Source organism: Ceratotherium simum, chromosome 10, assembly GCF_057802395.1.
Source record: "Ceratotherium simum simum isolate JZ-2026a chromosome 10, ASM5780239v1, whole genome shotgun sequence".
Lineage (NCBI taxonomy): Eukaryota > Metazoa > Chordata > Mammalia > Perissodactyla > Rhinocerotidae > Ceratotherium > Ceratotherium simum.
Genome location: NC_141909.1, coordinates 68,126,711 through 68,336,179, shown reverse-complemented (window position 1 = coordinate 68,336,179; position 209,469 = coordinate 68,126,711). Strand labels below are relative to the sequence as shown.

Below are 209,469 nucleotides of genomic sequence, written 5' to 3'. Positions count from 1 at the left end.
GATTTAAATATTAAAAAGCTACTGTGTGAGGGGCCCACCCAGTGGCATAGTGGTTAAGTTTGCACGCTCCGCTTTGGCAGCCTGGGGTTCGCAGGTTTGTATCCCGGGCGTGGACATACGCACTGCTTATTGAGCCAGGCCGTGGCAGGCAGCCCACATATAAAGTAGAGGAAGATGGGCTTGGATGTTAGCCCAGGGCCAATCTTCCTCAGCAAAAAGAGGAGGAGAGGACTGGCAACGGATGTTAGCTCAGGGCTAATCTTCCTCACCAAAAAAAAAAAAAAAGCTAATTCGTGAAAAAAAATCAAATTGTAGAGGGATAAAGGTGGAAGCAGGTGGAAGCAGGGAGGCTGTTGCAATAACCCAGGTGGGAGATACTGGCGTGGACAAGGCGCTGGGGTGAAGTGGTCAGGTTCTAGTAACATTCTGAAACCTGTGCAGACAGGATTTGCTCACCCATCAGATGGAGCGTATGAGAAAAAGAGAAGAGTCCAGGATGAGTCAGAGTTTTCTGGCTTGGTGAGGAATGGGTTTGTCATTTAGTCAGAGGGAGGAAGAGGGATGGTTGGGGGAAAGGGCTCAAGAGTTCAGCTTTGGTTTCGCTTTAACCCTGGACCCCCTTTAAGTAGTGTCTTTTCAGTGTGTTAATTGCCCCCAGCCCCCTTTACCATCTTCTCCTTTGACTCGATTCAGCGCCCTTCCTCAGATTTCCCCCTTTCACAATTATTCTGCATCTTCTTCACATTCCCATTATGCAGGAAAAATTTGCTAAACATTATTTTCAGAAGTTGGTATCATAAAAATATTGACAATATTCTTTTCTGTCTCGGACATCAGCCGTTGAGATGCACTGCTCTCACCTGAGCAATTAATTCCTTTCTATGAAAGTTCTGATCTGCTAAAGACACAGGAAGATATCTTTAAGCCCCTTTTGTCAAGAAACTTTCTGGTCCCACAGGAGGGTCAAGCTGAAAAGAAAGGCCCTGTAACACTTGCTGGGAAATACGGATAAACATCCCCTGCTCTCCTCATCCTCTCTCCTCATGGCTCCCTGGCATCACTATCACACCCAGAAAGCTGCTTGTTAAAATGGTGAAGGTCATCAGTGTAAGCTGTCAAAAAGTAACTTATTACTAACAATAGAGTTCAGCTTGCAAATGATTTATTTCTTGAAAGGTGAATTGGAACCAGCTAAAATGTGTTCCTATATTATTGTCGCTGTCCCTTGCATTCTAGAGAGAATAGGGTGGAATTACGGCTTGCTCGTGTGTTCTGAATGTCACAGAATCTTGAGCGTCCCCGTGAAAGTGAACTCTCACGTGAATGGTATTCATTGTATGAATTGGCAGAAAAAAAGATGGAGGGCTGCTGACTTAGCTACCGAAGGACAGCAGTGTGGAGGGGCTCAGAAGAAATAGAGGACACCCTCCTTGTCTTTGCAAAGCTTAAAATTTTATTAGAGACTCCAGATGTAAAGAGCCAATGGCCAATTTAACGCTAGTATTTCCTACATCTGTGGGGTGCTGGCTTTGTAGACTTGGCGTTAGCTTTTCAGTGATCACCCCCCTCTCAGAGTTATCACCTTCAGTGATAACCTCCCTCCCCTGCAGCATCTCACACACAGGAGCAGCAACTATCATCCAAGTTATTGATTGGTGTCTGGAGCAGGCAGCAGCCTGAGAAAGCAGAGGCAGCTGCTTACCCAGGAGGATTTGTGGGGAGGAGTCTATTGGCACAAAACTCATTTGTCCCCATGGCCTCCGATGGGAATAACAACATCATCATCAACAATAATAATAATAGCAGCTAACACATAATGAATGGTTACTATGCCAGGCCCATCTCTCACTGAATTTTCCCACAACCTTGAGAGGCAGGTTCTATTAACTCCTCATTTTCATAGATGAGGAAACCAAGGTGTAGAAGGGTAAGTCACCCATCGGTAAATGATGGAGACTGGACTTCAATCTAGGTTTGTCTGACTCCAAAGCTCTTGCACTATTGGCTTCATGTCCAAACTGGCTTCAAACTCTCATTCGAATCTCTTTTTTGGTCAGAAGATACAGGGAAAGGAATTATCTTCAGAAGGTTGGTAGAAAAGATAAACATTCTGAGCGGTTGATGTAGGGACAGAAACAGCAGGAATTTGGTTAAATTAACAAGACCATATGGGGAGACAAAAGTCTGTAGAAGTGGGTTTAAGAAAGAATTAGAGAGAGAAATTGCAGCCAAAAATATAAACCCTTTTGAAAGAATTTTGCTCCAAAAGGGAACTTCCCCACAAAAATATTCATCGGCACTACTGTCCTAGAGAAATTACTGGAAAGAGTAGTAGTCTGTATTATTTGTCATGTTCCTAGATTTATTTATTTATTTTCATATATTTACCTTTTTTTAGGGGGACGTGAGAACATTTAAGTTTTTCTCTATTAGCAAATTTCAATTCTATAATAGGGTGTTTATAGTTCATCATGTTATACATTAGATACTCAGAACTTATTCAACTTACAACTGAACATTTGTACCCTTTGACCAAACTGTCCCCATTTCCTCCACCCCTTAGCCCTTGGCAACCACTGTTCTACTGTTACTCTGAGCTTGACTCAGATTCCACATGTAAGTGACACCATGCAGTATTTTTCTTTCTCTGTCTGGCTTATTTCACTTAGCATAATGCCCTTCAAGTTCATCCACGTTGTTGCAAATGGCAGGATTTCCTTCTTTTTTAAGACTGAATAATATTCCATTGTATAGCTATCCCACAGTTTCTTATCCATTCATCTGTCCACAGACACTTAGGTTGTCTCCATACCTTGGCTATTGTGAATAATGCTGTGATGAACATGGGAGCCCAGATATCTCTTCAGATAATGGTTTCATTTCCTTTGGATATATACCCAGAAGTGGGATTGCTGCATCATAAGGTAGTTCTAATTTTTTGAGGAAACTCTAAACTGCTTTCCATAGTGGCTGCACCAGATTACATTCCCACCAACAGTGCACAAGGATTCCCTTTTCTCTACATCCTCCCACCAGCATTTGTTCTTTTTTTTTTTTTGTGGGGAAGATCGGCCCTGAGCTAACATCTGCCAATCCTCCTCTTTTTTTGCTGAGGAAGACTGGCCCTGGGCTAACATCCATGCCCATCTTCCTCCACTTTATATGGGACGCCGCCACAGCATGGCTTGCCAAGTAGTGTGTCGGTGTGCGCCCGGGATCAGAACCGGCGAACCCGAGGCCGCTGCAGCGGAGCACGCACACTTAACCACTTGCGCCACCGGGCCGGCCCTCTCTTGTCTTTTTGATAACAGACATCCTAACAGGTGTGAGGTGGTATCTCATTGTGGTTTTGATGGGCATTTCTCTAGTGATTAGTGATGGTGACAACATTTTCATGTAGCTGTTGGCCATTTGTATGATTTCTTCGGACAAATGTCTATTCAGATCCTTTGCCCATTTTTTAATTGGGTTACTTGGTTTTTCTGCTATTGAGTGTATGAGTTCCTCATATATTTTGGATCTTCAACCCTTATCAGATATGTGGTTTGAAATTATTTTCTCCCATTCCACAGGTTGCCTTTTCATTTTGTTGATGGTTTCTTTCGCTGTGCAGAAGCTTTTCAGTTTGATGTAGTCCCACTTGTTTATTTTTGCTTTTGTTGCCTTTGGCTTAGGTGTCAAATCCAAAAATCCATCACCAAGACCAATGTCAAGGAGGTTACTGCCAATGTTTTCTTCTAGGTCTTTTATGGTTTCAGGTCTTACATTCAAGTCTTTAATCTATTTTGAGTTGATTTTTACACATGGCATGAGATAGGGGTCTGTCATGTTCCTAGATTTAAAACCCACCAAGTTCCAGCCCCATTTCCTGCCCAGGTGCTGCGAAAACTAACGAAGAACCAAATATTTGGATCTGAGTAAAATGTTAAAACTTCCATTTCAAAAGCTGAGAACTCTCAGGACCAAGAAAAAATGTGCAGTCATAGATGAAAATTCAACCACATGTAATCCTTGGTTTCAATTGAGTCATCTGAAAACACTTGTTACCAATTTGTGATGCCACAAGCGCTAAGAATAAGCAGGATAAATGTAAATAGTAATGCAAAACCTTACAACTGGATGGGGCGTTCCTGTATCTCCAACATGTAGCTCCAGGCGATCTGCAGATTTAACACTGCTTATCAATCAGCTTGTGATGAGTCATTAACATCCTGTCCTTCCCCCTTGGAGCTGAAATTAGTGTGGTTTTCTGGCCCTGAGAATGCTTTCTGTGTTTGAAGTATTACTTTTAAGATGCAAAGCTTCAAAATACTGAAGCTTCTGTTTATTTTCAGCCATAAATTATCCCTTTTTAATTTTAAAAATTACAGTTATTTCCAAAGGCTATTTTTGTTGCAAAGGCGTTAATTATTTTCTAGGCCTAAATTGTGATAGCTGGCCTAATTATCGCAGGTCCAACACTGAGTTTGGTTTATTATTGCTTTGTTTAGCTCCACTGAGGGACTGACCTAAAATGCCTTTTCTTTTTAAAGCCAGAAAATTTAAGAGTGTGATTGGATTGTTGCAATAGCTTCCTAACCAGTCTCTCTGCTTTCACATTCATCCTCACCCTCCAGCCCACAGCCTATTCTCAAGGAGCAGCCAAGTGAGGCCTTTAGTGCAAAAATCATATCATGTCACTCCTCTGTTAAAACCTTCCAAGGGCTTCATTTCACTCAGAAAAAAATGAATAAATCCTTAAGCCCTATGTGATCAAGCTCCTGCTATGCACCCCAACTTGAATGATTCTCACAAACATAATGTTGGGCAAAAGAAAACACACACAAAGAAATACATATGGTATTATTCCAAAACAATTTTTCAAAAATAGGCAAAATAATGTGTTGTGTTAAAAGTAATGATAGTAGGGGGGCCAGCCCCGGGGCGTAGCTGTTAAGTGTGCGTGTTCTGCTTCTGCGGCCCTGGGGGTCATGGGTTCAGATCCTGGGCACCCAGCGAGACGCAACGCTTGTCAACCCACGCTGTGGCGGCATCCCATATAAAGTAGAGGAAGATGGGCACGGCCAATCTTCCTCAGCAAAAAAAGAGGATTGTCAGGGGATGTTAGCTCAGGGCTGTTCTTCCTCAAAAAAAAAAAAAAAAGTAATGATAGTAAGTTATTTTGTGGGAGGCGGAAGTGTAGTAAGAGGGAACAAGATTTCTGGGGTGTGGCCAGTGTTCTATTTTTTGCCCTGGGTTGGTACATGGTGTGTTGACTTTATGATAATTCATTGAGTTGTACACCAATGATTTGTGCACCTTCTCATAGGTTAATTATACTTCAGTAAAACACTCACCAGAGGGAATGGGAGGTGAGGAAGTGAAGACGTCAAGCATAAAACAATACTTTCAAGCAGTTTTACTCTCAAGGGGAGCAGAGAAATGGAGCAGTAACTGGAAGAAAGTGAGGTGGAGTCAAAAGAAGATTTTTTGGTTTTGTTTTTTCGAAATAAGCAGTATTGAAGCATGTTTATTGTGCTCTGGGATCTATTCTGTGTAAAGGACTATCCAGTATTTAAGAGGGAGAGGGGACAACTGCTAGAGGAATGTCCTTGAGTGGTCAAGAAGGGATGAGAGCCAGGATGGGAGTGGAGGGGTGGGCCTAGAAACAAGCAGGATACAAAGGATTTTGCTGATGACTGAATTCCAGAAGAAGAGTCTGGGTTCAGGGTAGGGTGGGAGATTGGGTCCCAATAGGAGATGTCAAGAGCTAATGGTGGGAGAGTGACATGAGAAGCTTAGACTTTGGTAGTGACTGAATTAAACAGGCAAGGAAACAGTGATGGGACTAGTCCCCCTTCAGCCTTTTAGGGGAAGTTGGGCAATCATTCCTAATTATAGCCTCTTTGGGGATTGGTTTCAATTTATAGGGGTGGGGCAGATTGTGTTGTGATAGGAGGAAGAAAAGACAATGGCTCTCTTTATGGCCCTTACGTCACCTCCGGAGGAGGAGGAAATCTTGAAGTTATAATAAATTCCTAGATATGGAATTGTGAATTAAAGGTATGTACATTTAAAACCTTGATGGATATTGCCAAAGAGGTGATGCAAATTTAAACTCCTATCCACATACATGACAGTTTTTATACACTCCCTTGCAAACACTGTGTTAAAGTTTATAATCTTTGCTAAATCTATGAGGTGAAAAATAGCTCATTGCTTTAATTTAACAATGATTATTGCAAACATCTTTTCACATATATATTTTCTCTGTGTTTATTTATAAAATGCTATTCATGACCTTTGCCCACTTTTCTTTCTGGTTGCTTGTCTTTTCCTTACTGATTTAAAAGATCTCTTTGTTTTAGGGAAACAAGCCATTTGCCAGAATTATTAATTGAAAATATGGTGTGTGTGTGTGTTTAACCATATGCATCTGGGTTTCATTGTCATTCTTTAAAAGAAGTCATCACTTCAAGTTTATAAAAATATACATCTGTTTTCATTAATGATTTTTTTGCTTTTGTTTTTAATTCGTACATCTTTAAAAATCAGGAATTAATTTTGCTGAGTGAGGTAGGAATGCAGCTTTAATGCTTCTATTTTTTCTTCCAAATAGCTAGCAGTGGTCCCATCACTGTTTCTGGAATAATCTGCTTTCCCTTAACATACTTGAAATGCTAACTTTATCCTCCCTATTTTTAAAAGTCCTTACCATTCAACTCAAGAGGAGGGCTCATCTGGATCCAGTCACACTCTATCAATCTAAGCACTTATCCTTCCTTCTCAGCACATTGAGTACTTGGCACTTACTCGACAGTTCTGAACTCTGTATCTGGGGTTACATTAATCTGAGTCTTTTACTGTGTTTCTGTGTCTTTAACATATTAATTTCCTACTTATTGCTATTGACTGGAAATAAATGAGTGATCAGCAAATAATTCCAACATTTGTTATAAAAATGGAAGTTTATTACCATATGAAGATTTTATATCATATAACTCCCTGGAAACGGGTGATCTCTGAAAATATTGGCTAACGGTATATTCTTCCTTAAAGTGCTCACACATTCTCCCTCACTCTCTTGTGCTCTTTCTCTATGCACGTATTCTCTTCAAGTACATCTCTCTTAGTAATATGATTGAAGCTACTTAGTTAACTAGCCATGAGAAAGAATTGTATCAAAATCATCAAATAAAATATATGCTTTAAGTATTTGTTTCCTGGAATGTTCGTAGGAATGGGAATCTCAATTGCTGACAGTGCTGGATAAAGGAGGTCTTGCTGTAGTTATGGGGTGTGTGTTCTCTCCATAACCTTGTATGATCACACTTCACTGTTCCACAAATAAGAAAGAATGCTCCCAAGGTTATACCAACAACAGCACCCACTCCATCCTCACAATTCTGAGCACCGCACTTTCTGACCATCTGATCTTACCCTACCTTATCCTTACATCTGATCCTCTATTTAGTGCTTTGATGCCAACGATTTTTTAACCACACAAGACCAAGACCTCCATCCACTGATCCCCTTTATGGAGTCCTCCCTGCCCTCCTTATCTAGCCAAGATTCCCTGGTTCTTCATTATCCTGACTCTCTTGCACATTCCCTCAACTCCCTAACCCCTGTCTTCTCTGTCAAAAGTGCTCAGTGAAACCCCAATTAAATCTCTGTCTGTTCAACACCAGCATCCAGGCAGCTAAATCTGCCTGGAGAAAAACACACAAGCATGTTCTGACTGGTCTCACTTTAGATTCATGACCACATACTTCCAGTGAGTTCTCGTGCTGCACAGCAACCTTACATTGCCGTAGTTTATTCACTCTCCCACTCTCCTACAAAATGATTTCAAACATTCTCCTCTCTTCCCCAACCTTTCACGACCCCCACCATCACATCTGTCATCTCTCCTGCATCTGAGCCCATGTATGCTGTGTTCCCTCCAATTACCAGTGATGGGCTGCGTCTGCTCTGGTCTCCGCCACCCTCTGGCCTACTCAAGAACGTTGCTCCAGCAATTACCCTTTCTCTCTTCACATTATAAATCTTTCCTTCTTTACGAGACAATTTCCATCAGCGTACAAACATGCCGAAATTGCTCCTGTCTTAAAAACCAACATGCCTCCAGCAACTGCCCCATTTCTCAACTCCCCTTCGTAGCAAAACTCCAATAAAAGCTGTCGATTCTTACTGTCTCTGCGTCTTCTCTCATTCATCTCTCTCTCTCTCTCTCTCTCTCAGACCCCTCCAATCAGGCTTGTATCCTCACCAGGCCACCAAAACCATTATTTTCAATAACTACTATTCACCACCCATAATCAAAGCACCATCATTCTGTTGCCTCGTATAGAAGAGCTTTCTAACCGATCCCTCTACTTCTGCTCTTGTTCCCTATGGTCCACGTTGTGCCCAGCACTTAGACTGGTCCTTGCAAAATGTGCATCAGATCACGTGCCTCCTCTGCTCTATCTTATACTGGCTCCCATCTGTAAGAAACCAATGTCCTAACACTGGCCTTTGAGGATCTATGTTGTATTGCTCCCTATTCTCTCCTCCCTCCCTCCACTCCAGCCTCACTGGACTGCTTGCTGCTCCTCGAGTACACCAAGCCCATTCCCACCCCAGACCCTTTTACCTGGAATGCTCTCTTTCCAGATCACCGAACGGCTTGCTCTCTCATATTAGTCAAGTTTCTTCCAAATGCCAACTTTTCAAAGAATCTTCTCTGATCTCCCTCTCTAAAACAGCATCCCAGCCGGACCCTGCTCCTGCTTTCCTCCTTACTTTCAGGTATTCATCACAGCTCATGACTAGCTGACATGGCATTTTATGTTTATTTATTTTATGCATCCTCCTTAGAACCTAAGCTCCTTGAAATTACGGAGTTTGCTAGAACAATGTCTGTTACATAAAGGGTACTCAATATTTGTTGGCTGAATATATCATGCAGATATATTTTCATAACTATGCAAAGATACAATTATGACATTTATTGTGACATTTTTTGTAAAAATGAAAAAAAACCCTAAATGTCTGTCATTGGGGAATTAGTTAAATATATTTTGAGATATTCTTAAAACAGAACACAATGTCAGCTATTAAAAAGGGTGAAGTTTCGGGGCTGGCCTGGTGGCTGAAGCGGTTAAGTGCGCGCGCTCCGCTGCGGCGGCCCGGGGTTCGCCAGCCCGGATCCCGGGCTCACACCGACGCACTGCTTGTCAGGCCATGCTGTGGGAGCGTCCCAGATAAAGTGGAGGAAGATGGGCATGGATGTTAGCCCAGGGCCAGTCTTCCTCAGCAAAAAAGAGGAGGATTGGTGGATGTTAGCTCAGGGCCGATCTTCCACACACACACAAAAAAAAGGGTGAAGTTTTGATATACGGGTATGGAAAATGTCCATAAAGGAGTTAAGTGGGAAAAAAAATGAGTGCAGAATAGAATATGATTCCAATTTTGTAAGAAATTTAAATGTCTCTATATTTGCAAAATTTATGTTTATTTATATGCTTAAAAGAAAATCCAATTTAAGAGTGGTTACCTCCATACAGTGGAATTTCAGAAGAGAGCGATTTTTTTACTCTGTTTTATACAATTTTGTTTAAATGTTATAAACCCATATTACTTTTATAACACAAATTAAAATATCTTTCAAAAGATAAAAAAAATACCAATGATTGATGTTGTTTGTTGATGGTGTCTATGGGTCTGAGTAAAAGAGGCAGGAAAGTGGAAATTATAGGGGAAACTGAACAGTGCATGCTCTCAGCAAAGAGACAGAGCAAAGCTTGTGCAAAAAGGAGTAAGCAAGTATAACGAGCAATACATTTTATCTATTGATCCCCTACTACGGGAAAGGTGACATCTTTAATGACATGTTGCATGCATTTTCTCGAATCCTCAGAACAAACTTGCAAGGTAGGTATTAGCTCTACAGATGAGAAAAATGAGGCTCAGAGAAACTGATTGCTTGGGACCCCTGAGTTAAGGCCAGGAGCAATGGAGCTGGGGCTCAGATCTACCATGCTGCCTCTCATAAAAACGAGGCCCTAAGGCTGGGGCGAAGAGAAACCCTGGACCTGAAGATTACCAACCCAGGAGTGGGCTCTTTAGCAACCCACGAGTCGTGTAAAGAATCCACACAAACTGCTATTTCCTCCCTGCTACAAAAATGCTTCAGCCTGACTCTTGCGGGAGGCATGGGGAGTGGCAGAGGGTGGGGAAGATGGTGTCAAATATGTGCTCTGCTCTGCTGGGGGGATAGTCACAAGGGAGGGGAGACACTGTGTGCAGGACTTTACCACTCACCACTAGGGGTTAAAGAATCCCAACAGCTCACAGAAACCCAAACACTCTGTTTAGATGCTACAAAGCTGGGAAGAGCGACATGAAATGACATTGAGAACCATGCTTCTTTTTCCTCCTGTGCGGTGGTGAGCAGAGAAGCTGCAGGAAGGGAAGGAGGCATGATAACAGCAGCTACCTTTGGGGGAGGATCTACTGCATGCCGGGAACTTTATAAACATTATCTTCAATCCTCAGAACCTGAATAAGTAAATGAATATTGTTACCTCCATTTTACAGAAGAGGAAACAAGTGCAAGCAGATAAATAATTTACCCAAATATATGCAGCTACTAAGAGGTGGAACTAGACTATGCTCACACCATTCCAACTGCTAACCGCAGGCTCTTTCCAAGACACTAAGCTGCCTCTTTGGGTAGCTTAGGGGCCCATGTGTAAGGTGATCAGTGCCCAGAGCTGAACAGCGAGCAAGAGCATCAGGCATTGAGGAGGAAGAGGTAATGGCCAGGGAAATGTAAAAGAGCAAGCAAGATTAGGGCTATGCTGTGCAAGTCCAGTACCGGCCACTGGAGGAACACAATCACCAATGGCTTTGCTTGCCTCTGTTTAAGAGGCAGCAGAACATCCACGTGTAGAGGGTGAAAAATAATTTTCAGCCGGAAGCCTGCTGTGTCTGGCTTGGCTTTGCCAATGGGATCTGATTAATATTCTTGAGTTTTCATTAGCATTTGAAGGAAATACCCAAATGACACAAAGCCAATTCTAGTAGCTGAGATTTAATGTTTGAATTCATTTTCTCTAATGAAGTTACCCTGGTTAGGCACCTCCATTTCAAAAACTATTTTGGGTTTCAACAAGCCAACCATTTATACAAACACCTTCACGTTACCTTCCACCAAACCGGGCCAGAGGCTGTGCCTCCTTGTAGAGGGAATTTACATCATTTGCTGTGGGGGGTGGGGAACTGGGAGTACTTTTCCCAGCCTTGACTGGACCCAAGCCAAGGTTGTAAGTGCAAGTCCCATAATATGATCTCCCTGTAACTGCCCCTTAGGCTGACACAATCCCGCCCCGCCCCAGAGAGCAGCATTTTATTGCATCCTTTGTTGTAGGTTTTCCATTTTAGGGAGAATTGATAGTGATACTAAGTATAAACACATTCTCTGCCAGTCAAATTCTGTGGCTAGGTTTTTAAAAAGGAGCTGGGAAGTCTTGTGGCCAGCAATAATATTTATATTGAAACTCAGCTCTTGCTTCACAGGGTGAGGGCAATGATGGTCAAGAAAGGAATTTCTTGCCCCATAGACAGTTCTCACATGACTCAAGAAGGCCAGGGAGTGTTTTGAGCTTGGAGTAAATCCTGCAGTAGTTTCTTAGTTGCATAAGATTAGGATCAAACCTTTAAAAAGTCTTTTTATGCCAAGACAATACGTTAATATTCAAATTTTTCCAAACTCTATTTTTTGCTCGTAAAGAAAAAAAAATTACTTAACTGATATCTCACCTCTCTCCCCTGCCCTTGACTCTACTACAGGCTTAGAAGCATTTTTGTCCAGGTCCTGACTCACTAACTCTACAAAAGAGTTGAATTTCTCATTACACTGAAAACAAACCAAGTCTGAAATGTCTCCTTTAGCAAGATATTTTAAAATCATTATTTTACCAGTTAAATGTCATAAAAGGGCAGTTCAATTATAGTGCTCCATTAGGAGATAAAAATCAATGCTTAAACCACAGTGGCCTTCTTGATTATAGTAAATAAAATCTAAAAATATTAAACAAGTAATTACCCACAGGGAAGTGAATCTTATGGGTTTTTCACCCCTTCCTTAATACTTTATAAACAAGAGATTCAGGAGTATTAGAATACTACAACGTGAGAGAACCAGCTATTAGTTCAAAGCAGGAGGAGAAAAGGAATCAATGTTTATTCTCTTGTTTCTGTGCACCTACCCTAATATACACGTGGTTATGGGAATGACTTCCTCCTTTCCAATAGTTTCTAGTTCAAAACTGAGATCAACTTTAGGTCTATGGGGCAATAACCTGTAAGGAGTTTTCACAGTGCTAGCAATGTTGAGACCTAACATTGGGGATTTAAAAATGGCATGAAGTCTCACAAGTCCCAAACCACAGAACTTTTTAAAATTTGGCTATTATTTTAAAGAACACAAGAAAATATTCTAGGACAGGATGAAAGGAGAAGGAATTCAGTGTTTTAGAAAATACATCACTCCCAACACCCTCATGTAGCGCCTTAAGACATTTGGGGAAGAAATAAGTGGAAAGGAATATCTGTTGGCCAAGATTTCTTGGGATATACAGTTTAGCAGACCACTTTTCAGAACAAGTTTATCTGTGCATTTTAGCAGTCTATTTCTCTGAAGTTTCTCCCAGGAGTGCTCAAGCCTACCTAGCTTCTAGAAATCTTTGCTTTGAGCGAAAAAGAAGAACATTTAGAGTCTAAGAGTAAAATTCAACAGCATACAACATACTATGTAATGTAATCGTGTGTGTGTATATCATCCTCTTATTTTGTTTTCAGAAAGAACATTATTCTGGGATGTAAAAACAACCTTGAAAAATACAGAGATAAGAGACTTCTCTGTCTTCCATAGGAGTGTCATGTTTCCATGGTGACAAAACCAGCTCTTGATACCTGATTAACGAAGGACTGTGATCCGTGGGCTTCCTGCTTCCTCCTTCCTCATTCCATGTAACAGGGAGACAGGCAGAAGGAAAGGGGAAAACCAACGGCATCCTCGATAGTTGGGGAGAAAATTGCCAGGAGATTCAGGTTCTGGTTTCAAGATTTTGTTATGATATGTCAGTGCCAAGTATTCACAGAAATGGCATATCTTTTCTAATGTTCATTATTTTGCAAAAGTGCATTCTGCTTTTAAAAAACTTTAATTTTATAAAACATGAAAGATTTAATAAACATGGGAAAGCACCCCCCATTACACAAGCAGTTTCCATTGTCATCTAGATAAACTGGAGTGTGTGAAACCGTACCTGACCTTCTTGGGTTTCACTCTTCTTAGTTATACCTACTCAAAATTCCTGGGTCTGCTCCCACCTTTGAATTCCCCACAACTACACACCAGTCATCTCAATGCCCAAAAAATCTCAAACAGGTTCTCCTACAATGTCAAACAAACTACTCCTAAAGGCAAGAGTATAAAGAGCCAAGCACACATTTGTAATAATAAGCATAGAATCTTAGTCGGAAACTTCAAGTTCCTTTATAAAGATAAAGTTTGTCAAACATCTACAGATTCCATCATCATGGCATCCTCAAAGCAAAGTTGTACAGTTGGACATGAAAATTAGGCTATGCCTAAAGTAATTTTTAAACTCAAAAATCTAGTAAAATTAAATTCCCTACATAGTACTACTAAAAGAGGGAACACGTATTTTATTAAACAAAACAAAAATGGATTATCATTTTCAGGTCAAAACTGAATATTTTCTTTAACAATAAAACTTATATTATGCATAAGAACATTTCAGTGAAATATAAAACAAACATTTTTCTCCCCTTATTTTCAATAGTCTTTTCTTATACCCATAGAGAGGGGGAGATGAAAAACAAAGAAAGATCTGCTAGTCTGTATCTAAAGATCTAGAAAGAAAAATTTACCTATTAGCTATTATTTCACTCAAGGATTATGAAACGCAAAACAAATACATCAATTTATTCATTAGTAGTCAAGTGAGGAGGTCAACACCTCTCTTAAACTAAGATGTCTTAGTTTGGATGGTGAATAATGAAAGAAGCTCTCTAAAATGTCAACTCTAGAAAGATACCACCTAGAAATAAGTGACAGGAATTCACAGTGATACTAAAAATAAGAATCAAGTTGCAATATCTGTGCTCAGCGACACTGGAGTATCAATACCCCTCCCCAATCTTATTACTTTATCAAGTCTACACGGATCTTCTTTATAGTGTGCTTTTTTTCATAAACTGTGGAATACTTTTTCAGGAAACGAAGAGTCTAGGTCACCTAGGCCATTTGTTCTTGTAGCTCTCTCGTAGGGGGAGATCTAAGAATGCAGGGAGGTAAGTGAAAGTGTGTGGCTGGCATTTTTGCTGCTCGTTTTTCTATCTGCAAAAGCTTTTAGCACATTCATCAGAAGGCATACAATGCAACCTCTTTTGATATTAGGTCTCTGGGCATAGCTTTCAAGGTCATTCTTTGTTCCATTCTTCCTGTATTGCCAAACTGCGCCCAACAGGTGGTCTAGAGTGTGAATTTCAAACATGTGCTATTAATATGCCCAAAACTGTTGCTGCAAAGGGGAAAAAAAAACCACATTAATTGAATCCTGTCCTGTTCTTACTCATAATGTGACAAATATATTTTTCTATGTATATGAAATGATTTGTAAAACCATGTGAAATCTCTAGGTGAATAAATCTACAGGTTTTAAAATATGTATTACTGATTGTTAGTAAAAGTAATTACTTTCTTACAATTCTACAATAGAAACTACAGACAGTATGTATAGGTCAACAATAAAAAAAATAACGTTGCAATCTTTCTTCATTTACCCTGGTTTTCCTGTTGATATACTGATGATCATTAGTAACAGTATTACATCTGTAGATACTTCATATTTTAAAATTTCTTTGTAATTCTCTTTAGAATATTTTTCTCAAACTTTTTTGGGAAGGTCACTATTAGTCCCATTTTATAGATTTCATATGGAAATAATAATAGTACCTACCTCAAAGGATTGTTTCAGAGATTCATTAGATCATCCACATTAAGCACAAAGTATTTGACACATAACTTAGTGAGTGCTCAAAACGTGTTAGCTATTAACAATATGCAACAGTATTAGCAACTATATTAAGGTTATCAGAAGTCCATTTTAAGCAGGCCAGTCTGGTTTGGGTCTTCTACAACTGGACAGTTTTTCCAAAAACTGAGGATACCACTGTTTATATATGCTGATCCATCTGTCTAGAATGCTCTTTCCTTCCTCACTCCCAATTTGTAACCACTCTACTGGGCTAAATCTTACTCTTCAAATCTGGGCTCACACAGTACTTCTTCCAGGGGTAAGCAGTCCCTAACCTCTCCCAAATCTAGATTATATTGTATACACTAGGGCACTCCTCCTACGTGCCCCAACACGTATCACAATTGCCTGCTTCTAAGTCTGCTTTTCTCTGTGACACTAAAGCTTCACAAGGGCAGGTCTATCTTTACCCACTTCACTCTTAGTTAGCACAACACTAGAACATAGTGGGTGCTCAGTAAACATGTCATATGAGGACACCTGGGATCTGAAATCAGCCTGGTTGGTGTTGGAAGAACAGGTTTTCATATAACGTGAGCAACTACTGCCAGCCTAAGAGGTAAAGCAGCAGCCAGTTATGGGCGGTTGAGGGTGAGGCTGCTAAAATGGAATGTGGCATCTCAGAAGCAGAGAGGAAGAAGGGAGGGGCTCTAGAGGAAACCAGGTTCCATCTGGTCGCTTAAGGTCACACCAGCAGAGCCACATCCAGATTCACTGATTCTGGATATCTAGATACCAGTCCTGCAGCTTGGGCAGCGAGAGCCTGGGTTAACTGCACCTGGTCCCAGTCTAAGAGATCTCTGACCAGACTATTAACAACAACATGCAAGTCAGGGGCCCTGCTGGCTGGAATGAGTGTCCAATCTGATCCAGGACCCCAGAAGACTTACCAGACAGTTGGGATGTGTTGTGCAGCTCTGGCCCAACATAGAATTGCAGTGCTGAGGAAGAAACGTTGAGACTTTGGGCACAGCTGACGGAAAATGAACTGAAATGTTCTGATTTGTTACAGCAGCTGCGTCATAGGAAGGGATGACTTTAGAATAGTATCTGACAGCATGGAAGGAATTGAGAGAGAGAGCTGTGCTGGGAATTCGAGCTTTATACATATCACCCACAGCATTCTCTGAAGTGGAGCTGGACTGACCTTTAACAAGGAGAAACCAAATATCCATCAGTATACACAAATCTTCACTCTGAACTACTGTATTTGAAATAAATCGTCCTCTATTTCATGTCCTCATGTTACAAACTTATACTACTGCTACACTCAAATGCCGATGGAAAAACGAAGTGTACTTTTTAGTAGTGACATTCAGTGCAACACACACACTATAAATTAGTGTTCATGTGTCATTAAAAGACAGAGATTTTAGTGGAGCATCAGATCTCTGTGCCTTTGGGTGAGTGTGTGAATGAGTGTGTGAATGAGTGTGTGTGTGTGTGTGTGTGTGTGTGTGTGGCTTTCATCATCATCAAAACTGTGACCATCCCTATGAAGCAAGAAAGAATGTTGCAAAGAAGAACTCCATTCAGCCATGAATAAAGTTTGGTTGATTTTCTATCAATGAAGTGGGTCATATCATTATATATCTATATTCTGTACAATAACTAGAGGGCAGAAAAATTTTTTAAAAATATATAATGAATGTTAATGTAATCGCAACACTGTGAATACCTATTTATTTTCTTCTGGACTTTAATAATAAAGAAAGTAAAATAATGTAATTTCACATCTGCTTTAAACACAAATTTATCTGGAATATTTGTGAAAAATCTTTTCAACAAATACATACAGAGATTTATGGAAAAGGACAAGTAAAGGCAACCTAACGAAGTCCAAATACTGAAAGAATCAGCCCTTCTGCGTTACAGGCCAGACTCTGGCACAGAAACCTGGTGACCTCAGGTGGTCATTCAACTTCTCCAGCCTTCGATTGACGGGCCTGGGTGGTGAAAGTGAAATTCTAAAGACTTAACTGTTGTCATCTGTTCCAATCCTCTTTCAAAAGCAATTTGGCAAGATACAATACAAGCTATACATGTGCTCATGTTCTCGAACTCATTCATCACAGACTTCCAGGTATCCAGCTCAAGGAAAAGTCCAAAATATAGAAAAATCTATATATGGGGAAATATTTCCTATCATATTATATATAAAATCACTCTCCTCACAAAACTGGAAACACTAAATCTAGCAGCTGGAGGATGGCTAAGAAAATTATTCTATAAATCATTTGATAAACTACTAAAACCACTAAAATGGTGATGAGGGCTGCATAATAAAAAAAGTATATATGACACGATGTTAAGTAAAAAAAGTATATATGACACGATGTTAAGTAAAAAAAGCAGGAGACAAAATTGTATGCCCAATATGATTACCACTGTAGAAAAATATACATGGAAAAAAACTTGTAGGAAATACATAAAAAAAGAACACAGTTATTATCTTAGCTGGGTTAGTAAAGGACTAATATTGTTTTTTAGATGGAAAATGTATATAAATAAAATTAAACTTCGGGTTTTGACTCAATGACTTTCAAGGTCTCCTCCAGTATGAACATGCCCTACGTCTGTCTTCCCAAGTGTTTGCTTTAGGTGATGCGATACTATGAGATGCTGGGCACAGAAAGGCCTGAGCTCATGACCATGGAAAGAGTGTTTCAGAGTTTCTGCAGGATATAAACAGAGTGCAGAAGTAAGTAATGTATGTACAAGAAGTAACATTGACAGGCATATGCCTGTGGCCTGACCTCTATCTGATTTAATCTGGGCTGATTTAATCATTCAGTGTGACATTCAGCCCCAACTACTTTAAGTAGATTAACCATGGCTCATGGCTACTTCTTTTCTATTCTCTTCCCCTTTCCTCTAAGTCAGGAGAAAAGTTTAAATTGACTAATAAAACACTCTGGGGCTAATTTGGTTATATGAACAAGGAGGGGTATATTCTATTTTTGGCCCCTTTCTCTTTGACTTTAGACACCATCCCCAGTAATCTCATCTGTCCCCGTGGCTTCCACTATATCCCCATAATATGCACGGTACCTCTATGACAGCACTCAAAATACTATAGGAATCATATTTTGCTTTTGTGATCCTCTCTGCTACAAATTTGTGAGCTCCGTAAGAACAAGAACTGCAACTTGTTCGCCCTTGTGTCCCCATCTTTGAGGCAGGGACGTTTAAGCTGAGAACTAAGGATGAACTGAGAGTTAACTACGTAGAGTGTGGGCAAGGACATTCCCAGCATTGGGGAGGTGCTGAAGCAAGAGAGTGGAAACCCTTCAAGGAAGTCAGCAGAAGGGTGACCTCAGACTCAGGCACTGAGGAGACGGGTCAGGTGTCCTGTCATCCAGCATCTAATATGCAGGTTAGGAGCTCAATATTCTACTGGTCTCTCAATGAAGAGTAACCTTTGGGAATACTGAAAGTCATAAACTAGTAGCTGTGTTCTTTTACTCTGGCTCTGCTTTTTCCCATTTTCTTATTTCTACAAGTACATGGGCATGCCTTGACTTTATAACACACATAACAAAAATGCCTCACAGTGCGTAAATATTTGTTTCACAATGAATATTCATATAATAAATGTCTCTTGAGCATCTACTGCATGCTGGTCATTGCTCTAGGTACTAAAAATACAGCAATGAACAAAACAGGCAAAGTAAATTCACAGTCTTCATAGAGTTGATATTCTAGTGGGAGAAGACAGGCAATAAAAAAATATGCAAGTAAAGAATATTAGAAGGTGATAAGTGCTGTGAAGAAAAATACAGCAGAGGAAGTGGATAAGGAGTCCCATGCATTATGTGATGCTGGGAAGGAGTGTGTAGTTTTAATCGGATGGTTGAGAAACACTCACTGAGAAGGTGACATTTAAGCAAAGATATGAAGGAGGTAAATAAGTTAATATGTTAAATGAGTACATAGTTAGTACTCAATCAGTATGAATACTGCCCTTCCCTTTAGATTCTATTCATATAATAAAGTCACTAGTGTGCTTATCATCTATCAGTAAGATGAGCTTTCTACTGGAAGCCACATGCAAAAGAATGAAACTGGACCACTGTCTTACACCACACACATAAATCAACTCAAAATGTATTAAAGACTTGAAGGTAAGACCTGAAACCATAAAACTCCTAGAAGAAAACAAGGTATAAGCTCCTTGACATTGGTCTTGGCAATGATTTTTTGGATTTGACACTAAAAGCAAAGGTAACAAAAGCAAAAATAAACAAGTAGGACCACATCATACTAAAAAGCTTCTGTATAGCAAAGGAAATCACCAAAAAATGAAAAAGCAACCTATGGAATGAGGGGAAATATTTGCAAATCATATATCTGATAAGGGATTAATATACAAAATATACAAAGAACTCATACAACTCAAGAGCAAAAAACCAAACAATCCGATTAAAAAATGGGCAGAGGATCTGAACAGACATTCGTCCAAAGAAGACATCCAGATGGCCAACAGATACATAAAAAGATGTTCAACATCACTAATCAGGGAAACGCAAATCAAAACCACAATGAGATATCACATCACACCTGTTAGAATGGCTAGTATCAAAAAGACAAGAAATAAAGAGAGTGACATCAGCATCACAGTGGAGTGAGCTCTTCCCTTAGTCTCTCCCCACTAAGATACAATGAAAAGGACATTCATAAACCAACACAGGACATTCACACAACACAACAGACGTCTGAGAGATCCACGCAGCCATACATCTGAAGGTGGGGGTACTGAACTCCCCTGAGGAGGCAGTGGAAGGAGGTAAGCAGATCTCCTCTCCCTCCCAAATGGCAGCAATCTAGGACGCGGGACGTGGCAGGGTGGCCAGCACACAACTCTCAGAGGAGAAGGGGGGAAAGGCAGCCCTCCGTGGGAACACTTTTGTTCTTGGAGTTGCCTCCCAACCCATGGAAATGCTCCACACCGAGGTGGCTAAGCAATCGGGGGCATCTCTACCAAGCCGAACAGCCCCAGCAGGCAGACAGTGAGTACAGAGTGCAAGTGCACAGGATTGCACATGCAAAAGAAAGCGCCACTCCCCCCCCTCACCCAATGCACCAGATCAGGCACTTGGCCTGAGCAGGGGATCCTTGCCAGAGTGCCTGTGCGTATGTGTGTAAAACAGCAGCAGCCAGTGAGCAAACACAGACGGGCTCTGTCGGCACAGTTTCCAACAGACAGGCACAACTGCCAGGTGTTGTGGCGGGCTCAGAAAATACAGCTCCTGCCCCCCTCAAGTGGCAGCAGGTGCAATCTGCAACCAGATAATACCACTAAATGACGGCAATAGTCCACCCCACCAAATAATGTGAAAAAGTATATTAACAGTCCAGACCAGAAGGAAAATGACAAGTACCCAGAAATCAATCCTGAAGTCACAGAAATTTACAATCTAAATGACAGAGATTCAAAATAGTTAACATAAAGAAACTCAATGAGTTACAAGAAAACTCAGAAAGACAGTTAAATGAAATCAGGAATAAAATTAATGAACAGAGGGAATTCTTCACAAAAGAGATTGAAACTATACAAAAAAAACCAATCAGAAATGTTGGAGATGAAAAACACAATGAAAGCTACAGAAAAATCTGGAGTCTTTAAAAAACAGAGCTGATATTACGGAGGACAGAATTAGTAATTCAGAGGACAGAAATATAGAAATGCTTCAGATGGAGGAAGAGAGAGAACTAAGACTAAAAAGAAATGAAGAAATTCTTTGAGAAATATCTGACTCAATTAGGAAATGCAACATAAGGATTATAGGTATCCCAGAGAGAGAAGAGTGGGAGAAACCAGCAGAGAGCTTGTTCAAAGAAATAATAGCTGAGAAGTTCCCAAACCTGAGGAAGGAGCTGGAATTACATGTAAATGAAGCTAACAGAACTCCTAATTACATCAGTGTAAAAAGACCTTCTCCAAGGCGTATATTAGTAAAATTGGCAAAAGCTAATGACAAAGAAAAAATATTAACGGTAGCAAGGCAGAAGAAAATAGCCTACCTAGTAACCCCTATCAGTCTTTCAATGGATTATCAGCAGAAACCTTAGAAGCTAGGAGAGAGTGGAACGATATATTCAAAATTGTGAAAGACAAAAACTTTTAGCCAAGAATACTCTATCCAGCAAAACTATCCTTCAGATACAATGGAGAAATAAAAACTTTCCCAGATAAACAAAAGCTGACGGAGTCCATCGCCACAAAACCCCCCTACAAGAAATAATCAAGAAAGCCCTCATACCTGAAAAACAAAAGAAAATGTTTACAAAGCCTTGAGCAAGGAGATATACAGACAGAGAAAATCAGAAAATTGCAGTTCTCTATCAGAACAGGTTAGCAAACACTTAATTATAACAAAGATAAAGAGAAGGAAAACATCAAAAATAACTATAATCACTTCATTTTAATCACAAACTCACAACACAAAACACAATAACTTGTGACAACAATAACTTAGTTGGAGAAGAAGAAAGGGATAGAACCTGCTTAGACTAAGGAAATAAGAGGATATCAGAAAACCGACTATCTCATCTGTGAGATCTTTTATACAAACCTCATGGTAACCACTAAATGAAAAATCAGAACAGAGACACAAATGATAAATAAAGATAAAACTGAGAAAACCATCCTAGAGAATCATCAAACTGAATTGGCAGTCAAAAATACACAGGATGAGAAACAAGAGAAATACAGAACAACCAGAAAACAAGTGATAAAATGGCAGTAGTAAGCCCTCATATATCAATAATCACTCTAAATGTAAATGGACTGAATTCTCCAATCAAAAGGCACAGAGTGGCTCGATGGATTAAAAAACAAGACCCAACAATATGGTCCCTCCAGGAAACACATCTCAGCTCTCAAGACAAACATAGGCTCAGAGTGAAGGGATGGAAGACGATACTCCAAGCTAGTGGCAAACAAAAGAAAGCAGGTGTTGCCGCATACTTATATCAGACAAAGTAGACTTCAAGATAAAAAAAGACAATTAGAGAGAAAGAGGGACAGTATATAATGATAAACGGGATACTCCACCAAGAGGACATAACACTTATAAATATATATGCACCTAACATAGGAGCACCAAAGTACATAAAGCAACTATTATTAACAGACCTAAACGGAGAAATTAAGAGCAACACAATAATAGTAGGGGACCTCAACAACCTACTTATATCAACGGATAGATCATCCAGACAGAAAGTCAACAAGGAAATAGTGAAATTAAATGAAAAACTAGACCAGATGGACTTAATAGATATATATATAGAACACTCCATCCAAAAACAGCAGAATACACATTCTTCTCAAGTGCACATGGAACATTCTCAAAGATAGACCATATGTTGAAAAAGAAGGCAAGCTTCAATAAACTTAAGAAGATTGAAATCACATCAAGTAACTATTCTGACCATAATGCTATGAAACTAGAAATCAACTACAAGAAAAAAGCTGGGAAAGTCACAAATATGTGGAAACTAAACAACATGCTACTGAACAACCAATGGATCATTGAAGATATTAAAGGAAAAATCAGAATATATTTGGAGACAAATGAAAATGAAAATACACCACACCAACTCACATGGGATGCAGCAAAAGCAGTCCTAAGAAGGAAATTCATAGCAATACAGGCCCACCTTAACAAACAAGAAGAACCTCAAATAAGTAATCTTAAACTATACCTAACACAACTAGAAAAGGAAGAACAAACAAAGCCCAAAGTCAGAAGAAGGAGGGAAATAATAAAAATTAGAGGATAAATAAATGAAATAGAAACAAACAAACAAAAAAAACAGTAGAAAGGATCAATGAAACTAAGAGCTGGTTCTTTGAGAAGATAAAATTGACAAATCCTCAGCCAGACTCACTATGAAAAAAGAGAGAAGGATCAAATAAATAAAATTAGAAATGAAAGAGGAGAAATTACAACAGATACCACAGAAATACAAAGGATTATGAGAATACTATGCCAACAAATTGGATAACCTGGAAGAAGTGGATAAATTCTTAGACTCATACAACCTCCCAAAACTGAATCAAGAAGAAATAGAGAATGTGAACAGACCAATCAAAAGTAAAGAGATTGAAACAGTAATCAAAAACATTCCAAAAAATAAAAGTCTACGACCAGATGGCTTCTTTGGAGAATTCTACCAAACATTCAAAGAAGATTTAATACCTATCCTTCTCAAACTATTCCAAAAAATTGAAGAAGACAGAACACTTCCTAACACATTTTACAAGGCCAACATCACCCTGATCCCAAAGCCAGACGAGGACAACACAAAGAGGGAAAATACAGGCCAGTATTGTTGAAGAACATAGATGCAAAAGTCCTCAACAAAATATTGGCAAACCGAATACAGCAATGCATTAAAACGATCATACACCATGATCAAGTAGGATTTATACCAGGGACGTAGGATGGTTCAACATCCGCAAATCAATCAATGTGATACACCACATTAACAAAATGAAGAATAAAAATCACATGATCATCTCAATAGATGCAAAGAAAACATTTGACAAGATCTAACATCCATTTATGATAAAAACTCTCAATATAATGAGTATAGAAGGTAAGTACCTCAACATAATAAAGGCCATATATACAAACCCACAGCCAACATCATACTCAATGGGGAAAAACTGGAAGCCAGCCCTCTGAGAGCAGGAACAAGACAAGGCCCACTCTCACCACTCTTATTCAACATAGTACTGGAGGTTTGGGCCAGAGCAATTAGGCAAAAAAAGAAATAAAAAGTATTCAAATTGGTAAGGAAAAAGCGAAACTCTTGTTTGTAGATGACATGATTCTATACAGAAAACCCTAAAGAATCCATCAAAAAACTATTAGAAATAATCAACAACTACAGCAAAGTTGCAGGGTACAAAATCAACTTACAAAAATCAGTTTCATTTCTAAACTCTAATAACAAACTAACAGAAAGAGAACTCAAGAATACAATCCCATTTATAATCACAACAAAAAGAATAAAATATCTAGGAATAAATTTAACCAAAGAGGTGGAAGACCTATACAGTGAAACTGTAAGACATTATTGAAAGAAATCAATGATGACATAAAGAAATGGAAAGATACCCCATGCACATGGATTGGAAGAACAAACACAGTTAAAATGTCCATATTACCTAAACCAATCTACAGATTCAGTGTTACCCCAAACAGAGTCCCAACGACATTCTTCATGGAAATAGAACAAAGAGTCCTAAAATTCATATGGGGCAACAAAAGACTGCAAATGGCTAAAGGAATCCTGAAAGAAAAGAACAAAGCTGGAGGTATCAACATATACTACAAAGCTATAGTAACCAAAACAGCATGGTACTGGTACAAAAACAGACACACAGATCAATGGAACAGAACTGAAAGCCCAGAATTAAAACCACACATCTACAGACAGCTAATCTTCAACAAAGGAGCCAAGAACATACAATGGAGAAAGGAAGAAAGAAGTCTCTTCAATAAATAGTGCTGGGAAAACTGGACAGCCACATGCAAAAGAATGAAAGTAGACTATTATCTTTCATCATACACAAAAATTAACTCAAAATGGATTAAAGACTTGAAAGTAAGACGTGAAACCATAAAACTTCTAGAAGAAAATGTTAACAGTACACTCTTTGACATTGGTCTTATAGGCATCTTTTCTAATACCATGTCTACTCAGGCATGAGAAACAAAAGAAAAACTAAACAAATGGGACTACACCAGACTAAAGAGCTTCTGCAAGGCAAAGGAAACCACGAACAAAACGAAAAGACAACCTACCAACTGGGAGAAAATATTTGCAAGTCATATATCCAACAAGGGGTTTATCTCCAAAATATATGAAGAACTTATACAACTCAACAACAGAAAAAAACAAACAACCCAATCAAAAAATGGGCAGAGGATATGAACAGACACTTTTCCAAAGAAGACACACAGATGGCCAACAGGCACATGAAAAGATGTTCAACATCACTAATCATCAGGGAAATGCAAATCAAAACTACAAGCAGATATCACCTTACATCTGTTAGAATGGCTATAATCACCAAGACAAAAAGTAACAAATGTTGGAGAGGATGTGGAGAAAAGGGAACCCTCATCTACTGCTGGTGGGTATGCAAACTGGTGCAACCCCATGGAAAACAGTATGGAGATTTTTCAAAAAATTAAAAATAGAAATACCATACCTCCCAGCTATCCCACTACTGGATATTTATCCAAAGAGCTTGAAATAAACAATTCAAAGAGACTTATGCACCCGTATGTTCATCGCAGCATTATTCACAATAGCCAAGATGTGGAAGCAACCCAAGTGCCCATCAACTGATGAATGGATAAAGTTGTGGTATATATATATACACACAACGGAACACTACGCAGCCATAAAAAAAGACAAAAGCGTCCCATTCACAACAACATGGATGGACCTTGACGGTATGACTAAGCGAAATAAACCAGACAGAAAAGACAAACACCACATGATTTCACTCATATGTGGAAAATAAACAAACACATGGACAAAAAGAACAGATTAGTGGTTACCAGGGAGGAAGCAGGTTGGGGGGTGGGCATAAGGGGTAAAGGGGTACATATATATGCTGACTGACAAATAATAGTGTACAACTGAAATTTCACAGTTATAAACTATCATGACCTCAATAAAAAAAGAAAAAGACCAGAAGTAACAAGCGTTGGTGAGTATGTGGAGAAAAGGGAACCCTTGCGCAGTATTGGTGGGAATGTAAATTGGCACAGCTACTATGGAAAACAGTATGGAGGTTCCTAAAAAAATTAAAGGTAGAACTACCATATGATCCAGCAATTTCACTTCTGGGCATTTATCTGAAGAAAACAAAAACGCTAACTTGAAAAGATATATGCAACCCCATGTTCACCGCAGCATTATTTACGATAGCCAAGATATGGAAACAACTTTAGTGTCCATCAAGCGCTGAATGGATAAAGAAAAAGCAATGTGTATACAAACACACACATGCACACACACACAGAGGAATATTATTCAGCCATAAAAAAGAATGAAATCTTGCTATTTGTGACAACATGGATGGACCTTTAGGGCATCATGCTAAGTGAAATAAGTTAGACAGAAAAAGACAAATAGCATATGATCTCACTTATATGTTGAATGTAAAAAAAAAAAAAAGTCATAGATACAGAGCACAGATTGGTGGTTTCTAGAGGCAGGAGCTAGGGGGTGTGCTAAATGGGTGAAGGTGGTCCAAAGGTACAAACTGCTAGTTATAAAATAAATAAGTCATGGGGATGTAATGTACAGCATGGTGACTGTAGTTAATAATACTGTATTGCATATTTGAAAGTTGCTAAGAAACTAGATCTTAAAAGTTCTCATCACAAGACAAAAAATTTGTAACTTTGGTGAAAGATGTTAAGTAGACTTACAGTGGTGATCATTTCACAATGTATACAATTCACAATTTCACAATGTATACAAACAACAAATCATTATGTTGTACACCTGAAATTAATACGTTATATGTCAATTATACCTCAATAAAAAAAAGATGAGCTTTTTGGTAATGATGGTCAATTTTGAGCCCAATTTCTGGGATAACACTATTTAAACGCCCGTGGCTAGCTCGTGTACTTCAAGTAGATAATACCAGAAGGACTCGTGGTATAATCTTCCAGCTCTGCTCCTTTTCCTGGTATGGCAGGGAATGCGTAGGACCCCAGGGGGTGTGCAGGACATCCACGCAGGCCCAAGCGTACTACAACCGCACAGGGCGTCAGGCAGAGCTCACCTCTCACAGCTTCATCCAAGGAGCCCCCCGAGGCAGGAACAGAGTACACATTCAAGCACTTATTAGCCAGGAATCTGATCCCTCTCACAGGTGAATAAGTGCTTGTCAACACACTGTTTTCCCTTAAAATGACAGAAAAAAATACTTTTCACATTTCTGAAAGAAGACAATATGAACATTGCTGAGTTCAATTGCTCTTGTATCATTTAAGTTCTAAAAAACACACAAGAGCCTAAACTATGGATTATTTAAATATTTAAGGACCAATTGTTGAACAGGACTCATGATGATTCTTTAGATGCGGAAGAATGATCTGCTCTCCCTCCATAGTTTTTCTTTGTTTACATATTCTAATAATTTAAATAAGGAAGCATTCACTTGGCACATCACATTTTGTACTAGCAATTTCTTTAAGAACTCCCAACTGAAGCAGGGCTGGACTGCCCCAGGGCCTGTGACCTCCTGTGACAGAGGAATGCTCGACTCCATCGTGCCCAATCTCATTGCTACAGTCACAACTGTCATTACCAGCTAAGCCTCATTTTAAGATCTCAGAAATAACAAAAGAAGAAATAAGAGTGAGTCAAATGATGACCGGCTCACGGGCCTAAGAATATTACATATTTTATCACTGTAATTAAATGATACACATCGGAAATGGGAAAAGTTCACTCTTCTTAATAAATACCTGAGTTTTCATTATGAGTGGGTTCAATGCCTATCTACACTTCTTTTTTTTTGTGAGGAGATCAGCCCTGTGCTAACATCTGCCAATTCTCCTTTTTTTTTTTTTTGTTGCTAAGGAAGACTGGCCCTGGGCTAACATCCGTGCCCATCTTCCTCCACTTTATATGGGACGCCGCCACAGCATGGCTTGCCAAGCAGTGCATCGGTGCACGCCCGGGATCCGAACCAGCGAACCCCGGGCCGCTGCAGTGGAGCGCACGCACTGAACCGCTTGCACCACCCGGCCGGCCCCACCTATCTACACTTCTAGCATCAGCATCAGAGGAAAATAACAAGCCGACCTCAGATTCACAAGAGCCCTTTCATACCTTTGTGCCATGATCGTGCCTGGGAGGGACAGCTGGATGGGCATGTGTTTCTTACAAAACCTCCCATTACTCTGAAGTGCTTCTGTAATCTAAAAAACAGAGGTGGGGGGCGGGGGTGAGGAGGGGTGGGGTAGAGAGTGTGAGAGACCTCTATTTAGACAGATATAGATATTTTTTCATATATACAAACATACATTTCCGATTATTAAAAAATAGAAAGAAAATTGTAGCATTAAAGCATTGTCTTTGAGGACAAAGTTCAAGGGCTTGGGAGTGGAATACCTGGCCCATAATGTCTGGAGAGATTTTCTCCCGGATATACTTCACATAATCAACTGTTGCCTCAAGAATCGAAGCCGCATCATTTTTTCTCCCCTTTATATATGGCAGCAGAGTCCGCAGCTGCTCACAGCAATACTTGATTCGTTCTCTAAGCAGAGAATTGTAATAAATAAGGAATAATTAGTCTCTTTTTCTTCCTTGTACACAAGGACAAACAATCCTTCCTCCGGGGTTTGCTTATAAAGGAACGGCCCCTCTCCCCATCTAGTCTCCATTTCAAAGAAAGGCTGTGTCCCCACAAGCCAGCAGCCCCCCCAGTCCCTGGAATCACAACTTCCTGGAGCGCCCACTCACAATCCTGGCAAAGTATAATGTTTGTGCTGACGGCTGCCCCAGCTCACTTGCTCCAGGCCTGCTGCAGTGTGCAGGATGCCCAGACACTGGGGAGAATACATGCCCACCACCAGCCTACAGAAACCTACAGAGGACGCTTCCCTCAGAGGAGAGAATTGCATGCTATACATAAATCCTTTTGCGATTCACACTAGGAGCCTAGAAGGCAAAGAGTAGTCAGGATATTCGTGTCACTGAGACCTGGACCACATTTCCAACAATAGATCAACTAGCATCTTGTAATATACGCGCTTTACATGTAACTCTGTGTTCTGAGCCAGAGGAAAATCAGAAGGCTGCTTCCTTCACATGAGGTAGGTATGGACAGAACAAAAAAACCAAGATGCCAGTGAGAACATCGTCCGGGCTAGTATCAGAAAGAAACTAACCTAACTGTTTCATAGTCCTGAAGGGAAATACATAGGACATGTAAATCTAAATGGATCTAAGCCTTTGGTACCTTCATTTATGCATGTGTTCATTTCATAAACGTTATTAAATACCTGTTTTGTGCCAAATACTGCCTTGCCATATACAGGGTCAAGTGGTGGCTCTGCCAATTAACAGCTGGGACCTTCGGCAAGTTATTAAACCTCTCTGAATCTCAGAATGGCAAAAAAAAAATCAACTAAAAAATCTAGTTTGGTATACAGCCAGTAAAAAAAATTCTAGATCAGGGGTGCTTTAATTGGGCTTTGAGGAGCTCTGGGGATTCTGTGGAGGTGTCTCAGGGAGTACTCTGGAAAGAACGGGATGGAGGAGTCAACAATTTGACAAAGTACGAAGGGCTCTGAAACTTTGCACACCCTTTGACATGGTACTTCCACTTACAAGGATCTAAAACACAGGAAAACCTTTTTGTAAAAAGATATCCACTATAGTAGTATATCAGTAAAATATGAAACACAATCTAAATACTCAAAATAAGTAGATGCTTAGGTAAGCTGTAGTATACTAGCTCAGTAGAATATTATCTGGCAGTGGAAATGATAAGCTATAAAGCTTATTGGGGGAAAAACAGGATATTTTTATAGGATACAAGTATAAGATATAAGACAGCATATAAAATATGATCATAGCCACTAAACAAAGCAAAAATAAAGCACAGAAAAAAGACTGAAAGCAAAAACATCAAGTAATGGTTATTTCTGGATGGTTAGGCTAAGGAAAGTACTATTTCTTCCTTTTATTTTCTATAGTTTCCAAATATTTTTGCTGGGTATATGCCACTTTTATAAAAAAAAAATCACACTAAACATTTTTTCCAACATTCATTAGGAAAAAGTTCAAATATACAGAAAGATTGAAAGAATTAAGAATTCCTAATTGTCAAAAGTTGGAAGAATTAAGAATTTGTTCAGGGAGCCCTTACATACTTACTACCTAGATCTCCAATGAACATTTACTGTCCTTGCTTTGTCACATATGACTCATCCCACTGGCCATGCATCAATCCATTTTATTACATTGAAGCATTTACAGTAAGCTGTAGACTTCAGTACACTAAACCCCTAAACCTATCAGTAGCTAGAGTTCAAATTATTTTATTTTCAGGTAAAAGTTACATAAAATAAAATTTATAAATCTTAAGTGTACTATTCTATGAGTTTTGACAAATGCACACAACTGTGTAACACAAACCCTAATCAACATTATCCAAACTCCAGAAAGTTCCTTAAGTGCCTTTCCAATCTTGCTCCCCATAAGAGGCAACCACATTTCTGATATTTTTCCACCCCACATTAGTTTGAACTCGAATTGTCCTTGAACTTCCTCTAAGTCAAATCTTACAGCATGTGCCCTTTTATGGAAAGTTTCTTTCATTCAGCTAATATTTTTGAGATTTATCCATGGGGCTGCTTATATCAGTTTGTCCCTTCTTCTTGAGTAATAGTATTCCATAGCATAAATATATAAGCCACAGCTTATATATCCATTCTCTTATTGATGAAGACTTTGGTTGTTTCAGTTTTTGGTTATTATGAGTAAAACTGCTAGATCATTCTGTACATCTTTTTGTGGATGTGTTTTCATTTCTCTTGGGTAAATATCTAGGTATAGAATTGATGGGTTAGTTTATAAATTTATAAGAAACTGGCAGAACTTTTCCCCAAATAGTACCATTCTATATTCCCACCACCAATGTATGAGATTTCCTGTTGTTCCAAATCTTTGATAACATTTAATATTGTCAGTAGCTTTAATTTTAGCATTTTGGCCTTTCTGAGGTATATGTGGTAGTATCTCATGCTTTAATTTGCATTTCCATGACAACAAATTATGTTGAGTACTTTTTCTGGTGATTATTGGGCACTTGTGTATCTTCCTTTGTGAAGTGTCTGTTCAGATATTTTATCTACATTTTAAATGGATTGCAGGTCTTTTTATTATTGAACTTTAGGAGTTCTTTATATATCCTTAATACTAGTATTTTGTCAGTATATTTGTTTTGTAAATATTTTCTCCCAGTCTACGGTTTACATATTTATTTTCTTAGTGGTGTCTTTTGATAGCAAAAGTTTTCAATTTTGATGCGTCTAATTCATCTACTCTCTTTTATGGTTATTGCTTTCTGTGTCCTAAGGAACAGCTGCCTGCCCTCAGCTTGTGAAGACATTCTCCTATGCTTTTCTTCTGGAACTGTACTGTCCGATACAGTAGCCATTAGCCACATGAGTCTATTTAAATATAAATTAATTCAAATGAAATAAAATTTAAAATTCATTTCCTAAGTTTCCACAGTTCAAATATTACTCAATAACTACATGTGGCTAGTGGCTACCTTATTGGACAACAGACGCAGATATAGGCCATTTCTAACACTGCAGCAAGTTCTACTGAACAGTGCTATTCTAGAAGCTTTATAGTTTTAACTTCATAGTATAGCTCTATCTCCATCTTGAATTAATTTTTCATATAGTATGAGTAAGGGCCAAGGTTCACTGTTTTTCCATATGGCTATCCGATTGTTCCAGCACCATTTATAGAAAAAATTTCTGTTTCCCAATTTGTTTGTTCTGGAGACTTGTTGAAAATCAAATGACCATAAATGTGTGGGTCCAGTACTAAGCTATCCTGTTCCACTGATCTACCGGCATAGATCTACTATTACATAACCTTTACGCTAGTAACATACCCATTATTGTAGCTGTCTACTAAGTCTTGAATTCAGATAGTTTAAGTTCTCCAACTTTGTTGTGCTTTTTCAAGATTGCTCTATTCTAAGTCCTTTTATATTTGAAGTCCTTTTCATATATTTTTTAATCAGATTGTCAATTTTTACCCCAAAAATACCTATTGGGATTATCATTTAGAATCAGATAAAGTTATATTTCAATTTGGTGAGAACTGACATCTTAACAATAATAAGTCTTTCAATTCATAATTATGGTATAACGCATGATTTAGGGTTTCTTTAGTTTCTCATGGCAATATGTTGAGTGATCAATGTGCAGACCCTATATGCCTTTTTGCATATTTGTTCCTAAGTATTCTAAGGCTTTTTTACTCTATTGTAAATGTAATTATTTTTTTAATTTTCATTTTTGAATCATTTGCTGCTAATCCATAAAAATACAATTGATTTGTACATTGACCTTATATCTTGCAACCTTGCTATATTCCTCTTTGGGTCCTAGTAGTTTTTTGTAGGTGTGTTAGGACTTTATACATAAACAATCATGCCATCTATGAACAAGAGAGTTTTGTTTCTGCCTTTCTAACCTGTGTGTCTTTTACTTCTTTTTCTTACCTAACTGCAATGTCTAGACAGCTTATTCGATGATGAATAGAAGTGATAAGAATGGGCAGCCTTATTTTGTTCCAGAATTTTTTAAGGAACAAAAGGTCAAAACTTCATAAAGTGCAATGTTAGCTATAAGTTTTTCATAGATGACCTTTAGCAGATTGAGGAGGTTCTCTTCCATGCCTAATTTGCTGAAAGGTTTAAAACTTGAAAGAGTATTGAATGTTGTCAAATAATTCTTCAGAATCTGTTAATCATATGATTTTTCTCCTTTTTTCTGTTTAATGTGGTGAATTACATTGACTGATTTTTGAATGTTACACCTGCCTTGCTTTTCTAGGATAAACCTGGTGTGGTCATGATGCATTATATCTTTATATATTACTCGCTTTGGTTTGTTAAAATTATGTTAAGTATTTTTATGTCTCTGTTCACGAGGGATACTGGTCTGTAATTTTCTTTTTTTATGTCTTTATCAGGTTTAGGGTTATGCTGGCCTCATGAAATGGGTTAGGAACTGTTCCCTTTTCCTCCATTTTCTATAAGAATTTGTTTAAGATTGGTATTACTACTTCTTTAAACTTTCGACAGAATTCATCAGTAAAACCATCGGGGCTTGGTGTTTTCTCTTTGGCAAGGTTTTTATAGAAAGTTCAATTTCTTTAATATATAGGGCTATTCAGATTTTCTGCTTCACCTGGTACCAGTTTTGGTAAATTGTGTTTTTCAAGAATTAGTCCATTTCATCTAAATTGTTAAACTTACTGGCATAAAATTACTCAAAATATACCCTTTTTATATCTAAATGTTTATAGGATCTGTAGTGATAATCCTTCTTTCATTCATAATGTTGGTAAAATGTTTTTGGTCTCTCGTCTCACCTGCCTGCCTCCCTTTCTATTTACTTTGGATTTACTCACTTTACTTTTTCTAGCTCCTTAAAATGGACGCTTACTTAGGTCATTGATTTTTAGACCTTTTTGCCTTTTCTAATATAAGCATTTAAGCATAGTGTTTTCCATAAGCTTTGCTTTAGCTGCATCTCACAAATTTTGATTATATTTTCATAATCATTCAGTTTGCAATATTTTCTAATTTTTCTTGTGATTTTTTTTTCTTTTATCCATGGGTTATTTAGAGGTGTGTTTTTAGATTTCCAAGTATTTGAGGTTTTCCTTTATGTCTAATTCTTATTGATTTCTAACAACTTCATTGTGGTCAGGGAACACACCCCTTGTGAATTCAACTCTTTTAAACATATTAAAACGTATTTTATGCCCCAGCATACAGCTTATCTAAGTGAATGTACAATACACCTTAAAGAAACGGCATTCTGCCACAGTTGTTGGGTACAGTGTTCTATAAACATCTACTAGATCAAGGTGGTTAAAAGTGTTCACATCTTCCATATCTTACTGATTTTTGGTGTCTAGCTGTTATATCAATTGCTGAGAGGGGGATATTAAATCTCCAACAATGCTTGTTGATATCTGTCCCTCTAATTCTGTGAATTTTTGCTTCAAATACATAGTCACATACTATTTGTAACTGTTATATCATTCTGATAAGTTGACGCTTTCATCATTATGAAATTCTTGCTCTTTACCTCAAGTGATACTGTTTGTCTTGAAGTCTACCTTATTTGGTATTAACACAGCCAATTTGGTCTTCTTGTTTCACGGTATATATTTTTCTATTAATTTACCTTACTGTGTCTCTATATTTAAAGTTGGTCTCTCACAGAAGGTAGATACATGGGTCTTGTTTGTTTTTATCCATTCTGACAATCTCTGCCTATAAGTTAGATATAGCTGGATAAAGGTCTACCATTTTACTATTTTTTTCCTATAGTCTCTTTGGCTTTTTTGTTCTTCTATTCTTCCTTTCTTGACTTATTTTTTAATCCTTTTCAAAATCCAATCTTAATTTGTCTGTTGGCTTCATAGCTATGCCTTTTGCATATCTCTTTATGATTGCTCTAGGGATTATAATATACATCTGTAACTTTTCACAGTCTACTTAGAGTTAATATTTTATGACATCACATAAAATATATAAATGTTGCAATCATGTAAGTACATTTATCTGACTCATTCTTCATGCTACGGTTGTCATATGTACTAAATCTACATATATTACAAACCCCACAAAACAATGCTATAATTTTTACTTATAACAATCTGAAGCATTATAAATAAACCAAGAGGGAAAATGTTTGTTTTCTAATATTTACTCACATATTTATCATTTCTGATGCTATTCAGTCCTTCCTGGGGGTTCAAGTTTCTATTTGTTACCATTTCCCTTCAGCCTAAAGAATTCCCTTTAGCTCTCTTACCCTGAAGGTCTGCTGGTGTCAAAATCTATAAGTTGTTTTTTATCTGAAAATGTCTTTATTTTACTATTTGCTGTTGGAAAATGATAACTGATGGAAATACGATTTACACGAAGAAGTGAAGAGTATCAGACATGACAAATATGGTGGCATACATAAAAGGCTAGTTTTCTAATTTATTAACATCTTAAAAACCAACAGTACGTCTTCTGACAGACCTGGAGCAGCTATATCTGCTGCTAAGGTTTCTACTACAGATGCAAGAACAAAGTGTTCTCATGCTTTCTGTCTGATCGTGGCGGCCAAGATAGAAAGGGGGAACAGAGGAGAAAGACATGATAATACAGAGAAAAACATGGAGAGAGAATTTTTGCAACTCAGAAATAACCTCGTAAACAATGAAGAGCCTATTCTACTCAAAAAAATCTAAAATTTGAGTTAAAAGAAAAACAATAGTTACAGATTAAGATGACTGAAAATTATTTATCAGTTCTTCAAAGAAGAAGTAGGGTCTATTTCCCCTCCCCTTGAATCTCTGCTGGCCTGTACCTACATTAACCAAGAGATATCTGGAGAAGCAACCCTACAACAGTTCTAGGACTAGCATTTAAGAAGACGTAGCTTCAACGTTGGTCTCACGACACCCCGAGCTTTCATGTAAGAGATCTGTCTAGCTTACTGGAGAGGTGCTGAGACTACAGGGAAAGAGGGCAGCCCATATGAGCATCAACTTCCAACCATCCCCACCAAGAGACTAGCCTTGCGGATGAAGCTGTGCTGGGCTCTACAGACAGGCCATTTGCCAGCTGAACACCATTTGCCTGGTGTTCAGCACAGTAAACACACGTTTACTGTGTTTAATGTTGTACCCCCAGTAAACATGTGGAGAAGAATCACCGAGTCAAGGTCTGCTCAAATTGATGACTCATAAAATTGTGAGATATGATAAACATGTTGTTTTAAGCCAACAAGTTTTGGGGCAATTTGTTACACAGCAATAGTTAACGGAACAATAGCTTACTGTTTAAAGCAAAAATAATAACAATGTGGGCTTGATGACATGTAAAAGTAAAATATATATGACAACAATAACAAAAAATAGGAGCGGGGAAATGGAAATCCACCGTTCTATGTTAAGTGGCATAATAATACAAGGTAGACTATGATAAGTTAAGGATGCATATTATAATCCCAGAGCAACCATTAAAAACAATAATTTTAGCTAAAAAGTCAATAGAGGAGATAAAAAGGAATGCTAAAACACACTTGATTAATCCAAAAGGCGGCAGACAATGAGAAAAAAAAGGAAAAGAAAATAGATTAGACTAGTGAAAACAAACAGAACCAAAAATCAAGCAAGTGGACTTAAAATCAAATTTAGTAATTATATTTTATGTAAATAGACTAAACACTCCAATTAAACAGCAGAGATTGTCAGAATGGGCAAATAAAAAAGAAAAACAAGATTCAGCTACATGCTGTTTACAAGAGATACTCTTTAAAAATATATAAGCTACAAGAAAACCATGCAAACACCAATCACAAGAAAGCTACATTGATAAGACAAAGTATTAGCATAGATAAATTAGCCATTATCATTTCCTAATGATAAATGGTGAATTCATTAAGAAGACAGGCACCTAAAATCAGATTGAAAATATATGAAGCAAAAACTGACAGAAATAATGTGAAAAATAGACGAATCCATAGTCATAACTGAAGATTTTAACAGGCCCCCCCAAAAATCAATAAGGATACAGACGAAAACCTACCAACCAATTCTACCTAATTAATATTTATAGAACACTATACCCCCAAGCAGCAGAATACACATTCTTTTCAAGTGCACATGGAATATTCATCAAGGGAGACCATACTTTGGGCCATAAAACAAGTCTCAGAAAATATCAACTATTAGAAACCTCATAGAGTATGTTCTCAGATGACAATGTAATTAAATTATAAATCAATACCTGGAAAATCTCCAAACATCTGGAAATTAAGTTACACACTTCTAAATAATCATTGGCCAAGAAGAAATCACAAAGGATATGAGAAAAATATTTTGAACTGAATGATAGTGAAAATACAATATATCAAAACTTATGAGATGCAGCTAGAGCACTGCTAAAAGAAAAACTCTTATAAAGGGAAACTTATAGTTTTAAATGCTTATATTAGAAAAGAAGAAAAGGTTAAAATCAATGATCTAAGTTTCAACCTAAGAAGATAGAAAAATAGAGCAAGTATAGAAAAAAGGAACTGACAAAGAGCAGAATTAATGAAATATAAGTTGGGCAAATAATAATGAAAATCAATTAACAAAAATCTGGTTCACTGAAAAAAAATCAATAAAACTGATAAACCCCTTGCTAGATTGATCAAGAAAAAAAGAGGGAAAACAAATTACCCATGCCAGAAATGAAAGAGGGAACATTATCAGAGACCTACAGACATTAAAATGATAATAAGAGAGTATTATGAACATAAAGTCATTCAATAAGTTTGATAACTTTGATTAAATGGAAAAATTTCTTGAAAGACATAAACTAAACCAAACTCACAGGAAAATTAAAGAAAAACTAGTCCTATAGTCATTAAATAAATTGAATTTTTAATTAAAACATTCCCACAAAGAAAACTCCAAGCCTAGATGACTTTGCTGTTGAATTCTATCAAACATGTCAATCCTACACAACTCTTTCAAAAAACAGAAGAGAGAGGAAAGAAGACCTTCTATTCCTTTTTACGAGGTCAGCATTTCCATGATACTGAAATCTGTTAAAGACATTATAAGAAAACTAAAGACCAATATCCTTCATGAACATAGATGCAAAAATTGTTAACAAAATATGAGCAAATCTAATCCAGCAATAAATAAAAAGGATCATACATCAAGACAAAGTAAGGTATAGCATTTTAAAAAATGAGTGTAATCACTACATTAAGAGACAAAAGGAGAAAAGCATATAATCATCTCAAGAGATTCCAAAAACACACTGACAAAATTTTACATCCATTCATGATAAAAACTTGAACTAGGAATAGAAAGACACTTTCTTAAGCTGATAAAAGGCATGTACAAAAACTTCCAGCTTACATCATATGTAACGGTAAAAGACTTAACACTTTCCCTACAAGATCAAAAACAAGGCAACGATGTCTACTTGCATCACTTCTAATTCAAAAAACTGGTGGACCTAGCCAGGGCATTAAGGAAGAAATAAACATAAAAGCCACAAAGATTGGAAAGGACGATGTAAAGTGTTTTTAGTCACAAATGACACAATTGTGTACGTAAAAAATCCTAAGGAATCTACAAAAAATGACTAGAAGTGATCAATAGATATAGGAAGGTCACAGGATACTAGGTCAACATACAAAATAAATTTAATTCTACACACTAATAATAAAAATTTTGGAAATATGAATAAAAAAATACTGTTTACAATAAAATTTTTAAAGACCCATAAATCATTCAGGAATAAACTTAATAAACTACAAAACATTGTTGAAATAAATTAAACATGACCTTTAAAAAATGGAGAGAGAGACTGGAAGAACCAATATTGTTCAGTATCAATTTTCCCCAAAATTGATTATTGATTCAACACAATCCTAATCAATATCCTAGCAGGACTTTTTTTTAAAAATTGACAAGCTTATGTAAAAATTTACATGAAAATTTAAAGGACTTTTAATATCCAAAGCAATTTGAAAACAAAGAACAAAGTTGGAGGACTTTATCTGTTTTCAAGACTTATTATAAAGCTACTATAATCACGATAGTGGAATACTGGAGTGAAGAAGACAGATAAATAGATTAGTGGAATAAAATAAGAAATCCAGAAATACACTGATAATTACAGTGGTCTCCCCTTATCTGCAGTTTCCCTTTCCATGGTCCAAAAATATTAAACAGGTGAGAGAGAGAGAGACCACAGTTACATAACTTTTATTACGGTATATTGTTATAATTGTTCTATTTTATCAGTTATTATTGTTAATCTCTTACTGTGCCTAATTTATAAATTAAACTTTATCATAGGTATGTATGTATAGGAAAGACATAGTATACATAGGGTTCAGTACTATCCACAGTTTCAGGCATCCACTGGGGGTCTTGGAATGTATCCCTAGTGGGTAAGGGGAGATCCTATATATGACAATTGATTTTTATGAAAGTACCAAAGCACTTCACTAGAGAATGAAAAGTCTTTTCAACAAAATCTTTAAAATATTCATCTGAAAAAAAAAAAAAAAACACCTCAACACTTACTTCATGCCATATGTAAAAATCAGTTTAAGACGAATGAAATAATCATACGGGCTAAAGCTATAAAACTTCTTATAGACAACATAGGGACATATCATTGCAACTTGGTTGTAGGCAATGATTTCTAATACAAGATAGAGAAAGCAAGATACATATTTTTAAATGTTGATAAATTAGACTTCATCAAAATAAAAAAACTTCTGCTCATCAAAAGACACTGTTACAAAAATGAACAGTGAGCCACAGACTAGAAGAAATAATTCAAGACATACATCTGACAAAGGATTTGAATCCAGAATATTAAAGAGCTCCTAGAACTCAGTAACAAAAACGCAGGTAACTAAATGTTTTTTAATGGGCAAAAGACTTGAACAGACTGTTCATAAAAGAAGATATACAAATGGCCAGAAGCACATGAAAACTGCTCAACCTCATTATCATCAGGGAAATGCAAACTTAAATCACAACTAGATCACACTCCACAACCACCAGAGTAGCTAAAATGAAAAGGGCTAACAATACTAAATGTTGGTGAGGATATGGAGCAACTAGTACTCTCATACATTGCTGGTGGGAGTGCAAAATGGTGCTATGGTTTTGGAAATCTGTTTGGAAGTCTCCTAAAAAGAGAAATATACACCCATCATATGATATGCAATTCTATTTCTAGGTATATGTAGTCAAGAGAAATGGAAATCTAGGTTCACAAAACATATATAAACAGATGTTCACAGCAGCTTTATTCTTGATAGACAAAACCCAGAGGATGAATAACCAAAACATGGTGTGTTTATACAATGGAATACCACTCAACAATAAAAAGGAACAAACTACTGATACACATAATGACATTAATGAATCTCATATCATTTGCCAGGTGAAAGAAGCCAGACTTAAGTGTACGTATTGATGGTTCCATTTATATAAAGTTCTAGAATAAGCACAACAAAGCTATGGTAATAGAAATCAGAATGGTAGTTGCCTCTGGGAGACGGGAAAGGATAGACCAGGAAAGAAAAAGAGGTGATTTAAAATGTAGGTTTTATTATTATTCAGGTATGGTGAGGCCAACAGATCAGGAGATGACTGCCATTGAAAAGATAGTTTGTTATTCACAGTTCCCAAGAAGAGGGGGCACTTCACACCATGCAGGGCCACATGCAGAAGCACCAGGGTCGGTTAGGAGGCAGGAGTCAGAGAAAAACATGGGCAAGAGCCTTTATTGTGGTTTCTGAGGTAAGGAATGGGCAAGGCGGGTAAGCAGGATAAGGACTGGCTAGTTTGAATAACCTCAGCAGGCTCTGGGGTGTAGGAGCTGTCCCAAGTTGTCTGGTGCCTGACCCTGAAGTAATTATGGCAGGGGAAAATTGGCCCAGAGCAAAACAGCCCGATAGAAGAGGCAGGGGTGGGGTGGTGTCTTGATTGGTTAGTTTGCATATGGAAGGTGTGCTCGCAGGCAAATCATTTACTATCTCTAAAAACTGGCTAGCCCTGGGAGGGGCAGTCTCCCCTGGTCAGTAAGGTCCCACATGTCAAAACATTAGAATAAAAAGACATGCATAATACACAAGGGAATATCTTAATCTGATGGAAATGTTGTGGTTTAGATGGGTGTATGCATTTGTCTGCCTCCTGCCCAACCCTGGCGCTTCCCTGTGTGGCCCTGAGCAGCGTGGTGTACCTCTTCCTCTTGGAAACTGGGAGGAACAAACCATCTCTTAGAACTCATCAAACCATACACTTCAACACATGCAACTCATCTCTTATAAACACCTATTGAGCCTAACTTTTTATCCTAAATTTTCTAATATCCTGAGACTATGAAGCATATCAGCAAACATTATGGATCTAGCCTTGTTCACTGTTTCTTGAAATCTTTCTAGCTTTAACATCAAGGTTAGGAACTTGAGGTTAAGACAAGGCTGGGGAATATGCAACCTGTATCCTTAAGTGGTAGTGGAGCAAATACATAAGTAAAGTGTCATCCTTTGAAGTGACCTCTTGTGAACAGAATTTTATTCAACTATTATATATTAGCTAAAAATATGTAATATGTCTGAAAGAAGATACTTGCAATGTAGATATCTGGCAAAGGGCTAGTATCCAGAATATATAATGAACCTCTAAAAACCAATAAAAAAACAAAAACAGAAAAACCCAGTAAACAGGTGGACAAAAAATGAACACTTAACCAAAGAGGAAAAAAAAAAAAAACCAAACACTTAAGATCTCATTGTAGGGCCGGCCCCGTGGCTTAGCAGTTAAATGCGCATGCTCCGCTACTGGCGGCCCGGGTTCAGATCCTGGGCACGCACCAACGCACCGCTTCTCTGGCCATGCTGAGGCCACGTCCCACATACAGCAACTAGAAGGATGTGCAACTATGACATACAACTATCTACTGGGGCTTTGGGGGGGGGGGGAAATGGAGGAGGATTGGCAATAAATGTTAGCTCAGAGCCAGTCTTCCCCAGCAAAAAGAGGAGGATTAGCATGGATGTTAGCTCAGGGCTGATCTTCCTCACAAAAAAAAAAAAAAAAATCTCATTGTATATTAATTTCATTGTATTTTAATTATGCCACAATTTTTGAAAAACTAAAAAAACAGAAGAATGAGAAGGAAATGTTTAGTGACTTTTTGAAGGATATTAATGTTGGCTCGAAGACTTAGGATAACAGGTTCCAAGGCCTCCACATGGTCTTGTCTTTTTCTTTTTCCTTTGTGTATGGAAGCAGCAACGGGCAACACAGTTCAAAGAGCATGTTTTATCTTTGTCATCTACCACAGAAGCCAGCTTTGATATGACCCAATCCAAATATATCAGGAAAAGAACCCATCTGGTTTCATTCTTCCCCAGTTAAGAGTGATTCTGAGAGGCTGACAGAGATCTGAAGCTAAAGGTCTTGGTCCCAACTAAGTCCTTGAGTCTCTCTTCTGTACACATGTGTCTCAAGCAAACAAGAACTCACAGAGAGAGGTCTCTTGGCCAGATATGACTTGGCACCCTCTGAGAACTTTCTGTTCTACCTGCCTTGAATTTCTAAGACTTGAGCAGCCCTGGAAAAGCCTTCATTTGTGAGAAGCTACGGCAAAACTCACTTTCACTTCTTTCCGAGTGAGTAGACATGCTGAAAATTATTAAACCGCCATCACTTCAGATTTTAGGACATACAAACAAAATGATGGCATCCCTTTGAAAAGTACATACTTTACCAACATAAAGAAATATTTATGTATTTAAAACATGTATAATGAAAGGGATTTCACCAAGAATACTGAAATTAGGTAGCTAATTTTTATTACTATGTTCTGAGAAAGAAAATAGAGATTTTAGAGTTGTTTAAAAAAGAAATTCCCAAATGCAAATAAATATTCAAAACCATCAGCTGAGATCATTATTTCCTTAACAATTGCAAACACCATGTTACCCTATGCTGCTTAAAAACAAAAAAAACCAAACCTATGTAAAGCAGCTGATTGGGAAGAAGAGGAGGAAGAAGGGAAATAGACTAGAAGAATCTATTTTAAGATTCACAGGCATGATCAGAAGGGTTACGAGGAGGAAAAGGCAAAAAAATAATTAGTAATTAAGGATGAATTGTTTACTTTCTGGTATCTCTCAAGCAAATCTCTAAAAGGGAATAGAGGGGGTCCTGGTTACAGCTTTTCTCTTTGGGAAACAAAGATTTCTAGTCCTTAAATAATGCCACAGGGGTAGACACTCCCAAAGTATCTTTTTAGTCTATTAGATGAGTGGTTCTCGGATTTTAGTTTTCATCAACCGTTAAAATTAAAAAATAAAAACACAAAACTTTGGGGGACCAGTAAAGGATTGACAACATTAGATCTGAACATGAAAAACAATGAGAGAGGTACTATCTCCCAATACCATTTTGTTGTAACAATTTACTAAGATCACCACAATTTTAACACCAAATAAAGTATGGAAAACAATCTTAGAATATAAATTGTATACTATGTAGCCTTAAAAATACTCATTGCACTGTATTTTTCTCATTTCACTGCAGATCAGTGAAATCCATACGACAGCACTGGCCAGTAGGCCCTCAGTCTTCACTTGGCCAAGGTAGCAGACATGTAAGTGAAGGCCTTTTGGACGAGACCCATCCACCAGCCCATCTGATCAAGCCCAAAACCCCATCATCTTCCCACTGATCTTCAGCAGATAATGGAGGCCATTTGGCAGAACTTGTTCAACTTCCTCCTCCTTTCTGGTCTCCATCAAAAGACTCACCTTTATCCACACTTAGCTTTAGCTCCTTCTCTCTATTTTCAGTACAAGAGGAATTCTTTCACCTGGTTCTAGATTCCATAGCCTTCTGCTGCCTCAAGAATAGGCTAAATCCATCACCAACCCCCCTTACCAGCTGGAGGGGATTAAAATCCTTTGACATCTCTCCCACTGAGAGGTGGGGTCTATGTACCCTTCCCTCGGATCTGGGTATGCTCTGTGACCGCTTTGACCAATAGCATATTGTAGAAGTGGCACCAGACCAGTTTCTGGTCCCAGGCCTTAAGAGACTGGCAGCTTCTTCTTTCTGTCTCTTGGAACACTCTCTCTAGGAGCCCTGGGCTGCCACGTGAGAAGTCCCACAACCCTGAGAGTATCATGTTGGAGAAGCTTCAGTTGACAGCCCCAGCTGAGCTTAGCCTTCCAGCCATCCCTGCAAAGGCTCCAGATGTAACGCCTTGGACTTTCCTGACTAGACCATCCACTGGCTGAACACTGCCAACTAACCCCAGTAAATGTCATGCAGGCAGAAGAATCGCCTAGCTGAGCCCTGCTCAAACTGCTAACCCATAAAACCATGTATCAAGCCAATAAATTTTGGTTTCATTTTTCACACAGCCATAGATAACCAGAACATAAGTATCCTCAAGACCTCTGTCTCTCTTCCAGCTCTATTCTTCTGGAATATAAATATAAACATATTCAAGTCTGGCCCAGTCTTATCAAAATTTCTCATTTTACCCTAAATTCCCTTTTACGTACCACACACCTTCATTTTTCTCTTTCCTTTCATCTATGCTCCCATGATTCATTTTCCATCTTTCTGCAATGGTGCTTCTTCCCTAACCATGCCAATGAAATTATTTTTGCCAAGATGAATGACATTTAGGTTTTGTTAAATACAGACAGTCAATGATCAGTTCCTACCTTACTTGATATCTGTGTCACGTGATACTCCTGAACATTCAATTCCTTTAGGAAACCCTCTTCTCCCCTGGTCTCCTCAATAGCACTCCATCTTGGTTTTCTTCTTACCTTCCCAGTAACTCTTTCTTTCTCCCCTGATTTCTTCTCTGCTGCCTGTACCTTAAATATTGAGATTTTCTCTAAGGTTCTTTTGTCCACTTATCTCTTCCCTAAATGATTTTCAAAGTCATCATATCCATCCCTACATCCACTGCTTCAAATAGATGCTGTATCATGAGAGCTCAAGCCTCTATTTCTAGCCTAGATCTTTCTCTGGAACCTACGGGCCAACTCCTGACTGGACAGCTCCATTTAAACCAGGAGGTGTTCAAACTCAACAACAGAAAAATTCACCTCCCACTGCCAGACTGCCATTCTACTGTACTTCCCAGTCAGTTGATGGTTTCAATATCTACTTGGAAGTTACACTTGACTCCTCCTTCAGCCATGCTCATACTGATTCTATCTACTTAATATCTCTGGAATTGGCTTATTCCTTACTATCCCATTTCTAACCCCATAGTTCAGGATTTCATCATTTCTTATTGCAGACTCCACTGACCTCCAGATTCAATTCACTCTCTAACATCCTGCTAGAATGTTCATTATCATATCATTCCTTTGCTAAAATCCTTCAGTGCCCCACTCCAATGGTTCAGATTCAAATTCAAATTCCTTAACATGACATACCCAGCCCTTACCTACTACCTCTCATCTGTTGCCTCTTCCCATTCATGCCCTTAGAGTATATGGCGATACTTACAGTTTCATAAATTCACTGTACTTTCTTATACTACCAGCCTCTGTACCTGCTACCCCTGCCATATCCTTCCTTGACTTCTAAACCAAATTAATAGTGACTTTTTGTTTAAAGCTCAATTTAGCTACCATCTTAAGAAAGCCTTCCCTGCCCCCTCATTCTGTCTTAGGTAACTTCCCTTGTGTGTTTACTGTGTATTCTTCCTATCATGACATTTACTAAAATAGAAAATAGCTGACTTAGAAGTCTGTCTGAGCACTAGACTAAGACCTCCCTGAAGATAAAGATTTATTTTTTATCTCGGTTCTCTAATCATATTCTGGCACATAGTAGATACTCACAAATATTTGTTGAATGAGTAAATAAATGAGTGAGTGGCACGTATTTCGTTGCCAGATTTACTAATTTCAAACAGACTTTTAACAATATTACAAAAAATTATGAAAATCATCTCTTCATACAAAGGAATCATGCTTAAAAAGGGCTGTATCATAATTCACCTTCTCAGCTTTTCCTTGCTTGAATGAAGAAGAGAAATCTTTTTGTTTTTCTCGAAATCTGACAACGGAGCCTTTAGCTCAAGCCCAAAGTCATTTCTTAGAGATTCAGAGCTGGAAACGAGAAAAATCATACCGCGCATTTAAGAGGAAAATTCTCAGGCAACATTAAACAAAAAGCACTAATATACTAATCAAAGGGCCCTTCTCTAAGTCTCTTGCTTCATACAAAGGTGCAGTAAACATCAAAGCACTTTACCTTACATATTTGGTGCAGAATATTTTATTTCAAAATTTCAAAAGAATTTATCAAGATCATAAATTCAATGACTGATCAAAATTCTAAAATATACTGATAAAGAATAACAGATACAAGAGGATTAAAATATTCTGACCTTACTGATTACGACTATCCCCAATTAGCTGACTGCACCTAAAGGTGAATTACAGGAAAAAAGCACAAATGACTAGAGGGCCAAGGTACACCACTCCAACTTGATCAGTGAAGGGCAGGTTCCCTCCATTTAAAAATCTGTCATTTAATGGACATTTTTCTAGAACTTCTCCAAGCATTTTGATTGATTTTTAAAAACTATTTCCCTAAGAAACTTACAAACTAATATTATCTCTTTTATCCCAAGAGACATAACTTGGTTTGAAAATTTACTTTTATTTACAGTGGTAGGATTCTGAAGAAAAACAAAGAAAGACTCAAGATGAGGAGGGCTCAAAAAGTAGTTGGAAGTAATACAAGAAAATCACCAAGCCTTCCAAAACCCTTCCCAACCTCATATCCCAGATAAGGTTTAATATGGTATACTCAGGCGTCCCTTAACAATGGGGATATGTTCTGAAAAATGAGTTGTGAGGCAATTTCGTTATTGTATGAACATCATAGAGTGTACTTACACAAACCTAGATGGTATAGCCTACTACACACCTAGGCTTTATGGTACAAATCTTATGGGGCCACCATCATATATGTGGTGTATCGATGACCAAAATGTTGTTATGTGGTGCATGACTATACATCTCTTTGAGATTAAAATGTTAAATAAGATCAAGAAAGCCGTTGATATCTCTACTACTTAAATGAGTGCATCTTTGGTTTAACCACTCTTACTGGTTGCCAGGTCTCTTCCTTGTTCAAAATAGTAGACAGTCACATTTCTACAAATAGTTGGTCGCATTCTACAGATTCTGGAAGTGACTAACTCAAAATTCCCACCATCATCACCCATATCCTCAGCAGTTATGCTCTATTTAAAACTTCCTTGTAAATCAGCTTAAAGTGAAGGGAAGAAATTCATGGAAATTGTATTTTTATAAGCATACAATGCTAGCATTGGAAGGGTCTGACCCCCAGTTCAAATGCCTATTCAATGCAGGCTTGAATGCCAGTTCTAATATCTCTGAGAGAGAAAGACAGAGAGAGAGAGACCTTTTTTAAGGGTTGATTCCAATAATTGGGGGAATAGGTTCATGAGTTCAAAAAAGACCTCAGGGAGAAGTATAGTGGTAGATGGATAACAGCTGAGGCTGCTCTTTTCTTTTTAAATAGAGGTTATATGTAAAAGTTTTGTTTGAAGAAAAGATTCCACTGTTTTAAAAACATTTGAACACCACTGCTATTATTTAACTTTGATTAGTGTTAACCCAGAGACTCCTTTAACACATCCAGTGATGGGGAACTTACTCCCTTATAATTCACCCTGCTCCCCTGTGGTCAACCATGATTGTTAGGAAATGCTTCCTTACATTGAGTTGAATATGTCTGTGATGTGTACCCATAGTCCCAGCTCAGGATCTGAAATACAGAAAAAGTTGCATCCCTTTTCCACAAAACAGCCTCTTCTTTCTTTTGTATCACCCACCAGCACTTGAGCTACTGTTCCACCATCACTAAGTTCTCCAGAAATTTTTTTGATGAAATATATACAGTAAAAATTGCTATTATGAAAAAGTGAAAAAAACTAACCAAGCAAATAGATCAGTAGAAAAATATCCCAGGTGTTCACTGCAGGACTTCTGCAGGGGCAATCCAAGTTCTTCAGGCTTCACAGAATTTTCATTCTTAACTGAAAGTTTTAAAAGGGGGACCATTTTAATTCTAAAATCACTGGTGGGGATGATGTTAATCACACATACAAGCCCTAATCAAAAGCAGTTGTCACTTTTTACTCAATACATTTTACAAAACAGTATTTTTAAAATAGAAAGCAATTTATAGATTTCCCAGCCTGTGAAGCATAAAACCACCCAGGTTAGAAAGCAAAATTGAAATACTACATACTATTTACCCCAGGACATCCTCTTTCAATCAGATTCTAGTAACTTAGCGATAGGTATGCTTAAAACACATTCAACTGAGTTTACTTATTAAGATCTTATTTATAGGTAAATGGCAGAGACAGAAAATATGCATGAGTCTTCAGTAAGCAGCTGCATTGTCAAAATACAGCATCTGATGGTTTTGCTGGTTTTTGGGTTTTTTTGCAGCTGCTCATCCTCAGAGCAAAGATGAGATGACTAGAAGCTGACACGGTTATGACCAACGGGAAGGGTGCGAGACAGGTGGTGATGAGCAGCTGCTCTATTTCCACTGAGAACCCGATAAGAAGAGGTAGCAGAAAGGATTTTAGTCACCACGGTTAGCCATTTCCAGGAAGAACTCTGACACTGCAGGGGCTGGGAGCCACTGGAATGTTACCAAACAGACTCACTAATCTTCCCTGAAGATTAAAAAAGAACATTAAAAAAAGGAAGGGTGTACTAAATCCTGTATCATCTGGAGTATGAGCCTATACAGAATAACCCTGAACATGTCTTTCAGGCCTATTTTAAGAAAAATTTCATCTTAATTTCAAAAGATTTCCTAACTGGTATCCCAGGCCTAGAAAAACCATAAATTGTCATTGACCAACAATGATTCCAGGAGAATTTAATTCCAAAAATTGGAGTCTGTCCTTTTACAAGCCAAATTAAAGCTAATTTAATTAGCTCAAGTGCTTAAATGCTGGTGATATGCATAATACAATATAGGAGAAGAGTTTAGAGATGTGAGGTCTAATTGAAGGTTTGACACTAATTATCTGTGTCTAAAAATCTAAAACAGAAGAGATAACCACCCTATTAACTTAAAGAAGCAAAATAATTTACATGCAAGTGTTTTGCAAAACGGAAAGTACGATAGGATTAAAGGTTAGTGGCCCCTGCTTTTAGACAATCATACAACGACATAGCAGGATTAATTCCATTTTAATGACTAAGAAATGATGGTGGTAGCTAGGCCACCAAACACAAAGTAACACAATCTCTCTACTAAAAAAAAAAAATAACCCGTGCCTACCACCCCACTGTATTTGTCCCTGTGCAACACATTTTAAACCCTGAAGACGTAAACTTTTTCTTCACAGGTAGAGAACATATGTTTCCCTTTATTTTATTTACACTTGTTTTCTTCAGACTGTGATTAACAGGGATTACATGTTCCTTACAGTACACAGCATACAGTTAATCCTTAGCAAATAAAAGGCATTAAGTGGAAAACCAACCATAAAAGTTATAAATATAGTTTTTGTAGAATTTTAATTAGAATTTTTCAAACTTTTGGAAATTTGTTTTTCACTCACCAGTATTTGAGAAATATGTTTTCCAGTATTTTACCACAAGACTCATTTTTTCCGTTGTCAGTGGTTCAGTTAAAGTAATATCAGCTCTGTGCCCTGAAATACAACCTAAGAATCTTTGCATTAAATACTGACCTTATGATTTCTATTTGGAGAAAAAAACAAATAATGTATCCAATAGGCACATACCTTTAAAATTTTCAGGGATTATAAAAACAAACAGCAAATGTGTATTTTTCTTCTCACCAAATCTGAGAGGGGGGAAAAAGAAAAAAGTTAAAATGAGTAAAATCATCATTCAAAAAATTGGGATTCAATAGTTTAGCTTATTAGGAACTAAACTAGAGTGATTTTCTTTACTTCTTTAGAATTTAAAATGGAAATTTAGTAAAAGTAGCATCTCAAATCAGGGAAGGAAAAGATAGACTTTTTTTTTTTTTTTTTTTTTTTTTTTACAACTTATAAGGAAAAGAGACTATATTTTTATTTCATACAATTGCATAAGGAGAATTCTGAAGTGTGTGGCTGGGGTGGACAGTAAAGATTGAGAAATACAAGGGAAAGAGATACTCTCCTCAAACTAATATTTACTCTGTTTAAAGCTTTATTTATAACAGATGCTTAAGGTTCTCTATTTTAGTTGAATAGGCAAGGAAATCCAAATTCTGAGTCTTGAGTCAAACCCATGGCTGCTCTGAGCAGGAGTTCACTCTGTTGATAAGAGCAGTCTTTTTGTGATTCCCACCTCTGGCCCTCTAATGCCTGGTTCTTTACAACTGGGGAAGGGACAAGTGAGAGAATAGGAGACTTTTTAAAAATAAACCTTTAATTTTAGAATAATTTTATACTTACCAAAAAAAATGAAAATACTAGAGAGTTCCCATATATCCCAAACCCAATTTCCTGTACTGCTAATATCTTACATTAGTATGGCATATTTCTCACAATTAATGAGCCAATATTGATACTTTATTACTAATTTAAGTTCATACTTTATTCAGATTTCCTTAGTCTTTATGTAATGTCCTCCTCTCTTTTCTATTCCAGGATCCCATCCAAGATACCAATTACATTTAGTCATCATGTCTCCTCAGGCTCTGCAGGATTTTGACACTTTTGCTGACCTTGTTTTTGATGATCCTGACAGTTTTGAGGATACTGCTCAGGTAGTAGGTAGAATGTAACTTTTATATTTGCTTAAAAAAAAATGAGCCTAACTCTTATCCAGATTCTTGATCTAACTACCAGTTTATAAGAAATTTAAGGAAAAGAATATTTTAAAGAAGGCTATGGGGATGAAATCAGCAAAATCCAGAATGTGGGAAATTCTATAAGACAAATGACCCTTTTTGAAACATATGTAAACAGGGCCAGCCCCGATGGCCTAGTGGTTAAGTTCGGTGCACTCCACTTCAGCAGCCCAGGTTCGGCTCCCAGGTGCAGACCTACACCACTCGTCTGTTAGTGGTCATGCTGTGGTGGGGGCTCACGTACAAAAAGAGGAAGATTGGCAGTGGATATTAGCTCAAGGTGAATCTTCCTTAGCAAAAAAATAAAAATAAAAAAAATAACAAAACATATATAAACAAAGAGCAAGACAAAAAGAAAAATAAAAACAGAAAGAGAAGGGAACATTGAATCCCGATTTGTATAAACTCCCAGTTTAAAAAAGAAATCATAAGATAAACTAGAGAAATTTGAATACTAATTCGATATTTGACAATATTAAGGAATTGTTATTAATTATTAGGTATGATATTGGTACTGTAGTTATTATTTTAAAGACTCCTTATCTTAGACAGTACCTATTAAAGTATTTATGGATGAAAAGAAACGATGTCTTAGACTTGCTTTAAAGTAATCCACCAGTGAGCAGGGTTGGGAGGGTGGGGAAGGAGGTGAGGGAGAGAGTAGAGATGAAACAAGACTGGCCATCTATTGATAACTATTAAAATGGCATTGTGGGTACACAGAAGTTCATTATTCTATTCTCGCTACTTTTATATGTTTGAAAATTTCCAAAATAAAACTTTAAGAAAATTGTGGCATTATTGTTAACTATACTTAGGAGTTCAATAAGTTGGAATTTCTGATAATTTGATGGATAATAAGTGTTGGCATTAGCTAAAAGAAAATGATTTTCCAAGGAGAATATTACTGTGAACCAGATTTTAAAGAGAACAGCTAAAACTGCTTAAGAAAAACAAACTATTCTTAAATACATAAAGCATCATTTATTAGTATGTGATTACATGTAGTTATTATCTATTCCTTAAAACAAGACCTGGAAGAACCCCCACTGCATAATATTGTTAGGTTATCTTATACATGCATTTGAAAGCAAATATATATTATTCTATATTCCAAGTTACATTATATATAATTTATATATCTGACTCATCTATATAGAGAAACTACTCTGTACTAGGCTCTAGAGGATATCGTGAACAGACAGACAGAAAGACAAGGTCCCTGCTCTCATGGATGATTTCTTGGGGAGGACAATGAACAAATTACCGTAGATAATTAATCAAGTGGCCAAATATGTGCCCGGTGCTGTGAAGGAAAGGTGTATGGTCCAACGGGAGCACATACCTGGGCACCAACGTGCTCTGCCGCCTCGGGGAGACTTCCAGGCAGAAATGCCTCAGCGGCTGGCTAGGAGCTAGCCACAAGAAAGGCAGGGACTGGGAGGAGGGCAGGAAGCAGATAAGCAACAAAGTACATTCTGGGCAAAGGGAAGAGCAGGTGCACAGGCCCTGAAGTGTAGAGAACAGGTGAGTCTGAGAAAGTGAAAGAAGTTCAAGACGGCCCTAGCACAGAGCATCTGATGGGGACACATGAGACCAGAGAGGTAGGTAGCGCTGGAGTCTATTACAGTAGGCCTTTTAGGCCAAATTAAAGATTTGTTATTTAATTAAAATGGGCAATGAGAAACTACTAAGCTTGGGAGTAACATGGTTATATTTGCATTTTAGAAAGACCACTCTGCCTCTGGTAGGATGGATTGACAGAGGGTGGTGCAGGGTGGATGTGAGAGACCATACTGCAGTTATCCAGGCAAGGGCTGATGGTAGAGAATAGTAACATATCCGAGAACTGCCTCTAAAAAATAAATAATTCAGAAAATTTACTAAGTTAGTCACTTCAAAAAAGCAGGATATTGCTAAAATTCACCCAATTGAGGTCTATTCAGGCTTGATTCTGTTCTATGAATTCTGAGGAGTTTGGGCTGAAAGAGAAAAAAGGAAAGAATGAATGATTTCTATGAGGAAATAAGAAGCTCAGGCAGAATTACCTCCACCGAAATAGGCATCTGTGGGAGGGAGGATAGGATTTGACCAGCAGACTGAATGTGGTGGTAAGAGAGGCACATTAGGATATTGGTGTGGTGGCACTGTGGGAATGGAGTGCTAAAAAGGATGCCTGCCACAATGTAAGCACTTCATATACGTTTTTTAATGTATACGATGATGAAAAAGTGTGGGGTTTAGGAGGTATGGAAAATAGGACGAGGAAGAGGATCTTCTGAAGATAACAGGAAGAGAGGCGGAAGAGAAATGTGGACTGAACAGATAGGATCGTTGAAAGAAACTTATTAGGTAGTTCAGTCCAACTTTTGAAATAAAAAATACTTTGTAGATTCACAAAAAGTAAATTTTCATAAGTTAAAATACTCTAGAATTAAAGAATTAAAACCAGATTCTTTGCTTTTAGAAATAATCCTGTGTCTATTTTTTAAAATTTTATAAGTTGATTTTACTGACATGAAAATAAATTGGACTTTGATATATGGATTTACATGCCCTGATGACTTTCAAATTTCAAGCCTTACATCAGACAGAGTTGGAATTCCTGGATTTCTGTCATTAGCACAGAGTCAATTACCAACCCAAACACTTCCCCTGCCAGTCAAACCCTAACCGTAGAGCTGGACAGGAACTCCAGTGATCAATAGAGTTCCCAGAATCCAGCTCTCTGGTCTGAAGCTCAGTGCTCATTTACATTCTCCACAAATCAATAAGCTAAAAGAGTTCCTAGTTTTCAGGATCACCGAAAAAAGGTCCTCTTTCTAATGAAATGGAAATGTTCCTTAAAACAAAACTAAGCAACACAAAAACAAAACAAAAACCTCCTTTATTCGCCCCAACTAATACCACTTCTTCTTCCATACACCAAAACCAAATTGCAGGTTCTGAGACCTTATGAGTACCTTTCTCAATTGAAGTCTCTTGGGTTTTAAAAATTTGCAATTCATTGGGGGACAATTCACTTCTCCTCATATTTCACAGAATACATGTTTAAATGTCATGATGGTTCCTGAGACTATACGCCACATACGAAATTAGATATTGATATTCTAGTGTCCATTCCTATGCCTGTCTCCGTACTCTCTGGAACTGGAGGCGGCCATAAGCTCAGACTGCAGCAGGGCCCATTCCCAATCTTGCCCCCATCCCCAGGTCTGGTCTCTCGTAGCTGAAAAAAAAATGATTATATAAAAGTCTTTTGAGCTGAGTTGTACACTTTGCTGATTAAAGAACCTCAGGAAAGTCCTTGCCTCTGCAATTTATCATCTAATAAGAGGACTAACGGGTTCTTATAAGACCATATGAAGCCAGAGGAAATTTTTAGAGCCACAGGACTTCAAAGGACAAAAGCCAGTGTCATATTTGGGTTGTGGCCATCTTGAGTACAGTTATCCATTATGCTGTCTATGGGCCCAATGCAGCCACACTAACCTGGTGTGGCCTAGTTGGGACTTATAACAAATAATGTTATTTGTTATTTACCTAATTAAAACAACCATTTTCAGTAATAAAATTGAGAGTTTTACCATAAATATGAAAACACTGAGTTCACTTGCTATTAATAGGACACCTGTGATAAAATGCAGTGAGTCCTGCGAGTTTCTTCTGGTCAACAGTGACGGTTGGTGTGCCCTGCTGCCACTATGCTGTTTGTCAGAAGAGCTCCTACTGTGAACCTCCTAAGTCAGGTTCACCACATGACATGTTAGAAATGATAAAGATCTAGAATTTTCCTCAGTTCCTATTTACACCCACCATTGGTTTACAGAATAATGTTAGTAAAACTACTTAGACGTTTTGTTGTTATTGTGTTTATTGTCAAGTACTCAGGGGACAAGGTCATGCAAACTGACTAATAAGATTTACTGAGCTGCACTGTCAAGTCAAGGATGTTTTGGAACTGGGGACATGAAGGGACAATTTTTTAGATCCCTGTGGCTCACAAGATTGCATTTTCTTAGGGAAGTAATAAGTTAACTGATCAGACAATGGAAACTACGTGGGTAAAAATGAAATCAGATCCAAACTCGATTTGCAGACTAAGCAGACAGAACCACATTCTGCATTCCTTTCCTATTGCTGAACTGCCCTGAGCTCGTGAGAATCACAGAACTGTAAGAACTGTAGAGACATTTCACAGAATGGAAAATCACAATTTCAGACAGGATCCATACAACGCCGATGAGTTTGAAACATACTTTAATTTTCTGTATCTGCCTTTGGAAAATAAAGTGTCAGGATGTGTCTGAATTATCAAGTATCTGCCCTTTGAGTATGGCTCAATTTTGAGAACTGACTTAAGCCAGGAGTCAAATATCCCTGGAATTCTGGTCAAATATCCCTGGAATTCTGGAGCCAACATCTGAATCCAAGGCTATCTTAAAATGTTTTACCACTGGGTAGTGTTTGAGTTCATCCGGCTCAACAAAAATGTGTTCATGAAATGAAACCAAGTTGGGGAGTATTATTAGGAATGTTAACCTATAACTGAGATGTGCTATAATTCTCGAGAATGTCAGTCTGTAAAGTATCAATATTTTTACGAATGATTAAAATTTATCAATAATTAGCTCCAAGCTGAAAAACAGTTTTTCTATAAAAACAAATTTAAGAATCTTTTTAAGAAGGCTGCTTACATTTTATTCTAAAATAAGCTTGTTATTATAGCTACCAGGCTATACTTCACTCTTATTTTCAATACAAATCCATGTATCTTAAGATATATAGATTTGTGATCATGTGCTCTAATACTGAAAATAAGTGTGGACACTTCTACTCTACAGTAAGTTGCTCACTCACTGGCAGGGCACATAAAGTGCCCAGAGAGAGAAAAGTAGGTAAATAGTTGCACATTTTCCTAGACTTATCCAGATTTTGAGATATCACAAAACAATAACAAAGTCTAAGAGAAAAAAAAAATCTACAACACACAACAGAAGAAAAGCTGAACCAAGTCTCTTCATTTTGGTTTAGTCAATAAATGTTAGCCCAAACTCAAAGGATATAGTGCTTTAGGAAAGATAAAGTTTAAATGCCTTATAAATGGGGCAGGATGTTTATAGGACATATAAAACTATAGGTTCAAAAATACAAACATATTCTACAAGGGTTTAAATAATTCATAAATCATAAACTCCTAACAGTTCTGAGGGCAAGAAAGGGAATTTCAGAGACATTTCTAGCCTCTGAGGCGAGCATCATGAAAGGCAAAGCTTCCACAAAGAAAGCTTTGTCCATTTTTCAGAGAGGAACACAAAAGCTAGAACTCGATTGTCTGCCCCAGAATGGCATTTCTCCCACTCATCCAGTCACTCACTCATACCTACAGCAAGGTACTGAGCACAACAAATTATCCTTTTTTTCTTTTCAAACAAATGCTTTTACAGCAAAATAGTAGAACTACCATATGCATGTCTGTACACTTAGTACCTTCATCTACCCTCTTTTCCTTGCTAAGAAATCTTAAGCTTTATTATTCAGAGCAAAGAAAGCAGCAGTGGGGAGAATCCACAGAGGTGAGTATCAGGACAGGAAGTTCTCTCCTTTAACCTCCTAGCTTTTAATTACTGTGACTAGACATGAAGCTTGTTCTTAAACAGAACTTTACTCTTATCCTGTTCAAAACGCAGCGTCAATAATGAGCAAATACAAAGCCTTTCCTACATTTGGAGAGGCACAGCTAGGACCCCACTCTTGGAATGAAGAGAGAGATCAGCCGCACTGATTTGTCTAGGACTCTTCCAACACCATATGTACGTTTAGTTCATCCTAAGTTTGGCAAATACTGAATCTCAGAGGTGGAAAAGAAGGGGCTTAAATACAGAGGCCAAATAATTACAGGCTTTTAGAAAGAACAGAAGGGAAAAGTAAAGAGTTCTAGTCTGAGTTTATGAAAATAAGCCATGTGGTCTCAGGCAAGTCACCTCAGCCTCAGTTTTCTAATCTGTCAAGTAGGGATGCTGAAACCCTGCTCTACCTCCCTCATAAAGCTGTTGTAAAAATTTAAAAATGTTATATAAGTGAGATATTATTATGAGCCCCTGACCAGGGGAACTCTATCTATAAGAGTTTTTTTTAAAGGTATGTAATAAAATAGGCATATCTTCAGAAGGAGGACAGTTCACAACACATTTTGGAAGTGAAATCCACTTTGAGGTAGTTTGCGTGGTTTGTCTCGAGTTCATATTCCCAGTACAAAGCCAAAAGAAATGCAGAAGACCAACTGTTCTAAGAAATCCCAGGAGCAGTGTCAGTCTGTCCGTCTCTCCTTAACAATTAACTCTGCGGCTTTGGCTTCTTGCCATTCCAACCTTTCTTTTCCCCTAACAGAATATGCCTGCTCCTTTTTATTCAGTGATCACAATATTGTCTCCGAACTTTCTCCTTTAATCTAGAAAGGTCTGTCCCATATTTATGAGAAGTCCTTACTATTCTAATATAAATAATCTACTATTTTCTACACTTTCTCTATCAAGTCTTCTCATGGAAGGGAAACAAATTCGTTCTGTCCTAACCCTGTTTAGAAACAGCCTAAATGGGTCAAAATCCTATGTAGTCAGGCAAGGAAGAACCTAACTCTCCCACCACTAGCCTCCAGATCTCCAGCGTGGAGTGGGTCAAACAGAAGCAGAACTTCTGTGGAGCTGCAAGACAAAACGAGAATATTGGAGGTGGTATTGATCCGGACTCAACAGATCCAGAGAGCTTCAGGGCTCTTTCACATCTTAAAAGACACCTTCAGGGCCGGCCCCGTGGCTTAGCGGTTAAGTGCGCGTGCTCCGCTACTAGCGGCCTGGGTTCAGATCCCGGGCGCGCACTGACGCACCGCTCCTCCAGCCATGCTGAGGCGGCGTCCCACATACAGCAACTGGACGGATGTGCAACTATGACATACAACTATCTACTGGGGCTTTGGGGAAAAAAAAAAGGAGGAGGATTGGCAATAGATGTTAGCTCAGAGCCGGTCTTCCTCAGCAAAAAGAGGAGGATTAGCATGGATGTTAGCTCAGGGCTGATCTTCCTCACAAAAAAAAAAAAAAGAGACACCTTCAGTCCACAGTTAACATGACATGGAGCTCAGAGTGCACACCTGCTTTAGTATCTGCCATAACAATTAATGAACTCTGAAGAGATGTGCCATTTTAACGACATTGTTATTAAAAAGTAGTACCTATGGGATTAAGGTAAGCACTATAGACCAAGTAAATGTCTACGAACAATGAATTCTTACACTCTCACCCACACCTATTACTTTTTAAGTTAAAATGATAATTCTTATAATAGTATGTTAAACTGGCAATAACAACATGTATGTAGATTCTGCCCATGAAAATGTCCCTCATCTTAAAAATTAAAGTAGAAATAGCATCATCTTTTAAGAATTTTTATAGAAATAGATTTTAATAAGAACTATTCTAAAGATATAGAGTCAAGGTGTTTGGAGTTTACCTAAGTAGTTTGACAGTTTCCAGCTCCTCAGCAGTTGGTAAAGACGTCATCTTCAGGAAAACCATGTCGAATGCACAGTCATTCAGAAGTGCCGCTGCCTTCTTCACATCACTAATGGTGACGGTGACTTCTCCTGTATTTGAAAAGAATTTCTGTACAACATCAGCCAGGTACTGAACGGTGACATCTCCGACTAATAGGAGGTCTATTTTTGCCTGAAAGAGAAGGAAAAAAGTAGAAGTATCACATAATTAATATTTGGGCATAGGGAAAATGTCATGTATGAGAGGATAAAATAAATAAAAGTTACAAATAACACAATGACTGACTATATAGCTGGACTGGATGGTCAATCATAAGTACCTCGGGGGCAGAAACTATTAATTTCATGTCCTCAGTACCTAGGGCAGTGAATGGATCTGAAGGTCATGCTATTTTTAAAAGTTTTGCCTAGAAATACTATTCTACAGTGGCTTTCCTGCAAGTTTCCTTCTCCTATCAACAATAGACAAGATTCTGATGGCCTAGTTTCCCATCTTCCATCCTGCTGGAAAATCTGTTTACTACTTAGAGAATTGAACTGGTGACTCTTTCAAACTATTTTTTTGACTCTCCCACCCTACTTTGATGAAACACACATTCATAGAACAGAGTAAGATCTAAATTCCTAAATCCTAAGACACACTCAAATAAAGTCCTTTATTTGAATGGAATATACATGCTACTCAAATCCTAATATTAGGAACCAAAAAGCCTCTTTATTTCCATTTGGGGATATTTTCAAGCACACTCAATTAGGAAAAATATAATTTCTATCTTCATCTTCTATTTCTCTCTGTTTTATTCTCTATAGCTACTGAACACAATCCACTGAAAATGTCAAAGAATGGGGATTCCTGAATTAATGGAAACAGTCAGTAGACAGCTGGAAATGCCACGCCATAGACAGCTCCACATGAGAAAACAGATTTTGGAGTTGACCAGAGTTGAAGCCAAAAGAAGTGAGGGAAGGAGTTGGAAATACCTTTACAAAAACAAAGGCAGCTCAACAAAGACACAACTCTGCAGGGCAGGGTGCTAGTGTAGGTGGCCCACCGTGGGGCTTCTCTCTCCCTCAACCTGGTTTCTCAAGGGTTGCTGGAAAGAACATGTGATGTGCAAGAAATCAGGAGAGTTTAAAGTAAGCAAAGCTTCTGCACTTCTCACTTCTACCTGCCTTCTAATTTTCTTCCTTCTTTTGTTTAAAAAAAAAAAAAAAGTGAGTCTTTCTTTAGCCATCTCTCAGATCCTAATTTACTCCCCTCCCTGGAGGCAACCACTGTCAACAGTTTGGTTTACACTCTTTCAGATAATTTCTATGTTGAAATTATGTAAGTATAATACACACACACACACAGATATATATAGCTTTTCTCATAAAAAGGATATTATATTTTTAAAAGTGAGTTGCTTTTCTCACTTAATACAATTTAACAATTCCTTGAAAATTCTGGTGACTGGGAACATTCTTTCTCATTTTCCAGGTTGTTTTGATTTATTCTCTTAAATATGCATTTCTATCATTTGTTGTGATCTGAGGTAGAAGGAGAATATGTGCTCATCTGTCATCTTGATCCAGTCTTCCTCATTTATGATAACAATTTATTGAACCATTCTCCTAATGCTGGATTTTGATGTTATTACAATGCTGTGATCAACATCTTTGTAAATATATCTTTGTGCAAATACACATATATACTGGAGACAAAATTGTAAGATCAGATGGTAAGTTTTTGCTTCTGTTTTTCAACTTACTGCCAAATTGTTCTCACCAAAAGATACAAAAATTTATGTCCCCACCAATAGTGTACGAGTACCCATTTCCTCAAATCCTTAATAAGACTGATTTATTTTTTTTTTCATTTTTGCCAATATGTGAGCAAAAAAACCCTCAATTTTCCTTTTCACTTGCATTTTTCGAATTAACAGTGAAGTTGAGTATCTTATTTTAGTGGCAATTTCCATTTCCATTTATTGCATACTCTATTTAGGATGCTTGCCTATTTATTACCTTTGTTCAACTTCCTTTTTGTTATTTAACTTCTTCTTGCTCTGTAGGAGTTTATATACATATTCTGGATATGAGTCACCTACTTTTTTCTAGTCTGTCATGACTTTTAACTTTGATTATAAGGTCTCTTGTCACAAATATGTGCTTCATATTTAGTAACAAATCTACCAACTGTTTCCTTTATGGCTTTCGTGAATTTTGTCCTGCTTTCAAAGCCATCTCTATTTATATTATAAAAATATGTTTTAATTGTGTATTCTAATACACTTTTATGGTGTTATTTTTTACACTTAGATTTTTATCCCATCTGGAATTTATTTGGTGATTAACATGATGTAGGTATCTAATTTCATCTTTTTCAAATGCAGAGCTAATTACCCCAATAGGATTATTGAATAATTATTGAATAGGCTAAACTTCTCTCAGTATTTTCAAATGCCATACATGTGTATATATATATGTATGTTTTTCTGGGCTTCATTCTGATCCACTGATCTATTTGCCTATTCCTGGTTAATACCACACTGTTTAATTACTAGCTCTTTATAGTATGTTTATATTTGATATAACATATGGTTCCCTCCTTGATGTTTTTCAATTTGGTTCTTAGATATTTTCCCACAATTTCTCTTTCAATAGAATTTTAGCATCAGCTTGTCAAGTTCCATAGGGAACCCTGTTAAAATTTTGATTATGATTGCATTTATTTTAAAGATTAATTAGGGAATATCATTACTGTATTAAATCTCCCCATTAAGGACTCAAGAGAATTCAGGCCTTTTATGATGTCCTTCAGTTTCATAGTTACCTTCACATAGATTCTGCATATGTCCTCATGTATTTATTGCTAGGTATTTCAAGATTTTGGCGTCATTGTGAAGGGGGTAGCTTTTCTCACAACATTTTCTGACTGATTATAGCTGACATAGAGAAATGCTAGTGATCTCTATATGAGGAATTTGCTTCAAGTACTTTATAGTACTCTCTATTTAGTTCCAATATGTTTTAGATGATTCTTCTGAATTTCCTAGGTAGATAATCATACTGGCTTCAAAAACGACATTTTTGTCCCTGTTTCCAGAATTTATGCCTTTTATTTATTGATCTTAAAGCACTGGCTAGAACATCCAAAACAATGCTGATAGCAGAAGTGACAGTGGGCATTCTTGCTTTGTTCCCGACTTTAGTGGGAATATTTCAAATGCTTTTACTACTAAATATGATATGGAAGGTTTCTGGTCAATACGCTTTATCAAGTTAAAGAAGTTTCTTTCTATTTGGAAGCTAAGAATTTTAAATCAGAAATGGGTGCTGAAATTTACCAAATGCCTTTTCACCATGATCATATTATTTTTTTTTCTCCTTTTATCTGTTAGGTAATGAATTACATTAATAGATTTCCTAATGTCAAGCCATCATTGCATTACTGGTATAAACCTACATACAATGTAGGTTTAGATTCAATTCATTCATTTTATTTTAGATTTTTGCATCTTATGTTCATAAATGAAACTGGATACAATTTTGTTGTATTGTATTATCTGTTTGGGTATCAGGGTTATGATGCCAGCCTTGAAGAATGAAATAGAAAGCTTCAATATTATTCTATGGTCTTGAATATTTCATAAAACATAGAAATTATCTGCTTCTAGGGGTTTAGGTAAAACATGTCTGTGAAATCTGGGCCCGAAGCCATTCAAAGAAGTGGTTTTAGACTACCTTTTACAACTCCTAGTGATTAACTAGTAAATTTAAGTTTTCTACTTTCTCTAAAGTGTATTTTGTTCATATATATTTTTAAAAATCCATTACATCTCTTTCCAAATGTATTAATTTTTAAATGTAAATAATATTTATTATTTGCTTTGAGTTCATCTTTTTTCCTAACTAGAGATTAATATGTAATTAAATTTTTTCTATCTTCTTTTTCTAGTAATGCTTTATTAAAGACTACAGAACTGTGTCCAATATAGTAACCAAATGTGGCTATCTAAAGTTATGTTTAACTAAAATTAAACAAAGTTTGAAATTCAGTTCAGTTACACTAGCCACATTTCAAGTGCTCAATATCCATATATGGCAAGTGGCTACCATCTCAGGCAGCAAAATTCTAGAACATTTTCATCGTTGCAGAAAGTTCTATTGGACAACACAGCCCTCCAAGTGGTACTTTGTTGTACCCTACAGATTTTGATATATATCGCATTCATGGTCATTCATTGCTCATTTGTAATTTTTTATATTTCCATTTTAACCAAAGAGTTATATTAAACACCTATATAAAGATGTTTTTAATTTTCAAGAGTATAGTGTTTTTGGTTTTGATTCTTTATTTTTTTGGCTATCGACTAGTTGCTCATTTCTTATTTTAGTGCATTGTCAACAGTGGATGTACCCTGTGTGACTTCTACGTTATAGAATTTGTTGATATTTTCTTTGTGGCCTGACACATAGTCAATTTTTGTTAATGTTCCATGGATTTTGAAAATAATGTTATTTTCTGTTGGGCATATATTTTCCACGTATCATTTAGATTGAACTTGCTCATTGCTTTCTTGCTTATTTTGGGTCTACTTGATCTTTCAGTTTATGAGACAGATGTGTCAAAATCTTCCCTAATTATGGTTTGTGAAATTATCAATTTCTCTAACTATAGACTCTATTTCTAATCATGGGTTAGGTACATAAAGCTTCATAATAATTATACATATTCATATAAATATATAATATTTAAATATACTATATAATAATCGATATTTCTCTAGTATATATTAAATAATATAAAAATTCATATATTGATAATTATATAGAGAAAACAATATATGTATTAAATATACCTCTTTGTCCTTTTTAATGCTTTTCATCTGAAATTTTATTTTTTTCTGATATAGTTACTTTTCTATATCCCTTTATTTTGAGCCTTTTTCTATCGTTTTGATTTTGTGTGAATTTTGTAAATTGCATACATTTCAATTTTATTTTTTTCCACAATCTGAGATTTCAGTTTTTAATATAGGAATTTAAGTAATTAATTACATTAATGGCATTAATTAGTGTCATGTAATTAATATTAATTGTGAAACATTTACAACTTAATGTGAAACGGTCTTATTCATTTGTTATTTCAAGTTTCCCATTTACTATAATTTTGTTTCTTTTTTCCCATACCTTCTTGTTATGCTGATCAAATTTTCTTTTCTCTCCTGATGCTCCTACAATACTTTGGAAGTTAAACGTCTTATTTCTGGTGTTTAAGTGGCATTAGGGCTCACAATTCAGTGCTAATTTTACCTGGTAAATACTTTTACTATCAAAATTTCTTTGTCTCTGAACTTTGAAGATATCGGGCCATTTCTTCTAGCATCCAGAGTTGCTGATGAAAAGAATAAGCCACTTTGTTTCCCTTTTGGTACTTTTCTCTTATGCCGTGGGTTCTGATACTTTTCTACGGTGTGTCTGGGTATGGATCTTATTCATCCTATTTGGCACTCAGTGGATCTTTGGCTCTGGAAATTTCCTTCTTTTATTTCTTTGATTATTTCCTCCTCTCCACTGTCTTTGTCTCTCCTTGGAAATCTCTATTCTCTTAGATGCTAGACACCCTAGATTGATATTGATCCTTCATGTCTCAACTTCTGAGAGACTTCCTTAACTTTATTTTTCATATCCCCAGCTCAGTCTTCAGTCCTTCTAAAGATTTTTACAATTTCAGTTAATTTAATGTGAATTGCTCATTTCCAAAATTTTTTTTCTTTTTGGTAATTTTTCATAACCCACTATTTTTAGGATGTGATACCCTGAGGATAAAAATTAGAATTTTAAAAGTTTTTTTCTATCTCCTTAATAATCTGTCTCTGGAACGGTTGTGTCTAGTGTCTGTGCATTTGTGTCTGGTTCTGTTAATGGCCGGCGAACCTTGGGTATCCAAACATAAACATGAATCGAGGACGCAGTCGACGTGTATAAGCAGTCTCCCCCGCAGCCGGGGTGGCCTGTTTCCCCAATGGCTGCTTCCTTAAAGGGACAACTGACTCTGAGCTTGGTGTGAGTGGGTGGGACAGTGGAAGTGAAGGCTGGAGAGCAAAGAGGCTGGGACCAGCTATTTGTCAAAAAAGGAATCTACTCTGAAAACTAAGCAATTGAGTTTATTTCCCTCATGGGCAGAGCTGCCTTTCCTTTAATCCTTATCAGTTATAGAGGTCTGGAAATTACCAATACCAGAAACCCATGTCCCCCATATAGTTCATTTTCTTTGGAAAGAGCAGTTCCTGAGTTTTATCCTGGGATTAAAAGCACCGTAGCTCCGGTTGTAGTAGGAGTGAGCTGGGAAGAGTCCAAGGGGTAAAGGAATCCAGGGGCCCACCTGGCCCAGGTGTTCTGCATACAGCTAACTCATCATCAGGTGAGCACCCTCTGATCTACTTGCATCTTTGTTTCTGTTACCCTTCAGCCTGGACTATCACTAGAATTGTTTTACCTCTGCATTTCTTCTCTTCTCCATGTCTTTTAAACTGTGGTTTTTCTACTTTTGTTTTAGTGGCAATTTGATCCCACCTGCTTTCTAAATTTTAAGTTTTCCTGTGGATTTTTTTTTTAATGTTCAGAGAGAAGCTGCTTTGTTCAGACCAAGAGTCCATTAAGGACTATACATTGCATTTGTTGTTATGTCTCCTCGGACTTTTAATTTGGAATCCCCCCACCTTTTTTCCCCGTGATATTTACTTTCTGCAGGTATCAGCACATTTTTAAGTATTTCCTGCTCTGGAGTCTAGGGTGGATGGGGAAGTTGATGTGTGTGCTCAATTCACCATTATGAGCCAATCTCACTCATCTGCTCCACCCTATTTTAAACAGGATGAAAATCCAAACTCCTTAGCATGGCCTTTCACAGCCTAATATCAACCCACATCACCAGTCTTACTTCCCTCAAATACCTTGTCTTCTAAGAAGACACTATAACCCTTTCAAATGAGCTTTGAAATTTGGAATTTCTACAGTCAACAGTATCAGGACCCTTCAAGAGTATTTCCTTTTCATTTTATAAACATTCCTCATTTCCAACAGCCACCGTGATGCTTTTGAGTGCAGACTGTTTGTGAATCTCCACCAGAGCACAGGATTTCTTCCATACCAATATCTTCCCTTGGGAACCAAATGCCAAGCACTGAAACAGTCATCAACAAGTGGTCATAAAAGGAGTGATTTTAGTGTTTTGAATTAACCTGGTAAATTGAAGCAAACTATGAATGTCCCAAAAGAACCTATCTCCTAGAGATAAGGTAACCACATGATTTACCTTCCAAATTGAGACACTTTTGAGAATGAAAGGGGGTGTTATTAATAATTACACAAAAATAACGTGTAAACCAGAGCGTCCTGGGCTATGAATAACTCGTAAAACTTTCTATTAGATTGCTTTAGGTAATATGGACATTTTAACTATTTTCATTCTTCCAATCCATGAGCATAGAATATCTTTCCATTTCTTTATGTCTTCTCCGATAATGTCTTATAGTTTTCGGTGTATAGGCCTTTCACTTCTTTGGTTAAATTTAGTCCTGGGTATTTTATAATCTTTTTGTTGTGCTTGTAAATAGGATTTTATTCTTGAGTTCTCTTTCTTTTAGTTCACTATTAGTTTATAGAAATGCAACTGATTTTTGTATGTTGATTTTGTACCCTGCAACTTTGTTGTAGTTGTTGCTTATTTCTAATAGTTTTGTTGGATTATTTAGGGTTTTCTATATATAGAATCATGTCATCTGCAAACAGTGTGAGTCTTACTTCTTCCTTTCCAATTTGCATCCCTTTTATTTCTTTTTCTTACCTAAGCACTCTGGCCCAAACTTCCAGTACTATTTTGAACAAGAGTGGCGAGAGTGGGCACCCTTGCCTTGTTCTTGTTCTCAGATTCAATGCAATCCCAATCAGAATCCCAATGACATTCTTCATGGAAACAGAACAAAGAATGCTAAAATTTATATGGAACAACAAAAGACTGCGAATAGCCAAGCAATCCTGAGAAAAAAGAACAAAGCTGGAGGTATCACACTCCCTGACTTCAAAATATACTACAAAGCTATAGTAATCAAAATAGCGTAGTACTGGCAGAAAACCAGACACACAGATCAATGGAACAGAATTGAAAGTCCAGAAATAAAACCACACCTCTGTGGACAGCTAATCTTCAACAAAGGAGCCGCGAACATACAATGGAGAAAGGAAAGTCTCTTTAATAAATGGTGCTGGGAAAACTGGACAGCCACAGGCAACAGAATGAAAGCAGACCACTATCTTCCACCACACACAAAAATTAACTCAAAATGGATTAAAGACTTGAATGTAAGACCTGAAACCATAAAACTCATAGAAGAAAATATAAGCAGTACACTCTTTGACATCAGTCTTAGCAGCATCTTTTCAAATACCATGTCTATTCAGGCAAGGGAAACAAAAGACAAAATAAACAAATGAGACATCAGACTAAAAAGCTTCTGCAAGGCAAAGGAAACTCTGAACAAAACGAAAAGACAACCCACCAACTGGGAGAAAATATTTGCAAGTCATCTATCTGACAAAGGGTTAATTTCCAAAATATATAAAGAACTCATACAACTCAACAACAAAAAAACGAACAAGCTGATCAAAAAATGGGCAGGGGCTATGAACAGACATTTTTTCAAAGAAGATATACAGATGGCCAAGAGGCACATGAAAAGATGTTCAACTTCACTAATTACTATGAAAATGCAAACCAAAACTACAATGAGGTATCTATCACCTTACACCTGTTAGAATGGACATAATTACCAAGACAAAAAATAACAAATGTTGGAGAGGATGTATGGAAAAAACTGTATGAAGATTTCTCAAAAAATTAAAAATAGAAATACTATACCACCCAGCTATCCCACTAATGAGTATTTATCCAAAGAACAGGAAATCAACAATTCAAAGAGATTTATGCACCCCTATGTTCACTGCAGCATTATTCACAATAGCCAAGATGTAGAAGCAACCCAAGTGCCCTGCTATGGATGAATGGATAAAGAAGATGTGGTGTATATACACGATGGAATGCTCCCCAGCCATAAAAAGAAAGACAAAATCATGCCATTTGTGACAACATGGATGGACCTTGAGGGTATGATGTTAAGTGAAATAAGCCAGACAGAAAAAGACAAACACTGTGTGATTTCACTCACATGTGGAAGATAAACAAACACATGGATAAGGAGAGCAGATTAGTGGCTACCAGAGGGGAAGGGGATGGGGGAAGGGCAAAAGGCGTAAAGGGGCACACATGTATGATGATCAATAAAAACTAGACTATTGGTGGTAAACACGATGCAGTCTATACAGAAACTGATGAATAATAATATACACCTGAAATTTCCACAATGTTATAAGCCAATACGACGTCAATAAAATAATTTTTAAAAAACCTATTAGAAAGGTTTCTTTTTCCTTTAAAACATCCTGCCACTTTATGCATCTGCTTAAATATGCTTGATATCTATTTGTTCTCTCCATGGATATTTATTGAGCCCCTACTACAGGGCAGACGCTGCACTGGGAACACAGGTGATCAAATAGACAGGGTCCCTGCACTCATGGGGCTTACATTCTAGTAGTCTTTTTTCCTGCTGATAAGAAAGGATGGTTTTCAATCCTTGGAACACAGGAAGAATAGTGTATGAGCCTCAGTTCTACCAAAGCTGTTACTGATCCTTTGTTAACAGCCTGATGTGGTGGGAAGAGGGCAAAGCCTCTGGAGGCACATAGACCAGGGTCTGTTGACCAGTTCAGCCACTTACTAGCGGCTCTGAGTGAGATGCTTATGTGATCCTCACCTAAGGGATAATAATACTGACATCACGAGACTGCTCTACGGAGAAATGTTGGTACAGTGCCCTCTAGGTGGTATTTACTGCTATGTTTTCTCAACTAATACCGAACCTGAGCACAAAGAACACAGAAAACATCAAATCAATCTGATGGGGAACAGGGAGGGGAGAGGCAGAACGATAGGGGAAAATGTGTCCACGCTAGGCAGTGAAAACAGCCCGAAATCAAACTGCTCTCTGCATAACTTAAGCCACAGGAACAGAGCCAACCAAGGAGCAAAGGTAGGTCTTGAACAACAGACATCAGCTGCTAACTCGAACCCTGTCCTAGCTCGCCTCGGTGCTTCTGACTGCAGTATTCCACTCAGAGCCTCAGTTCCCAATTTCCCCAGAATCTCTCAGCTAGTCTTGTGGAGAAAAGTCGGGAGCAAGCTGTGAAGGTCAGAACACGGGGACTGGGGAGTGGAAGACATCTGAGAGGAGGTGGGAAGGAGATCCAGAAGGGATGAGGAGGCACAGCACCACTACCCGGCCGTTCTGCGTAGGAGTTTACACTTTTGCAGTGCCTTGCACCACAATTCAGGGGGCATGAAATCAAGCAGCTCTGGAACGAACTGATTTGCTCCCCTCCCAGGGCTTCCTCCCCTGCCCTACAAAATCAGTGCCATCACACACTTGGAATGTTAATAATCAGCCAAATCACAACACTGCCCTAGTCCACTGTCCCAGGGTAACCCAAATTAAATGAATAGCTTCTAATCAACTCAAATCTGAATATTTATTCAGTTAAAAATATCTTGCTGATGGTGTAATATGAACACAGGTGATGAGAAGGATCCACTGATAAGAATAATAAAAGGAAAATGAATAAACATTCTATTTACATTCTGCTTCGGAAAACTGCCTTTTGGTGCATCTAAGATTTTCACCTGTGAGCACCACAACTTGAACCGATTCCAATTTCATTTGGCAGAAAATTTTTCTTTCTGAATTGCTTACCGCCTTTTTTTTTTTTTTTTTTTTTTTTTACACACAAGCAATACATATTCATTGGGAAAGACTGGAAAATTCAAAAAAGCCTACAGGAAAAATAAAAAGCATCTGTAATTCCACAGCTCAGGGATAAACACTACTAACACCTTGGTGTAGCTCTTCTAAGTGTAGGCAGTTTTTATAATTGGACATCAGAGTCACCAACGCTCTTCACCCACCCCGATTTCTGAGATCACAGTGACACGCAGGGGGCTCTGGTCTCCAAGATTTTTACAACACTGGATTTCTATTCGCAATCTGTGGCTGGCTAAACCCTTAATTAGTAACAGCAGGTGCTGGAGTGCTTCAAGTAAATCACTCCTACACTTTAGTGAGTTGTTATTTATGTCACTCTTATCACCGGCAGCAGGGCTGACAATCAGCAGCAGCTGCAGAGGCTGACTCGCTCACAGGGCAATCGTCGGCCTCCGGTTTCCCCCGAGTCCAGGGATTTAAACAGCCCTATCTGGAGAAACTGAGCAAGCTGCTCTTCAAATGCAAACAAAAGGTTCGGCTGGGGCTTCAGGCTTTCTTGAGGGTAGGAAACCACAATTATTCACGTACCACTAGATAATCAAATATTTTATTCAGAGTCCCATTTTGTGCAGCTTTGCCTAATCCTGCACCGTAAAATACTATTTTCCTTTGAGTTTAAACAGGTGCCTCCATTTTGAAATAATTAAGAAAACCTATTAAACTGGTTTGGGGTCAAAGTGGTAATAATTTCATTTCAGAAAACCTGTTCTTAAGGAGTGAGGAGATTTAAGTATGCAGAACCTTCTAAGGGGTAATAAAACTTCACCCGGCCCAAAAGGTTTCCCTCTCATATTTATCTATCAAGATACGGGAAATACCGGAGAAAGCCAGCACCAGCTTGCCTTGCTCTCTGGGGTGGGTGAGGTTTTGTTTATGCTTTCTTCCCAGTGGGCTAATAATAGTCTTTCATTTTTATCTAAAACAGTCACAAAAATGATTGTGTGCTTCTGCAAAGGGGATGATAAATCAGATGCTTGCACAAGAGGCCAGTGGGCTTTGTGAGTTCCATGGAGGGTGGGAGGATCTGTGAAGGGAGCAGGCGCCTTTTCCTGCCTACAGCTTTGGTTTCCAGGCACAACTGCCTGTTGGGGTGTGAGCCTGAGGAAGGTCATGCAACGACACTTTGGGGACGCCACGCCGGTAAACAAACTGCAAAAAGCATGCTAAGCTGTGCAGAGACAAGAACGCCGAAGACAAACTTTCCTATGTTAAATAAACTGTCCTATATTCAAATTAAAACCAAAATTTTCGTCATTCACCTTTTGTCTGGCCACCAACCCCAAATACCTACTAAGTTTTGGTCCTAGGTAACTATAAATGGTCATAAGCTTGAAAAATTATTTTACGTTTGGCAAGAGTCAAGAGCTAGAGAGGGGTTTCTTTGTACATCAGTTCAGTCCACTTTCCTCCTTCGGCCTCCTTTCCTGGGGTGATTCAGCCCGGTCCCCAACCTCGAGGAGGGCAGGGGCCCAGCGTGGGGCTCCAGGACCGACAGACAGCCGGGACAGCCTCGGAAGCCGTCTTCACTTCCCCGCCCCGAGGCACGGCCCAGTGCTCGCTCCGGCCCTGGCAGCGGCCCTCCCTGCCGCCGCCCTCCTGGGTTGTCCCCTGAACGAGAGATGCCTGCGCCCAGCTGTGTGGGCCCCGGGGGTCCACCCGCACCCAGGGCCCGCGCGCGGCTATCAACGCAGCTGCCTCCCCTTCCTCCTCCTCCGCCTCTTACCTGGCCAGAGATTTGGCCACGCTCATGGCCCATAATTGAGGCCGCCATGGCTCGTTGTCCACGTGCCGGGTCCTGGGGCAGCCTCCCCGCAGGAGGAGCTCGGCAAACCCGCGGCGTCCAGGCCCGCCTGCCCGCGCTAATGGCTCGGGGCCGCAGCTGCAGGCGCGCACGCCCCCGGCCCGCCCTTAAAGTGGCCCCGCTGCCTGCCTGGGCACCTGGTGGAGAAGCAGATTGCTTTCAGGCGGTCCTGGAGGACCTGGGCTGGCGGGGGAGGGCTGCCGGGCGTGGGTGTGTGGGGGGTTGGGGAGCGGGGGGTAGGCTGCCGGCGAGGGGCTGCCCGAGGTGCCCTGGAGGGCCTTAGGGGACCCTGTCATTGGCACGCTGCCCACCCAAAGTTCCATCCCCCATTCCCTGGGCGATCACGGGCACCAGGCCTCAGGTGGAACTGGCACTGTCTCCCCTGGAGAAAGGGGAAGCACTACCCCGCTTCAGCCTGGTCTAAAAATCTTGAGAGTGTCTTAAGAGAAATCTTTCAAGTTTGAATATTAGGAATTAACAGACTATTTCTTTTTCCTAGACAAATGTATGTAGAGGATAGGTAAGGCAAATGACGTTATGGTGCTTTCTTTCCAAACTACCAAGAAATTAAAAATTTTAGAAGCATTTTACTTTGTCCTCTGATTCAACAAATATTGTCCCCCTTTTCTCAACTGAGAAAGTGAGGCAATAAAGTCTTCTGATGGCTGCCGCTATGTAACCCGCTTTGTTCAGCCTTCTCTAGACGTTTTATTGAGACCTATTGAATGCCAGGGCCTATGGGGGTCCTTCCTCTTGTCATCTTTACTACTGTTCCTGATTTTTCCATTGCAAGAAGTTGGGCGGGGAGCGGGAGGGAGAGGAAGGTATCTGACAGTGTTTGGCACTTTGGATTTGCCTAGACACTTGATCTCACTTGAACATATAATACAAGCATGCTCTCCTTGAACCACCAGTACCCCTGACCTCTGGGCAAGCCTCCTGTTTCCTGAGCAGGTGGTGATGTGTCCTGGGGGCCTGATTTAGATCATGAGAGCATGCAAAAATATTATGGTGGTTCTCTGTGATTTTGATGGGAAGAAAAGGTGCAGATAAATTTCTGATGGGATCATTCTGCATTATTTTTGGAAGTAAATGTACATGTTTTAATAGATATGAATTTTAGCTCTTTATTGCTTTTCCAATTAATCAATTGGAATTAATCAATTAATACTGAGAGTATCTAGATAAATGTCTGTGAGGCCATTAGTTTGCTCACCAATATAGGACAAAGGTGAAGTCATGCCCAGGCACATGGTGGGGTGTGAATTGAGGCAGCTTTGCGGATTTCCCCCCATATGGTAATCAGGTTTGCATTGCTCCAGAGGTCTAGATTAGCAAGTCTGATGCTAATAGTGACAAAGATGTTGTTGAAACTGATACATACTCATTGCTTTTAAATTTGAGTGGACAGTGCCCCTAAGTTTATGTGAGAGGAAATAATCATTCCTGTGTTGGAGGAAGCAAAAAAGATAATAAATAATAAATCTTGAGCCAGCCCTGATGGCCTAGTGGTTCAAGTTCAATGCTCACCACTTCAGCGGCCTGGGTTCACTGCCCAGTCATGGAGCCACACCGCCCCTCTGTCAGTAGCCATGCTGTGGGTGCGACTCACATAAAAGAAATAGAAGGACTTACAACTAGGATATACAACCATGCACTGGGGCTTTGGACAGGATGAAAAAAAGAGGAAGATTGGCAATAGATGTTAGCTCAGAGCAAATCTTTCCCTGCAAAAAAAAAAAGAAGAAGAAGAAAATAAACCTCTTCTGTATCAAGAATATAAGACTCCAAGCTTCATAGGAGTAAAATTAAGTATTTAATAGTTTCCAATCTCCTAAAAGAAAGCATACTTTATAAATGAACAGGCATCTACTATAAAACAAGGACTCTCACTAGAGGTAATTTTGCTCCCCAAGAGACATTTGCCAATGTCTGGAGACACTTTTTGGTCGTCACAACTGGCATCTAGTGGGTAGAGGTCAGGGATGTTGGTAAACATCCTACAATGCACAGAACAGCCTCCTACAACAGACAATTATCTGGTCCAAAATGTCATTTGTGCTGAGGCTGAGAAATTCTACTACAAACCTTCTGAATTATAACACAGAATGTAAAAATTTAATTTCTTTGTCACCTTTAACATTTTTGAATCATACTCACTATATTATTGGCTACAAATGGGAAGATGGATGCTCTTTGTAGTTCGCAAGAGTAAAAATATGCTACTTATGCTGTTGATGAAAAACTGAATACTATGAATTATAAAATATGACAAGAATAATTCTACATAGAGAAATATATTTAAAAACTTGCACTCAAAATTAACAACTCAAACCATCTCTTAGAAAATAGTTTTCCAGTCATTTAAAATTATTAGCATTCATAGTATATGCTTTACATTATTCCCCCCCAATTAAATTATAATTGTGTATTTTTCACAATATGCCTATATCCTGAATAAGTTTGTAAGTAATACAGTATACATGGTCTGTTTAAATGAACTCTTATCAAGAACCGATGCTTAAAACGTTTGGAAATTTTCCATCCAGCTATTTTATAGGAACTGTTATAAATAAGCTATGTCCAAAATTGTTGCTTACCTGGCTTGTTCTCAAAGACATAAAAATTTACAACTCGATGGGACCCTAGAGATTACCTAATTGTCGTTCCTTTTCAAAGGTGCTGAGGCCCGGAGAATGCTCTCATAAGGACTATAACCATGGATGCTGAAAGAGACTTAACTAATTTCAATCATTTTTACTTAATAATTTTTTACATTTAGTAATGCACTAAACTCACTTTTTAAATACAGTAGTCCTCCCTTATCCATAGTTTTGCTTTCTGTAGGTTCAGTTACCTGTAGTCCACCAAGGTCTGAAAATATTAAATGGAAAATTTCAGAAATAAATAATTTATAAGTTTTAAATTGCATGCTGTTCTGAGTAGCATGATGAAATCTTGTGCCGTCCTGCTCCATCCAGCCCGGGATGTGAATCATCCATTTGTCCAGGGTATCCATGCTGTATACTGCACCCTGCCACTGGTCACTTAGTAGCCTTCTTGGTTATCAAGTTGACTGTCGTGGTATCACAGTGCTTGTGTTCAAGTCACCCTTCTTTTACTTAATAATGGCCCCCAAGTGCAACAGTAGTGATGCTGGCAATTTGGACATGCCAAAGAGAAGCCATAAAGTGCTTCCTTTAAGTGAAAAGGTAAAAGTTCTCGACTTAATAAGGCAAGGAAAAAAAATCATATGCTGGGGCCGGTGTGGTGGCACAAGTGGTTAAGTGCTCACGCTCCGCTGCGGTGGCCTGGGGTTCGCTGGTTCGGATCCCGGGCCGCACCGACACACCGCTTGTCAAGCCATGCTGTGGCGGCGTCCCATATAAAGTACAGGAAGATGAGCATGGATGTTAGCCCAGGGCCAGTCTTCCTCAGCAAAAAGCGGAGGATTGGCATTGGATGTTTACTCAGGGCCGATCTTCCTCACACACACACAAAAAATTGTATGCTGAGGTTGCTAAGATCTATGGTAACTTTTATTACAGTATAGTTATAATTGTTCTGTTTTATTATTAGTTATTGTTGTTAATCTCTTACTGTGCCTAATTTATAAATTAAACTTTATCATAGGTGTGTATAGGAAAAAACATAGTATATATAGGGCTCAGCACTATCTGTGGTTTCAGGCATCTCCTGGGGGTCTTGGAACATGTTCCCCATAGATAAGGGGGGACGACTGTACATACACCTTTACCCACCATGCTTGCACTGTCTTGGGAATATTAAATTCAAGAGTCTACCATAACTTGACTATTAAGTTCCATTATAGAATTATAAACAACAAATTTTCATAATGTTAACTGAGGAAGGTGATTTATTTATTTTTATTTTTTTGAGTAAGATTAGCCCTGAGCTAACATCTGTTGCCAATCCTCCTCTTTTTTTTGCTGAGGAAGATTGGCCGTGGGGTAACATCTGTGCCCATCTGAGGAAGGTGATTTTTGCTTCCACTTTTGCCATCTTCCCTCTCCTCCTTTCAGGCAATTCATCATAGAATAGCCAGAATGATCTTTTAAAATACAAATCAGAATGTTAACTCCCTTTCTCAAAACCATCCACTCAGAAAAAAGTCTAAATTCTTTTCCATGTCCAACAAGACTTTATACCATCTGACTCTCCAACCTTATCTCTTGCCATTCTTACGAACTTTCACGACCTCTAGTCACACTGCCTTCTTCCTAGAATGCCAGTAAGTGCAAAGCTACACTTTGCCCTTGTTCTTCCTTCTGCTTGGAATGTTCTTCCCCATTCCCCCCTCCCCCAAATTTCTCCATTTCATTTAGATTTCTGTTATGATGTCATCTCCAACACTCCCCATCAAATAAAGTAACTTCTTACTTTATTTTTCTTTACATCATTTTTCTAATGTTATATAACATATTTATTTGTTTTTACTTGTCTTTCTCCCCTCTCTAGAACAAAGAATTTGTTTGAACTACCCACTACTATCACCTTGGCCTAGAAAAGTGTCTGGCTCATAGCAGTCACTTAAAATATTTGAATGAATGAACGAAAGTTATTTTAGTAGTTGATTGGTGTATGTGGACTTGGATTTGGGTCTTTCTGGCTCCAAGCCTACAATCTGTCCTCTATTTCATATTGCCACTCATTCTGTAGTGAAAGAAAAAGAAAAAGTTTGGAGGGAAGGATAAAATATTGCATGCACCAAAATGACAAGCTTGGTATCTCAAGGCTGGAACCAAAATAAATTGTGTTGGTGGTGGCACAGGAAAGATGGGAAGATCAGTTTTAATCCAGTCCTTTCCCTATGCAAAAATGTGCAGGGCTCCTCTGCTTATCAAATTAAGTTCTCATTCCTCAGTGTGACATTAGGGCCCACATTATTGTATTATCTTGCCCCAATCTGGTTTTCTCCATTCAGCTTTTAATCAAGCTGACTAGTTTCTATTTCCTGATGGTGTCCTGGGACACTCCTGATAGTGTCTCCCCAGCAGGCCCCAGTGTGGGATGCCCACAAGCAGATAGAGTAACCTCTTTCCTTGGAACTGTAGCGCTGATGAGATGAATTACCTGAAGCCTTGAGAGGTCCTGAGCTACCTTTAAAGGATAGCATTGTTCATTGATTTGGGAACTGCCCTGGATATTTCTTCTGATCCTCCCCGGCTGCTAATTCATGTATCCCTTGGTCTTCTTTGGTTCTGACCTCCACCTAAAGTCTTCTCCTGTCCCATTATACCTGCATCAAAGAGGATCGGATGCCTCCTGCTCACATTCCTCTTTCCTGCCTCTGGCACAGTTCTCCTAACCTGTGAGTTCAGTTCTGACAACTGCATTGGGTAGGATTTAGCCCACTTACCCCTGAGCATTCTTAGTTGTCCTGGCTTAGGGTCTCTCCCACACTACTCTCTGACTCACACTTTCCTTTTGTGGTTCATCTGGGAAGACAACAGGAAAATCCTCAAAATATTCCTCATTCCATCTCACGCCTCTGCTCAACAATTAGGACTCTATTTCAGTAGCGTGATAAGGCAGAGATTGTTTTACTAGACTTTATATCCTAGTAGCTAGTATATAGAGGGTGATCAATAAATACGTGTTTTCCCCAATGAGTTAGGGACCATTGCCCGTAGGCAGTAATACAGGTCAAAAAATAGTACCAACTTCTAATGATGCCTTGCAATCGACTGCACTAAGATGTGACAGTTTTCTCATCATCCAAAACACCAATTCACTTTCAACAATAGGGTTTAGTTCTCCTGAATTAAAATGAGGAAGATTTCCCTCACTTTAGCCACAAGTCTTAGCTAGGAAATGTGGAGCTTTACCAAAGTGACAATTATGGTAAAGCTTTACCAAACTAACTATGGATGACTGGGCTGTCACATAAGATGCGGAGTGAGGCTAGGCACTGCTACTTCGATTAATTTGGAGGACATCCTCCCAGGGTAACAACACAGCAGAACCATTAGAAGCTGCTCCCCTCGAGTCATTGATTACGGCTCTCCTACCTGAGGAGATCACCGAGTTACAGAGTAACTAATTTTCCTTTAGCCACAATGACTGCCGACTTGAAGTCAGGAGGAATTTCTACATCACAAATGAGTAAGACAATCTTAAAGGAGAGAACTTTCTGGTATGTGAAGGTGTGGGATGAGGTGAAGAAGAAAAAGTGTTGTTCACATTCTCCTTGTGAATACTTAGATGTATACTAACATGAGTTAAAAGTCAGCTGCAGTAATTTTTTCTTATTATGAAAAATGTCATACATATCCAAGAATACATATACTATACATATATTATAGATGTACAATATAAAGTATATGAATGCATATGTACTTCCCACCCAGCCTGATAGCCACTACCAATAATTTTGAAATCTCTTATGTGCCTCTCCCATCCCCCTTTCTCTCTCCCAAGACATAAAGACTATTTATTTATACTTTTTTTTTTTACTGGTGAATCCTGAATGGACTGTGCTGTGAAAGAGAAATAAAACTTTATGTTAAGCCTCTGAGTTGATAACTTGAACTTAGGTGCTTCACTAACAAAATACTAACACAAGTAGCGTGGCAATAACTTAGCAGGTCTGCAGTGGGAGGCAGGGAAACACATACGGAGGTGGAAGCCGGGAGATCCCTGCTATGTCATAGCAGACCAAGTGCTTACCAAATCTGGGTCAAGGAAAAGATGTTGAAAAGAACCTGATAATAATGTGTGCTGGTTGTTACTGGCTGCCTTTGACAAGGCAGAAGAAAAAGATGAGTTTGGGATACAACTAGCCAGTTTGCAAGGAGAGGTAAAAGGGAAGAGAGTCTAAGGGAGAATCTAGAAATTTGAGACATCAAAGGGCATTAAAGGGTTGGAAAGGCCAACTACTTCTAGACCTCAAAAAGTAAGAGGTAAGACTGAGAAGGGTTTTGAGCAACAAGAGGCCACTAAGACAGCCTTGTGGCAAAGATCAGATTATAGGTGTTGACTTCACACCCTAACCTATTATTTCAAATAGCTGCAAGGTAGCTGCCATTAGGTAGAGATATAAACCAAAGAACCAAATCATGCTCTGAAATTACCATAATTATATATGGAATTGACTACTATTTTGATGGAATTATATTATCTAAGAAACCGTAAACTCGGACTAAAAAGCTTTTGACTCTTTGAACTATAAAGCCACCTCTGGGCACCCAGGTTTGCTCAAACAGAAAATGAGCTCCAAAAGCTGTGCACTCCCAAAGCAGAGCCTAATCTCCAACACCATTTCAAATATGGGCAAGAAGATTGAAAAGGAAGAAACTTCCACAGAGTAGAGCCAGAGCCCACCGAGAAAAGTGGACAAGAACATTCTTTCCCGAAAGCAGAATCAGAGCCTAATCAAGGAACCTGCCCTATTCCCAGGGAACAGGGCTTTCATCATGTCTGCCTAATGGGATTGCATAAATGCTATGGACCAGTTATGCTGTGCGTTCTTCCTTTTCTGAGTGAAGTGGTTATGGGTATCCTTCCCCACTCAGACACTGATTGGTACATTCCACAGTTGTTTGAGCCTAGCCTGTATTTGGCTATCAGATTGTACAGCATTTGTACCAAGGCTTAAAAGAACAGTATCCTTGGAAGACAATTGATGGGAAAGCAAGAAATTCTATTTAGTAAAAAAAAAAAAAAAAAAATTCTAGTTATGTTCAGCAGACTGGAAAATATGCTGAATTAGAATCAATTTAAAAATAGCAATTGAGGGCCGGCCCCGTGGCTTAGCGGTTAAGTGCGCATGCTCCGCTGTTGGCGGCCCGGGTCCGGATCCCGGGCGCGCACCGACACACCGCTTCTCCGGCCATGCTGAGGCCGCGTCCCACATACAGCAACTAGAAGGATGTGCAACTATGACATACAACTATCTGCTGGGGCTTTGGGGGAAAAATAAATAAATAAAATCTTTAAAAAAAAAAAAAAATAGCAATTGATATTCTAGAAGCTGACCCGATGATGCCCACAGGCCAGGGGCCATCACTATCAATGAATAGCTGAATTTATCTCTATGTAGCTTCAAAGAAAAATATAATTATCTACTGAAAAAAAAATCCAAACACCAGTAAGCCTTACTAAAAATATTGTTTGATACTATATTAGTGAGCATAGGCTAACTGCTTCAACAAGTAAAACCCAGATCTCAGTAACTTAACACACACACACCCGCTCACTCACAAGGATTTACTTTTCACACATCCCACAATCAAATGAGAGTTAGCAAGGTGAGAAAAATGGACCTGCTATATGCAATGATTCAGGTACCTAAGTTTCTTCCATCCCCTGGGGCCTTGGAATTTACTTCTAGACCCTCAATATCCACCTGTCAAACAAGATTTAAAAAGAGCACAACCAAGGATTACCTAGGAGGTTTTAATGGGCCAGTCACAGAAATGACATATGTCATGTATGCCTAGATTATATTGGCCTGAAGTTGGTCGCAGGGCCACACCTAGCTGCACACAGTGTTTCACACCTATATCTCTAAACACAGTAGTGTACACGCCGTATACTACTAACAGAGCATTTCACACATATATCACTAAACAAAGTAGTGCGGGTACCATGCACTGGTAAACAAAGTGTTCCACACATGGAAAATGTAGCCTAGCTCTGCGTCCCGTAGAAAAAGGAAACAGCACATAGCAGTCTTTGCCACAGTCCATCAATTTGATCATCAAATATCCGTTTGCTCCTTTCTTCCCAGAATACATTACCACCCCACCAAAGAAGACAAGACAAAGACCTGTCCAATCATTTTATCCAGTGCAAATTTCAGTGATTAAGGTGAGAAAAATATATTTAGGTGATAACATAAGAAAATGTTATAGACTCAAAGTAAAATGAATTTTTATATTGGATTAAAAACATTTTCTTTGCTGTTTTGATGCTTTAGGTTTAAATGGATGGATCCTCTACTTCTGGCCTTCGTGGATTATCGGGGCAAGATTTAGCCTCTTGCTGTGAACAAACAGAAAACTGGACAGAAATATGTGAAATAATTGTTTGCAGATATTAAGAAACATGCACCATAAGATTGTGATCCCTGAGAGAAATAAAGTGAGCCCTACTATCACTCTAGATTTCTGCCTTGCATTCCAGACCTCAGAGCAGGACAGTGATCCTGTGGTAGTTTCACATAGTTGAGGAGACAGACTGGAGTTCATGCAGGCTAAAGTAGCTGAAGTTGCAGAGCAGAGCACTGGAGAGAAAAGAGTTATACAAAAACAGAATTCCAGAAATCTACATAGGGACCTCTGAAGTTTTTGCTGGACACTAAGACACATAAGCTTAGAGTAAAACTCTACAAGTTCGGGCAGAGTGCTCACAAAGGGCTAAGAGAAGTCTGAGCTCCAACCAGAGTTGAGTGTCCTTATTGATCACTCACGACATTTAGTAGAGACCACAATAGCTATGCCTTAGTAATGGGGCTAAACTATCTCTAGGTTAAAGATTACTCTATGCCTGCCGTAACAAAGGCCTGAAAAGATTAAATTGAACTGCAAGTAACTTACTGCCTAGAAGAACAAAGCCCAACAAAAATCTATAACCAACAATGTGAAATGACCAATGTCCAACAACCAATAAAAAATTAGCAGATATGACAAGAAGCAGAAAATAAGACCCAAAACCAGGAGAATCAGTCTCTAGAAGCAGACCTAGAAATGAGAGAGATAAAGATAAAGGAATTAGCAAATAAGCATGTTAAAATAGCTGTTGTAACTATATTCAATTATTAAAGGAAAACATAAATACAGTGAGAGAAATAGAAGATATAAAAAATAAAGAACCAAATAGAACAATATCTAGTGGTCTACCACAGGTAGTAATTAAAGTCCTGGGAGGAGGGGGAGGCAGAAAAATAACTTGAAAAAAATGACTAAAAATTTTCCAAATTTGATGAAAACTCAAAACTCACAGATCAAAAAAGCTCAATGAATTCTGTGCAGGATAAACACAAAACCACATGAAGGCTCACTAGGAGAAATTCCTAAAAATGATAGAAAATCTTCAAAAGAGCCAGTTATAAAAGCCACATTATGTACAAAGGAACAAAGAAAATCGCACACTTCTCATCAGAAACTGTGGATGTCATAAGACAATGGAATGGAATCTTTAATGTGCTGAAAGCCTAAAACTATCAACCTAGCATGTTCCCTTCTATTCCAGAAAGATTCCTCCCCTCCCTCTCCTCCAACCCCTGGAATCATCACTTGTGGCTACTCCTCTTCCTTTGTAGAGTTGACCATTACTCTACACACCAGTGAAAGTATCTTTCAAAAATGAAGGTGAAATGACTTTTTCAGACAAACAAAAGTAGACAGAATTAATTGCCAGCAGACTTGCACTTCAAGCAATGTTAAAGGAAGTTCTCCAAGTGGGAGGAAAATAATACCAGATGGAAACTTGGATCTACACAAAGGACTAAAGAATGCCAGAAATGACAAATATGTGAGCAAATATAAATTTAAACAGATGGATTTCCAAGGCAAGTTATTGTGGCTTATTAGAATAGTGGGGTCAAAGTTGATCAAAAAAATGACAGCAGTAGTACCTCACACTGGATTAGACTTAAGAGTTTACAAACACCTTCACATACATTAACTTATTATATCATTATAAAATCTGTAAGATTGATATTACCATCCCTATTGTATGGATGGGTGTGTAGTGAAGAATTCAACTTCTTCACCCAAAGAGAGGTCTGGCCTTAGCTCTCAGCTACTGGGAAGTGATTTCCAGGCCCGTAGACTATTTTGCTTGATAGGAGTGTTTGCCTAGAGGTTTTGGCTACCAGACAGCCTAACAATGTGATTTATGATGGGGGTTTTGGGCCACCATGTGGTATCAGCTCTACTTCTGGAAGGCTGGAGACTAAAGATCTGCCATGCTGAGAATATGTGATTGAACCCCTATAAAAACTCTGGACACCTAGGATCAAGTGAGCTTCTCTAGTTGACGATACTCCATGTATGTTGTCACACATCATGGCTGGGAAGTGTTGTCACTGTCTAAGACTCCACTCCATGTGGCGAGGACAGCTGGAAGACCCATGTTTGGACCCCTCCTGGACTCTGCCCTGTGTGTCTTTCCTTGACTGATTTTTATCTCTATGCTTTCTCTATAATAAACTATAATTATGAGTATAACAGCTTTCACTGAGTTCTATGAGCACTTCTAGCAAATTATTGAACCTGAAGGTGGAATAGCAACCCCCTAAACTTACACTTGGGGTCAGAAATGAGGGCAGCCTTCTGTGGACTACTGTTCCCTCTAACTTCTCAGCCATCTAAACTCTCACAATGGGGTTAATGAGAGGATGATAATATCAAACATTTATACAGCTTACTATGTGCCATTTTATATGCTTAAGAGTCTCAAAATAGGCCCAGTGTAGATACCAAATGGAAGATTCTCATAATGGTTAATGTTTTGTTGCCACATCTCAAGAGAAGAGGTAAGATTTCTCTTCTAAAATCAGTACCCTGCATTCATGGTTTTCCCCTTCACTTCTTTAGTACTCTATCACATCATACAAACTAGGGCTATATTTAATGAGAAAAATTATTTTAGTACAATGTCCCCATATTGCTCATTTCACTTTAGTCCTTGGCAGGTTAGCATTATAAGAGTTACTCCCAAGCTAGGGTTCCTATTCTTAAGGCTCTGATCCTTGGGCTGTTAGTTCACACTTTGCTACTCCATTATTTCTTACAAGTCTCTTTAATTCCCTAAGTCCTTAAGGATCCTTAAAAAACCCTTACCTGTGTTTAGGTCCACCTTTTCATTACAAATATTTACTGAGCATCCAAAATATGTATGTCCCTGAACTAAGTCCTGATGGAAATACAAAGATGAATCAGATATGGCCCTATCCTTCCAGAAGCTAACTCTCTTGTAACAGAGAAAGACATGCAAAACATAAAACAAAATAAACCCATCATTCAGGATAGAAGGTGATTAGAACCACAGAAGTGGCATAAGCAAGGAAGTTAATCACAGGAGTTCAGTTAATAAAGAGGTCAATTCTAGTTAGAGAGATGAAAGGATTCTCTACATCCATCATCAGTAAGTATTATTAACTGACTCTCAACACACCAGGATGACATTTTTATCACCTTTTTTCTCTTTTGTCTAGCTATCTGGCTATAATAAAGGCCTTAAGTAAGTGGTATAATGAGAAGAAAAAGGAAAGAATGGAGGTAAAGGAAAATATTCTCCTTGAAAGCTCCTTAAATCCTAGTGTGGTTATTTCATTGACCTCTGCCCACTATTTACTTATTGTTTGCTCCAATTCCTTTAACCTTATCTAGACAAATTACTGCTGTCATCGGCTTTCAAGACTTTCTTAGCTATTTATACACCGGTAAGTCAATATACATTTTTTAGATACCTGACGTTTTGTGATTTCTATTCTTATTTTTGTTACATTAAGATATCAGAATTGTTTCAATAAAAACGTGTTTGACCACGCCCCCTTCCCTGTCAGCACACATAAAAGTATCGTTGAAATCAATTAGTTCTATCTTCATTCTACAGGGTAAAAACTTAAGACAGGAAAGTTAAGTATGCTTCCCTAAGTTATACAGCCTGTTAAACATGTTCCCTTCTCCCACTCCATAAGTCTTCCCCTCCTCTCCACCTATCTGTAGATCATGGTTTGGAGCCTACCTCACCTTCCTCTGTAGAGCTGGACAGTAAATTTGTATAACAGAAACACATCTTTTGGCATTATCAGTAGACTAGAGTCCCGTTTTGTACCCTCTCCTATAGATATTTTTAAATAGTTAAAATCATATTGTATGTAAGACTTTGTACCGATGTGTTAACATTCTAATATTAAGTCCTCCCATGATATTATAAACTCTGTTTTGGAGCTATCCATTTAAGTTAAAATGTATTAAGTGCATGTCATATCCTAGGTACTAACTGGTGACAAATGATGAATAAGATTGTTCATTATATGAAAGTGCTGGAGACAAAAAACACCGAAGTGCTTCAGAATGTAGGAAATACAAGAGAAGAAAGAATTTTAATATAAGATAGCAAGTTCTAATTGCTGCATAATATTCAACCATGTGAAAGTATCATAATCCACCAAGGAAATCTCCGCTTTTTGATGTTATAAATAATGCTGATAAAATGATTGTGCTGTGTTTTCTATATGCAAGATTTTTCATTAGAATAGATTACTAGAAGTACAATTATCAAGTCAATGTATGAACATTAAGGCTACTCAAGAATATAACTGAACTGCTTTCCAAAAGAATTACATTAATTTATACTTTCACCAGCAGTATATTAGAACTTTTAAACTTCAGATACATTAGCATTGAAAATTATCATTTTGAAACCATTTTATACATGAAAATGGTATCTAATTTTAGTTTACATTTAACAGCTGGCCATGAATAATATGACAGCTGATTTCATTAGTTTTGGCTACCGGTAAAGCAACAATGCTTTTGAAAGTCCATAGCTACAGCCTATGTGGACACAGCCTATAGGATTCAATCAATATATATTTTAGGAAGTTATTTTTGTCTTCATTTCCTTATCTGACAAATGAGCAGGGAATCACAGTATCTTAGCATCAGAAGGGTTATTGGCACTCTGTGAATCCAACTTCCACCCACGGCAGGAATCCTCTCTCTAGTATCCCTGACAAACGGTCACCTAGCCTCTGTTTGAATAATTCCAGTGATGACAGACTCGCTGTTGGGTAGGTCTACAGATAGTAATACTTTCCCTGTAACTGAGACAGTAAATACGAAATTCCTTTGATAAAGTTAAAAGGATGGCCTATAAATTCAAGACTTTTCTAATTCGTAGGTCAGATCCATCTGGTGTTAACTTGTTTTAAAAATAGTGTCCTACTGTCAATAATGATGTGATCTTACATTTAAGCAGTGCTTTATTATTTTAAAGGTACTTTTTCATACCTCAATCATGTTTAGTGATTTTCATAGCAGTTTTTAGTATTCTGGTATACTCTGCTCTGCTTAAATACCAAAATCCTAGCATTGTTGTTGATATAATTCTGTTATGCTGGTATTTTAAAAAATAAAAAATCAAATTATTTACATTTAAAAATAAATATGGCTCAATTACTCAATTTGTGAAAAAAAAAGACATATAATATATGGTCTCTAAGTCTCGGCAGGTCCTCACTTGTGCACATAGGAAAAAGAAACCAGATAGTGTTATTCATAAGCTTCTGTTGCAAGAATAATTGTTAGTTCAAAATAAAGAATTTCTTGGGCCCGGCCCTGTGGCTTAGTGGTTAAGTGCGTGCGCTCCGCTACTGGCAGCCCGGGTTTGGATCCCGGGCGCGCACCGACGCACCACTTCTCCAGCCATGCTGAGGCCGCGTCCCACATACAGCAACTAGAAGGATGTGCAACTATGACATACAACTGTCTACTGGGGCTTTGGGGAAAAAAAGGGAGGAGGATTGGCAATAGATGTTAGCTCAGAGCTGGTCTTCCTCAGCAAAAAGAGGAGGATTGGCATGGATGTTAGCTCAGGGCTGATATTCCTCACAAAAAATAAATTAATTCATTAATTAAAAAAATAAAAAAGAATACAAGAAACTGAAACTTAACTGTAAAAAAAAAAAAAAGAATTTCTTGTCCAGGAGAATAGAACATCATAGTGCCAAAACTGATATAGGTGACTCTTCTTTGGAATCTCCAGCTATACATGATAATACTAATGATGATGACTTAAAAAAACTAGAAATAATTTCTTTGAAACAAAAACATAGCACATAGGGGCTGGCCCCGTGGCTTAGCGGTTAAGTGCGCGCGCTCCGCTGCTGGCGGCCCGGGTTCGGATCCCAGGCGCGCACCGACGCACCGCTTGTCCGGCCATGCTGAGGCCGCATCCCATATACAGCAACTAGAAGGATGTGCAGCTATGACATATGGCTATCTACTGGGGCTTTGGGGGAAAAAGTAAATAAATAAAAAAAATTAAAAAAAAAAAAACATAGCACATAGTAAATCCTAGTCCTTGAATATGGCTCTCTACAAATTTTTTTAAAAAATCTAATCCTAGTCAAAAATCAAAAGATGTTTTACAAATATTACTACAAGGTTATCAAGAAAGAAATGGGATTATTCAAAGTTAAAGAAGTCAAGGAAATATTGGGAAGTAGCATACAATCCTCATTATTCTTCTGACTAGTGTAGTATCTGAAAGAGCTTCTTAGTTGGAAGATTCTGCTCAAAAATATGCTTTGACTCAACAATAGCACTAGTGACAATGCATTTTGATTTCTAAGATCATATTTTCTGAGAAAGATCAAATAATATTTCATTAAAATGTATCCACTAATTTACATTAAAATGTCATATGTTTAACATTTGTTGTTTTATAACAGCTTTATCGAGGTATAAATCACATAACATGCAATTAACCCACTTAAAGCGTACAATTCAATGGTTTTTAGTATATTCACAGAATTGTGCAAACATCACCACAATTAATTTTAGAACATTTTTATCACCCCCAAAAGAAACCATGTACGTGTTAGCAGTCACTCTCCATCACTCACCCTCCACCCATCCCTGCCAGTCCTAGGCAACTACTACTCATCTACTTTCTGTCCATATGGATTTGCCTATTCTGGACATTTCGTATAAATGGAATTATACAACATGTGATCTTTTGTGACTGGCTTCTTTCACTTAGGCTAATGTTTTCAAGGTTCATCCATGTTGTAGCATGTGTCAGTATTTCATTCCTTTTTATTGCTAAATAATATTCCATTGTTTAGATGTACCACACTTTATCCAGTCATCAAGTTGATAGACAGTTGGGTTGTTTCCACTTTTTAGCTATTATAAATAATGGTGCTATAAATATTAGTGTACACATTTTTACATGGACATAGGTTTTCATTTCTCTTGGATATATACAGAGGAGTGGAACCACTGGGTCATATGGTAATTCTATGTTTAACCTTTTGAGGAACTGACAGACTGTTTTCCAAAGTGGTTGTGCCATTTTACATCCCACCAGAAGTCTATGAGTGTTCCAATTTCTCTACATCCTCACCAATACTCATTATTACCTGTCTTTTTGATTATAGCAATGTTTGATATTTTGTAATACATTTTAGACATTTAACATTTTTAAATATATTAAATATGATTTTACTAATTTTTTGCTTTATGAATTCTGAACTCTTTAAAAAAACAAATACTGATATTAATACATATTTCAGTATTAAACAAAATAAAGACCTCGAATTATCATTTTTGTTCCGGTTACTTCAATAAATAATTGCATTTTCTTATAAAACTTTACGTGACAAATTATTTTCAGAGCTTAGAACTAGGTAAAGCTTTTTTTCTACCTGTATATTCCTACAAAAATATGAGAGCTGTCTAAGTCGTTCCTTCTTTGTACCGATTGCTAGAAAGCTTACAGCTAGAGCTTTTCTTAATCAGGAATACAAAACTTTAACTCTTATTTTCATCTTTTATCTTGTGGGTATTGTTTTTATACCTCTATATTTGGTAAAAGCTAATGCACATTCTTTTTAGAGGGAAATAGGGTACAAAGTAGTAAACAAATAAATATGTAGTAAGCCCCCTTGACCTGCACAACCATCCCAAGGCAGGAGTTAGGGTAAATATTCCCAACTCTACAAATGATGAAAGGGAAGCAATGCAATTTACTCAAAGTCAGAGCTTAGATGTAGCAAAACTGATATTAGAACGCAGATCTTAGAGAGCCCCCCATTTCAGTTCTTTATACTATCCCACCACCATTCCATCACTCTGTTTAAGACAGATATTTTCTGACATCTGGAAAATATCTCAAAGTAGCTCCTGTAGAACTAACACTTAAAGATGAGAGTCCCTGTAGTAAGACGCACAACTAATATAACATCCCCACGATTGAGATAACTTTAAATGTTCTTCAATCCAATCTCCATAATGGCTTAGCTCTGTATGATAGAAACAAATTTATTTTTCAGTGGTGATTCTGTGATTAGTACAATTATTACCAATATTTAAATTATCTACTTATTTATTGCTAAGAAACATGGTCCAAGACATAAAAATCTACTATTTGTTTAACAATATGAGTTATGGTACCTGATATCTGTAGTTAGCTTAAGAACAGGGGAAAATATTTCCAAACAGTTCCCATGTAGAATAATTTACAGGAAGTTACTTTATATTTCTCTGCATTACATTTTAAAGTCACATAAAAGAATGATTTGGCTGTGTGAAATTTATGTGTTCTTCCTTAAAGAAAGAAAGCGAATGCCTATAGAGATAGTTATAGAAATGCATTTGGTATTCATTACTGGTGATACTGAATAGAATTTAGGTTTTAGTGCCAGATATTAGGTGAGAACACCACTAGCTGGAAACTATACTTACCTCTGGGTGATTTCTGGAAATTTAGAGTCCAATAATTTCACTTATTAAGTTGGGCAAATAAATCATATGTATGTCCCAGACTTAAGTGATAGTTACAAAACAGTCTAAACATGAATAGGAGAATTCAATAAACTTTATAAATGCCTTAAAAGAACCCTTCTCCTACCCTCATTCTATCTCTACTTCTAGACTTGAGTATTGTGAACACTTGCAAACTTTGGTACAAAGAACTAGGCCATCACTATGAATTAATAAACATCACAAAATGAGTTACAACACCATGTGCTAAGTAGCAGGACCTTGAGGCTGAATAAGTAATGGTTTTCTAGAATAGTAAGAAACCTTAGAAATTGTATAGTTTGACTCAGTCATTTTACAGATGTGGGAAATAAAGATGAGGTAAAGGAACTTACCCAAGATCTCATAAGCAAGGTGGAACTATAACCAAGAGGATTCCTGATTGAAGGCTGTTTCCACAATACCATGATGGTTCAAGTCAAAGTTTAAAATGCATTTGATTTGCAGCTTTGTCTAAAGCTTTTTAGTTTTTAAAAAAACTGAACATGATATAGTGTAAAATAGCAAAGAGTTTTGATGAACTCACATTTTTAGCTAACAGCCAACTAGAAACCGAATATAATAGCAATGTTACTATCAGACCAGATCATGGATATATTAAAAGCAAGTGTAATGATGCCGACCTTCAGGCTTCCTAGGATATTTTAAAAATCATGAGCACTGCTATAAATATTTTAGGGTCACTTGAGAAAATTACTTTTATGCAGCCAAAGGGACAAACTTCTGGAAGAGGAGCTAAAAAGAAGTTTGACAGTTTTTTCTTATCTATTTCATTCCCTGAAAAATGTGTTGAACATTAACTTCACAAGGTGAATATTACAAGTGAAAAAAAGGAAGAAATAGAAATCCACCCAGTTTTCGAATCATGAATTGAGTTTTGGAAGATGGTTTGATCTTGTAATCTTTTTTACTGGTCCTCTCTTGGCATTCATTATCTGCTGATTAACTGGATTATATCTTCCCCTGAAAAAAATAAGTGTTAATCATGATTTTTCAGTCACCATTGTGTACAACAAAAACATTATATGCCATATAGGGAAAACTATATATTGTACCTAGTTCTCCCAGCCCACAGTCCTTCACATGGAAGTCTCCCTGTGCAGATTTCCTGCTTCCAGTGCAATCCTAGGCAGCCACATGTCATACTACATCATGTCACCATGGCTAGAGAGGCAACCTACCCAAGATCAGATAATCCAAAGGCTGGGAAGCAGCCCATGAGGTGGTCTAATGTGGAAAATTCTGTCCAAAAAGGAATGAAATGGACCATTCTAATATTTGCCCCTGGAAATTTGAAGTGAAGCTAAGAAAATATACAGAGAAGCCATGAGGTAGAATAGGGACAATAAAGAAATAAGGATCCATGAGTAAGCCAAAGATATAACTTAGCTAAAATCATAATAAAATTGAAGCTATGACATACCAAGTTCTGTGATATAAAAGAGACATAGAAAGTGAAGATGGCAGTCAGTAATGAGAAGAAAAGAGAAGTAGAGACTGAACGAGTGGTTGGTTATACTGCAAATAATAATAGCAACACATTTATAGCACATAATCTGTGCCAGGGACTGTTCAACTGCACTACTGCTGGTTTTAAAGCTTCCTTGAATTATAGGTCTAATGTCTATAGGCCCAGTTATATTGGAATTCTGTTTCTTGGATTTCCATGGGACCATCTTTTCCTTATTGACTTATGTATCTTTATAAAACCAACCTCCCCACACTCTTACTTGAGAAAGTAAGAGTCAGCTTCAATTCCCTGCAGTGTACTTTCAAAATCACTCAGGCAGTAACGGCAGTAGAAATGACAGAATAAGACCTCCAAAAATTCTTTCCTTCAAAAAAGCAATGAGAAAATTGGCAAAAATGATCAGAAGCAAATTTTTCAGAACCCTAGAAATAACCACAGGCTTGCAGCAATCCTGGAGAATTTATTAAACACAAACATACACACACACACACACACACACAGCTGAAACACAACACTGAGCTTTGTCACTTTTTTTGTGTGTGTGTGTGAGGAGGACTAGCCCTGAGCTAACATCCGATGCCAATCCTCCCCTTTTTTCTTGAGGAAGATTGGCCCTGAGCTAACATCTGTGCCCATCTTCCTCTACTTTATAAGGGATGCCGCCACAGCATGGCTTGACAAGCAGTGTGTCGGTGCGCGCCCGGGATCCAAACCTGAGAACCCCGGACTGCTGGAGCGGAGCGTGTGCACTTAACTGCTTGCGCCAACAGGCCGGCCCCAAGCTTTGTCACATTTTACCTTGCTCTACTCCCCCTTTCCAAGTTCTGTGGTATCCCTATGATGAAATCAACAAACTGATCCTAAAATTCATATGGCAATGAAAGAGACTCTGAACAACCAAAACGATCTTGAAAAAGAATAATAAGGTTGGAGGACTCACACTTACCAATTTCAAAACTTACTGAAAAGTCACAGTCATCAAGACAGCATGATACTGGCATAAGGAGAGACTTATAAATCAACGGAATAGAATTGAGAGTTTAGAAATAAATGCATATGTTTACAGTTAATTGATTTTTTAAATGGATGCCAAGACAATTCAATTGGGGAAGAATAATCTTTTCCACAAATGGTGCTAGGATAGACACACAAAAGACTGAAACTGGACCCCTATTTCACATCATATACAAAATTTAACTCAAAATGTATCAAAAAGGAGCTAAAACTATAAAACTCTTAGAAGAAAACATATGTATAAATTTTTGTATTCTTGGATTAGGCAACAATTCTTAGATATGATACTGCAAGCAACCAAGAAAAAAAATCCTAGGAAGCCAGGATCAGTTGGACTTCATCAAAATCAAAACATTTGTACTTCAAAGGACGTCATCAAAAAAGAAAACAAAAACTTCCAAAGAATGGGAGAAAATATTTGCAAATCATGTATCTGATAAGGTCTAGCAGCCAGAGTATTATAAAGAACTCTTATAGCACAACAATAAGACAACCAACTCAATCAAAAAATGGGCAAAGGACTTGAATAGCCATTTCTCCAAAGAAGTTATGCAAATGGCCAGCAAATACATGAAAAGATGCTCAATGTCATTAGTCTTAGGGAAATGCAAATCAAAACCACAATGAGATACCACTTCACATCCACTAGGATGGTTAAAAAAAAAGAAAAAAGATAGTAACAAGTGTTGACAGGGATGTGGAGAAATTAGAACCCTCATACATTGCTAGTAGGAATATAAAATTGGAACAAAGTTTGGCTGTACCTCAAAAAGATAAACAGAGTTACCAGTTGACCCAGCAATTCCATTCTTAGGCATATACCCAACAGAACTGAAAACATGTATGCACACAAACTTGTGTAGGAATGTTCATAGCAGCATTATTCATAATAGTCAAAAGGTGTAAACAACCCAAATGTCCATCAACTGATTAATGGATAAATAGAATGCGGTATATCCAAAAACTGGAATTTATTACACAAAAAGGAATGAAGTACTGATACATGCTCCTACACGGATGAACCTTGAAAACATCATGCAAAGTGACAAAGTCAGACACGCAAGGGCACATATTGTTTGCTTCCATTTATATGAAATAAAAAGAATAGACAAATCCATAGAGACAGAAAGTAGACTAGTGATTGCCGGGGGCTGGGAAGTGGGAGGGCTGGGGACTGACTGCTAATAGGTATGGGGTTTCTCTTTGGGGTGATGAAAGTGTTCTGGAATTATATAGTGATGATGGTTGCACAACTTTGTCAATATACTAAAACTCAATGAATTGCACACTTTAAAAGGGTAAAATTTTTGGTATGTGAATTATATCTTAAAAATATTTTTATATGTTGTACTGTGGGAATAAACCATTTCTTATGTTAAAATTTTTTTTAGTTAAATAACGTTCTAGAATAATTTCATCTTCTGGTGTAATATAGAATTAATCACAAGCATTCAGTTATATAGTATTTAATTAATAGTTCATTATAGATATTTATTTTTTGCTACACTAAATGCTTTTATAATACTTTAAGAATGTTTTAAGTAGCTTCCTAAACATGAACTGTTTCTAAGAGATCTAACTGACATGACGACACTAATCATCAAGCTGAGGTACATCACTCTAAAAATATATTTAATCTCCTAGACATCTATTAGAGCAGTGGGGTTTTTTTTGTTTTTTTTTTTTTATTATTTTTTATTTTTTGTGAGGCAGATCAGCCCTGAGCTAACATCCACGCCAATCCTCCTCTGTTTTTGCTGAGGAAGACTAGCCCTGGGCTAACATCTGTGCCCATCTACCTCTACTTTATATGGGATGCCGCCACAGCATGGCCTGACAAGCCGTGCATCGGTGCACACCCGGGATCTGAACCTGGGCCGCCAGCAGCGGAGGGTGCGCACTTAACCACTACGCCCCGGGGCCGGCCTCTAGAGCAGTGTTTTTTGAACTGCAGAATGCAACTCATTAGTGGATTGATTTAGCGAATTACAATAGCAACATAAAAGAATAGAACAGAATAGAAAATATCAGTATGCATCGCACATAGTAAGGGTAAGTATTATTTCATAAATTGTTTCAGTGACATATAAATATATATTGGGTATACTGGGTCACAATATGCTACCAGTCACAGTCAACAAAATTTGGAAACCATTTTACACTCCTGAGTATTGTGGTTTTTAAACAAATGACACTGGCTAAGACCCTTGCAAGATTATGTTAGCATAACAGTGTTGTGTAGATTTGTCACTTGCAGTTTCAAATTATTGTCATATGTCTTATTCTCTTCCCACAAATTAATTCTTTGTAACTTAGCTAATTCTTTATATTCAACAAAGTACTATACATTGAAGAAGAAGAAGAATAGCTAATATTTATTGAACTAGAGAGTTTTCAATAAATTCTAAATCTCATACTAACCATTCAATTTGGGTTTCACCAACCCCACGTTATAGGTGAATAAACTGAGCCTGAGAGAGGTTACTTATACAAAGCCACATTAAATAAGTGGCAGAGACAAAACTTGATTCAAGTCTATCTGCTCTGAAGCCAATGCAAATTTTCACTTACCACCTTACTTCTCACTATTTTTTAAAACACCATACTGTATCAGCTACTCAAACATTTACACTATTATTTTGACTTGAGAGCTTCCACAGTCTGTCTACTAGATGGATTTTTCTCTTAATTTTACTCTTTTAATATAAAGTAATTAAAAATTATTATAAAGTACACATATTCTGGGCCGGCCCCGTGGCTTAGTGGTTAAGTGCGCACACCCCGCTACTGGCAGCCCGGGTTCAGATCCTGGGCACGCACCAACGCACTGCTTCTCCGGCCATGCTGAGGCCGCGTCCCACACACAGCAACTAGAAGGATGTGCAGCTATGACATACAACAATCTACTGGGGCTTTGGGGGGAAAAAAAAAAAAGGAGGAGGATTGGCAATAGATGTTAGCTCAGAGCCAGTCTTCCTCAGCAAAAAGAGGAGGATTAGCACGGATGTTAGCTCAGGGCTGATCTTCCTCACAAAAAAAAAATTAAAAAAATAAAAAAGTACAAATATTCTTGTTTTCATTGGCTGCCCCAATACTATCCTACAAAAACAAACACAAACACTAAAGCAATTAGACACAAGTATTCCCTTAATTATTACCTTGACTTTTCCTATACACATCTAGTTCCAAAATAAGAAGTTCTGAGTTTAAATTTTTTTTTCTATACCTATTTAAAATTTTTATCGTTCTTTCCTATATAAGTTATCCACAATCCCATTCTACTGTTTTGTATTATAATTTTTATCTACTACTACAGGTAAACATTTTCCTATGTCAGTTATATATTTTCCTAGAATGCAGTTTTTTGTAACTTCATAATATCATTATAGTTTATTGAATTATTCCCTTAACGTTGCATATTTTGGTTGTGTTTTCTCCATTCTAGCTGCTTTTCTTATCAAAAGGATGTTCCTCTACACTCTGTCTCTTAATGAGTCCTAGAATCAATTTCTCTCAGGGTCTTTTATCCCAGGGCAGTAAGGACTGCCTTGTTATTTTCTTCCTCTGGGGCCTTTAATCGCTCTAAAACTCTTCATAAGCAGGAAAAAAGCGAGGCTGCACGCTAAAGAAAAAAATAAATGTTACAGTTTTCTACTTTTAGGAACCACTGCTTTGGTACCAGCTTTTGAGCTCCTTGCTTGCAGGAATATGATTTTTCATAGCTAATACATGCCATGGGTCACAATCAATAAGGTTACCTAGTAACTTGTCTAGAAGCTTTTGGCAACTTCCAAATCTCATCCTAATGAGACCATTTCTCATATTTATCTTAAAAAGCCTTTTTTGAAATCAGTTTATATAAGGATCTCTAAAATATATCTTTCAACAGCAGTATAGAAATCTTGCTCACTTGTGGCCATGATTCCTCATAGCAGGAATATAATAGCTAATAGTCAATGAGGCACTATCCCTCTTTGATAGATTTTTTAAATAAAATTTCACAGTTAAATGGGTATTTTCTAATACTCTGATTTATTCCAAACATTAGAAAAATTCTGTGAGTCAATATTTTAACATGTGTGTATATGAGAATATTAACCAAAGAAACATTAAGAAGCACTAAAAACTTGATTTTTAAAACATTGTTTTAAGTATAACACATACAGAAGAGTGCATAAAACACAAGAGTACAGCTCAATGAATTCTAATAAAGCAGATACTTGTGTAACCACCATCCAGTCAGCACACATAAGATTGCCATCACACTGGAAGACCTCCTCGTGCCCTGCCAATTATTATTCCCTTTCTCCTTCTCATTGATAATCACTATCCTGTCTTCTGACAGCACAGTTTAGTTACCTGTCTTTGAATATTATATGAATAGAATCATATTGTATGTATATAGTCTCTTATTTCTGGGCTCTTTCAGCCAATACTGTGAGAACTATCCATAATGTTGTGTGAACTTTAGGTTATTTGTTTTCATTTTTGTTATTATTTATACATATGAATATTTGTTTTTACTGCTGTTATTCATATACATGAATAATATATACAATATAATATATGGTATAATATATAAAATATAATATAATAGATTGTATAATATAAGATATATAATACAAAATATATAATATATACAATATAAAAATATAATATATAACATATATAGTATATAATAATATACAAATAATAACATCAATAAAAAACAAATATTCATATATATGAATATGTATATATCAAAATTTTTTATCCATTCTTTTATTTATTTTTTTTAATTTATTTTTTGCTAAGGAAAATTGGCCCTGAGCAAACATCTGTGCCCGTCTTCCTCTATTTTGCATGTGGGACACCTCCACAGCACAGCTTGATGAGCGGTGTGTCGGCCCGCACCTGGGATCCAAACCTGCGAACCCCAGGCCACTGAAGTGCAGTGCACGAATCTAACCACTATACCACCAGGCCGGCCCCTATCCATATTTTTATTGATAGACATTTGAGTTCTTTTCCGTTTAGAGCTGTTATGCATAAAGCTGCTATGAACATTCTTGTACAGATCTTTTGGTGAAAATGTATGCACCATTCTGTGAGGTATATAACTAGGAGTGGAATTGTTGGGTCACAGGTGTATGATCAGCTAAATGTAGAAAGTAATGGTAACAGTATTCCAAAGAGACTGTATAAATTTATACTCCTTCTAGAAGTATATGAGAGTCGTCTATTCCTCCACATCTTTTTTTGTGTGTGTGAGGAAGATTAGCCCTGAGCTAACATCTGTTGCCAATCTTCCTCTTTTTGCTGAGGAAGACTGGCCCTGGGCTAACATCTGTGCCCATCTTCCTCTACTTTATATGGGACACTGTCACAGCATGGCTTGACAAGTGGTGCATCGGTGCATGCCTGGGATCCGAACCCGAGAACCCCGGGCCTCTGCAGTGGAGTGCTGCACTTAACTGCTACGCTACTAGGCCGGCCTCTATTCCTCCATATCTTTGGCAGCGCTTGGAATCATCAATCTTTAAAATTTGTGGTGGTATCTCATAATTTTAATTTGCATTCTGTTGATGAGTAATGGTGTTGAGTAACTTTTTATATGTCCACTGGCCATTTGGATATCCTCTTCTGTGAGGTACCTAACACCAAAACTTGGTTTTAAGACTAAAATTTGAATCCTCAACTAAAGAAGTACACTAAATTCCAGAGTTGTCAGAAATTCAGAACAACAATATTTTAAGGTAATATCAATTATATACACCTAATTTGGAAGATTACAGGTATAGAAACTTGGGTTATTAATATCTCCAGAAAGTGAAGGGGTTTTTGTCCATTTGTGTGACCATTCATTCACTCATGCATTCATTCAAAAATTATTAAACACCTATTTACCTATTTATGCCAGGCACTATATTCAATGTAAGGTTCTATCAAAGATGTAAGTGATACATCCAAGATCAAGCATGAGCAGTGCCAGAGGGCACAAGTAAGCTTACTGAGTGGGTATCCAAGACCATGTCATCCACCTCTGATGCACCAGCACCTCAAGTTCAGTTCAGGCCTATGGCGTGGAGGGCCCCACAGACAAACCGATCATCAGAATAGTATACAGCTGCTGCTACAAGAGGACAAGGAGGGATAGGTTTGGCACCTAGATGACCTACTTGAGTGTCCTTTGGTACTATCTTGCCCAATTTTGACAGTAAGTGGACAAGTACCTTAGCCATGGCCTGAAAAGGACATGGCAAAACAGGGATCAGACTCTTAGCTGTATAAAAGTCTAGGTCATCCCATCAGAGGAAGAGGAGGCCCACACTTGGTTCACTGATGAATCAGCTTGGTACGTGGGATGCAGCTGCACTATAACCCTAATCCCTCTCCCCAAACCTGTTTCCTTCCCTTCCACCGTTGATTCTAAGAATGTTCATTAGTAAACTTCCTGCATGCTGATTACCATTTCAGAGTCTACTCTGGAAGATCCAACCTAAAACAGTATTCAATGGAAAACCAAACTGCCCTCATAGACCTGTAGTCTAGTGATACATACACGTATAAGTGTCTTAATATATGATTAGAAGGAAGCAGTTTTATTTCTATTTTCAAAATATTTCTCCCTTCACTACTTAAGCAAATTTGAATAAGAGAGGTGATATCTTTTTACAAGAAATTAGAACTAGAAGATAAATGTAAAAATAAAAAATAAATATTTAGGGTGATTGTGCAGAAAAGATTTAACATAGTAGGCCTGCATACACCTTGAGTGCCTGTATTTGAAAAGGATTCTGATTTATAGCTAATTTATATCTTGGCTTACATTTTTTATATTGTTAAGTTATACATGAATATATTCCCCTACCTGGGATAAGGTTTATAAGACAGTGTTGCTTGAGTAATTCTTCTGTACTTAGTATAGGACCAGGAAAAATTGTGTGTAGATATAACCTCCTAAACCCATAAAACATTCTTCTGTTCTTTATTCATCCTATATTGTTTTTGTTTACATAGAAAAACATGGTGTAAACTGCACTATCATCTACATTTATTTCAGTGTCCAAACTTCCTCACTAGAAAGGTTAATGCTAGTAACCTAATTGTATTTATATTGTTGTTAATGGTGTACTTTTAAGCTCTCCTTGGGTACAGTATTGTTTTAGCTTAGAAAATAAGAACTTTTCATGTTGAAGGACAAAAAATGTTCTTGGGATCTACAAAAATGTATGTAAATAGTGACAGGAGAGGACAAGCTTCTTTAAGTTGTCTTACCATCTGCTACTTTATATTGTTGCTATAAAATATAGAAGTTCAACTTCCAAAATATAATGGACACCAGTTTTGTCAGTACCATTCACTTTCAAATATAATTAATTAGAAAGGAGAGACATAGTTAAACTTACGTTTTCACTAGATTCTCTTTCATTCTAGGCAGTTGATCCATCTGTTGCCTTTTAGAGACTTGGTATGAGCCAGAGACCTGAAATACAAACATCTGAGCATTTATCCTCTTATTTTATGATTGATTTCAGAGATAAGAGGAACAGGCAATTCTCAATTAACACTTTCATAACCAGTTCCTTTAGTAGCATGTATAAAAGAAGCTAAAAACAATGGGAAATTCTGGCCCTCTCCAGTAGGACAAGGCTTCTAAAGAAAGATTCTGGAAACCCCTTTATTTCAACCCTACAGTCCATACCATTTTTAAATATAGAGGAAATTGTGAAAAATCATATCATCCATGTAGTATAGATCATTAAAAGTTTTTGTAATAGACACTAAATATAAATAATACATGCACTCTGCCGTTAAGGTAGATAAGACAATAGAAAATGTAGGTATGTTGAAATGGAAAGACAAGATCTTATTTTCATTTTTGTCTATTTTGAAATTCCTCCAAGAGACAAAAGTGGAGACTTCTTGTGGGTAATGTAAACATAATCTGCAATTCAGGAATAATTGAGGCTGATGACCTTAGAGATGGCAACTGAAGCCACGAGTAAATGAGATCATTCATTAAGAGCACATAGAGAAGCAAGAGAGTTGATGATATAAAATTGGGAAAGCAACTTTTAAGGGATAGGAGAATCAGTAAAGATAGATAAAGCCATTATTTAAACAATAGGAAAAGCCAGGAAAAAGTACTGTCATGAAAGTCAGGAGGGGGGAATATTCAAAAAAGTGAGCATAGTTAGCAGTATGAAATGCCTCAGAGATGTCTACTACCAGGAGGCCTGAAAAGGAGCCATCGTATTTGGCTATCAAGAGGTAAATTGTGTCAGGGCCCAATGGTGGGGTCAGAAGTGAGCTGAAAGAGGTCAAGGAGTGAAAAGCAAAGGCAGTGAATATATCCACTCTTTCATGAAATTTGGCTGAGAAAAAGAAAGCTGAGGTAATAATTTTATGAGGATAGTCAGAGTAAAATAAAAGTTTGTTTTTGCTTTGTCTTGGTGGAAGCAATGAGCATGTTGCAAACAAAGGATAAGCCACAGCCAATGGAAGAGAGATTAAAAATAAAAGGGGAAATACTTACTAAGTTAGTCCTACAGGCAGTGGATAGACTTGGGAAGAAGTCTGAGATCCTTTTTAAGACAAGAGGAGGGACAGGAATGGTGGATAAAGATGCGGATACGTTTGAAGGTAAAAGGAAGACAGATGGATTTCATACCTGATAAACTCTCTTTTCTTTATGAAGTAAAATGTTAGATCACTGGCTAAGAGTGACAACTTTGGGCACGTTGGACGAGAAAGGTGGAATTCATTCATTTATTTACGCAGCAAATGTTATTGAGCATCTACTATGTGTCACCACTAGATGCGGCACTGGGGTACAAAGACAAGTCATGTTTCTTACAATCTGTTGGGGAAACAGCAAAATAAATAGATGATACAATTCACCGCCTTGGCAGAGGTCTGCATAGGTGCTTTGTAAGCATACAGCACATACAACTAATTCAGGCTATAGGGAGCCCCACGTGGAAGAGGAGCCAATTAAGAGCTAGAGAAAGGACATTCCAGGCAGAAGGAACAGCAAGGGCCTAGGTTATAAAGCAGCACGAGAGACCTAAGAATTGCACATATCATTGGTCTGGCTGCAGTACCGGGTGAGTAGGGACAAGGCTGGAGAGCAGGCACTGGTGTCACAGGGGACCTCGCAGACCACACTGAGGAGCTCTGCTGAGATCCTTTGGACAATGCAAAGTCACTGAAGGCTTTAAATGAGGAACAACACCATAACATCTGTACTTCAGAATGATCACTTGGGCAGCAGAGAAGACAAATGAGTACGGTGGGGACAAGACTTTAATAGCTATGCTGTTGAGATTATATCTCAAGTCTAGATTTAAAGCTGGACGCTCTGTTTTTAAATGAACAATAACAAAATAAGAGTTGTCAAAAAAGGCAACAGAAATAGCTGGATAGTCTGGAACCTGTTATGAGGAATGGCTAATGTAATTTAATATTTTAGTTCAGGAAAAAAAAACCTATAGGAAGACTCAGAGTTGTTTTCAAATCTTTGAAAAGTTGTCATACAGGAGGGGAGTGTGGAATTGTTCTGTGTTCTTCAGAGGATGGAACTAAAATCAGTGGATTTTAAGGAAGCTTCAAGGAAGGAGAATAATGAGCATCATAAGATGCTTTAACAATTCTAGAATTGCCCGACAATGAAAACAGAATGCCCTCAGGTTCCTTATCTATAAACAAAAGCATTATATTCCACAACCTCTCAGATCCATTGCTAAAATTCTATGTTTATGGGAATAGAAGTTATGTTTATTATCTGTTGCAAAAAACACTAGTCAGTCTTTCTCCCTGACTTTTAAGTCATGCAGTGTACCTGCATATTCTTAAAAAGCAATGTCCGTGCTGTACACACACTGTGTAAATTATAAGAATTTTGAGATGTGGAAACTCAGTTTCAATCAAAACCGTGAAGACAGCAGAAGTATAAACAGCAGACTCAGAAAATAGCTCTAGTTATCTCCCAAAGAATCAATTATTCATGTATTCAGCATGGAAAGAACTGCAAATCATCCATTGACCTTTCCGGTCACTATGTATCCACATGGTCAGAACCATCTTTGAATATAAAGATTAACAATTCACTCTAGAGTGAAAATCCTTATTAACATTTATACTGGGGAACAGGATTAACATCTTCCTGGGAAGCTGTTAAAATAGGCTTTGATTATATGTTCAGTGATCCTGTATAATCAGAGTAGGAACTATTCCACCTACATGAATTTTTCAGATAAACACAATAAAGGAGGAAGACTACGGCAAGTAGAAATTCTGACGTCCCTATCACAGAGAGAGGGGTTAGGGAGATCAGAAGAGAAACACAGGAAAACAATGTCCACCATTTACTGGAATTTGGAACCTATTATGCATCGGGCATTTCACTCAGACATATAGTCTCTAAACATTCACTAACCCCCTGCAAGATACTACTATTATTTCCCTTCTACAGAGGAGGAAAGAAATGAAGGCACAAAAATGTCACACCGTGGTAAATATAAAGCTGGGACTCAAATCCAAATTTGCAATGACACCAAAGTCTATGGTCTTTCATCATATCATGGCCTCATAAAGGAGGCAGCATTTGTGGTAGACCTTGAAGGAAATGGAATTGGCATCTATGAGAAGCAGCATATTCCAAGTGGAGTACATGGTCTGAGGAAAGGCATGAGGGTGCCTGCGCTGCAGCAGGAAGCAGTGCTTCCAACCGAGCATCCAGGACTGTAAAGCTTCAACTGATTGTCCATTTTATGGGTAAGAGACCGCAAGGAGTGATGCCATTTTGTCTCAATTTCCTACTTACCTTAGCACTAGACGTCCAAGTCTCCCTTTACCCACTATTGGCCTGATTCCACTCTCAAATTGTTCTATACATCCCTTATGAGCTCCAGTCTCCAAACCTAACTCACTCCCTCTCAATCCTTTCATTGATTCGATGGACACTCCAGATGAGTGATTAGCTGATTACCTTTATGGCAAACCCAGCCCTCAAGGTCCTCTACCTCCTTGCCTCACCTAGCTATGTCCTGAAGACTCCCATCCTCTTTTTGGCTCTTCTTCCCTTGACTATCACTGTGGAAACTCTTCAGAGCTCTATCCTAGACTATCTTTTCTTTTCACCCTGTGTAATCTCCCTGATACATTTCATTCATTCTTGTGGCATCATTATTACCTATATGCTAATAATTTCCAAATCTATATCTCTAATCTTTATCTTTTTTTTTCTGAGATTCATAGATCCAACTTCTCTTTGGACACGTCCATTTGGATAATGCACATTGAAAACTGAACTCATATCCTAATCTTAAAACATATACCAAAATAAAGTTAATAAGGACTAAATATTTAAATGTCAAATATTAAGCCATATGAGTACTAAAAAGAGATATGATGAATGATATGAAAACATTGGGATGAAGATGGTCTTTTAAACTATGACATCAGAAGCCACAAATAAGAGATAAGTCTGAGAACATCAAAAAACTCTATAATCAACAACATCATAAATAAAACTGAAAAGCAAATGAAAAACTGTGGAAAATATGTGCAACATCTTTCATAATTTACTGATCACATTCCTGTTCTGTCATTTGTAAGTACACTTGTTCCAGCAATAGCAATGCTCTGTCTACCTTAGACCTCAACACACATAATTATGAAGTGAAGTGCCTTGAATTTCATGATAGCAGAGGGATAACTGCTTATTTGTTTGAATTCCAGCAATTACAGATCAAACTAAAAGGATAACTAAGGAAGCAAATAGGCAAAATATTGTTTTAATTTGGGAAACTTTTATCTCCTTTTTATCTTTTCATAAAAGTTATATATTTTCCTTTTCACCCTCCATATTTAGAAACCTGGTAACTTTTCTCCCATAATTCCAACATCTGTTTCTCTATCAAACCAAACTAATCAAAAACCTAGAAAAGTGAAAAACACAATTTATAGTAAGAGGAAACTCTTAGAATTTGGAAGTAAAATAAAAAAAGTTACCTGGGACATTTCAGCTAGGTACATACTGCGTTCACTGTTGGTCTTGTGGTAAGCCTCCATGGAAGATACAAAAGTAAAGAATCCAGCATCAGAGAAGATTAGCAATATAGCAAGACTATTACTAAATTAAGTTTAAGTCTCAATCCTGTTTTTTAAAAAATAGTGTAGGAAATAGTTTTGTAAGTATTTTGTGATAATTATATAGTAGGTTTATAGATAACATACTAAAAATTATGACAGTTTCGAAGGAATTTCTTAGTATAGAATAAAAACAAACCTTTGACTCTTGTTCCAATCTCAGTGCATAGTTTTTTACTTGACTTTCAAGTCTCCTCTTTTCTTTTTCTAGCTGTTTAAGTAACGTATTTAAGGATTTCTGAAAGTATAAACAGTAAATTTTTACATGTACTCATGTTCTAAACAACAAGAAATGACCATCAATCTCTTCACTGGTGGATGCCTTCTACCTCATAACCATCTGGGATTTCATGTTATAATATGTACCTTTTAAGTAATAGTAGTAATAATAATTACTTTTTTGAACCCTAACAATATGCCACGTTCTGTGCTAAGTGCTTTCCAGAGATTATTTCATTTAATCCTTATTACAGCATTTGAGGTGGCTAATATATTCATTTCCATTTTACTGTTGAGAAAATTGCATCTGATAGAGGCTAAATAACTGGCCCAAAGATGCATAGCTAATAAATGGTAGACCTAGAATTAGAACCCAGGTAATCGGACTCCAAAGGCCACACGTGCTAAACAATTATTCTATGTGTGTTCATATGATTGCTACCAGTCTAACAGAAGCAAGGTGGCAGAACAGGAAATAAGGCTGATAACCAGGGGGACTATGAGAATACTGCAGAGTAGGGCAGTTCCAGAAACTAAGACCTCCACCCAGACACCCCTCATCACAAACAGCTGGAGCTGAGTAGAGACAAAGAGGGTTAGCCAAGTGCCAGAGCAATAACGCATTACACCAATTTGGTTTAAAATTTTAATCCCCAAACTAATAACTGATCATTTTTACTAACTTCAATTATTTCTCATATTCTTACACTTTAAATAAAACATTCTCCAAGTCGAATTCTGTACAACTCTTCTTGGTCATGATCTAGGTCACTGAATCTATTAAAAGAAACATTCAAAGAAAAATGGAAGCAGTTGATTTAAATCTCCACAAAGCAATACCGCAAGACATTTTAGAGCTCATAGCCTCCTCTTGAAACACAGCTAATTCTCTAAAAACTTTACTTACTCTCTCTTAGGTACTTGTTAATAATTATTAGAATTTTTAAAATTGTATCAATAGGATAATTAGGTCAGCTGAAACAGGGCACAATCTGGTCTCTAAAAATAACACCAGTGATAAAACAAATCCCTTGGAAGTGACAATCCTCTGTACGTATATTTGATTAACATCCCTGTTAAAACATAATCGGGTGATAGTTCAGGCTGGCATTATTTGTCTTTGAAAATTATGCACTGGCATCATGAATGGCTTTCAGTCTCCTCCCTCAATTACAAACTTGCTCCAGAAAAAAATCAATAAAAAGCCCTACAAAGGTAAGAGGCTGAAATGAGTTACTTTATAGAAAATTAAACCCTTACGAAATCAACCACTGCTCAAGTATGAAAAGCTTTTGGAGGGATGATCAGGGAGTGATGGAAGTAGTTCAGAACTTTGCTGCATGGACCCCTGCTGTAAGGATTCCAAGTTTAGCCTACCACAACAATATGGGTCAGTGACATCATTGTTAAACACATATTTATAGATGTAAAAGAGAATCTAACCCTTTTTAATATTGTTTCAACAGGAAAATGCACTCTAAGTTCTAAAAGTAATTATCTTACAAATAAACTACTGGAATACAAATTATTTTTATATTAAAGAGGATTTGATGAGATATGATCCTAAACTCTGGCAGCTCATACAAGAAACGTACATAAGAAATAGGTAAAATTCACAGCAATATATGACTAAATGCCAAAATGTGAAACAGACAATAAATGCTTCACAGGTTTTTAGAAGAAGTTGATCCATGTGGGCTAGAGCATGCAGGGCCCCCCACATGGAAAGTATTTGGATGGGCAAAAAAGAGGGAGATAGGGGAGCTATGTATTGATTATAGGCTTGAGTCAGAAATGATTATTTGTGTTAGACTGTATCTTGCTGCTATTCCCATCCTGACTAGATTCCTTGTCTTGTCGCCTAATTTTACAATTCATTCATTTATTCAAAAAATATTCATCAAGCACCTCCTATGTGTCAGGCATTGTGCTAGGATGCCACAGTGAGAATTACAAACCCACACCCTGTCCTCATGAAGCTGAGAGTCTAATAGGGGCCCAAAATGTGGTTCATCTTGGTGAATGTTGGACATGAGCTTGAGAAGAATCTGTATTCTACTGTTGTTGGATGGAATAGTCTATATATGTCAATAGATTGAGTTGATTGATAGTGCTGTTCAGGTCAACTATATCTTTTTTGATTTTTCTGCCTGTTTGGTCTATCAATTACTGACAGGGGGAGTGCTGAAGTCTCTAACTTTAATAATGCATTTGCCTATTTTTCCTCCAGTAATTCATCAAAATTACCATTTAAGTGTTCCTACTAGTTTATGTTTCCAGCAGCTTCAGTTCCAGGTAAGCAGATCTTGGGGACTGTCTGTTTGTTTATGCAGATTTCAGGATGGAAGTTTGCCCTGCAAACTCAGTTCTCTAATGAGTCAAGAAGAGTCATTGATTTTCAGGTTATCCACCTTTTTTCCTGTTGTAATGAGAAGACTGATGACTTCCAAGCACTATACATACTGGAGCTAAAACTGGAAGTTGCAAACTGCTCTTGATCGTCTTCTCTAATTGGAAAGGAAAGAATGCATTCTCCAAATCAATGGCTGTGTACCCTATACCTGAAGACTTATCAGTCTGCTCTAGCAGCGATACCACATCTGGCAAAGCAGCTGCAGTTGGGGCTACTAATTGATGAAGTCTGTGGTAGCCTACAATCTTTCTCCAAGATGCATCCAGGTTTGTTTTTGTATTTTGGGGTTTTTTTTGCTGGGAAAGATTCACCCTGAGCTAACGTCTGTTGCCAACCTTTCTCTCTTTTCTTTTTCCTCCCCAAAGCCCCAGTACATAGTTGTATATTATAGTTGTAAGTCTTTCTAGTTCTTTTATATGAGCTAACACCACCGCACGGCTACTGACAGACAAGTGGTGTGGTTCCGCGCCCAGAAACTGAACCTGGGCCACTGAAGTGGAGCGTGCCAAACTTGAATCACTAGGCCATCAGGGCTGGCTCAAGATGCATCCAGTTTTTGCAGGGGCCAGACTGGCAAATTAAACAGAGCTATGATGGGCACCAGCACCTTTGCATCTGTTAGGTCTTTGATTGTGGTGCTAGTCTCTGCTATCTTCCTTGGGACAAGAAATTGTTTTGTTTTACAATTTTGGCTTTGGGTGGGAGGACATGGTTTCTAAAGTTTCCATTTGGTCTTCCCCATCATGATAGCTTTTACTTCAGTGATGAGGGCCCAGTGTGGAAGTTAATGTCAATTGTGTGCCCAGGGACCGGGAAAATTATCGCTGTGGGGCGGGGGAGTCTGTGGGCACATTGGGCCCAGTGTGTTTGGGACTTTAAGCATAGATGCCCATTCTGGGAATCAATGTCAACTCAGACCTCAAAATGTCTGGTTATTTCCTTTCCCACAGAGTACAGTCACCTGTATAAGTGGCCAGAGATCCTTTTGGGGGAAGACTGGGGATATTGTCATGTTACATATTTGGACTGTTATTTTAGGGTCCTTCCTCCTGGGAACCCAGTCAACTCTTTGGTCAATGATTTCTGGATCTGTATACTGGTTCAAGTCTGGGAAATGAGCAAAGAATTATGCTTTCTATTGGGGTAACTGTCCTCAGCCTCCTACTCCTCTGTTCCTGCTTTTTTTTATTATAGATGTTGAACAGCACCCTTGTTAATTGGCCTGGCAGCCAGGAGAGTAGGTGGGGGCAGCTCCTGAGTGGGGAACCTGTTGCTTTGTTGGGGAGAGGTCTCTGCAGCATCTTCTAGGACAGTGAGTGCTCAGCTCTTACTAGAGCTAGAGGTGAGCCACCTCTGCATGCCCAGAGGGTCCAGGTAGACTTGTAGAGTCAGCATCCTCATGGGCATCCATCCAGATGTCCTGTCACAGTTTTCAGGATCCCTGGTTATCCCTATCAGGGCCCTGCCCTTCACATAACAAGCCTGTATGGACTGAGCATTCAAATGCCTCTGAAGCTCTGCAACTGTCACAATTCAGCCCACTATTCTGTTGTGTCTGTCCTTCCACCACTGGTGTTGATGGCCTCTTTAGAGGCCACCACCAAGACTCACTGGTTTTCACTCTTAGATATTAAGTGCTTAGTAACTGTTCTCAGTCTCTCACTGTCCTTATGCAAGGTGTCAATACAATTTAGCAATAATCCCATATTTTTCAAATGCCTGCATCATGGCTTCTTCTACAAGAGTTTCCTCTACCAGAACATTTTCTGAGGTCAACATCAGTGAAGTCTTTAACAACTGAACTGCCACACTGGGCCAGGATCTAGATGTGCCACACTGTGCCACATCTACCGATCAGGACAGCATCCTCTGCCTGCCAAGCAGTAAGTAACCCAGTCCCAAATCCCCATCTTACCCCCTGTTTTCTTGTATCACTCTCAGTACCTCTAGTTTTAGATTCGGTCTTCTGAGAAGCAGACACCAAAATGAGATTAAATGAGAAAAGATTCTGTTATCAGAAAGGAAATAGGGAGGGAGCAGGAGAAGGCTGGGAAAGCAGTCTGACTGCAATGCAAGTCTGAGCTTTAGTAAAGGGGAGAGGGAGAAAAGTTGGGTGGAAGTGCAGGCATCCTAGGCTGGCATGCAGCCTAAGGAAAGTTTGACAAAGCCATCAGGGAATCCTAAACCAAAGTCAGCAGACAGTGGAGTTCCTCGTTTCCCAGGAATGGGTCTGCCTTAGTATCCTCCCTGCACTCCATCATGGGCAAGGAATAGCCTGTGGGAGGTGTGGTCTTGAGGCAAGAGCAGTGACGGATTTCGAAGCCAACACCTGGGGTCCCCAGTCAATTAACCTCCCTGTCCTGGGAAGTCAGTGAGGTGCATACTCTGGGACACCACACTAATTGTGTTTTCTTAAGGACATTTCAGTTTTTCAACTGAAGAATCCTCCAATCTGTGAGGTTTAATCCTAGCTCTGCTTTTCTGAGAGTAGGGCAGGGGAAGAGAGCTGCAAGTTCCATTATTCAGACTCCATATTTTCATTTAATTCCATCATTTTTAGACCTCTATCTCACTCTCACCATTCTCTGTGCCTGAAGCCCCAAAGTCCAAAGCTATTGCAGCTTAATTTCTCCAGAAAATAGACTGCTGACTCAAGGAGAATATCCTGGCTATGTCAGGGTGTGTGTGTGTCTCTGGGTGTGTGTGTGTGTGTGTGTGTGTGTGTGCGTGTGTGGCAGAGGGGTCCCAGTGGTCTACTGCTCCATGTATATATGTTCGACTGATTGCCCAGTTTTTGGCTCCTTCCTCTCCCCCACCTTCCTTGGTATCTGGTGCTGTCAGTTCTAAAGCACTAAGCAGCTCTTAAGAGTGACTACTTGTTTTCACTGACATCCTTCTCTGCAGGCACTTTGTTGTTGCTTCCTCAACTCTGTCAAGTTGATGACTACTCCTCTAATGGTGAGTCTTCCAAAATTTGTTTAAAGCTCTCACCTGCTGAGATCTCCATCTCTATTCTTCTTATCCATTCACTCCAGTTATCAACTATTGTTTCTCTGCTGATAAATATCTTATCCAAATCTAAAAATAGAGCTCTGGGTGCCAATTCTTAACATTCTTGACACCTCAAACTCAACTTTACCAAAACCAACTTTATGATTTTACTTCTACAAATTGTACCCTGATAAACTCAATTTTTTAATGGTAGCAAGCATAGTTTTCCAATTTCACATGGAATATTTGGATTTGGTTAGCTGGGATTATATCAGCAATTTTGCACTTGGGAAGAAGAGTATGGGTTTGCGAGACAGGGGTATGTAAGAGTGAATATGCCAAACAATGAACTATAGTAGTCATTTAAAATTAAATTTCCTAACAGAGCTCAGTCTGGGAGCCTACTACATATACTTTCTCCCTTATTAGTTTCACAACCAAAAAAGTCTTGACTCAAATGGGAACCATTCCAATTAAGCACATTTTTTAAAGCCCCATACTACTATTACTTCAATAATATTTCATCAATAATTTTATACTCAAACATTATGAATTGTAAAACAGATTACATTTGAGACGTTAGCCACCAGTTCTTGTTAGGAATTCCGAAAAAATTTAAAATTAAAAAAACTTGTTTTGCAATGTACTAATTTCATAAACCTTATAGATGCCATGTGGGAAATGTAATAAGCAGTAACTTCATGTGTGATCTGGACCCCTTGCCTTGTCCTTCTGACTTTGTTCATTACCACCTTCAGCTTTAACATCTTTATTTTTTATCCTTCCAGCCTGTAACATACCACTTTGCCTCCTAGCTCTGTGCTTGTTTGTTCCCTCTAGGCTCAACACAGAGACACAAAGTATTTCACCTTCTTTAGTTAGCCTCAAGACTGCCCCCACAAGCAGAATTCCTGGGACCTGTCTCACTCTCCTTCCCTGTAGCAGCTTCCAACAATTGAGTTTTAGATGCACTATACTTTGAAATTATGCTATAACTTAGGAAATTAAGATGGTTCATTGTGGAGATCTCATGGGAATAAGGGAAGCATAAAAGTAAATTGTCTCAAGTAATGTAACCTATCATATCAAAAGACTAAAAAAGAAAAATCATATGATTATATCAAAGATGCAGAAAAAGCATTTAACAAAATCAAACACTCATTCATGATAAAAACTCTCAGTAAACTAGGAATAGAAGGGAACTTTCTCAACTTGATAAAGAATATCTACAAAAAAACCTATAATAACATCATACCTAATGGTGAGAAACTTGAAGCTTTCCCACTAAGATTAGGTACAAGGTTAGGATGTCCCCTCTCACCACTCCTTTTCAAGATTGCACTGGAAGTCCTTGCTAATGCAATAAGACAAGAAGAGGAAATTAAATGTATACAGATCAGGAAAGAAGATAAAAAACTGTCTTTGTTTGCAGATGACCTGATTGTCCAGGTAGAATATTCAAAAGAATCAATAAAAAAACCCTGGAATTAATAATCAATTATAGCAAAGCTGCAGAATACAAGGTTAATATACAAAAGTCAACTTCTTTCCTGTGTACCAGCAATGAACAAGTAGAATTTGAAATTAAAAACACAATACCATTTACATTAGCACCCCAAAAAATGAAATACTTAGGTATAAATCTAACAAAATATGTACAAGATCTGTATGAGGAAAACTACAAAACTGTGATGAATAAAATCAAGGAACTAAACAAATGGAGAGATATTCCATGTTCATGAAAAGGAAAATTCAATACTGTCAAAATGTCAGTTCTTCCCAATTTGATCTATAGATTCAATGCAATCCCAATCAAAATCCCAGCAAGTTATTTTGTGGATATCAAAAACTGATTCTAAAGTTTATATGGAAAGGCAAAGACCCAAAATAGCGAACACAATAATGAAGGAGAAGAGCAAAGCCGGAGAATTGATGCTAATCAACTTCAAGACTTACCATAAAGCTAGGTAATTAAGACAACGTGGTACTGCAACAGAATAGACAAATAGATCAATGTAACAGAACAGGGAACTTAGAAACAGACCCCCAGAACAAATAGAGCCTTTGTCAACTGATCTTTAACAAAGGAGCAAAGGTCACAATGGAGCAAAGATAGTCTCTTCAACAAATGATGGCAGAACAACTGAACATCCACATGCAAAAAATTAATCTAGACAATACCTTATACTCTTTATAAAAATTAACTCAAAATGAATCACAGACCTAAATGTAAAATGCAAAACTATAAAATTCCTAGAAGATGACATAGGAGATAATTTAGATGACCTTGGGTATGGTGATGCTTTTTTAGACACAACACCAAAGACACTATTCATGAAAAAAATGATAAATAAGCCGGCCTTCATTAAAATTAAAAATTTCTGCTCTGTGAAAGACAAAGTCAAGAGAATCAGAAGACAAGCCAGAGACTGGGAAAAAAATATTTGCAAAAGATACATCTCATAAAGGACTGTTTTCTAAAATTTACAAAGAACTCTTAAAACTCAACAACAAACAAGCCAATTAAAAAGTGGGCTGAAGACTTTAACAAACACCACACCAAAGAAGATATACAGATGGAAAATAAGCATAGGGAAAGATGCTCCACATCATATGTCATCAGGGAAATGCAAATTAAAAAATGAGATACCACTACACATCTATTAAAATGGCCAAAATCCAGAACACTGACATTTTGTCAAATGCTGATGAGGATGTGGAGCAACAGAAACTCTCATACATTGCTGGTGGAAATGCAAAATAGTACTGCCTCTTTGGAAGACAGTCTGGTGGTTTCTTATAAAACTAAACATACTCTTACCATACAATCCAGCAATTGCACTCCTTGATATTTACACAAAGGAGTTGAAAACTTATATCCACACAGAAACCTGCACGTGGATGTTTACAGCAGCTTTATTCATAGCTGCCAAAACTTGGAAGCAACCAAGATGTCTCTCAGTAGGTGGATGATAAATTAACTGTGGTACATCCAGATAATGGAATCATTCAATGCTAAAAAGAAATGAGCTATCAAGCCATGGACGGACACGGAGGAACATTAAATGCACATTACTAAGTGAAAGAAGTCCATCTGAAGAGGATAGGTACTGTATGATTCTAACTATATGACATTCTGGAAAAGGCATAACTATAGAGTTATGTTATGTCTACAGAGACAATAAAAAGATCAGCAGTTGTCAGGGATGGGAAGGAGGGAGAAGGGATGAATAGGCAGTGAACAGAGGATTTTAAGGGCAGTGAAAATACTCTGTATGTTATAATGATAGATATACGTCATTATACATTTGCTCAAACCCATAGAATATACAACACCAAGAGTAAACCCTAAGGTAAACTACGGACTTTGGGTGATTATGATGTGTCAATGTAGTAGGTTCATTCTGGTAAGTGATGTTGATAATGAGGGAGGCTATGCATGTGTGGGGGTAGTGGGTATATGGGAAACCTCTGTACCTTTCTCTCATTTTGTTGTGAACTTAAAACTGCTCTTACAAAATAAAGTATTAATTAACTAATTAATTTAAAAAATTGTCCTGGGGAGAAAACAAGAACACATTCTGGATTTTGCAAAAACTACATTAGTCATTAAATACTCTGAACCATTAAAAACAAGATATTTGTGGTTATCCATTTATAAAATTATTATACACATCAGAAATCCTTTAAAAATTATAAAATTATATTATGATAACTTTAAAGTTCATTCTAGATTTTGATTCTTTATCTTACTGACTCCAAAATGAACTAATTATTTTTAAAATTATTTTATCAGAGGCACATACTCATCCCATCACTTCCAATTCATTGGAAGACCCATAACTTAATGTTCTTGATTTTCCTAAGGAGCTCATTTTATCTGATTATATAATCAAATGTCACACACTAGAAAACTGCAGCCTGGAAAGACATACCAAAGCTACAGTTAAATGGAAGACTCCACTAGAAATTAACTCCCGAAAATCACACATAAAAAAATTAATTCTTCTACCATTATGGAAGAGCTGTTTTGTTTTACTTTGTTTTCTACACTAATCAGTTCTTAGCATTCCAAGCAGGATCATATTTCACCTATGTTCTTGTTTTAATTTGCTTGTAAAACTTATTACAAAAAGTCACTTTCTAACAGTAGATTGAAACGACAGGGTAAGAATAAGAAATTTCAGGATACTATTTACATACCTGAAATCAAATATACTTTAGGTTTAAAAGAAAAGAAGTCCCTTTCTTCTATCTCAAGTACAAAGGAAACTCTATTAGCCACCTATTTTTTTTTTTTGAGGAAGATTGGCCCTGTGATAATATCTGTCGCCAATCTTCCTCTTTCTTTTTTTCTTTTTTCTCCCCAAAGCCCCAGTACATAGTTGTGTATCATAGATGTAGAGTTAAAGCTCTTCTATGTGGGAAGCCACTTCAGCATGGCTTGATGAGCAATGAGTAGGTCCGCACCCAGGATCCAAATTGGCGAACCCCAGGCTGCCTGCAGAAGTAGAACGTGAAAACTTAACCACTACACCATCAGGCCGGCCCCGCCACCTATTTTTTTAAATTGTAATTTAGTACACAAATTATAATTGCTATAGTACTAAAGAACACATAAAAACCATAAGTTAAAAGAATCACCCTATTGAATGCTTATCAGAGAAAAACATGAGGATACAATTAATCACAGCTCCTAGATATGCACTACTTTTCAATGAAGGTAATTGCAAACAATGAATGAACACAGCACTCTGCATGCTTAAATACCAAGTGCCCCCTTGTGGACAATGTTCTTGTTAGATTTATAGATAAAATCTCTTTAAACTCTTCTCTGATTTGAGGCTACACCTGTCTCCAAATTGACCATTCTGATACCTGGGGAGAACACAGACCTGGTGATGTCTGTGACAGAATACCTCAGGAGGCAGTCTCAGATTGATTCTACAGATCTACCACTAGCCAGATGGCTGGTGGGAATGCCAATCTTGCTTTGTTTATATTACCCTCCTGAGAATCCAAGATCCCTTCATTAATCTTTTCACTATATGGCTGATATATCACTTTAATCACAAAAATATTTGTGGGTGTCAGTAGTGCTCTAGGGCAATTAATTTTAATGCCTGGTTATCAGGTTCTAAAATGTATTCATGACTTGAAAAATAAAATTTCTAGGGGCCGGCCCGGTGGAGTAGCAGTTAAGTTCACATGTTCCGCTTTGGTGGCCCAGAGTTTGCCAGTTCGGATCCTGGGTGTGGACCTACTCACTGCTCATCAAGCCATGCTGAGGCGGCGTCCCATATAGAAGAGCTACAACTCTACAACTATGCTACACAACTAGGTACTGAGGCTTTGGGGATAAAAAGGAAAAAAGAGGAAGATTGGCAACAGATGTTAGTGCAGGGCCAATCTTCCTCAAAAAAATAAAATTTCTAAGAATGTTCTGAAGGTGGAAATGACCAGAGTGAGCCCGATGGGAGGATGGCTGATTGGACGCTGCAGTGAGTGAGGTAATGGTTCCCAGGAAGGTCCAAATTGGGTTGGATGTTTATCCAGGGTCCCATGAAGCAGCATAACTAAAAGAAGAATCTGAATCACACTAAAAGAGGGAAATAAATATCACAGTCAGGAAAATTGTATGGAGTGTGAAATGAATAAAAGAAACCTCAACTAATTGGAGTCAGGAAGGCCTGTAGGGGGAGATCTCACACCCTATCATACATTGTCAATTACTCCAAACAGGAAGAGATGTACACTTGCATCTCTGACAGAAGTAGAACTAATTTACTACTGAAGGAAGATTTCTCTCCCCATCTGGCAACAGCCCAGCCAATGAGAAAAACCACAGCTCAGCCAATGAGAAGTCATTGCCACCTGGAACTGTTACTTCCCCCAATGGACTTTTGTTTAGAACAGCCCTTCCCCAAGCCTCTATCAATTTAAGAAGATTGAAGTCATAACAAGCATCTTTTCCAACCATAATGCTACGAAACTAGAAATCAACTACAAGAAAATAATTGGGAAAGTGACAAAAATGTGTAGATTAAACATGCCACTGAACAACCAATGGATCATTGATGAAATTAAAGGAGAAATAAAAAAATATCTGGAGACAAATGGAAATGAACACCATAACAACTAATATGGGATGCAGCAAAAGCAGTCCTAAGAGGGAAACTCATAGCAATAAAGGCCCATCTTAACAAATAAGAAAAATCCCAAATAAACAACTTTAAACTATGCCTAACAGATCTAGAAAAAGAAGAGAAAATAAAGCCCAAAGTCATCAGAAGGAGAGAAATAATAAGAATTAGAGCAGAAATAAATGAAATTGAAACAAACAAACAAAAAACAGTAGAAAGGATCAATGAAACAAAGAGTTGGTTCTTTGAGAAGATAAGCAAAATTGACAAACCCTTAGCCAGACTCACTAAGAAAAAAATAGAGAAGGCTCAAATAAATAAACTTAGAAATGAAAGAAGAGAGGGCGGAGACAAGATGGCGGCGTAGGCAGACTCTGAACTCACCTCCTCCCGTGGACACAGCCAATTTACAACTACTCGTGGAAAAATTACCCGTGAGACAGAACTGAAAACTGGATAAGAGGAACTCCTGCAACAACGGACAATCCTAACTGAGGTGGAAGAGGCAGAGACTCCCTTCTGGAGAGGAAAAACGCCGCCTTCACAAGCCGCCAGCTTCACGGCCGCCGGGAGCAGCCACAGGTACGCACCCTCCCTGGAGGCGCGGGGTCCTGAGCTGGGGAGCGCCCCTGCTGTGGGCATTTTGTGGACCCAGCACAATCGACACCAGCGGCATAATATCTGGCTTTGCCTGCTACTAAAGCATTGGGGAGCACCCCCAGAAAACCCGGTTCACAAAGAAACTAAAACTGGCTCTTAAAGGGCCCGCACACAAACTCACCCATTCCAGAAAGCATCCTAAAATCACCAGAAAGAAAGGTACACAGTGCTGGGGTGAAAAGAGACTCACCTAATAGGCCCTGAGTGCATCTCGGTGAGGGGTGAGACCTCTCCAGGGACTGGGACATTGGCGGCGGCCATTGTTGTGGCCTGGTGTGAGCGTGCTGACACAGACGCCATTGGAGTTCTCCCTGAGGCCTGCTAGCCCAGGGTCTGCTCCACCCGCTAGAGCACTGATTTAATCCAGCTCAGCCAGGGCAGGCAGCCCACCCTAGAGACTGGCCCCACCCAACAACAAGCCCTCAGGCAACTAGTGGGCCTGCATAGATTGGTGACTGGATTCTCTGCAGCCTGGCAACTGAGCCGACTTGAGTGGGGCAGGGTGTGCACAAGGAGCGGGTGGAGAGTGTGGGGTGGTGGCGGAGTGTGTGGGGCTCCCGCCGTGGAGAGACTGGGTCCGCTTGGGGGTCGGGGCACTCACACCGGGCAGGACTGTGTTGACTGTGTGTGTGGACCTGTGGGCAACAGAGCTTGTCAGCTGCAGAAGACTTGTGCTTCTCAAAGACCCACATAGGAGGTTTGCCCCACCTTCCAAAGCCTGAAACAATTGGGTGCTCCTGAGCCTGAGGCCAGCCCCACCCAGCTGCAATCCTCAGAGAGCTGACAAGAGACCTAATAGACTAGAGGCTTACAGCAATTGTAAGGCCCTGAGCCTAACAACCTGCCACGCTGGGGACCTACTCACTTAAAAGAAATACTGCAACACAAATGTGGTATTAGAACATACAGCCAACTGTGCTGGGGCTCCCCACACCTGATAAAGAGACTGAAGGGCCCACAACAACTACAAGCAGCTGAGCATTACAACAGCTGGCCAGGAGCATAACTTGGCCTCCCTGGGCGCCTATAGGGAGAGCTAACAGGCCACAACAGAAGGACACACGTAGCCCACATAGGGGTCACCCCTGGAACACTGAGAACTGAGGGAAGCACACTGGAAACCTCCTAAGGCATCACTTACATAAGGTCACCTATCCAAGAGCAGGAGACGTAGCTGACCTACCTAATACGTAGACACAAGCACAGGGAAAGAGGCAAAATGAGGAGGCAAAAGAATACATTCCAAGTAAGGGAACAGGACAAAACCCCAGAAAAGGAACTAAGTGAAACAGAAATGAGCAACCTACCCGACAGAGAGTTCAAACTAAGAGTGTTAAGGATGCTCACTGATCTGGGGAGAAGAATAGATGAACTCAGTGAGAATGTCAACAAAGAAATGGAAGATATAAAAAAGAACCAATCAGAAATGAAGAATACAATACTGGAAATGAAAAATTCATTAGAGGGACTCAAAAGCAGAGTAGAGGATACAGAAGAACGGATCTGTGAGCTGGAAGAAAGACTAGAAGAAATTACCCAAGGTGAACAGGTAAAAGAGAAAAGAATTAAAAAGAGTGAGGACAGTCTAAGGGACCTCTGGGACAACATCAAGCGCACTAACATCCGTGTTATAGGTGTCCCGGAAGGAGAAGAGCGAGACAAGGGGGCAGAGAATCTATTTCAAGAAATAATAGATGAAAACTTCCCTAACCTAAGGAAGGAAACAGACATCCAGGTACAGGAAGCACAGAGAGCCCCAAACAAGATAAACCCAAAGAGGCCCACAACAAGACACATCATAATCAAAATGTACAGAATTAAAGATAAAGAGAGAATCCTAAAAGCCGCAAGAGAATGTCAAGTTACATACAAAGGAAACCCCATAAGGCTATCAGCTGACTTCTCAGCAGAAACCTTACAGGCTAGAAGAGAATGGCATGATATATTTAAAGTGCTAAAAGGAAAAAACTTACAGCCAAGAATACTCTACCCAGCAAGGCTATCATTCAAAATGGAAGGAGAGATCAAAATTTTCCCAGATAAGCAAAAATTAAAGGAGTTTGTCACCAAGAAACCAGTGCTACAAGAAATGTTAAAGGGACTGATTTAAGGGGAAAAGAGAAGACCACAAATAGGAAAAATTATCTATTTCCATGATTAGAACGTAATGGATACAAATGCACAAAAAAGAGGTTCGATATGATATCAAAAACATAAAAGGAGGGAGGAGGGGAGTTAAAGAGCACAGCTTTCAGACAGAGGTCAAACTAAAGTGACCATCAATTCTGTATAGAAGAAGTAAGGAACAGAGAAGGACTACTACAACACTGAGGAAAAAAAAAAAAAAAGCTAAAAAATGGCAGTAAGTACATACTTATCAATAGCTACTTTAAACGTCAATGGACTAAATGCTCCAATTAAAAGGCATAGGATGGCTGACTGGATAAAAAAACAAGACCCATATATATGCTGCATACAAGAGACACACTTCAGACCTAAAGACACTCACAAACTGAAAGTGAAGGGATGGAAAAAGATACTCCACGCAAATGGCAATGAAAAGAAAGCTGGGGTAGCAGTACTCATATCAGACAAAATAGACTTTAAAACAAAAACTGTAAAAAGAGACAAAGAAGGGCATTACATAATGATCAAGGGAACAATCCAACAAGAGGATATAACACTTGTAAATATCTACGCACCCAATGTAGGTGCACCTAAATATATAAAGCAATTATTAACAGACATAAAAACAGAAATAGACAGTAACACAATAATAGTAGGGGACTTTAACACTCCACTTACACCAACGGATAGATCATCCAAACAGAAGATCAACAAGGAAACATTGGCCTTAAACGACACACTAGAACAGATGGACCTAGTAGATATATACAGAGCATTCCATCCAAAAACCGAAGAATACACGTTCTTTTCAAATGCACATGGAACATTCTCCAGGATTGATCACATATTAGGCCACAAAACAAGTCTCCATAAATTTAAGAAGATTGAAATAATACCAAGCATCTTTTCTGAACACAAAGGTATGAAACTAGAAATCAACTATAGGAAGAAAATCAGAAAAGCCACAAATACATGGAGATTAAACAAAATGCTACTGAACAACGACTGGGTTAACGAAGAAATCAAAGAAGAAATCAAAAAATACCTGGAGACAAATGAAAATGAAAATACGACATGCCAGAATTTATGGGATACAGCAAAAGCGGTTCTAAGAGGGAAGTTTATAGCGATACAGGCCTATCTCAACAAAAAAGAAAAATCTCAAATAAACAATCTAACAATGCACCTAAAGGAACTGGAAAAAGAAGAACAAACAAAGCCCAAAATCAGTAGAAGAAGGGAAATAATAAAAATCAGAGCAGAAATTAATGCAATAGAGACCAAAAAACAATAGAAAAATTAATAAAACCAAGAGCTGGTTCTTTGAAAAGATCAACAAAATTGACAAACCTTTAGCTAGACTCACCAAGAAAAAAAGAGAGAAGGCACAAATAAGTAAAATCAGAAATGAAAGAGGAGAGGTTACAACAGACACCTCAGAAATACAAAAGATTATAAGACAATACTATGAAAAGCTATATGCCAACCAATTCGACAATCTGGAAGAAATGGATAAATTCTTAGAATCATACAACCTTCCAAAACTGGATCAAGAAGAAGTAGAGAATTTGAATAGACCAATCACCAGTAAGGAGATCAAAACAGTAATCAAAAACCTCCCCCAAAATAAAAGTCCAGGACCAGACGGCTTCCTGGGGAATTCTACCAAACATTCAAAGAAGACTTAATACCTATCCTTCTCAAACTCTTCCAAAAATTGAGGAGGGGGAAGCTCCTAACTCATTCTACGAAGCTGACATTACCCTGATACCAAAACCAGACAAGGACAACACAAAAAAAGAAAATTACAGGCCAATATCACTGATGAACATCGATGCGAAAATCCTCAACAAAATACTAGCAAATCGCATACAACAATAGGTTAAAAAGATTATACACCATGATCAAGTGGGATTTATTCCAGGGATGCAGGGATGGTTTAACATTCGCAAATCAGTCAACGTAATACACCACATTAATAAAATGAAGAACAAAAATCACATGATCATCTCAATAGATGCAGAGAAAGCATTTGACAAGATACAGCATCCATTTATGATAAAAACTCTGAATAAAATGGGGATAGAAGGAAAGTACCTCAACATAATAAAGACCATATATGACAAACCCACAGCTAATATCATCCTCAATGGTGAAAAACTGAAAGCTATCCCTCTAAGAACAGGAACCAGACAAGGATGCCCACTGTCACCACTCCTATTTAACATAGTACTGGAAGTCCTAGCCAGAGCAATCAGGCAAGAGAAAGAAATAAAAGGGATCCAAATTGGAAAGGAAGAAGTGAAACTGTCACTATTTGCAGATGACATGATTTTATATATAGAAAACCCTAAAGAATCCACCAGAAAACTTTTAGAAGTAATAAAGGAATATGGTAAAGTTGCAGGATACAAAATCAACATACAAAAATCAGTTGCATTTCTGTACACTAACAACGAAGCAGCAGAAAGAGAAATTAAGAATACCATCCCATTTACAATTGCAACAAAAAGAATAAAATACCTAGGAATAAACTTAATCAAAGAGGTGAAAGATCTGTACACCGAAAACTATAAAACATTTCTGAAAGAAATTGAAGAAGACACAAAGAAATGGAAAGATATTCCGTGCTCTTGGATTGGAAGAATTAACATAGTTAAGATGTCCATACCTCCTAAAGCCATCTATAGATTCAATGCAATCCCTATCAAAGTTCCAACAACATTTTTCACAGAAATAGAACAAAGAATCCTCAAATTTATATGGAACAACAAAAGACCCCGAATAGCTAAAGGAATCCTGAGAAAAAAGAACAAAGCTGGAGGTATCACACTCCCTGATTTCAAAATATACTACAAAGCTATAGTAACCAAAACAGCATGGTACTGGCACAAAAACAGACACACAGATCAATGGAATAGAATCGAAAGCCCAGAAATAAACCCACACATCTATGGACAGCTAATCTTTGACAAAAGAGCCAAGAACATACAATGGGGAAAAGAAAGTCTCTTCAACAAATGGTGTTGGGAAAACTGGATAGCCACATGCAAAAAAATGAAAGTAGACCCTTACCTTGCACCATACACAAAAATTAACTCCAAATGGATTAAAGATTTGAATGTAAGACCTGAAACTATGAAACTTCTAGAAGAAAACATAGGCAGTACGCTCTTCGACATCGGTCTTAGCAACATCTTTTCAAACACCACATCTGACCGGGCAAGAGAAACAATAGAAAAAATAAACAAATGGGACTACATCAAACTAAAAAGCTTCTGCACAGCAAAGGAAACCATCAACAAAACGAAAAGACAACCTAACAATTGGGAGAAGATATTTGCAAACCATACTTCTGATAAGGGCTTAATCTCCAAAATATATAAAGAACTCATGCATCTCAACAACAACAAAACTAACAACCCAATTAAAAAATGGGCAAAGGACCTGAACAGACATTTCTCCAAAGAAGATATACAGATGGCCAACAGACACATGAAAAGATGTTCAAAATCACTAACTATCAGGGAAATGCAAATCAAAACTACAATGAGATATCACCTCACCCCCGTCAGAATGGCTATAATTAACAAGACAGGAAACAACATGTGTTGGAGAGGATGTGGAGAGAAGGGAACTCTCATACACTGCTGGTGGGAGTGCAAACTGGTGCAGCCACTATGGAAAACAGTATGGAGATTCCTCAAAAAAGCAAGGATAGAACTACCATATGATCCAGCTATTCCACTGTTGGGTATTTATCCAAAGAACTTGAAAACACCAATTTGCAAAGGTACATGCACCCCTGTGTTCATTGCAGCGTTATTCACAATAGCCGAGACTTGGAAGCAACCTAAGTGCCCATCAAGGGATGAATGGATAAAGAAGATGTGGTATATATACACAATGGAATACTACTCAGCCATAAGAAACGATGAAATCCAGCCATTTGTGACAACGTGGATGGACATTGAGGGTATAATGCAAAGTGAAATAAGTCAGAGGGAGAAGGTCAAATACCGTATGATTTCCTTCATTAAGTAGTAGATAATAACAACAATAAACAAACACATACGGACAGAGATTGGATTGGTGGTTACCAGAGGGGAAGGGGGGAGGGAGGAGGGTGAAAGGGATAATTCGGTACATATGTGTGGTGATGGGTTGTAATTAGTATTTTGGTGGTGAACATAATGTAATCTATGCAGAACTAGAAGTACAATGATGTACACCTGAAATTTTTACAATGTTATAAACCAATGTTACTGCAATAAACAAAAAATTAAAAAAAAAAAAGAAATGAAAGAAGAGAAATTACAATGGATACCACAGAAATACAAAGGATTATAAGAGAATACTATGAAAAACTATCTGCCAACAAATTGGACAATCTAGAAGAAATGGATAAATTCTTAGACTCATACAACCTCCCAAAACTGAACCAAGAAGAAATAGAGAATCTGAATAGATCAATCATAAGTAAAGAGATTGAAACAGTAATCAAAGACCTCACAAAAAATAAAAGTCCAGGACCAGATGGCTTCTCTGGAGAATTTTACCAAACATTCAAAGAAGATTTAATACCTATCCTTCTCAAACTATTCCAAAAAATGGAGGAACATGGAACACTTCCTAACACATTCTATGAGGCCAACATCACCCTGATACCAAAGCCAGACAAGGACAATACAAAGAAGGAAAATTACAGGCCGATATCACTGATGAACATAGATGCAAAAATCCTGCACAGACTATTGGCAAACCAAATACAGCAATATGTTAAAAAGATCATACACCATGACCAAGTGGGATTTATACCAGGGACACAGGGATGGTTCAACATCCACAAATCAATCAACATGATACACCACATTAACAAAATGAGGAATAAAAACCACATGATCATCTCAATAGATGCAAAAAAGGCATTTGACAAGATACAACATCCATTTATGGTAAAAACTCTCAATAAAATGGGTATAGAAGGAAAGTACCTCAACATAATAAAGGCCATATATGACAAACCCACAGCCAACATCATACTCAATGGGGCAAGTCTGAAAGCCATTCCTCTGAGAACAGGGACAAGACAAGGGTGCCTACTCTTGCCACTCTTATTCAACATAGTACTGGAGGTTTTGGCCAGAGCAATTAGGCAAGAAAAAGCAGTACAAGGAATCCAAATAGGCGATGAAGAAGTAAAACTCTATCTGCAGATGACATGATTTTATATATAGAAAACCCTAAAGAATCCATTGGCAAACTATTAGAAATAATCAACAACTACAGCAAAGTTTCAGGGTACAAAATCAACTTACAAAAATCAGTTGCATTTCTGTATGCTAATAATGAACTAACAGAAAGAGAACTCAAAAAGATAACTCCATTTACAATCACAACAAAAAGAATAAAATATCTAGGAATAAATCTAACTAAGGAGGTGAAAGACCTATACAATGAAAACTATAAGACATCATTGAAAGAAATTGATGATGACATAAAGAAATGGAAAGATATCCCATGCACATGGATTGGAAGAATAAACAGTTAAAATGTCTATATTACCTAAAGCAATCTACAGATTCAATGCAATCCCAATCAGAATCCCAATCACATTCTTCACGGCAATAGGCCAAAGAATACTAAAATACATATGGGGCAACAAAAGATCCCAAATAGCTAAAACAATCCTGACAATAAAGAACAAAGCTGGAGGCATCATAATCCCTGACTTCAAAACATACTACAAAGCAACAGTAATCAAAACAGCATGGTACTGGTACAAAAACAGACGCACAGATCAATGCAACAGAAGTGAAAGCCCAGAAATAAAACCACACATCTATGGACAGCTAATCTTAAACAAAGGAGCTAAGAACATACAGTGGAGAAAGAAAAGTGTCTTCAATAAATGGTGCTAGGAAAACTGGACAGTGACATGCAAAAGAATGAAAGTAGACCATCTGCTTTCCCCATTCACAAAAATTAATTCGAAACGGATCAAAGACCTGAAGGTGAGACCTGAAACTAGAACAGCCCTTCCCTACTCCTCGTTTGTCTCTATAAACGTAAGCTCTTCTCCTTTGTTTTCTGGATTTGCCTATGGTTCACCATAGCCGACACATCCCAAATTGCAATTCTTTTGGCTACTCCTGAATAAATTCATTTTGAGGGTAAAATAACAGGCGAATTTGCTTTTTAAGTTGACATATTTGATGTCAGAAATGGGATCCAAAGGAGGCAACCCCCAAGAGACAGAGACCCCCAGAATTGAGTAAAGTACTAACACTGAGCCCCTGTGCTCATCGCTTCTGTGAGTTGCCACCTGCTTTCAGTTTGGAGAGTCTCCTCTCAGATTTCAAGCTCTGCTCCCTTTGCATTCTGAGCTCTCTGACTTTATGCAGAATTGGGAGAGACTTTGTCTTTCTGGTTCAAGGCTCTGTCTTGGGTTCAAGGCATCGTCCTTGATGAGTATTCAGTTATTTTCTGAAGGTAACAGTTCCTTTTGGGAAGGCACAGGCTTGCTGAGAATCCGGGAGTCCTTCTTCGGTTTTCCGATTCCTTTTGGAATCAGGGCGGGGAATCCAGCAATTTTCTTTTGTTTTTAGATTCCTTTGGGGATCAGGACTAGGACTCTAGCAACCTTCTTGGGTTTTCAGAGGAAATTTCAGAAATGGGATCCCAGTCATCTAAATGTTCTGAGGGCAGCCCTCCTTCAGGGACCCCAGCCAGGCTTTGGGTCCCCAACATGTACATTTTTAACTACATGGCTACTGACAGATGAGTGGTATGGTTCCACGCCTGGGAACCGAAACTGGGCCGCCAAAGCAGAGTGTGCCGAACTTTAACCACTAGGCCACCAGGGCTGGCTCTGCCCTAGACTTTTGATAATAGACAAAATGACTTCAAAAACAGCTCTAAAAGGATCCTTACAAAATGTAAATAAAAATCTTTAGTAAAAGACTTTGGCCATTTGAACAAATCACATTAACTTAGTTCATCTGCCAGAAATACAATTTGGATCCAAATATTCTTTTGAGTTTTATATTATTGTACCAGAGACATAGCTAAAGTTTTAAAATGAGAGCTATGAGACCTCTGTCTGTGCCTGTCTGTATGTTATGTATGTCCATGTATGTTTGTTATAGAGATGTGATATTTTTCTACCTCTGGATGATATTGTTAGAATTGATTTGTAAAAAGCTCTATTTACTTGGCTTGAAATTAAGCACTTATAAATTAAATATTATTAAATCTCAGAAATATAATACAAACTAACTCAAATACTTTTCAAATTTAAAGGATCTAGGATTAATCTTTAGTAAATAAAAGCCAGCTAGCTTAAGGTAGTTGGTATAAATAAAAGACCAGCATGTCTTCAGAGTTGTTAGTATTGGGTGTAATGCACATGTGCAACTTTTTTCTCTGCCTAGGTTTACTAGTCAAGTAGGCTTATGCTGTCTGTTTCAGAATTTATCACAAGAAAGTAACTTAAGATGATGGTTGGCTATTTAATGTCTAATCCAAGCATGATTTTAAAAGCAAGTAATTAAAATAAATGTAAATAAGATCCAAGTTTATACTAAGTTAAATTAAACAATGGATAGTCATTGAATACCAAAATTATTTTTTAAACAAGATAAAATACTAAAACATTAATTGCTGAAAATAGGTTTATCTACTTTTGGCTTCCTATTGGAAAGAAACTAAAGATAAATTTGGGTCTGTTAGTAACCATGTCTTGTGCCAGACTGAAAGATTGCACTATTCAAAAGGGCATATATTCCTAGAAATTATGAAATGTATTTATAAATCTGCCAGTCCCTGATTGCTTACTCCTTAGTTTTCACTAAGAATTGGAAATCCTAAGGGTTAAGAATTCTAATATATGTAACTAAAGATAGTAGAAATAAAAAGGGAAACATCTCCATATGCAAGGAAAGTAGGATGTGTGTTTTGATAAAAGAAGGTGTGAGGAATGGAAATGCATTTTGCTGAGGGAAAAGAAAATAATTTTGTCCTAAAGAGGGGCTGGTTATTTTGGAATGGGGCAAAGGAAAACACAGGGCAAAATTTGAATGTAAAAAGAAAGTTGTAGAAGGTTTATGGAAAGGAATCTTGGGAAAAGAATTTTATGAGCAGTCAGGATTAAGTAAGATTGGACTGAATGAATTTTAATATCAAAATAAGATGATGCAAACTTAAAATTTGGCTTTCTTTTCTGTTAAAAGGACAAGATTTTCTTGCACTATTGGTCTACTGGTAAAACAGATTGTGAAAGCTTCTTTACCTTTAAGTAATATGCCTAGAAAACAGATTTTGTGTTTTATCAAAATAATTTCCTGTGTGTGTGTTTTTTTAAATCAGGTCTTTAATTAGGAAAACTGAGTCTTCTTAGTAATGAAGGAGTTAAGTTTTGCTTACAACGGTGTAACTTTTTGTATTTGCCTTTGAAACCTGTTATTGTTACTTTGGTCAAATAGATACTTAAGTATTTTTTTTGTAATGATCTGTGATCTTATTTGGTCAAGGGTCCAAACCTTTTGATATTTTTGATAAGCTTCCCCAAATAGTCCAATTCTAAATGACATCTTTTCGACCTGGATATAATTTGGGGATTTTCCAGAGGGCACCTGGGGCATCTCAAAAGATTTGTTCCCTCTCCTTATAAAAAGAGAGATATTAAACTAATTAGGCTTATCTGGTATGTCAAATTCCATGAGAAGCATGGTCAAATAAGCAATAATAAACCTTTTTAGGTTATATTGTATGGGTGAATATTACTAAAAAATGCTCTGGAAATTGTATAAAATTCCTAAAAATCTAATACATCCAAATATAACGTTATTACCTGTAATTCTAGTTACTATCTAAAATGTATGTCACAAAGCACCCAAATTTCCTTGTCAATTGCATTTACCCATTACCGTTTTAAAACGTTTTTTGTCAGTTACAGACAGTTATTGTTTTACTCGATGCTTTTGCAAATATGGTCCATTTTCAAAGAGATTCATGGAAAAGACTTTGACAAGTACTGTGGAATACAGGTTTTGATAACTTCAAGATCATAACACTGAACTGGGTGGGAGTTTCTGGAACTCAAATGGAGGACCGATTGCTTTAATGTTTTGTTTTTCAGATGTAAAAGACCCCCTTTTCTCTTCTCCTTTAGGCTATCTATAACTTACAGCAATTTGGTAAAGTGTATCTTTGCAACAAGGGTTGAAACATTTATCTTTTTCTCTCTACCTGATCCCTCTAGAATTCGGAAACTCTTAAGTATTCTTTTCATGACAATGTATGTATTTGCACAAATTCAATGAAAGTCTATTCTCCTTATAACAGGACACAATTGATTCAATGAGAGTTTATTCTCCTTATAACAGGACACAATTGGAAATATTGGCTATATTACCAAGGCTTGACTAGAAAGTTATCTTTGAGAAAGATGTACATGGACTCAGATATGACCAGACAGCTTTAAAAAACTGCTTGGAAAAATCGGCCCAGTACTATGCTTACAAAAAAGAGCTTGTGCGGTCAATTACTATATTTTGCTACATTTATATAAATAAGCAGGCCAAGTTTAATAACAACAAATTAGTTTTACTATGATTATCTTTAATAAAAATGGGGGTAATTGTGGACACAGAAATAATGTTTGCACCTTTGTAAATATTAAATTCTAGTCCTATTAATTGTCTTTAAGGTTTATTATATACTGATAAGCTGGACTGGATCCTAAATTCTTCTAGTTTCCTTAAAGGTCTGGCTACAATTCTCTAAACTAATATTTCCAATTTTACTGCCCTTGAAATCTCCTTGGAAGGGACTATACTCAGCCTTCCTCACTACCCAGACGGCCATCAAACCTCAGGGACTCAAGCCTTGGGTACACATCTCACAGGTAAAGAAGGCTCCACCTGACATCTAGACCTGTACAAACACTAGGGACCTCCAAATCAAGTTGACTAGGAAGAGAAGCAGCCAACTTCCGAGGCAGACAGCTTTCCCAAGATGCCTAGACCAGGCCTGTATACCTTCTGCCCACTGCTGTTTCTTACTTTATTTTCTCCCTCTCTTTCCTGGAAGGACAATGCTCTTGTCCACATTTTCTAATCCCTTGCAAAAGGGAGAAACCACTCTGATTGTTGAATTTGCCAACAGAAACCTTGGTCTGTCCAAGACAGCAATGACCTCTTAGTTCACCCTGTAAGTAATTTCACTGGAATTCCAGATGCTGTTTGTCTAAATTGCTCTGTTGGCCCATTTTACCCAGTCAGAGTGCTAAGCCTGCCTAAACTTGTTCCTTGCTTCAATTTAACCCAGCCTTGGGAGGGGAAAACAAGATCTTTTAAATATTTGTATGCAAAATTTTGTGGAATCATCAATGTAAGTTGAATTGTTTGTATATTTCTTAACATGTCTATGTATTTAGGCAGCCTCTTGTTATGTAACAACACAGTATCTGAGCCTTGGTTATATAATACTAATACCTCTGCCTATAGATGATATCACTTATGTGGGAGCCTTGTATACACTCCCGGTTCAGTCTTCATCTGTGGAGGTTTCAGTAATAGTCTTTATGTTTGGGCAATTCATTGCCTTGATAGCCGGAGAATACAAGGACAGTGTACCCTTGCTGTATTGACTGTCTTCTTCTCTCTGCATAACCAAACAGAGGCCTCTCACTGGACTCTCCCATTGAATCTGCATAGTTTAAATGAGAATTTCCAGGAGGTGTGTGTGATTTTGGGTGTGCCTCCATGGGGAGACCTTTCTTCCCATGGATCAGAGGGAATGCCAATGAACAAAAGATCAGGAATCTCTTCCCTGACTCTAGAAGAGTTGGCTGACTCCACAGCCAAGACAGTTTCAGCTCAGCAACAATCGCTTAACTCTTTGGCCAAGGTAGTTTTGGATAATCATATAGTCCTTGGTTATCTACTTGCTGAGCAAGGAGGTGTCTGTGCAGTGGCGAACAAATCCTGTTGCACATGGATAAATGCCTCTGGGGAAGTAGAAACCCAATGATGTAAGATTAGAGAGCAAGCACATTGGCTACAACAAGTTTCACCTAACAATCCACTGTCTTTTGATATGCTCAGCTCCCTTCAGGTCTGAGCTCCTTGTTTAGAATCATCCTGCAAACCAGGCTTATAGTATTGCTCTTAATCTTACTCTGTATACTTATTGTAAAGTTCTGTACCTATTGCCTATTTAACCTATGTAAAAATTATGTGCCCAATAAAGTGATGCTGGCTCAGCATTTCAAGATGATCTCCAACGCCCACCACCTTGGAGAAATATAGTCATTAGATGGGAAATGCCTGAGAATTCTCCCTCCTAACCCTCCTTGTTACACAAATGTGGCCTAAATGGTTTCCAATAGCTATGCACTTTCTCTCCAATGTAGGATACAACAACCAGGAAAGGTTCTTCCTGGCACCAAGGGGCAAGACCACTCTGCAATGGAACCTATTAAAATACCTGCTAAGAATACAAATGTCCAGGCCTTACCCCATACCTATCAAATGAGGATCTCTGGGCGTAAGTCTCGGAATGCATACTTTTAATAAATTACCCATGACTCTTAAACAGTTTGAAAATTCAAGAACCACAACTCTATATATTGACCAGCAACTAAGGACGTGGCAGTGCTGGACAGTACAGGGAAGTAGAGAAGCAGATGGGCCAATCTTCTTTCCTGTTTGTGGCACAGCATCATAGGTACTAAGCTTGAGTGGGCCTCAAGAAAGAAGACAAGCACTACCATATGCTAACAGTGACAGTAAGCCACTGAAAGATCACTCAAAATATTGCTAGGGAGCCATCTGCAGGGCTGTGTACTGGGCGCCATCAGGTTCTGGTAAAGAGCTCAGCTGCATCCTTGGCCTCGTATCCTAACTGGAGATTAATGGAGAAGTCTGAGGGCTGAGTCAGAACCTGAAAAATAGCTATTGCTCCTCAGAGACATCACAGCCTAATTAGCCATAACTTTTAGTTATTTGGAATGCCTAAATTCCAATATTTGGAAGATTCTAGTCTTCCAGTGAATGGCTACAGATCTTTGCTGGACACACCTGGAAATTCCTGGAGGGAACATTAGATAGGCAGTAGGTTCTTTTTCTGGTGGACACAGACAGAAGGGGCTAGAAAATGTACACCTTGCTACCTCAAGGAAGTAAAGGCTCTGTGCTTTTTATTAGAAGTATTAAAGCCTTGCTGAAGCCTCTGTTTTCTGGACAGATACTAAGAACCAAAAAATTCTACCATAGTTTTAAGAAGGTACCAGAAGATTCACAATTTATATAACAGCCCAGGTTAATAAGTGAAAACAGATTGCACATCTTTGGGCCTTACCCTTGCCCTTATTCCTTCCAAATAGATTAAGGTTAATTTCACAACAGGCTTGTTTTAATGAAATTTTACTTCTCCTTTATCAAGAGAAGGGTGGAAGGGATCTAACACACTGCTTACTATGTCAGGCACTATGCTATTTGCTTTGTATGTCTCTAATAATCTTCACACCAAATTTGCAAGAGAGCTTAATTCCATTTTACAGATGAGGAAATTAAGCCTCAGAGAGATGAAATAATTTCCTTAGTGTCCCATAGTCTGAATTTGATCTAGGATAGTCTAATTCCAAAAGCCATGTTTTTAGGTAAGACAGGTTACACTCACTCCATTTTCTCACCCCTACGTTTCCACTACACCACATTTTCTCCCAACATCCTGTCTTCTAATTGGCACTTGCTTACATTCTTCACCTTTGAATAATCTGCCCAAACTTTGGATCATGAGCTTTAACCTACCCTGCACCAGAAGTTTCTTGGAGAACATTCTTCTGCTGAACATTGATAAAACCTTCTCTTTCCACTCTTTTCTAGTTCTCTCCCTCACCCTTTCTCAATATTTTTTCTTCTGTTATCTTCACTGAATCTCCTCCTCAGCTAACACCTTAAATGTCAGCATTCTTCAGGGTTCCATCCTTAATCCTATTTCTCCTACTGTATATTTTTTTCCTGAGCAATCTCTTGCACTTTCATGACTTCAAGTGACACCGGCGACTCCATGATCTCTATTTTTAGAGACAATTTTCCATAGCCTAAAACTATTTCCAGTTGCTTACTGACTACTATCATCTGTGTAATACACACAAACCTAACTCATCATTTCCTAACAACCCAACTAGTTCTCATTTCTATAGTCCTGTTCGTTGTAATCCACAAAGTTTTTCAAGCTAGAACCCTTAATTGTCCTCAAATCCTCTCCCAGTCTCAGCTCAGCATCCAGGTATTCCCGATCGCATTTCTAGATATCTCTTTAATCTGTCACAACTGCTCCATCCTCATATTCTACTGCCCAAGCTAAAAAACTCACCTTTCCTTACCTGGACTACAGCATCTTAACTGGTTTCCCTGCCTCGAGTCTCATCCACCTCAGGGAATCCTTTCTCCATGGGGGGAGAAAAGAGGTTTTCAAACTCTCTATAAAGTACTTCAACAGCTTTCTATCACATATAAAAAAGGTTCACACTCCCTAACATGGATACAAAGTCCTTTATTATCTAGTCCCTGCCTATATTTCCAGCCTCATCTCCCATCACCTCTCTTATTCCAAATATACTGAAAGAACGGTAAACCTAGGGCATCCCTTTAGATATACTGATCTAGAGAGACTTTATCATTATTTGAAAATTTGAAAATGTACATATTTCATCATACTCTAAGTATATGTGTGCTAGAGCAGTGATTCTCAAACTTTGGTGTGTATCCAAATTACCTGGAGAGATAATACAGAACACAGAGGTGACAAGCTGGTTAAAGAACAGGGCCTGGCCTTTGTGTGTGTATGAAGTTCCCTAGGTAAGTCTGTTGCCTACCGAACTTGAAGACCACTGCCCCAAAGCAAAGGCCAGCAAATTATTTCAGCCTGAAGACCAAATCCAGCCACGGCCTGTTTTTGTAAGCCAAGATTTGTTCAAATACAGCCCCATCTGTTCATTTAGGTATTGTCTGTGGCTCCTTTTGCACTACAACAGCAGAGTTGAGAAGTGCAACAGAGATAGTATGGCCTGTGAGGCCAAAAATATTTACTATCTAGCCCTCTACAGAAAAGTTAGCCAACCCCAGAGGAACGCTTTGTAGCAGGAGACACGTATAAGGATGTTCCCTATGACAATGTTTGTCATGGGGAGATTTTGAAAAATCCTCAACATACATAAAGAGGGGAATAAATAAATAAATTAGGATATATACATACAATGGAAGACTATACAGCAGATAAAATTCATTAGATCTTTAAGTATTAACGTGGATTGGGCCGGCCCTGTGGCTTAGCGGTTAAGTGCGCGCGCTCCGCTGCTGGCGGCCCGGGTTCGGATCCCGGGCACGCACCGACGCACCGCTTCTCCCGCCACGCTGAGGCCGCGTCCCACATACAGCAACTAGAAGGATGTGCAGCTATGACATACAACTATCTACTGGCGCTTTGGGGGAAAAATAAATAAATAAAATTATAAAAAAAAGAAGCCATCATTTAAAAAAAAAAAATGGATAGAATAAAAAAACAAATAAAAGAATGATATAGGGCCGGCCCCGTGGCTTAGCGGTTAAGTGCGTGCGCTCTGCTGCTGGCGGCCCGGGTTCGGATCCCGGGTGTGCACCGACGCACCGCTTCTCCCGCCATGCTGAGGCCGCGTCCCACATACAGCAACTAGAAGGATATGCAGCTATGACATACAACTATCTACTGGGGCTTTGGGGGAATAAAATAAATAAATAAATAAAATTATTAAAAAAAAAAAGAATGATATGTACAGTATAATATTTTTATTTGCATTTTTAGACACAACATATGTAGAAAGGTATTTAAAAATAAACTGGAATGGGCTGGCCCTGTGGCTTAGTGGTTAGGTGCTTGCGCTCCGCTGCTGGTGGCCCGGGTTCAGATCCTGGGCGCGCCCCAACGCACTGCTTCTCCAGCCATGCTGAGGCTGTGTCCCACATACAGCAACTAGAAGGATGTGCAGCTATGACATACAACTATCCACTGGGGCTTTGGGGGGAAAATAAATAAATAAATAAAATCTTTAAAAAAATAAAAAATAAAAAAAAAATAAACCGGAATGATGTATACCAAATCCATGATAGTCTTGCCTATAAAGAGGAAGTAAACGGAAGGATACAGGGAGAGGAACAAAAGGGACCTCAACTCTGTCTATAAATTGTTTTCATTAAAACATTGAAGTCAAAAAGTGACAAAAATCTGAAGATTTGCTAATACTAGAATATATTGTTTGCCATATTATTCTTTGTGTGTTTGGTTTTATTTAAAATTAAAAACAGAAATAACCTAAAATACTCAACTATAGGGAAAAGTAATTGAACATTAATAATCCAATGCAATGGGATATAATATAGCCCTTAAAAATGTACCTGAAGAAAATATAAGAAATAATTGATTTAATTCTCCATGATTAGTATAGAATACAAAATTGTCCATGAAGTAAGGTTACAATTACATATTTTTTTAAAGTGCAGTCGTTTGTTTGTTCTTTTTTTTTTTGGCTGATTTATTTATTGACCTGTTCTTTTTAATCAATATATATGCACATAAAAATTTACTAAAAATGAAGTCAGTGATATGTTTGACTTAATATTATTTTTCTTTGTCTTTTATTTTCCAACTAATATTAAATAAATACATATTACTTTAAAATAAAATGGTATTCATTTTAAATGACTTTATCACAGATAGCACTAATTGCATCCATTCTCCCCTTCTTCCTACTGTGCTCAGTAAAACACTACATTTCTCAGCCTTTCTTGCAAATACAGGGGGCCATCTGATACAGTTCTAACCAATGAGATGTAAAGGGAGATTGCTGGGTGCAGCACATTGGAAAGCTCTTTGAAAGGAAGCAGATTTGACTAGTCTTCACCTTTGCCCTTTGCCCTTCTGCTACTTCTTTCTTTGAATGGGAATGTGAAGCAAGTGAGAAGAGGAAGCAGCCATCTTGTGAGCATAGAAACAAAAGCCACTCATTAAAGGATGGCAGAGCGAAAGTCAGGAGGAGCCTGGATTCCTGAGGGGATTACAGAGCCCCTGCACCAACCCTGGACTGCATACCTCTAACACTTTCTGTTACATGAAAGAAAACAACAACTTACTTGTTTAAGCCTTTCTCTTACAGGCAGCGAAATGTAACCCTTAACTGTTGGTTTCATCTTGCTAAAATTAGATTTTAACTAATTTTACCACTGAACGCTACTTTAAAGGTGATCTAATCATACTACCTTCAGATAAGAAAAGTAATCTTCAAAAAGGTTGAAGGATTGAAGCTAGTCTGTATCAGAACAAGGACTAGAACCTCACTCTCACTTAAGTGAATAGTTTTTTCTAAAATATTAAAATCTAGTCCACTTTAGTGATCCAGGTTGAAAATAACTTAACATTTCATATTTCTTTTTCAATTTCATAACATTTTCAAATATTACACATACTTTGGTTAAAAATTAGTGTTCATCCCTTTTGTTGCCCACTAGCAAACCTGTAATCTGAAGTTACTCAAAATTAGTATTCAAACTATCTGACATCAATTTCTTAAGTATGTCTGTATAGGTTACTCCCAAAGACTATACAATCTACAACAAGGATAAAGAATTCAGTAAATTTACAAACAGGGTTTGAATTTATACTCTATCCCACAAAAACAACTAATTTAAGTCCTAGAAAACCAGAAGTGTTTGCATTACACAAATAGTACATGTCTGAGTTTCACGAATACTTTTATATAAAGAATAAGACAATACGTCTTTTGTCCTTGGATGAGAGAGATTTCTTGACTGCATATGGGATTCTTGGATCCTAGTACTTTTTGCTCAGTAGCTGGCAGCTTCCATCACCAAGTCCCTGGCTAGACTCTTCACCCCTGCTGTTCCGAAAAACCCTCCTGGATTCCACTGTGTAAGAAAACCCAAACACTCATGCAGGGCATCTGCCCAGAGAATGGAGAGGACCAGTTCCTCAAGAGCCTGAACTTTCATTATCTTTCCTTTGTTCCTGGTATGTGGCCCCACTCTTAGTTCTTCTATTTCTTTAGTCCTTTACTGAAGAGAAATTTAATTCTTTGCCTCCAGATCTAAACCTCTTAGAGAACCACATTTTCTTCAAAAATAACACAAACTCATCAAAGGAAATAAATATATTTTTTGCCAACATGAACATGTTACAGAGCCTGAGGTGACAGAAAACTGACTAAATGCTTCTTAGATCTACTATAAAGTATTTTACTGTGTCACACCAGCACTGAGGCCAGTGATACTCAATTTCTTCAGCTAGGACTGGGGGTGGGTTATCTAGAAGGAAGCAGCCAGAATGTTTTATATTCTGTAGGTAGTATTTTATATTCTATAGGTAGTATTAAAATTCTACCTATATTAAGAAACATTAAGCATAAAATAGCCCTTGCAGCAATTTCTAAATACCACAAGATGGGGATATGACTCCATGGCAGACGAAAAAAAAAACTACAATTTTTCAATTAAAAAACAAAACAAAATAAATGTTATTTTCCTGACTTTCCGCACATAGAAATAAAGGTGTTTCTGGGTTGAAAATAAAAAATAACAAAGAGGTGTGGAAAAAGGCTTATTTCTTCCCCTGATTCATTATTAACAAAAATACAAGATCTTTCTATATCTTTCACTGAAGATTTGCAGTTATTCAAAAAGCAATCTCCAAAAACGCTCTGGTTCTCAGGACCTGTGAATACAGCAGTCAGCTTAGTGCTCTACCTACAGCTGGTAAACAACACGTTATTTCTGATAAGCAGGAGAGAAGGGCTGTTGGCGCAGCATGGTGTAGTCAAATGGGCAAAGGTTTTTTTAGAGGGAGAGAATCTGGCTCTATATTTCCAGACGGCGTGCTTCTGAGCAAATCCCTGAATCTCTTTAAGCTTAGTGTCACATGTATCAAAAGGAATAATATTAAATTTTATCTCACGAGGTTGTTGGAAGCTGAGATAATGGACATGAAATTAATTTGCATACTATATACATTTAATTAAGGGCAAATTATTATTATTAGTGTAATGTTAAGTCCTGCCAATTTAACTATTGAATTTTCATTTTCATATAAAGTACATTTTATTTTTTATAAGATTTCCAGGTTTTTGTGAGTATTCTTGAAATAAAAATTCAGCAAGAGTTCTGAGGAAAAGGCTATTTCTAAGCATATTCTGGACCCAGTATAAGTAATGCTTTGAGCCTTCTCTACATTTTAAAAGATAAATATTTGAATGACTACAAAACAAATGAATGTGCCTTGTATAGTATAAAACACATAAATTTAACTAACTTATCAGGGATTAAAATTAACTCTCAAAGGAGGAAAAATATAACTAGGACAACCAAAAGAAAAAGTAAGTGGAGTGGCCCAGTGAGGTTTCATATTATAGGGAAAATTTATGGGTTCTCTGTTGTTGGATTTTATACATATTATACGTGTGTGTGTATGTGAATGTATGTGTGTGCATATATGCATATGTGTGTATATGTATTCCAGAGGAACTAGAATGGAAATGTTTTTAGATAGGTATAAGACACGTATTTGTGTGTTAAATAGTTTCCTTTGGGTTGCAAGGAATAGACACATTCTATTTCCACCCAGCCTGACTATTAAGATTCTTTTTATTCCACTTTGCACCTGTGAGAGGATCTCTGCCCAGATTTATAATGGGGCGATTTAAGGTGAAGGCCTTGTTACAGGATTCCTCACATCCTAGGAAGAGCTCCACTGAACAAATATTTTATTTGGACCTTGCCACAGTCTTTAAACTTTTCTTTGGAACCTCTCTGGGGGAAGAATGTACATACTTTCCTTTAATTATTCTTTTTGTTTACCCATCTTTTACTTACCACTGGCATTTGTTCATACACACGAATAGAAGATAGTATATCTACAATAAAGCAAATATGAAGAATTGATATTTCATCAGTTTTAACTCAACATATAAAACATATATATAGTTCCTTCTGTACCTGAAGGGTTTCCACGGAGTTTTTCCATTTTCTCTTTGAGATAAACAATTTGCTTTCGCAGTTGATCATTCAGTTTAAGCTGTGTCTCATATCGAGTTTTCCACTCACCACCTGAGTGCAGAGGGGGGAAAATCAAGATCACCTCACCACCTCTCATTTATTCATTAAAATAACATGAATCAGTTCAATCTTACTCTGCTACTGTACTTGATTTTATTAGCAATACCGATGAACTAGAGGGAACTGATTTTTCAGTGTGCGTTTCTATGTTAGACAGGCTCTTTCAGAGCACAGAGACTGGACTCACAGTTGGATTACCACACAGGCAGACCTCACTGACTTCTGTGATTCCTGGACTCCCTTACTCCCTACCTTCTTCTGTTCTTTCTTTCCTCACGTATCTTTATAAGGAATTCTATTAGGGGGAATATCAGGAACATGTCTCTTTCCTTGGAACTTGAAATATCCATATATAACAACCCAAACAGCACTAGCCTCCTATTCAATGTCAAGTTTATTTTTTTTCCTTTGCAAAAGAATTCTGAAGTCCGTTTAATTACTACCACTTACATGTTTGTTATGTGTAAAGTATACAATACTTTACATATATTAGCTAACTTAACAGTCGTTTTAAAAAACTTAATTACCCATTTTACAGATGAGGAAACCAAGTCTCAGAGATGTTAAATAACATTCTTAAGATGACAGAGCTAATAAATGGGGGAACTGGGGTTTCACCCCTGTTTTATCTAACTTGAAAGCCTATCCTCTTACCACTATGCTATGATAACACTGTTTACATTGGGCTACTTATTCAGGCATCTTCTCTTATCCTTAAGCGTGTTTCTTTTACTAACCCTCTTTGGCTATTAAGGCCAAAACATGTGTCCTATTGCTCTAAGAGAGGAAGAAAATACAGCCTAAAATTAAAATATCATTTTCAGATTCAAGTCCCCAAGCTAATTTTTTTGAGTCTTGAAAATCACACTTTGTAGAGAGAAAAAAGATGGCTTATTTCTAAACTTTAAATGTTCTTTACATATATAGGCGACTTCTGCTACATAATAGTTGATGGAGGAGTCTAAGCAGAAAGAGTATTAGCCCTCACCACTGCCAACCTCCTTGACCTGCCACATGTCTCCTTACCCCCCTCATCTCTAAGTGAACAGAGTCTACCAAAGAAAGGGGCAGGAATACCCTCTCCAAGGGAAGTTTAAAGTCATTAATCCAAATGCTTTAGGGAATAAGAAGAAAGGAGAAGCTCTGAGGGACTGAACATTTATCTGAAAGATACCACTAAGCCCAAATAGAGAGAATTATCTTTATAACTGGCTAGCTGAAGTGTCTTTGTAATCGGACTCCTTTCTCCACCATGGGAATGGGGGCTTCAAGCAAGATGAGAACAGTTACCAAAAAATTAGGAATCCAATTTATTTTTAGCACATCTGAGTGTAGTTTACGTTTGACCCTATTTTACTTTAAAATGTTATTAATCTAAAGATCATCAAATATGGATAAGCCTAACAGTATACTATGATGTAGTAATGTTAGTGAGTACAGGGCCTTGGAGGTAATGATGTCAATATTCGTGTTCCCCAATGTAGTGAACTGATCTCCAACGTATACACTCAAAACCCAAACTCCAACGTGTAATTCCTTCAATGTACACAGACAGCTCTGAATTGCAGAGGACAAAAAAACAAAGAGAAAAGCATATGGACTGTTGAATTAAAGGAGAAAATTTTAAACAGTAGCATCTATAGACAATGGGAAGAAGATAGTCTTATGTAGCTGCAGGTGTGCATTGTGACTTTCACGGGGCCCTAGGCACTTTTACCTTCGTGGACCCCTTCCTCCATAAAAAAATATTTAAAATTCTATTTTACTACTGTGTTAATATAAAGACAAATATAGTCCAGGCTGGATCATATCCATTTTTTCCTTCTGATTTTAAAAGAAATTAAAACATTTCACGGGCCCCTAAGAGTATCATGGGTCCTTCATAATGTGCCTGCTGTGCCTAATAGATAAGTCAGCCGGAGGCAGCTGGGAAACGAGCATAACTAGTTCCGGGTCAACTTTCCTAATAAAGAATACAAACTAATCAGTACAGAGCACAGAATAAACTCTTGTTAAGCTATCTAGGCTATGGGCAATCATTGAGACTGGTTTCCAGAGTTAATTTGGAATACCTTTGTTTGACGTTTTTGCAAATAGTTCATATCTACATCTAATCTATCCTACCTGTACTAATTATTACCACATTGTCCAAGTTGACATGAGTATGCATTCATTGCTGTTTTAATCTTACTATGAGGAGGGATACACATAAAACAAAAGAATCTACTTTAGAAAAATCTTAAGAGACCTTAACTAACTGGGTCCAGCTGATCAGTTGCTGTTGTTGAACTGTGAAAAAAAGACAAGATAGAGCTATCAAACAGCTAAATCAATACTGTTGACTTGTTTCAGGTCACTTATGTCCCTAACCCTTGTAAGATAATGTGTACGCTTTAACTAATTAATTAATATTCAATTGCATAAAAATTAAGACTATATAAATTACCAAAATCCACAGCCATCACTGATTTATATGGCTAATACCAAAGTAAATGTGCTGGAATTTCTAACTCCTTAGCAAGTGGATGGAGGCCCACAAAACTGGAGATTAATAATTTTTTTTCACAAAATAGCATTGGCTCCCAGAAATCAGGTCAATTTATCAACTGTTTTCTTTTTCTAAAAAAGGACCACACTAGGTTTTACTTTCCCTATGACACTTTGTTCTATGATAACCCAAAAGTACTGAAAATTCTAAGGTTTGTAATTTTTGCATCGTTCTTCATCTGTCTTTAAAATGCAATAATGTTTAAATTATGTTTTCAATTGGAAATAAGATTGGCAGTTAAAAATACTGTAGTGAGTTTTTGGAATAATCTTGATACTTAGGGAAGTCCAAAGCCATCTGAAACCAATCCAAGTAAGAGATGTGGTATTGTCTCTGAGTCAGCCACAATAAACTTGACACCAAAAAAGATGATCCCTGACCTTGAGCACAACAGCAGCTAACCTTTCAAAGTCTAAGATACAGTGATAATAAGCCATTATTTAAAATATAGATTATGAGGATAAAAATTTAGCAGAAACATTTGTGTCTGTTGGGGGAAAAATACTCTAAGCAATAACTCCATGAAACCATTTCTCCCGTAGTAACTCTAAAAACAAACAAAAAATCAAGCACTGTACTTTTTTAAAGGAAAAATCAAATTGCTTTGCAATCTCAAAGAGAGATCTTGGCTAAAATCAGTACCATGAAAAGCAAAATCAAACCCAAAATTGAAAAATTCTAGAAGTTTGATTCATGGTCAGTCTTATGAATTGACCTTGGAAGGGGAAGTTCATTAAGCAAGAGAAAACTAGGTGGAGTCCTATCTTTTAGATATGGATTCTTTTTTTTTTTGCCAAAGTGAGATAGCATATTAACAACAACAAACAAAAGAACAAAGCCCCACTGAATAATAATGCCAAATAATACATTTTAAAGTGTTAAAAAGAATACATTTAAATTGGTTGAAACTTGATCCTACGTGGACTTTAATAACTCAATCATGTTTAATTGTGTTATTCACTATATTTATAATGATTACAATGATGAAGTTCTGTTAATTTGAAAAGATTTTGTAAAATAAGAAAATGTTAACAAGGAAAGGAAAAAGCCTAATATGTGGCATTGTACTAGGCACTAGGGCTACAAAAATAAAATAAACACCGTCCCTGCTGTCAAATCAGCAGTAGGACAAGTGTGCAGGGAAAGACAAGTAGCCAGAACATTTGAGAAAAAATTTGGTTAAGTGGATGCTATGGAACACATAGGACATCCAATCAGGAAGGTGGCAGAAGGGAATGAGAGATGGGAAGATCAAGACTGAACGGGGTCAGGCAATGCTGCTGGGGGAAATGACACCTGTTTCAAACCAGAGAAGGTGAGAAAGGATATTCAAACAGAGAGAACAGCATGAAAAAAAATGCCAATGTGTCAAAAAAGGAGGGGACACAATGGTGCAAATAGTATCTCTTATGGGTAAATTTGCCCCCCCACCAAATTTTCAGAAGACTTAATGAGGAAAAAATCCCCAAGGTAGGACTAGTGGTTTTGAGTCATGTCTCCACCAATTACTAGCTTATTTATGTGATCTTGAGCAAGTTACCTTTTCTGTGCCTCAATTTCTCATCTGTAAAATAAGGATAATTAAAGTTCCTACCTTATAGGATATTGGGAGTATTAATTAAAACATGTAAAATGCTTAGAACAGTGCAGGACACACAGAAAATGCTATAAAAGTTAGTTGTTGTCATTATCATTTTCATCATCGTCATCATCATCATAAGAAATTGACTGCAAAATTGCTTTCCAAAAGGATAGTGCTGCACTGCTACCAGTAATGTACAATGTTCCCATTTCACTTTAAAAAAAAAAAAATCTCAGGGCCGGCCTGGCGGCGCAGTGGTTAAGTGCGCGTGCTCCGCTGCAGCGGCTGGGTTCGGCAGGGGTTTGCAAGTTTGGATCCCAGGCTCTGACCGACGCACTGCTTGTCAATCCATGCTGCGGTGGCATCCCATATAAAGTAGAAGAAGAAGGGAGTGGATATTAGCCCAGGGCCAATCTTCCTCAGTGAAAAAGAGGAGAATTGGCATCGGATGTTAGCTCAGGACTGATCTTCTTCACAAAAAAAAAAAAATACAGTTACTTAGCATAATAAAGATTAAATAAATTAATAATCTCTACTTAAAAAAAATCTCTACTTCTTCAATAGGCAACAAATTGTATCTGTTTTAATTCAATTCAAATTACCTTGACTAAAAGAATAAGTTGGATATTTTTCCATGCTCATCAATTGTCTCTATGTCCCACTCATATTTATCTAGTACTGGGAACTCAGTGTTTTCTAACTGAATTGCAGAGAATATAGATGTAGTGAAAATATAGACCTTTTGTCCATCATCTTGGCTACTAATATCTTTCCCAGATTGCTGTTTGACCTCTCATATTGGTCTTTTTTTTTTTAAATCAAAGGTAAACTATTTTTTCTGAAGTCAAACCTAAATACATTTTCCTCCGTGATTTCTTTTATTGTTCTTAAAGACCTTCTTTATATATAAACAGATATATATTCATCTATATTTTCTTGTTTAATTTTTTTCATATTTAACTCTATAATCCATCTGGAAGGTTTTATTTATTTTTTTTATAATTTTATTTATTTATTTATTTTTCCCCCCAAAGCCCCAGTAGATAGTTGTATGTCATAGTTGCACATCCTTCTAGTTGCTGTATGTGGGATGCAGCCTCAGCATGGCCGGAGAAGCGGTGCGTCGGTGCACGCCCGGGATCCAAACCCGGTCCGCCAGCAGTGGAGTGCTCGCACTTAACCGCTAAGCCATGGGGCTGGCCCTGGAAGGTTTTAGAATTAAGTATAGAGTGAAGATCTAAAGGAATTTTGTTTTCTAAATATTATACCAATTTTCCAAACAGAACTTATTGAATAATTCATCACTTCTCCTTTAGCTCCTTTAAAAGTTCATGTGATGACACAAATTCCAATAAAACATTATGAGTAATTGGCTCCTTGGTTTCAGTTCTCTTCCCAGAAGCTCTTTTCCAAACCTCGGTAGGCAGGCTAAAGTTCTTATTTCTTGGTGGTGATAAGAGGGGCAGATAGTAATTAGAAAGTGACAGCTTTATGATTGTTATGGACTGAATGTTTGTGTCCCCCTAAAATTCATATGTTGAAGCCTGAACCCCCATATGACTTTATTTAGAGGTAGGGCCTATGAGGAAGTGATAAAGGTTAAACCAGGTCATAAGAGTAGGGTCCTGATTCTATAGGGCTGGTGCCCTTATAAGAGAAGGAAGAGACACCAGAGCTCGCTCTCTCTGCCGTGTGAGAACACAATGAGAAGGTGGCCTCTGCAAGACAGGAAGCAGGCACTCACTAGGAACCAAATCAGCTGGCACCATCATCTTAGATTTCCCTGCCTCCAGAACTATGAGAAAATAAGTTTCTGTTGTTTAAGTCACCCAATCTATGGTATTTTTTTATGGCAGCCTGAGCAGACTAAAACAATGATCATTTGCTACTTTCCTACTTCAACATATGGTGCAGATTTTGTTTGTAATAATCTATTTCCCACAGTCTCATAAATGAAAATGGTTTTCTCCTTTTTTTCGTAGATAACTGAAAGACTAACTGAAAAGATTTTTTAAAAAATTAACTTAACAATAACCTGGCCCTGCATTTCACAGCATTATAACATGGTTTTGATAAACTAGAATCTGGTTTTTTTTTTCTATCTGATATGGGCTGAGTTGTGCCCCACCTCTCCCTCCCCCTAAATTCGTATGTTGAAGTCCTAAACCCCAGTGCTCAGAATGTGACTGTATTTAGAGATAGGGCCTTTAAAGAGATAATGAAGGTAAAACGAGGTCATAGTGGTTGGCCCTAATCCAATAATGACTGGTCTCCTTATAAGAAAAAGAGATCTGGACACAAACACGTATAGAAGGAAAACCACGTGAAGACACGGGAAGAAGATGGCCTGCTACAAGCCAAGGAGAGAGGCCTCAGAAGAAACCAACCCAGCCAATATCTTGATCTTGGACTTCTAGTCTCCAGAACTGTGAGAAATTAAGTTTCTATGGTTTAACCCACCCTGTCAGTGGTACTTTGTTATGGAAGCTGTAGCAAACTAATACACTATCTATTCTGTTCTATTGATTTGTTTCCAGTTTTAATGATTATAGCTTTATTACATCTTGTAGAGTCCCATCCCCTCACAATTTCTTATTAATTATCCCTGTCTATTTATTAATCCAGTTAACTTTAGAATAAATTATTCAAGTTAAGAAAAAACATGTGTGTTTTAATAAAAATTACATATCGATAAATTAATTTGATGAGAATGAGCATATTTATAATATCCACTTCTCCCATATAGGAAAAGTATATGTCCCTCTTCTTATTAAAATCTTAATAATGGGGGCCCGCCCGGTGGCGCAAGCGGTTAAGTGCGCACCCTCAGCTGCGGCCGGTTCGGGTCGGGGCGTGCACCGACGCACTGCTTGGCAAGCCATGCTGTGGCGGCGTCCCATATAAAGTGGAGGAAGATGGGCATGGATGTTAGCCCACGGCCAGTCTTCCTCAGCAAAAAAAGAGGAGGATTGGCAGATGTTAGCTCAGGGCCGATTCTCCTCACACACACACACAAAAACAAAAAAACTTAATAATGAAGATAGTAAGAATCTCTACATATTACATATTTATTCCTCAAACAACGCTATGGCTTATGTATTTTCACCTATTTACAGACAGGGAAATTGAGACCAAGAGGACTTTAAGCAAATTATTCAAAGTTACACATTTAAATTCCACAGTTAAGTTTTAAGCCCTGGGGCCTTCTGATTCTAAGGCCTATGCTCTTTACACAGGCTAACTTCTAGCATTTTTTTCTCTTTCTGGTATAGGTTCTCAGATACTCAGAGACTTGAGCAGAGCCGAAGCTGTTACATATTAACTCACATAATGTCCCTCCAGTAGAAATTTCCCGAAATAAGAAATAAACTTAAGAATTTAGCTCATTAACTTTATAAGAAGGTTCACAATGACTTTTTTTGGTGTTCGGTGTGTCACCCACCAATAAGAGTCTCAGCAGCTCAGCAAAGTACGTGCCAAGGCTGCAAACTTTCCCAATTTCATTTTATTGTCGTGTTTCTCTCAGGTATGAAATCTCTTATGTTGAATAAGGTGAGAATTCTGGCTGAACTGTTATTACTCCTTATAGGATAGTCTTCTGTGATCTCTTCAGATAGGTCCTGAACATTTCTTATCAAGGATATTGTCAGATATTTTATGATTTGGACCGGAATTGTGGGTGTGATCATTTAAAACCCCTATTTTCTAACTAGTTATTGCTGGTGCTTTTTTTTAAAAATAAACATTTCTTCCATTATTGTATCCACCCATTTTCTAATTCTTTACTAATATACTAGTTTTTCAACTGATACTCTGGAAAGTTCCAGATATCAAATTATAAAATCTGAAAAATTATAATAACTTTGTCATCCTAATAGCTCTAACTCTTATTTCTGTTTCATATTTTATTGCTTGACTACAACTTTCAAAACATTATTAAATTTCAATGTTGGCAGCAGGCACATTTTTTCCCCAGGAATGGGAATGCCTCTGATGTTTCATCATTAAGTATTATGCCAGTTTGAGATAAATAGGAGTATTCTTTGTTTTAAAATAAGGGACACAAATTGAATTTTATCAAAACATTTTTTAGCATTTAACAAGTTAAAAAAATGTTTGATTTATTAATATATGAATTAATAGCCAAAGGGGTTTGGGGAGAGAAACCAGCCTATAAATGAAGACTCAAAGTAACTCAAAAGAGGTCCAGGATGGAGATGTAAATTTGTGTGTTGTCAATGTACTAAGGTATTTAATACCATATGACCAGAAAAGATCACCTAAGTAGTGAGTGCATTTATAGAAGAAAAATCAGAGGACTGAGCACTGGGGCACTACAAGTTTTTAGAAATCAGGAAGATGAAGAGAATGAGGAGTACCACTAGGTATGAAGAAAACCAAGAGCATGTGGTGTCCCAGAAGCCAAGGGAGCAAAGGGTTTCAAGGACGAGGGTGATCAATTGTGGCAATGCTGCTAAGTAAGTTAAGGCCTGAGAATTGACTTTGGATTTAGCAAACTGGAAGGCACTGGTGACCTCGACAAGAGCAGTTTTAGTTGATTAGAGGCAAAACTTCTAATTGGAGTGAGTTCAAGAGTGAATGAGACAATCAGGCTTGTGCTGGGCAAATACAGCCCATTTCTATCCCTAGACAAGCAAATGTCACAGACGCTCAATAAACTGAAGTTCTATTCTCTACACGAAAAAAAATGAGAAGCAAACATAAGCTTAATAGATGGAAAGAAGTAAAGGCTATGAGTGTGGGATTTGACGCCAGAATGCTTGGATTCAAATTCCAGATCTGTCACTCACCACCTCTGTAGCCTTGAGAAAGCCATTTAGAACCCCTCTGAGTCTCAGTTTTTTCATCTGTAGAAAGGGGTAATAATACTTTTTTCTGAGGGTTGTTGTGAGGTTTCCATTTTTTAAAATGCACTTAAAGCTCTACACAAATACTCTTCTTACTTTTTAAAAAAGTCTCCTGAACATTTTCTTTCCTGTTCTTTGTTTGGTGGTTGAGCTTTAAGATAATGAAATTCAGATTTAATTAAAACATAAACCACTTTTTCTGTATATAGTTCCCTACAAATCATAAAGGGCTTCAAGTGGCCACTATGGAAATGCAAAGCTCCTTGAAGTTGGTTGTGTTTTCCTAAAAATTAATCCAGTTACAAGCCAGATAGATTAAACAAGAAACAGAAAAGAGTAGAAATAGAAAACTACTCTTTTGAAGAGTTTTGCTGTACATGGAGCAGTCAAAAGGGATGACAGTAGAAAGGGAAATGTGGGGCTAAAGGAGGTTTGTGATTTGTTTTCTAGATAAAATAAATTCAGCATGTTTGTATGCTGTTGGGAATGATCCAGTGGAGCAGGAAAAACAGATGGTGCAGAAAAGACTGAGGACAATCGCTGGAGTGATATCCTTGAGTAGGTGAGAGCAGATGGGATCTACTGCACAAGTGGAGGGGTTAACTTTAGATAAGATTAAGGACAGAACATGAAGAGGAACAGGAGGGTAGGAGGAGGATGTGCAAAGATGCAGTTGGGTGGGTAGCCTTCTTGGTAGAAACATGTGGAAATCCTCTTCTGATTGCTTCTCTTTTCTCTTTGAAAGAGGAAGGTAAGCTATTAGCTGAGAATGAAAATGAGGAGAAAGGTGGTAGAGATTTGGGGAAAGAGTGGGAAGTGTGAAGGAATTACAGAAACAGATGTGCCCATAGTTGTTACTTGTGCATGTATTTCTTTTGTAATGTTAAAACAACAATAAATTTATTTTAAACCTCCTTTAATATTGCCCCATTGCCTTCAGCATAAATACAAATTCATTAGCATCATATTAAAGACTATTCTTCATTTGTCTTTTTCATAAACCTTAATCTCATTTCCTGTCACATTCTCATTACAATATAGGTTCCATCTTTATCAATTACTTAAGGGTTCTCCTCAAATGGCATTATGTTTAATGCTCCCTGTGGCAGACTGCCTTTTCCAAAGATGACTGCAATATCGTATCTCATCCCACATGTTCTTCTGTAACGTGACCTTGACAAGTAGAGTTCACTTCTCCATCCTCTTGAATCTGTGACTGTTTTGACCAATAGAATATAGTGGAAATGACAGTGTGTCAGTTCTGGGAGTAGTCGTTAACTAGCCTGGCAGTTTCTGTCACTTGTGCCTTTTGGAATGCTTGTTCTCAGGATACATCCTCTAGGAACCCAGGCACCAAGCTGTGAGAAGCAAAAACTACATGAGCCATGTGTAGGCATTTATGATAGGCAGTCCCAGCTAGGCTCCCAGCCAAGAGCCAGCATCAGATGCCAGCCATGTGAGTCATCCTGGAATGTCCAGGCCGTTGAACCTTCAGATGACTGAGCCCCAGACAACATCTGACTGCAATACATGAGAGATCCCAATTAAGAACCTCCCAGGCAACCCAGTCAACCCACAGAATTGTGGGAGAGAATTTGTTATTTCAGCCCCTAAGCTAGAGGGTGGTTTGCTATGCAGTGGTAGATAACCAGAACTGTTGAGTGCTGACGTGGTAGACAGCAGTTGTCATAGCACTAGTGGTAGTGGTAAACAGGTGATCTAGGATGAAATCATGGCTCTGCCACTCCCTGGCTATGTGACCTTAGCAAGTTATTTCAATTCCTAAATTTCATTTTTCCATAAACGGGAATAATAATCACCACCTCACCTGACACAGTTCCTGGCCTTAGTTAATGTTAAGGAAAGGGTAAACGTTTCTGTCCTTTACCTTGGGAAAGGAAAGAACTTTCTCACTTACCATTTTACCTTTTCTCTTTATACCAACATTCCAGCTCCTCCCCATGAGAAGAGTTGTTGATAATACAACTTGTTGGGCTTAGATTTTACTAGTGGGTATAGTTATTGCACTGCATGTGTATCTACGAGCATGACCTGGATTGTCTGTAACTAGATAGATGAAGAAATCCCAGCTAGCCTTGCCAGTGCAACTGCTTGGTAAGTGTACTCACAGTCTGCCCCCATAGAGCCAGTTATAACCAAGATATAGATATGGAGACATAGGAAGCTACTTTAGCCTTGGGACGAAGCAGTGTTCTCCAATCAAGCTTTAACAGAGCAGTGGGTACTTATGAAAAGCAGCATTTTACTTCTCATATGGTTACTAATCCTTTTTGTTCATGGCTTCCCAAACAGAAAAAGAGAGAAGAATAAATGTGTTTAAGAACCAAAGCCCACCCCAATAACCCTAATAAACTCCTACTGTTCCTTAGCATTGAGTTCAAGCTCTGCCTCCTCTGGAAAGGCTGTCTCGATGCCCTCATCCGAATTGTGTTAGGTTCCCCTTACCTGAGTTTCCATTTTTCCTTATGCAGAACTTATATCATTTCCTATATTCATATTTTTTTTTCTTTTTTTTTTTTTTGAGGAAGATCAGCCCTGAGCTAACATCCATGCCAATCCTCCTCTTTTGCTGAGGAAGACCAGCCCTGAGCTAACATCTATTGCCAATCCTCCTCCTCTTTTCCCTTTTTCTCCCCAAAGCCCCGGTAGATAGATAGTTGTATGTCATAGTTGCACATCCTTCTAGTTGCTGTATGTGGGACACGGCCTCAGCATGGCCAGAGAAGCGGTGCATCGGTGCGCGCCCAGGATCCGAACCCCGGCCGCCAGCAGCGGAGCGCGCGCACTTAACCGCTAAGCCACGGGGCCAGCCCGTAGTTTGACATATTTAATTTAGTTTCTCCCAATAGTCAATGAACCTCTTTGGAACAGGGAAAAGAAAGGTCTTCCATTCAAAGTGTTGACATATGGCAAGACTTCAATCAATATCTTTGGAATGAATTAACATTTTGCATACCTTATACATTTTAAGGATATATGGGGGTGTGTGTGTGTTTGTGCAACACTTGTTCCCCCCCCACACACACACACACATTCTTCCAACACAAACAAATAGCCAAAACCTAGATAAGGATTTTAAAGTTATACCCCAAAATCCAGAAGTTAAGATATGAAGGATATGACTTAAATAGAAAAGTTGTGATATTTTATTTACTAAGGAAATAATGTATTGATGTCATGTAACTAAGGTTTAGCTAATTGATAAATGAACATTTTGGGGTTTTTTTGTTTTTCTTTTTGTGAGGAAGATCAGCCCTGAGCTAACATCCATGCTAATCCTCCTCTTTTTGCTGAGGAAGACCAGCTCTGAGCTAACATCTATTTTTTTGTTTTCCCCAAAGCCCCAGTAGATAGTTGTATGTCATAGTTGGACATCCTTCTAGTTGCTGTATGTGGGACGCCGCCTCAGCACGGCCGGAGAGGCGGTGGGTCGGTGCGCGCCCAGGATCTGAACTCAGGCCGCCAGTAGCGGAGCGCACGCACTTAACTGCTAAGCCACGGGGCTGGCCCCGATAAATGAACATTTTGAACTCATAAGTAGGTAAATAATTAGAGAGTAACAGCTATGACACTCTGAAATATCAGTTTTAAAAGCCTCCATAATAAATTATTATTAATGCTGCCCAAAAGTAATACTGAAATCTTGGTACTATTATTCCATACATGTAGTTTAATGCACTATAGGTATCTTGGTAAAATGAACAATAATTATACAGGAGTCACATATAAAAATATTTACTTATATACCTTCATCGTCAGTATTGAGTTTGGCTTCCAGTTCCGCTATCTTGTGTCTTATTTCAAGTACTGAGAGTTGCACTAGATCCCTATTTTTAAAAATAATCTGTTAATTATGATTCAACTAAAAAATAAGATGAGAAAAATAATACATACTAATCCACCTCTACTTCAAGAACAATTTATGAAACATCACTTATTGAAGGCATGGTTGAGAATCAGGAATTAGACAAATAACGGCTTCCGATTACCCAGTTCCAGAAGGACGTTAATATGCACTAAAGCTCAAACCTCCCCAGGCAACCACTAGAAACCCTTTACTTTTAACTTTAAATATGATCCCAAGAATCTGGTTGTCTTTGTTTCTCAAAGCCCAGCAAATGAGCCGTAAATTATTATAGACAGGAATAGCCAGGGCAACAGGTAACAACTGACAGCCTTGAAAGAAAGAAGAAAAAAGAAACGCTAACTTAAAAAAATACCCACCCCCAATAGCATTCCAGAGATTATCTGCTTAGAATATCAGAAAATAGCACATTAATTATCAAAATATGAGGATGACAGAATCATTTATTCAATACATATTTTTGAATGCCTATTATGTTCAAGGCGTTGTGCTAAGTGCTGAAGATACTACAATGAATAAGTGAATAGAATAACAGCAGTAGCAGCAGCTAACTTCCACTGAATTACTACAGGCCAATGTGCTTTATACACATTTGACCCAATCCTGGCCACAACCACACAGGGTATGAGAAAATGATTTGTACACCAATCTTGGAGTGGAGAAAACTGAGGCTTAAAGAGGTTCATTAACTTGCCCAAGATCAGGTAGTTACTCTGTGATAAGAGCTGGGATGTGACTTAATGCAGGATTTCTTTATCAAGTACTTGGCTCTTATCCTCTCCTGCCTCAGGGAATACAGAACCTGTCCTCTGAATGATTATAGTTTACTACAAGACCAAGAAATAACCAAGCAATTAAAATAGTGTGATTGGAGCTACAACAGAGGAAAGCACAGGAAGCTATAGGGACACACAGCAGAGTCTAATTCTCAGGGGGCCTGCAGGTGGGGCTGCGGTATCTTAAAAAAATGTTATCTTAAAACATATTGTACTAAAATGTTATGTATCTTAAAATATTTCAAAGATTTAATACAAAGCACTAATACTATTCTAAAAAGCATATAGGCAGGACATCATTTTTACAAAACGTCACCATTTGTTAAGTTCTTCTAAAGGGATGAAAGAGAAGCATATTTAAACGAAACCTTTGGAATTTGAAATAGAAAACCTAAATTTAATGGTACATCAAGACCAAACACATATTTTAGCATTATGTATATGCACACAATAAACTCCACTTGATCTGCTCCTAAAGGCAGAACACCCTACCTCAAATCCTGTCTATAATACCAAATGCCTGATTAATCAGAGGCAAATGAATCAATCTTTCCTATAAAACACTGTTTTTAGACGTCGCCAGATCTGCCGGGTATTAACCACACAGCCGGCGTCGCATCACTCGGCGGCTTCAGCCCTGCACGGCAGGCGCTCACTGGCGCGGCCCTCGGGCGGCGCGGACGCGGACCCCACACCAGGCGCGGCAGCCCGCGCGCCGCCCGCCAACTCACTTCCTGTGGATTTCTTGCAGTAACTGCTGTTTAAGGCGCTCTGTGCTTACACCCTCGAAGGTGTCGCCCCTTCCTCCCTCCATAGTGTCAGATCAGAGACTTCCCACGCCCTTCCCCTCACACGGCTTAGAACACAAGAACCTGAAGGAACACCCAGAGGCCGGGAAGGAGAAAGCATTGTCACGAGCCATCACCATGGCGAACGGAGTCACAGTCGCCGGCTCCCGGCGCCTCGCGATGACGTCACAGGGCGTCGCCCGGGGGTCAGGGGAGGGCCATCCGGGCGGGTAGGGGCGGCAGACCGGCGGGGCCTCCGAGTGCCGCGAAAACGGGAGGAGGGCTTTCTAGCCCAGGAGCAGGTCCTCGAGAACAGCGCCTCGCAAGTCCCGAAGGCTGCTGTCTATTCCTTTTTCCAAACTGGTGGAGGGGGCAAGCCTTGCTCAGGATGGCGAGGGGTGACGTGCATGGGCTGCATGGCGGAGTGTAAGGGGGTCGAGAACTGCTGGCGTTTGTAGCTTTCTTAAACACTGACCCATGCCCCACTGTTCACTTGACTCTTAGCAGTTGTTAGGGAAACACTGAATCCAAGAATGGCCGTGCCTTTCTTTGCTTCAGCTTGCCTCGCACTGGCGGCTCGGGTTAGGAGCTATGAGGAGGAACAGACTTTAGGAAGGCACTGCCTGAACTCTGAGTCTGAGTTTCCAGTCCAGATTGTTCTGTTTTTGAGTTCAGGCAAATCTGGGGACTGTCCACGGACATAGCTCAGAGCTGCCCACTATAACTTGAAATTTACTGTTTATATTTGTTTTTTTTTTTTTTTTACTGTTTATATTTGTAATAGTAAATTTTGCATTCCACTCCTGATATGTCTGTGCTTTAGTATCATCCTTGACTCCCATCTATCTTTGAGTAGAAAGATGAGCTTCCTTTACCTCTTATTTCTTTGGTATGTTTTCCATACCCTGAATCAATTTGAGAAGTGTGAGCATGGGACCATGTTTTCTGACAGATATTAGCACAAGTAGTCTGTCTGGTGAAGAATTCCTTTATTCTGTTTACTGTTTCATCTTTAGTGCTGAGAAGAGTGACCCTTAGCAGTGGTCACTAAATATGTGTTGGTCATATGCCTGTGGATGGAAACTCTTTCAAAGATTAAATTAAAAAACATAGGGCTGGCCCCGTGGCTTAGCGGTCAAGTGCATGCGCTCTGCTACTGGCGGCAGGGGTTTGACCCGGTCGCACGGAGGCACCACTTCTCTGGCCATGCTGAGGCTGCGTCCCACATACAGCAACTGGAAGGCTGTGCAACTATGACATACAACTATCTACTGGGGCTTTGGGGGAAAAAAAGGAGGAGGATTGGCAATAGATGTTGGCTCAGAGCAGGTCTTCCTCAGCAAAAAGAGGAGGATTAGCATGGATGTTAGCTCAGGGCTGATCTTCCTCACCAAGAAAAAAACATAAAAAGCACATTTGGTTAATGCTTGTTTCATATGGTTGCTGCTTACCAACATATTTTTGGAAAACTGATAATTTATGGGAAAAATTTTAGATACAGCAAAAATTTGGGACCTATGGTTGCTATACTTAGTTTGTATAAAATAAACCGTAGAGTGGTTCGCAAGACAGATTCTGGAGCTAAGGAAAGTCTTCAATTAGAAAGTGGGTTTTGAAAGAGAGAAGGGAGATTCTGGAAGTTAGGAGAATCTCGGTACTGGGGGAGGTTTTAAGCATTGGAACAGTTTAGAATTGAACTGTTTGGAACATAAATGTAGTAGCACATGAGACTGATAGTGTGTTTAATGTCCAAAAGAACCCAGATTTGTAGGCAAAAGATAATTTGAAGTATTTGGAAGAATCAGTTCAATTAACAGTAATTGAGGATTTATTGTGTTTATAGTGATGTGTAAGAGATGCTAAATATGTTCACTGCTTTCAAACTCCCTACAGTTTAATTGAAAAGAGAAGCACAATACAAAAGAATTCTTGTATGTCAGTAAGTCATGTGGTACGGCAAATCTCGTACTCCCACTTTTGTGCTCAGCCTGGGGCAGGTTGTGGGGAGCAAGGGGCTGGTCTCCTCTTAGACACTCACCAGTGTCTATTCTCTGCTTTGGTGGCTTCCTTGCGTCTTCCTCAGCCAGAGTTCTTAGTTCTTCTCTCCCATAGGCTGAAAAGGTGGGGGTGGGAGTGGGCTGAGGATGGTACAGGGATAATCATGTATTATATAATCTTCCAAATCTTTCTGATTCACACCTAAACCATAGCCTCTGGAATATCAAAAGCCAAGAATTGATGTTTTTGTTCTCTGGTTTCTTTGTAGAACTCCCTGCTCCTTTGGGTTAGGAGGGTCAAGAATCCTCTCCACCTCTAATGTTACTTACTTCCAGATCACTACTCTTCCATCCTCCTGTAAAAACCCACTCTGATATGCATGCCTTCTTGGTGTAATACCATCTACTTCTCCTTGCTCACCCAGACTTAACATTCACTCCTTGTCTACTGACTTTGACAACAAAAGTGGCCTTTCCACAGTATGTCTCACCTACAACTTTGCCCTTCAATTTGCAATTCGAATCATCACTTTAATCTCCACTCCACTTGCATAGCTATACTCTGAATCCTGTCATCAGAATGGCTTTAGCTCAGAAACCTTAAATTCAAAAACTACTGTGTACCAAAGCCTCTTTTCTTTCAGCTCTCAACTCAGTTACTCCTTACATAGCAATGTTGTATTAACTAGGGATATCTCCCTAAAGTGGAGCTTTTTCAACATGCAAATACTGAGACCCAATCCCTTATCTTAGAGATTTTGCTTCTTTGATAGCACACTCGAACACTTCTTCGCTCTTCAGCTGGCTTTCAGATTTGTCTTCTAAATTTGAATAGATTGGGACTAGGGCTGAGGGTAGGGGAGGGGGGTGGTGTAGAGAACACTTTCCCCCACTAGTCACTGTTTCCTTCAATGAACAGCCTCCAGGGTGATCAAACTGTTTCTTCACATGACAACTTTTTGCATAGAATACATTTAAAGACATTATTTGGGATTTCTTTTTTTCATCTGATCTGTGTTCTTAAATTCATCTTTCTGGATCTTTAAAATAGATTATGAATAGAAAAAAATGTTTGAAGAAAAACAAGCTATTCAGAAATCAAAGAAATGTTCTCTTTTAAGCATTTCTGTTGCTAAACTAAATACAAAACAGCAAAATCCATTAAGAAGTCTGTTTAAAAACACCTAGTCTTGAGTTTGGCAAGAACAGACCAGAGAACTAGTTTCTGTTTGAGCAGTGCATTATTTATCAGACTTACCTGAAAAGTGGAATACAAAATTATTTCTGGCTAACAAGCCTTAAGCCTGGCTTTTCTTAGCTTACCCTAAAACACCTATGAAGAACAGAGAAAAAGACAAAAGTTCACACTCACCAAAATCTAGGACTGATGATCTATGCTAATATCTTGGGAAATATTCTACCAACTATCGAGCCAATGGAATTGTAATACAAAAATACTAAGCATTGTCAAAGCAAAATAACCAATAACCATTCTATAGATGAGAGAAATAGGGTGAGTTTTACTTGAGCCAGAGTGAGGATTATAACCCTGGGGAGGGCTTAGAAAGTGTTCCAGAGAAGCATGGTTTTCAGTACAGTCTTATATCTTTTTGAAACAACATACATTAAACACACCCAGGATACATTTTCATCAAAATTTGAAAGAGGTATTTGACTGCAAATTAGCAGGTCAACATGACCCTGATGTCGGGAAAGGGACTAATCCAGGCCTTATCCATAGGGTGTTACCATTAGGGCTTAGGAGGGGAAGTATGAATTCTTAACAGTACATTCTGGGGCCAGCTCTGTGGCATAGTGGTTAAGTTCACGCACTCTGCTTTGGTGGCCCAGGGTTCCTGGGTTCAGATCCCAGGCAGAGACCTAGACCACTCATCAAACCATGCTGTGGCAGCAACCCACATACAAAAAAAAAGAGAGGAAGATTGGCACGTATGTTAGCTCAGGGACAATCTTCCTCACCAAAAAAAATTTAAAAATAAAGACTTTACAAAAAAAAGAGAGTGCATTCTTTAATGGTTAAGCAGATGTACAAGGTATGTTTGATAGGCCATAAGTCAGGCTTTTTAGTTCGAGCTGAATCCTTTTTGAACCCGAATAGTTACCCCATATACCTCAATATGTGAAAATCTCTTGTCAGTGTTAAGGAGTTGGAATCGGAGGAAATCTATCATTGTCCTTCCCTATCTACCTATTTAAGAAAGACAAGACGACTGGCCTAACAATCACTCTGTGTAGGTCTCTCCTTTTTGAGGCTAGTGTGTGACCTCTTCTTTCATACTGTTCTCTTTGATCTTGGAAAAGTTAACTTCTCCATACCTCAGTTTCCCTATTCTACAAAATGAAGATCGTAATAGTATACACCTCATAGGAATGTTGTGAGGCTAAAATGAGTTAATCTATGTAAAAGCACTTAGAACGTTGCTGGTTCATAGTAAGCACTATAAAAAAATAGCTATCATTATTTCTATAGCTAGCCTGGAGGCACTCCCAGAAAACTACCCAGTACTGCATGGGGAAGGAACAGTCTGTAGAGGCAAAGTGAAAAAAGCCCTGGTAGCAGCAAATATTGAGAACTATTTTCCATAGACTATACTCTATCTGTTGAGTCTCAAACGGCTAAGCAGAGCTAGGTAAAGGCCTCTAGATAATGCAAGCTGGGCCAAAAAGCTGTGATGGTTAATTTTATGTCAGCTGCGCCACAGGTGTCCAGACATTTGGCCAAATATAGACATGCACCACATAATGACATTTCTGTCAAGGACAAACCGCATATCCCACGGTGGTCCCATAAGATTAGTACCATACAGCCTAGGCACATAGCAGGCTATACCATTTAGGTTTGCGTAAGTACACTTGACGACATTCACAGAATGATGAAATCGCCTACCCACTCATTTCTCAGAAATATATCCTCATCTTAAGCAACAACCAGGACTGTATTATTCTGGGTGTGTCCATGAGGGTGTTTCTGGATGAGATTAACATTTGAATCAGGAGACTGAGTAAAGCAGATTGCTGCCCCTAAAGTGGGTGGACCTCATCCAATCAATGGAAGACCTGAATAGAACAAAAAGGCTAAGAGGGAATTCCTCCTGCCTGACTGCTTTAGTTGGCTATATTGCTCTTTTCTGGCCTTTGGATTCAGACTGAATCGGACACTTCTTGGGTCTTGAGCCTGTGGGCTTTCAGAGTGGAACTTATACCATTGGCTCTCCTGGTTCTCAGGCCTTCAGACTTGGACTGGAATAACACACCAGCTCTCCTGAGTCTCTAGCTCACTGACTGCAGATCTTGGAACTTCTCAGCCTCCATAATTCTATGAGTCAATTCCTTATAATAAATCTCTTTATCTATATATCTCCCCTATTGGTTCTGCTTCTCTGGAGAACTCTAATATGGAAACTATACTTATCAAAATTTTGTCTAGCTGTTAATATGAGATGGCAACCCAGAACCAAGTGAACAGAGCAGAATGAAATGAAATGGACAACTAGATACCTGTTGACAAATTCAATTTTGCTGACCTCTGGTCAGAAGTAACTTTTTGTTTTTTTGTGAGGCAGACTGGCCCAGAGCTAACATCTGATGCCAATCCTCCTTTTTGCTGAGAAAGATTGGCCCCGGGCTAACATTTGTGCCCATCTTCCTCTACTCTATATGGGACGCCGACACAGCATGGCTTGACAAGCGGTGCATTGGTGCGCACCCGGGATCCGAAGCTGGGAACCCCAGGCCACCGCAGCGGAGCGCATGCACTTAACTGCTCTGCCACCAGGCCGGCCCCTGAAGTAACTTTTTAAACTTTAGGTTCCACTATCTGTCATTCCATTTCTTAAACCTAAATAAGGCAGAGACTGACTGGAAGCTCTTTACCAATTCAATTTTATTTCCTTTTAACAACTAGTACATTATCCTTGGTCTTAGGGGAAGGCTCCACCAATTCTGTGTTCCCAAAATACAAGCCTGTGAACACATGTGAGGCCAAGTAATTCAGACACAGTTTATCCACAAAGTACACTCTTTAGACAGTTTCAAATAAAGTCTAATAAACTAAGTAGCCATTAGTGATAACAGTTCAATACAGGGTTGACATAAGGGAAGCCATATTGTAGAGAGGAAACCATATTGTGACTTGGAATAACCTCTGACTAACTTGGGACTTTATGGCCCCTCTCAGCTGCTATAAATTGATAACTTTGTTCTTGAGTTCCTTAGGAATGTGATGACCTCTGGGCAGAAAGTCTATGCTGATAGCCATCATCAATGACAACTGAAAGATCAGGGTATAGGGCGTTGCTCCAGTCTCTGATGCGTATCAAGTACAACAAAAGACTATCAGGAACTTTAAGACCACATGGATGCCCCTACGCTGAGACGACATGCCTCCACCCAGTAATCAGATGGATGCCCCACCCTGGGACCAGATGCCTCCCCCACTTGGAGACCAGCCCTCTATATAACTGGCCTGTAGTCTTTGTTCTGGAAGATGGTTCTTTGAGACTTTAGTCAGCCATCTTCCCCCTTGCTAGCAAGCTGTAATAAACTGACCTTTCTTTTCCACCATCTTGCCTCTTAACGATTGGCCTTTGTCTCAGGGCGAGAAGATCGTGCCCTTTGTGCAGTAACATTAGAAGTTCAGAAATATCAGAACAGACAACAGCTATGAAAACCAATCTTTTAAAACCAGTAAACAAAAATAAAATGCCACTGGTATTTACTTACATATTTGTAGTTCGTAAGTCTGTGAATGTTCTGCCTTCTGCCAAAGCAGAAACTGTTATGCCCACCCACCATGGATTAAGCCTAAAGTCTTCACATTCTTTACCTTGATTATGAATAGAACATTTTCTTTCTAATAATTTATTAGCTTTTTAATACATAAAATTCCAATGACTGAATCTCAAAAGAAAAATATATTTACCACCCATAAGCTCAATTCTGTTTATACTTTAGTTTTTACAAAATTTTATCCTTTTGGAAAAACTTACAGAAGCACATGTGGTAAAATGATTTCTTAAACTAGTTTTTTGTCTAACAAAGCTGATAATAATCACTTCAGATTTTAATACCAGTCATATTCCCAAATTTCCTAGGCTCCTAATGGATCAATACCAGTCTAAATCCAGAAGACTTAAAAATCTATTTGTATTCATTTAAAATCAATAACACCATCCCATTTCCTAACAAAGAGGTAATAAGCTACCAAATAATTTTATAGAACCTCGTTTAATTTTTCATGATTAGTCTATTCCCGTTTTGAAAAAGTCTTTTAAATGTTATCTGAGAATTCTTGCAGATTAGGATTACAGTTTTTGTTTAGCTTACACACTGAAAATTCTCACAAGCACCTAAAAAAAATCCACAATTCGTGCAAAAAGAAGACAGTATTTTAAGTCATTCTGTCCCAGAGAAAAAGTAGAACTAAGGTTACTAAATGCCAAATTTTATGTACATATACAATAATTTCCTACTTTGCTTTCCGAAAGACAGCAAATACAAAAATAGTTTAACATAAGGTTTAATGAGGTTTATAGCACATGTATTATTAGTTTTATTTTAACTGCAAAAATATTTTAGCCACATTTAGAAAAAAATAAACTTATGGAGAATATAACTATTTCTAAAGATCAGATGCAAGAATACTGATTCTTTTCCTTGTAAGTAGAATATATGCCATAAAGCTTATGAAACAGTCACTTTGTAGGAATGAATACATTTTTAAAATACTGGTTAATCTGTTGGAAATTCTGCATTTCCCTATTTAGCAAAATGGCATCCATCTTCTAAGGCTTTGGTATAGGCGATTTACAGCACTTCCATCATTTATCTTTCTTCTTTGCCTCATTCTTCTCGAGTTCCTCTGCCTGCTCATCCTTCTCCCCTTTCATATTTACATTTGCTCCTCCTTCTTGATTTTTCCCCTTAGAACTATCAATTATTTTATAGTCTTCAAGAAGTGTGTGTCCTGTTTGTTTTGCTGTTTTCTTCACCATTGCTTTGATACCAATGTTGTCGATATTATAGGCAGTTACACCAACATTTATGGCAGAATCTACTGCATCATGTGTAGCTTCTCCGGCAGTATGCCCATATCTTTAAAAGAAAGATTAGAAAAAAAGTACAATGAAATTATAAACTAAGGTCTTCTGAATTAGTATCAAGTCACATGATTAGCATGTTATCCCTGAAAGCAAAATCAAACGTTAGGTTTAAATTTAATTAATAACTTAAAACATAGTAAAGAATAAAATCACACTGTGCCAAGGCTGTATTTTCTCCTTTAGCAAAAACTGTGTGTGAAAATAAACTCAGGCTAGCTGAGATTAACGTAATGAAGACTATGTTGAAGAACACCCTCAGGGGCCCCTCCTCCATTTCATAGGTGTTTGGTGATTGCAACACCAATCACCCACACCCCGTGCAGCAGAAGGCAATGGTAAATGGAAATGGTAAAATGCTGAAGAATGAAACGTAAATTATAATAAAGGTTGTTAATCAGTCATCATTTCCTTTTTTAATCCACTCCTTCTGGAAATATAAGAGAATTTCCATTGAAATAACTGGAGGACAGAAAGAATCTACAGTCACTATAAAGGGTTTTGAGTTCTACCTTAACTAGACGTTGGTGAAGTCTTGTAAACAATCAGAATCTGAGTTTGTCTTTAAGCTGAGATTCTACACTCTCTCTCCTTTCACTCCACTGCAGACTCACCGGCCTTCTTGCTGTTCTTTGAACCCAGCAAGCACAGGTGGTGCTGCCTCAGGACTTTTGTACTGGCTGCTATCTGCTAAACTACTCTCACCTCAGGTATTCACATGCTAACTGCCCCTCCTTCTTCCTGTCAGCTAACTATTATCTTCTCAGTAGCCAACCTATTTTTATATTGCCTTACCCGACATGTCTCACCCCACTGCCAGTCAATCCCCCCTTAAACTGCTTTCTTCTTCTGTAACTTACCACCTGATACATACTACAGAACTTATTTATGCCCATTGTTTTTGTTTCGCTTATTATTTGTCTCACTAGAATAGAAACCCCATTAGAAAAGGGACTCTGCTTTGTTAATTAATGAATCTTAAGCACTCAGAACAGTGCCTGACATTCAATATTTGTTGAATGAGTGAAATGAGTAATTCCTACCCTATCTATCTCAGTTTCTGGAGCATCAAATGTATAGCAAAGTGCTTGGGAAATTATAAAGCACTATACGAAAGCAGTTATTATTGACAATAATCAATATCTGTGATTAATACTATTTCTATGAGAAAACACAATTTGAGGTCCTATACAAGGATATTAAAATTTATCCTCTGCGGCCGGCCCGGTGGCGCAAGCGGTTAAGTGCGCGCGCTCCGCTGTGACGGCCCGGGGTTCGCCGGTTCGGATCCCGGGCCGGCATCGACGCACCGCTTGTCAGGCCATGCATGCTGTGGCGGCGTCCCATATAAAGTGGAGGAAGATGGGCACTGGCCCAGGGCCAGTCTTTCTCAGCAAAAAGAGGAGGATTGGCAGATGTTAGCTCAGGGCTGATCTTCCTCACAAAAAAAAAAAAAAACTTATCCTCCTATTTTGTTTCACTTCTTACTCTTTTCTAAGTATGAGGCTTTTAAAAAGCTTTTCTTGCCCGTGGGTTTCCCCAAGTAGAGGAGTGCTTAAACAACAAACAAAAGGCAAAATTTTACAGTTTTCGCCAGAACACACTGAAGTTTCCTAGGGGCTTGTGACCTACATCTGGACATTTTATATTAACAGTGGATCTGTCCTTTGAATTAACAAGTCCTCTATTACTATTAGCCTGGCCTAGAACAATAGTCTGTGATCCTACTGGCTTGATCATGTTTGGTTTTTTCCAACCTCAGTGCTAGAAATAAGTAATCTTTTTATGCTCCTGAAGGATGATTCCATATTGTCCTTTGTGTAATGTTAATAATTAAAGCCAGAGCACGGCAGAACCTACAATCTGTCAAACCTTCTATCTATCCACTCTTGATTGGGGCTTTCTCACCAGTTACCACACAGAAAAGTTTCCTTAACTGCTTTTTGCCAGTCCCTGCTGCTTTGCAACCTCTCAGCATTCCAGAGGATTTGCTGATGTTGAAGAAGACATGGGGCCTTCTCACTGTCAACCAAGCCCCCAAATACTATCATCAGGTGGCAATGGCTAAGGCTAAACAAGAAGAAAGGGGCAGGGGCAGTTTAAGCATTGGAAGAGTGACCACAACTCTTGGTTGAGCAGGTTTCTCTTAGGACTTATCTCTCCAGGACTGTGTGAGCTACAATGAAGTCACGTAATAGCTTAAGAATTTGGCCATATTAATGTTTTCAAGCACAGGAAATCCTCTAGGTTCATAAACTTCCACTTCTGAATATTTGGAATGTTCCCTATTCTACTGATGCAGTTTGATACCTCTACACTCATGATATTTCTATATGTAACACAACTCTAATGGCTACCTTATTTTTAATAATGTACTAAAAAGGAGTCTGTTTTGGTACCCTGATGATTTTGCTTGTTCTTCCATGCTATCTCCACCTCAGCAGCAACTCCTGTTCATTTGGAAAAAAGTACCAAACTAGGAGTCAGAAAACTAGATTCTAATATCAACTTTGCCAATAACTAGCTGTATGACCTTGGTGAAGTCTCTATCTCTTTGCACCTCAGCAATTTCTTCCTCTTTATTTTGTAAAATGAGATCCATATGTTAAAGCACTTTGAAAATTCCATACATAGTACTAAACATATTATTTTTAAAGACCCTGTAAAGCGGCTCTTCAGCAGTTTTTCTTTTTTTGTAGAGGAAGATTTGCCCTGAGCTAAAATCTGTTGCCAATCTACCTCTATTCTGTATATGCGTCACCACCACAGCATGGCCCCTGATGGGTGGTGTAGGTCTGAGGCTGGGAACTGAACCCGGGCTGCTGAAGCAGAGCACACTGAACTTAACCACTAGGCCACGGGGCTCGCCCCTGTGTTTCTCTCTTTAATTTATCGTCACCCATCACCTCTGCTTCCCAAAATGGCCTTAGAACCAGTATTCCTGGCAGCCATCTATTCTTCTCTTCCTTGATAAATAACTGCTCAGTTCTTTTCTTCATTCAGATTCAAACTACACTGCTAAAAACTCCTAGAAAGCCTATCTCTGGCAAAAAGATAAAGCTTTTTTTTTTTTTTTTGTGAGGAAGATCAGCCCTGAGCTAACATCCATGCCAATCCTCCTCTTTTTGCTGAGGAAGACTGGCTCTGAGCTAACATCTGTGCCCATCTTCCTCCACTTTACATGGGACGCTGCCACAGTATGGCCTGACAAGCGGTGCATCGGTGCACGCCTGGGATGATAAAGCTTATTTTTGATTTCTTAGTTTTTAAAAAATTAACCTTAATTAGAGCTTATTAAGTTAGATTTTATATACCAATGGAAGGACAATAAAAAATGAATATAAAGTATGCTCTAAATAAGTCAATGTGATTCAACTTACAATATGAATGAGACTTTTCAGAAATTTTTCCAATGCATTTCATAATGTCTACAAAGATAGCACATTGGCACTGATTCTAGATTTCATTAATTATAGCAAAATTGCAGTCATAACTTTCAAATAAACCTTCCCAAAATTCAATTTACATGCAACCTTTAAAACTATTCTCAGAAATAATAACCTTAAATATTTAAAACAGAAATAGATTCTTATTAGTCTATCAAAGGCAGATGGGTTGTGGCCAATTTATGAAGGACCTCGTAGTTGAAGCTGAGGAGTTTAAACTTCATCTTGAAATCAGTGGAAATGGTATGACCAAGTTTATGTTTCAGAGAGATCTAACTCAGGGTGCGTTGTGAATGGTAAGGGTGTATGACTGGAGACAGAGGAACCCGTCAGGAAACAAGCTGTGAACTGGATGAGAAATGGTGAAGGTCTTTTCTAAGGCAGTGGTAATGAGACTAGAGAGAAAGAGATGAATATAAAAAACAACAGGACTTGGTGAGTGAATGGTTGTCGTATGTAGTTGGGATGTATGAGCCTGAAGACTAAGAGAAAAGTTAATAGGAAACATAGATTTGAGAGTTGCTGGCATATAGGTGGTAACTATAGCCACAGGTACAGATGATATCTATGAAGAGCAGAACAGAACAGCATACAGAGTAAAACTTTAGACAGAATTAATATTTAACAAATGGATGTGGAAGACAACAATCATGAGAAGTAGACTGATAAGACAAAATTGAAAGGTGAGCTAAATGAGAATACTGTTAAGAGATTTAGTGAGAGCTTACCCTCCAATCTTAATAAGCATTAAATCTTGGAGCAAAATCAATCAGGGGAGAGGCTACAGTAAAGCATTTGGTTAGTCCTTATCCACGAGAAACTGTGAGAAAAAATCTAAGATGTAAAAAAGACATGTCTTTCAAATCTACAGATAACATAAAACAGAAGGCTGGCTTATATGACAAACCCCAAAATCTGCAGCCAAAATGAAGGACAGACCTAATAATGTGCCAGAATCAACAAAGTAAAATTAAGCAAGTGTAAATGTAAAGTTCTTAATTTTAGGTGCAAATATCAATTGTTCAAAAATAAGATGAAGGTCCAGATTTTAAATAAATGGTTCATTAAAAAAAAAAAAGTTTGATATGGGTCAATAAAATAACAACTACTAAAAACATATATACGGGGCTTAGCTGTTAAGTGCGTGCGCTCCACTAATGGCGGCCCAGGTTCGGATCCCGGGCGCACACTGACCCACCGCTTGTCGGGCCATGCTGAGGCCGCGTCCCACATACAGCAACTAGGAGGATGTGCAACTATAACATACAACTATCTACTGGGGCTTTGGGGAGAAAAAGGGGAAAAAAAGGAGGAGGATTGGCAATAGATGTTAGCTCAGGGCTGCTCACACACACACACACACACACACACACACACGATATATTCTTTGTCTTGTGTGTCATATCTATCAAGTGCTAAGTATGACCAAAACCAAGGAGGCAAATCCCACTATTCAATCTGGTGACAATACATTTGCAATATTAGATTCAATTCTGGGTTCTATATTTTGAGAAGAACATTGATAAATGAAGGATGTGGAAATTATACTATATATGAAATTGTTAAAGGAACTTATAGCATTTAGAAGACAAGAAATAATAAGTAAAGGACATAATAATGGTGTTTAAATATGTGTATCATATTTAACATATCTAACAAAGGAGTTACCCTCAATGGATTTGAATCTGCCCCTTCACCTACTACAAATTTGGGGAATTTTAATTAAAATTCACTAAACAAACCAATAAAATACTGTGCCTTAAAAGAGTAAATTCCTTATAGGAAAAATATTTTTACTAAGGTAATTCTTCACAAAGTGTTCTAAGATAAAATATTACCGAGGGGAAAGTAAAAATAGACCTAACTTACTGAAGTTACATTATTTTCCTCTAAAAAATTTAAAGTGGAAAAAAAGGAGCTTAAAAGTGAAATTTAGAAGCAACATAGAGGAGTGATGAATTATTTAATAGATACTATACTGCAATTAGGTACGGCAGGTTTAAAGTTACTTATTGCTTTTTATTGTTCTTGTAGGTCTTCATTTTCCTAAATCTAAAATAAGACAAAAGTATTAATGTAACTGACAAAAATAAACAGTCTTAATGAATAGTTCTTGTACATTTACCTAAAAATTTGAAGAGTGTAATTAATTATATAGATCCTTAGGTAAACCATTCATAATCAATGAACATAGTCCTGAATCATAATCAAAACCATAAAAGCCATACAGAATATACTTCTTTAATACAATCTGCCTTTAAATATACCTAAATGAAAAGATAATCATCTGTATTGGCTTCTACCACCAGAAATCAAATAAGGAAGTTTATACATTTGTTTTTCTCCTAGGCATGATGCATATAATTAAGACAGACTTAAAATAACTACTTAGGAAGAATAATTTATCATAGGCAATAGGAATACAAATTTTCTTCATTATACTATTATCAGTTGGATTAGAGTAGAAAAACAAATGCTCACTCTATCAAATACTTTTTCATAGAGTAAATAAATAACTTCATAAATATAAATTTAAATTTATTATTTACATTCATAAATATAAATAAATATAAATTTATGTAAATAAATGAGAACTAAATTAAATGAAATAAATAGCTCCTTAATTTCCTTCAGTGATAAATATCATTAAGTTATTACTAGTTTAACACTTGCAGTTTCTTCTCTTAAAAGACAATTTCTATTTCTGGTCCACATTATTCATAAGTGAGAAAATAGTATTACTTGGACAAAACCCTTTATTTTCCACTGCCCCTCCATCTTTCCAAGTTTCCAATTGTATTACTGCTCAGACTAACGTATCCTTATAGTTAGAAATACATCTACTTAAATTCTCACTTACTTTTTTCACTCTATGAATCTTTGGAGGAAAGGATAAAAAGAACAGCAATATACACCATAATAGAAATAAATTAGCTCAGAACCACTGTTAAAATATCCTATTGATCATATTAAGTTCTCCTCACTAAGGACCAGAAATACAAAATCTACACCAAAATCCTGTACCTTCTAGTTATGTAATCCCAAATCTTTAATAAGGCTCTACCTACTTAATTATACTTAGGTAAGCATTTTTTTCATTGAAGTAGGAAATGGACAAAGCACTTCCTGCTTCCTAATATGACTGCCTAATTATCAGTGCTAACAAAAGATACCAATAATCTAAAAATAATTCAATTTTGGCCTAAAAGGCACTTCTTTCTCCTGCTGTTGAAACAAAAGAAACTATTTTTCTAATTACGACTGATCCGCCCAAGTACTAACCTCAGAGCATAACAAAAAGAGTATTAGTCAGAGGTCAATGCCACAAGCAGCAAGAGGTGAGCTGGGAAACCTGGATTTTACATTTCCATCAAAAGAATTTCACATCTACCCTGTATTTTCTTTGCCAAATCTTTTGGTAAAATTGCCACTCCAAGATGATGATGACGTGCCATGTTGCTTTGATTCAAAGGTATGCAGGCCCCAGACTGAGCAGACCAAATCATCTTAGGCTGCAAATTAAGTTAGTATTTCCCAACCCAAAGGTAATTTACTGTGGTGGAAGGGAATCCAAACACAAGCTACATGGTGGTGGAAAATAACTCTAGATACTAAACTTGCACAGATGTCCCATCAAGGGGATTGGTGGCGCAGCACCATTCTCTGACACTACATGAGAGAGAGAGAGAGAGAGCTGGCTTACATCCCAGCTCTACTACTTACTAGGGATATAATCTTTAACAACGTATTTAACAGCTCTATGCTTTGGTTTCCTCAACTGCAAAATGGAGACAATAGTGTTCAAGATTAAAACACTTATGAAAAGCACTGAACACAACGTCTGATATATAAGTATTAACTCAAATGTTGTCAGTGAGTGGATAATTAACATAAATAACAGAGTTGAGACCACTCTTAATATCACTTTTTTCTTTCTAAATAAACATTAAATATTAAGATCTATCAAAGCTAAAACAACTTAGGTCCTCCATACTAGATTTAATTTTTATACCTTGATTCCTCTAGTACTTGTGAAGATAGAATAAGGAGCTAAAATCAGAAGATCCAGTCTTAAGTTTCATCTTTAATACCACTTATCAGATGACCTTGGGCAAATCGTTCATTTCTATGTTTCTCCATTTCTTAACACATTAAATAGAAGACATACCATCTGTCCATTCCAATACAGAGTGGTAGACTCAATAAGATGTGATAAAATTTAACATTCTTTGTATACAGAAGGAGCTAATATTAACAAGGTACAATAGTTTAATTATAATTCAATTTTTTCCCATCAAAGCTATAAGCAAATACCACCCATCAAGAACATGCAGTTAAAAAGGTATACAGAAACTCCAGGCTTTTTAAAAAATTAAACTCATTCTTTGCATTGATGATGAACCAATATTTATAACAATTAGTAATATAAGGCAAAGTCACAGTAATTCTATTAATTTTCTAAAAATATTATTCTTCTCCCTACCTAAGAAAAATAGCAAGTGAAAATAATTTGTTTCATCAGATAACTTAATAACTATATAATCATTTTAACTGTCCTTGATATTTATAAATGCTGTAAGAGACTTAGTCATTAAAACGATCAAATTCAACTTACTTGTATCTGACAGTCTGTACAGTTTCTGCTGAAACATTGCTAACAATGCATTTAGCTGCACATTCCAATCCCTGCCAGACAGTTGAAAATCCTGTAAATATATTTAAAAGTAAGTAAAACTAGCACGAGGCAAACAGACCTTCCCAGTTAGATTTCTGGGCCTTTGTTACCTTGAACACTACTTGCTGCTACGACCATAGCACCATCCAAAGTAGACTTCCCATTTCTGTCTTTTTTAAGAGATTCTGGAACAAGTTTGCTTCCATGTTTCTTGACATGTGGAGCTAGTTCCTTTCCCACACAACTTGCTACAGTACAAACTCCATCAACTAATATAACCATAAAAAAAAAAAAAAAAAAAACCACTTAGAAAAAATGTATTCTTCCCTTGACTTTACCACTCTTATTTAGCAAAATTCTTACATGAACATCTAAAGTTGTTTTACTGCATACTGTTACCATTTCTATTTAGCAAGGAGAACCAGGGCTGGCTATTTTTTAAACAAAGGCTACTGTTCGGTTTAAGGATGTGTTCGCAGGGCCTATTGATGTTTATAACCCTGCCTCCTAAATATAATGTTCTTTTTGGCAATTTGCTTAAAAGAAAACCATTCCCTTTTTCTATGTGATTACTGCAATGTAAGACTGGCAGGGTCCACCTTTCCTGTTTTCCAACCAAGCATATTTGTATATTTTTTCTCCATATCAGCAAATATCTCATTGAAATAGTAATAAGATATTTAAGTCTAATAAAAGGAAATAAACCAAAAGCTGATTCAAAAGAATACAAAAAGATAATCTTACTAAATATAATGGATATCTGACCATCTTAAAATAGCAAACTTGATAGCTGTGATTCACAAAGAAGGCCTTAGAAGCATATTGCTTGGGAAGGCAGACACCAGAATCACTTAAGTCAGCTTTACTCAAACAATACATCCTGCCCTCTTGACCCTCAACTACTATGCAGTGAGGTGTCCTTAAAAGAATGTGTCATATTCAAGGATAGCAAATACATTCAGAACCATTCCTTTTCAAAAGCAAAGACACTCCCCTTTCCAACACATTAAAACAACCTTTTAACCAGTGTTTCTCAAACTTTAATATGCAAATAAGAATCATCTAGGGATCTTGTAAAAATGCAGATTCTGAATCAGTAGGTGCCTGAAATCTTTCTAAGATCCTCAGATAGGTTGATCTTGCTGGTCTAGAGATCCCACTATGAATAGCAAGGTGAAACTGCTTTGTCCTAATTCTTTACTCTTAAGGTTAAACCATCTAAATGAGTATTTACATTGACCTGGATTAAGAGATTATTTTTAATTTAAGTGAAAAGCAGTGAAGTCATTTACTTTACCCAGAAACTGACTGACTTTCGCTGCTCCTCCGGTAGCCTGCTTTGCTATATGAAGTCCCTTGGTCACGGCTGGACTAACTTCCACTGGTTTTTCTTCTGGTTGAATCCGTTCTCGAAGTTTAGAAGCACCCTTCTGGATTGCTTTGCCAGTAAATTCAGCACCTTTGACTAAACCCCAACTCACCCAGGAAGCACCTTTTCAAAGGAAAATTTTAAATTGCACAATATTAGGGCTGATTACACCTTTAAACTCTTTAATAAATAACTGATCAAGAGGGAAAAAACCAAGGAGTTCAATGTTCAGATCCCAAACTTGCCATAAACTTTCAAGCCAACTTATAGTTTTCTGCCTGGAATATACACCTTTTCTAAGCAAATTCATCTTTCAATACTTAGGTCATATGTCACTCAATAACAGAGGTCTGTAGTCTCTATGCTGCCACTACATCTTGTAGCCATCTCTATATGTTATTTACCACAGTACACGATAGTTAGGGACTAATTTTGGGTTTTGGTGTCATTAAGATGGTATTTGGCTAGAGGACCCAGGTATCCTTGTTCTTTCAGTCTTAGTCCACTAGGCACCACTTTTCCCCCAGGAAGTCCTGAGGGAGACAGACACAAACAATGCTAACTGAAAACCAACAAACCTGTATCTCAAACACCAAGGCAGAACTCCTGTTTGCTTGCTTTAGGCTAAAGGCCTAAGGCAGGGGGGTCCTCTTCCTCCCTCAATCCCAAACCCAAATCCCTCAATCTCAGTAACTTCTAGCTTGCAACATAAACCTGAAAGGCAAAGAGAACACCCAAAGAACGAACAGATGAGAAGAAAAAATACGAGAAGAAAATTGAGCGGCCTAGATGGTTTAGCTATTTCTCATGAGAGTAGGCCCTAGCCCTCTGCTTTGCTTATGCTTCTCGCAGCATGAATGAAAGGAGAGAGAGAAAGCAGGATGGCAGACTTCTCTAGTGAAGAGAAAAGGCCCTGGGCCAGGAAGCATGTGGGGAAAGTAGCAGTGGGAAGGAGACGGGAGAAGAAAAGATACAAGGAGAACGGTTTCCCTGGACAAGAAAGAAAGTGTTACCCTCCCCTGGAGAGAGCTTACAATTTTAAATATTTCCTTTTTGGCTATACTCTGAAACAATGAGCTTTTAAAGTTGGACATATAAAATACTTAAGTATGTGCTCCCAATGTCTGTGGCACGGTTTTTATATAACTACTTCAGCCCTTGAGTGAGCCAGGCATCCAGTGATCATGTGAAAATCAGACCTGTTTATTTAAAAATGCCAACAATGCAAAGTGCCAACTAGTAATTGATTAGAAAAATTGATGTTTCTCTCTTCCTGTTTCAGTCAACATGTCCACCTCCAGCTCGAACCCTACCTCTACTGTCCTACCATTGAGGGAGGACCAGGTCTCAAACCCAGGCAAACAGGTTCCAGCCAGGAATTCTCATAACAATAAAGGGATTGAAGATGTCTAATAAAAAAAAATTGTGTTTTTAGAGTTAATTTATAGATGGCAAAGTTTTAAGAAGTAAAAAGGTAGCCAAACTTGAAGAAGGATGACTGAGAAATCATAAAATAAATGACACTGAAACAAAGGAGAGCTCAAGTACACTATACTCCTATAATGCAACTCTATAACAAGAGGGATGGAGTCCATCCATGACTGAGAAAAATAAATGGAAACGAGACAAACGAAAAGTCACAAGACTAATAAAGAGAAATACTAGATGTAAATTATGGACAAGCTATCACCAGGGAAGAATATAATAGAAGCAATATGTTAAAATGTAGACATTGCACTAGAAGATAAGGAACTACAATATTTCACTGGTAGCTATTAAGATCTCTTAAATGGCACGTGTAGTGCCAGAGAGAGATTTATTCTATCCATGTTTGCATCCTATGCACCCAGCTAATGCTGAGATATAGCAGGCAATGAATGTTTGCTGAATAAATGAGAGGCTGGCAGATGACTGAAAATGATCTAACTTAAACCTAACCCAGTGGGATGCTCTCATCAGTCTCTTGTCACCAGTCCTCTACCTCCTCCCAAATTAGCTCATAGACACTCCATCTAAAATGTGTGTTAGCTGCCTTCTTAAAGTTTAAGTCTAGGCTTCTCAAGCCAATAGTCTACACAGGTAAATTTAAATTTTTTTTCCCCAAAGCCCCAGCAGATAGTTGTACGTCATAGCTGCACATCCTTCTCGTTGCTCTATGTGGGACGCGGCCTCAGCATAGCCGGAGAAGCGGTGCGTCAGTGCGCGCCCGGGATCCGAATCCGGGCCGCCAGTAGCGGGGAGCGCACGCTTAACCGCTAAGCCACGGGGCTGGCCCTACACAGGTAAATTTTAAGCAATTATTTCACTTTTTTCACCTTTTACACTCATAAAACATAAGACTGTAGCTTTTGCTGATATTTACTCATCCTTTTACAGTGGACAGGAACCAATCAAAGGCTAATGTGAATGAGCTCAATTTAGATCCCTGCTAACTCACCTTTGTACAGAGCCTGCATGAGTCAGGTAGAAACAGCCTCTTTTATTTTTTTATAATTTTATTTATTTATTTTTCCCCCAAAGCCCCAGTAGATAGTTGTATGTCATAGTTGCACATCCTTCTAGCTGCTGTATGTGGGACGCGGCCTCAGCATGGCCGGAGAAGCGGTACGTCGGTGCACGCCTGGGATCCGAACCCGGGCCACCAGCAGCAGAGCGCACGCACCCAACCGCCAAGCCACGGCGCCGGCCCTAGAAGCAGCCTCTTGACAGATCATTTTCCTTGGATATTTTTCTGCACCTTTCTTTGTTACGTGACAATAGCTTAAGTATTTGGTGAGCTAGTTGTTTTTCATTCTACCTATTAAAAAGCACATAGGGAGACATATACTCTGATAGGCAGTTAGATGGTTTTAATGTTACCCACTATTAGGGCTACTGCTGGAACTCTAGCCCTGAGGGTACAGGATGAAAAGGAAAAGAGTTACAAGCCTTAAGACACTGAGGTCTCAAGAAGTCAAGAAGGTCTCTAAGTGTTAACAGAATGTAGTTTTTGCTCATTTTCAAATGATGCACTGCTGAGAGTTCTTGTGCAACTTCTGAAGAGATCTCTCCCCAGTATTAGCAGGCTCTGTAAGATGCTCTGCCTCTTTTGACAAGAACCAGTGTGTAGAATCTGTGTGATACCTAGGAGGTCTAAGGCTTTGTGGCATGTGATATTTTCCAAAGATGGCCAAAAACAGTATCTCCTATTCTACATGTTCTTTCAACATGACCTTGACATTCTTTCCATTGAGAAGTGGGGTCTCTGTCATATCCACTTGAATCTGGGCAGGCTTGTTATTTGCTTATAACAAGTGACACTGAAAATTTCCCAGAATATGTCAGAAAAGATGATGCAGCTTCTGCCCGTTTGCTGGATCATTCACCCTTGGAACCCCGAGCTAGCATGTAGAAGCCAGACTAGCTTAAGGCCGCTATGCTGTGAGGAAGTCAAGCTGTAGGGAGAGGCCATGTGTAGGAACTCTATTTGGCAGTCCCCGATCTTGAGGTCTCCCAACCCAGATGCCAGATGCGTGAATAAAGGAGCCTTGAGATGATTTTGGCCCCCAGCTACAAGTCACCAGTTAGCCTTTGAGTCTTCCTAGCTAGAGGCTCTGACATCACAAAGCAGGTACAAGTCACCCCTACTGTGACCTTTTGGAATACGTGGCCTACAGAATTCCTAAGCATAAACAAATGTTTATGGTTTCACACCATTAAGTTTGGGATGGTTTGTTGCGCAGAGATAGTACATGGAACAATCTTATAGCAGTATAAATTCAAAAAACTTAAGAAAATGACCTTTGAATTTAGTTATCTACATATGTATGGATATGGGCAAGTTTTCTGAATACTGACCTAATAATAGCTCAGCATAAAGTTAGGGGGCATGGTAGTTAAGAGTGAAGGTTTTTCTTTACAACTTCTTTGAAAATCTCTTTTCAAGGGTCCATTTCAACTGTTACAACTATATTTGAAAAATGTGGCTTTATCTTTTCTTCTTGTCTCAAGCAGCTCTTTGACAGTGAACAAAATATTTTGTTAGCTCCTAGCCAATTAATTATTTTCACTTATTTTAGCTTGTTGGTTTTTCATACTGAAGATTTCCTCTGCTTTAGACACCTTTATTATTTTAATTGGTTTTTAGTACAGAGATGGAAACTTGTATTGGCAGTCTTTTAAATGACGGGTTAAGATCCCTTTAATGCGTCATGAATTTGGCTTACTGAATAGTGACTGTAATGTTTTTTAAAAACAAAATAGAAGGTCTAAATCTTAGAGCTACTACAGTTGAAAAGCTAAAATGTTAACCAATTAAAGTAGAAAGATACATAGAAGTGATGATCATTCCAGTTTTAAAATAATTGATCTGAAGCCCTTTCTAGCCCTAATTAAACAGTAGGGCCTACTTTGAAAATAGCTTGGCTATAATCCTCAGATCTTCTCATGCCTACATAATTGTGTGGTTAGGGAGTGCTGCTTTGCTTCCAAAGATGGATGAATATCTCATCATTTTGTGGTGGAGGAGGAGTGGGGAGAAGGGGAGAAAAGAAAAGTATTAAGGATTGCAAAGGGAAAAGGAAAATAACTAACTCTATGTTCAGAGCTATTCTGTGAGTTTGGGGATTACAGAAGCTTTTTACTACCAATTCTCCCAAGAGTAAAACAGGTGTAAATGAGCATAAGTGAGGCCATCTTATTGCACTAAATGGCCCCAGCCCCTCCTCTGACTACTTGCTGCTCTGCCTGTACTCCAAAAAATTCACATGCTCTCCCGATTTATGGCCTCCGCTTACGTATGTACTCCCCAATAGCTTGATAAATTAAAACTTTCTTCTACGAGTTTCTCTCCAGGAACAGGTTGACCAGAGGCAGGAAACACACCTACAAGGTATCCATCACAGCTGACAGAAGAATGGAACAATGTAATGCCTGGAGCCGTCGTGCCTGGAGACCAACATCCCTGGACCCCCTCCTTACTGCCCATTTTCCCTATATAACTGCCTCAAGATTCTGTAATCTTTGAAGATGGGTCCTTGAGACATTAGTCACCTGTCTTTCGATTTGCCAGCTAATCTAATTAAACTTCGTTTCTCAATCTCTAACTCATTGTGATTAATTGGTTCAGATGGCGGCAAGCAGAGCGAACCCATTGCTCGGTATCATAGGGAATAATAGACCAAGAAGAACTTACATCTATATGACAATATGTGATGTTCTAAGAGTCTAGTTCCTTCAATTTTTGTTTAAATATTTATAAACTGATCATTCAGATCCAAAACACAAAATATTACCTTTCTAAGCATTCTCTTATGGGTTCCAAAGATTTCACATTATAGGGGAAAAAAAGTTAACATTACTGTAATACCTGACAAAATGTTTTGAGCCACTTTCTCACTCCATTCAGGTAATTCCTTTGCTTTTTCTTCTGAAACTGGCTCATAGGGTACAATGTGACTCAGATTAACTTCTTCACTTGAAGTATCTTTAGCCTAAATAGTAAAAATGTTTCAAAATGTGAAACAGTACTACCAGGGAGAAAAATTACAAGCATTATGTAATAAAATATTAAGCCAACAAGTATTAGATATAATAATTGAAAATATCTCCAGCCAATCTAGTTACCAGTACATTTTATAACATAAAGTGCAGCACCATTAGTTACCAGTACATTTTACAACATAAAGTACAGCACCATAACTGCTAGAAGCTAAAAACTGTTGTGTTCTTATATAAGGTCCAAGTGGCAAGATTTAAATACCAACATACCTCTAACACAGCATTCATCAAATCATATAAATGGACTAACTTTTTTCTTTCCTTGACTAGACTATGAGTTCCTTCACATAGCTATCATTCCCTAGATATCTGTATGCACATGGTACTCAGTAAGGTTAAAAGATTTCCGTTAAATGACTCAATCACTAAGGAAGAATGTATCCAAATAAACTGGTTTTGACAGAAATCAAGTAAAAGCAAGTAAAAATATATAAACACAGACAACCTGCTGTTTCATTTGAATGGAAATGGGGAACATAGAAATATGTGTAATTTGCTTATCTAACAGCTGTTATGAGAGCTAGGGTCAACACTCAAAATCTCAAACCCAAATTTATTCATTCTAAGAACTTAGGAGCAGGCTAACTCAGACCTTTTTAACTTGAAAATCAAACTGCCCAACAGAAATACCAAGAGTACTTCACTTAAAATATAAAACAACTTAAAAACAAAATAAAAACTTCCATTTGGGGGGAAAAGCCACTCATAAGTAAAACTGAAAAACAAACTGAACAAAGTATTTGCAACTTCTATATTTGACAATGAGCCAATGTCCCTAATATATAAAGACCTCCTGGAAATTGAGAAGAAAAAGACTAGCAACCCAGTAACAAAAATGAACAAAAGACATGAACAGACATCACAAAGAAAAAATTCAATAAACCCTTAAGCTCAATGTCACTCATAATAAAATCAATGCAAATTAAGATATTCCAATATACCACTTCTCATCTATCAGACTGCCAAAATACAGAAAGACTGACCACCCACTCTGTTGATCAGGCTATGGGGAAAGAGGTACTCTCATACACTGCTGATGAGAGTGGTGAATAGTATAATCATAGGGAGGGCAATTTAAGCAAAATCTATCAAAATTACAAATGTATTTATCTTTTGACTGAGTAACCCCACTTCTAAGAATTTATCTGATCAATTACCTACAAATGTATGAATCAATGGATCTACAAAGTTATACATTGAAGCATTGTTTGTAATAGCAAAAAACTGGAAGCACATCAAATACCTCTTAATAAGAGATTGGTTTTATATTCATATAATGAAATACAAGGTAGCTGTAAAAAGATTAAGGAAGTTCTCTATTTACTAACATGGAAAGATCCCCAGAATTTATTATCAGATACAAAAAATAAAATACAGGACACTATATATGATGTTACCTTTTGTATAAGAAAGGGAAAGAAATAATAACAATTTTTATTTGCTTTTATCTGCTTCAAGAAACCCAGGGAAGAAACACAAGATCCTAACAAAAGTGATTATCTATAACGGCAGGGGGAATAGCGTGGACAGGGACAAATGTGGGAGTAAAGCTTTTCAACGTATATACCTTTTTATATAATTTGATTTTAACCAAGAAATTAAATTTAAAAAAAAGATCTCAATGATATGATAAAATTTCCAAATGTATTGTTATAAAAAAGCAAGAAGCAAAATAGTGTATCTTACATGCTGCCACTTGTATTAAAAATTATATGCATGTGTGTATATATATATTCACACACAAAATAAATATATGTGTACATATGTTTGAATACGCATAAAACATATCTGGAAGAACAGCAAGAAGCTAACAACAATGTGTCTGGAGAGAGAGGCTAGGTGGCTGGAGGACAGGAGGCTCGCTTTTCACTACATTATCTTTTGGTTCCTTTTGAATTTGGTTTCTTGTGCATTAACATTTAAAAAATTTTTAAAAATAAATACATTTCTTGGAACAATTTTGGGCTTCTAATGTCCTCATAAAGCTGGTGTAAGATGTTCAACATAAACCACAGTAACACTTTGCAAGTAAATGTAGAATATTCATGTGATATTCATTAATTCCAAAGATAATTATTGATCATTCACAATATGGAATACAACAATGAACAATACCAATCTGTTTGTAACTCAATACTCACACAATGCTATTTTCTTTCTTCAGACATTTGCTTATATTACCACTTCTGCCTAGAATCCCCTTTAACCTGCTATTCGTATGGCCAACTTGTCTTCATCCTTCAGGACTCATCTTAGCAATGATGTCCTGGAGGAGAAGCCTCCCTACTGCTTCCCACACTACCAATACGCCCACGCTTATCTATGAGGCTAGGTTGTACATTAGATAGACATTATCTCTTTGTTAATCTGTCTTCCCCACTACAGGGGTAAATTCCTTGAGATGAGAAATTTAAACTTTTTCCACTATGCTCAGCATACTAACACTCAATAAATATTTATTGAACTCTAATCCAAATTTACCATTTAGAGCATACTATATTCTCAGAATCTAAGAAATGAAAGAGGAAACTACTGAACATTTTTTTTTTTTTTTTTTTTTTTTTGTGAGGAGATCAGCCCTGTGCTAACATCCGCCAATCCTCCTCTTTTTTTTTTGCTGAGGAAGACGGCCCTGGGCTAACATCTGTGCCCATCTTCCTCCACTTTATATGGGACGCCGCCACAGCATGGCTTGCCAAGCGGTGCGTCGGTGTGCACCCGGGATCCGAACCAGCGAACCCCGGGCCGCCGCAGCGGAGCGCGCGCACTTAACCGCTTGCGCCACCCGGCCGGCCCCTAAACATATTTTTAAAAGCCAATCTCTGTCCTCTTGGCCATCCATGAAGAAATAAGGAACTGAATAAAAGTGGCAGTGTAAAAGCAGACCTAGCCCCAAGATCTTGGTGTATATAGGAAGGTGGAGAACAACACAAAACAAAAAAGTATATGCATCATTAATATAAATATAAGAATCTTTAAAATAGTTGGAAAAAAATCTACTTCCCAAAACAGAGAATATCTTTTAAAACTTTAAGTAACAAACACTTACAAAGGGAAATAGTAAAGCTGATTCTAATTATTTTTACCAGTGATCACTTTGTGACTCTGCAAGTTGCTCTGCTTTAGTAAATGGGGATAAGATCTTATACATAACTGAAACTGGTGAAAGGTGCCATTAGACTAGAACACACACACTGATCTTATTGCGCATTTACTTTACTTACCTTTTTCCCCCGTTTTCCTTTATGACGCACATCCTTACTGCCTTGGTCCAGTGAAGGACCACGGCCACCGGCTTCCTTCAATTGGTCAGAGGGGTATCTTGCTCTTCCAGGGATTTGGAATTCATTTTCTCCTTCTGCCCGGTTCCAGTTGGCCTGAGGAGTAAAGGACTAAAGCATAGCTCAAATTCAAATTTTCTCAGATTGACTTTCCTCTAAGCTATGGCACACCATGTGCTCTAATGACACACTTGTTCAAATGTCAGTGTGACAATTTGACAATCTGTAAATACAACTACTTTTGCTTGTGTTTCCCCTATACTTTTGTTTTATCTCATCATCAAACCTCAAATCTTTAAGTTCTTTGGTTCACAGCATATGGCATAAAGCAAATTTCAAAAGACAAAGTATAAAAGATAAATTTATAGCAATTGGCAGCAGAAGTTAATGATAACTTATACCAACTACAATGAACCAACTGGTACTTATACCAATCTGCAATGTAGATGCAGCTACATTTACATTTAATTAAACAGCAAATAGTAAGTTTTAGGAAACACAGATAAGACGAAGTGAGTTTAAAGGCAATTAACAAAACTCAAGTCCACTTTAACTACTCTACATTACTGGAAGGCTGATTTTGTTTTTTGTTTTTGCACTTAATATTAAAGGTATTCTGCTACATACATTCTGCTGAATAAATGCTTAAGAGTAAAGACAAGTCAAAATTATAGCTAGTAACTAGCTTTTGTTTACTAGTTGGAGTTCTGGGACAATAGAGCAAACTAAAAATAGCATTCAACCAAAAAATAAAACTGAACAGAGAAAATAAACATATAACCTAAAAGTGGGCTTAATTTCTTTCCTAAAACCCAGTAATATAGGTCCAATGAATGTAGGGGTGAAGAGAAAAAGGGTGCCATAATAGGGCTGGAATACTTAAGAACGTCACTTCATTCAGCTAATAAACAGCAAAGCTAAGACTTGAACCCCTATCCATTTGACCATGTTCCTGTCTTTGTAAATTCCTAACCATGAGCACACTGAGGCTACACACTTCTGTACGGGAATCATGTGTTTTGTTAATATAGCTTAAATGTTAAGCATTGGCTATGCTAAAGTATATGTTGATCACCAGGTCATTCTCATACATAGTCATGTGTCATTAAACGATGGGGACACATTCTGAGAAATTCATCGTTAGGCGATTTCGTCATTGTGTGAACATCATAGAGTGTACTTACACAAACCCAGATGGTACAGCCTACCACACACCTAGGCTATATGGTACTAACCCTATGGGACCACTCTTGTATATGTGGTCCGTTGTTGACCGAAACACTGTTTGCGGCACGTGACTGTTCATACAACCTAATGCTGAGATGACTCTCTGACCTTTTACTTAGCTGGTGATCTGCTCCCATTACCTTTGATCTTTTTAATATAGGAATGGATTGAAAGTGTATTCAACTTCCTGAGAAAACAGGAACAAATTTTTCAAGACTGAATTCAAAGGAAACTATTTTGTGAAATTCTCTCTGACCTCCTTCCTGCACTTTGTATATACTTTTATTTCATCACCTATCACACTGTACTGTAGTTATTCAACAGACTATAAGGTGCTTGAGAATACGGGCTGTTATATACATATCTTTGTTGTCTCCTTTTCTCACACTCTTTCCATCCCATCATTTAACACCGTACCTGGTTAAATATCAGATTCTAAATATCTGCTGATTGAAGGAGATACTAAAAAGATTATACTATCATGTTGTCAATCTCCTTCAATCATCAATATTCACAATCAGAACTATTTTTCTCCTCTTGTCCTACATTAGAACGGGCAAGAACACCTAAAGAAACCCTCTCTGTAATACTCTATTTCAACTCCCTATAACAGATAAGGACGTGGGAGCGGAAAAACGCTAAATAAGAAAAGTTCACAAGATCGTCAACCATATTTTATTTATTTATTTATTTTTTAATTTTATTTATTTTTCCCCCAAAGCCCCAGTAGATAGTTGTATGTCACAACTGCACATCCTTCCAGTTGCTGTATGTGGGTCGCGGCCTCAGCATGGCCAGAGAAGTGGTGCGTCGGTGCGCGCCCAGGATCGAACCCGGGCCGCCAGCAGCAGAGCTCGCGCACTTAACCGCTAAGCCACGGGGCCGGCCCTAATCAACCATATTTTAAATCATACTTTATTTTCTCTTTATCTGGCCTTCATTTACCATAAGAACAAAGATAATTCCCTCAACCAAAACCTCAAATTCCTCAAAATGCCAATCATACTCCTAAAATGTACAACATAACCCATCTTCTAATGCTAAAATCACCTTCACGTCACTCATTTAGTCCCATTAGCCCACTTTCCCAACTGAACAGTAAAGCAGTGGTGATAAACCAGAGTTGACAGTCACAGAACATTTCCACTTGCTGGCACTGATATCACTGCCTTAATGTATTAACTTTTAATCTTCACCACAGCCCAAGGAAGTGGATATTATTATTCCTCTTTTATGATAAGGAAACTGAAGTACAGAGAAGATCAATAACTTGAGTTAAACAGCTATTAAGTGGAAGAGTTTGAATTCAAATCCAAACCCAGGCAATTAGACTCCAGAGCCCACAATCTTAATCACCTTTTTTTTTTTTTGGATTTGACAGAATATCACAAAATATTTCTCTTCACACTGGGTTTCATTATTCTCCTTAGAAACATACATGTAAATTCACACAAATTCCCCAAAACCTTACTTGTGTGTGAAGTTATTTAACAATGTTTTTAATATTTAATTAATGTTATCTAGATCCAGTGCTGTTCTCTAGTAACATATTACAAAGAATGTCTTTTCTAAAAATTATGTAAGTTTCAGATGTACAGCATTTAATCACTATTTACAGCCAACTCCCAAGTTGTAATCATGAACACATAAGCAAATTATATACTCAGTCTCCTAATTTGATCACATTAGAGCCTATTACAATTTCTTTAAAAGCAGAAGTGCTTATGTTAAAGTAGATTTTCATCCTGAAGATGATCATGCAAGTTACCTGGAGCCGAAGGTCAGACATTTGTCTTAATAGATCCTCGAAGAGTTCTCTATCATCTTCTGGTAATTCAGAAGACAGGACGACCCCCACAAAGCATCCGGATGCTTGTAACATTGTATCAGGAAACATGTAGGCTCCCACAGTACATTTAAGAACTGGAGATCTATCAGGAACTAGAGGATACAACCAGTCACAAACCTGAAGGGATTAGTTAAAAAAAAAAAAAAAATCAATGGATAGAACTAGGTTTTCACCTAGGTTTTAAAACTGTTATACCATAAAAAATAAACATTTCAAAGATTGAAATGCATTTTACAAAGCTTTATAGAACGATCAGCATCAAAAAATTTCCAATGAAAATTAGCCCTTTGCTACTCTGATCTTCCTATAAACTACTCAAAAAATCTACGCTAAAAATGTTAGTGCTCTGCTAACTATACAGTCTTTAAACTGGTGGCCTTAAACAGCTCACTGTTAACCAATGAGTCTAGCTTTAAATAAATAATGGTCAAAATAAAGTCAAGTTTTATCATTCAAGTTAGAATCCTTTTGTGGAAATAAATAAAATCGAACTTTTTTCAAGTACTCTACATGTACTTATTGATTTAATCGTCACAACAATCCCATGAAGGTGGTCAGTATTGTCATTTTATGTACAAGAAAACTGAGGTCCAGAGAGGTTAATTAAGTTGCTCAGAGTCAACAACTAAAAAGCGGAGCTAGGATTTGAACACATGCATCTGACACCAGAGAAGCCAAACAATTATTTTGTTTAGAAACCCAGCACTCACAATGTGAATAATTTTTTTATGAAGCCCAAGGGAACCTGACATAGAGCTAGAAGAGCTAGAATCCATATGTTTATGCATTTACTATTTATTGTGAAATTAAATTAAAATGACACAAAGCTGCCCTGCAATGTCAACTGGGAAGGTCATCTTGTCAGCATGCTATTAAGCTTTTATGTCCTGGAGTTCTAAATTCAAGTGACTAAGTTTAAATCAGAATTTCCAAATGTATTCATTCCTATTGAGACATTCTTTGAGTGATCAGAATATAATTGTGCCCCTTGCCCAGGACACTGTCTTCCTAATATTAAGAAACTTGGGAGAATAATCTATTATCAAAACATTGTGTGGTGAACATCAGTCAAAGAGCATGAAAGATTTCATATAAATGATGGAAAATTCTGGTACACTACCATCATCTCTGACCAACAGACTATAAACACGTAGAGATCAGAGTACTCAAGCCTGACTCTTTCCTGGAAAGTGCTTAATAAATATTTTCAAATACTTTTTCTTTCACGGAATCTCTTTTTCAGTTGTCTCAAAAGCCACTCTCCATCTTTTATAAAAACCAAACTTGAGACAGGTTACAATAAAACCAATTACTGTTTTCCAAAGTACAATATATAACCATCTGTGGTATGTGAAATGACTTCAAGTAATACACAAACTATTTAAATTTGAGTAGTTATGTATTTTAATATGTATTAGGACAAAATACATCTTTCCTTCCATTTCACAGTTGTTATTGTTTAGGATGAAATTAACAAATGAGACATTTAAATAAAAATGTTAAGAAAGTAATAGCAGAGGTATGGATTTGACAAAAAAATTGTAAAGGTTATACTTAAATGACTAAAGAAGTTTGGGAAAGACTTCTTTTACTATTCCATGATTTCTCTAACATTAAATACATCCTGACCACCTTGACTGAACTGGAGTACCCCCAACCTTTTCAAATAAAACGTTATAGATCTTTCTTAGGATAGATTATTACAGATTGGTAAGCTCATCCATCATAGGTTCATTTCTCCCAGTTTCACTTCAGAGGGCAACCTCATGTCCAAGTTCTGTATGAACAGATTACAGATTTAACAGGTTTACAAAGTATATTAAAACTAAAACTAGGAGAAAAATAGTTTTTAGAGATCTTAGAATTCTAAGTCTGATTACTTAAAACCAAATTATCTTACTCTAATTTCCTAAATAGACTAATACAATATATTATATGTAACTTCTAATACTTAGATGGTTTATCGTTTTTAGAATAAAAACATTCAGTAAATGCACAGTAACTCCTTTTTAGGACACACTGCTACAATATCTGAATATATGCAAATGCCAGCCCCTTAAAGAGACTCAAATTAAATTTTGGGTGCAATTTTACCTCTTATTTAGCATGCAGAAAAGGAGATTATTACAAAGATTAAAAATAAAATTAAAAGCACTAAGACAGGACAAATTTTTACCAGAGGACAAGTCATTTTAACAGTTGGGCTCATGTACGCAGGTAGAGTATTTCTGATATTCATTTCCTGCACCTCCAGTAGCTTAAGCCCCAAAGGTTTTTAAAATTCCACCATTACAATGCAGCACTATTATCAGATCAGCAGAAAGTGTTACAGCTCTTATCAGCCCCCTCCCAATCTCAATCAATAAGCCTACTCTTTTTAACCTCAAGGCTTCTTTCCTAAAACAACCTATGGGATTCACAATATTCTTTCTGTCCAATAACGAAGTCTTCCTTTCAACAATGCCCCAAAATATCTCCTTGACACACGCCTATTAAGTCTCTATCTTCAAACAACTTGCAAGTTGATTCCATGTAAAAGCTGCCTAAGAATTGAGACTAGAGTATATCATAAGAGAAAATGAATATAGATAACCACTGCTCTAAATAAACCATACCATCTGGACTCTGGACAAAAGAACCTGCCTTCCTCAAATAGCCATCTCCCTTCCATGCAAACTCCTTTGCTACACTCAATGTATACTGAGCCCACATTTCCGGAACCCATCTCTCTATACCAATATTCAATCTTATCTGCTTGGAATGTTAGAATTGCATCTTAAACTATCACTGCAGTCTGTACTTCTAGACCAGGGTTTCTCAACCTTGGCACGATTGACATTTTGAGTTGGATAATTTTTTTTATTGATGGGAGCTATCCTGAGATGTTTAGCAGCACTCCTGGCCTCTATCCACTATATCCCAGCAGCAGTAGCACACCAGGCCGCCAGTTGTGACAACCAAAAATGTCTCCAGATATTGCCAAATAGGGGGTTTCGGGGGGTTGGGGGAACTGCCCCTGGTTGAGAACCACTGTTCTAGACACTGGGATGAGTCTAGCCCACTTCAGCCCTTCAGCTGGGATGGACATCTGTGGATATTTAGTTATACACCCACCTGAGCTACATAAATCCCTCTTGAAATTAAAGTTAAGTTTCTTCTTCAGATAAAGAATTAAAAATTTAAGGATGAATTCTCTGATTCCCTTCAGGTCCTATCATCGCAAATTTAATACTAAAACAAGACTTTATCTTAAAAAAAAAGAAAAGAAAGGCTATCAAACACAGACAGACATTCAAGGCTCATAAATTTCATGGAATATATTTTAAAAGGAACTAGAACTTATAATGATCTTTTTGCACTTATTGTCCTGGACACATTACAAATATTAACAAAAAATGATGTATCCCACATGTATTTCAAACTATGTTTATGCTTTTCTTAGGCTTACCTGAAGAAACCCAGGAGGACGATTTAGAACTGTATCAAGAGAATTATCCAAGAACCTCACAATTCGAAGGTACCCAGGATATGAAGGTGCACTAACCTCCCCTGCAGGATTTACAAAAAAAATCTGTACTCCATTTGGTATCAAAATCAACTCATCTGCATCTAGCCCTAAGGTCTCAAGAGGAGGTGGCTGAGAATGATTCCTGTAAAAGTCTTCTCCAACTGATGAAAATTCCCCAGATTCTGTCCCGTAGGATACAGTGTAGTGACCCTCAGCAGCCTGAGGAGTATAAGCAGGTGGTGCTTCTGCTGGATGACTTTGAGATGGTAAAGATAGAGAACTAGATGGGGGAACCAACCCGGAACTCGTAGCTGAAGTGTTTCCATTTACTTCAGTGTGCTGAGGAGGTGAACTAAAGGGCTGAGGCTCCGATGACTTTTCGTACATATCTTTAGGAGGGAATTCTGGATATAACTTGGGCACCTCCTGAAGATCATTCCGTAGAGAAGTGGCAAGACCTTTTTCTAGAATTTCCAACCTGGTGCGTACATTCTGTAGCGTTTCTTTCATTTTCTGTTGCATCTGTCTAGCAGATTCCCACCCAGGGCCTACATGTTCAGGCTCTGTTGAAGAAATGCTGATTCCTCTGAGCAGGTGTCCCATTCCTTGCTTATAGTAGTTCTTTGCTTCTTCCTTTTGACCTAATTCATCTGTATTCAATCCTTTATTAACAAATAAAAAGGCCTTCTTGTATGCTTCCTTGATGATCTTAATTTCAGCAGGTTCTCCATTTTGTGGCTCTTGCTCCATTTCTGCAAAACAGGACACATTATCTTTAACAATTTTGTTTAGTTATTGTTTACTTATTTATCATCAATTTCTCCTATCTGAAGATATTTCAAGACGACAGGAGCCTTGCTTGTCTGTCTTGTTCACTATTGTATTTCCTAAGCCTACGATTAGATCTGATATAGGGAAAGCACACAATAAGTATTTGTTAAATGGATAAATAAATAATGCTCTTGGTCCTAAATTATCTTTTTAATTAAAAACAGAAGAAAATAAGTCAGAATACATTTATTGAATAATTTTCTTGTTCCAGTTTCTTATAAGAAATAAAAGTTTCCTATTGTATATCAATCTTTAAGGTTGGAGCCAAAGTCTCATTCTAAAATTCACTACAGTATAAATCCAGATTATATCTAATTAAAAATGAGGGTGAATCACACATTGGAGAGAAAAGAAATGAGAAAAAATATCTGGATGAAGCTTTAAAGTTACCTGACTTTCTTTGAAAGGTGGCAGGTTACTCAAATGCAGTTAGCTCTGTTCCCTTCTAAAACTCTATTGAAATGACTCTAACAACATTATTAAAAAGGCATAACCATTCCTTTTAATGAGAAAAAGGCAGGAACAGGTACTTCACAAAAAAGAGAATATTTAAATGGCATGAAAAAGGTGTTCAACACACTATTCCCTAAGGGAAATGGGATCCACAACGATACCACTATGTACTTATCAAATGGCTAAAATTTAAAAGACTGACAAATATCAGGGAAGACAGCAACTGGAACTCTCATACTTTGCTAGTGGAAGTGAAAAACGGTACAGCCACTTTGGAAAACTGGCAATTTCTACGAAAGCTAAACATTCACCCACTCTATGACCCAGGAATTCCACTTCCAGGTATACAATCAAGAGAAATGAATGCATATGTAGACCAAAAACATGTACAATAATATTTATAGCAACTTTATTCCAAAAGCCAAAAACTCAAATGCCCACCCACAAAAGGGATGAATAGTGGTATATTTATACAATGTAAAAATACACAGAAATTAAAAAAAATATATTGATGCCTGTAACATTGATGAATCTCACCAATGCTTTGAGCAAAAGCAGCCAGATACAAATGACTTCACATTGAGACTACACACTATATGATTCTATATAAGTGAAGCTGAAGAACAGACAAAACTACTAGTCTATGATGACAGAGTCAAGATAGTAATTACAGGTGGGGGGTACAGATTTGGAAGGGACATGAAGGGACCTATGGCATATGGAAATATTCTCTATCTTGATCTGAATGATGATTACATGGGTGTTTACATAGATAAAAAAAAATCATTAAGCTGTAAATTTAAGATTAGTGCGCCGAATGCACTTTATGTTATCCCTTAATACAATAAATAATAAAGCCATAACTCACAAGGACAAAGAGACAGGATGAAGAGTCAACAGTGCTTTGGTACTGAAAAGGAGACAGACAAGCGCTAACTCACAAAACAGACTAGAGAAAGCTGAAGCCTAAGCTGTCAGTGAGGAAATCAGAGAAGCAGCCCCATTTACATCACATTATAGAACCTCCAAAAGGCAGAGGAACTGATTCAATCTTCCTTTGAAAGAAAGTAGAGGTAGAGCTGGAAAAAAGGGAAGGATTACAAGCCAATTTACAAATTAAGACCCTCAGATCTCTCCTACACCAAGCACCCAAGACACTATTTCAGTACAAAAAGAAGATTGGATGTTTTAATTCAAAAGAGCATAAAATAAAATCTTCTTGCACAGCAGAGTATCAGGCATGATTAAGGGTAAATACCAAAAGGAGAGGGATTAAATGAAAAACTACATACTGAATATTGAGATCCTCAGCCTTCTCCCCCACAATTTGGTTATTAGAGTTCTGGCAGCTAGGTACCTCTCTACAAGGGAGATCAGAAGTATCTTCTCTGGGGAATCTGATCACCACCAAGAGGAAAGACCTAAAGATAGTGATACTGAGAGAGTTTCCCAAAGGAAAACTGTCCAGGCAACTAACTTTTGAGAGAAGCTACAGCTGACAGTCTACCAGAGAGTCTCCAATTATCAGACAGCCAAGGATCATAAAACACGTGATGAAAATGTCTAGTATGAAAGAAAAAAATAAGAGCAATGCAATTTGGTTGAAATAGACAACACGCAACGAGAAGAAAATTTCAAAAAAACCTACCATTTATATCAACATAAAAAAAGAAAGAAAATACTGCATCCATAAAAATAAAAACAGGATAAATAAACACAAAAAGGACATTCTAAGAACTAAAGGAGCTCTTAGAAGTTACATATAAAATAGCCGGAAAGAAAAACTCAACAGAGGGATAAGAAGGTAAGGTTATGAATCATAGAAAATGCCTGGAGAGTAGCACAAAAAGACAAAGAGATGAAAAACAGTAAAGAAAAGATAAGAAAATTTGAGAGGACCCAGTCTTTAATGGCCAACATCTGAATAATAAACTTCCAGAAATACAGCATAAAAAATAAGGGATGGAAGAGTTGAAGAAATAATTCAAAGAATTTCCTAGAACTGGAAAACATGAATTTCCAGATTTAAAAAGACAAATGGATAAAGAATGAAAAAACACCCACACCAAGGAGCATACCATGAAATTTCAGAACACTAGGCTCAAAGGGACCATCTTAACAGAACTTATGCAAAAAATGAGAGATAAGATTCCTAAGGAACTTCTTAAAGGCAACAGCAGAAGTTAGAAGGAAAAAGTACAATTAATTCATAATTCTCAGTGAAAATAACTTCCAAACTCAGGCATGTGCTTGCTCAGATATTGCATCTTCTGTTTCTTGGATTCCATGTTTGATGAAAGAAATCACAAGGTTGACGACTATTATGCAACCAATCCACACTGGAGCAAGAGACAGAACTCCAGAGAAGATTTCTTCAAGAAACTAAAATTGATAGAATACTTCTATATGTTCCTAAATTTTGAGAAGAGAGCTACATAACTGTGGGAGGATTCAGGGTTTAATCAGTGATAAATACATGGAAAACTAAAGAAAGAAAAACCAAGACAATTATTAACTCTGGGGAAAACAACATGCTGAGCTAGAAAGAAAAACTAATCATAATACACTGCATGTTTCAGTTTTGATTAGTTTCATAACAAAGTAAATAAAGAATCTTGATACAAGCAAAATTATGATACAATCATACTGAAAAGAGGGAAAGATGGATGGGTAGAAAGTTTGTGTGCATGTGGTATAGGATCAAAGAACTAAAACTTCATCTTTCCTACTAGGAAATTAATGGACAATGCCTAAAACTAAAAAATGAAAAGTAGCAATATAAGCATCCTGTTTAGAGACAGAAGGAAAGACCAAAAGAATGGGTGAGGAAATTGATACAAGCTGCCTTTGGGAGAAAGGGCTGATGCTTGGGTGTTGGGCTCTCTGATTTTCACTGCAAGCCTTATAAAAATATTTAATTCTTAATACTATGTGCACGATAAAAAAATTACTAATTATAAAAAGTAAACAGAAGCTTTAGAGCAGCATCTTCTAACAGAATCATAACGTGAACCACACATGTAATTCTAATTTTTCTAATAGGCACATTAAAAGGGAAAAACAAACAGCTGAAATTAATTTCAGTGATATTTTACTCAAATACATCCAAAATATTACTTCAACGTGCACTCAATATAAAAATTATTAATGGCATATTTTACCTTCTTTTTTGCATTAAGTCCTCAAAACCTAGTATTTTTACACTTGAAGTGTTACCTCAATTCCAGCTAGCCCCATTTCAAGTGCTCAGTATCTACATGTGCCTACCACTGCAGTTTTGGAGATTCTTTTCCTGCAATCTCATTAAAACATATAATGATTGTATAATTTAAATGATTTAAGACTGTTTAGGCAACAATCTACACTATAAAGGCATGACAGAAACTGTGGCCTAGCTTCTGATTAAGTAATGTAACCATACTTTCTAACCTGAAAAATAAACAAACCATCATGTAGCAACTTCACAGTAGTCAAGAGAATATATTCAGTTCCTAATTTAGAAAACATCATATACAATTAAGCATATACAGACCTACCTTACTTGCCCTAACCCAAATCTCCTATCAAAATTGACAAACCCTTTCCCTGGAATTCCACCCTGTTGCTGTGTCATTAGAATGCCTCCCCTTTCCACAGATCCCATCCCTTTCTTCCTTCAGAAACCACAGACTATGAATTCTGCACTCCACCTTCTTTGGCGTACAAATAGGCTCAAAGTTCAGAAAGCAAGACAGCAGAGGTTAAACAGATTTTTGTGAGCTGATCTGGAAACTTGACTAGCATCGTTAAGTTTGTCCAACTGACTTGAACAGGGTCATGAAAAACACTGTGACTTGGCACCTACTCTTTTGCTACATGCTACAGGATACCACTATCACCAGGCATCATTTATAGAGTGTTTAATGTGTGCTGGACACTATGCTAGATATTTATCTCATTTAATCTTTACAAACAACTCTTGAGGCATTATTACTATTATTACTACATTGCAGAGAAAAAAAATTGAGGTTTTGAAGGTGTTAACTGCCCTAGATCACCTCTTTTTGAAAGACCTTGGAGCTAAGAATTATATTTACTTTTTTAAAGGATTAAAACAAAGAAGGATATGCAATGGAGATCAGATGTGGCCCAAAACGCCTAAAAAATTTACTAACTGGCATCTTACAAAAAAAAGTCTGCCAACCCATTGTCCTAGATCAGAGTTCAATAGTCTGATTTCAAAACTAATCTTCTAAATCAGGGTTTCTCAACCTCGGTCTGATTGACATTTTAGGCTAGATAACTGTTTGTTACGGGAGGCTGTTCTGTTCACTGTAGGATGTTTAGCTGCATCTCTGATCTCTTTCTACTAGATGCCAATAGCAGTCACCCCCTCCATGCCCCACTCACCCAAGTGACAACCAAAAATGTCTCCAGACATTGTCAAATATACCCTGGGCAGCAAAATCATCCCCGTTGAGAACCAACGCTCTATATGGTCTTCAAAATGGGGGATGTGTACCCCTGGGACACACGAAGACTTTTCAAGGGAACATGTTCCAAAAACATGTATAATTTTAAGGCGTCAATTTGAATTTAGGCACAACTCCAACTATCCATCTCATTAAGATAAAAATTTCCACTAAACTTCTACTTTTCATATTTAATTATTATTTATCAAAATCCATCAGTTATTATGCTTTTCTGACCGTTTTACTACTTGTAATAACTCAAACCAGAAGAAAAACAATTCCTAGAGTTATCATAGAAATTTTTTAAAACTTAGTTTCAATTTATACAAATATTTTTATTAAAGATATGTACGATAGAGAATAAAAAGCTATCTAGCAAAAATAAATTACATTAAGATAACATTCTGTGGGGGGAGGATAAAAATCCAAGTACAATTTTAAGAAAAAGGAACTATTAAAATACCATGTATTTTTAAAATTAATATTGATGGACATAAAAGTGCAACGTTATACTCCTTTGCATACAGTTAAGAGTGATGTACCAATTTTATACTAAAACGTCAGCACCTATACCAGATGGGAAATTGCATCCTTCGCAACTACCAAAAGGTATGATGTGAAATGCTATAAATCAGTCTAAACACGTGCAAGGGGGACAGTTTGATAAAATTTATTTGGGGTTCACAAATTAAAAACACTGCTCTAAAACCACTCATTACTATATTTTATTGCAAACACAAAATGCACATGGTCTCTGGTCCTTAGAAGCACCATAATTTACTACCTTAGAAGTGCTTGACACCGTTCTAGGCTTCATTTAATCCTCATATCCTCAGAGATGAGCACATGATTTAGACAATGTTTTACAAATATTGAGCTGCTTGCCCAAGGAGAGAACTGGTAAATGGAAGAGAGATTCAAAGACTTAGGCTCAAGAGATACTTGTCAAGAAAATGAAACGAAATGTCTGATTCCAAACCTGAAGTTCCTACTATGCTTACCAGTTAGCAGAGTGAGGGAGGAATGAAGGGAACTTGGAGTGTTTCATGGGAGAAAGGCATTTGGCTTAAGCCTTAAAGAATAAGTAGCAAGCATATGAAGGCAGAAGGAAGTCATGATAAAGGAACTCTAGACAGAAGCAACATTACCTTGTGTATATCTTTATTTCAAAGCTTATTTTACACAGTGTGCTGAAAGATTTCCTAAATAATGTGTCACGGGAGGAAATGGGCTGGCTATTGGAAGGGAAGGCATGGGAGGGGGGCATTCCACGGTCAGCTGCTGCTGAACAGCATGCCTTGCTGGCCATCTCCATCTTGAAAAGAAAAAAAAGTTTAGCAAGGAGAAGAGCCTGGAAATATAGCAGGTTAAATGTAGTTGGGAATTCAGCACAAAAAGAAAAAATTTTGTATTAAAATAGTGTATTTTTATTTTGTGATTTATTCTGGGATTTCCTATATTCTCAGTAGTCTTTGAGAAAATGCATTTCACAAGGACAGGGCCCGTAGGATGGTAACTTGTTTTGCTGTTAAATAATTCCTATCATATCCGTAAGCACAATTAAGTGCTTATCACACGTCTTGAAAAGATGAAAAGCATTATTACATGCTTTCACATACTTTAATTTTTAAAGTTGAGAACAGAAAAAGTCTTTGAAATGTCAATCTGAAGTATTAAACAAACAAAAAAGTACCTACATCAGTATACTTGTCTGATGTAAATCACAAACCAACACCTGGTTCCAGATACCAACGGTGCACTTATTTTTTAAACGTTCTAATAACAGAAGTAAAATGTATTTGTTTCAAATATAACAGAGTATATATGCGTGTGTGCTTTAAAAAATACTCAGGGGCAAAGATTTTGTTTTGCTTTTAGAAATCTCAAAGAAAAATGCTTGACTCCTTTAATATTTAAGGCCGCTTTCAGAGGCACCAATTTTGAACACAAATTCACTAAATTACAATTCAATAAAGCAAACTTCGAGGACTCGCAAGAGACCGAGTAAAGTAAAGCAATCCATTAGTACAATTAGAGTGTGGAAAACTGGGCCAACCCTACAGGAACACAATAATGCCGTGTCATTAAACAGTGCGCATTCCAAGAGAAACTTTCTCCAGACACAGAAATTAGGTCGCTGAGACCCTCTGCGGTGCTAAATCCCTAACAAAAACATGCACAAATGTATTCCAAAGAGCAAAATCGGGCGCTATCCATTCCCAATATAATTGCTGTTGGTTGCTGACCTTTTTGTAAACAAAGACTACCGAACTTTCACGAAGCTGTAAGCGCTGGGTGACAGTGAACAATTACTGCGCTTTTCGAAGCCGAAATAAACAACGGGGGTAGCGCAGCAAGAAAGGTCACTGGGATGCATAAGGACGGCGATCGAAGGAGGGGAGGGCAGCGGTCTCCATCCCAACCGTAAACAGGAGGAGAGGGCGTAGGGAACGCGAAGGTTCCATAAATATGACATAGAGGTTAACTAAGAATAACTTCTCAGACTATTCCCTCTCGAATTCGCTCCCTTCAACGAAAGTTTCATCTCTGAGCTCAGGAGGAGGGCTTCCGGCCTTCTCGGCCCTCCCCACACCCCGCCCACTCCGCGGAGCCCCGGGCGCTCACGCCACCCGCCCGCTTTGGGGGCCCGCGCAGGGGTGAGAGCCTCCGCCAAGGCGCCTCACCTGTGCCTTCCTGAGCTCGGGCGCTTCCGCGCCGCCCGCAGAGCTCTCCGCCCGGCCGCCGCAGCCCAAGGGCCCGCTCCCTCGGCCGCGGCGTCGCGGTAAGGCGCTCCGCCGGGCCGGTCCCAAGGTGCCCAGCGCCCCACACGCGCGCGCGCGCGACCGCACGCCGGCACTCACAAAACGTTCCAAGCCGCGCGCTGCGAGCGCGCCACGTCACGCGCCCGCGCCGGCCCCGCCCCTCGCTCCCGCCGCAAGTCAGCTTTCACGTGACGCCCACTCGGGGGCGTCCCCCACCAACTTGTCACCAGCCCGTCCAGCCGAAGTTCTGTCAACTCTTACCTTCTGAATGGTGTCTGGGGAGACGTCAGTCCGTTTCGAATCCCGGAGTGACCGTAAAACTCTGTGGGGGAAGTAAAGGAGCTGGTGCCAAAGGCCCCGAGAGAACCACGCAAGCCAGCGGCTCAGCGCGGACCCCCAACCAGGGTCTCTCGCGGCCACGTCGACAGCCCCCGCGCTTGCGCAATCTCTTGCTCCGCGCGGAACCGAGGCGGCTGGAGGGACTGGGAAAGAGTGGTGGGCAGTGAGAGCTGTGACGGCTAGAGGGAGCCGTGGGCACAGTGCACGTGGGAGAACAAAGGCCGATTCAACAAAGGCCTGTGGAACCTAACCTTTGTGACTCATGTATCCAAAGAGAACAATTGTCGCCCAAAGCCCCAATAGACTACTTGATAAAAGTCTCCATAGGGTTTATGCGTGTGCGCGCGCATATATGCTAAAATTCTGTAGCAATATGGTAAAAAACGTTCAATTCCTGACTCTTAAGCATAAATAGCAGCTGAGCTAATACCATTTATGATTAGGGAAAGCTAAAAGGGGAAAATCAAAGTGAACATACTTTTCTTCAAAAGTCCTTTAAAGTTAGTAAAATACTATAAATGACAGATTTTATACTCTTGAGTAGATAGGCCTTGAAAAAAATTATATGCATACACATATATGTTGCCCTGAGCATTTAAGACTGGCTGACTTGTTTAAGGATGGCAGTGATTTGAATCAAGATGAATTATTACTTCCCTCAATCAAAATTACGTAATGATGAGGACTGTTGATTAACTCCTGGGAGAAGCTTTTAAGTTTAAAATTAGGGGCCATTTGGTAGTTCCCTCAAATCTCAGAAAGGTAACAGTCATCCCAAAGAGAAAAACCTGTCAGGGAGGTACACATTAATACAGTGGTTTTAAATGATTTTGCTCTTATACCTCCTGAAATATTCTGAAAAACTGTGACTGTGTACCTTCTTCCTCATTTTTAGATTGACCATCAAAATTTTTCATCTGACTTAAATAGTTGCAAAGGATGCAAATTGTTTTATTGCAAATTGACATTTTGAAAATAAAACAGTTACATAACTCTTAAATGTAGCCAGTGGAAACTAAATACCAGGCAATGTGATATACCTCATCAATTGTTAAAAGTACATTAACAAGCTTTTCTTTAATAGGAGAAAAAATACATCTTCCTTTTCTTCTTAAACTCATATTTCCATATCGCTTCATGACATTTTATCCCAATATAATATTTCTTTATTCTGGAAAGTCTTTTGTTGGTCACCTACCATATTTCTCTGCATTATAAATACGTACATAAATTTAAATCAATTTTAAAATTTTGTAATAGCCATAAAAATTAAAGAGTTTAAGAATATAAAATTTATATATGCAATATCATTGTATATAGAAAACCCTAAAATTTACTACAAAGCTGCTAAACCAAATCAAGTCCATCAACGTTGCAGGATAAAAGATCAACATAAAAAAATCAGTAGCATTTCTATACATAAGCAATGAACACTCCAAAAATGAAATTTATCATTTCGTTGACAATACTATCAAGAAAAATAAAATACTTGGGAATAAATTTAGCAAAATAAGTGTAAGACTTGTACACCAAAAACTATAAAACATTGCTGAGAGGATTTAAAGTAGACCTAAATGAATGAAAAGGCATTCCACATTCATGGATTGAAAGACTTGATATTGTTACAATGGCAATACTCCTCAAATTGATCTACAGATGCAACATAATCCCTACCAAAATCCCAGATAACTGTTTTGCAGAAATTGGCAAGGTAATCCTTAATTAAATGGAAATGCAAGTGATCCAGAATAGCCAAAACAATCTTGAAAAAGAAGAACAAAGTTAGAGGACTCATACTTCCTGATTTCAAAATTTGCTACAAAACTGCAAAGTAATCAGTTCAGTGTGGTACTGGCATAAGGCCAGACATATGTGGAATTATGAGCCCAGAAATAAGCCCTTGCACTTACAATCAACTGACTTTCAACAAAAGCACCAAGAAAATTCAATGGGAAAGAAATAGTCTTTTCAACAAATGGGACAATTGGAAATCCATTCAAAAAGTGAATTTGAACCCCTACCTCACACAATACTCAAAAATTAACACAAATTAACATAGACCTAAATGTAAGAGCTAAAACTGTAAAACTCTTAGAAGAAAACATGAGTAAATCTACATAAACTTAGGTTAAGCAATGATTTCTTAGATATGACCCCCAGAATATAAGCAATAAAAGAAAAAATTGGTAAGTGTACTTCATCAAAATTAAAACCTTTTGCTCTTCAAAAACATCAAGAAATTGAAAATACAACTATTAACTATGGGAAAATATTTGCAAATCATTATATCTGACATATTTAGAATAAAGAACTCATAATAATTAACAAGATAAGTAACATCATTTAAAAATGGGCAAAGGATTTGAATATACATTTCTCCAAAGATATACAAATGGCCAGAAAGCCCATGGAAAGATGCTCAGTGTTATTAGTCTTTAGGGAAATGCAAATCAAAAGCACAATGAGATGTCATTATTTATCCACTAGAATGGCTGTAATAAAAAAGGTAGATACCAGCAAGTGTTGACAAGGATTTGGAGAAATTCAAAACCTCATACATGACTGGTAGCAATATAAAACGATGCAGCCATTTTTTGGTAAACAATTTCACAGTTTCTTAAAATGTTATACATAGACTTGATATATGAGCATGGTCACTCAATTCTTTGAAGTACTGCTAAATCATATGCCCCAAAGCACTTTACGATATAGCATTCAAATTTGTTTTTTAATCCAATAGATCCTTCTTCCATTTTTTTAATTAAAAATTTGAAAATCACTTAACTGCAAAAATATTTGTCACCAAGCAGTTAGTTATTGACTTCCTCAATTTCTGGCAAGAACACCATAAAAGCTTTACTAAGATGGACCATCTGGGACCATTGAGGCCCCAGTATTCTAGGTGGTGCCATGGTTAAGGTCGTGCCTCTCTTCCACTAGTGGTGGCTGAGCAGAAGAAGGGAGCCCTCACCTCTCTTCCACACTCACCTGGAACTTAGCTTCAGCAATAGGTAGCTGGGGTCAGGAGGAGAAACACTAGTGCCCTGCCCCTCCCAGGCAGATAGCCCTCCCACTGCTATCTCTGGGTAGAGGGAGTCCTGCGTTCTTGGTTGTACCAGTCTGGAGAGGAGTTTCTACCTCACTGAGCTGGGAGGCAAGAAGAAATGAGTGGCTCTTGATTCAAATATAGTCATGCATCACTTAACAACGGAGATACATTCTGAGAAATGCGTGATTAGGTGATTTCGTCGTTGTGTGAACATTGTAGAGTGTATTTACACAAACCTAGATGGTATAGCCTACCACACACCTAGGCTATATGATATAGCCTATTGCTCCTAGGCTACAAACCTGTATAGCATGTTACTCTACTGAATACTGTAGGCAACTGTAACACAATGGTAAATATTTGTGTATCTAAACATAGAAAAGTTACAGTAAAGATACAGTATAAAAGATAAAAAATGGTATACTGGTATACCTTTATAGGACACTTACGATGAATAGAGCTTGCAGGATTGGAAGTTGCTCAGGTTGGCTCAGTGAGTGAGTGTTGAGTGAATGTGAAGGCCTAGGACATTACTGTACACTACTGTAGACTTTATAAACACTGTACACTTAGGCTATACTAAATTTATAAAAAAATATTTTTCTTTGTTCAATAATAAATTAACCTTACCTTACTGTAACTTCTTTACTTTATAAACTTTTAAATATTTTTTAAGATTTTGAGTCTTTTGTAATAACAGTTAGCTTAAAACACAAACACATTGTACAGCTGTACAAAAATATTTTCTTTCTTTATGTCCTTATTCTGTTATTTTTTATTTTTAAAAATCTTAATTTTTTTTACTTTTTAAAATTTTTTGTCAAAAACTAAGGCACAAACACACACATTAGCCTAGGCCTACACAGAGTCAGGATCATCAATATCACTGTCTTCCACCTCCGCATCTTGTCCCACTGGAAGGTCTTCAGGGGCAATAACACACATGGAGCTCTCATCTCCTATGATAACAATGCCTTCTTCTGGAATACCTCCCAAAGGACCTGCCTGAGGCTCTTCTTGAGGAAGTGTCACTCTTTTCAGCAATATGTCCATGGTGGTTTGCTTGGTCTGTTTCTTTTTATTTATTTATTTATTTATTTATTTATTTATTTATTTATTTATTTATTTTTTTGTGAGGAAGATCAGCCCTGAGCTAACATCCATGCTAATCCTCCTCTTTTTGCTGAGGAAGACCAGCTCTGAGCTAACATCTATCACCAATCCTCCTCCTTTTTTTTTTCCCCAAAGCCCCAGTAGATAGTTGTATGTCATAGTTGCACATCCTTCTAGTTGTTGTATGTGGGAGGCAGCCTCAGCATGGCCGGAGAAGCAGTGTGTAGGTGCGCACCCGGGATCTGAACCCGGGCTGCCAGTAGCGGAGCACGCGCACCCAACTGCTGAGCCATGGTGCCGCCCCCTCTGTTTCTTTTATTCATCATAGGTTTGCTTGTGAGCAGATAATGCTCCATGAACATTCCTTTGTATTAATGAAAACCTTTCAGTGTTGGGGTCCCTGTTTTCAAACTTTTTAAGCAGCTTGTTGAGGCCTGCAAAAGCTTCTGCTAAACCCTTCACTGTGAATTTTCTTGACAGTTCTTTTTCTTCTGCAGTTTCCTTTTCTCTTGCCTCTTCTTCAGCTGTGCATTCCTGTTTCAGTTCCAACAACTCCTCATCAGCCAATTCCTCAGGAATAACCTCTAGGAGCTCCTCAATGTCATCCTCATCCACACCCAGGTTAAAGTTGTTTGCCAGCTCCTTGGTGATGTCATCCCAAGCTCAAGCAACATTCTTTTTTTTTTTTCTCCCTTTATTGTGAAATATTAGTTGTACATTATTGTTTGTCAGTCACCATATAAATGCATCCCTTTACCCCTTGTGCTCATACCCCCACCCCTTTGCCCCTGGTAACCACCAAACAGTTCTCTCTGTCCATGTGTTAGTTTAGTTTCCACTTATGAATGAAGTCATGCGGTGTTTGTCTTTCTCTTTCTGGCTTATTTCGCTCAACATAATACCCTCCAGGTCTGTCCATATTGTTCCAAGCAACATTCTTGATGTGCTCATAGATGTTGTAATCTTTCCAGAATTGCCTCAGTGTTACTCAGTTCCAGCAATAGCCTGGGCAAAGATCCTCCTCAGGTAGTAGGCCCTAAAAGCTGCTATAACTTAACTATAAACTGGTATTTGGAGGGAGAAACACCACTTTGATATTGGGAGGAAGATCACCAATAAAAAGAGGATGTCTGGGAGCATTATCAACAATAAGCAAAATCTTGAAAGGTATGTGATCCTCCAAACAGTTCTCCATTTCGCTGGCATAGCAATTCAGGAGGGCATCTTGGAAGAGGAGCTGGGTCATCCGTGACTTCTTATTGCTCCTGTGGTACACTGGCAGTGTGTGCTTACTGATATGCTCGAAGGCCCTGGGGCTCTCACTGTGCCAGATCACAAAGCATTTCAATTTGTAGCCTGCAATATTGCCCCCAAGCAAGACTGTTATCCTGTCCTTAAAAGCCTTTAAAGCATTCACTTGGTCTCCTTATGGATGAAAGTCTTTTCAGGCATTTGTTTCTAGAATAGGGAGGTTTCATCCATATTGAATATTTGTTCTGGCAAGTAATTTTCTTCCACAATCAGCTTATTTAGAGTTTCCAAAAATTCTTCAGCTGCCTTCACATCAGCACTTGCAGACTCACCACTCACTTTCACATTATGTAATGAATAACAGTTCTTGAATCATTTAAACCACCCAGAGCTAGCAGTACATTCAACATCATAGTCAGGTCCAGCCTTTTCTTTCAACATTGCAAACTTTTTGCTTTGCTATAATCATTATGGTGCTGAGAGGGTTACGCTTCTGTATCTGGTCTTTGAGCCAGGTCATTAGAACTTTCTTCATGTCTGAAATAGGCCCTTCTCGAATTTTTGTTGGTTTCATTGCCTTCAGTGAAGCAGATCCTTTAACAGCTTCCGTCACTTTGTTCTTGTTCTTCAGGATGATAGCTATGGTGGAATGGGATATGCCTGACTGGCAAGCAATAACCACCACTGATTTTGCAGCTTCGTAGTCCTTAATCACTTTTAATTTCGTTTCCAGGTCAATCACTCGACGAGGCCTCTTACTGACAACATTAGCAGTGGATTTTGTATGCTTAGGGGCCATGATGAACAAAACAACATGAGATTAGATCAAGCTAAAGAGAAAATGATGCAATCAAGAAATGTGGTAAACATAAGATGTATGAAGCTGCTGCCAGCGTAACCCGGAATACTATTTTACAGTAAACTTTTATAAGTAGAAAGAGTATGCTCTAAAGTAATGATAGGGGCCGGCCCCCCATGGCGTAGTGGTTAAGTGCGCGCGCTCCGCTGCTGACGGCCTGGGTTCGGATCCTGGGCACGCGCGGACGCACCGCTTGTCAGGCCATGCTGTGGGGGCATCCTACATAAAGTGGAGGAAGATGGGCACCAATGTTAGCTCAGGGCCAGTCTTCCTCAGCAAAAAGAGGAGGATGGGCATGGGTGTTAGCTCAGGGCTGATCTTCTTCACACACACACAAAAAAAACTAAAAAAAATAAAGTAATGATAAAAAGTATAATATGGTAAATATATAAACCAGTAACATAGTTGTTTATTATCATTATCTTGTATTATGTCCTGTACATGATTGTATGTGCTATACTTTTATATGACAGGCAGCTCAGTAGGTTTGTTTACACCAGCATCACCACAAACAGGTGAGTAATGCATTGCACTATGACATTATGATGGCTATGATGTCACTGGATGATAGGAATTTTTCAGCTCCATTATATTCTTATGGGACCACCATCATATGTGCAGTCCATTGTCGATCGAAATGTTATGCAGCACATGATTGAACCACAGACTCTCACTGTTCTTAGGGAGTTTTAGATTTCCTTGAATAAATATTTCTTCATTTACTATATGCTCTTAGGACCATTTTCAGAGACTTTAAGTGCTTTTAAAAAAAAATAATCTTCACCAGTTTCTCCAGGGAGTGGTCCACAGAGCTCCTCATGCTGTTATACCAGAAGTGGAATTCTCAATAAGCTAGGTTCTAACTGCCTTATTAAAAATGCACAACAAATCGAAAATCATGTTAAAATTTTCATCTCTGTGTTTTATCCTGTATAACTTGATTAATTTGGTACCCCTAAAAACACTGCCATTATATTTAAAATGATTAGCATAATATGTGTTATTTGATTGATCATCAGGGCCCCTTATTTGCACAGGCTCCTTCCAAGGCAGCCCTTGAAACATGCTCACATTTATTTTTGGTAAAATTCACAGAAAGAAAAAGATTTTAGCCGCAATCAGTTAAGACCACTGACTCTTTACACTTGACTTCCCTTTTTGTCCTTGGTGTTGAAATGGCTGTGGCACTTTGGGATCTGCGTTTATAGTCGCTTCAATGTATGGTTAAATTATTGCTAGCCATAGTGGTGTAACATTGGTTTCAAGGAATATTCCTGCTCTGCTTGCTTACCTGGTGCCCAAACGTAAAGATACCAGCCAAGGGGCTTATTGCTTTATAAATGTGTCCTCCAGTGCACAGCATCAGAAGTATGTGGGTGCGGGAGAAACAAGGGCTGAAATATACGGACACAGAAGCTAATCTATGGAAAATTATTCCAGTCATCAGATTTGTAAAAGTATAAGCAAATTATTTGGTTCTCATCAATGTCTAGTCAAAACCTATATTAGTCGTTCTTATAAATTTGACAATAATTGTAAACATTTATATGACAGTATCAGTATTGATCAATATTGAATTATGAAGCTGAAATAAACTTTCCTACATTACATTTTAAAACTAATCTTGACAAACCATGCTAGAGGAAAAACTGAATTCTCTCTCTATTCTCTCTATGGAATATATTGCAAAATCATTTTCATATGTGGAAGTAATTAAAGAGTATAGAGCCAAGAAAGGTAAGAAAAAAGTATCATAGGATAGGTCAAGTACTTAATTAACAAAAGAATTATATTATTTTTCTGGATTTTGTGATGTCTGTAGTATTTCTCAGCTTTTAAAAATTTGTAATTTTTGTGATTTGTTTTTTCATTCAAAATAAATATTCACTTTTAGTCCTAATTTTGTGTTTTCTTATAGAAGTCCACCCAAATTGTAAAAGCAGCAAGCACCCCACAACTTGGATCTGCCCCTGCTGCTTAGGCTGAAATGGTTCTTGAGATTAGCAGAAAATAATTGCTTATATTTAACAACATGCAGGGGCCGGCCCGGTGGCGCAAGCGGTTAAGTGCATGCACTCTGCTGCTGCGGCCTGGGGTTTGCCGGTTCGGATGCCTGGCGCGCACCGAAGCACCGCTTGTCAAGTTATGCTGTGGTGACATCCCATATAAAGTGGAGGAAGATGGGCATGGATGTTAGCCTAGGGCCACTCTTCCTCAGCAAAAAGAGGAGGATTGGCAGATGTTAGCACAGGGCCGATCTTCCTCACAAAATAAATAAATAAATAAATAAATAAATAAATAAATAAATAAATAAAAACATGTAAAAAGCCATTTTCAACATTCATTATATTTTGCTGAGATAAAACAAAGGGTCAGATAGTCAAAACAGACTGACAAGGATCAGAGCTTTTATCCAGCATTAAACTTTACTAATAATTTAAAAGAATACAGGTGACTATGAGACAAAGAAAATAATGGAGATGTCTGAAACCAGCAACCCAGCTCCCCAGGTTTTCCCATACCACCTAAGACACCCTGGCCTGGATTTAGCACTTGAGGTCACTAAGTAAGGTATGTCAGGTATCACTTACACAAACAAAACTATTTCAGTTATGAACTATCTCCAGTTTATAGTAAGATAATTATATGGCTGACACTGATGTTCTCCAGTGGGCCATTCCATGTGCATCCATAAATTCCAGGTTTATTTACCTTAACCCATCTGCACAGAGCAGGTATACCCCGCTAAAAGCATTTCATAGACAAGTTCTCTCCATTATCTTTCCACCAGTATATACCTTGGTCCAATTCAGACGTTTGCAAGGAGATTTGACTTGGTCATTTCCACCTAGGCATCCAAGGATACGAATAATTGGTCACAGACCAGAGGCTAATATTCAACTTTCATCTCATTTCCCCTGTCTTTTATTTTCACCAGATTCTTCTCAGAAGTAATGCATTCTCTAACAATAGTGAAGAATTGGAAGAGGTGGGTGAGGTCTTCAAATGAAAATTACCATTTCTCACATCCTCCCCACACTCTACACTATAACTGATTTAACAACATCCCCCCAAAACGCCCCTCCTTTTCTAAGGCCTTTACCTGCAGTGTGGATGTCTAAGACAGGGAAAGACAGGGAAACCTAAGGTTGGTTTATGGTGGTTTAGAGGAGGTTTCTCCCCAAATAGTATTTTGAATTGTCCATTTATTTGGCATTCTTAGATTTTTACATCCTGGTCAAAGAACCAGAGTAAGATTTGGGGAGGTGAGAGCTGTGTAAAGTGGGAAAAGTTGTAATACGAAAGGAGAAGTAGGAAAAGAGAAATATCACAGAAGAAATTAAAATCTGGAAATTGATTATCTGGAAACTCCTTTATCCTTTAAAGTCCTTGCTTGCCTCCAGGGGTATGCATGCCCACTTTAGAGATGTTAATACACATCACGTACCTGTAGCTGAGTGCCTGAGACCGTTGGTTCTGGAATCCGAGTGCCTGGGTTGGAATCCACCTTCATCTCACAGTTGCTATTACTTAACCACTCTGTGCCTCTTTTCTCATCTGTAACACGGGGGTGTGATAATAGGACCCACCTCATAGGGTAGTTACCTAAATTAATGGAAATATCTCATTGAAAGTTGGTGTTCAATAAATGTTAGTAATGATATCTGATATTATTCTCATGCTAAAGTTCTTTAATGATTAGCAAAGAGTGGTTTTGTTCTAAGCAAATCTGAATAATTTTTTAAACACCTAATTTTGTTTCCATTGTGAGTGATAAAGTTATTTTCTTTTAATAAAGAATTTACTTCACAGTACAGAAAAAAGTAAATATGAATAGTATTTTAACCCTGTCACAGTGCCACTAATAAAAACAGTAATATTATATATAGCATTATTTTGATAACACAAGTGTTCTCAGAAGAAAAATCTACTTATTAGTGGACTTTAGGAATAATATACTCCTATTTAAGTATTTAGGCATGTAATATTCATTATAATTACAATTCCTGGGTGATAATCTTAAAGACTTTTGAATGTAAGCCTGCATTTTAGTTAGACGAATGTGCTAAAAGTTTTATCATAAATTATGCTAGATTCAATTTTATCCCGGTTGTCCTGTTTATTTTATCCACATGCTGGAAATATATTGTATTTTTTCTCTTCATCTATTTTATAGTATTGTCAAGGGGGATTAGAAAACCCAGAGAGTGTATCACATAATTATGAATGTCATTAAAATGAAAAATGTCCAAATTACTTTAGACGTGAATTGAGTTAGATGTTGGTGCATCCATCTCCTGCGCTGATCTAGGTTATCACTGGTGATATAATCTAATTGCTCCAAGATCATGCTGAAATCAATAGGATGACTTGGTGTAAAATCAAACTCCTGGTAAGTACATTATGTTGAGGGCTAATGTGATGATAATATTCTAAAAGTTCTACTCGAGGTGAGGTCTTCAATCTACGATCTCATTACATTTTTCCTCCCTAAACTATTTATATATGAAAAACATTTGACAAAAGACCAATAATTGTGATGATCTTAGTAGAGTATAATTTTCCTCTTGCAGGCCAAATAATGGATGATGGACAAATGCAGCATTTAAAAAACTGAATAATACATAGATAAAAGTAATTTCTTACTCATTTGGAAATTAAATGAATTTAATTTAAATACCTAATTTTGTTTTCAATATGAGTGATAAAGTTATTTTCTTTTAGTCAAGAATTTACTTCACAGTACAAAAAAAAAAGTAAATGTGAATACTATTTTAACCCTGTCACAGTGCCACTAATAAAAACAGTAATATTACATATAGCACATAAACTTACTCAGTTGGAGATACATATGTAGGCTTTGTAAATCTCTTATTTCCGTATAAAGTATTCAGTCTGTTCGTTAGCAAATATGTATGTATACCCTCTAAAAAAACAATATGTTGATTAAAATATGGAAAACAATTCTTTTAACATTTCCACTAACCTGATTTGGCTTTGTTCTAGTCAAATCAATATTTTTTATGTTATATTATAAAGACGCTAATGGCTTGTTCAGTGAAGTACCTTATTTTCTATATACTAACATGCATAACAGAGTGGTAGGGTAGAGTTGAACACCAAACACCAAAATTCTTCTTATAGTGACAGCGTTGTTTTGGGAAATCTTGGTAAGCCACTTAGAGTCAAGGTAAGTCCCTGAGGACACAGGCAAATAAGAGATAAATAAATGATAGAATGCCTACTGCATTTTGTAATACTATCAGTTATTACAAATGAGCAGAGATTGGCAGCATGTGGAGTGGGAAATGAGGATCAGTGAAGAGAGAAGAGAGGAGAAGCCAAGCAACATGGTAGATTGACAAAGAACTCAGAGGGAAACGTTGCCTGATTTTGTATTTGAGGTTGTTTTTGCTATTGTGATATAAGAAACCTAAATTTCCTGAATCCTTTAGTGAAGTTTGAAAAAATGCCTTGTGTTTTGTTTTGGTTAGCAATTTAGAAAAGAGGTTCAATCTCCATCTTCTTTACATGGTCCAGAACAAGACAAATATGTGAATGATGCTGAAAGAATCCACGAACTGAACTAAATTAGGTAAAGCGAAGGCTCAGAACCAAAGGTGTCCTGAGACTGTGTACCCCTTGGGAAGTTTTGGACATTTTGAAGAGAGCATCAGATTTTCTACAAGAGCTAGAGATGGAGGCTCAAAGAAAATGTCAATGCCCTTCAATCAAAGACCACCAGAATATACCTGAAGTTTGACTTCTGTTTGAACACTGCTTGTCTTTTTATGGAAGAAACCTGTAAATGGAATGCAAAACAACCCCTTGATAAAACAGCAAAACAGCTACATTTTCTACATTATTAAAATGGTAGTTATATTTAAATATTCCATGTATACTTGTGAAGGTTATCCAAGTTCTGTGTAATTAGGGATTACAAGAATAAAGAGAAGAGGATCTTTAGTGCTGGTTGGCTGTAACACCAGTTAGACACTAACCCCTTCCCCTGCTTGAGTATCTCACCTATCAGAGACGCTAAGAAAAAAAATATGTGAATTGCTGGCAAAATCCACTGAACACCAGGAATTCATTATTGGACATCCTCGATTGTCTTGGAGGGATTCTCATTCCAGAATGGGAACTTTTTTGGCAATATTCAGGCAATTTTGATGGAAAGATCCTGGTCCAGAAATTCCATCTTCAGCACTCTCAGTTCTTGGGTCTGGCCCATCCCAGAATAAATAAACTGATTTTAGAGCAGATGACCAGAAACACAATACTCAACATAGATTTGAATGCATTGGTTCATATAGAGTACGTAAGTAAAGATGCTGTTCGTGGAAAAAAAGAAAAGAAAAGGCTTCTCTTTTATGAGACTTTGTAAAAATACCCCAAGGGTTACATTTTTACAGTTAAAATTTTCAAACTATTCTTTCCAGAAATTCTTTCTTTGTTGTTTAATCATATCTATTTCCTCAATAGTTGTGTTTCTTAGTCTTTTTTTGTGTGTTTGGATTTTTAATTGATGTTATATGTTTAAAAATAAAGTCCCCGGCAGGCCCCGTGGCTTAGCGGGGCCCGGGCTCGGATCCCGGGTGTGCACTGAGGCACTGCTTCTCTGGTCATGCGGTTAAGTGCGCCCGCTCCACTGCTGGCGGCCCGGGTTCGGATCCCGGGCGTGCACTGACGCACCGCTTCTCTGGCCATGCTGAGGCCGCGTCCCACATACAGCAACTGGAAGGATATGCAACTATGACATACAACTATCTACTGGGGCTTTGGGGGAAAAATAAATAAATAAATAAATAGTTTAAAAATAAATAAATAAATAAAGTCCCTTTTCCTAAAGCAATGCAAACTTTAAAAAACATTCATTTCCCTAACATAGCTGCAAAGACTTGGTACCATGACTAATATATGAAGATGAGAAATCAGATAAATTTGATTTTATCTATTTTTTTCCTACATTCTCAGCTTCTCTGGGACAATTGGCACTGTTATTACAAACAAAAAGGTTATTGGCTATTCAAAAATCACATTCAGGAAAGAAAGAGATCTTGAGAATACCTGTTTGTTTTAAAAGAGCCAGTTCTGCCATCCAAGAAATTTCCTTAGTTTAATTTACATATAGACAAGTCTCTATGGTGTCAGGTCACAGTTGAGCAACACTGAACTGTATTTAGTCGCAAGGCTTAGTTGTAACAGTGGGGTGCTTCTTATGCAGTTCTGAAGCGACAGAAATTAAAATGCTGACAAAATCCAGTTTCAAACAGTGCGCAGAAACTACATATATATTAAGCCTACTCTCAAAGTCTATAAATTACTCCACCAGAATAAGTTAAGTAAGGACTTTTGGAATTTGATTAACTCTTTTAGATAAAAAGAGTTTCCATTAAATTTTCTAGAAAACTACATCCGGGGCGATAGTAATAAATATCATTTTTTGAAGCCCAACTATGTGGAAGGTCCTCTACTGGCCATTTTACCTCCCTCATTTTATTTCATCCCCAGTGAATCAATAAGGAGGCTATCGTCAGGTGAAGAAATGGAAGCTCAGAAAGTTTATGTAATATGTTCCAAACCACACAGCAAGTACCTGACAAAGCCAAGATTCCCAAAGATTGTTTTCAGAATTGTTATTTTGTTGAAATTAATGTTTTCTTGAATAACTAGCACTGTATGCTCAGTACGAGTGGTTTCCATATATTGTCTTTGAATTCTCCCCAAAACCATATGGAATGGGGTTTATTAACATTAAGTAACGTGATCAAAATCTCCTGGCTTGTAAGTGGTAGAGTTATAATTTAAACTGGAATCTTTGACTTTAAAACGTTAGCGTTTTCTACTATAACACAGTGTCTTATTGTTGGTTATCCAGTTCCCAAGAGGTAACATACTTTGGAAGAATCTGAAACAGTCTAGTAAAGAGAAAATTTTGCCAAGACTAAAAATTTGACAGTTTCTTCAGCTTGGCTCTAAAAATAAACATATACTTAGAATCATGGACTATCAAATGGACTTATGTTTGAATCCTAGCAATTTTATCTATTACCTACATAAACTTGGGCAATTTACCCTTAAAGCTTCTGTGCTCGCTTTCGTATAACTGAGATAACAATAATTACTTCATTGCACTGTGCTAATGATTACATAAGGTAAAGGATGCAATGCTCTGTACCCCACAAGAGGCAGCATGTTGGAGTGGTTAAAAGCATAGACCCTAAAACCAGCTGCCAGAGTTCAAATTCTGAGTCTGCCGCCTTTAGCTCTGTGATCTTGAGCAAATTCACTTTATCCCTCTGTGCCACCGTGTTCTCACTGGTAAAATGAGGTAGTGATAATAACTGCTTCATGAGTCAGTATGTGTAAAGTACTTAGGATAAAAATTGTCTCCATTAAATTAAATGTGCCTGACACATTGTAAGCACTATTTAAGAGGTTGTTAAATTTTAAAAATACACTTTGAACATAGTAGATGCTGAATAAACGGTAGCTGTTTTACTCTATAATTGCTTGGGCAATTTAAAAATTATATACATATATATATATTTTTTACTGGAATTTAAATTTTTGATCTTTGGAGAAAATTTCTTCATTGCCATTAAAGAAACATGTAAAACTAAATCAGCAGCCCCAGAATGATTAGTCTTGTAACTACCCTAATAAGTTCTCTGGAGTTGGGGAGTGGGGAGGAAGGTGTCAAGTGTGTCTTTCAGATTTGGCAGTTAAGCAACTGGATGTGCCTTTAGGTGCTATTGACTGAGATGGGGGACACTGGAGAAGGACTGCACATATGGGAAAGCGGGGAGAAAGAGAACTGACAACTGTTTAGTATCTCCCAGGTACCAAGCATTGTGCTAGTCATGTTGTATACGTTATTACCTTATTTCACACTCAGAACTACCCTATGGGTATTACTCTCTCCATTTTATAGATCTGTGAAAATCTTTGAAGAAGTGTGTTGTGACACATAGGCAAGTGAACCAACTGGTCAAATAAAAGTGTTTTGCATAAAGTGGTAAGAATTCTTTTTCTCGCCTCCTATCCTGCCCTTAAGTTCCGAATTTTCACATCAATACTTATATTGGTGTGTTAGAGTAGCCACCACTTCAACCAAGTGACCCTTTCCTATGCCCTGTTCCTTTCATACCTCCATAGACAAAGAACCTTTTGAGATGCCATGCAGGCTCTAAAAGTTCAGTAATAACTTGGAAATCTGTAGTGGATATTCTGCCCAGAAATGTCATGGGAGTTGCTGTATTTCTCTAATACTTACATTAGGCACAGACGCACTATCATGGAGCTAAAATTCATGGTGTAACAATATTGCACATTAACTTAGTGATGTTGTCTATATCAATTTCAACGTTAATATAATGTAATTGGTTCCACCTGGAAGCAATTCAAAGTATATCTGTTTCTATTCCAATCTTCTGGATGATGCATGCCATCTGTATTACCTCAAACTTTTGGGAACAAAATGCATTAAACTAAGCAGAACCTCAAATGGTCAAAAGAACTTGTCTTTTTAAGGGTGATATTTCTGAACTCTTTAACAAAAAAATAAGTTCTAAATCATAGAGCCCAGGAAGTTTTCAAACAAAAGCACCACTAGAGGAAATTGCCATTCATTTTTTAAATTTACTATAGTGAAAATACTAGGTGGAACCATATGAAAGTGCTGATACAAGTTCTTTCACATGGTTCCACCTAATAGATCACAAAGAGCAGAGTTTGTCGGTCTCAGGGAACATTAACTACCATAGTTATTTTTAAAATCCCTGCATCCTTAAGAGCCCTCTTTTCATTCTGATGGAAAACTAAAACTGAAAATGTTCTAAACTTTACTAAGTATTTATTGCTACTATTTACTTTTTAAATAATATTACAACATTCTTATAATCAAGCTATACTGATTACAACAGACATATTTACAATCAATATTTTTGCTCTTTGGTTTTAAGATAATTCTTGATATTGTGAATATCAATAATAAATATATTTTATGCTTGTGTGATGCTTCCCAGTTGTCAGCATGCTTGTGCAGATATTACCTCATGCAGACATCCCTATGACCCTTCATTTTAGGTGAGCATTATTATCACCCCAGCCCTCATACCAGACATGTGGCAAACATTACCCATGTATTATGGAAGAAGAAATGGAGGCTCAGTGAAGTGACTTGCTCTGAAGGGGTTTGGCTAAACCCAGATCTCATGAGTCATAACTGAGTGCAATGTATTTATTACATCTCTGCTAGACAACCTGTGCAGTAGTGACTCAGTTATTAAAAAAAAAATGCATTCCAATATCACACTCTAAAGGAGGCATCGTTGTCAGACAGGGATATCCCGGGACGTAGAATCCCTACTGCCTCTCTCCCCTCTGGGCTCTTCCTGCG

At 37.9% G+C, this 209,469-nt stretch overlaps 2 protein-coding genes across 4 annotated transcripts; both read right to left on the bottom strand.

Annotated features, from left to right (window-relative positions):
- Positions 1-11,294: 11,294 nt before the first annotated feature.
- Positions 11,295-151,025, bottom strand: SOHLH2 (spermatogenesis and oogenesis specific basic helix-loop-helix 2). Of its 2 annotated transcripts, XM_087436194.1 has the most exons (18): positions 150,891-151,025; positions 149,266-149,345; positions 136,380-136,490; positions 136,257-136,297; positions 102,920-103,018; positions 102,643-102,696; positions 98,034-98,110; positions 75,757-75,790; positions 57,870-58,084; positions 49,300-49,361; positions 49,114-49,218; positions 47,460-47,559; positions 45,485-45,595; positions 28,257-28,404; positions 27,975-28,063; positions 26,920-27,041; positions 15,986-16,242; positions 11,295-14,579 (listed from the first exon to the last, which is right to left on the bottom strand). In XM_087436194.1, the coding sequence occupies exons 1-18, from the start codon at positions 150,971-150,973 to the stop codon at positions 14,559-14,561; spliced, it is 1,809 nt and encodes a 602-aa protein (XP_087292320.1). In that variant the 5' UTR covers positions 150,974-151,025; the 3' UTR covers positions 11,295-14,558. The 2 variants fall into 2 exon arrangements, with proteins under 2 accessions (XP_087292320.1, XP_014646771.2); XM_014791285.2 differs by lacking the exons at positions 75,757-75,790; positions 98,034-98,110; positions 102,643-102,696; ... (3 more) ...; positions 149,266-149,345; positions 150,891-151,025 and adding an exon at positions 70,558-70,791.
- A 7,147-nt stretch (positions 151,026-158,172) lies between these two features.
- On the bottom strand, positions 158,173-192,943 carry SPART (spartin). Of its 2 annotated transcripts, none has more exons than XM_014791287.2 (9): positions 192,715-192,943; positions 183,897-184,708; positions 180,368-180,565; positions 177,316-177,468; positions 173,901-174,024; positions 168,482-168,676; positions 167,295-167,453; positions 167,125-167,215; positions 158,173-159,058 (listed from the first exon to the last, which is right to left on the bottom strand). In XM_014791287.2, the coding sequence occupies exons 2-9, from the start codon at positions 184,704-184,706 to the stop codon at positions 158,785-158,787; spliced, it is 2,004 nt and encodes a 667-aa protein (XP_014646773.1). In that variant the 5' UTR covers positions 184,707-184,708; positions 192,715-192,943; the 3' UTR covers positions 158,173-158,784. The 2 variants fall into 2 exon arrangements, with proteins under 2 accessions (XP_014646773.1, XP_004435383.1); XM_004435326.3 differs by lacking the exon at positions 192,715-192,943 and adding an exon at positions 192,376-192,491.
- Between the last annotated feature and the right edge of the window lie 16,526 nt (positions 192,944-209,469).

Coding starts and splice junctions, on each gene's coding strand:
- SOHLH2 (XM_087436194.1), bottom strand. CDS start 150,973: ATGGAGGGAGGAAGGGGCGACACCTTCGAGGGTGTAAGCACAGAGCGC. Junction 136,491..149,265: donor ACTCAATACTGACGATGAAG/GTATATAAGTAA, acceptor CTCTGCACTCAG/GTGGTGAGTGGAAAACTCGA. Junction 16,243..26,919: donor CTTGGATGAAGCTGTGAGAG/GTGAGCTCTGCC, acceptor TCCTTGTTAAAG/GTCAGTCCAGCTCCACTTCA.
- SPART (XM_014791287.2), bottom strand. CDS start 184,706: ATGGAGCAAGAGCCACAAAATGGAGAACCTGCTGAAATTAAGATCATC. Junction 180,566..183,896: donor GTCCTCCTGGGTTTCTTCAG/GTAAGCCTAAGA, acceptor TAATCCCTTCAG/GTTTGTGACTGGTTGTATCC. Junction 167,216..167,294: donor AGCAGCAAGTAGTGTTCAAG/GTAACAAAGGCC, acceptor ATATATTTACAG/GATTTTCAACTGTCTGGCAG.